Source organism: Phyllostomus hastatus, unplaced genomic scaffold (assembly GCF_019186645.2).
Source record: "Phyllostomus hastatus isolate PE091 unplaced genomic scaffold, TTU_PhHast_1.1 phas_contig_196, whole genome shotgun sequence".
NCBI classification, from domain to species: domain Eukaryota; kingdom Metazoa; phylum Chordata; class Mammalia; order Chiroptera; family Phyllostomidae; genus Phyllostomus; species Phyllostomus hastatus.
The window spans coordinates 41,574,438-41,787,113 of NW_025333709.1; the positions used below are offsets into that span (position 1 = coordinate 41,574,438).

The following is a 212,676-nucleotide window of genomic DNA, read 5'->3' on the forward strand; positions in this document are numbered from 1 at the left end:
ATATTTACACATTATTATAGAAAGTGATAGAGAACCCAATAATGTGTTGCAGCTGCTCAGAAAGAGCAGAGATTAATTTAGCAGTTTGTGATTAAGGGAAAATATTTTAAGATTTTTCCTGAAGTTTTTTTTTCCTTGTAAATGAGTCTCTGACTATATGATTAAAAGAAAAAAGAATGACTACATAATTTTAAGCTCTGATTTGTTTATAAGTATGTATGCTGCAATCTGTATCATTCCCAAATGGGAAAATTCATTACCTTGTTCTTCTTTCCAAGACTTCCTATATTGTCTGATAATTACAGAGAGAAATATCCATATATAAGTGGATCAAAGCATGGATTTAAAAAAGCAAAGAGAAAGAAGAAGTGATTTACTGGATCTGATACCCTGTTTAACATTTCAGGATCAAACCAGTACCAAATTCCTAGGACGTAGTAGGGAGTCCAGCAGATGGTAAAGGAAGTTGCAAATGCAACTGTCATCTTTAGAGTCCTCAGCCGAGCTCTGGGTATATTGTTCTTGGATTGATTCAGCTGTAGTTCTAGTAAAAAGGGAAAAGAGTAGGTGTTTGAAGACCAGTTTTATTACAAAACTAAAATGGACAAAAAGGAGGAGAGAATCACTAATTCAACCTAATGAATATAATGGAAATAAATTTCCAATGTTTTTAATAATGATGCTTTGTTAGAAAAGCATATTTATATTTCAAGTTTTCCACTATATCATATAATGAATAGTTTTTACCAAACTAATGTGGATTTGAAATATGGGGTACTCAGATTCTTAAAATATAAATTTAAACAGCAGACTGAGCTTGAGTGGAATTGAATGCTCTGCATCTTGGTTGTCAAGACAACATAACCATATTTACTTCACACATCTCTAAATTTTATTTTTTAAGCATGCACCAGGTGCATCGAAGGAAAAATGGCACAAACACATTTGTGAAGTTTCACATGAAATAGTCAAGTACACATTCAACAATATTTTGCATATGCAACACATACACACTCACATGCATACACATATACATGTGCATCATTATTTTGTGTGGGTACAGGGGATTTGCTGTGAATTAGAGCAGCTTAATTTTTACAGGTTATTGGCTAACATTTAATAAATTATACTTTGCTACATTATACAAATCATGTGTTGGTATAGGGTTGTGAAGGCCCAGCAGGAACACTTTGCCAATGCTTATCTTGGGTAAATGGGGTGATTGCCCTTCCATGTTAACCCTATGTGCAAATTGAGGACATTAGGAGATATAACTTCATCTGCAAGTTGGAGGTAATAAAAGTATTACCTCCTGGGGTGATTGTGAATGTTAAATGAGTTAATACGCGTCAACTGCTTAGAACAGCATCTGGCACATAGTAAGTGCCACTCTGCCTATTGCTGTATAAAAACTGTTTACCCATGATCAACACCAAATCTAAGGGATACATACGGTGAGGATCCTGATGAAGGACCCGAGTCAGGGTGAGGATGATTTTTGTGTTGCAGATCAACATGATGAGAAGAGGGACGATGAAGAGGCAGCTGAAGGTGAAAAAGTTATAAAAGGCTTGGTGCCACCACTGCAGGAAGCTGCAGTGTGTTACACACTGGGAGAAACCTCCTGATTGTCCAGAGTCGTCAGCTAAGTGAATCATTCTGAAGATATATAACTGTATGAGAAAATAAAATAATTAAAAAGCCATGTTACTTTATTTCCAATAGTATTTGCACATTTTCTTGAAAGTTTTTTTCGTCTGCATTCTGCCAGCCTTCTAGCATGTTGTTGCCCAAATGCAATATTTTCCTTTTGGAATTTATACGAAAAGTTGTAAGTGGATCTTTACTTAAAACATGTTTGGGTAATGTGAATGGATCTATAGGATTTTGGAATTTTGGAAATTATTTCAAACTTGCAGAGCAATCCTAAACCAATGATATAAACCTCATTTGTATCTCAATTTCAGGTGCAATTATGCTGAGTAAACTTTGCAAGTAATTTTATTTATTGTTCAATCTGCAGCATCTAAAACTGTGTCTGGTATTTAAAATATGCCCCCAGGACACATATTTAAGTTTTATTTTTGAGACAGAAAACCCCCATAAAGTGGTCAAAAGGTATGAACAGACAGTTCATAAAAAAAGATACAGCACGTAAGCATATAAAAAGATGTTAACCTCACTCATGATAAGGGAAATGCCAATTAAGTCTGTACTGAAATGCCACTGTCACTATCAAGATGGGCAAAAATTAAAAACAGCAACATAGTCTCATAGCAAGGCCGTGGGGAAATAGGGACTCACATACATTGCTAGCGAGGATGAAAATTGGTACGACCGTAATGGAGTGATATTTGGCAATAAGTAGTGTAATACATACGCATTTACCTCTGATCCAGCAATTCTGCAACCAGGAATTTACTTGGAAGACACGCCCTACCTCCATTACATGAAAATACACTTACACAGGTTGTTCCCTGATGCATTGTTTGTAACGGAAAGACATTGAAAACAGCTACGAGTATTTGGGGAATCTGAGGGATGAATATTCCAGAAATCCTTGTACAATTCTGGAAAACTTTCTCTAAGTATGAAATTATGTTTTTTAAAGCACAAATTGAATCAACTATTAAATAGTTTTCAAAAGTAGTTGCAAGTAGTTTTCAAAAACAAGTTGCAGTGGATATTTGTTCATCCTTTTCCCATTCATCAAGCATGCTCCTTACCAAGTTAGTTCCAAGCTTTTCAACTGAGAAACTTCAACTTACCATGAAATATTAATAAGATGAAAAGATAAGAGTGTCAGAGCACTTTATTATATATTTTTAAAAAATATTTGCTATTAGAGAGAGGGGAAGGGAGGGAGAAAGAGATGGAGAGAAACATCAATGTGAGAGAGAAACATTGACTGGTTGCTTCTCACATGCCCCCAACCCAGGCATGTGCCCTGACTGGAGAGTCAAATTAGTGACCTTCTGCTTTGTGGGGTGATGCCCAACCAACTGAGCCACCCTGGGTGGGGCTATGGCCAAGCACTTAAAAACTGATAACAAGTAAATTCAAACAAAAAATTATAGATTTTTTTTCCTGTATACTTTTATTTCTTCTTTTTAAAAATTGAAATATAATTGACATATAACATTACATTAATTTTGGGTATACAATGTAATGATTAGGTGTTTATATACAGGGGTGGGCCAGTATAAGCTTACAGTTGTTCTTGTGGAAAAATAATACAATAATTAATAATATAAGAATAAACTCTGTATTTCATGTACTCATAACTGTAAACATACTTCTGCCAACCCCTGTATATTTGAAATGACAACCACAATACGTCCAGTTAACATCTGTCACCACACATACTTACAGATTTTCTTTTTATTGTGAAAACTCTCAGCAACTTGTTCAGCAGCTTTTAAGTACAACATCGCTACCATGCTGTAGGTCACATCGCCATGGCCTTTACAGCTGGAAATTTGGATGGTCTGATCTCCTTCATGTCCCTGCTGCCACAGCCCTGGACCCCGGTCTGACCACCACCGATCTTTTCTCTGTATTTGTGAGCTGGGTTTTTTAATTTAATTTATTTATTTTAAAATATTTTATATATAAGCAGTATCATACTGTATTTATATTTCTTCGTCTGACTTGTTTCACTTAGCACAGTGCACAAGGTCCAACCATGTTGTCAGAAATAGCAAATTTCCTTCTTTTTTATGATTGGATAATATTCCAGTGTGTGTGTATTTATATGATCACATTTTTTATCCATTCATCTATCAATGGACACAGATAATTTCTGTAGCCTGACTGTTGTACTTAATGTTACAGAGAACATAGGAGTACACACATATTTTTGATTTAGTGTTTTTGTTTTCTCCAGATAAATATGCTGAAATGGACTGCTGGATCATACAGTAGTTTTATTTTTAATTTTTTTGAGGAACATTATACTGCTTTCTATAGTGGCTGTATCAATTTACATTCCTGCCAGCAGTGCACAGGGTTTCTTGTCCACATCTTCAACACTTGTTATTTCTTTTTTTTTTTTTTTGATAACAGCCATTCTAATAGGTTGTGAGGTGATACTGCATTGTGGCTTTGATTTGAGCTTTCCTGATCATTAGTAAGGTTGAGCACCTTTTCATGTACCTATTGGTTATTTGTATATCTTCTTTGGAAGAATATCTATTCAAATCCTTTGCTCACTTTTTAATTGAATTGTTTGATTGTTTTTTTGTTTGTTTTGCTGTTGAGTTGTATGAGTTCTTTGTATACAGTCATTTCTAACTAATAATGGGCATCTGCTCTGAGAAGTGCATCATTAGGGGTCAAGATGGTAGCGTGGGGAAATGTGGTACTCCAAGCCTTCAACAATGATGTCAAAAAATACCACTGAACTACATAACAAACCACCTAAAATCCATCCAGCTAAATGGAAGTTCTATAACTAGGGACTTAAAGAAGATGCCACATTGAGACTGGTCGGTGTGGAGATGCAGAATGGGCTGAATGAAAAAGAGAGAATCTTAAGAACAGCAAGAGAAAAATAGTTGTTTACCTACAATGGAGCTCCCATAAGACTGTCAGTTGATTTCTCAACAGAAGTTTTATAGGCTAGAAGGAAATGGCAAGAAATATTTAAAGTGATGCAAGGACCTGCAACAAAGTTTGGTCTCCCCAGCAAAGCTATCATTTAGAATTCAGAGAAAGAGCTTCCCAGACAAGAAAAAGATAAAGGTGTCCATAACCACCAAACCAGTATTACATGGAATGTTAAAGGGTCTTCATTAGGAAGTAGAAGAAAAAAACATAAAAAATATGAACAAAAATGGCAATGAATACGTATCCATCAACAATTGAATCTAAAAATCAAAATAAAAGAACAAGCATCATAGAACAGAACATTTTGATGATTGCCAGATGGGAGGGCTACTGGAGGGATGGTGAAAAAGGTTAAAAGATTCAGAAGTACAAATTGGTTGTTACAGAATAGTCATGGAAATATAATTTACAGCATAGGGAATGTAGTCAATAATATTCTAATTAACTATGTATGGTGTCAGATGGGTATGAGATTTATTGGGATGATCACCTAGTAAGTTAGAGAATATCTAATCACTGAGGTATACACCTGAAATTAATATATTGTATGTCAACTGTAACGGGAAAAAAAGGCTTTAAAAAGAGAAATGAAATTATGATTTGTGCTACATGGATGAACTTTGAAAACAATAGGCTAATGAAACAGGCAGACACAAAAGGACAAATATCATATGATTCCACTTACATGAAGTATCTAGAATAGGTACCTTTATAACCACAGTAAGTAGAAGAGTGGTAATGGCTGTGGTGAAGGGAGAGTGGGAGTTACTGCTCGTGGGTACAGAGTTGCAGTTGCAGTTTAGGTGATGACACTGTTCTGGAGATGGATGGGTGGTGGTGATGGTTGCACAGCGATGTGAATGTACTTAATGCCATTAAACTATACACTTAAAGATGAATGATGTGGTCAATTTTATGTTATGTGTACTTTAGCAGAATTTTAAAGAAATACTTATCTGTTAGAGATATAGCCTGAGATGCCTGTGACTGCTTTAAAATATTTCTCCTCACAAATGGAGATTTCCCTTACAAATGTAAATGATTTTTATAAAGGGAAACTTGTTATTTTCAGAGCTTCTCCCATAGCTGCTGTTTCTTAAAATTAACCAGCCTAAAATAATCCTTATGCCAAAATGACAGATTTTGGGGTGACAAGTCCTCTTCCCCTACAGCTCCTAGGCAATAAACCAGTACAGCAGGTTACTGTACTGAATACTAGCAGCAACTGTAACACAATGGTAAGCATTTGTGAAATGCATTGTGTTAGCAGGGCTACAACATTCACCAGCTGATCGGAATTTTCCAGTTCCATTATAATCTTACGGGACCACTGTCATATATACGGTTGAGGGAGATTGTATTTTGGATATTAATAGTCATTTATGACCCTTTGTCAGATACATGATTTATAAATATTTTCTTCCAGTTGGTAGGTTGTCTTTTAAATTTGTTGATAGTTTCCTTTGCTGTACAGTAGCCTTCAGTTTGATATAGTTCCACTTGTTTATTTTTTATTTTGTTGCCAAGGTTTATTTTAAGTAAATGAGGGACAGCACTTTTTTAATGTTTTTGATTGAATTAGTACATTTAATTAATTTAACAAGTCAGGTACTTCTTTCATTTTTGAGGTGATAGCACCAGAGTAGAATATGCTTTTTATTTTGTTTTTTTAAACTTATTTTTAGAAAGTGAGGAAGGGTTGGAAAAAGAGGGGGAGAGAATCATTGATGTGAGAAACATCAGTTGGTTGCCTCTCGCACATGCCCCCACCAGGGACTGAACCTGCAACCAGCTGACGGGGGAATCAGGAATCAAACCGGTGACCTATTCTTTGAGGTATGATTCCCAACCAACTGAGCCACACCAGTCAGGGCTAGAAAATGCTCTTTAAAAAGATACTATATTTCCTTTCCTTGCTTTTACAGTAGAAAAAATTCATTAACATATAAATATAACATAAATAAGTAAATATAATACAGAATACAATCCTGTTTATTTGCAATTAAAATGTTGATTTTGTTTCGAGGGCAAAGAGAATTTTAAAATTATTCCACTAGAGGGTGCCCAATGATCATATCATTAATCTTAAAATCAAGATTAATTCGAATATGTGGTCAGCTAATTCTATTTTATGATCCAGAACAACTTTTTCCTCAATACAAAGGGACCATTTCAGTTTTCTATTCTTATTTCCAAGCCACCTTATTTAAAGTTCAGTTTTTAATTTGACCAAGTGGATGTGAGTCGAAGTCTCTGGAAGGGTTACTTTTCCTAGAACCAGAGAATCATATATTTCCTTAAAATCTTTGCTTGACTTTATTCTCAGCACTGGGCCACATTTCCACTCTAATATTTTAATTTTTAAGTTTTAATGATGAAGTTCCCAATAATAGTTACTTTGAAATATAGTACTATGATGCAACTTTTGGTTATCATCTTTTTAAAATTTTATAAATGCTTATTTTTAAAAGCATCTCCTTGATCAAAAACTATACTAGGTGCTTATCTGTACTGAAAGGTAAATCAGATATATTCTACTATCATGGAGTTGAATATTTGGTAGGGAAGATAATTGCATGTATGTGACACTTGCAATACAAGATAGATTGGTAAATTAAAAAAAGAAAGGTATAGTCAAATGGTATGGAAAATCAGAATGCTGCTTGCTCATAAACTAATTTGTTTTAGGCTTGGTTCAGTTTATTTTATGCTCCAAGGCCATGTTCATTTTAATGATTATTAGAGCGATCATTTTACTTCCAGTGGTTCTTTTGTCCCTGTATTATATTTCTTTCATTTCTTTATGTCTCTCCCTTCTCATCCCTGACCCCAATTTCATCCCTGTTTGCTTTATTTAGTCATAAACAAGAGCAATCTGTTTTCCATCTTTACAGTCAATTGCAGAAGCTCATTTCTCTTTAGAATTATTTTAACCCTCACCTCACCCCACACTAATTACACCATTACCCCATGACCTAATCTTTTCCAAAGGTAATTATCTTTAGATGATGTGCTTCAATTTCCTCATCTATAAAATGGAGATGTTAATAGTTAATACCCCCTAGGGGCTGTCATAACAATGAAAAGAATTAATACTTAGGAAGTGCTTAGAATAGTGCCTGGCACAAACACTATATAAATTATAACAGTTATTATAATGCAATATATAAGGCACACAACTTATAAATATGCATCCATATATATGTATTTATAATTTATATGTATTTATAAATATATGCCATATATTTTTTCCTGAAATCTCTTAACTATTTCTCCTCATGTTAAAAATGTCCTGCCTTTTCCTTCTCCAGCCTCCTACAGGAAAAAAGGAAGTAGACAATGTTTCAGTGTGGTATTGTGTAGTAGTTAAAAGCTCTGAGTATGGAATTAATTAGATGCACTGACACCTCCACTTATAGATAGTAATGTTGGGCATGTTATATAACATTCTTATCCTTAGTTTCTTTATGAATAAAACAAGGACAATAATTATATCTAATTTATAGAGTTGTTGGGAGCCTCAAAGTAATGCATTCGAAAGCATTTAGCATAATTCCTGCCCAACATTTATGTCCTCCATAACTATTGTTCATTATCATCAGCATCGCTGTTGTTATTTCTACAAGTATGCTATTACTGTGTTCCAGTATATTTCTTGGCATATTGTACGTGTGTGATGAGTATTTACTGAATTTTAACTGTTCGTCAAGCTTGGAAGTGCTTTCTAGCCCTATAAATTTATAAATTCTCCGTGTCAACACAAGTCTCCACACATCTTCAGACCACGCGTCTTTACACCAAGGACTAAAAAATGGCTCCGGTATCTTGCCTGCAGGCCTATAGAATTTTAATACTGTCAATATGTGATGTTTCATATTAAACGGTGGTATGAGCTAGTGGTATGACTCTTTCTGCAAACAATCTGCTGCTCTGGGATTCTTGTGGTTTTAAATGACTGTCATTGGAAATGATGTAAATTTTAATTATCTGTGGACACACCTAGTTTAGGAAATGTTTTCTCCTCAGCATATACTTACCAGACTAACCACAGATGCTCTTAAATTAGATCTTCTTTCAGGTCATGTTTGTTGCTTTATTTCCCCCCTTTATTTTTCTTTTTTCTTTCTTCTTTTCTCTTCTCCCTCTCCCTCCTATCCTTTCTCCTCTTACTTTTAGAAATGATGCCCCCAAGACTTGATTTATTGTGTTCTGACACACATACCTTTCCAGAATGAGTAGGGTAGTTTGGTGACCATGGAGTAGGTTGGCCAAATTTGCTTATCAGTCAGAATAAGTGTTATAATTTTGAGAAATTTGAAATAATAAACCTTTACATAACCAATTCCTTTTGCTGATTTTCAAAGAACCGTGCATTGTAATACCCATATTTCCCTATTATTTCCCTCTCCTGACTTGATGAAAGAAGGAATGAAGACAGGAAAGAAATGAATGAACATTAACCAAGTGTTTACAAAGTCTTGTACTAGATGATTTTATATATCTTATTCTTTACAATTGCATTTAAAGTTAGTTAAGTAATTTATACAGAATCAACATAGCTGGTAAGATATAGTATTGAGATTTGAAGCCAACTTTGTTTGAATCCAATATCCATGCCATTTCTACCATCCCATTGCCTGTTCCACTTTGTTGCAGGGATATGTGAGGTCTTCAGAGACCCTATGACTGGGGCTAGTGAATACTAAGCAGAGAATTGGGCCTCGCTTACCCCTGTTCAGCCAGAGCAAATGCACTTATATCTGTTTCATTTATTGGCTCCACATAGAATTTTTAAAAACTCCATTACTAATTAAAAGTTAGGAAGTTCCTACAGAATACTATGCTGAAACTTATGGACATATATCCCCAAACTATTACAGAATTTAGTTTCTGTGGTTAGTAATCAGAGAGGTGGAAAACCAAGGTGGCCAGTTTGAAATGTAGTTTTTCTGCCCTGTAGCAAAATGTCATAAATTCCCAGGTTGCCAGGCCTAAATTTTGATAACAAACTTGTTGGATTTTTTTAACCTTGTAATGAATTACGCAAGTAATAGAAAATTAACATATACACCCGGGGATGAAAATCAAAGTCACTCTTTCAATGTGGATTAGTCACGACAGATGCGTCTTTGTCAGTGGGCTGGTCCGCAGAGCACACTGAAGCCTGAGGTCCTGCGTCGCCGTCTGGAAGGGAAAAGACCTCTCCGTTTCTTGTTTTCCACACCAAATACCTGTAACATTGGTCACAGGGCTGAAACCTCGTTTATTCAGAGAGATAGCAGAGAACTGTAATAAGAAGGAAAACTGTCCTTAAGAAAAAGACAACAGGCCAGTGACACTGGGAAAGCCAGGGAATCCCTTTAAACCTGCGGTTTTCAAACTGCAGGTTGTGCCCATGAGTCAGTCATAATTGACAGTAAAAAATAAAATGGAACAGGGTGGATACGTCTTTCATTAAAACCTTTTGTCAGTCACAGGTGTGTGGAAGAAAGACAGGCAGACAGACAGGCAAACCGTGTCTGCACACAGTGTGCATTTCTTACTTGGGGCTACCACCAAAAACGATTTGCATGTCATTATTTTCAGAGGTTCCCCTTGGACATCCTCTTACGTGTGAAACCGGGTGATAACATGGTTCTGATGCACTTTGTAGAGTTAATGTAAGTATAAAATATGATTATGTATTTTAGGTTTTTCAAGAAACTTCACAAAGTTCTTTACAAATTTAAAGTGCTGATGAAAATAAACATGAATTATTTGTCTTACAAAAAAATAGTACCATTATTTTCTGTGACCCGTATTCACATAACTATCTCAGGTAGAGCAATGTATTTGAGGTCAGCCTATGCATCATTTAAAACTCCTAAACAATGTAATTTTGTATGTTTTTTTATTACAATACATCAAGATAGATACGTTTTGGCATTTTCTTTTCTTCCTATGATTGCTGTGCTATACTTAGATGAAAAAAATGAGTTAATCAATATTTTACTTACAGCCTCTGGGAGAGTTCTTTTAAAAGACAGAGACATTGTTGGTTTGTGTTGCAGTTATGATCACAAACTGACTTATATTTACTTGTGTTTCGACTTTCACCTACATCAGTATTCCCAATTACCAACTACTTTCCAAATAGCTGTACTTACACAAAGACTTTGTGTAAAGACTTATAGTGTCAATATTATGTTCTAACACAACTGTTTTTAGCTCTTTTCAAAGCCTTCTTTCCTCTCTTTTTAAATAAAGAGGCAGATGAAGAAAAAAACACTCCTCAACCTGTCTGTTTCAATGGTTTTACTGAAAATTTCTTGGCTAAAAATATTGGAGCTTTATTTTACTCCCCTCCATTACTAACCTTTTACTAATGCCTGTTTGTTGCCAAGCTTTGCTTTTTGTTTGGAATGTCCTAGTAATTACTATCGATTCCCTCTGACACCACCTTTGTTCTCAACCTAATCACCTCTTTGCCAGATGATCTAAATTCTTTGTCTCTCTCCTCTCTCCATATATTTTCTTAAAATAGTTTGGTTAAAAATCACTTTAGTAATGTATAACATGATGACTATAGTTTACACTGCTGTATGACATGTAGGAAATGTTGTTAAGAGAGTAAATCCTAAGAGTTCTCATCACGAAGAGAAAAATTGTTTTCTTTTTTTCTTATTGTATTTATATGAGATGATAGATTAGCTGCACCTGTTGTGGTAATCCTAACTCTTCTTTTAAAGGTAAAGTAGTACATTTATTAAGCTACGACTAAGTTAAATCACTCAAAGTACTAGAACAACATCATATAAATCAATGTCAAAGGTTATGTTTAGAATATTGATAAAAATACAAAATGCTAAAATTAGTCAAAATATCAGTAACCAAAAATGAAAAAATATACTCTTTTTCACATTTATATTCAAGAAAGTTAAAAAAGACTGGTGCTTTCTACATTGAGGGTATCAGGAAAAACAATAGTATATAGTTTTTCTGGAAATCAATTTAACATTATCTTTTAAGAAATTTTGAATGTTTTTACACTTTTACTCAGGTGTTCCAATTTAAAGAATACATAAGGCATAAGAAGACACCTGAGAAAAGATTTATATTGTAATGTTTGTTTTGTAATTTGGGAAAAGGAAGCAAGTGATACGTTAAATAGAGGTGGACCCCACTGGGCACTGTACCACCTCATCTGAAACTTGTGCAGACTGCAAAGGCGTCCATGCTTTGCATGGGTCTCAGCTGCCACAGGAGTGTGCAACGTGAGGACCGCCTGCACTCCAGCACTGGCTGGACACAGGAAGAGGGCAGGCAGATGAGTGGAAGCTGCCTGTGCAGCACTGGACCCCCGGTGAGAGTGTGCTGACTGTGACCATACGGGAGAGTGTGACTGCCATGTGACAGACTTTCGCATTTGAATTCATGCAGACATTAAAATGAAGAAGCTCCCAAGTAAGGAAAGGGAAAATCATTTTATATGGCCTTTTATGAAAAAAGAAGGGCACCACTTCTGTTTTAACTTTCATCTACATCAGTATTCCAAATTGCCAACTACTTTGCAAATAGTGCACTAATATAAAGACCTTATATTGCCATATTATGTCCTAAAGCAAATATTTTAGCTCTTTTCAAAGCCTGCCTTTCCTGCCCTTTCACATAAAGATACTTTTATAAAGTAATAGGATTAAGGAAAAGTAAGGCTTGTTTTTTATATCTATGTGCTGTTTTTTTATGACAAAAAATTAATTTTTATTAGAGGGAAAAGGAGGGAGAACGAGGGACAGAATCATTGATGTGAGAGAGAAACATGGAATGTTTGCCTACTGTACACACCTTCCCTGGGAATCAAACCTATGACCCTTTGGTCTGCAGAACAATGCCCACCTAACTGAGGCACACCAGCAAGGGCTAAACAATTTTATAAGCAAGAAAACAAGCAAACAAAGACTGCATTTTCCAATACCATTTTACAATACATGTAAGTCAAACCATCATGTTGTACACCTTAAAGTCACGCAGTCATGCATATCGATTCTTTCCCAATAAAACTGGAAAACATTCCTTTTACTTTTTGTGTAGGACTCACAAAAGCTCTGTGGTTCCCACATTTCGGAATTTCCCCTGGCTATTGATGTTTTCTGTAATATAAATCCACTGCACCCCCATTCATTGATCCATTCATCTAAACTTTTTTTTTTTTAGTAAAAGGTGAAAGATTTATTTCATATTTAAAAAAACCCTCTGGTCCAAACATTTTGAAATTCTATGTTTTCTAGGTATCTGATTAGGTGCTGGGAATATGAAATAAGTTGAACACAGCAGTCTCTACTATTGAGGAGCATATACCTTAAAGGCAAAGATAGGCCAAAAGCCATAATCACATTACTTTATGACAAAGAATGCTATGAGGTTAAAGCAAAGGGAGCAACCACCGAATCCAATTTCTTTCTAGTCCCAACTCTCAGTTTTTCACTTCAGACATGTCACCTATGAAAATCACACTTTCAACCTTTCCTAAAAAATGTATGTGATCCTTGACTTACAATATTTCTTCTATCTAAATACCATTCCTCTTTAAAAACTGAGTTTATTCTTTTACCCTAAAATCTTCCTTTACCATTTTAACTCATACTCATCTCTCCTTCTTCTTACTCTTGTAATAGGTTTAAAATGACTTAGTATATAGTTACATTAGTCTTTTATAAGTTTTGTCTTCACAACTGAATTACAGTTTCTTTGAGGGCAGTTTCCGTATTTCATCAGTACAAGGCTCAGTGTTAGGATGCCATTTTGTGTTTATCTTCTCCAAGAAAACCAATCAATAAGCAGCATACTTTAAACAAAATGGAAGACTTCAGGACATAAGCTCTAGCTAAGTAACTTCATTACTTTTTTAAAAAAAGTATTTTATTTGTTTATTGTTAAAGCGAGGGGAAGGAAGGGAAAGAGTGAGAGAATCATCAATGTGTGGTTGCCTCTTGTGTGCCCCCTACTGGAGACCTGGCCCTCAACGCAGATGTGTGCCCTGACTGGGAATCAAATTAATGACTCTTTGGTTCGAAGGCTGGCACTCAATCCACTAAGCAACACCAACTAGGGCTGACTTTACTTTTTGACACATTCTTGTGCATTTACAAGCATACAGAAAATTGTTCATTTGTTATTAAAGGGTCCTTCTGTTTGCAAGCATGTGTCCTTTTCTTCAGAGATGTGACTGCTGGCAAAGGCAGACAGCCTCTGTTGAAAACAATCTGGAGAGATACCCATCTGCCAACTGTAGAAGAGGGCCTATGCCTACACCAAGACTCTTAGAGTTTTGCTAACAGCCTATTACATTCTAACTCACTCCAGAAAGGTCAAGTCAGCCCCATGGAAATATTCAAACTTCTAAGAGTCCAAGATTTCCCACTTTTCCTCCTTATTCAATCCCGCTCGGCTGCAAACTTAAGAACATATTAACTGAGAATAGTTCTTTCTGAACTACAACAGAATTCTTAATGTTTCCACTCAAGAAGTCCCAGGGAAGATGCTATAAAAACTTTCTATGAAAATTTTATAGTTCCTGAAGAGTCTGTCAATTTACCATGTCAACCAGAGCAAAAAGAAAAAAATAGGTGGAAGACTAAGATGGGGATGAGAGAGTTTGAGAATGGCTATATTTTGGGGGAGTATTTTCTATATACTAGCAATCATCTAGATGCTTTAATACATTAATCGTCACAACAGCTGCATAAAGTAAGCATTACCTCTATTTTATAAATAAAGGAACTAGAACCCAAAGAGATTAAGAAATTTGTCACAGTAAAAGTGCCAGGATTATACCCTACTCTAGGATGTCCAGAGCCCATGCACAACAATAATGCAATTCTGAATGTGATGCACAATAATACGACACTCAAGTTTAGATGGGAAATCTGTGACTGCCATAGACTAGCAAGTTTATGATGATGGTTTACCTGTGGTCCAGCAAAGAGGCCACTGAGGAGCCATGCCAGGCCAATCAAAGACTGTCCCGGCCTGCTGTTGCTCACAGCTAGGGGTCTTGTGATGGCCATGGAGCGGTCCAGGCTGATCACTACCATCATGAAGGCTGGGGCGTACATGGAGAAAAGCTTCAGGTAACTGAGCACTTTGCAGAGGATCTCTCCCCCATACCACTGGACTGTAATGTTCCACATCCCATCCAAGGGCATGACAATCAGAGTCTCCAACAGGTTGGCTAAAGTCAGATGTTTTAAAAGCACCTTCATTCTTGAGAGCTTTTTCCCTTTCTCTTTCTTCTGAGTCCACTTCTTAAGCTTCAACAAAAAAGAAGCATTGAAAGCCGTGGAGAGTAGAAAAAGGAAGAAAGTTAGAGTTACTCGGATCTTTCCAGATAAGGTCAGGGTGGGGAGGTGGCCCTGCATCAGTGGGCTGCTGCTGTTGACGGACGAACAGTGGTTTTGATTCTGTTCGAGAGAGGCACTGTTTGCCATGCTTCCCAGCTGACAGAACCTCAAGATTTGTGTTTCTGGCACTTCTGGTGTTGTATTATAATTGAACCCATTTTATTTCTGCCACCGGTTTAGACTTATGTCACACTTTGTCCTGAAGGGGCTTTATATTAATGTGAAAGATCAAGGTGAACTTGTTTTGAGGGTTTATAATCCAACAGAGTACTGAAACAGAGCACACCAAACACCTTCTGAGGGCCAAATGTAATTGTAGTACCTCAGCAGATGGCCTGGTTTTCACATTTTTCCCAAGTGAGGAAGGACACTTGAAGCCTAATTTTGAATTTAAAATTCACTCAGGATATTATTCAAGTAATCTTAATAAAGAGATTTTCTAAAAGGTGTTAGTGTTCTGTCCAAAGGATGCAAAATGAAAATGAAGAGAAAAATTAAAAAGGTTGATATAGTTAGAATTGTTGTTTTAAAAATTAATACATTTCTCAAAAATATTTGTTTTCTTTTTCAATCACACACTGCTGTGTATTTAAACACTAGACAAATATGTTAATTTAGAAGCATCCTCCATGGAACACCAAATTAATACCTTAACAGAATTAGTTTGATCTAGTACAAATTGGGCTGCATTCAGTTTTATCAATCAATCTTAGTGGCTAGATTATCCACTCTTAAGGTAGAATAAAAACAATGAATTATTTTAAAAAATTATTGACTTGCTTTTCTATTGGTGTTCATTTACACTTGTCCCACCTTTTCCCTGTTGCTCTCCCCTACCCTGTCCCCCACACCCCACACTCCCACAGTCTGCCCCTGCCCCCATTGTGGGTGCCCATGAGTCCTCTGTTCATGTTCCTTAACTTGACCCTTCCCCTTCTTCCCCCTGTTATCCCCCTCCCCTCCCCCCTCTGGTCGCTGTCAGTTTGTTCTTTATTTCCATGTCTTGGATTCTATTTTCCTCACTTGTTTGTTTTGTTGATTAGGTTCCACTTAAAATATTATACTTGCCATTATTATGCATTATTGCATATAGTAACTAGATATGGGAGAGAATGCTATATCAATGCTATAACCATATTACTATGCTTCTATATAAGAAGAATATTTGCTTATATTCCTCTATATGTTACCTGATCATTTCACTTTGGGTCCACTTAGAAACTCCCTGTATTACTATTTTAACATTCATGGTAAGTGTTTGATGAAGCTATTTACCAATACTGATATGACTTACCCTGGAATGTATTAAATCACCAGCTTGATTTGTCATTTGCCAACTAGTTTGCTTCTTTGGCAGTCAAAGCTAGAAGAATATTAAGAGTAGAGGTGGCTCTTTTGACTTAAATGGTTTAATCTTGTTGGTTTATTTATTTGTATTTTTCTGTTTTATTTACTTTATTTTATTTATTTTTATTGTATTTTTTAACACCTTTATACCCCCAACCCCTTGCAATCACCACACTGTTGCCTGTTTTATATTGATTCATGTAATAAATAGTTACTAAATACCTGGTATATATGTCTGTCCAGAAGGTATCCAGCCATGTAAATGAGAAATGGAGACATTTATTGAAGAAGATACAAGATACAAGAAATATTGTACATAGGACAATGATGCCTCAGTCCCCTTCAAAGTAGGCAGCTTGGAACCTCAGGTAACTCTCCCAATTGTCATTAGCTGCCTCATCATACTACCCTGATATCTTTGATGGCCTGAAATCTCTTCCCTTTCAAAGATGATTTCAGTCTTGGGAAAAGTCTGAAGTCACAGGGTGCCAAATCTGGGCTGTAGAGGGGCTGAGTCATCTGGGTGATTTGATATTTTGCTAAAAAACTCCACATGAGACATGATGCATGAGCAGGTGTGTTGTGGTGATGAAGCTGTCAATCACCAGTTGTCCGTAGCTGTGGCCTTCTAAGTCATCCAAATAGTTTCTATGCAGAAATGTAAAAGCTTAATGAAAAATGTGATGCAGATTTGTTGCTCAGTCATTTTGAATGGGACAGCCACACAGTACACATGCTCACTCAATGGCATCTACCACCCCCACTGACTAGTATAGTGAAGTTGTCATTGTTCACATATGCACCTTCTAGTTCACTCTCTTTGGCTGCCAGGTTACATCGAAGTCATGTATGCTGTTCTCGTTATGTTAACATTGGTTGGGATTTTTCTAGACAGACCTCATATTTACTATGGTGAGGGTCACATTTCACCATCTGGTTGGCTGGCTCAAAGCATGCATTGGTGATCTCTGCCACAGAAAGCTGTTCATGGTAGGCTTCCTCAGCAGAGATGACAGGGGCATATGTGTCCTGAGGGAAGTAGGTGTGGGGCTACGGCACCAGGTTGATCTGGAATTTGGTCAGATCAATATTCAGGGCTCCATCAAAGCTGAGGGAAGCAGTGATGGAGGACACAATTTGGCCTATCAACCTATTCAGGTTAGTGTAGGCTGGGTTCTCACTATCAAGGTTTGTGAGACAGATGCCATAGATGGCCTCATTGTAAGCCATGAAGGCACAATCAGAGTGCTCCAGGGTGGTATGGGTGGTGAGGATGGAATTATGGAGCTCAACTGTTGGTGTGGAAACCTGGAGGGCTGGGTAAATGGAGAACTCCAGCTTGAACGTCTTTCTGTAATTGACAGAGAAATGTTACACCAACAGAGAGGTGAACCCGGAACCAGTTACCCCACCAAAGCTGTAGAAAACCATGATGCCCTGAAGACCTGTGCACTGGTCAGCCAGTTTCCACATTCAGTACAGGTTGAGGTCAATGTTCTCCTTGCCAATGGTGTAGTGCCCACGCACATAGTTATTGGCAGGGAGAACATTGGCAGTTATTGGCAGCATATTCTTTGCCTGTAAAGCTGCTCAGGGTGGATGAACTGGCAGTAATCAGCAGCATGAACTTCATCAATGACTGTTGGTTCCAGGTCTAAAAACACTGCCATAGGCACATGCTTGCCAGTACCTGTCTCAGTGAAGAAGGTGTTGAAGAAGTCATCTCCCCATGTAATGGTTTTGTCACTTGGCATCTGGCCATCCAGCTGGATGCCACGTTACAGGCCATAGAAGTCCCAGTAGCCATTTCCAGTCTGGACACCAGCTTGGCCAGTGTGGATGGAGATGCATTTACGCATGGTTGCTGCTTTGTGGCTGCCAAGTAGATGGCATAGAGGAAGAGGAGAGGTTGTTTCTTCTTACAGCATAACTCTTAGGTGGTTGATGGAAGAGAACCTGCCTTAGCTTTAGTGCTTTGATGAGAATAGCCATTGGAAGACCATATGAGACTTGAGGAAGTGGACATATAATAAAGAAAAAAGGGTTTTAAAGATAGATATGTAAGTCTTGAGGATGCTTAGAGATTTTGAGGTAGAACCAGCTCAAGGGACTAGGGCAGATGTTACAGAAAGACAAGGGAGCAGATCCATTAGGGGAGCTGATTATTCAGTAAAACCATAAGGAGTTTAGTATAGGAGCTTAGACAAGAAAGGAAGTGGATAGATGAAAGCGGTGGAGGTGGGGGTAGACTCAAGTAGAAGGGGATGTTAGGAAAAGAGGATCCTGATGGAATGAAAACAAGCTATAATGAAGTAACAGATCATAACCTAGGACAATGTAGATAGAAACTTGAATTTAAGATTTGGGATGTGAAACTGTTCTAACAAGAAAATACAGGGTGTGGCTGTGAAAGTGGATAGGAGTAGAGTGTGAGTGAAGTCTGATGCATTTAAGGAACTCAAAGAACTTTGGGTCTAAGCTATTGGATGGGTCAAGCATGTGGATTTTGAAGGTGCTCACTGATGCTGGCAATGATACTATTAGCAATATTTAACATTTATTGGGTACTAACCACATTTCAAGCCTTTTTCTAAACATGTTACATATATAAACATTCAATCCTTACAATAACCCTAGAAGTCAGTACTATTATTATCTTTATTTTATGGTTGAATAAAGGGTGCCATTTATACACCAGAGTTGGGAATTATATCATATGCATCTGCCTCCAGAGCCACTCTCCTTATCTCCTATGCTATACTACCTTTCTTATTGGTGTGGGGTAAAGAGAAAGACTGAGCAAGATGTCAGGGTCCTTAGTGAATGAAGGGTCATGGTAATTAGGTCTTTTTGGTAGCAAGACAATGAGACTCTTAGGTAACAGACCTCTCTTTTATGATACACAAGGCCTAGAAAGCCCATAGGAACCCAGGCAGCTCTAGGGATGAGTGACTCTCTCTCATGACCTGAACTGATACTCAGGCATGATATCTTTGTTTCCCTTTGTATTATCTTCTCCATCCTCTTTGTGTACCTACCTGGCCAGCTCTTTCTGAAATGCAAAAGAACTGGTGGTTTGAAGTGATCCAGAGGAGCAAGATATATATTTTTTACATCTCTATACTAAGACTGAAAGAATTAAAGAAGGCAGGTCTTCCAAAGGAGAAGTACATAGGTGAAAAGTATTTGGGAGAAAATTTGTTTATAGTAGGAAGAAAAGACAGAAGCAGCACAGTATCAAAAAAGGCCAGTATCTCTCATTTTCAAAACATGCATTACTTTGTTTAATTAAGAATGATAGTGTCTGGCCCTGGCTGAGTGGCTCAGTTGGTTGGAGCATCATCCTCCACACCAAAAGGTTGTGGGTTCAATTCCTGGTCAGGGCACAAACCTGGGTTGCAGGGGTGCATATGGGAGGCAACCGATAGAGGTTCTCTCTCACATTGATACTTTTCTCTCACTTTGATGTTTTTCTCTTTCCCTTTCTCTCTCTCTAAAATCAATATACATAACCTTGGGCAAGGATTAAAAAATATTAAAAAATGATAGTGTCTGTGACAATTATGATTTGAGTAAAAGGGGAACATTTTAAAGTTTAATTGAAGAATTTGAGGAAGAAAATGTGGATTATTAATTATGAGGAAGTGTTTACATAAAATTGCTCTGGAAACAAGATACAAATTTAAAAGTTATTCAGAGGAATGGTAGCATGAGAGATCCCTTTGGTCTCTCTCCTTGAAGTTTTAACATTTTAAACAGTTATAACTCAATGAAGGATGCCCTGCAAATTATGAAATTTTCCAAATACTATTTATAACAGAAATTCCTGAATCTGAAGAGATCCAGTAGTTCTGACACTGTTGCCCAGGGAGGGGGAGGCACCATTATAACTGACTTTAACTACTGTGCTGTCTCTCTGTAGAGAGGAAAAGGCAGTCTATCATCATATAATATATCATTATGCAGGTTGGTTCACTTACACCAGCCCTATTTGGAAGTTGCACACTTCATAAATGTGCTTGTCTAGCTTACCTGTCTTCATGTCAAATTACTTTCAAAAATAAAAGTTAAGTACTTATACTTTTTTCCATTAGAATTTTATACAATTTCTTGGCACAAAGAAATCAGGTAAAGAAGAGTACTGGTGGCTTAAATCCTTAGTCCGTCATGCTTTTTCCCAAAATACCAGAATATGTGTAATATAACATTGCTTTATGCAAAATCCATAGTTAAGATGATAAACATGAAAATATTTGTTATGAAGTAATAGAATTTTAAAAAACATAATATTGATTCAGAAGATAGCTAGGATGATTCTGAGTGGGCAAAAGGAAAGTGGAAGCAAAATTTCCATATTATTTATTCTGGTTGATTATATTATTTAGAAATTTTAAGAATTTGGAGATATGGAATCTGGCATTATTTGCATAGTTTATTCAAGACTACATAGTGTCTGAGGATAATTTTATTATTATGTGAATATATGTGAGAACTATCTTCTGGCCTCACTTTCATGTGGAAGAAAAATAGGGACAAATCAACAAGCATCAAGATCTGTTCAATGTGCCCCATCGGCTTATCATGCTGCTTTGTGTCACTCAAAGTGAGGAAGCCATAAAAAGAAAAGGGCTTAGCACTGGCACAAAGACTAGAAAGAAAACAGCTAGACAGATTTCCTGGGAAATTTTTATAGGCAGTATTACTGCAACCCACTGGGCTACAACCTACCAATATGTTGGTGTTGTGGAATCCACGTGCCTATTGGGAGATTATTTATATACTCAGAAGGAAGTTTATCATGAACAATTATTTTACGATTTCTCAAGGGAATTGGATCTGCAAATCAGCAGTGAAGGCCTTCTTGGCAAACTGTAATCTATATTTACTCATGTAATTGCCTTCAGTTGAGAAAGGGGTAAAGGAGAAAATTGTATGTCTGTACCATTACTTTCATTAAAACTTTATCAAAATCTAGTGCACAAGAAGCTTTCATAGTTCTAAAATTTAATATGTGTAAATATGCAACAATAAATGTTCTTAAAGTTTTTCTTAGTTAAATGTAGTTTGGGAATTATAACCATATTTACTGCGCATATAACCTTCAAGCTTTAATCTGCAAATATCTTCTGCATTAGAGGCCAGTTTTGGACTTGATCCAGTCCCGATAGTATGTCACTCGAGTGTAGACACCAGGCTTGTTTGGAAGAGCACATTCATCTCCCCAGCTTACAATTCCAGCAAGGAACCAAGTGCCTCTCTGATCTGCACTAACCAGAGGTCCACCAGAATCACCCTAGAAGGAAAAAAGAATTTATGCAATTGCTATATTTTAAAGGTGAATACTGCTTATTTTTATTTTCTATAGTAAAGGTAGGGAGATACAGAAGGCAGAGAAGAAACCTAAGTATGTCAATATTAAAATGATTCTAGTCTTGCATATTTTTGTGTTCTATAATAATTTATTTGAATAAAAGATATCAGTGTATGTCTTTGCATATAAAATAAAATGGAAAACAAGTATGAAAAACTCCAACTCAATTATTACTTAAAAGAGATTGAAGGTATTGTTGCTAATGCAATCACCAGTATGCTGAAGATTTCTCTGATTATGTTCCCAAACTTTCCTATTTTCAGGTATATACTGGGAAAGAGGAAGGTTTTTACTTACCACCAGCACTGGACTATTGCTCTTCCATTCTCGTGTAAACATCCCTCCAATTCTCAGAACGGGGTAATTTGGCTAAACTACCCTGTAACTTCTTGTGGTTTTTATGCACTTATATTTAGGTCACTTTTCCAGAATGATTGAACCCATTGATATTTGAATTTTCCTTTGCTCTAATCCTTCACATCCATCCTGGATAATTTCAACATCTATTGGATGAAACCACAGTCTCTTGGTTTCCTTAATTCTGATCTTATTAAACATGCTTATAAAACATGCTTATTAAACATCTCCATGTCACTCCTGGACAGGGGTGGAAAGGGGTAAAAGGGAAAATTTTCACCATCTGGAACTGTTCTGCCTCTGAGATGCCATTTTAAAACATTATGATTGCATGTAGCTATTCTTTCAGTGTTCTCATTCCACCACTTTTCACTGTACACCTGTTCTTCAACCTCATTAAGAATTCCAGTCCTTGCTCCTACCTTTTCTTCTAGTGTATTAACCTATGTACTTCTAACTTTTCATTTTTATTTGCATGATTATATTCTTAATTTAACCATACCAATGCTCTTTCAACAGGATTCTAAGCTTCTTACCTTCCCACCATAACCTGGGCCAAAACATCACCGTGAAAGAAAACTGAATTACAAATTCACATCCTCAAACCAACACCTCTTCCTAATAGTTATCTGTTCCTAACCATATTTCTTTCTCATTTTTAAGAGCAGCCAATCCAAACTTCTCTCATTTCACAATTTTAAAAAATCATTATTTATTTTTTTAAGTGTATGAAATATACGTTAACCTCAAAGGTACCATTCCACCAGTTCTATGGCATTTAGTACATTGCATTGTTGTGTGATTATTGTCACCACCCATCTCCAGAGTTTTTTTCATCTTGCAAAACTGAAACTGTGTACCTACCATACAGTATAACTTGCTATGGTTCCCTTTCCCTAGCTCCTGGCAATTACTATTCTACTTTTTGTCTCTGTGAGTTTGACTACTCCAAGTAGCTCTGATAAGTGGAGTCACACAGTATTTGTGACTGGCTTATTTCATTTCATTCATGTTACAATACATGTCAGAATTTCCTTCCTTTTTAAGGTTAAATAACCTTATATGTATATATACATGGTGTTCCATTATATGTATATATACATGGTGTATATATATGTGTATGTGTATGTTTACATACACATACACACAGTTTTGTTTATGCATTTATCCATCAATGGACATTTGAGTTGGTTGCATCTTCTAGCTATTGTGAATAATGTTGCTGTGAACATGGATGTACAATGATCTATTTGTGTTCCTGCTTTTAATTATTTTGGGCATATACTGAGAAATGGAGTTTTTGAATCATATGATAATCTATTTTTAATTTATTTTGAGGAAAAACCATGCTGTCTTCCAAGGAGGCACTGCCATTTTACATTCCTACCAACAGGGCATAAGGCCTGCTTGACAATTTCTAAAAATCTGGTTCCCTGACTCTGAATCTAATATCTTAGTTTCAAATTCATAGAATAAGTAGAGAATAACGGGTAGGAATCTTTCCATCTTGTTTTGTGCCTTTTGACTTCCCAGCCTGCATCCGTATCTACTCTCCCTTTTAGAGGAGTAGGTGTATTTGGTTCTTTCCAAGACTAATCCCTCTATCCTGTGGATCAAGAACCTTGTTTTATATGTCTTCATTTTCTCCACTTCCTTTCCTCTCCAGGCATATACATGCTTTTTAAAAATTTATTTTTGGTCTTATTTACCTGAAACATGACAACCTTTTTGGATCTTAATACTTCCTATATTGCCCTAATTATCTTCATTTCATATCTAAGTGATTTAAGGTCATAGTCTGTATTGAAGTTTCCATATTCTCATCTCACTCTAATATATGTCTACACAGTTTTTCTTTCCACCAAATGCATCTTCTCCAACTTTACTGACAAACACTGAGTTTGATGCCTCTTTCCAGTATTTATCTTACTTGACTTTCCTGTGGCATGTGTCACTATAAACTATGCCCCTTTTTCTGATTCCTGGACTTCTGTGAAACCAGTTTCTTATTTATTTTTTTTTTCTGATCTTTGTTATCTTTTACTGTTAGCACAATAAAAACATGTATAACTGAGTTCTGTTACTTAGGTACTTCTTACTTCATGCACTTTACCTAAGCCATTGTATTTATGCTCATGAATTTAACTACCACCCAGAAGGCAATGGCTTTTTCATATGTATCACTAGCCAGAACTCCTTCATGAGCTCAAGGCTTTTATTTTCAATGATATACTAGACATACCTGCCTGGGTATTCCACAGGCCCCTCAAATTTAGCACATCCCAATCTGAACCTTCACCCTCTACAAACTTCTTTTTTCTCCTGTACACCTTCTTTCCAGGTTCTCAGGGAGAAATATGGGAATTGGCATTATATTTCTCCTTTTCCTTCTTCCTCACATCTAATCCATCCCATCATCTTGTTACTCAACTGTTACTGTGTTGGGAACCGCCCTGACTGGTATCAGAAGCTGAAGCCCCCGCCTAGGCTAAGGCTAAGGGAACGCCCTTGGAACTGTAAGCCAGCAAGGAGACAAAAGCTTATCTCCCTGGCAGGAATGCTGCTTCTGCTGCTTTATTCATAACTGAACCCCAAAAAGCTTGGTCGTTTAGCCAAAGATGGGTAAGATTCCCCAAGGGGGGAATGACCTAAGACAGGCACGATCACTTTGGGAGGCCCCCCAAAAGAAGGACTTGGGGGGCTGCAGCAAAAGGGGGTGATGGACCCTCACTCCTCGGCTTTGACATAGCCTGAGTTCTCATCATCTGGGAGAAAATCTCCTTATCTCTTGGTTGCCTTGGTTCCCTTGCTCCACCTAAGCCTGAAACAATGACAGAGTGGTACAGCTCTGTGCTGAAAAGGGCGGATTTCCCGGGTGATCAGGCCTAAGAAAGAATATGTAAATTACTGTGAAACTTGCTCTGTTTAGAATGCTCTCAGTTGAATGAGAAGGGTCTTAGGAGGAAGTTAGTTTGAAGTCTTACAGCTCTTTGACCCCGACTCAAAATAGACCGGCAGAGTTCCTTGTTTTCTATGGTTCCTTACTTCCCCCTAATGAGTACTGTACTTTACCTGAATTATTATGCAAAATGAGCCCAATAAAAGCAGATATGGATGGTAAATCGGCATGCTCCCCACTAGGGGGGGTGGCCATTTCATCCCTACTTCCCCACAGAAACTGGTCTGTCTCTGCATGTTTTTTCTCACGTGTTTTTGTCGAGCCATCCACAGCGTTCCGTGGTCACTGCTGGCCGGTGACCCACGCACCATTACTGTCTCTTTATTCCTACTGTGTCTTAGTTGAATCCCTCATTACTTTTTTCAGACAAAATATTTTAATAGACCACACTATCTCTAGCTCACTTGCTTTCAGTCTGTCTTCCATGCTGCATATGTTGGATTTAGCGAATAGTCAATCAGTAATCTTGGCTAGGGTACTTTCAGTGGACTGGTAGGGCAAAAGTGGACTGCAAGTAGTGGGTCAGAGAGGGAGTAAATTGAGAATGTAGAACCATGATGGTAAACTGTTCTTTAGAGATTTGACTAAGAAGGGGAAAAAAAGGTAGAGTAGGAGGGAGAGACCTCATAATGTTTGCAGAATATGTAGAAGAGTCCATTTAAGTGGGATGGTTTGGAAAATATGGAAGAAAGTTTCAAATTAATAGAAAGTTCAAATATCTATGTAGATATAAAGAGAGTGGATGAAGAATACAGGTAAGAGATTAGCTTTGAATAGGAGGAGAAACTTGTTTATCATGAGCCTAGAAGATAAAGATAAGTACAAATACAAATCTATGAGATAAAAAAAATTAAACGAGTTCTCATGTGATTGCTTTCACTTTTTTTATAGTTAGTAGGAGGAAATGTCATAAGTTAAGGAATATAAGGGTGTGGTGGGAAGCATTCAAACAGTGTAATGAAAGTTTGACATAGCACCATGAAAGATGCATTAAAGAATTCTACAATGTATGAAAGACTCAGCTGTGATTATATGATACAAATTTACAAGGCTACAAGATTTTTTCTGGCTGTGCTAAGGAGCTCAAATATAAAGTAAATAAAGCAGCTAGATTGCTCAGTGGTTGGAGATTATTAGGATGGGTGTGGGGGAAGTAAAAGATGGTGAAGTCATTCAGGGTGGTGTCAACAGAGTGGTTGAAATAATAAAACATGGGTTCTAGAATGCATAAAGTTAGAAGAGGGTCATGGGACAGAGTGATAGGCTGAAAGGAAATGGAGAGAAACAGGGATTTAAGCTTGTCATGACTTGAAAGAATAGGTTTAGTGGAACAGTTGGAAAGCTGGAAATATGTAATTAGAGATGATAATTATGTATTACAAGTACTTGTGTGCACGTCTTCTGGCTCCTAGAGATCAGGAATAATGCTCTATTCACTTTTAACTTTCCTGCACCTAGTCCAAGGTCTGGCACATAGTAGTCAATAAACAACCATTACATGAAATAATTAATTAGCAAAATGAGGGTCTTCCTGGGTTTATCACTGATTCTGCCTGCCTAGATAACTACAGTAGTACTTTTGTTGCTCTATGGTAACAGTTTATAAGTAGCATCAGGAGAGTTTGAAGCATATAAAGCATAAGGAAAGGCAGCTTAGTGTAGCATTCAGAGTATAGACTGTAGAGCTCAATTTCCTGGCTTAAATTTCAGTTGTGCCACTTAATGCCTGAGCGAGTTTAGACAAATTGCTCCTGTGTTGGTCACTTTATCTGAGAAGTAAGGTTTATAATAGTACAAACACACATCACAGAGCTATCATAACTTGAATAAATTAATATTTGTAAAGATCTTAAAACAATGACTGACACATGGACATGCTATATAAGTGTTTTGAAATAAAATATTTAGAATGTTGGAGCCACCCCAATTAAGAAAGTTCCATGATGTGGTGTTGGACTCGGTTAAATGCTTCTCAGTGAAAGAGGACCAATTGAACTAAAGCCACCAATATTCCATTTCCTTCTCTTTATTGTATTCCAAATTGAGTCTCTTCCCTACTCCCACCCACAGCTTCTTGTAATAGTAAGTTTAACACATTAGTATTTTAATGGGACCCATCAAAGCAATATAATTTAAACACTTTGGCTATAAAACATACTTAAGCCTTTAATAATTGTCAACCTTTTGAGAAAATTGAACTGGTTAATTGGAAATTAAAAACTATAAGAAAAACAATCTTCCTGAAAGTGGAATAGGAAGGCTTACCTGGCAGGCATCTACCTTTCCTTCCAGAAACCCAGCGCACAACATTCCAGGTTTTATCACACCACTATACACTTCTTCCCTGTTGCAGATATTATTATCTATAATCTTTACTATTCCTTTTTCGAGTATATTAGATATTGATCCTAAAAGAAGAGGAGATTATATAATTATTGCTAAAGTCAATATTAATCTCACTGACTAGGTTATTAGTATCAAACACTATGTGCAATTTCAAAATAATGTAAAACACTTATTTTAATTAAGCTTTATTTGTCTCTGCATTAAGAAAGAAATAATGTTAGGCACATGGCATGCTATTGTTAAAAATGATCATGTTTTGAAGTATAGTGCTCATCCATATGTAATGAGATATTTTCCTTTTGAATTGTCTTAGAAGTTTAGATTTATTAAATGTATGCCCTAGAAAACAAAATTAAATATTCATATTCCAGAAATATACATTTTATGATCATTTTTAGATTTTCTGCTATTACCATAATTCTGAATCTTGGAATTAATTTCAGGTTTATTTTCTTCTGTTTTCAAATGCATTTATGAATATAACTAACCACTAAATTTTTACGTTACTAGGGTCATCATGATGCATATGTTTAAATGATCTTTGTTCAGGTATTGCCTTATTGCGGAGCACTACTCATTTCACCACATCAGAAATGCCCAGTCCTTTGTTGTCCTTATTTTTTCTGTGGTACTTACTGGCACAAAGCATGCTGTATAATCTACTTATTGATTATGTTTCATGATTATTATTTACTTTTATTTGCTAGCAATGTAAGCTTTATAAGGGTAGGAATACTTGCTTATTTTATTTATTAATATATCTAAACCACCTAGGATAGTACTTGGAACAAAGGTGGTAATCAATATAAATATTTTTTAATGAATGAATTAATTAATGAAATAGAGAAAAATGAATTGCTTATTTAAGTAATACATTTTTATGAAAACTGCTATTGTTAAGGGAAATATGGTAAATAGTTCTATGAAATTGTAGTGTTTTTATGAATGTTCTTGAGGATAATTTTCAATCTTTTGCATATTATCCTTTTAAAAATGATTCACAGAAAGTATTTCTCAGGTTTAGTTGTGGTTCTGGGTATTGTTTTTTAACTCCTAAAACTCAAACGGGTAACGGAGGAAGGTCAGGAACTAACCGTCAGTCTTTAATGAGCCCCATCCAGTGACCACCGCATCTGAATTGGGTGGGAATGTGTAAGTAGCTTCGGGAAGACATACTCTCCGAATGTTGCTTGTATATAGTACTGGTGAAGACAGATTCACAAGAGCGATGTCATTATCATGTGCAGGGTAATTGTAGTCTTCATGAATTATAATATTTCTGACACCTCGTTTTGTTTGTGGATGACTTAAAAGAAGCCCAAAACTAACGTTCCATTTTCTGGGATCATTGGTGCTAAATAAAATAGATATATTTATTAAAAGTTGGAGCTGTAGGAATTAATTTCTTATACTTTTAAAAACATTTAGGTGACTTTTGAATTCCTGTAGTGTATATAAGCATACAAAAGTGAAGCTATATTGTGTGAGGCAAAATAAAATAAAAACATTGATAGGTTTTGAATAACTCAAGAAGCTATATTGGCTATAAAAAAGAAAAAAGTTTCACCCTTGTGATAGTATGGATAGACCTGGAGAACGTTATGCTAAGTGAAATAAGCCAGTCAGAGAAAGACAAATACTATGTAATTTCATTCATCTGTGGAATCTAACAAACATACTGAACTAACAAGCAAAATAGAGCCATACTTAGAGAGCAGGATGATAGCTGAGGGGGGAAGGTTAAGGGGTGGAGAGATTGATCAAAAAGGAAAAAGAACTCATAGACATGGACAACAGTGCTTTTGATTATGAGTGTCAGAGGGGACTAAATTTTAATGGTAAAAAATACAACGAAAGTTATTTCTGGAAAAAACCTGAAAATTGATTGGTAGATAAATCAGCAGGGTTTGGTGATTGTGAGTTTTAGTGTTGGGGTGGGGACAAGGACACCCAAGTTTCCTCTTGGGTACCTGTAATGGTGGTAGTGTCATCTTTGAGATGGTGCTCACCGAAAGCAGATCAGGATTAAGGTGTGAAGTGATGCTTCCATTTGAATGTACTGAGCTTGATGTACAAAGGAGACATTCAGATAGAGCCATCCAACAGGGAGGTGGATATAACAATAAATTCAGGGAAGATGTTTGTCATGCATGGTGGCAAATTAAAATGTCATAGATTGGTACTGAGAAAAGGCAAATCAGATTTTTTTCCCACCTACTAAGGAGAGAAAGGCAGAGAGAGACCATCTGGCCAGGCTCTCCAGAAACTCCCTAAGGAAGATCTGCCATATAGTTGAAGCAGGTGCAGGAAAGCAGAAAAAAGGGCCTAGGGGTTGCCCTGGTGATCTCCTCCTCCTGCCTTCCTGGTGCTGGCTTAGTCAAATACAGAGCTCCTTGGTCCCACTGGGCTTGGCGAGCACCAAAAGACCTCTCCTTGTATATCCTTCCTACTTTCCAATGGGTGGCAACATGCATATCCCTTTTTGTTAATGCCAAACAGACAAGTTATTGGATAACAACATGGCAGCAATTCAAGCAACATTATATAGCAATAAAGTAGAAACACATAAAAAAAAAGATATTCCATGAAAACTACATTTTGTTCTTGTTTTTTTTTTCCAGAAAAGATAAGAAAGATAACTATGGCAACACATGATAAAAAGATTAAATAAAAAGTAGGCAAGATATGGGAATTAAGGAAATATCTAAATCTTCTTATATAATTATTAAAACTATAAATAGGAAGATATTTCTCACTTTTACTATTATTTGTTAACAAGACTTTATATTAAGCCCAGAAAATTAGTGCTCTGGAACACTTTTACACTCCAAGTTTGAGAGGGATTTTTGTTTAAAAATATAAAACCAATAAATACTATATAAAAAGCAATAGAAATTATTGAAATAAACCATCAGACAAAAGGGCAAAAAGCACTTTTAGGAAAAAAGGCAAACTTTTGGTGCAATTATATATCCTTTAAAGAAATAATCACTGTATTTCAAATAGGTCTATAATATATATAGGAGGACACACAATGAATTCAAATACTTATGATTCATAAGACCAATGTAATAACAGTGAGAAATAGAAGACCTGTGTTCAATTTGGAATTTATAGTTTCTTCATAAAATTAATTAAGTGAATCTAGCTTAGGGATTCTCAACTGAGGGCTGTTTTATCCTCCCAGACACATTTGGTAATAACTGGAGGCATTTTTGCTTGTCAGTCCTGGGGGAATGCTATTGGCACGTGGTGGGTAGAGGACAGGAATGCAGCTAAATACATTCTAATGCACAGGATAGCCTCCCACAACAAAGAACTATTTGGTTTAAATGTCAATAATGCCACTGCTGACAAATCTGCATTAGCCTGAATATATCTTTTTTTAAACTGATAATTCATTGAGTAATTTTGAGGTTATTCTCCACAATATTGAAAAGTTGGAGGTATCATTGTGTGGCCATATTCTTGTACGTATCAAACTTGTAGGTACTTGCATGTGTTGGGGCCATTATGTGGTCCAGAGCTTACTTTACGAAACAGTGAGCAGCAGTGACAAGCCAGCTGTTGCTAATCAGAGTGGCTCCACATCGGTGGACATTGTTCTCTTGAAGGCTAGCTTGCCAGGGCCATTCCCCTTCCTCAGCATTCATGCCCCCTGCTATCTTGTGGCCAGAGGGAGTTATAGTGCGATGTCCACAACCTGCTCAAAATAGAGTTCATTAGCATGCCATGATATTGTTATTGCTTATGCATACATTGCTATAGTAAACATATTCCCCATAATACATTTCACTGTTAACTATTAATTGAGGGAAAGCTCAGACAGTTTTGGAGAAGTTGAACTAAGTTACTACTGTCATGAGATTTCATGAGGATTCAATATAAGTTGACATCTTCCTTTCCCATCCTCGTCACTCACATACACTCTTTCTTTGTCTGTGTGGCCTTTCCTGTTGTAAGAGGCAGCTGAAGTGAAATGTTTGAATTTGGAAGATAATATTTGCATAACCAGTTACAGAGTTGCATAGAGAAGTGTGGGTTTTTTAATTTCATAAGCAGTGTTTAAAGTAATCATTGCTACGAAAGAGAAAGAGAATTGCTGTTCATAAGAAAGTGTGAATGAATGTGAATGTGAATGAGATATTTATGAGAGACAGAGTAGACAGAAATGTGTTTATACTTAAGTTACAATACACAATACTTGGATATAGGCAATAACACAAGAATATAGTCAACCATTTCTTAAAATTAAATGCTGCTCTAAATCAGGACTGCTTTCATGCCAATTTAGAACCAGAGAAACTACTTGAACTAACTTAAGTCTTTAAAGCAAATTTGCAGTAATATTATGACTTCATTATCATTTTATCTGTGTGACTCTCTCTGTGATTCTTTCGACTATCTCATGTTACTCCGAATAAAGCACTGAGCTTATACCTTAACAATTATTGCATCTTTTACTAAATATTATCAGTTTCATTAATAATAGCTTAAGAGGGCAGGAACTCTATCTTTAAAAAAAAAATGTATCTCCAGAAACTACCCCAGAGAATCCATTACATAAAAGGAGCTCAACAAATGTTTGGAGAAATGAAGTCTATACAATCTATTAATCCAAGAGACTTCTTGAAATAAAAATATTCGACTGCAAAACCCTTTTCTGTAATGTGTTAAGTTCCTAAGCATTTAGAGAGTGCAAAAAACTTGCCATAATCAATGCTGTGAGCATAGATTAAAGTATTGGCTCTTAATCAGGGTCGCTTTTGCATACTACCCTCCATCCCCAGAAGAAATTTGACAGTATCTGGAGATATTTTTGTTGTAATAATTGTGGCGGGAGGTATTGGTATATAGTGGGCAGGGGCTGTGGATGCTGCTAAAAATTCTAACATGCAGGACTGTCCCTGAAACAAAGAATTAGCTGGCCCAAAATGTCAATAGTGTGGAAGTGGAGAAACTCTAAGTTAGAGAAAGGAATTTGTATTAAGAATGTGATTTAAATTAATCAGAAAGGTTAGATGGTCCATTGCTTTACAGAGATGTTTTTAATTATATGTGACAAGATGTATGTTGAGATATTCTTTCCTGAGTGTTGAAAGGAATTAGAAGCACAGGGGAAGGACATGTAGACTTTTTAAAGGGCCTTCATTAGCCCTCTGAAGCCCTCAAGTTTGTATATTGCTTCCGATTCCAGAGTGTGCTGTTTGTTGCAGCCTCAACCTCAGTTTTTATCCTCTTCGCAAAAATCACTGAGCTGAAACAGAGCCTATGGGATTGCTATTTTGGATGGGGGAGCTCTCACATTGACTCACTGAATGTAACTTCCTTTTCCTTATTCTTTTCACTCCCTAATCAAGTCCCTTACTGAGGATAAAACAAACAATCCAGAACCCAAAGCTAAAATGGTTCCTCCCTATCTTCCCTTCTGTTTGGACAACTCCTAAAGGAAGTTGGCTTTTATTCAACTTCCTTCAAAGGGATATAAAAACAAAGATGGTTTTCTGTGAGCTAGGAGAACTTGCCCTGGCCACTCTTAATTCCCGTTTCTGACCTTACTCAGAATTTTAATAGAATTTATAATTATGCATCAACTGCCATTCGAGTTCTCTGTTAAGCTTTCAGTTGCTACCTCTGCAGTATTACCTTGTTATTACTTTGCTGAAATCTTACACCAGCTATGTGTAGCTTTTGTTATATCAAAAGAGGCCACATGGTACATTTCAAGGATTTTGGGTGTGATGAACATTCTCTGGCTGATACTTTCAGGAACATCAGAGAATCTACCAAGTTCTTATAGCCTCCCTACCCTTCTTTTACTTCATCACCTATTGATGTACTTAAATACTTTATGCCACATACCAAAAATCTATTTTTTCTTTAACCCTGTTTGGTTTTGCTTGCCTACCTTTCCATTCTCCTCTTTTATTTGAGGTAAAAATCTCAGGCCAAGTCAAATTTGGAATATTGACCTGGGTAGTTGTTTATTGTTCCAGTTGAGGAATAGATAAATTGGCTGATCTCTTTCTTACCATTGCTTTTCTTCATGTCTTGACTACCTCTCCTCTACCAACCTGACAAAATTCCTAATTATAGATTTTGATCACATTAGTACTAAAATTTTAATTGGAATAAGTGACTTGAAGATATTAAGTTACTTGAGGACAGTTCAGCCAGAATATATCAGAAAGGAAAGTAATCTAATAAACTTTGTGTTTCAGTTTTGCCCAGGTTGCTCAGAAATAATTTTGCTGTGACTAAAAGAGAGTAAGAGCCACCACGGTCAGTGTCACCTGGTTCTGGAGGGAGATTCCTCTAATCCACCTACCCCATTCGCTCCTGCTCCCCTGAAGAGAGCAGTGTTTTCTGACAGCCTGCATCAGGTTGTAGCAACCTTAGGGATCACATTTCCTAGGGCAGCTACTGGGAGGATGGAAGCAGAATGTCTTGGACAGCCAGGAAGCTGCTCACATGTAAGACAGCTAGCTAACTTTTCAGCACACTAAGCTTGGTGTGTGGGATCAGAGTTCCATAGTGAATTCCTAAATCTGAAGTTTTCATAGGCACAATAGAAAATCAAGCAGCTGACATTTATTGAAAGCTTATTATAAGCTGTGTGCTTTTTTTCTATAGCATAAATTAGACATTTTTATTTTTTAAAAATGTGTATTTTTTTAAGTATAATTTAAGGAAAAAACATTGTTTTATGATTTGTGAGTCTGTCTTAATTAAAGATGACTGAATTCTTATATCTGCTTCTTGTTTCAATCTTTTGTGATATGTTGTTTTGGTCAAAGTATATGAAGAAAATCTAGCTCCACACAAATGTGCAGTTGGAAAAGGGAGGAGTATTTCAATTTTTCTAAGTACTTTGCTTGTGTTACATTCTTTTTTCTCCACAACAACTTGGAAGTTCAGGCATGAGAGGTTAAAGAACCTGTATAAATTAATCCAGCAGGAAATGGCAGATCTGGGGCTCAAAACTGACGTAGAGCTCATTTTAGATTCTAATTTCTTCATTATCACTGTGTATCCCTAGATCCCCTCTGCCATTATGGCATGTGATGATGTATTCCTCATTTTAAATCTACAATATCAGTTATTTTAAGGTCAACTACAGTCACCTTCACACAAGTTTCTAAAACCAGGCTTCCCACTACACAGTTATGATTACCACATTGACTCAAGTGGAGGTCTTTTTTCCATCCAAGGAATTAAGATTCACTAGAAAATAACTTTGTTGGTGAACTTACAGGTATTGAGAAGATTTTCTGCTTTCGGCATTTCCATGTCTAAAAGTCAAGTGAAAAGAAAATGGAAATATTTATGTTTATAAACATGTTATTTTAATATTAATTAATATTAATTACATTGCTATTGGGAATACATTTTTATGTATTTTTACGCATTTATTCAACTGTGACTATATAATTTCTATGCTTATCAGCATAGACAGTAACAATATCTTAGTGTTCATTTTTCTGTTTCTAAAAACACTCTCAAGTTCCCCATAATAAATAATTTTAAATTGATATATTTTGATCCTTTTAAAATTAATTCCCTTTGTGTGATGTTTTAATTATTCAGAACATTTAATTAAGCCATTCATTTCCCATTCATTTGGGGTAACAAAAAAGTTTTTTTTACTTTAGTAATAAAACAGACTTTAACATTGTCTACTCATTTCTAGCATTTAGGGAATATCACAGGATGTGATTTACTCCAGACAATTCTGCAAAATTGCAAAATTCCACATCTTTACAAAATTGTAAACCTGTTCAATTTACGAAGGAAGTATGTGAGGAGAGAGTAAACAAATGAATCCCTATAATGTTCAAATTTCAGATACAGAGAATTTAAATCCACTAGCCATTTCTACTTATGTTTCTCTTCACTCTATTTGCTCTATAAATTAAATACTATAAATGTCAATGGTTAATTTTATCATGTTCTTGGGTTTCTATAAATCCAGGAGGGAGTATCCAGTTCCATGTGCCAATTACAGTTACATACCTTTACATTAGGTTGCACAACGAACCAGGGAGACAAAAGAATCCTTTACCAGAAAGTCAACCTGTCTGAACAATTCAGCAATTCAGTAGTCAGAGCTGGACTATGAGGAGATGTGTGCCACACCTACTAATACAGGAAGGTGGCATATTTTCTACCTAATCCCTCATAACTGCCTTCCGGAGGCTAACTTTTGTTCAACATGGTACATTTAGAGTTTAATTTTCAGCTTTCGCAGTTGGTACAATATATCAAACCACATTAAGATTTTGAGAAATAAACTTGTTTAACTTGGCTGGAAAAATATTAATTTGTATACCTTAAGAATTAATTATTTAGGACTTTTTCATGTTTGCAGAACTTTCCTCTTTTTTTTGAGGTTTTCTTTATTGGTTTAAGACTTGCTGAAGGAAAGAAATGTTTCTGACTTATAATTTACTTTTTAAAAAATCCTCACATTTTCATTTTTTTGAGAGAGAGAGAAAGACAGAGAAAGAAAGGGAGAGAGGAAGGGAGGGATAGAAACATCAATGTAAGAGAAGCATCAATCGGTTGCCTCCATACACACCCAGGCCGGAATTCTGTGCTGGAACTGGGGATCTAAGAGTCCAGGGATGAACTTGCAGCCTAGGTATGTGCCCTGACCAAGAACTGAACCTGCAAACCTTTGCTATGGAACTATGCTCCAACCACTGAGCCACATTGGCCAGGGCTATAATTTACTTGTAATAGTTGTATGCATTATCCCAGAATTTAATAGAATAACTACTGCTTGTGTGGGTAGAAGACAGACAGGTACAATTAATGGGGAAATGACTTAAGCCATAACTCCTTTGGTCTGAGTCACTGTGTTTCCTTCCTTTGAAGTCCCTTGGCTCACATTCAAAGGCTGGAACTCCTGTGGATTTACCGCTGAATCAAGGACTCAGTGCTGTAAGTGAAGGTACTCTGTTTACAAAGTACCATTCAAAAGAAATGACCAAAAAAAGAGCACTGCCACTGACAAAAAGAAGATAATTTGTCTTATCTCACCTATGGATAAGACAAAGCTGTTTTAAAAACAGCCCAGCAAATGTGCTTTGGTTTTCTCTCATGGGTCAGGAATCAAAGAAGAATAGACATGACCCCTGTCCTCAATGAACTTGAAATTTAGTGGAAGAGACATACAACAGAGTAGACAATATAATATTATGTGATAAGTGTTATGACAGTTGTATGCATGGAAAAGTAGATGTACCAAGAAAAGTCACTTAATATATAGGGGTGATAGGGGAATAGGAACTGCTGATGATAAAATTAATCAAGAAAACAATTTTACTGGGGAGAAAACAAGCATAATTCACTCATTGTTGAAGTTTAGATTAGAAAAGATGCTTAAATACTCTCTAAATGGACTTTTGGATATCTAATTTCATATTTGGTGTCTTTCTGGTGTTAGGAAGCAAGAAAAGCAAGTTTAGTGTATTCAAAAGAGTCAGAACTGCCTAGAAGTCTGATATCTGGTGACTATTTTATTCCTTGAAAAAATCTGAAACATAACAATAAACTAAACTTGTTGGGAACCGCCCTGACTGGTATCAGAAGCTGAAACCCCTGCCTAGGCTAAGGCTAAGGGAACGCCCTTGGAACTGTAAGCCAGCAAGGAGACAAAAGCTTATCTCCCTGGCAAGAATGCTGCTTCTGCTGCTTTATTCATAACTGAACCCCAAAAAGCTTGGTCGGTTAGCCAAAGATGGGTAAGATTCCCCAAGGGGAGAACGACCTAAGACAGGCACGATCACTTTGGGAGGCCCCCCAAAAGAAGGACTTGGGGGGCTGCAGCAAAAGGGGGTGATGGACCCTCACTCCTCGGCTTTGACATAGCCTGAGTTCTCATCGTCCGGGAGAAAATCTCCTTATCTCTTGGTTGCCTTAGTTCCCTTGCTCCACCTAAGCCTGAAACAAGGACAGAGTGGTACAGCTCTGTGCTGCAAAGGGCAGATTTCCCGGGTGATCAGGCCTAAGAAAGAACATGTAAATTACTGTGAAACCTTCTTTGTTTAGAATGCTCTCAGTTGAATGAGAAGGGTCTTAGGAGGAAGTTAGTTTGAAGTCTTACAGCTCTTTGACCCCGACTCAAAATAGACCGGCAGAGTTCCTTGTTTTCTATGGTTCCTTACTTCCCCCTAATGAGTACTGTACTTTACCTGAATTATTATGCAAAATGAGCCTAATAAAAGCAGGTATGGACGGTAAATCAGTGCGCTTGCCACTAGGGGGGGTAGCCATTTCGTCCCTACTTCCCCACAGAAACTGGTCTGTCTCTGCATGTTTTTTCTCGCGTGTTTATCGTCGAGCCATCCACAGCGTTCCGTGGTCACTGCTGGCCGGTGACCCACGCAACATAAACTGTGTGATTCTAAAGTAAAAGGAAGAGTTTTATAGTAGCAGTAGATATATTTATGATATAAATTTTACATATACTGGAGGATTTAAACTCAGGTGAGCTTATTACATTTCATGAGTCTAAATGCCACACTAGTTCATTATTCCTAATTTTCAGATAGTTTTCCTAGGATTCTAGCATTAAAAGATTTTCACTAAAAAAAAAAAAAGCTACTATAGATCATTAATATAACTGAGCTGCATTAAAGGGCAAAGGAATAGAGTGTGGACCGGGATTGTGGTTGATCAAAGTCTGAATCCTTCACTCACTGCAGGCTTTGATTACTCACCTGGCTGTATATGTAACAGTAAATGCTTCTCTTGAAGCTTCTAATTAGGCTGAAAATTTTATCTATGTATATATATTGAATATCATTTTTCATTCCTCAGAGTGACCTAAATTGTTTTTCACAGTACATATCTTCAATACATTCATCCTTTTGACTTTGAAGATAAAATTTTAAAAAATATTTTAAGATTTAATTAATTAAAATTTTATGTTGATTAAACTTAATGACTAGTTGTATATTCAGGTAGTAGATTTTAAGGCAGAACTGTGCTCCAAGTTAATTTTTTACTTTTATGCAGATTTTAAGAAACAGGACAAATCAGAAATATTTATTTGTATTTGGTAATATAGATACTTTCCCCATGACTTAGCCATTGTTGATCTTAAGCTTTGGAAGCAGTACAAGACACTACTGTAGTGAAGAGAGGGCAGACATGTACTGAGGAGCATATTTAGACAGCTATGTTGATGTAATGAGTAGTAGACAATGAAAGCAGTAACCTGTTTTTTTCTTTTGAAATGCTCTCATTATGTGTCTCAGGGGCCGTTTCAAAAACACATTGGACAGAAAGCTAATATTTAGGATTAGTGCTTTCGGACTGGGAAGTTTCTAGCTTAGCTCTCCTGGGTACCTTGGGGGGTCTGCATTTGATGACACAGCTCTAGTGTTTCACCCAGCAAAGAATACTTTGTGATTTCTTTTAGTCCACACCCATTGCTTTCTTTAAGACCCTTCTTAAAAGGTAGCTGCTCCAAGTAGTTTTCCTTCTTATTTCCCTCTTCTCAGTAAATGCCTTAGCTTCATATTTCATTACCAATTTGAATGTAATAGTTTTTGATATGAAATAACCACCACCTGGTCATATTCACTTCTTCATTGTGAAGAACTTAAAATTTTTTCTCTGAAACTTATTTGAAGATGCTTGTTATAAATGTATCTTTCCTATAGTTAAAAAAATGATTTCTTCTGGGAACTATACTTATTTGAAAAACTACATAAAAATAAAAATACTTAAGAAGTGGTTAATAGACACAAAGACAATTATAACAGAATTTATAGACTTATTTTATGCAACACTTATGAGTAAATTCATAATAATTGCTTGGTTTTTGAGGTTGCACAAGTAAGCTATCATTAAACACAAACCACAACTATTTTTTCTTACTTAGAACTCATAGGATTCTTCTGTTTCTTCAGAAATTCTAAATAAGAGACACAGAATATACAGCCTACAAAGATGGAAAAGCTAGTTTGGAAGAAATTTCTGAAGTCTTAAGTTTAAATTTCTATCTGTCTTATGTCAACAGACTTGGTAAAAATATTTCTTTTTAACATAGAGCTATTAATATTTTGGATGTCTTTTCTTGTCCTTATTGACTTTTATGAGCCTTAATAAAAGCTCTTGGGTGGGTATCTTATCAGAAAAAGAAACCACTCTAAGGGGAAAAATTTAAATTGGCATTTATTATATGGTATTATTTAACATTTATTGCATTAAGAGAAGCAGGAAAGAAATAGTCATATGAAAGAAGAATCACAGTGTTTTTTTTCTAATAGTTTTAGGACCCTCACCTCACAGTCTTGTCTAAAGTATTTATGAATATCAAAAGATTTCAGGATGCTAAAATAGAAGATGAAATATCATTATTATGTTTTAATAGGAGTAACTCCATAATGATATTTTCAGAATCAAAAAGATTCCTAAATTTCTCAAAGCCAGTAAATTGGTGGGTTGCCTGTTTAATTTTTTAGAATCTACCAAAGAGTTTTCCAGAGTGAATGTACCATGTTACATTTCCATGGGCATTGGATGAGTGACTCAGTTTCTTCACATCCTTGCCAGCATTTGGTTTTGTCATTATTTTAACTTAACCTTTTCTCATCTTTCCATATTTTTTGGCAATTTTATCCTTTTTAAGGACTTCATCATCACCTTCTAAGACTATCATATGCATATTTATGGTTTTAGTCCCAAGCTTCCCCTGGAGGACCAATCCTTTATTTTCAAATGCTTGATAAATAACTTTCCCTGGAGATATATAGTAATACTCAAAATTTAATTCAATACTTGTAATTTACTCCTCCATTGCCTTCTATTTCTCTATGAAGTTATCATCCCTTTAATTACTCAGACTTAAAATTTTGATGTTGTATTCAGTTCTTCTCACTATAGTGCCTCATATGTAATTGTTAAGTTTATTACTATACTTAATTCTATAAATAGAATTTGATATATGTCTATTGATATATGTCTTTGATATATGTCTATTATTTTTAATATTATTTTCGCTACAATAGTTCAGGTTTTCATTTCTTCACATTTGGACCATTGTAATTCCTTTCTATCTGACGTCTCTGCTAAAAGACCCTATCCTCTGTTCATTTTACACAATATTAACATACAATTTTAGAAATTTTAGAAAGCAAAGTTAGACTATGTCTTTCATGATTTAATAGCTCTTAACGTAACCTTTATTCCTACCAAAGTTTAAATTTTTTAACCTAAAACTCACCACTCTTAATTTTATGTTATGATATGATCAAGCTAGGTATAAGGAATGCTATGGCCTCAAAAGATTAGTTTTCTGGGAAATGAATGAATGCTAGGATGTATTTGGAAAGAGGTAGGGGAGTTGGTTTTGCTTTATGTATAGTTGACATCTTATGAGTATGTGAGTCAAGCGGGGTTTCCAAGAGCCCACAGCAAGTTTGAACTGATTGGAGCTTGATGCTGATTGGCAATGCACTCTGGAAGGTTGTGTTAGGCAGTGTTCTTAAGAGAAACAGAACCTATTTTTAAAATTCATTTATTATGAGGAATTGGCTCATGGGAAATAATGGGGGCTGAGAAGTCCCATAATCTGCTATCTGTGAGCTGGAGTCCCAGAAATTCCAATGGTATAATTCCAGTCCAAAGACAAGAGAAAACCAATGTTCCAGCTCAATCAGTCAGCCAGAGAAAAGAATTCACCCATTATCTGTCTTTTTGTTCTACTCAGAGCGTCAGTGGATTGGATGCCCACATCAGGGAAAGCAATCAATCTTCCTTACTTTACTGATTCAAATGCTAATGATTTTAGGGGACATCCTCATAGGGAAACATAGCAATAATGTTTAACCAGATAACTGGACATCTTGTGGCCCAGTCAAGTTGACACATAAAACTATCTATCACACAGATGTATCTGAACCTCAGATGGATGAAGCTGTACATCAGGACTATAGTATCTGGGATCCAGGTGTTCAATCTCACGGGTACAAGAACCCAAGCATTTTGAGAGAAGATGGCAGGAGCTAGTCTAGCTATTGAGAACCCAGCCCTAAGGGTTAAGTTTCTGAGAACTTCAGTGTTAGCAAAAAATATAAATGCAAAACCACAAATAGCTGAAATAAAGATCTCTATCTAACACGAAGAACAGATTGAGAATTCAGTCAAGAAGTGTCAAGGAAAGATTGTGATGCAGAGGGCATATGGCAGAAGTTCAGGACTTATCCTAGGTATACTGGATTTAAATTGGCAAGATCAATTTAGAACTCCACTGAATAAAATCTGTCAGAGTCTGGTCTATTAATAGCCTGCCTATTTTGATCTGGAGTCTCAGAGACTTTTTGTGTGTTTAGAACTGAGTCACTCCAAATGGATCTAAGCAAGTAGCTCAGGCAGTTAACTGAATTGTCCCACTGTGTGGAGTGTTTTAATGTTAATAATTTAAAATTAATGCTTGACTATAAAAAATAACTTATAAAATTATAATGGTTTTCCTCTCAAGCAGACTTGAAAATAAAAATGATTAGCTTGGAAGACTATTTTTAGTTCAAGGATATTTTTGTGAATATACTTCTTGTGTGCCTTATTGATAGTGACTCCTTTAATATAATGACTATCTATTAATATTAAACTCTCTTAAAGTATCTGAACAATGTCTGATATAAAGTTGTATGGTTCAATAATATATAATTCAAACTCTAACTTAAGGTTGCATTTTAAAAATACTTAAAAATATGATTTTAAATAAATTCCTGCTTTACTGAAAGATATTTCAAAATACCAACAGGAATAGTGCTCCACATCTCTCAGAAGACTGGGCAGCATTTTCTCTGGAATAAAATCAAGAGTCAGGAAACAAGGATATCCAAGGAGCCAACAGACAGATAGATAGATCAACTCACTAAAGTGTACATAACTAAGAAGGCTCAATACATGCTCATTTAAAGACTTTGCTTTCCTAATTTCTCATGTAAGTTAGTGTAGAATATTTAGAATAAATTTGAAGACAGAGAAAAACAGATGTGACAGCAAGAACTCTGCTTAACATTGAAGTATGAGAAAGATATAAAATATAAAGAACAAGAGCTCAAATCCACAAATACTGGGGTCATTTGGTAAAGGTACCAATAACCCTACATTTTCCTAAATGCTCAGAGGGCACTATAGTATGAACTATGTATTGATGGATGTCCATGGTAATGTCAGGAAAGTAGTTGGTAAGTTTGAGAAAGATTTTTGTAGAAACATAATTTTAAAGAGAATTTTTATATTTTGTTAAAATATAAAATTAAACTATTCAGAAAATGTGTTTAGAAAAAGTTATTTTTAATGAATTGTCAAAGATCAAGGTTTCATACTACTTAGAATATTTTAAGAAACATTTCACTAATAAAACATATTTATAGAGCTGAAGATTGGTTCTTGACTAAGAAAGGAGACTCTGGGCAATAATATGCTTTACAGTGTGGAATTTCCTCAACAAACTAAAAATGGAACTACCTTTTGACCCAGCAATTCCTCTGCTGGGATTATACCCTAAGAATCCTGAAACACCAATCCAAAAGAATTTATGCACCCCAATGTTTATAGTAGCACAATTTACAACAGCCAAGTGTTGGAATTAAGCTATGTGCCCATCAGTAAATGAGTGGATCAAAAAACTATGGTACATTTACACAATGGAATACTATGCATCAGAAAGAAAGAAGGAGCTCCTACCCTTTGCAACAGCATGGATGGATCTGAAGAGCATTATGCTAAGTGAAGTAAGCCAGGCAGTGAAAGACAAATACCATATGATCTCATCTATAGGTAGAACCTAATCAATAAAATGAACAAATGAGCAAAATAGAACCCAAGACATGGAAATAAAGACCAAAATGACAGTGACCAGAGAGGTGGGGGGAGGGGGATAACAGGGGAAAGAAGGGGAAGGATCAAGTCAAGGAACATGTATAAAGGTCCCATGGATAAGGACAATGTGGGGGTATTGAATGTGAAAGGGGGATGGGCAGGACAAGGGAGAGTAATGGGGGAAATGGGGGACAACTGTAACTGAACAACAATAAAAAAATTTAAAAACTGTCCTCTAGGATTTATTAAAGAATGATTGGTTAGTCAATTGCTTAAAGCACAGTACAAATGAAGCCATGCATTGTCTCAGGATCAAGGCACATGTAAAAGGTGTGTTCTACCAATCATCCTTATGTCAGTATTGTACAGCTGCTCACAAATAAGTGCTAGGCCAGAGCTTTATTCTTCCTGTACAACTCTTAATAGTGGTCCAGGACAGTCATCTGTATATGAAGTGCTATGCAACTAGTCTTTCTGTTCAACATTTTTCAAGTTTTTACTTTAACCAATTATAATTTAGCATTAAGTATTTAAAATATTTTATACCTATTTAATAGATGGTTAAGTGTACCAGTATATACAGACATTGTTAAGGAAATGGTTATTATTTAAAACAAATTAGTCATATCCTTAAAAATGCCCATTAAAGTTATGAGCATTCAACTCTATAAGGAAGTTTATTTAGAAACCTCATTTTAGGTTGTGAGGTATCTCTTTACTTTTGTTAAGGAATGACTTGGATTTTTCCTTCCAGAGCTTCCAGAAGAGAGCCACCATGTGGTTCTTTTCATTTGTGTAGTTCATATATCTAGTCTAGTGTTACATTTTCTTCTTAGCTTTGGGCTTGAGAGTTAATGGCACTGAGTCAAATGCATCATGCTGTGAGGTCAGCTTGTCTGATGAACAATAACTTGCATTGTTTAACTTGTTTTTCCTTTTTTGCATGAAATTTTGAATTACATAAACATTAAATATTATATGTATGTTTTGGTTTGATTTTTAAGCTATTAAATAATGAGATCATGTAAGCAGTTATATTATAAAGGAAAATTATGTTAACTAGTTTTAACTATTGAGATTATCATCTCTATTTTAAAGGACTGATATTATTTAAGCATATATGTGAATATAAATTTAGCGGTTTGGAAATGCATAAAAGGTTTCCCCAATGACATCAATGGTATTAGGTTGAGAAATTCACTTTTTGAGAAATTTTTCAGGGAACTGTTCTTTCATGGGCTGGGGAAACTATACTATCAAAAGTTTTTCTAGGTTTATGCTAACTAGTCAATTTTAAAAGCTTCTAATCTAGTGAGTTTAGAATTGATGAAGAAAACATTGATCTCTCACTGATTATTAGTACCCTGGAACATAGTAGCATTGTCATTTTGCATGAAATTCAGGAGAGAGTAGAAAAGTTAATCACACATTATGTTCATGGGTCTTCATAGGTGAAGCTCTTTACATCCTAAATCTGGGGTAGCTATGTCTATTAGTAGTATACATCTAGCACACTTGCTCTCAGCCCTCCTCAATTGGGATTCTGAAGGAGAATTAAACTCTAAAGCCCAAGGTAGATTTAGTTTTTATGAAATGAATGAAGTTCTCTTTTATGCATTTGGAATAGTGTTATGTATCATCCTTGGAACAACTGAACACAGTCATGCATACAATTTTCTTTAGGGATTAATTTTTTTTGCAGAACCTCAATTGAGAAAAGGCGATCATACATATTTTATACTCTCCAGAATAGGGATTAATTCTTTTGTGGAACCTCAGTTGAGAAAGGCTATTATATATACTTTATACTCTCCAGAATATATATATGTGTGTGTGTGTATAAAAGTTAAATAATGCAAGTGATATCTCACCAAATATTTATGTATATGTATATTTTTATATACATAATATATATATATTTTCTCTTTTTCTGGTTTTCAGTTGCAGCTTTGATATTATGGAATTCATTAATTTACTCAATAACCATTAACTGCTACATGCCAGGATCTATGCTAAGCTCTAAAAATATAATGCTAAGCAAAAATGGACATGGCCTCTGCTCTCATGGAGATTATGATCTGATGGGAGAGAGAATCAGTTATCAAATAATCACCTTACCTTAGTGAATATATAACTAAAACCTGAGGAAGTGCTATAAAGGAAAAGAGTGGACTTCCCTGAGAGCTGTTCAAAGGAATATAACCTCTACTGGAATTGTTGGCCAAAATTGGTGACAAGGACATAGAGGCCAGTGGACTGAAAAACATAGGCCTTTGGACACATTGCTGGCAAAAGCCAGTTTTCATTTATTTTCTTCTAGTGGCTTATAGTCATTGTTGAATTTTACCAACCATTGAGAGAATTAGGTCCAATCCACATCACACTGCTTATACTGGATTAACTTAAAATATATTTGTGAAATAATATTAATTGTGTCTTTTGTCTCATATACACTAATTCACTCAGTGTGAGTTCAAATGTATACAGGATTTTTGCTGAAAGGGAAAATACTCTTTTTCTCTTTGAATTCCCAATAATGCTTAGCAAAGTGTTTGAACAAGAACCTCACAGTTGTTTATTATAATTAATATTTTATAATATTTAATTTTAACTCTCAGCAATTCTTTAACTTAGATATGGATTTATATTGTTTCTTCATTGATTTAAAAGTGAAGACAGTATGTAAAGATTTTGATTTAGAATGATTGACTACATATTTGGAAAAAGAAGGCAGATTATTTTTACTCTAAGAATTTTAAATCTGCAGCTTAATTAGATTTTCAGTGCAGATCTCAGTTTGAAACTGATTCATAAATTAGTGTAGAGAATGCACAGAGCATTTAGAATCACAAGACATGAGTTCAAGGCTTGGGGCTGCTCTTTATTTACCTATAAATAAGACAACCAGATCAGAGATCTCTAAGGTCTTTTCCAACTCTAAAGTCTTCTGTATGTCCATGGTGCAATGAATAATGCATTTTTATGGATTTGATCTGGACCAAAAACCAGTAACTTATTTTCAATATTCCTGATTTTGCCATTAATCAGGAATAAATAATTTAACATGCACAGTCCTTATAGAGAATACAAATTCTAAGTGAATATCCTGTGAGATTTGCTTTTTAGTCATGATGATCCATGGCAAATTAAAAAAAAAATCATCAAACAATACTCCTTTTAGATATCATTCTAGTATAATTTGATATGTGTATAGAAAAAGTAAATGAATTTAAAATCAGTATAAATAAAAAATAACTAATAAGGTAACATTTTATCCACATTTCCTCAACCATATTCCATAGTCAGTCAACATTTTTTCAATAAATGAATAAATAAATTAAGACAATAATAAACATTCTAAAACTTTCCTGGTAATGATTTGGTATTATAACTAAGAATCACATAAAGCAATTTTCCTAGGGGTAGTCATAATTACCAAGTACCAAAAAGTTAATAATGGACACTAGTTGATTAATTTTTAATTTTATAAAAACATTAATTTTTATTCCTTAGTTCAACTGCCACTGATTTTTTTATCCCACCTGAGGCTTGTAAAATCTTTTTAAATGGGCTATTGTCCTGCTTTGAATCCATACATAAAAAGCATATAGGTATACTCCCTAAGATTTAGTTGGCTGTGCAGTGAATATCTAAATTTATAATTATCAGAATAACCATGATGGCTGGGAAAATATTCTGTTTTAAAGCATGTATATAGAAGAAAATTATGTTGGTTACTATTTATTAAGTGCTCACTCTATGCAGGCACTACACTAAGGGTTTTAGATGTATGTGCTCATTTTGTTTTCAGAATAAACACAATGAAGTATATGAACAATAATCTCCTTTGTAAAGATAAAGAAATTAGGCCTTATGGGATAAAATCATTTGTTTTGTTGGAAGTTTAAGGGTGGGGATATGGAGTTAGTCTTATTGTACTGGAGCTTTGGGAGGACATTTTTTTTTAGAAATGCCTCCAGTTCTTTCCCCTTAATGCATAGTATGGCCTCAGTAGGGACAGAGCAATTAGTAAAAGTAATATCAGATCTATCTGTTTATCTATCTATCTATCATCTGTCATCTATCTATAGGGAGAGATGACTTTCAAATCTTCAATCCACATGACATATACTTTGAGCACATTTTTTTTCTCCAGATAAAAACCAACAATACTTATCTGTACCAGTCTTGGTTTTTTTTTTAAAGTGCATTAGGTCTTTAAAATATAACAACTCCATGAAGTATTTTTATTATTATCATCGTTCTCATGATGAGATGGTTAGACTGAAGCACAGAAATGTTAAGTAACTTTTTTTTATCCTCATCCAATTACAGTTTTTCATTCCTTTTAGAGAGGAAAGGAGGGAGGGGGAGAGAGAGTGAGAAACAATGATGCAAGAGAGAGACATTGATTGGTTGCCTTCTTGTAGGTGTCCCAACTGGGGATGGAACTGACAGCCTGGGTATGTGCCCTGACCAGGAATCGAACCCATGACTCTCAGTCTGTGGGATGACATTCCAACCAACTGAGCCACAGCAGCCACGGTTTAAGTAAATTTTCCAAAGTCACACAGCTAACATGTGGAGGACCTGGGATTTAATTCTCATAGCAGGACTCACGACCTTAACCTCTGTTCTATATCCCTTCTATTTGGCATAATGATATAAGAACACTGGTGCTGTATTTAGGCATTTATTGTAACTAATATCACTGGCTAGTGTAGGAAGTTTTGATTTTTCCTTATGTTAAGCAGATTGTATGAAAATGAAACCCACAACCTTGACATCCTCAGAAGCAGGCTCTAAGTAACTGACCTAACTAGGCAACATAACAAGGTCAAGCTAAGATGCTGTGACAGCAACCTTGACTACCTAAATAAGCTTTTCATAAATCTCTAAGCCAGAGACCCATTTATGTGGTGACCAATGAAGATTCACATTCCCTTTCAGTAAGAGCTGTCTTGCTGTCCAGAATGTGAGCTTTGTGTCAACTTTTTTCTACAATGAAAAAACTACAATGTTTTGGAGGACTGGCCCATTTGGCTGCTGGGTTTGATCCTGCACCTGTGAACCCCTAGTCAGTTTCAGGAGACACCTACCTTCTAATGAGATATGAGAAAGGAAAGAGGGAGTTTCTAAGCATCAGGTACAGGCTAAAACAATATCAAAGCACCAACCACATTTAAGTGTATTACACTTTACATCTCTACAGTAACTGCTCTGCATAAAATTGTTGGATGGCATTATAATAGATAATACTGAGAAAAATCATAAATCTGGGAAAGACACCAGAAAGTCAGTTTTCCTGGTATCCTACGTAATGTTTTTAAGCTTGGAGGAATACCAGGGATAAATGCTGTTTCTTAACTGTGAGTTCATGGTTTTAGCAAACGGGTTTCCCAAAATATATCTTTGCTGGCAACTTCTCTATAAATTGGAGAGCTGTTTTATTTCTCCATATTCTTTTGAGGCCATTATACATAGAGTAAGCTGTGTGAGGTTCTCAGAGAAAATATCAAATAATGTGTGTAGAGTCATAGTTCAGCAACGTGATGGCTTCTTATCCTGAAAAACCATGCTCAAGTTTTGCTTTTTGAGACTTCTGATGTTCCATGTAAATGAATCCGTGGCTTAGATTAGCTCCCCTTTCCCCTACCACAAACATTTAGTCCTTTTAGTTTTTCCTGTAGCGGTAAGGAGACTTTTCTGCCCTTGGTCAAATTTATTGTACCAGAGAACTGACAACCTAGCTCAGCTGTGTCAAGTGTTGGCTGTATTTTTATCAAGATTAGAGAGACATTCATTTCCTGTAAATGATGGAACATTTGTCTCTACCTTTTAGAAGTTGGTTTTTACAATAGTGTTAGATGACTAAGAATGAGAATTAGATTGTACATACGAGTGAGAGAGAGGCAAAGTCCATTGGAGGCCTATTAAGAAGTAAGTTTGATGTTAAAAAGATCCAGACTCAGTTGTGGAGTACAGGTGTCTAGATTCCTGAGATATCCAAAAGAGTAGAGGGAGAAGTCATAACCCAGAGAACAAGCCATTATAGCTTAAGATTTAAAGGCTGCCTTTGTATGGCAAAGAAATGTTACTTGGGACCCTGATTACTTTTTAAAAAACTATCATCAAATTAGGTTTAATTCCAATAATACAAAGGTGATATTATATCATGAAATTGATTAAAATGAACCTTGGACACTTGAACAGTGTTCTTACTGTATATGAAGTATTTTTAAAGAGAGGTGCTGTTTTCAATTGCATAAAAATATCACATTCAAATTAAAAGTTGAAAATCACTCTATACCATACAGAAAAATGTTTACCTGAAAGTTTAAACGAAGATGAATCTATATGTAAAGACCCAGTTTCACCATTTAACTTCTGATGTAAAATGGTGTCTATCCTATCCCAAAATTTCGCTGCTTTATATTTAAAGCAGGGCATAAACTTCAGCACAGCATGTATTACCACTCTCCCTTTGGATCGGCTGCAGAATAGAAACAGACAAATAAATTAGGCTTTTTTTACTGAGCCTCTATCATTTTTAATAGAGTCATTCTATACTTTGGTAAGCAGAGCTCCTAGTAGCTATTTGTTTCTCCCAAGGGCATCAGAATGGCACTTTCTGGACATGGCAATGGTAAAAAGATTGTGATTTAGACTCGGGGGAAATGAGTTTGTCTTCTAGATTTACTGTTTGCCACCTCCTTGACTACAGCAAGCTGTGGCATTCTCTGTACTTAAATTTCCTTATCTCTATAATGGGAATGGGAATGTTATTTACTAGTTTATTATAAGCACCATATAAGATAATGTATATGGAGGTATTTTGAAAATTTTAGAGTATTGTGCAGGAGTTATTCATTAATATGGATGTATCTATGCATGATAAATCCAGTATAGACTCTGTATAAAGTGCCAGTAGCAAATAACAAAGTGAAATATAATAGGTAAGATAAAATAATCATTTATTATCATTTTTTTAACGAAGGCAAAATTTTCAAGAGTGGGCCAATTCCTTTTTACTTGTTGGAAATCACAGCTGAACAAAAACATTAGATTAGATTTATTAAATTTGTAATTCTGACTTAAAGATGAAAATATATAAAATAAGCAAAGTGAAAATAAATAAACAAAACAAAAATTTTCAAAGGAGTAAGTGCCATTGACTCAATGGAATGTCTCTTCTGCTCTATTCTCTGTTTCTACACCTCCTCACCTCTGTGTGTTTGAAAACCCACAACTACCCCAAAGCTTTATGAGACTAGAGAAAGCTTCTAAAAACATACACTTGCAAACCTTTACAACACTCACAAACAAAAACAGAAACCATGGCCAAGATACAAGTTTATAAATGATTATAAAGCCTTATTATTTTAATATTTTTTCCAGGATAATTCTAAATGAAAAGATTAGCTAATTTTTATGTCACTCCTTACTGCTTATATTTTAGGGTATGTGTAAAAATGCTCTTCCTTTGAGTGCTATGTGTGAATTATTTTTATTTCCTTTATATAATATTAAGCATTTAGTTATCTTCTACAAATTTATTAAGCATTCTCACCTCTAATGATTTTATGAAGGTACAATGCTAATTTTCTTTTGTCTGACCTGTAGGGACAAACTCTTTACTTTTTGTGCAACAGACAAAGACATATATCATTTTGTTTAAACATTTTTTTTAAACCACGGATTTCACTTTGACTTTTTATCCTATGTCAAATAACTATAAAACTAAACTAAATATAGACATATGGATTCTTAATTTGGCATTATTAGGGTAATATGATCCTCTTTTTTACTGAAAATGTGAATTAAAAGTTAATTTTATCTTCTCTTGACTCATAAAATACTTTTTAGTTTTATATGATGAATGCTTATTTTCCTTTATATTCCTGAACTTTCAATTCATAGTTCTAGGTACTGGAGCTGTATCAGCTCATATAAGACCACAAGGTCCTTGCTATCATTCTAGTAGGAGAGACATAAACAAGAAAACAAAGAAGTAAAATAATCTTCCAGCAAATTCTATGAAGAAAATAGAGCAATGATTTGAGGAGTGGTGGTAAGAACATTATAGAAAACCTGTCTGAAGTAAGAGCTGCATGACAAGTAGTGAGTCATGCTAACATCTGAAGGAGGAATGTTCCAGAAAGAAGGAACATCAAGTTTAAAAACCTCAACCAAGATAGCCTTAACATTCTCCCCAGCTTTATTAAATATTTGACAAGTTTCTTCCTGACTCTAGCCCCCTGAATCCCTTTTTAAAAATTATTTGCTTTAGAAAATTTGTCATTATAAATTCTTCCTCTCCCCCTTTAAATTATATGTAAAATTTTTAAAAGGCTCTTGTATTTTAACCCCAGAAATGTCTCTCTCAAGGACCTAAAAACCATCTCTTTGACATGAAACCATCAAAGGTCATAGCCCCTCTACCTCTCTCAGTTTCTGTGCAAAGGTGAAAGGTTAACTTTGATGGGCACCTTACTCCAAGTTGTAAAACCACCTCCTGTCATGAAAACATGAGTTTAGTTTTCTTTGGGAAGAGCCAGTGATGCAATTTCTCATGTTTATTGGAAAAATAATAGTGAGTAAGTCTGGATATAAAGTCATGAGTGAGGACAAGAGTATGACATGAGGTCAGAGAGGGACAGCCAGGTCAGGTAGGGCTATGTAGACTATATAAGGAGTCTGGAACAAGTGGGAAATGGTCAGATAATATTAGGTAGGAAAATAATCAGCTCTTTCACTTTAAGTGCTGTGTGGGGAATGGATTGTAGTGGAGCATGAGTGACAAGTTGATGAAATAAGCTAGATATGACTACTTGGGTTCAAACTACAGCTTTATTATTTATTAAATGTGTGACCTTGGCAAGTGACCTAACCTACCTTTGCTTCAGTTTCCTCATTTGTAGAATGGGAAACTAATATATAAAAACACACAGGGTTGCCATCAAGTTAAATGGATTAATATATAAAAAGTTAAGAATATGAATTATTTAAAAATAAACATAGAAAGCTAAATAGCACAAGTTCTATTTTTAAGGAGAGGTAGATTCCAAAGCATATTAACATTTCTATGTATGCTTATAATAATTATTTTTCCTATCTATTGCAGGTTAAGTGTTTGGATAAACATCTTCACTGCCATAAAATAGATGGAGAACTGGAGTTTTAGAGGGGCAGAAAGGTCATGTAAAAGTCACATGCGCACCTTGCAGAGATATTTGGGACTGCTGCTGCAAACTGCAAAGCCCCGATTTCAGTGCATTGGTACCATGTGGGAATGGGGGCTCCGTGTTGTCACATCTTTTGAATTTTTAGCATTCTGAAAGTCCTTTTTTTATATGAAATATCCTAACTTTTACATTTAATCCACACTCTAAGCTAGATTTGGCCCATTGGCTACCAGTTGGCCACTCCTGGATCAGACATTCTGTACGTGACTCTCTTATGTTACTTATTCTTTCTTTATTCATCTCCTGATTCTTTCTTACCTCATCTCCTGATTTTAGATTTGCTTTTCTTTACTTTGTGCTTTAAAATAAAAAATAAAGGCATTTAACTTTTATGTGAAACTCACAATCAACTGAATTTCTTGATTCTGGTTTAATAATTTCTCAATACACCTTGAACATCTTTTTTTTTCCCACATTTAATGCTAGTGGTTTTGAAGCCCCAAATTGAAATTTCTTTCAACCTTTCAATCGTATACCAAGCAAAGATATTATGTTGAGTGTGATATATGAAAGTGAAGGACAGAAGTTTCTTCTCTGTGCCTCTCAGGATATTTTATATACCTTACTTGGACAACATGAGATTTGACATAGTGTCTTCTCAGTTTGGATCCATGAAATGTTTCATTTATCTGTTAAAAAGTAAAATGCATGATGATTACATTTTTATTTTTTTATTTTAAGTTTTCATAGTGGAGAACTTGAAACATACATGAAAGCAGAAAGAATAGTGTAACAAACCCTTGTACTCATCATTTAGTTTACCAGGTATCATGAAATGGTCAATCCGGTTTCATTTTATTACTACTTACATCCCAGGAATTAAATAATTCCTTAATATCATCAAATACATAGTATTAAAATTTCCCCAGATCATGACTCATTTAGGAAAAAGACGTGATGTGTTAAGTATGTGCCTTTTTGAAAATTACCTTTATACTGACTCAGTTCATTTACAAGTGTTTTTAAATAAAAAAAATTGTGTGGCACAGTGAGATAAAAATATTTGTTTATAAAAGCAGCATATATATCAGAATATTCATTTTGAAGAAGTAGATTCAAAAGACCAACTAATAGACTTTCTCTTCCATGTTCAGCCTTTTATTGAACATTGGTGATATAAAACTTGACAGAAATGTTCCCAAAAGGATTTTTTTCTTTACTGTAGCATCCTCCTTTCATGTCTGGACTGCAAGCTATTTTGACTTCTATTGTAATTATATGCTGCTGACAGGTTCAAAGTGGGATATGTAGGTGTTTCTCAAGGAAATTTTATTAAAAAATCATTTTCTCAACTGCTCTTGATCTCAGCCTAATGGGTGAGTTCCCGCTGTGGGACCATCACAGAGCACCAGACATCAAATTGCAATGCCTGGGACTTTTACTTTGGCAAAAACTGACTTATATTGGAATTGTAAAGATTTAATCTTTATTTTTCCTCCTGCTCCAAAGCGATTGGAATGTATTCATTGATTCAATAAATGTTTATTGAAATAAAACTATGAACTAATTAGATAGATCCATTCTTTTTTAGAGATTCAAAACAGGAAACATGATAAGCAGATCAAAGAATAAATAGGTAAATATGATAATCTGAGATAGTGTTTGGTGATATAAAAATGTAAGATAAAGTAATATAGTCATTCAGGGGACAGAATTTGAATGATCAAATCAGGCCTCTGAAAAGTGACATCTGAGTGAGACCTGAGTGAGGAAAACAGGAGAGGAGTATTCTAGATGGGAGGAACAGCAGGCCTCAGATAAGAATGAAACTGGTATAACTGAGGGATAGAAACAAAGTGTTGTAACTCAAGTAAAGTGAGCAAGGGAGAGAGTGTATAAGTTGAGGTTGTTCATGTAGGTACTTTGTTGAGAACTTTGAGAACAAAAAGAACTTTGTTGGCCATGATAAGGGTCTGGATGTTATTCTTAAATACAGTGAATGGAACAATTCTAACTAGATAATAGTTAAACTGTGCTATATTTCTCTTTCATTCCCAGTTCCAATATATCTGCCTCTCCTGGAGTTGAATGGGTTTGGATTTAATGGAAGTCTTGGAAGCAGGGACGAGGAACTTTCTCTTCCATTGGTCAGGAAGAACCTAGAGAATGACCTGAGAGCCCTGTACAAAGATGGAATCACAACAGGCCCTCGGGAGACCTTGGCCAACAGAGGTTTGTGGATGCCCGGGGATCAAGTTGACACTGGACCATGTGAGTGGGTTTCTAAGTGCCAATATGGCCAAGAAGGAACTGCAAAGGGGGTCAAAGACTCCTCACTCCTGAGGCTAAACTAGTATGGTGGGCAGAAAATGGGGAGCTGGAAGACTTCCACCTTGGAAGCTTGGTAAGGAGAATGACTGCTGCCCAACCTTCAGCCTATCAGATTTAAGAACATCTTACCTCCCAGCTTATAGCCAACAAAACAGTGGCCCCAATATACCACCAGGAGAAAATGACAATAAAGGAGACCAGCAGCCAGAGAAAGGAGTACAACAGATTAGGTGCTTATCAAAACAGAACAGGAGGAAACACATAGCAACTTAAACAATGGAAAAAAGCACACATGAGAGCACTCAGGTGGAGAAAAAAAAGAAGAAGAAGACTATGTGGTATTAAGTAAATACAATTTTCAAGTTAAAAATTTATTAATCAATTTAAAAAGATGATTATTATTCTTGAGATCCAAATTTGTGGTCTAAAAGGCCAAGTAAATAACCACAAATTAGTAAAATTTAAAAAAGAAAATAATGAGTGAAAAACAAAACATGTAGAGCATGATTTCTGATGTGGCTATAAATAATAGGAATGTAAAAAAAGAGATGGATGACATATAATAATGATAAATAGAGGTTCTGACAAATAAAGATGAAAACCTATAGATTCAAAGGGGTATACTGACTTTCAGACATGTCTGATATATCTGGGTAATATTCTTGAACTTCAGATACAAAGAAAAATTTCTACAAACTTCTATATACAAAAAATATATTTATAAAAAAATAAATTTCATTTGTAACATTTGAAGTTGGAAGCTGGTGAAATAATATCCTCATACTCTGAGATAAGAAATTTACGACTCAACCATCCTATTCCCAGTCAAGATTTAATTATAAGTCAGAGGAAAAGAGATATTTTGTGGATATGCAAGGATTTAGTAATACATCATTCACATATCACAAATGAGAAAAACACATGAGTATAGACACTAGTCAAGTAAGGTATATGAGGTCTGTCCTGAAAAAGTCCAGCCACTGTTAATATAACAGTTTGGGTGACATCAATGTAATCTGGCAGCCAAGGAGAGTGGACTCAAATGCATATGTGTGAACAATGACAATTTCACTGTATCAGTCAGTGTGGGCTGTCGATGCTGCTGAGTCAGCATATGTACTGTGTGGCCATCACATTCAAAACAACTGAACGACTAGAGCAACAAATGTGCATCACATTTTGCATTAAGCTTGAACATTCCTCCATAGAAACTATTTGGATGATTCAGAAGGCTTTTGGGAATGATGTAATAAGTGCAGTACAAATAAAAATGTGGCACAAATGCTTCAAAGATGGTCAAGAATCTGTTAAAAGGGATACATGTTCTGGAAGGCCTGCCACAAGCAGAACACCTCAGAATGTTTAACGTGTCTGGGCTGCAATCAACCAAGATCTGGGACTAACAGTCTGAGAACTAGAAACTGATCTGGGGATTCCAAAAACTACTGTGCCTGAGATTTTTATGCGGGATCTTGGCATAAAACCTGTCATGGTAAAATTTGTTCTACAGCTTCTACTACCAGAGCAGAACAAACATTGTGCTGTAGTCGGGAGAATGCTGTGAGGTACCAAGGTGCCTCCTTTGAAGGGGACTAAGGTGTCATTGTCCTATGTACAATGTTTCTTGCATCTTCTTCAATAAGTGTCTCTATTTTTCATATTACATGGATGGATACTTCCTGGACAGGCCTCATAAATCTGAATTGAGATTGAAGTAGAGGAGAAGATTAAGAAGAGGGGGAGCATATGGAGAGCAGTAAAACTTGGGATGTGTGTATATGTTTTTAATATAATGAATGTACAATTTCAATGCTTAATGTGAAAGCAACATACTTTAAGAAATATCCTAGTAATAGTTTAGAACTTGAAGTACTATCTCAGCAAAACATAGTTATTAGGAAGAAAAAAAGGGGGTAGAGAAGGGAGGGGAAATAAAAGTGTTAAAAGGTCTTATGAGGAGAGGGGAGTAGAAAAGGGAGGAGAAGACAGAAAGTATGTTAAAGGCCCCCTTTTTTTGGATTGAGGGTTAGGTAAGAAAAATAACATTTCATTGGGACTAATAGCTTTTGAAATAATAGCAGGAAAATATTTATGTAATTTTGAGTTCCAGGATAAATGAGTTAAATGTTAATGAAGTGTACTGAAATTTTCAAGAGGAAAAAAATAGAACGGAAAACAATTTAAATCAGCAATAATAAGAAAAAGAAAACACAAAAACTTACTTAAAGCAAACCAGAGAAATAAAATCAAGTTAATACTTGTTATAATTAAAGCAAATATACTAATTTGTTTTCATGAAAGACTCTATCAAGTTGCATTAAACAAATAAAAAAACTTACTTATCCATTATTTAAAAGTATCATACTTGTAAATAAAGGAATGAAAGACTTCAAAATGAAGGTATGGGAAAGAAATACTATACAATTAATGTGGAACCCAGTATACAATAGAATCCAAAACATAGATCCTAGAATATATGAGGATTTAGGATGTAACAAGGATAGCATTTTAAATCATTGGGATAGGCCGGATTGTTTAATAAGTACTGCCACCTCAATTGGCTATCTATACCTAAAATAAAATAAATTTGGGCCCCTACTTTTTACTAAAACTATTTCCATGTATATTAAAACTTAAAAGTAGGGGAAAAATAACCCTCCAGGAAACTGAATACACTTTTTTTTATGGGTGTGGAAAACATTTGAATCAAGACAGAAACTGACTTTCTGAAAGGGTTGAGTATCCTAATTTAGAAATAGTGTGAATTTACAAGTTATTAAATTCTAACTTGGACAGTGATTGCTAGGATTCTGGCACTTCTAAGGAGAATAGTGTTTAAAAAGACAATTCATAGGAAAACATTTTAACTTACCAAAGACACTGTCTTTTTATTTAGGTCCATATATTCTTGTGAGTATGGTTTTTCAAACTTTTTGTCATAGTCAATGTTATTGACTTTAAAGCTGATGTGATAATAGAAATGCGTCTTCCCTGAGGAGAGAAAAGAAAAAAAATAGTTCTTACTTTGGTCATTGTGTAACTACTTTTATTTTTAAGAAAATCATGTGAAATACAATACTCTGATAAAATTTCAGGTTTTTAGCATTTAAGCAAACTTGATTTCTATTCTCTGTTTAAATAACTTTGACAGAGGAAAGTTTATTAAATTATAACTTCACCCAAGAATGTCATCAGAATTTTTAATATAATATTTCAATGTGCTAGCTTTCAAGTTTGGGAAATCTGGAGACAGATTAGTTATTATGAGATAAAATTATATTAAAATATAAATTATTATCTTAATTTTTGTGATCATCACAGATAACACTTAGGAAAATCAGGGGAGTCACAGATTTAATTATTTGTGAAGTATGTAGGAAATGAAAATGTATACAGAAAAAAGTAAAATAAGGTATGATTTGTAAGTACTGCAAATTAAGTAAACAGAACAAAGAAATCAAATCTACAGCATTCAGAAAGTAAAGCAAAGGATAAAGTTGAAGGTAGGCTGGACTGTATTATTTTATTTATTTTTTAAAAAGCTGTTGTAAAAAATTTATTGCAAAATGATAGAGGAATTTTTTCTTTTTACTAAATTTATTAGGGTGAAATTGGTTAGTAAGATTATATAGGTTTCAAGTGTATATTTCTATGATGCATAGTCATCATAGCGTACTATGCATTGTCTGCATTGTGAAGTCTGCATTGTGTACTCACCATCCAGAGTCAAATCATCTTCTAGCACCATATATTTTATCCCCTTTACTCTTAATTACCCCCACCCCCATCCCTCTGGCAACCACCATACTGCTGTCTGTGTTTATGAGTTTTTATTTGTTTTTCTTGTTTGTTCATTTGTTGCTTTCAGTTTTATATCCCACATATGAGTGAAATCACATAGGTTCTTAACTTTTTCTGGTTGATTTATTTCACTTAGCATGATATTCTCAAGGTCCCTTTATGCTGTTATAAATAATAGTATTTCATCTTTTCTTATGGCTGAGTAGTATTCCATTGTATATATGTAATATATCTTCTTTCTTCAACTTATCTACCAAAGGACACTTAAGTTGTTTCCAAGTCTTGGCCACCATGAACATCGTTGCAATGAACATAGGAGTGCATATTCTTTGAGAATAAGTGTTTTCAAATTTTTCAGGTAGATACCCAGAAGAGGGGTTGCTGGGTCAAATGGTAACTGTATTCTTAATTTTTTGAGGAACCTCCATACTGTTTTTCATAGTGGCTATACCAGTTTGCATTCCCACCAGCAGTGAATAAGCGTTGCCTTTTCTCTACAACCTCTCCAACACTTGTTATTACTTGTCTTGTTGATGATAGCCTTTCTATCAAGTCTGAGGTGGTATCTCACTGTAGTTTTGATTTGCATTTTCCTAATAGCTAATGCAGTTGAGCATCTTTTCATATATCTGTTGGCCATTTGTAATTCTTCTTGGGAAAAATGTTTGTTCAAATCCTCTGCCCATTTTTTAATTGGAGCATTTGTTTGTTTGGTGTTGACTTGTATGAGTTCTTTATATATTTTGGATATTAAACCCTTGTTGGAGCTGTTGTTTGCTAATATCTTCTCCCATTTGGCTGGTTGCCTTTTTGTTTTGTGGATGATTCCTTTTGCTGTGCAGGAGCTTTTTAGTTTCATACAGTCCCATTCACTTATTTTTGCCTTTAGTTCTCTTTCCTTTGGGGTCAAATTCATAAAATGTTTCCTACAACCAAGGTCCATAAGTTTAGTACCTATGTTTTCTTGTATGTGGCTTATTGTTTCAGGTCTTATATAGGTCTTTCATCCATTTTGAATTAATTTTTATGTATGGGGACAAACAGCAGTCTAGTTTCATTCTTCTTCATGTGGCTTTCTGGTTTTCCCAGCACCATATTGAAGAGGCTTTCTTTTCTCCATTGTATTTTCTTGGCTCCTCTGTCAAAAATTGTTTGCCCATATATATGTGGGTTTACTTCTTAGTTCTCAGTTCTCAGTTCTCATGGTCCGTGTGTCTGTTTTTCCACCAAATCATGCTGTCTTGATTATCATTAATTTATAGTATAATTTGAAGTCAGGAAGTGTGAAAACTCTGGCTTTGTTCTTTGTTTTTCTGGATTGCTTTGGCTATTTGTACTGTACTATTTTAATACATCAAATATAGTAGAAATTAAAGTTTTTGGTAACTTTTCTCAGGTCCCATTATACCCCTCTACTTCATAGACTAGGTGCAGGAGAGACAGAGGGAGAGAGAAAGGAGAGGAGGAGGGGAGGAGCAAGGAGAGGGTAAGGAGGAGAAAGAAAGAAAAGGGACAGAAGATAGAAAAAGATGGAAGAATAAAAGCATTTTGTAATATTCTGAGAAAATTCTTCATGTCTGAGAAAATTATTTGAAGAAATTCTCTCCTGCACATTTACAAATAATGTAAAAAGTGGCCTGGCTGGCATAGCTCAGTGGATTGAGCGTGGGCTGCGAACCAAAGTATTGCAGGTTCGATTCCCAGCCAGGGTACATGCCTGGGTTGCAGGCCATAACCCCCAGCAACTGCACATTGATGTTTTTCTCTCTCTCTCTCTCCCTCCCTTCCCTCTCTAAAAATAAATAAATGAGATCTTTAAAAAAATAAAAAAGTGGAAAGTAAAATAATACAGCATTATTTTTTTGTATTAAATTGTCAAAGATGACAAAAACAATAATACCCTGGCTGGGTTAGCTATTCATAAACAAAATAGACTTTAAGCTAAAAAACAGTAACAAAGAAAAAATGGATAAATTCTGAGAAACATACAACTTTCAAAGACTTAATCATGAATAAGTAGAAAATCTGAACAGACCAATGATGCATAAGAAGATTGAATTAGTAATCAAAAACCTCACAACACAGAAAAGCCAAGGACCACATGGGTTCACTGGTGAATTCTACAAAGTGTTTAAAGAAGATTTAATGTCAATCCATCTCAAAACTATCTAAAAACAGAAGAGGAGGGAACACTTCCAAACTCATTTTATAAGGCCAGCATTATCCTAATACTAAAGCCAGATAAAGAAACTACAAGAAAACTACAAATATTCCTTATGAATATAGGTACAAAAATCCTCCACAAAATACTAGCAAACTGAATTTAACAATACATTAAAGGGATTATACACATTGATCAAGTTGAATTTATTCCCAGAATGTAAGGTTGGTTCAATACATACAAGTCAATAGATGTGATATATCATTCAGTAAGTGTGGTATACCAAATTAATAGAATAAAAAAAATCATATGATCATCTCAATAGATATAGAAAAAAACATTTGACAAAATACATTCTTTCACATTGTAAAAATGCTAAACCCTATTGGGTCTAGAAAGAACACACTTCAACATACCTAAGGCCACATATAACAAACCTATAGCTAACATCATCAGTGGTGAAAGGTTGGGAGCTTTTTCTCTAAGGTCAGGATTAAGACACGAATGCCTATTTCACAACTTATATTTAACATGGTACCTAGTCTGAACAATCAGGAAAGAGAAAGAAATAAAAGGCATCCAAATTGGAAAGAAGAAATAAAATGGATTATATAATCTTATGACAGAAAATCCTATAGACTCTACAAAAACCTTAAGACTAATTGAGTTCAGTAAAGTTGCAGGATAAAAAATCAACAAACAGAAAGCAGTTGTATTTTTATACATTAACAAGGAAACATCTGAAATAATATAGAGTTATATGGTGGTAATCATTTTGTAATATAAAAGGTATCAAATGAGCTCATATGTATTCAACTTACATAATGTTGTATGTCGATGATATCTCAGTGAAGCTGGGAAAAGAAAATTTTCAAGGAACATTTTCTTGTTACATATTTTTATGCATGTATTATATGCTGTCTTATATTTCTATTAGAATATCAAGCTTGAAAATCTAGAGTATTGAAGCAGTATTAGGTTATAGTAACTTGTTGGACTACTAAATAAATTTTAAACACTGAAGAGGAAAGTCAATTTCTAGCTGTTATCCTTAGAGCACTGAGCCCTTAATCAGCAGGTATAGTGGTAAACGTGGGAGTGAAAGGTGCTGCTGCTTTTGGAGGAACTAGAAGACTATCATAATAAAGGATTATCTTTTTGTAGGGGAAATGGAGTCAGTCAGGCCCCCTCACTGGGCCTGATAAGCAGTATTCCCATAACCTTGAGTGGGCCCACATGCACAGCATCACACTTTGTTATAGAATATCTTGGCACCTGGCCAACTTTTGTGCACTTAGTACATGAGGGAGTTGGTACTCCTTACCAGTGCAACACACGGCTTGCAGCAATGTGGACCCATTTCCAGGGCTTCATGCATTTTCTTCTGTCTGCCCGAATCCAGAGTGAACCTTCTTGGCCTTGCAAGGCTACAATACACTCCTCCTCTTCAAATAAAACTTAGATTCTGAGCAGAGAAAAATACTTATGACCTAGGATCTCTTTTAAGTGTTATTTTCATTTTTTTAAATTTTCTTTCTGGAAAAGTCATATTTTCAAATCCAGGTCACATTCTGGGCTAAGGTTATAACTCCAGGGAGGACTAGATCCTGACTAATTCTCCTCTTTGTATTTTAATATTTTTTTGATTTCCAAGTGATTTTTAAATATTGATATATAATTGACATACAACATTATATTAGTTTCAGGTATACAACATTATATTACTTTCAGGTATACAACATAATGGTTTGGTATATGTATATATTGTAAAGCGATCACCACAGTAAATCTAGTTAACATCCATCAAAGTGATATTTATGCATACTACAGTATAAGAAGAAAGACTTATTTTGATAAATGGCTCTCAGCCAAGGCTTCCAGATTAGGATCACATGTGGAGTTTTAAGAGCTTTCATCATCTGTGCCCTCTCCCACAGAGTCTGTCTATTGGTCTGGGTCAGAACATCAATGTTATTTTAATCAAATGCTCCAGGTGATTCTAAGGTGAGGCCAGAGTTCAGTATGATGATTCCTGAGTAAATTTATGAGAACTGAGTTCAGATTTTGATCCAGAGGGAGGTAACAGGATCTACTCTGCGTGGGTTTGCTAGGTCCAAGCCAGTGAAGCCACATTACCATGCTGCAGCAGAATTTTTTGGCATCTGTGAGGAGACAGGTATAGAGAAACTCAAAAGTTTGGTCTCCATGTAGAAGCTTATTTTTCCTGAATCTCTCTTGTGACAAAGGGCAGGGAATGGTGAACTTTCTTGCATTTCCAGGCCCTTCTGCCTGTGGCTGTTGCAGTAGCAGGTGGAGAGTCTGTGCCAAAGCCGTTAAAGGCATATTCTCACGATCCAGATGCAATTTCTCCATATAACCTTATCTGAAGAAAAAATCCAGAGAAGAGAGAGAAGAGGACGACATGGAAGGTTCTCAGGTATATGTCATGTCCTGGGTTAGGGGTTGTGCCCTCTTTTTGTTCTAATGTGCCATGGTTTTAGAACAAGTAAACATTTATATCTGTACCTCTGGTAATTCTGCTTAACAAGTGTGTTTTTAACTACTTTAAAATATTATCAGACTCCCGGCCAAGATGGAGGCAAAGGTGGACACACCGTACTTCCACGCACAACCAAGATTGGAACAACAACAATTTAGAGGCAGAATAACATCCAGAACTGACAGAAAATTTATCTGAATGGAAGTCAGACAGCCAAGAAGTTGAAATAGACCCATTCATCCAGACCAGTAGGAGGGGTGAAGACAAGCAGCCAGACATGGGTCGCAGCATGGAGAGCAGAGAGTTGGGCACATAAGGCATCCGGAGGTGGTGTAAGGAATCTGGGGCATGCAAGATCACAGCGGGTGGACCCTGAGTACGCAAGCGGCAGCTGGCAGGCCCAGTGAGGCGGTGATTGTGGAGCAGGGCAGAGCGCGCAACCCAGGATCCCAGAGAAGGGACTGAGGTCCCACAGAGAATGGAGCAACCGCCATTGTTCCCTCTTAACCCCGCCCCCACATACAACGTCACAATCTGGTGACTGGGGTGCCTAGCCCTGGTGAACACCTAAGGCTCCGCTCCTCAACATAACAGGAGCGACCAGACCAAAAAAAAAAAAAAAGAGAGAGAGAGAGAGAGAGAGAGAGAGAGAGATGGCTCAAACAGAAGAACAAATCAATGTCCCAGAGCTCATCCTTTTAAGTGACCAAGAGATAGCCAACCTATCAGATGCACAGTTCAAAACACTGGTGATCAGGAAGCTCACAGAATTGGGTGATTTTGAGAGCAAATTAGATGAACAAATGCAGGTTACCATAAAAGAGATGAAGGAAAATGCACAGGGACCCAATAGTGATGGGAAGGAAACTGGGACTCAAAACAATAGAGTGGACCAGAAGGAAGAAAGAAACAACCAAACAGGAAAGAATGGAGAAATAAGAATTCAAAAAAATGAGGAGAAGCTTAGGAACCTCCAGGACATCTTTAAATGTTCCAACATCTGAATTATAGGGGTACCAGAAGGGGAAGAGGAAGAGCAACAAGTGGAAAAGTTATTTGAACAAATAATAAAGGAAAACTTCCCCATTCTGGCAAAGGAAATAGACTTCCAGGAAGTCCAGGAAGCTCAGAGAGTCCCAAAGAAGTTGGACCCAAGAAGAAACGCACCAAAGCACATCATAATTACATTAGCCAAGGTAAAAATGAAGGAGAGAATCCTAGAAGCAGCAAGAGATAAGAGGACAGTCACCTACAAAGGAGTTCCCATGGGACTGTCAGCTGATTTCTCAAAAGAGACCTTGCAGGCAAGAAGGGGCTGGAAAGAAGTATTCCAAGTCATGAAAGACAAGGACCTATATCCCAGATTACTCTATCCAGCAAAGCTTTCATTTAGAATGGAAGGGCAGATAAAGTGCTTCTCACATAAGGTCAGGTTAAAGGAGTTCATCATCACCAAGCCCTTATTTTATGAAATGTTAAAGGGACTTATCTAAGAAAAGAAGATTAAAAAAAAACATGTATAGTAAAAGGACAGCAAACTCACAATGATTAACAACCACACCTAAAACAAAACCAAAAGAAACTAAGCAAACAACTAGAACAGGAACAGAACCACAGAAATGGAGAACACATGGAGGGTTAGCAACAGGGGAGTGGGAGGAGGAGAGAAGGGCAAAAAGGTACAGAGAATAAGTAGCATAGATGATAGGTTGAAACTAGATAGGGGGAGGGTAAGGATAGTATGGGAAATGTAGAAGCTAAAGAACTTATAAATATGACACATGGACATGAACTAAAGGGAGGTGATGTGGGTGGGAGAGGGTGTACAGGGTGGAGGGGAGTGAAGGGGGGAAATGGGACAACTATAATAGCATAATCAAAAAAAATATATTTTAAAAAGTAAATAAAAATAAAATATTAAAATAAAAAATTCTCTAATTATAACAGTCAAGATTAGCTTTTTAGCACACTTCTCCCCAAATCCTAGGCCTTCTCTCCATTCACACTTTAGGCATGCCTTGAGCAATTCCCACCATGAGCAAGTTTCTACAGCAGTGGTGTCAAACTCATCTTCTCCGGGGGCCATATCAGCCTTGAGGTTGCCTTCAAAGGGTGGAATGTAATTTCAACTCTTTAACAGTTAAGGAGTAGTTATATTTATACAGTACTAAAAGTAATTCAACCCTTTGAAGGCAACTGCAAGGCTGATGTGGCCCCCGGTGAAAATGAGTTTGACACCCCTGATCTACAACTACTGAAAGTATTTCCTTTGTAACAGATCAACTTAGAAAAAAGTATTTATCTCCAATATTTCTGTTTGGGATCAGGTAGGGCCCTGGGGTATCAGTGAAGAAGGAGAATACAGTGTCAGGTCCCCTCCAAATGTCCCATCAGCTCTTTATGGACCAGGATTAACAAAACGCACATCTTACCAGGATAAGTTACACGAGTTAACCCGGGTCTCTGTCATCCTGAAGTGACATACTGAATTGGGTTACTGACCTCTGAACTTATTTGTCTCTGAATCTTACATGTACCTGTTTCTCTCTAGATCAGTGGTTCTTTACCTTGGCTGCACTTTAGAACTACGTGGGGCTTTTAAAATGACAATTTCCATTCTAGACAGCATCTCTGAGAGTGGACTTGTATACACATACTTTTTTTTAAAAAAGCTTCCCGGGTGATTATAAAGTGCAGCCAGGGTTAAGATTCACTGCTCTAGACCAGGGGTCAGTAAACTATGAAATCAAGCCTACAGCCTGGTTTTAGGTGGCCTGTGAGCTAAGAATGGTTTTTATATTTTTTAAAAGTTGAAAAAGAAGTCAAAAGTCAAATATTTTGTGACATGTAAACATTATACAAAATTAAAATTACAGCGACCATGAATAAAGTATTATTGGAAAACAGCTACATTCATCTATTTACATATTGGCTACTTTAACACAATGTCAGTAGACTCAAGTAGTTGTAGTAGAGACTGTAATGACTCATCAAGTGGAAAATACACAGTATTTGGTCTTTTACAGAGAAAGTATACTGGCTCTGCTTTAGATTCGGAGCAATTTTAGTGCAAGGACTAATGTGATGCACTAGAAGCTTTCCTTCATTACTGCTATCCCCCATTAGAGTGCCACACCCAGTACTTGTCATTAAGTACATAGTAGTCACCTGTGAATGTTTGCTGTGTTGAATCTGTATATAGTTTCAGATACTCTTACTCTTTTTCCCATTTCATCTATCATCTATCTATCTATCCATCTATCATCTATGTATCTTTTAAAATGTTAACTAAATAGTAAATACGATATTACCATTATATAAAGTCATGTGAAGCAGAGAAAGGTAGGTATTCTGGAGCATTTGCTCTATGCTTTGGTTTGGTCAGCTGTCTTGTTTAAGTAATTACTGTCCCAAGGTAAACCGTAGTTACAGGGAGGAGATGGCTGGTTGCTCTCAGGTTTGGAATCTGGAATAGTGAGTGAGAAAATCTGAAATGATACTGAAAATTTCATTCAGATGAGGAGCATTATAAGGTTGCCTATGTATGATGCCAAAGCATCTGTATAAAAAGTATACAATTCAGTTACTCAGACTGAAATTTAGTTTGTTTAGTGACAAATATATATATTTAAAAATCTTTCTGGTTTAATTTTTTAGTTCAGACAAGATACTGTATCCTTAAGCTGAAAAACCATTTAATGACTTTAAAAAAAGGAAATAAAATCTAGGATTTAAGAAGCCCTATCAAAGTATTTTACACAGTCTTAAATGATTCCATTATTGCTTCTACAGATTTACTATGACTTGAGAAAACTTATTATCAAAACTTACTCATTCTTCTGAGGCAGAAGTACTTAATTTTGGATTGTTCTTCTTTTCAGAAGTGTTTATAACCCACTAGTGTTTATAATGTCTGGGGAAGAGGTAATACTATGACTAAATCCAAGAGGAAGGTGTTAAATATGTTGGAGCCCATAACAATTCTCACATAAGTAGTTCCTTCTAGGCCCACCAAAACTATCTACAGAATAAAACAAAAGTGGTACACATACATATGCACAGATAGATATAAACTGGTATTTCAAACAAATATATTTTATAAGATGTAACCATAAACCAAGTTTTTAAGTTTGTTAGTAATAAAAAGTTATATGGTAATATTAATCACAAAATATTGTCTCTATTTAAAAGTTAAAATACCCAGATTTGCATAATAACCAGTATTTGAACTTGATACAAAGTTGAGAGTTCTCCCTCCCCAAGCTTTTTCATACTAGCCCTGCTCTCCTACTTTTTTGACTTCATTAACTGGGTTGGGACCCCTCTAGGTCCTTACCTGAATAGCTGAGAATTTGACAGCTAGCTTTGGTGTTCTAGAAACTTAGTACATGTCTAAAAATAAGGCCCTTCTAGGTTTTACTGAACTTTGAAATTACCTTCCCCCTCCTTGCTGGAGGTGTGTCAGCTAGAGTTCCCTTACATGGATAAATGTAACTATTCCACTTTGAGTTTACCTTTTCTTCAGCATTTAGACAGCTGAAGATATTTCCCATTTTTTAAACCTGAAATCTGATTACCAATCCAGGTGGCCTCTTGGACAGGGCCTAAGATGATGGGACTTTTTTTTTTTCTGGATGACCTATGTCCATTTCATAGGAAACATTTAGGCATTGCTTCTCTTAAAGACTGACTGTTCAAACTGTCCACAGGCACCACTTCCCCTTCACTCCTCTAAACAAGCTCCAACTCTCTTGCCCTTTATATATTCCATGTATGAGTCAGACTTCAGTCTATGGTGTTCCTGATTCTGTAAGATTCTTAGATCAATTTGTCTCTCACTCAAAGCTGTATCTCAGCTTGATATGACAGGGAAATTCCTCTTTACCTATTGGGGTAGTTGTAGCAGTATGAGAAATTACAGCTCATCTATTTCTAATGATAACCTCTTCAAATATCTTTTCCTTATCTCCAATTCTTGGCACTTTTGTACACTTGATGAAAGGCAGCAGGTTCTGGGTCTATGTTTTGAGTGAGCATCTTTTATTCAAAGGTTTATGGGCACATTCTATGATTAAGATTCTTGATCTGTCAGGGTAGCAGCTGGCATGACAGCCTACTTAATGACAGTGTTTGCACAAGTCATCATACTGTGTCTGTGGGAGTGTGTGCGTGGAAGACGAGGCTGAGACAGTAGTAAATGCCTGGAGCTTGAGGAGATGGCCTCCACTCCACAGTGTGCCGCTTTTTCTCATTGTCAGTCTTTACCCTTACAAATTGAAATAGGTGTTTATTTAGCCCAACAGCCCCTTTTCTAAATGTATTTTATTCAGAAAATACTATATTTTAAATTAGTAGTTCCCGACTTGTGGCCCATAAATTATATAGGATAGGGGCATGGTGGGAGCAGGGATGATTCTAGGAGAAAATATTTACATCCACACCAGGCATTGTTCTATACGTAATAAACTGATTCTTATACAAACATGTATTACTGATTTTTAAATATAGGTAGATGTAATTAATTATATACAAGTTTGTTTAAAAGCATTACTGATAATCTAAGGGAGTTACAGCCAAGATGGAGGTATAGGTAGAAACCCTTTGCTTCCTCGCACAACCAAAAGGAGAAAAACAACTAACCTAAAATCAATAAACAACCAGAAGTGCCAGAATGTCAAACTGCACGGAACTCCATCAACCACAGAATTAAAGAAAAAATCAACCAGAACAACCAGACGGGTAACGTGGTGGATGGAAAGAAACTGAGGTGCGGCTGCGGATTGTGTGAACAGGTCTGGCTGCAGAGAGGTGGCAGACTGTGTGGGAGGGACTGACTTAAGGGGAAATAGACCCTGAGGTGGCTGTGGGCTAAGGCTGGGGTTGCCGTGGTGGAGAAACTCCCAGTCTCACATGAGTTCATTGGAAAGTGGGCTAGAGATGAGCAGGGGAGCTGCATTGTTCCCTCTCTGGCCCCTCCCCCACAGGCAGCACCACAGCACAGCAAGGAGGGTTGCCCCACCCTGGTGAATACCTAAGGCCCCGCCCCTTTAAAACTTAACAGGTGCACCAAGACAAAGAAATAGGGCCCAAGTGAAAGAACAGAGCAAAGATTCAGAAAGAGAGCTAAGTGAGGAGGATATAGCTAACCTGTCTGATGGAGAATTTAAAGCCTTGGTAATCAAAATGCTCACAAGAACTGATTGAGTTTGGTCAAAAAATGAAAGATACCCAAAATGAAATAAAGCAAAATATTCAGGGAACCAATAGTGACAGGAAGGAAACCAGTACTCAAACCAATGATTTGGAACAAAAGGAAGCAATAAACATCCAACAGGAACAGAATGAAGAAACAAGAATCCAAAGAAATGAAGATAGGCTGAGGAATCTCTGGGACAACCTGAAATGTTCCAATATCTGAATTATAGGGGTGGAAGATGGAGAAGAACAACAGCAAGAAATTGAAAACTTATTTCAACAAATAATGAATGAAAACTTCCCCAATCTGGGAAAGGGAATAGACTTCCAGGGAGTCCAAGAAGCCCAGAAAGTCCCAAAGAAGTTGGACCCAAAGAGGAACACACCAAGGCACATCATCATTAAGTTACCCAAGATTAAAGGCAAAGAGAGAATTTTAAAAGCAGCAGGAGGAAAGGAAATAGCTTTCTACAAAGGAGTACCCATAAGGCTATCAGATGATTTCTCAAAAGAAATCTTGCAGGAAAGAAGGGGCTGCAAGGAAGTATTTGAAGTCATGAAAGGCAAGGACCTAACATCCAAGATTACTCTATCCAGCAAAGCTATCATGTAGAATGGGAGGGCAGATAAAGTGCTTCCCAGATAAGGCCAAGTTCAAGGAGTTCATCCTCACCAAGCCCTTATTATATGAAATGTTAAAGGGACTTATCTAAGAAAAGGAAAGTCAAAAGTATGAACAGTAAAATGACAACAAACTCACAACTATCAACAAATGAACCTAAAAAAAAAGAAAGAAAAACAACAAAAACAAAAACAAAGCAAACTAGAACAGGAACAGAATCAGAGAAATGGACATCACATGGAGGGTTTTCAGTGGGGATAGGGAGGGAAAGAATGGGGGAAAAGGTACAGGGAAGAAGCAGCATAATTGGTAGGTATTAAATAGATGGAGAGAGGTAAAAAATGGTACAGGAAATAGAGAACTCAAAGAACTTACATGTGCAATCCATGCACATGAACTAAGGGGAGATGCTGGAGAGGTGGAGGGTTGGGGAGAGTTGGAGAATTAAAGGGAGGATAAAGGGGGAAAATTGGGAAAACCATAATAGCATAATCAATAAAATATAATTAAAAATAAAGGTAAAAAAAGGAAAAAAAAGAAAAGCATTACTAAGGTTATAGTACCTGTTTATTTTTATTGTTTTATTCAACAAAGTAATTTTCCTGTGGGAATGTAGATTTTTAAAAAAGTTTCAAGTTTCCTAACTTGAAAAAGTTAGGAAAGAGTTGGCGAAAGAAAATAATAAGCACAGGACACTGATAACTTGGCACAAAGAACTATTTTTATGAAAAACCAAACTTGAGGATCCCATACATTTTTCAATTTTTAAAAAATATATAGAAAAATTTGTACTTTTAAATCTTCCATTGATGGAAAATTCTCTACCTTTTAGAGAGAATTTTATCAGAAAAAAATGTATAAAGAATAATTGTAGGTTTTGGAATAAGAAATCTTAGTTTAGAATTCTAGATTGCAGGCTTTTAGATTTGTTTATTAACTCATTATCTCTTCAGAAAGTTGTAAGTACAACAATAAAGACTATGACTATTGTATTTATTAATGTACTTCCAGCACATGAATCTTTGCCAGGAATTTTAAAAAAGAGCATACAAAATCTCCGGGTTCAGAATGCCCCAGCCAAAGGCCACTAAAGAACAAAGACTGTAGTAAATGTTATTAGCCATAAGACATTCTCTCTGCCAAATGTTATCTGATTCCTTTCCTTCCTCCACTGTCAAAGTTCCTAACTTTTCAACAATGGGAAGTTAAATCCATGTGACTGGAAAGCCAGGTGTCATGAGTACTTACCACAAGTGACGAAATGAACAATGAGTCCGATGATTACTGCAGCAATCACCAGTATTATGACACCCAGGGTAATCTTTCCACACCTTGTGAGTTTAATTTTTGTGTTTGACTCTGTTCTTCTGAATGGAAAGAACAAGAAAGCAAGTGTTAACAGTAGTAAGATATAGAATTCTCTTAGCAATAAACATAAATTTGATGTTAAGTATAAAAGTATATTATTTTTCACTAATTATGGATTCAGTAGACTGCTGAGCTTGGAAGACAACATGTAGAATTAGTGAATATAATAATTGGCCTGCTTATTTTTTAGCACATATGAATAATGACGGTAATACTAAAATCAAAATTCATTTATTCAGCAAATATTTTAGATGGTCTACTATTCATTAAGCACAGTTTTAGAAAAAAGACCTCTTTCCTTATGGAGCTTACATTTTACTGAGTGAAGATAGACAACAAACAAAGAGTATAATTAATAAAATTCATAATTCTCAAAACAATATGAAGTTCTGTAGGAAAAATAGAGTTATGTAAAGAAGATCTAGATGAAATTGCCAAGGGAATAAATGCAGATAAGGAAGAAGACTGAGATGTGGTCAGTGGGGTACTCCCATATGAAGAGATTATAGAGAAGAGGAAGACCCAGCCAAGGAGACAGGAAACAACTGGTGAGAGTAGGAAGGAAACAAAGGGAAAGTGGTGTCCTGGAAGTCAATAGAAGTGTCTCAAGTATGAGGAAGAGAGTCAACTATGTCAGATGTTGCAAATGGGTCAAATAAGATGAGCAAATGAACACGGAAAATGGACTATTGCATTAGCATTCTAGAGGTAATTGCTGACCTTGATGAAAGACATTTTAGGAATGGAAACTCATTAGAGTTGATATGAAAGAGTGGTAAAGGAACTAGAGACAATGACCATTGACCCCTCTTTCGAAGAGTTTGATGAAATGGGAAGTGAAGGAATAAGACTATACCTGATGAAGAAAATGGGATAAAGAGAAGGCTTATTTTATCATGGAAAAATTTAAAGTATACTTGAAAGTAGAGAAAATAGTTTAATGAACCTCCATATGACTATCACATAGATTTAAGAGCTATGAACATTTTGCAACATTTCATGTATTTTTCTATTTTAGAGTAGTTACAGAAAAATATTTCATTATGACATTCACCCCTCAATGTTTTCCCTTTAAAAAGTAAGGATATTTAAAAAATGTGACCATTGTCATACCTAATGAAATAAATAATAATTCCTTAATATCTTCTAATACCAAGTTCATATTCAGTATTTCTACTTATCTTTAAAATGTCTTTTACAATTTTTTATTGTTGAACAAAATTAAATCAAAATCTCCCCATTACATTAGGTTATTATATTTCTTATATCTCTGTTAATCTAGAATGGCTTTTATATTCACTCTCCTTTTGTATTTTTTATGACACTGACTTGAAGATACTGGATCACTTGTCTTATGGAATGTTTTGCCTAACAGATGACCTTTGTTTATTTTTTTCCAAAACACTTTAATTAAATGTTTCATTTTGTGATTTTAACTCACATGCAGTATATGAAATAATCTCTAGAGAAATCCCTTGAACACTTTACCCAGTCTCCCCCAATGGTGACAACTTGTAAAATAATAGTACAATATCACAATCAAGATATTTACATTGACACAGTCAAGATACTTAACATTCCCATCACCACAAGGGTCCCTCATGCTGCCTTTGTATAATCATACCTGATTGGCTCCTGCCTCCTTTCCCTCCTTAACCCCTGAAACCACCGAACTGTTCTCCTTTTCTATAATTTTGTCATTTCAAGAATTAATATAAATGGAATCATATAATATGCAACCTTTTGAATTTTATTTGTTTTCACTTATCAAAATTCTCTGGTGGTCCATTCAAGCAGTTCTATGTTTCAATAGTTCTTTAAAATATTAGACATTTTTGAGAAATAAGTCCTAATATAGATATGTCACATTTTGTTTAATAATTTACTCAGTAAAGGACATGTGGATTGTTTCCACTTTTTGGCTGTTAGGAATAAAGCTGCTATAAAACTTGCTATGTATAAGTTTTTGTGTGGAAATAAATCTTAATTTCCATGGGATAAATGTTCAGAACTGTAATTGCTCAGTCATATGCAAGTTTTATGTTTAATTTTTAAGAAACTCCCAAACTGTTCCTCAGAGTGGCCGTAACATTTTATATTCTTCTGACATGTGTAAGTGACCCAGCTCCTGTGCATCCCTGCCTACATTTTTTGCTATAACAACTTTTTATTTTAAATATTCTGGTAGCTATGAGGAAATATCCTGTGATTTTACTTTTTATGATGTTGAATATCTTTACATGTGCTTATTTGCCGTTTGTATATTCTCTGAAACATCTATGTCTTTTTCCTAATTGGGTTTTCTTTTTTTGTGCTGAGTTTTAAGAATTCTTTATATATATTCTAGATCCTAGTCCTTTGTGGGATTTGTGTTTTGTGAATATTTTCCCCAGTTTGTAGCTTGTCTATTCATTTTCTTAACAGTGTTTCACAGAGAAAAAGTTTTACATTTTGATGAAGTCTGATTTCTCATACAAGTCTTATGGATCATGATTTTGGTGTTGAATCTAAGAGCTCTGCCTAGCCCTAGATAGTTGGCAAAGATATCCTCCTATATTATTTTCCTTAACATTTTGTATGTTTTATTCCACAATCTACTTTAAATTATTTTTTAAAATTAATTTTAACTTTGATCTTAGATAAAAGGCCAAGAAGCAATTAGAATTAATTTTTATATGAGGCAAGATACTTAAGTTGAGATTATTTTTTGTTCCTTTGGCTGTCTTCTTGCTCCAGTACTACTTGCTTAAAAGACCATCTTTCCTCTTTTGAATTGCTTTTGTACCTTTGGCAAAAATCAGTTGGGGATACTTGATATTGTTTCTTGGTTCTCTTCTGTTTCACAGATCAATGTGTCTCACCAGTGCCATACGATCTCCATTATGATAGCTGTATAATAAGTCTTAAAATCAGGGAGACTGATTCCTCCCAATTTATCTTCTTTGTCAAAATTGCTTTTAGTTATATTAATTCCTATGAGTCTCCCCATAAACTTTAAATAATTGTATCTGTATCTAAATAAAAATCTTGCTTAGGTTTTGATAGATATTGCAGTAGAACTATATTAGTTTGCAGATAATTGAAATCTTTACTGTGCTGAATCTTTCAATCCATTATTACAGTATGTCTTTCCATTTTGTTAGGTCTTTGATCTCTTTCATCAGTGTTGCACCCTGCACATAAAGTAAATTCTTAATATTTCTACAGAAATATAATGTCTATGAACTTTTGGGGTCTATAATAAAAAAATTTTAAACACCTGAAAGACATCTCGCTATGTAAAAATTTAGGAGAGAACACTTTCCCAATCTGACCAACTCACTTATTAAATCTAAAATAATGTTTACATGTTTTTAAAGATTTTGTATTTATTTATTTTTAGAGAGGGGGGCAGGGAAGGAGAAAGAGAGGGAGAGAGATATCAATGTATGGTTGCCTTTCTCATGTCCCCCACTGGGGACCTGGCCTGCAACCCTGGCATGTGCCCTGACTGGGATGGAACCAGGGACCCTTTGGTTCACAAGTGGGCACTCAATCCACTGAGCCACATCAGCCAGGGCATGGCTTACATTTTTTGGAAAGAAAACTGACTAATCATACTATAAAACTCAATTTCTTATAGATGAATAAAATATTCTAAAGCAACTTTTTCATACTCATGGGTGCATGTCTCTGTATTTTACTCAACACAATTTGCCATGGGATAAGCCTCAAAAAATGTAATAAATTGAGTATGAATTTTATGTAGTAAACATTTAGAGTATATTTTTCTATTCTTCTCAGCCATGTCCTTCTAATAGATTAAACCATATAAAGACACTGCATTTGTATATGAAAAAATTGAAGGTTGGCAAATTTCATGATAATTCACTTATACACAGATAAACTTCATTTATTGTTTCTCCTTCTTAATTTGTCTATATGGTGATGTAACTAGAATGAGACATACATAACTTTTTGGAAGTAGAAGGAACTTTGCAAATCACCATTCTAGTTTTCTAATTTTAAAGAAGGGAAATTGTAAAATGATATTTTTGCTTTAAGTCATTTCAAATCTAGGAAACATAACATGAATTCTAGGTAGCTATTTCTCCTCTGGTTATTATTAGTATATTTAGGGTTTGGTTTAGAGCTAAGATTAGGGTTTGTTTCTGATCTTTTTTTGAGGGTGATGGCTATGTTTTCAATTTTTTTATTGTTGTTTAGTTACAGTTGTCCCACCTTTTCCCCCATTGCTTTCCCCTGCCCCATCATGCTCCCCACTCCCAGTCAACACCCCCCATTTTCAGTGCCCATGAGTTCTCTATTCATGTTCCTTGACTTGCCCCTTCTCCTTCTTTCCCCTGTTATCCTCCTCCCACAAACCCTCTAAAATTAAATCATATAAGCCACTCTAACTTGCAACACTCACTTATCTGTTAGCCAAAATCTAATATCATTACAGTGACTTATCCATCTTAATTCATAAATGTAAAATTATGGTAATAAATAAAAATTAATTTAAAGGCAGGTGAACTGAGTGTTTATTTCTGTCATTCTCACCTGAGTTTTCTAAGATTATATATGTATATATAATTATATATAATATATACTATATTATATAATAATATATATTCTTCCTACTTTCAAAGTGTTTAATTGATCTGAAGTTTTCTCTGTGTGTATATGTATGTGTGTGTACATGTATATTTCTAATTTTAAAGGAAAATTCAACTTTCTCACTGTTTAGATTGTTTACAATGTTCTTTAAAAACAATTTCAGACATACAAATTCTATTTTTCTTAAAGTGTTATTATGTAAGATGTTGGTGGAAAATAGACTACTTATTATTTAACAGAAATTGAGTCTTAGGAGAGAACTTAAAGGAGGAATAGAAAAACTTGTTTTGATCTTAGCAATTTGCCACGATTTCCTGAAGTATTATATATTTTTATCAAATGTACCCTGAAGCCATTTAGGTAAAATAATGATAAGATAATAATGATATGAAGGATTATTAGGCATGTCAGAAACAGTGGCTTTGATAGTAAGTTCTACTTGAAAATTATTAATTCCTTTAAAGGATGAAACCAGGGTCTGATTTCTCATGTATTGTTTATGGAACAAAAGGAGCACAGCAAGTTAACATGAAGAACATGGAACATATTACTTGGAAGTCAAGATTAAATAGTTTACCAGATTTTTAAAAAATGAAATCAAAATGATTAATAGGAACTTCATTTGATGAAAAAGATTTCAGAGGTTCTCTTATAGCTGACTAAACTAAATATTGAGGTGAATGTGTAAAATGGCTGATTGTTCAAACTGTTTATCAGGAAGGTACATTCGGCTCAATATTATACTCTACTTGGAGGGTAGTTGTTGGCAAGATATGAAAATCAGAAAAGTCATCTAAAATTTTTATTAAAAATGTATGTTAAGCTCAAAAGGTTTATCAAGGCCTGTGTTTCCCAGGAAAGACTGTAATATATATGTGAACATTTATGTTTGTGAGCAAGTTTGATCACATTAAGAATCAAAAGATAAACATTATTTGCACATCTTTGTGTGCTATGTAATCAGTCAACACATTTCTTTGACTTTCAGGCAATTCCTATCTGACCATATGGCACTGCTAGTGGAAAGCCGTTTTCAACTACGGGGTTAAATCATGCCACTAAAAATGTATAGCAGTGCAGTGTTGCAATGTTTCAGTAATAAAAATTAGGACCTAAACTTCCTGTAGGTAAAACAGCATGTTATGAACACAAACATTGTCTCTATATCAACATACATTGTGAGAAATTGATGTAACTACCTTGTAATCTTTACATTTTCTAAGTGAAATTATCTTTTTAAAAGTAAATTCCCCCAGTTTTACTTCAGCAATTTCAGCAATTATACATATACTTTCATGAATGGTCCAATTGTGATGGTAAGATTTTTCACAAAAAATTCACAAAACAAATTTTAATGATTAAAATTTATCAGTCTTACTCATTTTTGTTTTTCCTTTGTGATTTATATTACTCTCATTTTCATAAAAATAGTTGAGAGTGTAATCTTGTTTTTAAGAACTTTAAAATACAAACAAAGCAACATTAATTTTGTCACTTCAGAAAGTTGACCCGAGAATCAACAGCTGGCCATCCTGCAGCCCAGCCCTTCTTCCCTTAAGCCTACCTGTTCTGCAGGGGAGTCCATGCCAGCTTCCTCCTCGGAGTTTGCTCCTCTGCCATCTTCTCCTCGAGTGCTGTGCTGCACAGTCATTCTCCATCTATTTAGCTTACAAGATCCTGTGACTTTTATGTGTTTTATGATAATATTATAATAATAATACTTAGCAGTTACACAACTTTTCATCTTCAAAGTGCTTTCTGAACACTTGCTAATTAATTTTACATTAGTAAAACATGAGCTGTATAGGTGCTGCTCCATAAGTAATAAATAATCACATGACCCAAGTGGAGGCAAAATTTAAAACTCTCAGTTATGAGTGAGTAAGCAATAGGGCCACTGGGTTGGAGAAGGACAGTGAGCCTTTACCCAGATTTTGTATTTTGTGAATCTGGAGGTGAGCAACTGCTCTTCTCACTCCTTTGAATCCACTTCCAAAAACACTGGCAGTTTCATTATTACTTTTTTTTTGGTGGAAGGCCCGTGGCTGTCCAAGCTCTAACCCTCCATTAGGATATGAATGCTCTCCAACTCATAATGCTCTTGTCTCTTTCAACCCCTATATCATCTTTTGATGAATTCCTTTCTGAAATTTTTACAGTGACCCTAATACTAGTGCTCATCAAAGAATTTTATATTCCCTGAAATCCAAAGGATGTTGATTTTTTATTACAAAATATAAAGGTTTAACTAGTAATTTTCCAAAGTTTTGGATAGCAGTATGGGTCTTGGCAGCCAATTTAGATACTGGTGTGAAGACTAGATAGGACACAGCATAATGTTTAGATTGCCATGTGATTAAAATAATTGTGACTCGCTATGTGAATCAAGTTATGCTGGAGGAGAAAGATTCCTTGGGTAATAGTTTTTGTTAAAGAGACTCAACCTTATTATATGATCAAGTAGAATCATTATTCCACCTAGGCAATCTCCTTTCTTCCCAAAACATGTGAAAGAAAAGACAATCAGAAAAAATACTTGCACTAAAACTAAAAAGAATCACAATGGCATTTCTTGTATTAGTTATTAATAAGACCCTGATCAGATATATTTACATGCTTAAAAAAACTTCCATTTTAATTATATTTATTTGAGCATTCTAGGCTGTATGCTTTTACCCTGTCTTCAAAATATCTAGTTTGTTCTCACTCTCATTTGTCTGTGTAAATCCTACTTAGCCTTCAAGGTTAGATCAGTCCTTCCTTTTTCCATGTGACCTTCTCAATATGTATTGTTGTACCATCTGAGGCTCACAAATTCGTGGGATCTTCCACCAAAATCTATACAGAGTTCAGGGTACATAAGACCAGGGATAAAATAGTAAAATTCCTATGTTATTGTCTTACAATGGTCTTTGGTGATCAAGAAACAAAATATTTTAATACAGGATTGACTAATTCTAAGTCAAAGAAGTGTGTTGACTGATTACATAGCACACAAAGATGTGCAAATAATGTTTATCTAAACCTTTTTCCTTCACTGATAAAAATTTTTGTTGGATAAATAATCTGTGGGACATCCAGACAATGGAATATGACTCAGCACTAAAAAAAACAAATGAACTATCAAGCCATGAAAAGACATGGAAGGAACTTAAATGCATATTACTGACTGAAAGAAGCCAATCTGAAAAGGCTATATACTATATAATTCCAACTATATGACATTCTGGAAAAGGCAAAACTATGGACACAGTAAAATTATCAGTGGTTGCCAGAAGATAGGGTAGCGGTAAGAGGAATGAAATGCACGAATCACAGAGGGCTGTGGAAATAGTCTGTATGATACTATAATGATTGATACATGTCATTATATATTTGTTCTCACTCATAGAATGTAGAAAACCAGGAATGAACAATAAATTAAACTATGGACTAGGGGTGATTATGATGTGTCCATGTAGGTTCATTAATGGTAACAAATGGGACACTCCGGTGAACAAAGTTGATAATGGGCATGTGTGGGGCAGGAAGTATATGGGAAATTTGTGTCCCATTCTCTCAATTTTGTTGTGAACCTAAATCTTCTTTTAAAAATAAAGTCTTTAGCCTTTGCTGGTGTGCCTCAGTGGTTGAATGCTGGTCAGTGAATCAAAGGGTCACTGGTTTGATTGCCAGTCAGGGCACATGTCTGGGTTGTGGGCCAGGTCCCCAGCTGGGGAGGGGGTGCTCAAGAGGCAACCATGCATCAATGTTTCTCTCCCTCTCTTTCTCCCTCCATTCCCCTCTCTAAAAAATAATAAATAAAATCTTTTAAAGATAAATAAAAAAATAAGTCTTTATAAAAATGTGTTGCATACCTACTATGGCTTTGGCACTATGTTAATTATTGAATTACAAGTTATAATCTTACAATAAAGACAGTCAAATAAACTGGTGTTTAATACATAAGATAAACCATAGGTGGAACATTCATGGAGTGCTATGTGAACATGGAAGCGAAACCAAATCCCACTGTTGTGGGAGGGAGTCAGAGAGGAGTACTCAGAGGATGTGATATCTGACTCAAGACCTGAAGGTGAACAGGAATATAATATTTCCACAGGTGAGAGTAATTAATCAATCAGCCCTGTAAAAAACTGTTGGGAACCGCCCTGACTGGTATCAGAGGCTGAAACCCCCGCCTAGCTAAGGCTAAGGGAACTGTAAGCCAGCAAGGAGACAAAAGCTTATCTTCCTGGCAGGAATGCTGCTTCTGCTGCTTTATTCATAACTGAACCCCAAAAAGCTTGGTCGGTTAGCCAAAGACGGGTAAGATTCCCCATGGGGGGAACGACCTAAGCCAGGCACGATCACTTTGGGAGGCCCCCCAAAAGAAGGACTTGGGGGGCTGCAGCAAAAGGGGGTGATGGACCCTCGCTCCTTGGCTCTGACATAGCCTGAGTTCTCAGAGTCTGGGAGAAAATCTCCTTATCTCTTGGTTGCCTTAGTTCCCTTGCTCCACCTAAGCCTGAAACAATGACAGGGTAGTACAGCTCGGTACTGAGAAGTGCGGATTCCCGGGGTGATCAGGCCTAAGAAAGAACATGTAAATTACTGTGAAACCTTCTTTGTTTAGAATGCTCTCAGTTGAATGAGAAGGGTCTTAGGAGGAAGTTATTTTGTTCCTCAGTCTTACAGCTCTTTGACCCCCCAACTCAATAGACCGGCAGAGTTCTTTGTTTTCTATAGTTCCTTACTTCCCCCTAATGAGTACTGTACTTTGCCTGAATTATTATGCAAAATGAGCCTAATAAAAGCAGGTATGGACGGTAAATCAGCGCGCTCCCCACTAGGGGGGGTGGCCATTTTGTCCCTACTTCCCCACAGAAACTAGTTTGTCTCTGTGCATGTGTCGTTTTTTCGCGCGTGTTTATCGTCGAGCCATCCACAGTGTTCCGTGGTCACTGCTGGCCGGTGACCCACACGCAACAAAAAACAAGGGAGAGCATTGTAATTTTGGGTGATTGAAAATTACCCCCATGAAATTTGACCAAGCTATAGAGGGTACAGGAGTGTGCATATGTATATGTGTGTATAGGGAGGAGAAGCTGATGGAAGATGAGGGGGGAAATAAATGCAGTGCTAATGAAGAGTTTAAATATGGTTAGATTGACATGTGGTGAAAATAATCCTGACTGGCTATGTGAAAAAGAGACTGGATTATGGAGGTGGAAGGAAACAGCCTTTTACTCATCCATGTGGAAGGGCTTTGGATTAAGGCAGTGAGATTTCTAGACTCAGATAAGACTTGATAGCACTTAATGATTGATTGGATGTGGGGGTTATGGATTTGAGGAGTCAAAAACAACATTGATGAATGCTTTTATGAATGTATAATTTTGACAAAGGCACGTATGATACCTTGGTGTACAATACAGCAAACAATGAGTTGTGTGATAGTGGCTCACTTCCCAGAATGTTAAACAACTTTATCTAAGTAGTGTTGATAATTGGCCCTTTGCATCATGAATCCAACCACCCTTGGGTTGCAAACAATATAGCTGACCCTTGAAAACACAAGCTTGAACTGTGTGGGTCCAAATACGCATGGATCTTTTTCACTGGATCTTTTGGCCCTTTGTATCTGCAGGTTTGATGACCATAGATTCAACCAACTGCAGACAGGAAACGGATTTTTGCTTTCACAAATGGAGTTTCCCAAGCATGACTGATTGAGTCAATAGACCCAAAGCCTGACTGTAGTTCAGTTCTGGGGAGCCAAAAGTTTTATGTGAATTTTCCATTGTTCTGGGGTTGGCACCACTAACTCCCCTAACTCCATCTTGTTTAAGGGTTAACTGTATTTCAATTCACAGTTAGGAATCTATAGTTGGGCATTCAAAAATATTGTTTTAGATTCTTGATTGGTTGAATCTGCAGATGAGAAACCTGAAGATATGATGGGTCAAATGTATTGAAAAAAATCTGTGTATAAGCTGGGCTGTTCAGTTCAAATCCTTGTTCTATATTTTACTTTTATTTTCTTCATTTGCATATTATAACTCTAAGTATACACTTTAAAAGCTATCACTAAAAATCAAGCAACCAACCATTGGCTTAAAGTGAGAAAAGTTTAAAAACTAATTTTTAAATGAATATTAACTGATGCATTGAAATATAAACTATGGTACATCTCTGCTACGTACAATTCCACTGTGTAAATGTACCATAGTTATTTTTTCTAATCAACAAAATGAACAAGCAAGCAAAATATAACCAGAGACATTGAAATTGAGAACAGGCTGACAGTGACCACAGGGGAGAGGGGAGGGGATAATGGGGGAAAAGGGTGAAGGGTTTGCAGGAACAATTATAAAGGACACATGGACAATAACAAGGGGGGGTGGAGACTGAGGAAGGAGGTGGGGAGGGCTTAGGGCTGGAGGTTTGGGGGGAAAGGCAGATAACTGTAGTTGAATAACAATTAAAAATAAATTTAAAAATAAGCATTTAATAAAAAAGAAAGAAATATAAACTAAATGAAATCTAAAAGCCTTTGATAATTATCATGAAACAAAATAAAATGACATTAAAATTTAATGTGAATAAACCCTAATACAAAATTGTTTTATATGTTGTTGAGAGGATAGGACCGGAGGTTGACTCACAAGCTGGACTCCAGCAATCAGAGGCTCCTCACCTCCGCCCCTGTCCTTGAAATGTAAGTTCTGCCCACCATTCCCGTGGTGGGAGCCATCTTCAAGGGTGTGACCTTGAGAGCATCTGAATTGAATACGTGACTGAACTTAGTTAAGGTACAAATTTTTAAGATTCTAGCAGGTGGGTGTGGAGATTTGATATTACTGCTGCTCAAACCAAGCCTTGTAAGTTCCCTTATTAAACTTGCCTCCTACAAATCTAGAGTTATTTCTGCCTTTCTTTCATCCCTCCTTGCCCTCTGTGTACAGGGGCCAAGTTATGAACCAACAGTTATGATTATAAACCAAGTAAAATTTTAAATATATATTTAGATGTGAACTGGAGGAAAATATGAGAAAGTAAAACTTGATTATTGTTGGTTATTGGCAGTGTCACTGATATTTTTAAAGCTTTTAATTCCTTCCCAATTATCATAACATTGCCTACACAATTCATTCTTTCAAAATGAAGAAACTTTTTTTGGCTTATTCATTTAAAGTCACTTTTAATATTTCACATGCAAATTTGAAATAGATCTCTTTTAAAAGTATAAAATATATGCTATGTACTTTTCTATCCAGTTTTCAAGTAGAAAACATGAAACAAAGAGAAATTTTGTAAAACCACAAAGGCTAAAACATAAATATATTTGAATGTTTAAAAAGGCACTTTCAAAATAAGAAATTTCATTTGTTTTCAAACATAAGAGCTATTTTAGAGTACATTGTTCAATGTAAAATATTTTATTTAGAATACCAATGAGTTAGTTTAAAACTACACGAAATTCATAACTTGAGAAACAGTATTATGGACTTTCTTAATGAGTATCTATGTGTATATTCATTGATAATTCATACTTTGTTTTTGTAAAAATTTTCTAACTCATAAAAACAATTGTATTGGTATTGGTTAAATTCTCTAACCTGAGAATACTTTCTTTAATTTTTTTGGTTAATGTGCATAAGATTGTTTTTATGAATATATGCATGTATGTTTTATATATATATGTATTATATATACATATGTAATACATATGTATTAAATTCCATAATTGTATGTGTTTGATAGCACTTGTGTCTCTGTGTGTTTGTATATCTCTGTATTACCTATCTGACCCATTCGCACTGCAACCTTTAATAACAAATGTTGTACGCTGGAAAAGTTTTTAAAAGAAAGTTTAGTAAAGTTTCTTTAGTAAAGTTTAGTAAAGTAAATGCGTTCTAGATTTTTTCCAAGTGTATTTTAATTTTGGAAGTCATAATAAAAAATGACTGCATATAAGATGAAATTTTCTGTGGCTGAAATCTTCATCTATTGTAGAAAAAAATTTAATTTTCCTTCCAAGGTCATTACAATGTTTTAAAAATTTTAAGTATATTTTATTGATTATGCTATTACAGTTGTCCCATTTTTTTCTCCCCGTATCCCCCTTTGCCCTTTACCTTCCTCCCACCAGCATTCCATACCACCCCACCTTAGTCCATGTCAATGTGTTGCACATATAAGTTCTTTGGCTTCTCCATTTCTTATACTGTTCTTAACCTCCCCCTTTCTATTTTGTACCTACCATTTATGCTTTTTATTTCTGTACCTTTTTCCCCATTCTCCTCCCTCCCCCTCCCCGCTGATAACCTTCCATGTGATCTCCATTTCTGTGATTTTGTTCCTGTTCTAGTTGTTTGCTTAGTTTGTTTTTGTTTTTTAGGTTCATTTGTTGATACTTGTGAGTTCGTTGTCATTTTACTGTTGATGGTTTTGACCTTCTTCTTAGATAATGTTAAATGTCCCTTTAACATTTCATATAATAAGGGCTTGGTGATGATGAAATCCTTTAACTTGACCTTATCTGGGAAGCACTTTATCTGCCCTTCCATTCTAAATGATAGCTTTGCTGCAGAGAGTAATCTTGGATGTAGGTCCTTTCTTTTCATGACTTTGAATACTTCTTTCCAGTGTCTTCTTTCCTGTAAGATTTCTTTTGAGAAAGCAGCTGATAAGTTATGGGAACTCCTTTGTAGATAGCTCTCTTCTTTTCTCTTGCTGCTTTTAAGATTCTCTCTTTATCTTTAATCTTGGGTGATTTAATTATAATGTGCCTTGGTGTGTTCCTCTTTGGGTTCAATTTCTTTGGGACTCTCTGAGCTTCCTGGACTTCCTAAAAGTCTATTTCCTCTGTCAGATTAGGGAAGTTCTCCTTTATTATTTTTTTTCAAATAATTTTTCAACTTCTTGCTCTTCCTCTTCTCCTTCTCGCAACCCTATGGTTTGGATGTTGGAATGCTTAAAGTTGTCCCAGAGCTTCCTAAGCTTTGCCTCATTTTTTTGATTTCTTGTTTCTTCATTCGGTTCTGGTTGAACGTTTATTTCCTCCTTTGGTTCCTAATTGTTGATTTGAGTCTGGGTTTCCTTCCCTTCACTGTTGGATCCCTATATATTTTGCTTAATTTCACTTTGCATAGCCTTCACTTCTGAATCAGCACCAGAAGGGCCCAATTTGCTTCTGGATAGTGGGACTGAAAGTGGGGTGAGAGCCAAGCAAGAAACATTGTTCCTTCCATGACTCCTCCCCCACATATAATACCACAATGCAGTGACATGGGTTGCTCTGCCCTGGTGAATACCTAAGGCCCTGCCCCTTACAACATAACAGGGGTGCCAAGATAAAGAAATATGGCCCAAGTGGAAGAACAGAAAAAGATCAAAACTTCAGAAAAAGAACTAAATGACGAGGAGATAGCCAACCTATCAGATGCAGTGGTAATCAGGATGCTCATAGAAACATTTGGGTATAGACATTATTACAATTTTTAAACTTTTGTTTATTCATTCATTCAGCAAACATTCATTACACATCTTTTATCTGTTATGCATCATGATGGGAATTCTAAGATAAAAGTCAACTACATTAGAAAATTTAAATCCTTTAAGGATTTTATGAGACGGTTTTATGCATGTGTTGTACGGTTGTGTACATTTCATGAGAAAGCTGTGATATAAGTGCATCATTAGGTTAACTGCTATATATTTCTTGTCTTCTGAATCACAATGATTATAGCATTCAATATTGTTGACTTCCATAAGAAGTCAACCTACAAACACACATACAAACACACATACATAACCTACAAACACACACACACATAAATCTTGCTTTCTTAAATGTTAAAAACTTACCTGAACAATTAAAATATAATATGCAAAATGTAGGATTCCATTAAACTTTTCCATATGCATGTAAGTAATTTAAAATGTATATTTGTTTTTCAGTAAATATTCTTTTAATTGGTAGATAATTTCAAGTTGGCTTGAGGCAAACATTATCATGATGACTATTCTCATCTTCTATGTTTGAGTTCCAGTTTCTCCAGTTTCTTTTCCTCACAGAGCTGTTTTATTTTTTTTACTATTAAATTATTTAATTTTAAAAATTTTTACTTTTAAAATTTAAGAACATTTTACAGGAGCATAGCAAATCTCACTTTTTGGGAGAGGTAGATTTTAAGAATCTCTCTAACTAGAAAAATCTTTCTTATGAATAATTCTTATTTTCTAATTTTTAAAAATGTTTGCCATTGAGGAGAGTCTTACAATTACATGTCTTTTAACTAGTATATGTCCCCCAGATTATAAAGAATTACAAAGAAACAAAAGTCACAGTTGCCTCTGGGTACCTAGAATTAGTGAAATAAAAAGGAATCTTCATTTTAATTTCATACTATGGGCAATTATTACTGTAAAATTAAGGGCATTTCATGTTGTAATCAAAGTTTCATGAGCCAGGCAGGTTTGGAAAAAAATGAAGTTATAGGCAGTTTTTATAAAACAAGTTTGACAAGTCTTCTCAAAAGAAAGGTTTTAGAGAAAGGATTGTAAAAAGCTTCAGAATTTTAGATGAACAGGACTTGTTTTGGGTTTTGTTGTTGTTGTTGTTCTGTTAAGAGCTACAAATCAAACTGGGATATATTTATTTCTTTACCAGAAAAATATAATTATGCAAACCATAAAATCTGTAGAATGATTTAAAAGTTTTTTAACTGGTCCAAGTAGGTGGTATAAGCACATCTTTGGAGCTTGTATTGTTTTTTTACAATACTATTTATATTGCTAATGATTTTGACAGTTCACTCAAATTTATACTTTTCTCATTAAATTACTCTGATTCTGAAAAGATGAGAGAAAGTGGTGTATTTAAGGTTGAAAAGAAAAAAGAGTGCATCCTAAACCTGTTCAGGACTAGCAAAGTATCTGGGAAATCATTCCACAAGATGCATAAATCATCATAAGAGGAGCACAGGGCAAGGTTTTTTTAGCTGACCCATGATGAGTATGAGTATGAGTGTTATTAAGTTATGGCAGCATTAGAACTAGAAAGGAGTTTAGGAATTGTAGATAGTGTTTAATTGAGTTAACCACAGTGTAGAAAAAGCTACTGTATAAAAACTACAATAGAACACTACTTAAAGTCCAGAAGCCTTTACAAACAACCTTTACACCTTCACCCTATGTTCTCTTGCAGCATCTGTTTTCCTTGCATTGACATGTATTGCTTTAGTTTTCTTGCCCTCAGATGAGTCAGTTATATCTTGGTGGCAATAGCCAGAGGGAGTGCAGAGGATGTGTCAGGTCCCTGGTACTGTCTGGTCTTGGAGTTGGAGGAGTCACAGCCCAAAACAGAACATTTTATTAAAATGAGACGTTTGGTGAGATTTTAAGGAAGGGATGATTAGTTACAAGGCAAATAGTATATTCAAGAGATATTTCTTGAGACTTTGGAAGCTCAGAATTGTTTATTGTTTAATAATTGTTGAAAAAGTATGGCACAGGCTTTGGGAGAAGCCAGCCTTTCTGTTCCTGCAGACACCTATCACTTCCAAGGTTTGGAAATTCAGGAAATCTTCAGAGGTAGCCCTTGCGGGCTGGATGTGCAAGACAGGTGGTTGCAGTGGTGAGGCGTATATCTATAAGGGGCTTCATGGGAGCATGCTATGGGGCTATTTGAGATTGGGAGAGGAAAATAGGCCAGAATTCTATGTGCTACTTACACATGGAAGCAGCATGGTCCAAAAGGAGGTATAGGTCATGTATCATCACACAGAGTGAGAATTTGTTCAGAAGGACGTGGGAAAAGACGTAAAGAAATGTACTGAAGTGCCATTATTCTGCAGGTTTCAATTTGAATTAGAGTCAGTGCATATTTGTTAATAACAAAGGATGCAAGTGAATAATAACCCTTGAAAATCTGGATTATCAGAACATGGTGGTTCCCGTAATGTGAAGGCACATGTGGGGGAACTTGTATTCAGAGAGTCTCATTCTTGGGTTGAAAGCTCAGAGGGTTGGAAAAATAAAAATAATATTTATATTTGAAAAACTGAAATTATGCTTATTCTGATAATTAGTGCCCAAAGGATAAGTACACAGGCTTCAGAACCTGAAAACCTGTCTGGAAATCCCAACTCTGCATCTTACCAGCTCTGTGATCTTAGATACTTACTTAAGTGCCCTGAACCTTAAATTTTCCTCTTAAAAATAGTTGTAATGATAATAATATCTGTCCTGGGTTTATTACATAGGGGGCCTAGTGCCTAGAAAATGCTTCATAAGTATCAACTATTTACAATTATTATTCTTATCATTACCCTCACTATTTCAGGTTATCATTTCAATGACTAGGTTTTTGATCTGTAAGAAAACATTATTTTTTTGTATGAAATTTTACTTTATTCTTTTAGTCATTAATGAGAATTTTTGTTACATAGTTTTGTACTTTATTCCTTAACATATGAGACATGTGGTATGCTGGATACCTGAACATACGGTCTCCCAAAGGAGAATTAGCAGCTGTTCACAATGGCTTTGTAGAACAATCTCAGGAGTTAAATACTCAGCAACCTTACGCAGATATAGCTGTGTATGTGTGTGAATACATTGGTAAAGCAGTAGGTTGGAAATGCATGAGTCATCTGTTGTTTACTGAGGAAAAACCATATCTGCACTACCTGATGGTGGGAAGCAAGTTGCCTGACTTGATCAGATATTTGAGTATTGTTAAGCTACAATTGTAAATATTAGAGTATCAGTCAACTTTGTTTGGTTCTACTGTCATACCTTGTTTTCCTAAAATATCCTGGGAAAAATAGATAAATTTTGCTTTCATGGTTTCTATTTTTCAAAGACAAAACATCCCCAATGAAGTAAAACAGCGAGAAAATGTATAAGTTTTAGATTAAAATAAGCTTTCTTAGCTGAAGTATCATTTCAAAATTAGTCAGGTGAAGAGACTGAGAACAGTTTACACTGGACTAACCCAGCAAATCAGCTTATGTGGGTGTATCCTAGCAAAACTGGCAGTAAAAACAGACAGCCTTATAAAATTATTTTATCTGGAGCAAGTTTTAACAGATAGGATAGAGGAAGTTTTAGATAATGTATACTTTAATAGTAGGGTAGGCCTGAAAATATTAACTACCACATTTTCAATATATTAATGTTAGAATTCATTGAAATTGTTTGCTTTATGAGTTCTACCCAAATGAGTTTTGTAATTATGTAAAAAAGCTAACTTTATAATATTGTAGGTGTGCTTCATTTTTATAAAAGAAAGAGATCCAGAAAGCATTTTTATGAGAACTTATTTTTTTCCTACTAACTTATGAAAAGCACTTTGATCTGTATGTGTAAAAACAGATTTCATGTTAACTTCACTTAATGAGAAAATGGAAATGTTGCTAGCAAGAGAGTATGAACTTTGAAGCTTTCACACTTTCATTTTTCCTGATCAGGTTGTGTTTTGTGTGAATTCTGAAATGGAGCTCAATGCAATCATTCAAACAGACAGCCTTTATAAAACTACTCAACCAGATTGGAGGTAACTGAGATCCTTAGAATGGGAACATTTGAATGTAAGACAACTGTGTGCTTTCTGCTAAAGAGTGGCACTTCTTTTCTGAGTTGATTTAAGGCTTCTCCCCAGCTAGTGTTCAGTTGGTTATTCAGGATGATTTCTCTACAGTTTAGTTGTAATTCCAGATTGGTCCTAGTAGGAGATGAGTGTAGCTTCCATTTACTCCTCCACCATATTGGATCTCTCCTGAGTGATTTAGATAGATCTTTAGAAAAAGACATCTTGCTTATTATCATTGAAATTAAGAGTAATATAAAAATAAATTTTTAGACTGCATAGCTGGTTGTGAAATAAATTACCTGATTGTATATCTTCAGAGCAAAAATTTCCACTTAGGTTATTTTTGTTGGATCATTCTATTAATTTTTTTGTAAATAGCCAAATTTTATATTATCTATTTTATACAAAATACATTTTCTCATTTACCTGAAATAAAATCCTATGAAATAGGGAATATTATTGTTGAAGTTTTACAGAAAAGGAAATGGAAACACTGGTCATGGCCCACCATGGTCCTTCAATAGAACAATGTGAGTGGAGGAATATTGTAAATGGCTAGAAGAGGTGGTGGGCAGTGAGGGATAACTTCAGTCTGAATCGGATAACCAGCAATTGAGCTGTCTTCTGCCTTTTCCTACTGTGTGAACTTGGTCACATCAATTAACTTCTCTGATCTTTTGCATAGAGTGTAAATAACATTTAAGGGAATTACTATTACTTCGACTAGATGTAACCCTTAGATCATATTGTGAGTTGAGTTATTTCCTTATCCCTTATTTTTTAAAAAGTAACAATATGCAAAAATGTCTGATGATAATGTGAAAATATAGGATGTGCAAAAGTAGGTTAATAATAATAAATAATATAATAGTTGATACATAAATAAAAATATAAGAATAAACTGTATTTCATGTACTCACAAATGTAAACCTACTTTTGCATGCCCTTGTTTTATTCAACACTGGAACATAGTAGGTACACTAATAGCTGCCATTGCTGTTTATGAAATTTATCTGAATATTGTTGTCATCTAAGAATTCATCTGTAAGGCTCTGACTTAATGTTCAAGTTTCCCTTTAGTGTGGATATCTGCACTAAAACCCATTTTTAAAAAATTATGAGTTAATTTTATCCAGAACACTAGATAAAATAGAAAGTTTAAGTAAAATTCTTATACTTTCTTGCTGTTAGTGGAAATATATAAATATCTAGTAATATTCAAGGGGTTTACTGAATTGATCTCTTCTGAACATATATTAGTATCTCAAAGTCATACAAAGTTGGCCACTAAATTTGATAGGTTTCTTTCCCAGTTGCAAATCAAATAAAGAAACAGCTGGCCATTTTTCCTGACTAGTAGAACTAAAACAGGAAATTAAATTGCTGTGATTATAAGAAAGGAAGTGTTTAGAATATTAAAGGATATTTATTTAAGAACCTTCACTATGAAAGTATTGCAAATTATAAAGGCTGTAAAATGCTAGTCTTAATTTTATATCTTTCATAGAGAGGGGCTAAAAATGAAAAGGTAAAAAATTACCAGCAAAGAAACCTTGGGGCCATTGATTACCTAACTGTTTTTCTAAGGGCTTTACAAGTATTCTATTAAAATTCAACACACACACACCATTTTATTATTTAAAACATTTTCACTTTTGTCATTGCAAATTCAATTGATTAACAGTCTCTCTGAACCAATTGAGCTTGTCTCTTGTTACAAAATGGGATTATATATACTTTTTATTTTACCCTCAGAAACTTATAGTTTAGGAAAATTAATAGTTGTAGAAGAAATAGAACCTAATGTTTGAATAGAATTGTGCACATTAGAAGTGTTTAAGTATATTAACAATGGTAACATTGATAGGCAATCCTACTGGATGCATAAAAATTTAAATTAATAAAATTATTAAAATATTAATGTTGATCACAAATATGAATAAAATGACTTCCTGCTATCCATTATGATACATACTTAAAAAAAGAGTTTTGTGTATATATATATACTTTTTAAAGATTTTATTTGTTTATTGTTTTAGAGAGAGAAGGGAGGGATATAGAGAGAGAGAGAGAGAAACATCAATGTGCGGTTGCTGGGGGTCATGGCCTGCAACCCAGGCATGTACCCTGACTGGGAATTGAACCTGTGACACTTTGGTTTGCAGCCTGTACTCAATCCACTGAGCTATGCCAGCCAGGCTAGTTTTGTATATTTTATTCAAAGGTTCTTTCCTGAATGATGTGAGAATAATTGTTTCCCATCACCATGTCTGGGAATGCCCACAGATGTTCTGCATCAGACATGTGAAAAACAATGCCCATTCAGGAGACACATAATACTGAAATGTACAGCTTAACGATTTACCATGAAGCAAATATCCATAGATGTTTGCTAATAAAGCAGCAGCTCTGTGCCTTTTCATTTCCAATTACAATTCTAACCCTTCACCCCTAAAGTTAAACAATATCCTGTATTTTTTGGTAATAAATGCCTTGTTTTCTTTATAGTTTTTCATGAGTATAAATGAATTCCCAAACAATATAGTTCTTTTAAAAATTTATTTTTCAATTGCAATTGACATACAATATCATATTAGTTTCAGGTATACAACAAAATGATAAGATTTCTATATCTTTTTTAAAAAGATTTTATTTATTTATTTTTAGAGAAAGGGGAAAGGAGGGAGAAAGAAAGGGAGAGAAGCACTGATGTTAGGAGAAACATTGATCGGTTATCTCTTGCATGCATCCCAAACAGGGACTGAACCTGCAACCTAGGCGTATGCCCTGTCCTGAAATTGATCTGGCAGCATTTTGCTTTGTGGGATGATGCCCCACCAACTGAGCCACACCATTCAAGGCTGACATTTACATATCTTATTAAGTGACCACCCTGATAAGTCTAGCACCCACTTGACACTTACATAGTTATTACAACATTATTGAGTATATTCCTTATGCTATATTTTACCATATTTGGAATGGAATTGCTAGGTCATAGGATATGCATATATCATTTGTTAGGTAATGCTAATTTCCCCCCAAGCTCATTTAAACAATTTATACTCCCCCATCTTGCCAGTTCTTGTTATTGTCAGACTTTCCATTTATATCCATTGGTTTGTAGAAGTGGTATATTGTAGTGACTTTATTTATTTATCTAGTTTAACATTATTTTTTATTGTATTCTTTCCATTACCTCCTATGCCTTCTTCTACCTTTACAAACCTCCCTACAGTCATGACACTGTTGTCCATGATTTCTCTTTTTTTCCCTTTTCTACTCAACACTATTTTTTATTTCCCTTATTTGTAATGAGGTTGAGCTCCTTCTCTTATATTTGTCAGTCACATGGATTCTTCCTTTTTTTGGTATACATTTTCACATTTTTGCCCATTTTTCTATCAAGTTATAAGTTTTCCTTATTGATTTGTAGTCATTCCCTATAAATTGTAGATACAGGCTATTTGTTAGTTATATGTATTGCCAATATCTTCTCTTGTACTATCATTTGGCCTTTTTAGCCTTTAATAGAGCCTTTGAATAACAAAAAATTCTTAATTTTAATAAAATCAAATGTAACATTTTTTCTTTAAGTTTCTTTTTGCTGTGATACTTAAAAACTTTTTTTCATCTTAAGCTATCAAGATATTTCTTGAGGTCATCAATATATTTCCTTACATTATTTTCTAAAAGCTACATTTCCCATTCTCTCTTCTAATCATGCAATACGGCACTTGTCCCCTCCTTCTTTGAAAATGTAAATGCCTTCAAAGTTATATTTCCTGTCTCAATCATTGCTCCAATATCTGTATTTACCATTGATTGCCTGATCTGCTGGCTTGTACATTTCAAATATAACAGATTCAGAAAGAAACTCGATTCCCTGTTCCTAAACCTGGTCCTCTTCCAAAATTTTCCTCTCAGTTGTTCAGGCTCAAAATTTGAGTCAACTTTGGATTCTTCCTTTCTGTCAGCCACTAAATCTAATCTATCAGAAATTTGTACTGTGTCTTCCTACTGGTATTTCCTGAATTCAGCTCTTTCTCACCATCTGTACTGCTCACACTTCAATCTGTCAGTCCCATTATTTTCCTGGATTACTGTGTCTCCTGACTCATCTTCCTTCTACTTTTGTCCTCTCAGTCCTTTGTCTTTAGAGTAGCCAGATAAATCTTTAGAATATGGAAAACTGATCACAAAATCTTGTCCTTAAATTTAGAATAAAATAAAAACTTCTTCGTATGGCCCACATGCCTGTTTCTTCACTCTCATCTAACCAGTCTCTCCTTCATTAGTTTTGCCCCAACCACATTGACTTCTTACTGTTGTTCAAATCCACAGACTTGTCACCTCAGGACTTTTAGCGTTGCTTCTTCCTCTGCCTGGCTTCTTCTTTCCTAGAACTTGCTTTGACTTGTCCAGAATACTGCCTGGTACATTATAAATGCTCAAAACTATTTGTAAACAAATGGATGGATGAAAAAAAATAAATGACTGGGCTAGATGGATGAATTTTTCAAGGGAAAAACATTTACTAATAAATCACTTTTTTATTGCATTAGTAATTTCAATCTAATTTGTGTGTGTGATGGTAGGTTAAATGTAAGGGTAGCCCTGGAAAATGCCCTGTGAGCTCTGTTTGCTTTGGAATTAACTCTTCAATTTCATGCAGTTGCCTTTTTCTCCAAAATGAAATTTCTACTTAACTTGGATTTGGTTTGATTTCTTTACTCTAGATGATTTATTTCATGGTTGTGCACCAGATTAAACAAGCAAACGAGTGTTTCAGTACTCTGGACTTACTTTCCCACAGAGTTCTTATGTTCTCTCTGAATCATTTGTGTGTCACGGGGAGAAAAGGGACAGAGAAATGATCTCTTTTAGGCCCAATCCATTCCAGAAACCTTCCAAAACATTTCTAAAGGACAACTGTTTCTTATAGAAATAAGTAACTGAAATATGTGGGGGAAGTGACCTATTTTCCTCATTGGCAAATAATCAAACTGACTGATTAGAAATGGAAAAGACTGGGTTTTGAGATTTGTAGCCATGAAAAGCATAAAGAGAAAATCTATTTTGGTTCTGTTTAGACCATTTATTGTTCAGCAAATTGAAAAATGGGAATTGAATTGGGTAAATTAGAGCCTGTGCCAAATTCAAGTGAATAATCTGAGAAGTTTGTAGCTAGCTTCTCTCTAACCACAGCGTAATTAGCAAGGTTCTTGGAAAACTGATGCTCTGGAAGACTCACTTTTTATATCATTATAAAATATTTTCCCTAAGTCTTCTTGGACTTCCCCCTCTTTTGTTATTCTGTATTAAATATCCTACTCATCATTGTTCCATCCATTATGCTATATATTTGTTTACATCATCATTCTCTTAGTGTCTTACGGGCAGGGACTATATCTCGTGTAATTTGGTTTCATCATATGTAGTAGAAAGCTGGGAATTAGAAGAGCTTAATACATTTTTTCTTTTTTTTAATTGTTGTCCAAGTACATTTGTCTCCATTTTCACCCCACAACATCCCCTGCCCCACCCATTCCTGCATTTTTTAAACTATTGATTTATACTCTGTAATCAAGACCTCCAAGTGCAAGAAAAGGTCAATTGTTTTGCTCTAGACTTTCTTGGATAACTCTGACTGTTTTGTTAGTTGTGTTCACTATTTTAAACTGAGAAGGATTCAGTTTGTTTGCCATGTTTTTTATTGGTTAGTCTGTTCATTTTCTATATGCTGAACAGGATTTTCTTTGGTATTTCTAATTCTTTCTGGCACTGAGTTAGGATGCTAGAAAGTTTTTGCTAGAGTTTCACTAAATAATTGAGTTTGCTCTATATTCTTTTAAATAAGTACTTTCCTATATATAGTTTTCAATGTAGGAATAAATAAAAATATATTTATGATTACATGACAGTGTGTACACATACATACTCTCAAACACACCAACACAGGCACAAAAAACCCAGTCCCTTTGGAGAATACTCTAAATTACCGGTTTAATGCTGTCCTCACAGGGTGCAGCAAGGGAGTGTCAGCTGGACGCCTGCTTCAGTTACAGAGCTTGATTATAAGGCAGCAGAAAGTGCCAAGCCTTTTGAGTCTAGTTGTCAGTTCTCTTCTTGGAGAACCAATTAAATAAATTGTTTAGGATTGTCCTTCATATATTATGACTTCCATAAATACTTAGGCAGGGAAAAAATTTTTTAAGAGTTTATTTGAAATAAGGAAAGCGAACAATTTGTATATACATTTCACCAAGAGATGGTTAAATTTTCATTTTTTTTTCTTTAAAAGTAAATGACTTCAGTGTAAGTCCCACAATTGTACATGAGGAAATATACAAAGTTTTCATCACAATGCATGTAGTTGCTCTGATACCTAGGTGTCACAAGTTAGCTCTTAGAAGGAGGAAGCCCTGACATACAGATAATCATGCATAACCACGCTTTAGCTAGGCTAGCATCCCATAAAAATTCAGTAACATTCATGATTCAGACTATATAAATTGCTGTCCCATTACATTTTAATGTATTTTATTTTATTTGTGTATGCGTGCATATGTAAGAGGGAAAGAGAGAGAAAGGGAGAGAGAAAAAGATTCTTTATCTAAGATAATTTCATTGAAATTAAGCTATTTAAGCTTTCTGTTTGCAAACCAACCCCTGACATTTTTTCCCTCATGACTTTCTGTTCATAATTTGGGTTTAGGTATTGAGGATTCTTAAACTAGCATAAATAACTGCTACCACTGTAAATACAGCTACACTACTCTTATTTAGTTGTAAACAAGCACTGTGTAGTTAGTTGTAAGTAATCCAAGAAGGTTGTGTAGAAATATTTCATAAACTTCTCTGTGGAGGAAATAAATCCTTTCCTTTACATAGATGAAGAATATTTTTGAGCTTAGGTCAGGGAATGATGGTGGGAAGGGGGTGCAGGGTGGAGGGGAATGAAAGGGAGAAAAAATGGGATAACTGTAATAGAATAATCAATAAAATATATTTTAAAAATTTTAAAAAGAATATTTTTGATAAAAGTCATCCTGAAAATTATTCATAATTTTTTGGGGGAGGGTCTTAGCTGAGGAGTGAATATTTTAGCTTCTATTTTAAATGCCTGAAATTCACTAGTTGGCTCCTATGGGAGCATGTTCTTACAGGATATTTAAGGTTGCTGTAGGACTGTACTATGACTTCATATATTTAATTTTAGGACTTAAATGAAATATTGAGTAAGCAGAAATTTTAAATAAATAATATTTTTCATGCCTTGTGTTGCTCCTTCTGTCTTGAATGTTATTCTACCACCTCTTTTTTTGCATGTTTTGACACTTTGCCTACTTCTTAGCTTCAGTGAGACTTCCTCAGAAAAGGGGCCTCTGACTGTGTAGATGTATCCCTGCTTGGGTACCTGCTTTCCCCACTACTAGCACTTACCACAACCATAATAAAATTCTTAACTCTGTAACTGGTTTTCTCTCTTTTCCCTGGCATGCAGCCATAGCACTACTATGCAACATTCATACGGTTTTCTTGAGAAAATATAAAATCTATAATAAAGGAAAGGTTAAATTGTATTTGTGAAACTGAAAAGTAAAGTTTCGGAGTTTTAGATGGGCACACCTGCATACAGACTTTGCAACAGAGATGAATTTGTTGCACTAGATCCCGGTTTGTTGGGTTATCCAGTTGCGGTAGGCTGTCACTCGAGTGTACACTCCTGGTTTATCTGCCAGACCACACTGATACCCCCAGCTTACTATCCCCACGAGGAACCAGAGCCGCCGGGAGTCCTGTTGTACTAGTGGACCACCAGAATCACCCTGGAGGAAACAGAATGATTGATTATTTCAGTGTGATGACAACCCCAGAGTATTAAGGAGTTTATTTCTATGGCAGTAGAAGAAGCCACATCCATTATGAAAATAAAGTTAACCTGACATTTCCTGTTAAGCTATTGTACCAAGTCAGGTGAAAATTACCAAAATCTTCCAAGGACACACATTAGTCTGTCAGCAAGTATGAGAAGATGAAGAGCACATTTCCCATGTGTCGCCTCAGTTGCCTGGTTGACCTCCAGGCATCATAAACTTGACCTCCTTCAGGGAGCTTTCCCTGACTGCTTCTGCCTTCCCCAAAACCCCCACTGCCAACTCTCCACCTTTGGACTGGATTATTTGTCACTGTCTGTGTTCCCACATCTTGTGTACATCTTTGTCACTGCTCCTTCATTATTTTGCACAAGCACAATTGCTGCTTCATTGATTTGCACAAGCCTGTCCCAGCTGGGTCTGTTTCCCTAGATGTAGCAGCCACACATCTCTGCAACCCTTGTTGCATTCATGATACTCATTCATTGTCTGTTTTTATGGCTATTCTACAAAGTCTATCAGGGAAGGGTTATACCTATACCAGACACTACTGTATCTCAAGCTCCTAGCCTATAGGAGATGCTAAGAAAACATTGGTTGAATCTATGAGTTTTTAGAAGCCTCTCTTATTCTCCTATTTATAGTACTCTCCCTGTGTGGTACCACTAAAAAATAATTTTTGGTGAATAAGCAGATCATATATACATGTGGCAATGAGTAAAATACTCCTCATAAAATATTTACCAGCTAATTATAATAATAAACCAACCAACAAATATCTGCATACAATTTCTACTTGAGGAAATAATTTAGTAAGCCTTACATGCTGTATGACAGGGTAAGTCTATGAGTTCTGGAGTTGGATGGCCAGGGTTTGAGTCCTCCACTTACCAGCTATGTGACCTTCAGTAAGCTATTTAGTAACTCCCTGTACCTCAGTTTCCTTACCTGTAAATAATGTTTTTATGTGTTTTAATGAGTTTAACACACATACTCTCCAGCCTATAGTCAGTACTAATAAAAGTCAGCTATTATTACCAAGTATGCTTCTAGAATAGTTTGCTATTCATTTGACTGCTCTTAGTAGCTAGATCTTCCATAACTACTTAATTACTGGTCTAGGTGGAAAGGAAGGTCAATGTGTGAATCACGAGCTTGCATGGCAAGTACTGCATCAAGCTGATTGGCACCTGCCTCCTTTAGATTATGCATTCATGCTTCAGTTAATCACTTTTTTCATCATTGTTTTTGCTGTTATTTCCTCTAAAGAAAGAAATTTCTCTGTAATATCTTACCAAGAGTGCACAAGAAATGTTAAACTAAGAGGGCAATGTGATTTTTCCTGTATCTGGCCAGCTTCTCTGACCCATTGTGCTGACATTTGAGCTTGTGTTCTCTCCTCTAGACCATAGTTTTGCTGAGTGCAGGAAACACATTGTTGTGTTAGCACACTGTCTGATACATAGAAACTAATTCATATATTTTCTTTGAATGAATGAACAGAAATGAATAGAACATCATAAGCTCTTACATAAAGTGCTATTTATTCTTGAGGCACAAACTCTATGCATTTCAGTATTGCAGCTGAAAATCAGTGAGGCCAGGAGTAGAACATACAGAGAAGTTTTATGATGAATTATGGCTTCAGCTAGGCTTGGGGGAAGAGCTGACTTGTACGTAGAAGGTAAAGGGCATCATTAGTAAAGCATGAATAACACCCTTTTATACTCATGTGTATCCCTAAGTCAGTTCTAATTAATTCTGTTTGTAGATCTGGAATAGTCAGTATAAAGATGTGTTCCTCATTTGAAAACTACACTGAAAGCTGAGAATTTGCTGTTACAGAGCTGGCAATAAAAAAGAAGCAGTTACGGGACCAAGAAGCATTCCCTAGCACAAACTCACCTCTACTTAAAGGGAATAAAGTGTGTAATTAACAGTATCTTGAAAATTGATAAGCATTTCCCCAATAGACACACAACGTGCAGTGAATAAAAAAGTTTCATTTTGGAAAAAGCATGTATGGATTGGGGTCTTCACAAAAGTTTTGTAAGAACTACTGATCCACTTTTTAAAAATGTGAACAACAAATATAAAAGTCAGTAATGGTTGAAGAAAGAATAAACCTGGTTTTTCTGCACATAATTCCCAGGAAAACAGTATCAGATCTCTCAAGAAAACACATTGATTTTTCTTAATTCCAGAAATGTAATTTCTGATACTAAGTAATTATTGCAATTAATATATGGGATTGGGTTTCAAACATGACAATAAAATTATTAAAAGATATAGCCACATCAATTATTTAGATAATTAAAATCTTATTTTAAGGATTTTAAATGAAGAATTTTATTTTTACTGGTTGAATTTTTAAACTTGGTTAAAAATTATAAGCTGGATCTAAATAGTTTTTTTCTCATTTGTGCTGTTTTACAATTATGAGAGCTGTTGTAACCCAAGTAACTAAGCTTTCTGTATAAATTTTCTATCTTCAAGGTGCTGATATTCAGGTGTTATTTATAACTTAAAATCAATGATTGTTTGTGACTCTTAGATGTGTAAGTAATTTATTTAAATTCTCCTAGTGGCTAAAAGGTTGAGATTAAAGTCATCAATGTCAGTGATCATGATCCAGATTAATAACAGCAATAAAAATAATGGTGATAGCTGATATTTCTTTGTTGCTTAGTATGTGCTTGAAAAATTTAATCTCCTTTTACTCTTTAGTAATCATTAAAAAGTTAGATACTATTATAATCATTACCCTCATTTTATTGATAACACTTGGTTATAGAGATTAAGAAATTCAAATTCAGTTCTGTCTGGTTCTTGAGCTTCAATGATTAACTACGCTATAATTTGGCTTCTTACAATTAGTACTTTATGAAAAAGCAACTTCATAAAAGAAATTTCATCTCTAAAATCTAAACCATAGATTTTTAGAGGATCAGGACTATGTATTATAATTTACCTCTATGCCCATCACAGCATCACATGCTAATAAGAACTTATAACTTGAATGAAGTCATGGATAACATTGTCTTGAACTTACCCGGCATGCATCCACTCCACCTTGAGGCAATCCAGCACATAGCATTCCAGGCAAGACTGCTCCATCATAACTAATTGGTGCATTACATACATTATTGCTAATTATGTAGACCCGTCCTTGATGTAGGTCCCTAACTGTATTGCCTGTTGATTATAAAGCAGAAAGAAAATGGAATTCAGAACAAATAAATTAATGACTCTGGTGAATATGGAAAGGAATAAATATACTCCAAACATTATTTCTTATTCTAAAAAGAAAGATATTGAAGATGTACTTGAGTCTCTCCTCAGAAAAGGTACCCATAAGTAAAGGAAGATAAGCTTTTTACACAGATCAGTTTCTCTCTGTCCTTTTCTTTTTTTTTTTTTTGCTTTAGCTTTGTGATGCCCCTTAGACCTTAAAAGAAAAACAAACAAATCTGCTATCTTAAAATTGATTAGTAACATTTAAATTACCCACTGATTGACTTTGAATTGGAAAATTACATATTTTATAATCTAGCAACAAAAGAGAAATCCAATCCTTCAAGGTTAAAGAACTAATTGATTTATACTGATGTTTCCTCAAAATGGCACTGCCATTTTTGTGACTGGCACACATTTTTTAATCTACTACACCAAATTTCTTTGGGCCATGAGAACACAACAAAATATTTTCTTGGACAACTAAATCTTGGTATTATTCTGGAGACACATCTACAACATGGGTATACATACACCCATGGAAAAATTCAAAATTATACCTTATTGTTTATGCTATTACAGTTGTCCCCAACAACCCATGGAAATTATTAATACCATTTTTTTCACTCCCTGTCTGATACTCTTATTTTTCCTTAGTCCTATTTGCTTCCTCATATTCCCCTCATATTTATTTCCATTTTATTCATTCAATGAACAAATCTGAGCAATGTTTATATACACATAAAGTTTCTTGCTTGAGGCAGGATTTCATCCCAGAATACCTTAAATGGCTATTAATACCTTAAAGGGCATTAAAACCCTTAGAGGACACCTAGACAAAACCTCTTTTAAAATATTGTATTTTTTAAAAATAGGGGAGCCGTTTGAGTCATGTGGAGTCTCTGGGTCACTGAAGAACTAATGTTTCTTCATCACTCTATTTTACATTTTCTTATGTGTTTGAGAATTCTCCATATTTGCTAGGGGCAATGCTTTGCTTTGCTGAGGAAACTGAGGAATAACTACAGTTTAGACTGACCATTGTATAGGATGTTTATGTCTATAGAGTCTATCTTTCAGGTGTTCCCTAATTAAAAATTATTTAATAGCAAGTACCAGAGATTTTGCTGTTACTTTTGTTTTATTTTTCCTGAGACACTTACCACCATTTATTTGTGATCCCCATCCTGTTACATAAGCAGTGGAACCAGGTGAAATATTCTGGGTAGCCTCTGGGAGACACACCATATGGATATTTTTGTTAAAGGTGATAGGTCGGCTAAGTTTCACAAGTGCAATATCATTTTCATGAGTTACCCAGTTATAATTGTTATGGATCAAAATAGTATTGACTCTTTCTGTCTCCTTAGGAAATGTTATGGAAGCACCAAATGTGGCAGTCCATCTGGAAGGATTGGAGTTGCTAAAAAAAAAAAAAATGAAACCATGGGTTTGAATAGGAAATCTATGAGCATTTTAAGTATTTGGATTTTATGTTTGTCACCCCCCACCATCATCTAGGAACTATTTGATAAACCTCTCTTTGCTATATATTTCTGTTTTAAATAGCTAGTAAATGAGTTTAACTTTTCACTGGCACAATGAGCAATCATTTGTCTAAAGAAACATAGAAAGATTTTTGAAAACATACCTCAGGTTGGTGAAATTCTCAGTATTGTTCTATTCCAATGAGGATATTCTGATACTTTGATAACTAGTGTAACACAAATGCCCTCACTGAAGTCTCCCCAGCAACTAAGAAGTCTGAAATAATGTCCACTTTAATTTAAACTCATTTCTTCCAATCTTTATTTTTCCTCTTTGTTTTTAGCCAAAACTCCATTTAAATAGTAGTAATGATAAGGAGCTTCCATCTTATTTGATGAATGATTATTCTGCATTAAGTGTGATGTTTACTGAAGATTTTTGTGCATATGTGTCTGAAGTATGTGTGCTTATGTGTACATGTGTGTGGGAAGAGAGAGAGAAAGGGGGAGAAAATGAGATTGAGAGTAAGGGTGAGAGTCAAAGCACTGACTGAGATGGAAAAAAGTAGGGCATTATCTCCATGATCTATAAATTGGGACTTTTCTGCTCAAACTCCCAAAATACAGAAACCATAGGTTAAAAATGGATGAACTTCATGGAATCAAAATTAAATATACCATCAGCAAATTTACCAGATGGATGAGAAACCATGAGAAAATACTTGCAATATTTAATCTCAAAATTTTCTGTCTAATGTACAGAAACAAGTCTATAAGTCAATAACAAATGTACAGAAAAACCATTATAAAATGTCAAAATATATTAATAGACAATTTATAGAATGCAGCTAATAGATATGTGTAAAAATACTTAAACCCACTAGTAAGCTGAGACATGGAAATTATAACAATAGCAAACATCTCATGAATATTCATAAGTGGTAAAAATTTAAGAAGAGAATAATATGTTGATGAAGAGGAAAAGTTCAAACTCACATTACTAGTGAAGACGTATATTTCTGGAAAGCATTCTAGTGTATTTGGCGGACTGCATATGTACTTCTGAGTACATATTTTAGAGAAATTCTTGAAGGTTTATAAATAGGCACATATGAAGGTATGTGCGTATACACACTTTTTGTGGTAATGAGAAGCTGGAGCAGCCTACTTGGATAAAGAAATATGGTGGGTTCTGTGGTGGACCAAATTAAAATTCCCACGATTGAGCCAAAACAGTAAGGAAAGATATGAGACATTATACACAATGCTACTTTTATAAATCAAAGGCATAATCACACACACAGGCAAAAAACTCTTTAGATTGTGTAGGTAATTGTATATTTAAAGACATATGTAAAACATTTCTTTGTTTTGTTGTTTAGGTTCCTGTTAAAGGTAAGATCATATGGTATTTGTCTTTCACTGCCTGGCTTATTTCGCTTAGCATAATACTTTCCAGCTCCATCCAAGCTGTTGCAAGGAGTAGGAGCTCCTTCTTTCTTTCTGCTGCATAGAATTCCATTGTGTAAATGTACCATAGTTTTTTGATCCATTCATTTACTGATGGGCATCTAGGTTGCTTCCAACACTTGGCTATTATAAATTGTGCTGCTATAAACAAGCAAAGTATAACCAAAGACACTGAAATAAAGAACAGACTGACATAGTTCGGAGGGGAGAGGAGAGGGAATTTCAGGGGAAATTCAGGGGAAAAGGGGAAGGGTTTACAGTAACAAGTATAGGGGACACATGGATAAAAACTAGGGGTGGGTGGAAATAGGGGGGAGGAGGAGAAGGCTGGGTGGGTGGGTTGGGATGGGAGTGAAAGATAAAAAATTGTACTGCAACAACAATTAAACTAAATTTTTTAAAAGTTTAAACATTAAAAAATAAAGACATATGTAAAATATTACTATAAGGTCTATGGGGGCAGGGAGGGCCATAGAAGTATGATCCATATATAAAAGAAGAAAAGTAAAATAAAAAGAAAGATCTTGTACAGATTGATGAAAATAAGGATCTGTGAATGGTAAGCTTAACTCAACATCCTTCTAAAATTGAACAAAAACAAAATGTAACTATATAATTAATAGTTTTGTGGAGTTTAGATATAGGTAGTGGAATTTATACAGAAAATAAAAATCATTTATCCAGGATATGCTGTTATAAGGCACAGCAGCTTGTGTAAGAGTAAATACTAGTTAAAAATTCTAAAGAAAAATATTTGACAACAAGTAAATATAGATTTTACATTGAACTTCATTTGATCAGCATCTTTATGGTGAAGATTCTAAAAGATATTCTGTTTCTTTCTGTCTTTGTTGCCTCCTTGCTTCCCTGCCCCTTATAACCTCCTTCCTTCCTTTCCTTATTTTTTTTTTCAGCAAATGAATAAGAGCATGGTTTGGGAACCAGTTAGATTTAGATTTGAATCTTAGCTATGCACCATATTAGTAGTGTTATTTAGGGCAAGTTACTTAAACTCTCCCATCCTCAGTCTATTTAATACATAAAATGTTATAGATGATTCCCCTCCACATGTGTATTAATTCAGACAAGTAAACTATGTCAAACACAGTGCTTGGCACAAGGTAAGTAGTCAATGAAGGTAACTATTATTTTCATTAATTATAGTTCAACAAGCCATTAGTAAGCATATACTTTGTGTAATGAGTAGTATGACTCTCTGGGAGTAAGAGAATAAATAATTATTGCCTTGTCCTTGAGCAGCTCTACAAACTAATGGAGGAAACTAACAGAGGACGTCATAAATCACAAGGGCTATTTTAAAGGTTAATTAGCAAATTTCTGTGGGAATAAGGTAGGAAAGGGAAGAGAGCATCATGGAAAGCTTCACAGAGGAAGTGGCAATTCAAGACTCCTTTCTATAAGGGCCTCATTACTTCTATGTACCTTGATGTAATGTTGGTCATGCCCCAAACAAATCCTCATTGATGGGTTCTCAGTGACAATCAGGTCTGCAGGGACAGTGCTCTCACAAGGCCATGTAGTTTGCCTGCCCTCAGGAATCACTCAGGGTAGTGAATAGAAGGATTTGGGGAGGCAAACTTCCCCAAATGTTCAAAGCCTTTAAAAATCATGGATTTCTTTGGCTATCATTGGTAATATTTATAACTGTGGCTTTCATTATAGTGATACCTTTTACTTAGCTTTTGGTGGTTGGATCTGGATAAGGCTTAGAAGAATCTACAACTATTTCTATGACATTCTTGATTAATCTAAGTGCTTGCTAAGTCCAGGTATTTACATTTCCAATTCCTAAATTCAGGGGTGACTGAAATCGAGTAGTGACATTCCTGTTCTTGGGCCTTTTGGGTGGCAATGAGATTGAAATGTTTTTGTTAATTTTGTTATTTGTATTTTCTGGGACACAGCAATAAATGTGTTTATCTAAATCAGAAATTTTATAACTCCCGATACCAGAAATTTCTGATATCAGAAATTGCAAATTTATTCACTGTGTAAAAAATATAGTGAGTTATAATATAGCCATATGAAAAACTCAGAATAATTTGGGGTTTTATAAAACATTTATTCAGAATCTGTGTACTAATCTTGTTAAACTTTACTCTCTCTTAATTTAACAAGCACTTTTGTAATGGCATTGTAGTATGAGGCAGTACCCTCAAATTGCAAAGGACTTCTTAAAAATGGTGAAGATTTTACAGAATTTAAATAGGAAGCAATGGAGGTTTGGAAGAACTACTAACACTTTGAAGAGAATAATCAGATTGAACAAATGCCCCTAAGTGGGAAAATGTAGGCAGGGTCCCAGGGCAGAGACTGATACAATCTGGTTGGAGATCAAGATTCATGCTTTGAGAAATAAGTCTGAATTGCTGTAATTGGAGTGCTTTGGAAGCATGGTAATGAGGATGGATTTGAGACAGAGGTTATTGAAAGAGTTTGAGAAGAGAAGAGATATGGACAGAGATACATGAGTTCAAATCTCACTTTTGTGAGTGAACTTTGTGAGTTTAGTTCCTCCACAATGTTTGTGTCTGGGGTATCCTAATAATAAGGTAGGTCTGAACCTAGCGGGTTTTAATCACATTAAAGTCTAAAGATCTATTATGAGCAGTAGGACCTTTTCTTATGCCAACAGAATAAGTTCATGTATCCTTCTATACACTGGCAGTTTATTACTCTAATCATATTAGCAATAACCTTTATTCACATCAATAATTCTCTGTAAGCGGATTAAATCTGTTTTATTTGTTACTCCCTATAACATTATTTTTGTATATGTCTACCTTCAACATTAGAATGTAGGCTCTTTAAAGTAGGGGCAGTGTTTGCCTAATTAGCTTCTATAATATTTAATACACTCAATTTTTTGAAGGAATAAATTAATGGCAAAGGACAGTCTGAAATCAACCATCAGTCTGCTGATTAGCTTACATGATATAATGTGAAAATTTTCTGCAATACATTTGTGCTAATGCTTAATATGTTTCATTGTGCTAACATTTAACATGCTTGCATCAGCGTATTTAATTCTACCAATAACACTAAGACATAGGTAATGGTATGTCCCTATTTGTCCCCAATTTGAAAAAATAATAAAAAAGAGGCTTGTAGAGGTTCAATAAATTTCCTAACTTTGGACTTCTGGCCAAGATGGAGGCATAGGTGGATGCACTGTATCTTCACACACAACCAAGATTAGAAAAACAACAATTTAGAGGCAGAATAACACCCAGAACTGATAGAGAATTTATCTGAATGGAAGTCGGACAGCCAAGAAGTTGAAGTAGACCCATTCATCCAGACTGGTAGGAGGGGCAGAGATGAGCAGCCGGGTGTGGGTCATGGTGCTTGGAGAACAGGGAGAACTACGCGCATAAGGCAGCTGGGAGTGCGTAAGGCATCTGGGGTGTGCAAGATCGCATCGGGTGGACCCTGAGTACACTAGCGGCAGCTGGCAGACTCAGTGAGGCAGTGATTGTGGAGCAGGGCAGAGCACGCAAACCAGGATCCCAGAGAGGGGACTGGGGTCCCATGGGGAACAGAGCTACTGCCATTGTTCCCTTCCGACCCCGCCCTCACATACAACATCACAATCTAGCAATTGGGGTGCCCAGCCCTGGTGAACACCTAAGGCTCTGCCCCTCACTATAACAGGAGCAACCAGACCAAAAACAGAGAGAGAGAGAGAGAGAGAGAGAGAGAGAGAGAGAGAGAGAGAGAGAGAGACATGTCTCAAACAGAAGAACAGATCAATGCCCCAGGACTCATCATTTTAAGCGACTGAGAGATAGCCAATCTATCAGACACACAGTTCAAAACACTGGTGATCAGGAAGCTCACAGAATTGGGTGATTTTGAGAGCAAATTAGATGAAAAAATGCAGGTTACCATAAAAGAGATGAAGGAAAATGTACAGGGAACCAGTAGTGATGGGAAGGAAACTGTGACTCAAAACAATAGAGTGGACCAGGAGGAAGAAAAAAACAACCAAACAGGAAAGAATGGAGAGATAAGAACTCAGAAAAATGAGGAGAAACTTAGGAACCTCCAGGACATCTTTAAATGTTCCAACATCCAAATTATAGGGGTACCAGAAGGGGAAGAGGAAAAGCAATAGATTGAACATGTATTTGAACAAATAATAAAGGAGAACTTCCCCATTCTGGCAAAGGAAATAGACGTCCAGGAAATCCAGGAAGCTCAGAGAGTCCCAAAGAAGTTGGACCCAAGAAGAAACACACCAAAGCACATCATAATTACATTAGCCAAGGTAAAAATGAAGGAGAGAATCCTAGAAGCAGCAAGAGATAAGGGGACAGTCACCTACAAAGGAGTTCCCATCAGACTGTCAGCTGATTTGTCAAAAGAGACCTTGTAGGCAAGAAGGGGCTGGAAAGAAGTATTCCAAGTCATGAAAGACAAGGACCTATATCCCAGATTGCTCTATCCAGCAAAGCTTTCATTTAGAATGGAAGGGCAGATAAAGTGCTTCTCACATAAGGTCAAGTTAAAGGAGTTCATCATCACCAAGCCCTTATTTTATGAAATGTTAAAGGGACTTATCTAAGAAAAGAAGATTAAAAGAAAACATGTATAGTAAAGGACAGCAAACTCACAATTATTAACCACACCTAAAGCAAAACCAAAAGAAACTAAGCAAACAACTAGAACAGGAACAGAACCCCAGAAATGGAGATCACATGAAGGGTTAGCAACAGGGGAATGGGAGGAGGAGAGAGGGGTAAAAGGTACAGAGAATAAGTAGCATAGATTGTAGGTTGAAAATAGATAGAGGGAGGGTAAGAATAGTATGGGAAATGTAGAAGCTAAAGAACTTATAAGTATGACACATGGACATGACTAAAGGGGGGGATGTGGGTGGGAGAGGGTGTACAAGGTGGAAGGGAGTGAAGGGGAAAATGGGACAACTGTAATAGCATAATCAATAAAATATATCATTTCCTAACTTTGTAGCTGAGATTTAAATTGATCATTCTGGCATATAAATCTTTGTTATTTACCATGATGATATACTATTATCTGAATTTTAAAAATAGAAGTAAATTAGCAGTCTGAAGGTGAAAAAATCTTTTTCCTATCATGAATAGGAAAAAAACTACTCTTTTTTTTTGCATTGAATTATTTATGACTCAATCTAATCATGTCTAGTCCTGGGGATTTGGGTGGAGTCCTCATGCATGGGGCTCCTGTCCTTGTTCTGGGTGAACACGTAGCTGTGGCCTCACCTTCTGAAGCAATGAGCTGCTGTCAGGATCCACATGTCACTGATCAGGATGCCTCCACAGTGGTGAACGTTATTCAGCCGCAGACTGACTTGCCATGGCCAGTCTCCTTCCTCTGCCCTGGTGCCTCCGATGACTCTCTCTTCAGACAATGTCATTAGGTCCGGACGGGCCCCACACTCTAATGAGAAAAGGCATTAATGTGCTGGGAATATCATGATTCATTTACTTTTGGGAGATGTTGCAAGAGTCTCTCCATCATTTACGACTTTTAAGTATTATTTCCATGGGCATGCTAACCTTTCTAAAAGCATGATCAATTTATTATAGTTTTAGAGTACATAGGCGACTACTGTTGCCTATAAACTGAATTTTAGAGAACATTTCTGAACTTAGTTGGTATGCAAATTCAAATTTGGAACAGCTTCAGTGTTTCCTGGAACTCCTTAGGAGTTGGGATTAAGATAGTTCAATGCTGGGTGCACCAACTCAGGCTGTAGGTTCACTAGGAAATTTCCATCTTCTTAGTAGCCTCATTACTCAGTGTCGTCTGTGACCTGTGGTATGGACATCCCTGGAAGCTATTACAAGTGTTGGTGTTGTATGGAAACAACCTAAGTGTCTGTCAGTGGATGAATGGATCAAGAAAATGTAACCCACATACACAATGGAATGACCGACTATTATTTAGCCTTAAAAAGAAGGAAATCCTATCATTTGCGACAACACTAATAAACCTTGAACATATTGTATTAAGTGCTATGAGCCAAACAAAACAAATACTGCATGGTATATTACATGTGGAATATTAAAAAGAAAAATCAAACTCACAGAGACAGAGAGTAGAAGGTAGTTGTCAGGGCCTGGAGAGTGGGGGAAATAAGGAAAGTTTGGTAAAAGGGTACAGACTTTCAGCTATAATGTGAAGATGGTCTGAGGATTTAATATGGTGACCATAGTTCATAACACTGTATTGTATAGTTGACATTTGCTAAGAGAATAGATCTTAAATGTTCTTATTAAAAAAGGAGGGGGAGGGGTAAGTATGTGAAGTAATTAATATGTTAATTAACTAAATAGGGGAATCTTTTCACTGTACATATACATCAATATATATATCAATGCATAACATTGTACACTTTATAGATTTTATCTTACAATTTTATTTGTCAATTTTACCTCAAAGATGAAAAAAACAGAAATACTGACTCTTAGACCCACACTAGGGAACAAATCAGATTCTACATTTTCCCCCTACTTTATTGAAGAATAATTTGAAAAATATAATTGTAGATATTTAAAGCACATGATGAGTTGATACACATATGCATTGTTGAATAATGATTAAGATCAAGATAATTAACATATCCATCACTTCACATAGTTAACTCCTTTTTGTGTGTGAGTGGTGAGGATGCTTAAGATCCTGTCACTCATGAGAACATTCTGTGGATCTGAAGTAATAGGATCAAGGATGGGAGGAGGAGAGGGGTGGGATGGGGGAGACAGTTGGAGGTAAAATGGAGACAACTGTACTTGAACAACAATAAAAAAATGAATAAATAAGATAAAAGAAAGATTTTGATATCAGTTTGTGAAATGCTGGAGTTGGCAGACCGAAAGTTACGTTAGCAGAGGATCTTTCCAAACTTTTAATATGCTGAAGTGTGTGTTGTAAATTTGCAAAAAAAAAAAAAAAGAAAGGAAAGAAAAAGAAAAAAGAAAGAAAAGTAATTCCTTTCAACTTACTCCTTGAAAGTTGCTGAGAGTAGATCTTGAGCATTCTCACCACACACACACACACACACACACACACACACACAGAGGTTTATTTAAACATCTTCATCTTAAGCTAATAAAAATAATATTGAATGTAAATTGTAATTGAAAAACTTTAAAAATTAAAAAAAGAAACAAATAAACAAAAACTATCTTAAGGGAGCCCATGAGCTCCAATGGCCAAAGCTGAAATGGCCTGGGGTGGGGCGATCACTCAGTTCCTGTCAACTTCCATTCCCATGATTTATTTCCCCTTATTTAGTCTATTACTAAGAAATTACAGCTAAATTAGCATCAACAATTTCTATTGCTGGGCCAGGTCTAAAGAAGTGATACTGCTTCAATATGACAACCATCCAAAGGCATTTTTTTTCCTGACTTCCCACATAGAGAAGGGCCAGACTTCCATTAAAAATATAGGTTCCTTTGCTGCATCCTCCAACCAGATCTTCTAGTAATTTACTTAAGCATATTTTCACTAAAAAGAAAGCATGAATTAAATGTATAATGAAGTTGAATAACACCCATAGAGGTAGCATTATTTTGTAACAACACTTAAGCATCTGAAATAGGGCAGCTATCCAGGCATGTCAAAATACTTTTTAACTACATTTTATCAGCAGAGAAGCAAACTGCTGTTTTCTAGTGATTATATTTCTGCTATCCTAGCTTAAGAGTGTACAGAATGGCACTGGAAAGTAGTGATTTTTCCTTTAGGTTATTGACATAAAGCTGACAACTCTTTTTATAGTTTAAAAAAATTGTACTTTATAATGAATTTAAATCCACAATAAAGCAAACTATTCTGGTGGTTAGGAGAAGCCATATAAATGATGTCACCAAACATAATTTATAACTCTACAGAAATGCCACCATAAGACCAGTCAGGGACAGCTTCCCAAAGCTGCCAAGAAATTTTTCATGAGGTCACACTGAGTATAAATTGGGTGGAATGTCACTGCTACCTCTTTCTTCTAAAAGGAGGGGAAGAACTGTCACTCCATGGGCCAAAGGAACTGGCAATGTCTTATCTCAACAACAATTTTTGTGAACTAAGAATAACATTACCACCTCAATAGATGCTGCCTTGGCAAAGAACACAAATGACCACTTACTCTTTATATTCTGGTAAACCAATTTATAAAATAATTTTAAAAGTTACCTTGAGCGAAAATATGTACTGCATCCTGGTCAGTAATTGCTGGTATCACAAGACAAAAAGATTGAGAGTAAGATGAATACATTAAGGACTGTATGTCATTTCATTTTAGTTTCTTAAAGTGTAGCCCTCAGATATCCATTATCAGGGACACTTAGAGGGCTGCTGGAATATAAATTTCTACGCTTCTCATGTAGTAATGACACCACTTCTGCCAGTGGCTGGACAACTGAAATGGTGTTTTAAACACTTTCTTTCTTGTCATTTTCACATCTCATTGGTTTCCAGATTTTGTACCTTCTAGCCTCTACTCCTCCTTTGAATTAGCCCCATGCTCCCCACCCTTTGGCCACTACTTCAGTTAATACATTCATCATTTGACACTTGTACTCTTACAATAACCTTCAAACTGGGTTCCCTCCCTCCACTTTGGACTTTTCCATACATCCACTTCTATTTTACCAGAGTGATCTTACTAAAAATGTGTGTTAGATCATACCCTTTTTTGCTTGAAATCTTCTCATGAGAAATCAGCTTCTTATTTCCTACAAGGTAAACCTAACTTCTCAAACAGGTTGTCACACTCTCTAAAATCAGTTTAGTTTATGAAAATTTATTGACTACCAGAAGTTTCACAGGGCTTGGTTATCACTTATCACTTGTGTTCGAGGAGCTAAAACATCTTTTTGGAAGCAGGAAATAAAAAGAGATGACCACTGCTTTTCCTTCTTTGAAAGAATATACTTGACTTCAAATCCTGACTTCCCTACACACCGACTCTGTGACATCAGGCAATTATCTAGTATCTATACGATATAGTTATTGTGAGGATTAAACACACTGTAATGTATGAGTGTCAGTCAATCAGAAAGGACACATCAACCATGGAGTTGCAGCAGAGGAGCTGGGAGTCCAGGTTAGAGATAGGGAGACAACTTTGTGGTCCTGCTACAGTGATTGTTTACTAACAGATTTCAAATCACTTTCCTACCTGTTCAAAAACAATCAGATTGAATACCAGTCCAGTGTGGGAGCCACCAATATCCTTTAATCTTGAGCTAATTATGAGGGAATCATGGTTTACTAAGCTAACAGTATATGACAAAGTTGGAGGATTGTTGTTAAATTCTATGCATGCATTAAGTAATTCTGTTAGTCATGCAACAAATATTAATGGAGTATCTTTTATACTAGATACTAAGCAGTAGGACGGTAGGATTAACAAGACAGACTAGTTCTTGCCTTTAGGAAGCTTACAGAATAGGATGAAGGTGAGCAATATAAAAAATCACAAATAATTGTGTAGCTTCTTTTGTGATAAATGTTATGAAGGTAAATGAAGAAGTCTGTGACCAGGGCAAATAATTGAGTGACAGAAGTTAGAAAAGGCTTACATTAGAAAGTAATAGTTCTTATGAGGCCTGATAGATGCACAGGGGTGATCTAGGGAGTGTTATAACAAGTTGGGAAAATGTAGGCACAGGCACTGAGGCAAGAAGAAAGGAGCTTGGCAGCTGGGAAAAACATGACAGTGTGGCCAGATTATGGTGAATGAGGAAGAGAGTGGTATGCTACAAGGCTGGAGAGGTAAGTATGAACCACATCATGCAGTGTTTTAGAAAAGATGGTCATATTATTTGTTGTCCAAACCAGGACAATTAGGGAGCAATATTGATCATGGGTCTTGGGACAACAGACATGAAATGAGACTGTCCTGTGCAAACCAGAAAACATGGTGTTCTACTTACAGGGGTGTGTGTGTGTGTGTGTGTGTGTGTGTGTGAAAGCCACAGGAAACTTTTAAGCAAGATTGTATTTGTATTGTAAAATATTTCCTTGATCAATATGTGTGGAATAGAGTAGAAGGAGACAAGAAATATGTACAAATGGTAGTATGGAGGCTAGGGCAAAAGTTCAAATGAGAAATGATATTGGCATGGACGACAGTGGTAGCAAAAGGGGTAAAACAAAATGGACATAGATTCAAGGAAGGCAGAAATGGAGATGATTTTCAGAGAAAATATAGGGATATTGCTAAATCTCCTAATTTTTTCTTTATTCTACAAATATTTACCTGACACCTTACAGCTGTATGCTTTGTTCTGGGTGAGGTGATTATTAATCAAATTGTTCCTGGCCTTGAAAAGCCACTTACCATTCCCAAAACATACCTACAAATCGAACATCTCACAACATCTGTCATAAGGAGTATTGAAAAGAAAAATTAATAAAGAATTTTTACCAAAGAAAATTTACTATATGAATGCCAAATGGTTCTCTAAACTTTAGAATGTTTTATATCAGAGGGCTACATACTATGTCTAGCTTTACAATAGTTTCTTTTCATAAAGTTTAATTCCAAGGGGGAAAAAGGTCAGTCTCTCATTAAATTAAAACATGGGCTAGTAGTGTCGTGGGTTCGATTCCCAGTCAGTGTACATGCCTGGGTTGCAGGCCATGACACCCAGCAACCGCACATTGATGTTTCTCTCTCTCTCTCTCTCTGTGTCCCTCCCTTCCCTCTGTAAAAATAAATAAATAAAATCTTAAAAAAACACACAAAAAACATGGGTTAGTTAAATTGAGGGATATATTGAAACAAAATGATATATAAAAATGGTACTTGCTTGTTATCTCAGCTGGAAGGTCTATTTCCAAGTTTCCAAACTTATTCAGCATTTGACGTGAAACAGACTCAATTCTGCTTTTCATTGATGCTCCATTGTTACTTCTAGAGAATTTAAATTTCATAACAGTATCTGCTATCACACCATTGCCACTTTGCCTGAAAACCATAAAGATATTTTTTAAAATGGACAATTAGGATAATTTCTGCTCTTCTATTTATATATTCCTTTTGAATGAACATTAAAGCATTTATTTGAGGTATTTCACTTTAGATCTGATCCACATAACAGTGTTTACCTAAGTAATGATTTGTCTAGCTCCTATCCCACAGATATTTGATCCTAGTGTAGAGTACACTGTGCCTGGCTATGGAGTCAGAATGCCAGAGTTTGAAATTTCAGAGCTCTGAAATTTACTGTTTGACTTTGGGTAAGCTATTTGTTTCTTACTCTTTCTGTATCCAAGTCTCCTCATATTAAAATAGGTTATTATGAATAGTATATAAATTAATATATGTAAAACTTTGGAGATAATATGTAGAATACAATAAGTGTACTACAAGTATTAGCTATTATTAAATTTCACAAATATTCCAAAACATGCCCCCCCTCGCATTAAACAAAGTTATAAAGAAATTAGGTTTTAATTTTATTGACTTAAAGAGAAGATCAAGCTAAATTTCTGGTACCTACACCCATTTATCTGGCTACAAAATTAAATTTTAACTTTTGTAGTCATATGTTAAGATTTTATCTCCATTTCAATTAAACAGATATTTCTCACTACAAACATTGATACTTATGTAACACTGAGATAATTTCTACTTCTTCCATGTAAATCACCATATGAATCACTTCCCCCGCCAAACACTGGATATCTTCTTTTCTGAAAATCTGTATTAGGCAAATTTGGTTTTCATGCTCTCACATGCATTGTAGGCCTCCTCCTTTCATCCGTTTGCCAGTTTTGCCATAGTATCTATTCCAGATATTAATTTAATATTTATTTAACAAATATTAAATAAGCACCTTCCAGTGCTAGGCACTATTTTTATTTTTATGAATTGGCTATGACCAAGACTCACAGTTGGATCTTGCAATTTAGAAGGAGAAGTAGACCTCCAACAAATAATTATAACCTCCATTTCTAGCAACAGAAAAATCTAAATAATTTTTAAAAAATTTCCAACTAAGACAACCAGAAATGCTAGAAAAAATAATACATTCCATTTGAAATACAAGGCTGAGCTCACATGAAAGTATGAGAAATCTTGGAAGACTGAAAATAAGGAACAACATGAATATTATGTGGTAAACCCTAGAATATGCAAGGCTTGAGTTTCAGCATTTACATACACACTGAATATGAGGCTTTGGGTTAGTGCAAAATAGGGAGATGGGCATGAGTTTTAAAATAAAGTCAGAATTTTTAATGAACTAAATCCTTAGGGAAAACATGGATTAGACAGAAACAATTCTTCTCATCATCTCATTAAAAACAAATAAATAAGGGAGATTATCTGTCTCAGAGCTTTAGGTCTAGGTGGAAAAAAAGAAGGTTCTCCTGAGTATTCATAACCACCACCCTGGCTGCCTTCAAGTTCTGGATTTGCATTTATACTACATACATGGTCCCAGAAACTTTGAGCTATGAAACTATTTAGAAAAGACAAAATTCAGACAGCATCTCATCTAGCAACTAGAAGGGCACTCCAACGGGTTATACGAAATGGAAAACTTTAAAGGTAGAAGGGTTGGGGAGGGAGCTATGACAAAAGAGAAGAGTTATTTTTAGATCATGAAGTCTTTTATGGGAGGGTGGAGGAAATTGTTAGGGTTTTTATCATGCAGATTGCCTTTTCTTCCTGTGGAGGGGAGAATGGAGTAGGACCACATGACAGATTACCTAACTGGTGTTTAACTAGGAAATCTCAAACTGGTTGATAAAGTTTACATTTCTGGGAGAGGTTGAAACTGCAATTCCCTCAGGTATTTTTTAAAAAATAATTATTATTGATTTTAGAGAGAGAGAGAGGGAAAGAGAGTGAAACATTGATTTTGTTGTTCCACTTATTTGTGCATTCATTGGTTGATTCTCATATGTGCCCTGACTAAGAATCAAACCCACAACCTTGGCATAGCAGGATGATGTCCTAGCCAAGTGAAGAACCTGGCCAGCACCTAGATCAGGTAGTAAATCTAGGTTTGGGATCATGGGTTTTTAGCATGAGTGATGCCATTTTGGACCTGTGGTTTTCTCTTCAACATAATTAACCTAAAAGTGGTCCATGTTCTGCTGATCTTCCTACAATGTCCGATAGAAGCAATCTTCTGAAGGTTATATAAAATCCAGGCTGTGTAGAATCCCAGTTATAAAGTGGGATTAAAGAAAAGCATATAATCCCATTGGCAAAAAAAAAAAATTATTAGCTGGAATAAGCAGAACAAGAAGAGCATCCTCAAAAACAGATAGATAAGTATATTTGAAATGGTTAATGACATAAAAGGGGGATCATAAATATGAAAAAAGTATAGGACATTATCAAAGCAGACCAGGCAGATTCTCTAAAGACTCAAATAGAGCTTGCAGATAAGAAAGCGTAGTCATAACGTTTGTAATGGAAACACAGTGAATGGGTTACACAGAATAGTAGGTGAAGCTGAAGAGAAATCAGTTAACTGAAAGATAGAGATGAAGAAATCACATGAAACGTTAACACAGACAAAGAGATGAAAAAAAATACAGTCTCAGAGACAGGAGAAAGCTCAATGCTTCCCTAATGTAGTGCTAAAGAAGAGCACAGAAAAATAAAGGAGCAGCCATATTACAACAGATAATGAGAATTACCTAGAACTGATGAAGATGCAAAGCCTCAGATCACAATGACACTAAAGTACACTAAATAAAAGAAGCCCCACGTACAAATACATTCTAATGAAACTGAACTCCAAAAACAGATGGACAGATTTCAAACAACAGAGAAAAACTAGCCAAATAGAATGCAGTACTTCTAAACTACTGAAAGAAAAGAAAATGAAAAAACTCAAGAAGGCAAGATGGTAGGAAAAACAATAGAAAAAGCAAGATAAAGAACACAACATAATATGGAAGAAATAAATACAAATGTAACATCCTTCACAATAAACGTAAATTGACTAGACTCTCTAGTTAAAGGCAAAGATAGTCAAAATATGTTAGAAAATGTAATCCAGCTTTCTTCTTAAGGATATATAATTTTGAAAATAAAAGTGTGGAAAAGAATTACTGAAAAATAACCACAAGAAAGTCAATGTAGCCACAATTGTATCAGGCATAAGAGACATTAAGATAAAAAAAACATTGATTAGGGATAAAAAGAATTAATACCTTGTTAAAAGAAATAATTCATGAAGAAAATACAATAATTCTAAACATATAGGTACTTGATAATATGTCCTCAAAATATATTGTACAAGGAGAAACAGACAAATCTATAGTGGTAGATTTTATTTGAATGACATAATTATTAAGCATAAGTGAAAGCAACAAAACTGATTATCCAGAAACTGACAATATATCACAGAATTGGTATTGAAAATCTAAAAAAAATGACTCATATGGAAGAATTATATTCAATCTCTCTCATACACAAAGCACCTGAATATGAGCAACAAAACCTAAAACCTACAAGAAAATATTGGAAAATGTGTTTCTATACATGGAGAGAAAGAATTTCTTAAATAAGACATTTTACAACTGATTTTCCACAAAAAAATCCATAAACAAAATATAAAGATATGCTATAGACAGGGAGAATATATTTGCAACTTAGAAAGCGACAGATGATTGGTACCTACTATAAATACAGAACTTCTATAAATCAATAAGGAAAAGAATAACAATAGAAAAAATGGAAACAATGAATATGCAGTTCAAAGAAGAGGGATCCTTAGTGAATGATGTAAATAGATGCTCAAATAGGGCTAAGTGTTTTATATATAAAACACTTAGTTTTGATCTTCATAATACCCCTATCAAAGAGACATGTCACTTCCTCTTGAGAATTGCGAATAAAAGTAGGCTTTTCAAGGGAAATTATCTCCTTATTTGTTGGCTTTCTGTACCTCAAATTCTCCATTAACAGGGAATTCGAGGTACAGAAAGGAGAAAAGGTATGTGCGTGTGTGTATTTCAGTCAGGGAAATAGTTTATATGGAGGCCTTGGGGTTAGGGAGAGTGAAGAACTGAAAGAAGTGTGGTGGTGAGTGAAGAACAGAAAGATGGTACAAGGAAGTCAGATAAAGGGAGATTTAGTATTTTTATACACATACATGTAAATAAGTAAAATGTCTTTAGGAGACATATACATATACATAGACATAGACATACATATATATATCAAGAATGCATATATCTCTGATACATGTATAACATAGAGCGAGGAAAGACAGGAATTAAAGATGACTCATATTTCTTTCTTCAGCAACTAGGTTGCAGTTTTTGCTATTAACAGAGGTAAGCAACACTAGAAGAGTAACATTTGGTGGGGGCAGATGATAGGTTCAGGTCTGGACAAGTTAAAGTTGAGTTGTCTGTAAGATATACACACGATGATATCAAGTAGATGGCTGTGTATGAAAATAAAGTTCCAGAGGTACAGCTTTGAGAATAATCCGCATATAGGTGGCAGTGAAGCCACTGAATGGAAAGAAGGAACACTGAGAAGATGAGAGGCCTGTAGCACAGTTTGATATTCAATAACATTTGGAGAATGTACAGAGAAGGAATGAGAACTAGCAAAGAAAATGGAGTAAGTGGAGAGGTAAGAGAAAGATCAGGGATGTGTAGGTTTATGGAAACCACAGGATGGTACTATTTCAAGGAGGATTGAAAGTCCAACAGTGCCACATACTGTTGAGAAATCCAAAGAGAGGACTGATATGATTTCTTTGGAGTTTGTTATTTGGATTTATTGTTCAACTGGGCAAGAACAATTAGCATTTTGTGGTGGGGTCAGAGCTGGGATTGCAGGGGATTAAGTGGTAAGGGGGAAGTGAATAAACGATGAGCAAACACAGACAGCTCCCTGCAGTCCCGCATGTTGTGAGACTAGCAGCTAGTACAGTGACTTTCACAAGAAGGTACTGAGGCGAATGTGCAATGAAGTGCATTTTGGAAAATTCTTTTTTCATGGATTCTTTCAACTCCTCTAACACCTCAACAAAACTTATCTGACCAGATCTCTATTCTGCTGGGTACTTATTAGGTGACTACAGAAAATGAGAAAAATTAATTTTATTGTGGTGTTAGTATTTGAGAAAGAATTAAATAATTCCGTTTTTCTTTCAAAGAACTTTTGCATACTAGTTGGAGGATTGAACAATGTGGATATTTGAGGTTTTGTGGTAGTGTCAGTAAGGGGTGACCATTTTAGTTGTGATTGCTTGTTTTATCACCTTACGTGAACAGGTAAAAAATCAACTAAGGAAGGAAGGGCAAATAGCTAGTATGTATGCTGCTACTCCCTCTCTTATTAGTTCATGGCAGACATGCTTGGTTTTGCCACAGCATTCTTCTTGTGACAGTGTTCCAGGCACACAAAAACCCAAACCACCTTTGATGTTGGTTAGAGTTTTCCGATCTTGGATTCATATGCCCAGGACCACAGCACTGCACAACTCCAGAGGGCCCTATTTACAGAGACTGCATTGTGAGGGGTATCCACTGGGTTTGTACAATAGGACAGCTCTGTTGCTGCACCTACACCCAAATCTCTCCTTCCTTTCCTCCTTTTTCTACCGAGAATTAAATGTGGTTATTTCTATTAATAGGTAAATAGGTCATATCTGGCATGTTTTATTTTTGTTTTGGTATTGTTTTAAAAGCTGCCCATGATACTATTTTCAAAATATTGCAATGAACTGTGTGGCTGTTTCATTCATTACCCATGCTGTGAACAAAAGTCAAATGGACATCCAGTTTACATATCTTTTGTATAGTTCCACTCACCTCAGTTTGACAACATGAGCTCTGATGAACTGGTTTCTTAAATCCGATTCTTTGAATATTGTAGTAATCTGTAGAAAGAAATGGGGGGGGGGGAAGCCTCTCTGTAATTACAGTTCTTCCTCTCCTTAGTCATTTCTCCCAAATGTTGCTAAGTGGGACTTATTAGTGAGAATTAGGGACTGGAGGTATTAGTTCAGCTCAGTTTAGTTTAATTGCATTTCTAAACATATGGGACTGATTTAGGCAGTTTAGGTAAACTTTTGATGAGGCGCTTCTCTTCATCTATTACACACAGACAATAGTGGACAGGATGGTCTTCGCTAGAAACCATTCTAAATACACCAGGTGTTTCATTCATTGAGAGCCCATTTTGTGTGATTTGATGGCTTTTCCTAGGGGGTGAGGTCAGAACCAAGCCAACATTAGGGAAGTCCACATACAACTTACATTTTGTAATCCTTTAGCAACTTTTATTAAAAGGGTAAAACCAGCTTAAAATGTATAGCAACAGAGATCTTGAAGAAAATGAGGAAAGCAGTCATGGGAAGTCTTTTCCTTGCTATTTCTGATCAGTGTCTGAGCATCAAAGGATTTTTATCATCAGTTGGTAATTTCCTGACCTGACATTAGCTATTTCCCTGAATCATTGCTCAGATCCAGCAAGGAAGGGCCTCTTTAGGTATAAGGTTTAGTTTTACAATAAACTAGGAGTGATTCTGGGACTAGAACAGTTACCCCAAGTTACAGGATCAGATGTAATAAGTTTTCATAATAGGGAGTGGATTCCATTAAATTGTAGTGTGAGGTTGCTCCAAGGTGGAGGTGGAATGCAAAGATGAAGGTAGGGAAATTAGGTAGCATGCTGAGTGTTATACTAAGAGAGGTTGGGAAGCCAATTCTCGAAATTGTAAAGTTTATACAATCTCTATTCCACTATAGTGTATTACTCTTTTCAACCAGTTGTTTGACAAAATGATAACTTTTTTTCCTAGAGAGGCCTTGAACATTTTTAGTAATAATGAGACTATTTTATCAAAATAATTCATGTTCCTTTTAAAATAACTCCTGAGAAGCATATTGCTTTACCTAAATTATTGCTTCTCCTGGTAATATGGCTCTAGCCCAGAGTAGAAGAGTGTCAGTTCTGACATTACCTCTCTGTTCATTTACTTGTTTGCTACTGTCCTTGCATATTAGGGTTATCCTTTCCATGTTTTAAAATTTGTGTTATGTGCAATTCTTATTGATTTTGATTTGGGGGATATTTATTGAATATTGATTGATTTTGGGGAGGTCTAGTTTACTTTGAGAACTAGATAATATAGCTTTTAAATCCAGTGGAAACAGCAGATCACCGAAATCTTCTAGAGCAGGTAAATGTGTGCTGGAGTCAGTCCTATCTAGTGTTACTACCCTCTGGCTCTTCCCTCAATATATCCTCACATGCGTGCATGACCAGCCAGCTGACATACAACCAAACAAGGTGCCAGTGTCAATCCATTTGTTAATTAGTAACAAAAAACTTAAGTTTCTTTCTTTCCAATTTTAAAATTCTTTAAGGGGAAAATAGCTGTAGAGTGGTGTTTGTGTATTTTCTTTCATCACTCCAATAAATTATTGTGAATCCCTCCCTGGGGTGAAAACCTTTACTTTGCAGACCACTGTGAGCTCCATCCTGACTGCAGTGTCTTTACTTTGTGTCCCTAGGACTTAGCACAAGAATCAACAAATAGAATTTATCATTTATGTATTCATTCAACAAATATTTAAATGTCAAGTATGTGCCAAATTCTCTTTTAGGCATCAAGTGACAATCAATGCTTGACAGATTAATTTTACCAAAAAGCCCTGATAGTATAAGTGATATGGTAATATGAAATTCAAATTGATACTGCTTTCTTTCTCTTCCTGTGTCCCAGTTTTTTTATGTTAATTCCATTATGTGTGTTTTGGGGAAAGTTGCCATTGTTTGCAGAATCTATTGCAATACCACCCCTGACACCAAATGAATGTTTCAATGGTTCAGCTGATCCCAGAATGAATCCTAATTGAAATTTCTTCTTTTATTTCAAGAGACCCATTCAAGCAGCATTTATACTTTTGATACATGCATTTTGCAAACAGGTGCTTCCATTATTTCTAAATGGCTTCGTTCAGTTATCAGTCTCTCAACAGCAGTTACTAAGCACTTCTTGTGCTTCACTCCCCTTGTATCAAGTACTGGGACACAATGGTGAGGGAAAATGAACAATCCTTGCCCTCATGGAGCTTACATCTAATGGGGGAAGACAGGCACAAATAAAATTATCATCCCCATTTAAGTAAGATGTGGTAAGTACCATTAGAGAGAGGAATTAGATCCAGTCCATGAAATTAGAGAAGCTTCCTAAAGGAAATTCTTAAAGAGCTGCTATCTTCAGGAAGAAGCAGAATTAGCTGGCTGAAGAGGCAGGAAAACCTCGCAAGTGGAGGAATGGCACATGCAAAGTCCTGCAGTGGGAACAGACAGGTTGTGTTTAAGGAATAAAAGAAGGCCAGTGCAAGTATGTAGCATAGAGAGCAAAGAGGCTAGGGTGATAGGAAAGGCCAGACGATGCAGCATTTGGTCTTTATCATAAATAATGGGAGTCTCTGAAGTGTTTTAAACAAGAGGAAAATATAATCAGATTTGCTGTTTGAGAACAGTATCTCTTGATGCATATGGATAATCAGTTTTAGGGAAGAAATAATGCAAATTAGTTATAGTGCTATTTTAGTACTCCAGAATAGAGGTGATCTCTTGGAAGGGCATGGTGGTAGCACAGACAGAGAGGAATGAATTTGAGGCAAATCTGGGGGTTAAAACTTACAAGACTTGGTAAGGAACTTGATATTTGGAGTGATAGAAAGTAAGGATGGAAAGGATGAATTCTGTTTTTGATCTGCAAAACTGGATAAATGGTATTATCATTAATGGGACTAGGATTGCTGGAAGAAGGCTGGGATGGTGTGAGAAGATCATGGGTTGGGTTTGGGGACATGATGTATTTGAGATTTTTTTTAAAGATTTTATTTATTTTTAGAGAGAGAAGGGAGGGAGATAGAGAGAGAGAGAGAGAGAAACATCAATGTGTGGTTGCTGGGGGTTATGGCCTGCAACCCAGGCATGTACCCTGGCTGGGAATCAAACCTGGGACACTTTGGTTCCCAGCCCGCGCTCAATCCACTGAGCTACGCCAGCCAGGGCTTGAGATTTTTAAAAACAGTAGAGATGTCAAGCTGACAATTGGGTGAAAGGTATGAAGTACAAAAGAAAAGCCTGGGCTGGAGAGAGAGTGAGTCATTAGTATATAAATTTGGTTGAACTCAGATCACGAGTGAGATCATCTACAGATAGAGAACAGTGTGAGAGGAGAGGAGGGTGTAGGTCAAAGCCTCGTGTTAGTTTTAACATGTATAGGCAGTGTAGGGGAGGGTGAGTCTGTAAAGTATACAAAGGAGGGGCCAGAGAGGCCGGATAAAACAAACAGGTGAATGGATGGTATGAATATATCTTACGGAGATCACAAAAATCACACTTTTTGAGTTAGAAAGTACTAGAAAAACATTTAGCCCAACAACTTTGTTTTACTGATCAGTAAACTGAGAACCATAAAGAAGTGAATTGCTTTATATAATAGAAGGTTCTAGGACTATTTCACTGCTTATTAAGTAATTCGATGTTGTCTGTGGGACAAGGATACTGATGGCACACGTGGTGCCATTGGGAAACAGTATGGTTCTTGGATTTGCGGTCAGCAGGCCTTGGTTTGAATTCTGGTTCTACCACTTTCCAGTTGACTGGTCTTTGACAGTTATTAATCTCACAGCCTGTGCTTACCTGGCTATAAAAATGATTTATTAATTTATATGGCTCTTATGAATTGAAAGTTAAATAATATATGTGAAAGTGCTATGTAAACTGTAAACATCATATTAAAGTATTATTCATGTAATATTTTAAATGTTTAAAATGTTTTTACAGAAGGGTAAATAAGATTAGGACAGTCACACATCAGAAGAATTTCAAGGGAGATCTTGCTCTGTCAGGTGTTTAAATATATTATAAAGCCATAGTACTATAAACAGTGTGGTACTGGTGCAGGTGAGGTTAATCATTCAAAAAGAGTAGACTACAGAGAAAATGAAAGGAAGAATTTAGCATATGATAAAGGTAGCATAACAAATAAATCAATTGCACTCTTTAACATACAGTTTTGGTGTCAGTAGGAAAAAGATGGATCTCTACCTTACTATAAAATAAGTTCCAGATGAATCAAAGATAAAATTATGAAAACTGAAATAATAAAAGTACAAAAAGAAAGTGTGAGTGAATATATTAGAATATTTGGAGTGGAGAAAGACATTTTTTACTAGCACAAAAGTAAGAAATAGTAAAGGATCAATAATTTACTATGTAAAAATATTAAATCTACTGGGCATAAAAAACCCTACATTACATACAAGACTGAAAGTTAAATTGCATATCAGGGAAATACATGCAACATGAATGACAGGTAAATTTTAATATTCAAATAAGGTTTTCCCCCCAAGATTATATAAAAAAGAAAAATGCTCCATGCAATAAGAAAATGGGCATGGTCATGACCAAAATATTCAAAAATAAAATCATGAAAATGACCTACTAATATATGAAGACAGGTTAAATCTTACTAGTAATCAAATAAATGCAAATCAAAATAATGAGATGTTACTTTTTACTTATGGCAACAATTAAAAAGTTTACAATGCCTGGGGTTAATGCTGTGGAGAAATAAGCACCCTTGTATATACTTACATACTACTGGTGAGAGGCATTTCTGGAGTGCAATCTAGATATTAAGATAAATCTTTAAAATGCATAGACCACACTATATTGGTCTAAAAAAGTGCTTGAATAAACAAGTACATGTGGAAATAAACAAATGGAAGAATTTTAAATATTTTTCAAATATTCAAAGCATAACTCTCTACTCCTTTATTCTTAATGTGTGACCTGCCCTGAACATAGTGTCTTTCTTCCAAAGAGTCTGGTGTGGAAAAGGGGGAGAGCAACTTTAGAGTAGAAATCTGACATACACTACTTCAGCCAGGTGACCAAGGTCAATAGCAATGAGTCATATTAATAGTTTGTATCCTCTTCATATTATGTAATGAAAATGACACTGCTTCTCCATGGTCTTCCTCCCTAAGCTCATAACCCTGCTCTAACCATGAGAAAATAGCAGAAAAATCCCAATTATGGACATTCTATAAAATATCTGGTCAGTACTCCTCAAAGCTGTCAAAGTTATCAAAAACAAGGAAAATCTCAGAATTGTCATAGTTTACAGGAGCCTGAGGAGACAAGACAACTAAATGGAATGTGGTATTCTAGATGGGATCAAGGAACAGAGAAGTACATTGAGTAAAAACTAAGGAAATTGAATAAGATAAGGCATTGATTAAGGTAGGGTATCAATACTGGCTCAATCATGTTAACAAATGCGCTATTGTATGTATGATGTTAATAGAGAAACATGGGTGTGATGTATAAGACATCTCCATATTACCTTTACAGCTTTTCTGTAAATCTAAAATGCTTCTACAATAAAATCTTCAATAAAAACAAAGAAAAGATTTAAAAATCTTGAGAAAAAAACATAGGTCCCATACTCTGAGAATTCTACTTCTGGGAAAATATCCCCAAAATATAATCATGTGAATGTGTGATGGTGTATAAACAAGGCTGTTCATCAGAATGTTGAATATAATAGTGAAAAGCTGGGAAAAATTTAAAATTTTGTCAATAAAGAAATGGTTATATAAAATATTATACATCTGCACACTATAATACTGCTTAGTTATTTAAAATAGTATATTTCTAAATTTATTGATCTTAACATATTTTTGGGAGACAAGTAGATAAATGAGCATATATAGTCTGATTTTGTTGACAGATAATTATATGTGCCTCAGCATGTACCATGTATTCAGTTTTCACAGAAAGATACCTGGAACATCAAAATGTTAACAGTGGATATATCCGCGTGTTGAGATTTTGTGCATATTTCTTCCTTCTTTATATTTCTTAAATACACTGAACTTTCTATGTTTGTATATTATCTTTATAACAAGAGTCAGTACTGAAAATACTTTTGTTTTAATAACAAGGTTTATACATACATTTTGATTTACTTTAAAGAACATTTTTGATAAGAATAACAAGCTTGATTAGGGAACATTAATAATTTTTATACTTAATAATTTAAAAAATCTTTACCGAAGTATATGCCCCTCATCCAAGGATATGCTTTTTTAAAAACTGATTTGTGAGAGAGAGGAAAGAAGAGAGAGAGAGAGAATAGAATAGAGGAGGGAGGAGGGAGAAGGAAGGAAGGGAGAGGGGTGTGTTGGGAGAGGAGAGAGAGAAACTTCAATTGGTTGCTTCAGATACAGACCCTGACTGGGAGATCTAACCTGCCACTCAGTCTGTGCCCTGACCAGGGCTCAAAAGGGCAACCTTGTTGTATGTGATTATGCTCCAACCAACTGAGACACATGGAAAGGGCATACATTCTTAGGATTCTTAAAAACTGTAAGGGTAAGTAAGCAACTTGGAGACTAGTCAACTCTGACTCTGCAGGGCTGAAGGCGAGACCCTGGTTTGTGGTGATAAACAAATGCTAAGCATCCATTTGTGAGGTTTTTCGGTGGGCAGTCTATGGGCCTCTTTTAGTGAAAGTCCCAGCTCCCTTTGCACAATTTCTATGTCTATCATTGAGCCAATGTGTGCTGTTGGCCAAACTATGTTGTTATGGAAAGGCAAACATGTCTTCTAACACCGGCCTCCTGTGTGTTTTGTTGGGTAAGGAAAAAAGAACTAAAGCCAAATGAAAATGATTTTAAAAATCTGTCTCAAGGAGAGCATAATAAATGCTCAACTTGAACAAACAATAGGCTTCCAGTCTTGAAGTCATGATCACATAAAATATGTGTTTAGTTGTGACCCTTCTAATACTTTTCATTCATGACTTAAGAAAATGTGAATCAGAACAAGTATACCAGCAGATTAACTTGGAAAAAGCACAAAGAAGCACATCTTCCATCATTCAAGGTAAGAAAATATGCAGAGCATCTAACAATTGCAAAATTTTCAAAAATATTAGGTCTGTTATTTTTTTTATGATGGAATACAGAATAAAGACAAATATTGACTTACCACAGATTCAATTCTTCCACTCAAAGTCCTATATTGCTGCGTAGCTGGTGAATTTAACTGATCACTATAGTTAACATTTAGGATTTGAAAGCTGCTATGGTAAAAGTAAGATTTTTTATCTGTAAAACAAAGAAAAAGCAGAATCAGTCTTGCATTACTAAGTACTTTAATCTTTAATTTATTTAGGATTATGGGAGGCTATTATATGTGATTAAATTATTTTGGTTCCTTAAAAGAGAAAATACTCACAACTTAATATAAATGTATCTATAATAAAATTATTTTCTTTCACTTTTAAAAAAGATTGGCAAAACTGTGACTGTGAAAAATGTATGAAAATTAGAACAGTATTACTTGAGACATTAAATTGTTTAGAAGTATCATAATTTTCATTCTACTATATTTTGGGAAGATTTATAATTATAAGTTTATTAAAAATATTAATGAATATCTATAAAATGCTATTATTTGTCATCAAGGAATTACCTGAAGTAATTATAAATAGTTTTAAAAATTATTTCAAATAATTTTCTCATTAGAGGAATTGGTGACTTGCCATTAATTTTCTGGACTAAGCTAGAAAATAAATCTTCTGATATCTAATCTGGTTGTCCATTGTGAAATATTTCCATCGAAAAGTGTCTTTCAGATTACCTATTTGCCTGTCTGAAGGGGATAAAAATCTCTAAAACATACTGTATACACCTTAGAGACATCGTGCATGTGAACATAACCTAATCTGTCTCAGAAAAAATCTCTGCTTCCTTTTGGTCATTCATATATATATAATTTATGCAGAGAAATATCACAATGGCAGGAAGGAGTTGTAGAGCCTGAGGGAAGGGTAGTGTAGTCTTTGTGGCAGAAAGACAAAGTCTCTCTAGGTCCACAAGTGGTCACTGGGATACACTTTGAAAAGGAGTTACCTCCATTTGTGTTTAAGTATGACAATAAAGTGCCATTTAGAGTGAACGTAGCCTGGCTGGTGTAGCTCAGTGGGTTGAGTGTGGGCCTGCGAACCAAAGGGTCACTAGTGCAATTCCCAGTTGGGACATATGCCTGGGTTGTGGGCCAGGTCTCCACTAGGGGGATTGTGAGAGGCAGCCACACACTGATATTTCTCTCCCTTTCTTTCTCCTTCTCTCCCCCTCTCTCTAAAAACAAAATAAATAAGATGTTTTTTTTAAAAGAGTGAAAATACAATAATTCAATCAGAAACTTTATGTTTCTTTTGCCTACCTATATAATTCACCTTAAACATATTTGACCCCAGGTGACTTGATAGCAAAATCTAATCAAAAGCAAAATTTAGCCACGACTTTTAATTAGATTGGCTAAAAAGATTATTCCTAGTTACTTGCTTTTTCTAATATTGGCAATTGCATTGAACCATTGGGAGTTTTCCAACCTCTGCACAATTAAGCATTTTTGCCCATTTGCACTAGTGCACACAATACACTGTATTCTCTCACTCTCCACACTCATGCACTCCCACACACCTACACACAAATACCCATGCATGTTTTAAAGGATTTAACAGAATTATAGCTGAAATTAAAAAATAACCTCAAAGTATATTTTTAAGTGAAGAATGCAGATTATAGCATATCTTATCTAGTGAAATTTGACACATCTTATTTATCTACATTAAGACACCTGAAAGAATATTCTCTGAGATATTAGGGAATCTTGTTTATGAATGAGTAAGGTATATGTATTCTTTATATTATTTGTTTCTTGTCCACGTTTCCTATATTTTTGTGAGGTAATAATGAAAAAATTAAACAAAATAAAGAAAACAAATTAAAAAAATAGATTTCTTTTTAAGGTGTTTTTACCCTTTCTTCTACTTAATCGTAAATTCATCTCCTATTATAATTGTTCTGCTACTAAAACTGTGTTTTCAGGAGACAGATTATCAATTAACAAGTACTTAGGCACATTCAAATTTTAGGGTTGAAACTTAATGTTCTTTAAAAAATATTTCATTTTTATAATTTTATCAAGTTATTAAATAGAAAAGAAAATCATGGTGTTGATGAAAAACAAAATAGGCAAATCTAGTAGCAGAAAACTATAAAGAGATATTTTTCTTTGGCTAGACTACTCCTCCCTTGGGTAATAATGTTTATGATACTAAAAAAAGGCTAAAAGATAGATGAGAAAGAAACTTAGATTGAGGGAAAATATAGAAACAAACATATACTTAGGAATATCTAAAAATATAATTGTTTTATATGTAATAGAGATAAAAGTGATGACTAAAAACAGCAAATATTTTTTATATTAGTTTCTAGTGTACAGCATAGTGGTTAGATAATTACATAATTTAGAAAGTGATCTCCCTGATAATTCCAGTACCCACCTGGCACCACACATAGTTATACAATATATTGACTACACATCCTATGCTTAACTTTACATCCCCGTGACTATTTTGTAACTACCAATTTGTACTCAATCCCTTCATCTTGTTTTCCTCAGACCCCCAACCCTCTCCTATCTGGCAACCATCAAGTTGTTCTACGTATCTATGATTCTATTTCTGTTTTATTTGTTCATTTATTTTGCTCTTTGTTCTTTGAATCATTCCAAGTATGAGTCAAATGATATGGTATTTGTCTTTATCTAACTTATTCACTTAGCATAATGTTCTCCAGATCCAACCATTTTGTCACAAATGATTAGATTTCAAGGAATGCCAAACTTTTAATCTGAATGTATATTTAGTTATTCAGTCTGAAAAGTGGCACTTTTAACCTTCTGGTACTTACCAAAAGCTAAAAAGTGGACCAGTAGAGCTATCACCACTGCCAGGATCACCACCCCTGCAACAACAGCAAAAAACACCACGTAGGGATTCTGAAATCTTGAGGTCAGTGATACTCGTGCTGGTCTTTGAAAAAGAGAAAAACATCAGTGCTACTCATTTAGAAGCCATTATTTCCGTGCTCATGATCATTTTCTGCCCTCCTAAGTCTCTTGGCTTGCACATGGTTCTATTTACAAAAAAATCAAATGATTCTTGATAGGAATTTAGTTCTGGAAATAAACCTGACCTGGACAACATTCTCTTTAATGGTTTTCCTTTCAAAAAATTTTCAGCATTTTGTCGACATTTAGGTAGTGTGATAGAAGCATAAGGAAATTTGATCTTTGGTTTGCAATTACTTTCCCTTCTTCTGGAATTGATGAAATTCTCAAGAATAATAATCAATTTTTCTCTGTTTTGTTATAACCTCTTCCAGGACCCTATTTGGACACTTACTGTAGTAAGTCCCCTCATGTGGGCACCATCCCCAGGACTGTACAGAAGAGAGATCATTTTGAGTGGTGAGAGGGGTGGAGGGAATCAGAACGAAAGCATTTTTTCACTGTGATATTATCCATATTATAAAAATGAGGATGTGGCCAGAAGCTGAGGGCTGAGACCCAGGAGAGCAGCAAGCACCTGAAATAAATGAGAACCGTACCACCAGCAGAGGGTGTGTGACTTGTCCTTTATTCTTAGGAACTTGCCAGTTACAGTGTGAGGCAACAGATTTATAACAATACAGTATCTGGAATTGTATTAAGCATACAGCTCAGAAACTATCTTTTACAGTGCTTCTCCCACTACATACACACCCTACTGGGGAGGTAGTCAGAAGAGCTGAGTATGAATTTGTGTTCAATTGGAGATCATATTGTCATTCATCTGAGACTTTCTTTATTTTAAATATTAGAATAATGATACCTGCTTCACAAGGCTGTTTTGAAGATTAATTAAGTCAAGTTACGTGCTATAAAGTGTATATTTCTAGTTAAATAGGTTATCTACTAGGCTGTGAACACTCTGAGAAGAAAGATGGTATTCATGCTCATGTTTTTGACACTTTGTAGGGTGCCTGACATCTATAAGTGGTTCATAAATATTTGTGATATTTATAAATATTTGCTGCATGTGTTAACTCCTGCCCATGTTTCAGATTTTAAGGCCTTAATATAGCTGATAAGCAGTTACATTTAGCCAGAATATAGTCTGACTAATTTTTTTCTATTTGTTTTCTCCACATTCTGGGATAAGTGGGAAGGGAATGCTCAGAAGTCAGAGGTTCCCGGACATTTATGTTTCCCAGCAGGGCTGCATGTGCGGTCTGGGTTCTTCCCAACTCACAGACTTCTAGAAGGGCACCCCCAGCATATAGCATGCTGCAGCTCCGGGACCAGTAACAGGTCAGAATGTTACTGGAGGTGGACATAGAATTGCCAACTGTCAATTTTGTTGCATAAATACATTGAAAAACTGACCATGCTCAAACAGTATCATTTAATGAAAGGACATTTAAACATGTAAAAGTGGAAAGGACATAATCTCAGAATAATAAAAAAGGTGATGAATAATTTAGCTTTAGCTTTATGATGTCTTTTTACTCCATTGCTTTTATTTGTTTATTTTGCTCTGCTAGTGAAAATTGATATTCACTGACACTGGTCCAGAGTCCAAGGTTTAGGGGTCACTAGTGTTAATTTCCTAGCTGGAGCAAATTGGCACTTCAACATTTGTTGACTTTCGATCCTGTTAGCTCATCTGTTACTCTATGGGGTCGTTGTGCCAGTGACACACAATCACAAATGCATGGTGTTAGGCATTTGTGAGTTCCATGAATGTTAGAGGCTACCCAGCAGTGGGATAGCCAAACAGAGACGAATTTTAAGGCAGGGCTAAACCTAAAAACTTAAATAAGTTTCAGATTGATTGAGCCTCTTCCTCAACCAGGGATTGACTGTATTTCCTGAGGTGAACTGATATGTCAAGATTTATGGATGTGGAGAAAGAGGTTCCAAAAAACAAAGATAAGTTGGAGCTACAAAACCCAAAGGCTAGCATCAGCATATGCTTCAGCTTGGATGACCCTCCCCTGGGAATAACTTGAATGCCAACTTCACTTCAGTTCATAGACAACATCTTAAACTCAATGACTGAAAAGCATCATGAGATTTATGACTCAGTAAGCAAAGGGTGTGGAGCCCAAATTATCATAATCTCACAAGCCATAGTTAATTGCATGAGAATGGATTGTTCCACCCTATAGAAACTGCTGAAGAATTGTCTGCTCTTTCTCTTGCAACTTGCTCTGGAATCTATGTATGTGGCAGGTGATAAAGCTTACACCAACACAAAGTCACTTGTGGACAATATTTATTTTGTAAACTGTTAGAGAAAATACATTTCTAAACACTGCCTGAATTTTGACTCACAATGCAATGGAAATCTGTGCAAGGAAACTTTGCTTCCCTGACTGATGTGGCTCAGTTTGTTGGGTATCATTCCGCAAAGCAAAGAGTTGCAGGTTCCATTCCCCACCAGGGCACATAGGAGAGGCAATTGGTGGGTGTTTATCTCTCACATTGATGTTTCTCTCCCTTTCTTTTTCCCTCCCTCCCCTCTCTCTAAAAATAAATTTTAAAAAATCTTTAAAAAAAAGGCTTTGCTGTTAAAGCAGTGTCCTGATTAGTGAGCTTTTTAATGCTTACATTTAAACAGCAAAACAAACACTCATTGTAATATGTTTAACCAGCTTTCCTCTCTTTCTCTCTTTCATTGACTTGGAGGTTACATGAGTATTGGAAAAGTTATTCTATACTTTTGAGACCTGAAGTGTAAGGAATTGTAGCATATTGCCAGTCTTCATGATCATCTTATAAAATAGGTGTTAGGATCCTTGTTTTGAATATAGGGGTCAACTGTGGCTCAGAGAGTAAATAACTCCTAATTACTCAGGAATGACAGAACTGGAAATAGAGACCCGGTTGGTGTGAACCAAAGAACATATACTCCCTCCCTCACACGACAGGGATAGGAAAGATTTGGGACTCCTGTCTCTCTTGATCTCTCTTAGTGAAAGTAAAGGGAATCAACATCCATTAGGTGTTATGATTTTGTTTTACACATAGTAAGTGTGTAATAAAATAATTATTGATTTAATTTTAAATTTGAAAGTACACCTGATATTACTGTATCAAATTTATGTAAGAATACTTATTAATCTTTGTCATTGGCACATTGTTATAACTAATGTACAACTGTGGATTAATAGAGCCATTTGGTAATTTTTGGAGAACAGTGACAGGGTAATTGAAAACTGAGATATATATGTAGATTGAGATATATAAGATTTTGGACAATTTTATGTCCATTTAAATAAGATTTTAGGTATCATAGCAACAAAGATTTTGTCCACAGTCATCTTCTCCTGCTATGCATTCTTCCTTGATAATTCCATCCCATGCCATGGTTTCAGCACTCAGTAAGACATTACCTCCTAAGACAGATTTTTAGCCTAGACCAGTCTTTAAACTCCTCAACATTTTAAATTATTCATCAGACATCTAATGGATGCTCTATAACCTCCTTAAATAGCACAGTTCATCCCTGGCTGGGTGGCTCACTTGGTTGGAGCATCATCCTGTACACCAAAAGGTTGTGGGTTTGATTTCTAGTCAGGGCACATACTTAGATTGTGGATTCAATCCCCTTGGGGGCTCATACAGGAGGGAACCAATTGATGTTTCTATCTCATATCAATGTTTCTCACTCTTTTTGCCCCAGGCTGCTTCTAACATTGGTGAATGTCACTACTATCCACCTGGTACCCTAAGTCAGAGATCCAGCAATTAGCTGCACCTGCTCTCTCTTGGTTACTTTCCATATTCAGGAGGTCACTAAAGAGTCCTCATCTTACTACTTAAATCTTTTACTTTATACCTTTTATTTCTTTCTCAATCCTGGCAGTTATTACTTTTCTTAGATTATTTAAAATGCCTCTTATTGGTCTCCCTTCTTCCATTAACTAATCAGTTAATTTAAGAGACATTTGGTGGATGCCTGCAATGTTATAGGTGCTGCGAGTACAATGAAAAGAAACACAGAAATATAACAGTGCTAATGGTGATTTATTTTTAATTTGAAAGTACACTGAGAAGATAGAAAGGAATAAGATGAAGAAAATAAGAAAAAAAGTAGGGAGGTTGGAGAGAGTGTTTGAGGTGCTGAAAATTTAGGTTGAGTGGACAAGAAGTGCCATGCAGAAAAGGTGACATTTAAATGAAGACCAGAAGCAGGTGAGTGAGCAAGCCGTGAGGATACCAGGAATAATCTAGGCAGGAAGAACAGCAGGCCCTCAGCCAGGAACTCCCCAATCTGAGGAACATCAGGGGAACCAGGCCTGAAGTGGTTAGGGGAGGGGAAGGCGGGGAGGGAGGGTACCTTGGAGATAAAGTTGGAAAGATAAGAGTAGGGTGTCAGTTGGGTGAGGAGGGAGAAGATCATTTAGCACTTTTTATGCACAGACTTTGGTCTTTATTCTGAAAAGTCTTTGAGGGTTTTGAGCAAAGGAGTGACATCAGATCTATTTCTTTAACAGGTTCCCTGGGAGGTTCAGGGGAATAGTAGTCTGGGGATGGAATGGGAGGTGATTTTAAAAATTATTCAGTAATCCAGATGAGAGATGATGGAGGTTTAGACAACGGTGGTAGTGACATTGGAGGTAGTAATAAATGGTGAGTCTGGATACATTTTAAATCTAGATCATCGGGGATTTGCTGGTGGTTTGCTTTTGAGATATAGAAAAAAGAGGAATCTAGATTGAGCATAAGATTTTTGTTTCTTTCCAATCAACACTCTAAAATCCTTCAGGGGATTTTTTTTAATTTAAATCTTAGGTTCTGAAACTCTCCCCTTTCCCTGCTTCATTTGAATTTTATCTCTAGATTTTCAAGATCCTTAAGATAGCATCCAAACCTTCCATGTGGCATTTAAAGCCCATCACAATCACCTCTGCAGCTTCATCTCCTGCCACATCCCCACCTGTCCACTTATCCCCAGCCAGATGCCTGACGATCCTCATTTTATTTTTAAGATAATTCAAACATCTTTCTTTTCCCACTAGGTAGTTATCATCTTGTTCTCTCTCTGCCCCTCATCTGATCTCATAATGCCCAATGAATTTCTCTATTCTAGTCCTTATCCCTTCACGCAGGAAACAGGGAGCCCACTGACTGCACCCACATCTATCTGTAACTCGTGAAAGTGGAGGTGCATCTTGTCTGTCAGGATGTGCCCTGCCTCTAGCACAACACTCATTACTGAGTCCACACCCAGCCTTGTTATGAACAAAAATTAATGAATGAGACTGCAAAGAGGAATTTTTAAAATAATTGTACTGTAGTTTGGAGGGACTTCATATGCAATTGTATGCCATGCATTCCTGTTTTGAATACTGACAAAATATAGATAGGAGAATAATCTGTTGTGTGCTTACCATGTCTTTGGCACTGTGTTAAGTTTTTCCATATCAACTGATTTAATCTTTGTAAATGACGCTAGTTTACAGATGGTGTATTATAGGCTTAGTTACTCAGCTAGTAAATAACAGAGCTGGAATGTGAATCCGTCTCTCAAGCTTAAAGTGCAAATGTCCATATCGGATGGGAGAAGATTTCCTGTTAATTATCACATCATTATTATTAATTTCTAACACACTTACTACTTTATTGTTGATACTGAGGTGGAAAGTTCAAAAATGTTTGTATAAATCTTATACTACAGATTAATACAAACACATATACTTGGATATGTGTGTGTTTACATTATACATATACTTGGATATGTGTGTGTTTACAAACACATATACTTGGATATGTGTGTGCTTACATTATATATTGGAGTATTGGAGTTATGAAGATATGAGAATAGTTCCAAAGTGAAGGGATTTACTCTATTTTGTCAGTTTCACTAACTCTACATTGTTACTACTGGGCAAGTAGAAGAAACTATCCAAGTCAATGACTAATGTTTTAAAAAGTTGAGGAATACTTCAAACAAGGTCTTATTTGGAAGCTCAATAATAGAAAACAGATGAAAATGGAGTAGCTTTTCTGTTTGGATTTGAGATGGGAGAAAATGATCTATTTTCTGCAAATCAGTGATTCAGTCTAACACTTTCATTATATCTAAAGTTTTTTTGTTGATAAACTTGACATCAACTTAGTTGATATCAACTCAGCTTATTGACTTGATAAGGCGGCACTGCAAACGGGAAGTGACACAGGGGTTATCAGGATAGTACGACTTGACTGTGGCAGAGTCAGTGCCACAGGTTTAAGACTTCTTGAATATCTTTGTTTAATTAAATCATGCATCCTGAAAGCTGTGGGCTTATATTGATGTTAAGAATCCTGTCCTTTGTAAGTAAGCATAGGGAATATACTCAATCATATTGTAATAACTATGTACAGTGATAGGCAGGTACTGGACTTTCCCGGGTGATCACTTTGTTAGTTATCTAAATGTCTAATCACCATGTTGTACACCTGAAACTAATATAATACTGTATGCCAGCTGTATTTGGACAAAAAAGAGAATCCTGTCCTTGAATTGCAAATATTGCAACCCTTTATGTGTATTTATCTCTGTAATGCACTGCATGAATTTTTTTAATTCAGTGATTTATTTTCCAGTTTATTTTTTATCTTGGATAGCATTTACATAAGGATAGCATTTATCTTGGATACATTTAATGTATATTCTGAGAAGATAGAAATTACTTCATACTTCTGAGGATACAGAGGCTAGGTAAATGGTGAGGGATCCGCACTAGCCTATATATAATGCTTTTGTGCGAGTTAGGAAAAGAGAACTTCTCCAGGAGACAGAGACAGTTCTAATAGAGTGCTCCTTGGGCTGCATCCAACTCCACTCTGGGACAGGCAGCTTGGCACAGAGCATAGGCTCCATATCTGCTTCCCTGAGGCATCCATTTTTGTGTGTTGCACAAACTACACGACTATATATAGCAGACCTCTAATGATGTGTTGAAATTTGGAAATCTGCTACTTGTAGGGAAAGCCAATCTAGGATTCAAATTCTTCTTACAAATTTCACAAGCTGATATGAACAAATGACTAATATGTACAATATGTATGTATGTATGTATGTAATGGTTAGGTTGTGAGTTGAAGCAGGTTCATGAGAACCCACTGCCAGTGAAGTTAAGAGCATTGACTCAATTGTTTCATAGGCTAGTCACGTTTTTCCTTCCCCGGGACTCAGGCTCTTTTAGCAGGTCTAAGTCACAAAGTCAACCCCAGGAGAGGGTGTTGCCACAACAGGGCAAATCCACCTTCAGTGCTGGGAGAAAAATAAATGCCTTCCCTAATAATGCTCTATTCATACTTTGTTCAATTGGTTCTAAATGTGTAGAAATCATTTTCATATGTGGAAGTCTATGGGCATTTTCCCTCCAGGTTATTGTTATCATAGCATTTAAATCTATTTCAAGTTGATATATAGCAATTACTACCTGATTTTAAAAGATTTCACTGAGTTCTAGTAATTAAGGGTGTTTTAAACAATTATTAAAGAAGAAAGATATTGTGGAGTATGCACCATCATAGCGGACCAACTTTTAATTTATTTGGCCCCTATTCAGTTGAAAAAATAGTTCCAATTGTGTGATATATTCTTTGTTAATAATATTCATTTTACATTTATGCAAACAATAAGGCAGGTGCTAAATTTTTTCAATTAAAATGATTATGTCTCCTTTTTGGCATTTCCTTTGTTCTAATATCACTCATGTTTTTGAAATGAAGGGTCTGATATTAAAAAAAAGATTTGGTTAATTGACTTTGAACTAAGCATAGTGTTGAATTCTTGCATTGTAAAAGATATTTAAGGGGATGTGGAAAGAAAACTGGAGTTAGGAAATTTACATTGTACAGTCATCCTCGAGTGATAATTAATTGAAGACGTCTGAAGACGACTGACTGACAAAGAGTCACTTAAAGACTTAGATGCATATTTTGGCTACTGCTCTATACACTTAAAATACACTTGTTTGTAGAAGAAAGGCTGTTTTTGCTGAAACTGTACAGCTGCCCAAAGGGTGGGTTCTGGCTTCGATAGTTGAGATTATGGAGCCTTTTTAGTGGGCAAATGGGCAGAGTGGCACTATGGTAGATGGTGCCATCATCTACAAAGGTGAGCCTATGTAGGTGATTTGAAAACAACAGAATAAATGGAAATATTTCTTCTGGAACTTCATGATGCTGATATTTTAAGTATATGTCTCTACGAGCCACCGAATTCACCAAGTGATGAAAGAAATACTTCATTGACGCTATCATTGTTGAAGGATGTGTACCTAGTGCTTCAATACCAACACCTATAACAGAGAAAGTCCTGACACAGGTTGCTGCTCCCCTTGCTGATTAAGGTGGCAGGGGCGGGTGGGGCAGTGGTGGCATGTACTCTAGAGGGCAGTGTGAGTTTTGGTCTGAGGTCTATTGTAAAAAGGGTAGCTTCTGACAGAGCCTTTGAGCACAGGGTAGTTTCTAAGCAAGAAACTTTTAGCTGGAGATTTGCTTCCTTGTCCATTTCCCTCTGAATAACACCTTTTCCTTCCTGGAGGTAGTTTCAAAAACTAATTTTTCTTTCTCTTTTGCCTTTTCTTTATCCTTGCCCTTCATTTACTTTATTTCTTTACTCTTAACTAAAGGGGATCTTTATCCCTTACTGGAACAAAGACTACTTTGCTAGCTTTCTGCAAATTACAAATAAATATTCATGTGGTATAAATACAGTATTTGATATTTTATTGTCAAAATGCTTTTTGGAAAATGAGTACTTTAAATTAGTTTTTGTATCCATTGAGATGAAAACGTTTTGAAATTGACTTTCAAACATTGCAGGGGTCCAACCTACAACCTTTGGTGTACAGAACAACGCTCCAACCAAGTGAGCCACCCGGCCTGTGTTCATATCATACTTTCAAAGTAATTCAGTGGATATAGGCACCTCATAGTGGATCTGAAGATATCTGGACTATCTGAGGATTTGAAAGGAATAGTGACTACATCATGATAACATAGCCACCCAAGTTCCTGGGCCCTGTGGTAGAACTTCTTTTTTCAGAAGTCCATGAGTTGAATTTATATATAAATAGTAATCAAACAATCCAAGACAGCCAATTCTGAACCAAAGATATCTCAGAATTACCTGGAGATGTATCTAAAATTACTTAACAAAGATCTGGAATTACCTAAAATATATATATTATTAGTTTTCATTTCATTTCTCCTACCCTATTTGAATACCCCACTCTCTCAGAGCATGTGAAGAAGTTGGAAAATAGTGAAGTTGGAGATTTTTTAAATTGCATTTTTTTTTTTTTTTTGCTGATGGGAATATTCTAGCAGAGAAGGAAAATTTACAGTTTAATTCTTTCCTTGTAATATTAAACTCACACAGATGCCCTGGCTTAGAAGTAAGACGGTCAGAACAAAATGTGTCTATTTTTTTAACACCCTGGCCCATTTGAATGTGCTCTTCCCTTCCTACTGACAATTATGCCCTTTATTCATGTTGGCAGAAGGAATTGTTTCCCAGTCATGGGTCCTCCGAGGTGAATGAGGATCCATAAGTTATTTTCAAAATTTTATCAGTTTATGTACATCTATTTCATTCTGATAAAATTCCAACAAACAAACAATATTAATTGGGAGTTACATTATTCTACAAAGGAAAAATAAATCAATTATTAATAGATGCTACCTATTTAAGAGATAACATATTTTAAATTGTGATCCATAGGAACCAAAATTCCAAGGAGAGCTCTTTATAGTTGGAAAGTTTGGTTCTGATTTAATGTCATATTTCCTATAAGGATGGATCAATTTAGAAATTAGAATGATTCAAGGAATTCTGAAATTATACGTATTTTCCTTATTTGCATTGTTTACATGTCTTCTTTTTCTTTTGAATGACTTTGATATATGTATATATATTTAGCTACTTATAGGAGCCAATTTTTTAAGAATCAGAGAAATTTGTTTGTAAAATTAAAAATGTTTCAGCAAAATACATTTCACATTCTATCAAAATTACTAAAATATTACATTGTTATAAAAAGTTTGTGACTAGTGGGAAAAATATAATTCATAAGCTCACTGCTTTAATACAGCAAACATGATTGGTGTTTTATAGTCCAGTCCTCAACAGAGTTTTTAACGTGTAGCTTTTTAAAACGATAATTGATAAGTAAATACAATTTTGTGATTTGTTTTTCACATAAAATGAGCATAGATACAATACATAAATTTCTTCATAAGTTTTTACTTATTTAATGAATTTGTTATATCCACTGCATGAATATGAAATAATAGGTATTATTTTCTTTATGTATTAGAAATTGTTAATTTTTATTTATTGTTGGAAACTCATATATATTCAAACCCATGTTATTGTGCATATATTTTATTTTATTTTTTAAAATTAATTTTTAATTATAGTTGATATGTAATATTATATTATTTTCAGGTATATGGCATAGTGGTTATGCATTTATATAATTTACAAAGTGATCCCCCCAATAATTTTAGTACCCCCTCGGCCCATACATAGTTATTACAATACTGTTGACTATATTCTCTATGCTGTACTTTACATCTCCATGACTACTTCTAAGAGTGGTAGTTTGTACATCCTAATCCCCTGTACACATATTTTATTATTAAAATAATTTGAATTTTGATTGAGTTTTCTAAAGTTTTTGACATTTAAAATAAACTCAACTATACTTAACATAACCAACACATTGTCCATGCTTTTATTTATCACCCTTTTAAAATCACATCAATATCATATTTTTCTGTGTCATGAAAAAAACAAGGAACAATATGTACACTCGTAGATACACACAGACACGTCAAATTAATATTGTATAATGATTTCGAGACTGTACTATCTGACTCTAGATTATGCTACAATTTTTTTGGTGAAAGTATATAAAAATAAGTATTTGTTGACTAAAAAATCTAGGCAAATACTACTTTCTTCATAAGTATGCATAATAATTTACCCAAAAACAATACCATAAATATATAAAGTAGAAAATGTTGTTACTTTTTAAAAGAAAAACTTCAAAATTCATTGTATATTCAAATCTAGTAATGATACTATACCAGGAGTAAAAATACAGAATCCTCAAAAAATTTTTAAAACAACAAAAACATTTTTCTACTGATTTTATTTCTTAATGTTCACATATTACTTTTTGAAAAGTAAAGTATATGAAAACAAAAACACTTCCTTATTTAAAAATATGTTGTCATAATGCCAAGCCCTCTGTTTAGATCATTTCATTTTGCAAAATATTCAGTCAAGCAGCCAAGAATCTTATTTAAACAACATCAAGCATATTATCTAAAAATATCTAAGAGTGTTAATGAAGTTTCTAGGAAAGTAACTAGAAGATTGCTAGACATAGCCAAAATTTCTTAAGCTTCTGTATATTTTCATATGCTCTAAAATATAATAAAACTTATAAAACTATAGAAGCAAAAAAGACTTACCTATACATTTTAATCCTGAATAATGAAGACGTCCTTGTTTTCACCTGCTCTGAGATTTTTACTCAAATGAATGACTGTCATATATGATGTGTGATCTATGAAAGAGCTAAAGTCAAAGGAGGAAATCCCACGTGATTATAATACCTAACTTGTTAAACAAGTCTGAAGGAATCAACTTGAACCAATAGTATGACTTGTGGAACAGAATCAGAAAGGGAATTTCACAAATCAGGAAGAATTTCATTCTGGTAAATTGTGATTCAGTACCATAACAGGTGACAGGTATCTTGTGAAAGTCTGCAACTACTCCACACACTGCAGAGTGTTTACTTTTCATATAAAGATGTGACACTCTTACCCTGTTATCATATTGTCACAGACCTCATTCTTTGCCATAGTAAGCCAAGGACTGTCAGAAAATTCTTTTCTTATGTTAATGGGTAGTAGTACCTTTAAATTCTCCCCCTTTTTGAGACAAAACACTGTTTTTCTCAGTAGCATATGAAGAGATTCAGAGAAGTAATTGAGTAGCTGTACAAAGTTGTAGGATAAGCAAGAAGAAGAGTTGAAACTAAAAATCACTTTGTCTTTTTCCAAGTATATCTTTTGAAAAAAGTATTCTAATTAATTTCTACTAGTAGATGAGTGGACAGTGGAGTGAAATACAAGCACGTGGAAGGGTAGAGTTAGCATGGAGTGTTGGGTGGTATTTGCAGGCAGGGGCTGAGCCCAAGAAAACACAGAAGCTAGAAAAATGTGGAAGTGAGAAAAAAATAATTCCTGTCCAGTATATTGGGAAGAAATAGGAGATAAATTTGGAATTTATCTGGGGTAACTTTGTGAGCAATAATGAATGCTAAAGAATAGAAATGAACAGTAGAAATATATTGGGTGTTAAATCCTGAATTCTAGTCTCAGCTTTTTCAGCAGCTAATTCGGGTAGACTAGGCCAAAAAACCCACTTATTCTTCTTAGAGTCTCATTTATTTACTGAGAAACAATGAGCTGAATCAGTGGGCCTTAGAGGATGTTCTCAATTCTAAAATTCTATAACTTTGTCTTGTAAATTACTGATAATTAATAATAAATTTACCCCAGGCTATGACTTGAGAAGTGTACAACTATACATTTTTATATAATGTGCAAACTGCACAACAGGGACAGGAGTGAGTGGGTGCTTCCCTTGCTTTCTCTTATGTATTTTCATGAGATCCTATATCTCATGTCTGGTATTGATTTTTTTCTTTCTTTAATAAAAAGAATGAAGTATTATTTTAAACTTTTAAAAAATTAATTAAACAGACACATGTTAAACTTTAAGTACTTTTCACATGTACAGGCCTTTTTCACACAGTTATGTCATAATGTATAACTTTGTACTGTTTTTTGTATTTAATGTTATTTCATAAGCACATTCCTGTATTAGTAATTTTTATTTCTAGTAGCTATATTTCTATCCAAGAGCTGCATAAGTATATTCTAACTTTTGATTTTGATTTATTTCAAACTTATAGAAGTTTCAAATATAGCACCTAGATTCATCAGTTATTAACAATTTTAATGGCTGCATTTTCAAGAATGAATTATATTACACTGAATAAATCCATCATGAAATACTGAAACCATTTCCTAATATGAAGTATTCAGATATTTTTTGTTGGTGGTGATTCTTTCAAGGACCACCTTCACAAATATATCCAGTTTTTCTTTGAAATAAATGAAATAAAAATAATTTATTTGGCCAATTATTTAAATATTTTAATGGCTTTTAAAAATTTACTTTTGTTTTAATTGTTCTTTCAAGGATGTGAGGTATTGTCTTCTGATTCTTGTTGACAGCACCTTCCCCCAAGTACATATGTTCTCTTTCCTCTGTGTTTCCTGGAGTGCTCAGCAAAGGCCTTTCTAATGATAGGGTCTTAGTCCAAACATTTTGTTCGAGTGTCCAAAACCTGAAGGTATTAATGCAGATCCTGTTGCCCGATCACTGTTCACAACAGGACTTGGGAATGAGTCAGGGGAGTGGCACCGGGGAGTGGCACATATTCAGCCAGAAAGTGACTTCCTGCTTACTTGCCTGTAATGAGCTCAATACAGAAAGAGAGCTGGGGCATGAAATTATGGTTTGTGAGGCAAGGATTTGCTCTTCACAGGGACTAGTTCAAAAGATGCTGATTCTTTTAAAAGAGTTTTTTTTTTATTTTTTTCATTTACACTTGTCATACAATATTTATTAGTTTCAGGTGTACAACATAGTGATTAAACATTATATAACTTAAGAAGTGATGACCCTGATAAGTCTAGTACCCACCTGACACCATACGTAGTTATTACAATTATTGACTATATTCCCTATGCTGTACTTTACATCGCTGTGACTACTTCTATGGCTGCCAGTTTGAACTTCATAATCTCCTCACCTTCTTTATCCCCTCAACTCCCTCCCACCTGGCAACCATCAATTTTTTCTTTGTATCTATGAGTTTGTTACTTTTTTATTTTTCATTTATTTTGTTTTAGATTCCACATGTAAGTGGAATCACATGACATTTGCCTTTGTCTGACTTACTTCACTTAGCATAATATCCTCTTTATTCAGGTTGTTGTAAATGGTAAGATTTCATTCTTTTTTATGACAGAGTAATAATCCATTGCATCACATGTACCATGTTTTCTTTATACAGTCGTCTATCTATGGACACTTAGGTTGCTTCCTTATCTTGTCCATTGTACATAATACTTCAAAGAACACAGGGGAGCATGTATCTTTTAAATTAATGTTTTGTATTTCTTTGGATAAATACCCAGAGAGAAATTGCTTGAGAAACTTCCATACTGTTTCCATAGTGGCTGCACCAATGTACAATTCCACCAACAGTGCCCAAGAGTTCCATTTTCTTCACGTCCTCGCCAACAACAAAAGATATTGAGTCTTAATCTTAAGATCCTCAGAAAGTGGTGGGATAGGCCTTGATGGTTTCTTTTTGTAAGAGGCAGCCATTGCAGGAATAAAAACAGAGAATGACATACACAAAATATCAGAATTCTCTTCCTCCCTGTCATAGGCTTGATTTTATTCCTCCAGCTATATATTCACAAAACCAAGGCAACCAGTGCTAGGAGGACTGACTGATAGGAACAGTTTTCATGGAAAATAAAAGAGAAAATTTATTTTGACTAAGGATAAATTATGCAATGCATGAGCTATTGAAATTGATTCTTTTACCTGCCTAGATTTCTGGGGAGAGATCACAATGAAGAGTGTATCTCCAAATAGGCCATTATCTGTTAATAGACCAGGCTTTGAAAGAAATATGAATTACTCAACGGTGTCCGTCATAACAATACAAGCAGGAAAAAAAATAACGATGAAAAAGCAGATGATCTAAGAGGGTGTGGGCCAGTAGTGATTTCTTTGAATATGGAATTTGATTACTCAAGTTCAGGGCAGTGCAGTCATGTGGCTATGTGTAGTGATGCATGTGCCATGACCTCTGTCACGGGGTTAGAACAAAGATAGAAAAACAAAGACAATGGATGCGTCCACCATTTAATATGAAATGTTATTTATATACAAGTTTTGCACTTATTGTAAATGTACATTTAAAAATTGGGTAATAATTGAATTTTGTAAGTGTAGCCAAGTTTAATTTTGTACATTATTACATATAGGTAGTTGGATGTAAGGGAATAAGTGTATACCACTATATTTCAAAGGCTTTTGTGTTTTCAGAAGGTATGTTGCAGGGGAAACAGTATGCTATTTGGCATTAAAAATACCTATAATCAAATCTTGGCTTTTCTATTTACTATGCAGCAGGGTTTAGAAAAGTTGTTTGTCCCTGAAAGCCTCAGTTTTCTTTTGTGGACATATGAAGTTAAAATAGCATTCTCATAGAATTGTGAAAATTCAATTCAATCAAATCAACTAATGAAATTTAAAGCACCTGGCATGTTCTACAAATGTAGTCTTTCCTTCAGCACTAACTCTCAAGGCAGTTTGTGCGTGTATACATGTAGGAGTCACAATGCTGAGAGGTGGAGAGCATGAACAGTTTGAAGATAACCCTGGATGTTGTTAAAATGCCCTCCTTCCTACATTCATATACGTGATTAGCTTCTCCAAACCAATCTTATTTCTAAATCATTTGTTCAAACATGGTTTAAGAAACCCAAGCTCATCACAATCTGTGATTACTTTCAGGTTGATTGACAGTTATTTTCTTATGCTTTCTACATGATTTTTTTTTACCAGAGTCTACTACTAAGAAGAATCTTCATCACAAGTTCCTTTTAGTCTTGTTAAAGACTAAAAGGGATAGAAATCCAACTGAAAGATTATAGTGGCTTGAAATCATGTGGTGGCAGTGAGAATAAGGACAAGAAGCAAATGAGTTTAATAAACTTTAGACTACCCCTCTTCTAAGTTTTCCACATCAGTCTCCTTAGAACTACATAGAGCTATTTTCTTCTTCAGAGGGCTAGTTCTACCTTCATATATATATGTGTGTGTGTGTGTGTATCCTATTTCCGTATACACACACACACATACACACACACACACACGTATTTGATTCCTGCACTTCTCCTCCACATTCAGAGAAGCAATGAGGGCAAATATATATAATACATATGTATATATAACCCCATAAGTCCTGTCACCAACTGAAAGGTCTGGCTGATAACTTCAATGAAAATTATCCAGTATATCCACCAAAAGCCTGTAAGTGATCTTTTATTTGGTTGTTAGCAATAGTAGTGGGAATATATATAACTGTTGTAAGTCATACCTATTTTAACATTGATCCCATGATAGATTTGTATCTGTTAGTCTTAGCTGGCTCTTCCGTACTGCCCACAAATGCAGATAGGTTCCTCTGGTCAGTGTCTAGTTCAGTGTTTTCAAAAACCATTTCAAATCTTCTCTTCCCTAGTGTTTGCTTTCTATCCCTACTCCCTGCCCATGCCTTCAGCAGATCACTCACAGTTCTACTACTGGAGAAAAAAGAATGTCCTTAGATAGACACTCTCCTAATTTCCTGTTGTCAGACATATAAATCTTACCCATCTGCCTATGTGCTTCTGTTACAGTGAGAGTGGTTTTCTTCCTTTACTTGAAGGCTAATTTTTTTTTTTTGTAATCACATCTTCCTTCTTTCTAAACCTCCTTCTCCAGAGTCCCTATCCTATTTCCGTAAATCACCTTCTATTCACCCAGTTTCTCAGAAATCTTTGTATCACCCTTGCCTCCCTCTCCTTTCTCAATGCCTTGTGTGCATAAATATTTACTAAACTCATTTGCTTCTTGTCCTTATTCTCACTGCCACCACATGATTTCAAGCCATTATAATCTCTCAGTTGGATTTCTGCCACAGTCTTTTCACTTCCCTGGCTCTCATCTTTTTCTACTGTAGTACATTCTTTACAACTACAATAATGATTATTACAAGTTGTTTTGTATCTATCCTTTCAAAAACTCTTCATTAGCTTCCCTTGCATTTACGATAGAGTTAATTCTCCTTAACGTGTACAGCAAAGCTGTGCCACACCGGGATCTTGCCTCCTTCATCTTCCTTTTCCTCCCTGCTTCTCACACTCTGCGATCTATTCATCGAATTTCCTTTACTTACCTGGATATAGCCCCCTCTCTATCTCCTCTAGGTCTGTTTCTTTAGCTTGCATCATATTTTCCTGACTCTTTCAATACATTTCTTTTTAGTTTCCAAATTTGAATAATCTTTTAGGTTTGCTTATATGCTTCTTCCCCCATGAAGGCTTCTTAACGCTGAGGGTAGATTGGTTCCTCTGCAGTGTGATGTCCCAACAGTTGGCTTTTACCACCATACTCACTGTAACATTCAGCACACTTTTTAAAAGTATTCCACAGTGTACCTTAGAGCCCATAAGAGAAGAAATTGGTATGTTCTGAGAGCCTGTCATCCCTGCCTGGCATGTAGTTAAGCACTCATTCAATTTTTGAATTACTGAATGAAACTGTGAATCAAAATTCACTGCTTTTGTAAGTACTGCAGCTATTTTTGAACTGTTTAAAAGAATCACTCTTGTAGGAGATAAGAAGATACCCCTCAGATAATCCCATAAAACAAACTGCTCAGCTGCAAAGAGCATGAGTGCTTGTGTTTTAAAATGTGGATTTTATTTTTCTTTCAGTGTGGTGAGGCCAATAGATCAGGCAATGATTGCCATTGAGAAGATAGTTTGTTATTCACCATTCCCTAGAGGAAGGGGCAGGCCACAACAAACAGGGCCAGGATGCAGAGCGAGGAAGACCTATGGGCAAGAGGCTTTACTGTGCTTTCCCTGAGAAATGGCAGGCAAAGCAGGATAAGCAGGTTTAGGATTGGTTAGTTTGAATAAACTCAGTGGGCTTTGGGGTATAAGGATTATCCCTAATTGTCTGATATCTAGCCCTGGAATGATTAGGGAAGAGGAATAATGGCCTGCAGAGTAAAAACTCAATAAAGGAAGTGGTTATAGTATGGGATCTGGATTGGTTGGTTTGCACATTTACTGTTTCTAGGAATTAGGTGTCCCTAGGAGCTGCAGCCCTTTGGCTCAACAAGGCCACAAGTACCAAAGCCTCGGAATAAAAAGACATGCGCAAGACAACCTGGTACAACTGTTAACTTTGTCAGTGTCTACCTTAGTTTTCTAGCCAAGGATATGATCTTCTCTGGGTAGACCTTGGCCAATGACTGAGCAAGGTGGTGGTATAAAAATTTAGCTATTTCCATCCAATGTGGAATTCTCTAACATGTAAAGTTTGCTCTGAGTTCTCAGTTGGTCTGGTAGAAATTTGTCAGATAGACATTCCTGTTTGGTGGCTCCCTCTACCCATGCCTCCTCCCTTTAACAGGTGTTACCTTTCAATAAACCTTTGTACTTTAAGTGTCTGCTAGCCAGAAAACCCAACTTGTATTAGCTAGCATTGAGAGAGCTCCAGGAAAACAGGAGTTCAAACAAGATTTGAGGACTGGATCACTCACCTCCCAGCTGGTAATGAGGACTCAGTGGTGGGTGGCCTGCCAATGGCCTCTAGCACAAGGTAGTGGTCTGCTTGTTAGAATTCTCACCAGCAGTGGGCTGGGCCAGCATGCTGGCCCACCTGAAAGCACAGGCAATTGCAATAATTCATGTATTTGAAAAGTCTGGGGGAGAGGGGTGATAAACATAAGGTCGGTGGAATTGCATCGGTGCTACTAGGTTATAAGAGGTGGATAAGTTGAAGACAATTAATGTAATATAAAGCTGAATATGAGATCCAGAGATTCTCTTTTGTAGATTATTAAGAAGCCCTCATCTCATGCAGTAGTTGAGCAGGGATACCAAGTACAGGACTGGACTGAGTGGCTGACCTCCAATGATGGTTGAGTGCTCCACAGAAGCAGGTCTGTCATTTCGGTCAGAACCCTAGTTGGGGAAACCTGGGACCTAGCTCATGAGATGAGGATATCTGGCCACATATCCCAGAAGCTTTTGACTCCGAAGGCTTGTTTTGAGCCTTTGAGTCTCTAGAGCTAGATTCTCTCTCTCCTCTGAGAGCTGGCCTTCTGCAGAGACTGCAGAGGCCTCTTTCCCACAAGGCAATAGCTGCTCTCTCCAGGAGCTGCATCCATCCCTTCTCCTGCCTGCTGGGTCTATTACCAAGGTTATGTAACAATGTAATCAGGCCTGAAGAGAGAGAAAAGAATCTACATACCAAAAGAAGTGTGAAAATAAGCCAGCAGGTACCAGCAGGGGCTGTGGAAGGCCTTTCTGTGGGAGTAGATTCTGAGGGTGCCTGATCAAAGGGGACAGAACATAAGGCCGGATAAAAAAGGGTTTATTATTGACTTGGGAGCAGTCGCTCTATATACAAGGCATTACACTTGATAAGATCCCCAGGAAAATGTGTAAACTAACTTCTGGAGTGGCTCCTAGATGGTGCTAAGCTAGGTTGAAATGCCAGAATTTTTGTGGGAGACAGTGGAGGTAAAGGGATTTAAAAGCTCAGAGAAGTGGGCCCAATGGGATGGATGTATATGTGAAGCCAGAAGACCCATCAGAATATGTTCGTGGGAGGGTCTGAGTAATACACCATTCACTGAGGACATCACAAGTGTGCTAGCGAGAGGGGCACCGGTAGGGGATCAACTTGTTCCACTTTGCCTAGGACTTTCTAGGCTTTAAAATGGAAGGTCCAGTGTGTTCTGGGAGCCTTCTCAATCCTAGGCAGACTGCACAGATGGTCACTCTAAACCAGAATCATTAAATGTTGGCATGACAGACACATAAATGGCATGGCCACAGTGGGAGAGATGGGGGCCCTGAATGGGCCCAACAGCACGAACTCTCACCAACACCAACCTCACTGACCTCTGAATGTCCAACCTATTATTAACAGAGACAAAACTGAACCCACAGGATGGCACTATTTCTCAAAAAGACCAAGTGGCCACTTGGTGGCGAGCCAGCTACACTGAGCCTTTTCTATCCTGGAAGGACCAGCCATTTTTTTCCCTCACAGGGGTAGACATCTATCTTGGGTATGAGTTTGTCTTACCTACCCAGAGGACAGTGGCCAGCAGTCACTATTCAGGTAGTTGTACATGTTCTAACTGGGTAGATTCCTTATAATCAAGGGTAGCATTTTTTTCTGGAGAAACTTATTTAATAACTGCTTTCAGTGCAATTATTGCAAGTCATTCGAAGTCCCTTGTATTGGCCTACTGATTTAGAAGTGGAATGAGAATGTCAGGCAACACAGCCTGCCGTTTATTTTCACTCACTTGATATGCAGAGACAAAGTTCAAAGAAGTGATAGTTTTCATGTTTCTTTTTCTCATAAGCTATGTTCTTTTCAGGTTATGACTAAGTGTAATTGGAGTGTGATGTGGGGTTTTTCCTGGTGTCATATCTCCTCTATCTATCTTTTCATTTTAACAGCATTCTTTGGCAGTAATACAAACATGCATTTATATTTAAAAATGATATTAAGGTTGCATCAAAGACAGTATAAAAATCACACAAGAATTTGGACATGGTTCTTTCTCATGATAAGAAAGTATTATTTAAAATATTCTTTCTAACATCAATTCATGTCATGAAAGACAGCAAAGATGATGATAAAATAAAAAGAATTTAATTATAAACTTAAAGTTAGAGTGCTTTATCATATATTGACTTGAATCTATAGTAATATTTTAAAAGTAGTAATTAAATATATATATATACCTAAAGCTATGCAGTGTTGTAATTAGAACTCATTAAATTGTAGGTATTGTATTATCAGTATGGTGAATGTTCTCTCTATTATAGGGAATCACCATGACTTCCTGCAGGAGCACAGGCCAGGCCTCTGGCAAAAGGATTTCACTGGAGAGGAGGGACAAGTAAAAGTGGTGTGGGAAATAAAATTGCATCAAGTATTGGCATAATACTTTATTTTTCATTTTTGTTTTTAGGTAATTTCAAAGAAATAGTATATGTATATTTAAAACAGAGTGATTAGACCATTGTGAATAAGACATAGAAAACTTCCCACCAAGGGAGGGAAGAACCTAGAAATATTTGCAAGGGTCTCTATTGCTCTGGGGGTGGATGTGTGTTTGGGAATAAAATACAGGGTTGGGCAGAAGTAGGTTTACAGTTGTTCATAAGGAAAATAATACAGTAATTGATAAATAATAATGCAAGAATAAACATTGTTTTGCATACTCACAACTGTAAACCTACTTTTGTCCCCTGAATAGAAAATCAAGAACTTAGCAAGAAAACACAAGAGACCACATTCACATAACTTTTATTAGTATATTGTTACAATTGTTCTATTTTATTAATAGTTAGTATTGTTAATCTCTTACTGCGCCTAATGTATAAATTAAACTTTATCATAGGCATGTATACAGGGTGAGCAAAAGTAAGTTTACAGTTGTTCATATGGAAAATATAACATAAATAACAGTACAAGAATAAAAAGAAAGAAAACACAAGTTATACCAAACATAAAAATTATACAAATATACACAAATAGTTTCAATGGATATACTAGAAAGTAAAGACTCTTCTGATGGTTTTAAAAAGAAAAGAGTTATTAGAAACATATACATGATCAGATGAACAACTAAAACAAAAAGGAAGTTAAAGAGAAGAAGAAAAAGGCAGTAGGCACTTATACAGAGATGGTGAGGGTAGAAACCCAAAGCAACAACATTAACCAGGACAAAGGGGGTAATTATACTGATCAAGAGGACACAAATATACAATATTTTTTAAAAGATATTCTTTTATTTATTTTTAGAGAGCGGGGGAGAAGGGAGAAAGAGAGGTAGAGAAACATCGATGTATAAGAGAAACTTTGATTAGTTGCCTTTTGCACGTCCCCATCTGGGGATCTGACCCACAACCCAAGTATGTGTCCCGACTGGGAATCCAACCAGCAAACTTCAGGTTCATAGGCCGGTGCTCAATCCATTGAGCCACACCAGCCAGGGCTCAAATATAAAAAATGAGAACAACAATGTAATAACAAATGTAGAAAAATAAGAAATGATATGTGAAACTGTACTAAAATATTTATTTTCAAGAAAAAAGTTTTTGAAAGAAAAAGAAAATTATTGAAATTGATTCAATAGCTAGGAAACTTTAATAGAAAAATCACCATTGAAGAAATAAAAAATATATTTAAAATTTTTCTAAAACCATCTGGACTCACAGTATTTCCAAAAACAGTTATTTTCTATGCTCTTTTAACTATTTCCAAGTGTAGAACATGCTGAAATTTTTTCAATGAATTTTATAATGCTGATATCATCTTTGTTAATAAAATTCTTGATAAATCACTAAGAAATAGACCAATTTGTTAGAAATTATTAATTATATTTAAATAAGTAAACCCCTAGAACTATCCTTTCTAGAATAAGCTACATAGGGTTGCCTGTGTAAACTACAAATCAATCCCTTGTAATAGAGTACTTGCCCTTGTGACCTTCAGTTTAAGGTCAGTATGTGAAAACGCTGTTTTTCTGTTTGTTTTTTGTTTTACTTGTAAGATACATAGTATGCCCTACTAGATCTTTGGTCATATAGACCTTTCATCGAACTTGGGTGTTTCCTGTTTTGGCAGTGAGAATGGTCAAAGTAAATTTCTTGATTTTGTTTTGTTGGATTTGTTGTTGTTATTATTTTGAATAGATAAAGTTTCCCATTTATTTTTCTGGGTGTTTACTGCTAAATTCAAGACAATCTACTTATTTTTCCCTGGCTATATTGAGGTATAATTGACATGTAACACTGTATAAGTTTAACATGTATAATGTAATGATTTGCTATACATATATATTGTAAAATGTTTATCCCAATAAGATTAGTTAACACATCCTTCACCACACATAATTACAATTTTATTGTTGTTATATTATTACTGTTATGAGAACATTAAAACTCCATTCAACCTTCAAGTATACAATACAGTGTCATTAACTACAGTCAACATGCTGTCCATTAGATCCTGGAACTCACCTTATAACTAAAAGTTTGTACTCTTTACCCAATGTCTTCCCTTTTCCCCCACTGTCCCCCTCTCCTGGCAGCCTAGTGCACAGCATAGTGGATAAGTTAATACTGTATTGTAAAGGCTACTATGTTAGGTGGTGGATGTGTTAATTATTGTAACTTAATATGGTAATCATTTCACAATGTACCCATATTATCAAATTGTCATGCTGTTCACTTTAAATATGTACAATTTTATTTGTCAATCACATCTCAACAAAGCTAGAAAAATGTTAATAGCATCAAAAATACTTTCACAGAAACATCTAGAATAATGTTTGATTGCTCATTAACAGTGGCCCAGTCGAGATGATGCAAAAAACTAACCATCATGGAGTTCAAACACTCATTGTGACTCAATGGTAGGTCGTGGAACTGGGATTCAAATGAATTGTTTCACTTCATGTTGTTGACCTCTATGTCATGTTACCCACTATCTAGCAAATGTGTGATTTGGTAGTGTAATCTTTTAAATATTTTAAAATATTTTAAAAGATTATTTGAACCTATATTCAATAGATAGATTGATTCAAGTGGTCATCAATGCCAGGTTTTGTATTAGTGTTTTATTCTTTTACCAAACTTCAAAATATGTTACTGTAGTGAGGAACGTGAACAGGATTTGAGGCCATTTAGAGCTGTGAAAATGTGTCATAACACCCTTCTGATATGAGGCAACAGTTCTCATTGTTAGTAGAGCATGTCCTTGCATTGTTTTCTTTTTTAACGATACTGTGTCATTTCCACTGATTCATCCTATTTGTTTTCCAAGGCACTTGAACAGGAACATTTAAAGCTGTCATGATTGCCTGGGATTAAAAATAGTCTTTAGTCATGGATCAGGGAGAAGCTATCCAACTCACCTTGAAATCTAGTGTGTGGGGTTTTGTTTTTGTTATTGTTATTGTTATTTGTCCTGAGCTATAATCTTTTGATCTAATTTTTTCCAGAGGCATCTAAATGAGAAGGACATAAAGAATATGAAGTAGATGATGTAATAAGAATATGTTGTTAGGTTCTTAAATGGTCCAATGAAAAGCATGTGAAGGCTAGGCTATTTTTTTAGTGCTTTTCATGAAAAACCAGGGGTAACATTTGTGCCTTGTACCAGGAACAGAATTCCTTCTCTTAGACAAGTGGGAGAGAGGAAACAGAACTGTGGTCAGCTGTGGGCATGAGTCCTGACCTAGAAGGGGCTTCTCCATGCTCCAGCCTACTTCCCAGTTGTCCATCCAGACTCCTGGGGAAGCTGGAGGAGCTCTGAGTGTTGGAGGCACAGCTAAGTCTTGTGCTGGACCACCATTGTGTGGTATATGATGGAGCCAGATTATATTACCCCTTTCGGTAGTTTCAGGAAGAGCACTGATGAGAACCTGAATGCTCTCTCCATCTAGGACATGATTCCAGCAAGATAACTGACAACGGTATTATAAATGGGACTCTCCAAGGTTGGTTGAATATATTTATGGCTCCCCATTGACTCATTTCATACTTTTCTAAACACACACATACACACCAGAAATAAACCTTTATGTAGGAAGGAGGTTTGTCTCTAAGCCCAGAGATAACTGTAGTTTCTTTGTATAATGACAGGGATTTCCCCAACCCCCTTCCCTAAACTTGCCCTACCTTCTATCACTGGAACTACATCTTTTCTCAAGGACCTCCATCCACTATTACCAAATTCTCCAGGAAAGCATTCCCACAAAGATAAAGTACCTTATTTCTTCAAGACCAAGCATACTTTCATTATTTTAAAAAATATTTATTTATTTATGTCTAGAGAGAGGGGAAAGGAAAGAGAAAGAGGGGAGAAACAGCAATGCGTGGTTGCCTCTTATGCACCCCCAACTGGGGACGTGGCCTGCAACCCAGGCATGTGCCCTGACTGGGAATCAAACTGGCTACCCTTTGGTTCTCAGGCGTGCATTCAATCCACTGAGCCATACCAGGGAGGGCCTAGATCAAGCATACTTTTAAGATTTAGAAATATTTCTTTGAGGGGAACCAGCATCATGGATCGATGTGCCTAGGTATCCATGGTAACTCTACTGGTTCCTTCCAGTGCAGTGTGTTCACAGGAGTAGAGTCAAAACTGCCAGATAGCTCCTCCAGTTTTGGAAGCCACGTGACCAGGGAGAGGTAAAAGAAATGTTTCCTAGGGAAATCTAATAAACCCGAGAATGTGGATGTCACTGAGCTCCAGGTTCCAGCTAAAGCAGATGACCCCTCAAAGGATAGCAGGAGAACTGTGGGTAATAGTGCCTAGCTGAATGCCACAGCCTTCTGAGATGGCTTTGGGAGGCCCACAGTGCAGCCAATTCTATGAGGTCAGTGACCGCAAAACTCGAATAGGGTGGTATTCAACCAAGTGCTTTTTGTATCCTATGATGACTACTCTAGTTGATCACTGTAGCCCTAAAAAATATTCCTCAGGTTTTACAGGGATTTTCAATGACCTTGCACATAACATAACATCATCTAGCATGCCCAAACCCAGAACACCTATTTCAAGGCTAAGGACAGGTTAGGGTAACCTAAGGTACTGCTGTTTGTTTGTCTTTTCTGAGTCTTGACACTTATGGTTTATTTTTTATGCCCTCACTAACATTGACAAAACACTGTCCTGGAGGTCTCCCATACCCCCTGAAGTTGTTAGTCCCTGCACTTGCCCTTTATCACCAGCAGTCTCTACGGAATTTTGAGTTACATAATATACAGCTGTTTATGTAAAAAAAAATACTTTTAGTTCCTATTCTCTGCCTAAATCTATTGATAAAAAGAGTTTCAACTTCATAATTAGGAAACTATTTTTTATTTTTTGCTAAGAATGTAATTCAACCACAAAGAACTCTTCAGCTGTAGAATAATTCTCTTACACTAATTTCTTGTACCGCTTTACCCAGAACTCAATATTCCTCTGTATTCTACCACTTCTCCAGGGGTCTTCAAAGCTTTGGTAGCTTTTCAAAAAGCACCATAGACATTATATTTAGAACAATTTTAGATTCACAAATAAATTGAGTATACAGTACAAAGAGCTCTCATGTACCCACACGCTGCAACACATACAGCCTTCTCAGCTATCAACATCTCCCACCAGAGTGGTACTTTTTTTTTTTTTACAATTGATGGACCTATACTGACACATCATTATAACCTAACATCCAAAGTTTATATTAGGATTGACTATTGGTATTGACATTCTATGGGTTTTGATGACCATTGTTGTATCATACAGAGTAGTTTACTACCTGACAATACTTTCTGCTCCGTCTATTCATCCCTCTCTTGCTCACAGTCCCTGATAATCACTGATCTTTTACAGTTTTCATAGTTCTGCCTTTTCCAGAATGTCATGTGGTTAGAATCATACAGTATGATTCCAACAGTATGTAGCTTTTTCAGATTGTAGCTTTTTCAGATTGACTTCTTTCAGTTAGTAATATGCATGCAAGTTTGAGCTATGTCTTTTTGTACCTTGATAACTTTTGTTTTTAATCACTGAGTAATATCCTAATGTCTGGATGAACCAGTTTATTTAGTCATTTGCCTCCTGAAGGACATATTGGTTGCTTTCTAGTTTTGGAAATATATGAATAAAGCTGCTATAAACATTGGTGTGCATGTCTTTGTACAGAAATAAGTTTTCAACTCATTTGGGTGTATACCAAGGGGTGTAGTTGCTATTTTATTTAAGAACATGATAATGAATGATCACTTTGATTAGGAGACTACAGTTTTTGAATAATCAATATCAAAGTTGGAGGTATCTATTGAATTTCTGAAAAAAAAATCAAATACAAACAGTAGTTCTTAATAGGAGACAGGCTTACTCCTTAGAGGGCATTTCCCAATGTATGGAGATATTTTGGGTTATCACAGTTTTGGGGGGTGGAGTGTGTCATAGACATCTAGTAGGCAGAGGTCAGGGGGTTGCTAAATATTCTACACTGCATGGGACAGCCCTTCTGAACAGTTATCCAGGCCAAAATGTCAAAACCACCAAGACTGACAAATGCTGCTTCAGAGTGACCCCAACTTGTTATTAAAAGAAATGCAATCCTCAAGAGCTGTTGAAAGAAAGATTCATGCTATGGCCTAACACCGACTCAGTGATATTCTTTATAGAATGCTCTGACCACTGACTTTATTATTCGATTTAAAATGAGATATCAGTATTTGCTCACATGTGACCCAGAATGAAATGCTGCACCAAAGCTTACAAAGTTTATAACTCTAAGATCATTTTGAATCTTAACATTAAAAGTCAGAATTATATACCATCAAAATATAGAATAATTTGTATGGCTGTGTATATTTTTATGTATACATAAAGAAGCAATTTTGTCTTGAAGTGAGTTCAGAGAATCGACAACGAGCTGCTTAAGTGAATTCCATTATTTAAAATTATTTTCTTAAGAGTACCCAAATTTAAAACAGAATCAATAATAGCACTTGCTGTAATTTTTATAGATCTGATGGTTCAGTAAATATAGGCAATCAGAAAGATACTTTGTAAGGAAAAGGACATGTAAAGTTGGTACTTGGGTCTGCGGCTCCTGGAGGATACAGGCTACTTTTACTAAGTAATTTGTGCTTCCGGGCTTCAGTTCTCTGACACGTGTGTTGGCCTGCATGACTTGCACAATCTTTTCTAAATTTTAAACTTCTATGAGTCTATGTTAAAAATCAATTATTTTTGTGTGTGCGTAAATTGTAAATTTCCTTTCCATTATTTTAGGGTTCTATTTATGCCTTCTCAATAGCACACGAGGGGAAATTGTTATAAAGTAACTCAATTTTCCAGTGCTTTGGCTTATGTGGACTGCACGAATGACTGACGCCCTACCTGCAGAGCTGAAAGTTTGGCTGGCATTGTCATGCACAGCAAGTGTCCACAAAACCTTCATTTAATTGCATCACGGAGCACGTGTGCCTGACTGTGCTAATGTCTTCACAGCACACTTTGTTTAGGAGGTATAGGCATTCTTTCAGATCACTTTGTTCATGTGTTTTGGGTGGTAGGCCCTCAAAAGTTATATTTATTCAACATTTTTTAACTAGGGTTTCATGGTTGCAGTAGTCAGCCTACTGTCACGAGCTTTAGGGAGTAATCAGCTGCAGCGATACAAAGAAACTTTTTTATCTAGAAGGACAATGCTCTTTGATTCTTCAACGTACTGGCAAATTCTCCTTGTTTTTCTAGGCATTTCACCTTTAATAATATACCAAGTCAACTCCTGTTGGTCCAAACATGTGAATGCATCTATAAAATGTCAAAATTTTGGCCTCTATTTAGGCACTGCCCATGAAGTTACTATCACCTTCTCCAAAATTGTTTGCAACAAAAATACATTTTTGACAAGTTAGTTAATTTATATACTCATTCATTACTCTGGCTTTTTCTGAGTGTATCTGCAGGGTGGGGATGTGTGTGTGTGTGTGTGTGTGTGTGTTTAAAAAATCACCAAAAATAAGTTAGGTTAGAACTGAAAGAAAAAGTTTAGAAGATCTCTGACTTAATTTATCACAATATTTTTTTTCTCCCAGATATAATTTCCTTTTTTAAGGACCCACCAATGACACTGTAAGTAAAAATTTATTTTCTTACAGTGGAAAGTCGCTTTGGAAAACCTGGAATAATGAGAAAAAAGTATTTGTGAGCTCTGGAAATTATATAGGGATGGGCAAAGGTAGGCTTACAGTCGTTTGTATGTAAAAATAATATAACAATTAATAAATAATAATAAACTCTGTGTTTCCTGTACTCATAACTGTAAATCCACTTTTGTCCACTCCTGAATAAAGGTTTCTGAACTCCTGAGAGTTTAAAATATTACTCACCTAAGGTGACAGCCTGGACAAGTCTCATGGATAATCCACAAAAAGTTGCATTGCTCCTCTTTTATACTCCCGCTTGCATGATTTAAAGAGCTCAGTATCTGCTGTGTTTTTCAGATCAGGCTAACTGACCCACTACTTTACGAATTTAAATCCTTTATGAACTGGCTATGGGTTATTGGTTGATTAAAGTGATTCTAAAATAAATCATGTCATGTGCCTTGTGTCACTAGATCCAGTCATTAATCTCACTCCATTAAACTATATCCCCTGAGTACTTGGACTCTCATACAGGCCTGGCCTGCAGACAGCTCTCCATGTCTAACTTGCACAGTGACTTAGAGGCCTGTTTTTGAAGCAATCCAGTGTCGGTAATACGCCACCATTGTGTAGACACCAGGTTTGTTCCTTTGACCACAGTTATCTCCCCAGCTCACAATTCCAATGAGATACCAGGTATCTTTAAGATCCTTTATGACCAAAGGCCCCCCAGAATCACCCTGAAAAGAAATGAAGAAGAGAAAGAATATTAGCTAAACATAAGGCTTATTACTTAAGATTTTCCAATGAACTACATATTTTATTATTAAGCATATGTATAGATTACCAATTTTAGGATAATTAACTGAAACATGGATTTTAAAAGTTATAAAAGTCTTTAAAAACCTATGAAATTTCAATTTTCACATTTCATTTTTCAGCTTTATGGATACAGAATTGACAGATAAAATTGTATATCTTTAAAGTGAACAGCATAATGATTTGACATACTATACTTTGTGAAATGACTAGCACCATGAGGTTAACACATCTACCCCTCACATAGTTACGCTGGTGGGAGGAGGAGGGTAAGATGCTTCAGGTCCATGCTTAGCAAATTTTAAGTATGTAACACAGAAAGTCAAGCTGATGTCATTTTTCTTCTGACTCTAAGCAGGGTGCTTGGACTTCTCTGTTCTCAGACAGACTAAGCCACATGCCATGCACCCAGTTGCAATCAGTGTATTCTTGTCTTGGGTCCCTGTGTCTGAGTCCCTTCCTCAATAACTTTCCCATTTTTTCTATGATTCCAGCTTTGTCTTATCACTCACTTGCACAGTCATGGGTTAGGAATCTTACCTCTGCTCCCCAGTCCAGGGAAGTCTCTTCATGACCACCAGTCCTTCCTGAGGCTTATCACTTAACCTCACCATTTGCCTAGGTTCCCGCATCCTGTCTGCTCCTAAACTCCCCGTGCTACCTGCCCCCTGTCTGTCAGGCATACACCTCTCTTGGGATTCCCCGAATCCTAGCTGCCTTCCTCCATATTCTTAACAACTGAGGCTAGATGTGTGTCAATTCTGCTCTTGTCCAGCCTGTATGCTACATAGAGATGTAGGTGGCATACCTTTTCCTGACAGAGGTTGCCCATGTTGTGTAATCTGTGGGACTTGGGGAAGGGTTTGCGCCACCTGATATCAATACCATGCGAATCATTTCCCCAGATAGAATCATCTCCTTTGTGTTTTCAAGGATCTCACAGTATAGGGCAAGTGCCTCTAAGAAGAAACACACTTGTATACCTTGTTAGAACACATACGTGCAGGACAGATACTAGATGACAGAGGAGGACATGGTGGAGCTCCAGAGTCACGACATGGCCTAATCCACCTTGTTAGTGTTTGCAGTTTCTCCCCACTCCTTAGGCTGAAACCCAGCAGATTACTTGGGGCCCCCTCGAATGTGAATTGTAATTTCACACCTTTGTAATTGTGGCTGTGCTCTTCCTCTTTTCTATAGTATTCTTTTCTTATTCTATAGCTGGGCAAGTGCTATTTATCCTTCAGGCCTCACTGAAATGCGATCCCTCTGATAACTTGCTATGAAATCTTCCCTTCAAGCTAAAAATATTTTCTCTTCATTATGTCATTTATGACATGACATCATAGTTCATTGTTCATGATTGTTTCCTTTCCAAGTGTGAGCCCTTTAATGAAGTGAAGTTTTATGAATCTTTGAACTTCTGGTATTAAGAAAATTTAATTTTATGATTAGTTTGTTTGATAGCATCAGTGGAACTCTGCTCATTTCATTTTGCTTAATAAAACATTTAAAATATGTAGTTAAATGTTTGTGAAATTTGCATTTAGAAACTGTTGAACTGACAAGATGTCTGTATTTTATACTAGTATAAAGAACATAGAACATTTATTAAGCCAGATAAAAAAATTTTGAGTCAATGATATTAAAAGTAATCTCTCCCCACCTACCCTGCAGGCATCATAAATGCCTTCCAGATATCCTGCACAAAACATCCCAAACTTTATGTCGCTGCCATATACTTGTGGTTGCTTGCATACATCATCGCTTATGATCTTGAGTCTGGCTTCTCGGAGATCATTTTGAGATTCCCCTTAAAAAAACAACAACAAAGTAATTTTAGTGTTTATGATCAGCATCCTTCGCTAGAATGAAGTGAGCAGATTCTTTTAGAATCTTTCCTGTAAGAAATTTGTCAACACAGCATGAGGCTGTAAGCAGTTTCCAGAGGGGAAATATTCTGTGTAAAATCTGGCACATTTAAATGATTTTTATCCTCATCACATTTTTATAAATACCTAAAACTGTTTTGTTTCTTTTACTGGAAAAATCTTTGTATCTTTATGTTAAAAATGATTGATTTATATATTTAGGAAGGTATTCATTTTAAAAAACAAAGTTTGTATTTGTAGGTCTTCATAGTTTTCTCTCTTGGCTTGATAAAATAACTGTAATACCATGTGTATTTATTTTATCCTTTACATTTTATGGAGAACTTTCACACATAAAATAACATTTAAAGGCAACAATTTCATGTTCTATGTATTGTAAGTCTGGGGCTCCATATTATAGACTAGGGGTTGTAGAAACCAATATTATGGCTGGAAGACAATTGCCTGTGGTACAAGGAAGGACTATCACAAGTGTGCACAAATGCTTTATATCAAATCTCATCGTTGTTGGGAAACTGACACTATAATATACAGGATTCAGTGATGATGCCCACGATTCCGTTGTGATCTCCTTCCCCCTAGTTGGAATATAATGGATGCATTCTTATGATTATGTTATTAGGGATACATGACAGAAATTTTTAGGTGTAATTAAGATAAATTCCATTTGACCTGAGTTCTTCAAAAAGGGGATTATCCATGGTGGGCCTGGCTTAATCAGGTGAACCCTTTTAGAAAGGGCGTAGGCCTTTCCTGAGTTTAAAGACTTTTTTCCAAAGATGGTGAAAAAACAAGCTGCCACAAGTTCTCCAGCTGCAAGAAACTGAACTCCACCAACAACCAATAAGCTGCAGATGAGACCTCAACCCTATTCAACACCTTGACTGCTATTTAAATAAATCCTGGAACTCCCTGAACTATTTCTCAACTATTGGGGTACTGGACAACATTTCTCATAAAATGTAGATATTTTGAAAGGAATGAACCATTTCATTAATTTTCTTTATTATTTTCTTGCTTTTGTTTTTATTAAGTTCTAATTCTTATTATTTCCTTCTTTCTGCTTGTTTTAGGTTTATTTTGCTGCTCTTTTCTAGTTACTTGAAGTAGGAACTTAGGTTATTGATTTGAGAACTTTCAGCTGTTCTACTTTACACATTTGCTGTAAATTTCCTTCTCTGCGTTGTTTTAGCTGCATTCTGCATATATTGATATGTTGTTTTCATTTTAATCCAGTTTTATGTATACTTAAATTTTTCCTCAAGACTTCCTCTCTGCACTATGGATTATTTAGAGGTGTATTGTTTAATTCCTAAGCATTTGGAGACTTTCCTGTTATCTTTCTGTTACTAGTTTCTAGTTTGATTTCATTATGATCAGAGAGCATACTATGTATGATTTTAATGTTTTAAAATTTGTGGAAGGTTGTTTTATGGACGTAAATATGGTCTATCTGGGTGAATGTCCACAGGTGCTTGATAAAGTGGGTCTTCTGTTGTTCAGTATAGAGTCATACACATGTCAGTTAAATTTTATTGCTACTTAAAAAGTGTTATGCCAGGTATAATTCTATGTCAGCCTCAAACTCCAAGCCAGGGTCATTTCATCCCACCAGCCAATGGGAATCCAGCATGCCCCTCCCATCATCATCAGGGAAGCAGAGCCTGCAAACTCTGTCTTAGGGCGAAACCTGTTAGGTAGAGTGCAGACATAGGGTGTCAGGCCTACAGTTCCACTCAGTCACCCCTGGAAGTGTTATGAAACTATGGATAATAATTTCTGTGGTTGGTAATATGACCTTAAAAAAGCAACACACTTCTCAGCTTGTATAATATGGAATGAAAGCACATGAGGCATCTATTCTTGGCCACATTAGTGAAAGGTATTCCTAGTTTCTTAATAGAGACTGAGAATTAAGGGTGTATTCTTTAGAATTTATTGTATATAAATTGCATAGAGGTCTGTGAATGGATTTTGTCATTCTCAGAAAACCTTTTCTTCTGAAGCTCAGAGTTAAAGAAACACACTTGCTATTGTATATGTATATGCCTGGACCAGATTTCAGAATCCAGAGTATGTCTGACTAAGTATGCCCAAAAAACATTTAAAAATGAAACCATTTTTATTCTTTGGAGATTAATTAACATTATCAAGTTAAATCATATTAGAGAGGGCAATAGAAGCTCTGTTATCAGAGATGATTTATTTCTACACAGTATTCTTATTCCTGATCACTTTAAAATTAGCCTCTTGTGAAGCAGATTTTGCTGCAAATGGAGATTGTAGCTCAGTAAAGGAAAATTTTGTAAGGTCACTGAGGAAAGTGAAAGTCTGAGATGGAAAACTGAGAGGAGGAGATGGAAAGGATAAAGAAGGCCCATAGAGATGGGGCTCAGTGTGAGGGAGTGTTGGAGTGAAGGTGGGCATGAGGATTACAACATAGCAATGTGTACCTGGCATTGTATAGAGAACAGCATGTAGAGATAGAGTTTGGTATAACTGAAGGAACATTTTTTGTGACTTTTAAAGCCTACCCTTTTAGAACTTCCTCTCCCCCATTGCATGTGATTCTGGCCAGGCTGCCAATCACAGACCTGCTTTTCTTGGTATAGGCTTAGGTTGATTATCTGAATTAGCCAGCCAATGTGAGTGCTCCTGCACACAAACTGGGCCAAAAGGGGTCTTTCAGGGAGTAACAGATTCTGGCAAAGAGAGAGATGTGTTCTTCCCTCAGGATCTTGTAGGTAAAGACGGTGTGAACCCTGAGCTGTTGATGGCCACCTTAGAAGCTGGAATCCCTCCATAGGAAAAGGAAAACAGAGCCAGAGAATGGAATGATGCAGAAATTTAGAGCCTGATGACATCATGAGTCCTGAAACCAGCTGTATCTGAAGCCAGACTAAACTCCTTTCTTGATTCCCAAATTACAAGAGCAACATTTGCCATTTTATCATTATTCTTTGTTTTAGCTAATCTGATTTTGAGTTTCTGTCACTTGCAAGACAGGAGCCCTAACTAATTGAACCAACTTGTGTGGAAATGGCTGGCAGGATAACATTGATGGGAAAATGAAATCACGCTGCTCTAAACAAGGCTTAGTACTTCTCTGTGATCCTTTCTTGAGATACCCACCACCGTAGTAAAGTGCTCCAAATCCTGTGATATAGACAGTTGAATTTGGTGGGAAGGATGCAGAAGCTTCTGGCAAACAAACCCGGCGAATGTCATCAGTGAAGGCAACTCTGGGAGAAAACTGCACGACAGCGATGTCATACTCTCTTGCTGGGGAGTGATACCTTTCATGGACAATAATTCTTCTGACATTTCTTTTCATCAATGGAGGATTGATTGTTGTTCCAAAGCTAACAGTCCATTGACGTGGATTTGCACTACTGGGAAAGATGAGAAATGAACAGACTATAAACTGCACAAAAATAATTGTATGTAGGCTAATAAAAAATACCATACTGAAAATATTTGGTTGCAATAATAGCTTTCTTTGACTATTTAAATATAGTCTAGTGCTATTATTTTAAAAGACAAAACATATATAAACAGCATCTTTGAGCTAATACGGAATTATTAAATTTTAGAATTGCAAAGCACATAAAATATCATTCATTTATCTCTTCATCAAATATTTATTGAACATCTATGTGCTGAGCACTATTCCAAGTGCTGAGGATAAAATGGTGAATAAGAAAGAAAAGTTCTGAGGTGAGAGTATTACTTCCTTGTGAAAGAAAAGAATGAAATCAACAAATCGATAAATAACCAAACAGTGATAAGGACTATGAGTAAAATAAAATAGATCAATGGAATAGAGTACCAAGGGGTAGTTAAGGAAGGTTCTGTTGAAATATGACAATTAGGCTAATACATGGTTGATGGAGAGTCACCTGTGAGAAGACGGGAAGACCAGTTTCCAGACAAACTTCCCAAGTTTTCCACCACATGCACTGCAGTACAAGGTGCAAAGGAAGGTTGGTGGGGGGATGAGGTTGGAGAGGTGGGTGGGAACCAGATTACAGAGTGTCTTATAGGTCATGAACAAAGTGTCTGGCATTTATTCAAGTGACACAGGAATTCACTGGATGATTTTAAGATGACAGTACTTTAGTCTCATTTAGATTTTTGAAAAATCATATTGGTTCTTTCTGGAGAATAGATTGTTGGAGGGTAAGAGTGGATGAGATAAAAGGTTATGTGAGAGATGGTTGATTGTGTGTGACTTTAGCTTATGAGCTTCAGTAACTGGTGGATAATTGTACATATAGGGATTGGAAAGGTCATCTAGTAACAGAAGATCATCTAGTAAGGAAAATAAGGCCTAGATGGGTTATACTGTTTGCCTAGATCACATGTCTATTTCTCTCTCTGTTTTTCTCCTTATAGGACATGTCCCTCACCCAAATCTATTTATTAATAACAAGATAAATGTTCCTTAATTAATTAATTGAATATTATCCACAAGGTATAAGCAAAGAGACAAATACTGCCCATATAAAGACTTGTTTCTCAACCTAATTATTTCTTAATAAGTAGTATCATAGAAAGAAGCATTTATTATAAGCATATCAGTGGAACTTAAGTCCAAACTGACAGCTGATGGGATTATTATTTTTATTTTTAAAGTAATTTAAAGTTTCATTTTTATGCATAATTTTGATGTGAAAACATACTAATGAGTAAAGCTAAATAAAAATTTGTTTATAAACAATTGTTTATGTGGCATAAATAGACATTTTTATTTATAAATCAGTCTTTTGTGAGATTTATTGGTGCAAATCTGTCCTCTCAACTTAATCATGCCTAGATGAACCTCACATAAATTAGATATTTTGAACTTGGAACAGAAAAGAACAGAATTGTATTTACTCAAATGGGAGTGATCATTCTAACACTTTCCAACAATGGCTTGACACTATTTAATATAGGTTGTGTTAACTACATATGTAGATTACAAACCAGAAAGAAATATCTGACATGAGAGATGCTAAGTGAAGATTATGAATAAACTTAAAAAATTTTAAATCTGGCCCCAAATCAATAAGGTGCAATTTACTGGTGATAAATATAAAAATAGTAATTTAGATCCCCAAATAAATTGTAAGAAATTCAAAGTGATGACATTTGGTTTGAAAACCATCCCTATAGACTTATCTAAGAAAAGAAGATAAAGAAAAATCATGTATAGTAAAAGGACAGCAAACTCACAATTATTAACAACCACACCTAAAGCAAAACCAAAAGAAACTAAGCAAACAACTAGAACAGGAACAGATCTACAGAAATGGAGATCACATGGAGGGTTAGCAACAGGAGAGTGGGAGGAGGAGAGAGGGGGAAAAGGTACAGAGAATAAGTAGCATAGAATGTAGGCTGAAAATAGATAGGGGGAGGGTAAGAATAGTATGGGAAATGTAGAAGCTAAAGAACTCATAAGTATTACACATGGACATGAACTAAAAGGGGGGATATGGGTGGGGGGGATATGGGTGGGAGAGGGTGTATAGGGTGGAGGGGAGTAAGGGGGGAAAATGAGACAACTGTAATAGCATAATCAATAAAATATATTTAAAAAAAAAGAAAACCATCCCTATAAAAAGGATATGGGAATATTGTTGAGCTTTAAAAAAAGCATATAATGAGGTTCCTTAAAGGACTAACTCAATATTATACTACAATAACATCAACTCATCTGAGTAGAAAAGACCACACCAAGTCATTTAGTTCTCTCACGGAGCCAATGTCTGAGAGATGGGGCTTGCAATGAGGAAAACAGATTCTGTGTTCAAGTCTACCATCTCCTAACATTGTGGCTTTGAGCAAGTTACTTAACTTTCCTTATTTCCCTCAGTGAAAAAGGGCTTACTAAGTGAGGTTTACCAAGTGAGGTGGGTGCAAGAATCATATAAAACGAACCTTAAGAACCTAACCATGTGTTTGTGGCACACTGGGGCTTACGTAAATAATGGTTTTTGTGAGAACACTCTCAAGTGGTGATTGCACTTGAGCCCTTCTGCAGTTGGGGCACCTTTGCCTTAGGATCCTTTCTTTACCTTGGAATCTTTCGTCTTTAAGTGTCTGTGGCTATTGGCAAGTTCTTACTTGATTATGTAGTTCTTTTCCACAAGAAAATATCTCAGGTACATGAATATAATTATGTATTATCTCTGCCAGAGCGTTCTCAGGATAAAATGGTCTTCTAGAACAGTTTCTCAAGCTTTAATGTGTAAATAAATAACATGGGGAGCCTATCAAAATGTGGCGCCTGATTCTGTAAGCTGGAGATAGGGCTTGAGATTCCTGCATTTTTAAATTGAATTTATTGGGGTGATATTGGTTTGCAAAATTATACAGGTTTCAATTGTAGAACTCAATAACACATCATCTGCACATTGCGTTATGTGCTCATTGCCCGAAGGAAAGTCTCTTTCCATCCCCATCACCTACCTTTGCCTACCTCCACCTAGACAACACCCCACCATCCCTGTCTCCCTCTGGCTATCACCACACTGTTGTATGTGTCTATGTGTGCGTGCGTGTGTGTGTGTGTGTGTGTGTGTGTGTGTGTGTAATACATACATTTGCTTAATCCCTTCACATTTTATCCAGTCCTCCAACACCCTTTGTCTCTGACAGCTGTTAGTCTGTTGCACTTATCCTCTGTTTCTATTTTGTTCATCAATTTATTTTCATTAAATTCCACATATACATGGAATCATATGGTATTTGTCTTTCTCTGACTGGCTTATTTCACTGAGCATAATCCAGCATTTTTAACTAATTTCCTAGTTATGTCAATACTGCATGTCTGTAAAGTATGCTTTGAGTGGCAAGGCTATATGGATATCCCAGCAACTTTCTTTACCACCCAGTACTCTCCACTACTCTGAGAGCATTTCATTTTGTCAAGTTCTCGCTAGGTGTATTGTCCAGGACAGAATTCGCCGTTCTAGGCAGGATCTTACCAACAATGAATCTGACATCTCATTTATTCTAGGTTTCACATTTCTTTTAATGTAATCTAAATCACGATGTAGTTTTGTGAACAGCCTTCTCATAGTAGTCTATCTTCCAACAAAAATTCCTGATCAAATTTCACATGTTAAAGCATGTATCTGCTTTCTGTACTGATGTACTTGAATTTTTACAATCCACGTTAGAGCCTTACATATATTCCTACTAAATTTCATCATTTAATTCTTGCTTATTACTCTAATGTAAAGTCCTTTGAAATTCCTTTTTTTCAAACCCACACATTTATTTTTCCTTTCCAGTGCAGGTTATCAGCTACTTTGTTGGGGATTACTTCCACATCATCTGCCAAGACTACAAAATATACTGTTTTGGATAGGCTGCAGGGTTGAGGTCTTTGATGAGCCATAAAAAGTATCCTATCTTTCTACAGCAATTCTTAACCATCATCATTTGATAAGAGTTGTTTAGTTACTGAGCTACCTATTACCCTTACATTCAACTTATTTAATTTCTCCAGAAGCCTTTTTACTTTACTTTGTCATTATATCAATTATACTACCTATCTTGAGAAGTGTGTTTAGTTCTTGGAAGCATGTTTTAAGGGACACTGACAAAATTAAGAACATTCAGAAAAGAAGCAGGATGGCAGGACACGGGCAAGTTGATGCTATGAAATAAAGTAGTGATGTTTATTTTCACATATGCTTTGGATATTTCCACTAATTTTATAATGTTTGGCCTAAAAAAGAGAAATGCAAGAATAACCCTTCTATAGGTAAAAGAACAAATATCAATGGATAGAAGTTATTTGAGTGCAGATTTGGTCACTGGTGTTATAAATACCTTTGCAAAAGCAGAGCCATCTACCACAAAATTGGCGAACTTTGGAGCAGTATGCCCTCCATCACTTTGAGATATTCAGTCCTACACTAGGTACCTGCATAAAAGATTTCTATGCTTTCTAACATATTGGCCTATTGAGTTCTCATGTCTTTTGAAGTTCAAGGATCCAAGTCTCTAAAAAGACTTAGACTCCTAGGAAGGCAGATCAAAAGTCAGGGTTTTAGGGCTCCAGAGGAACATGAGTCCATCTATTTTTAACACACTATGATTTAATAACTTGTCCAAGATCACAGAGATCAGGCACAGCTCTCCCACTGTCTGGGACAATCAGTGTTTTGTTCCCTGAGTCCTCCTGCCATCTGCTTTACAGAAAGACCAGGAACCCCTGTTATGTCCATGATATCTGGTGCTGGAGAAAGGTCATAAAGTGTACCTACTTAGAAAGAAATCCAAAATTTAAAATGTAACAGTAATAAAAAAAAGTGACTGGTTATTTTTTGAAAAGTAAAACTAAAATTATGAAAAATCATTTTATATTTAGAGAATGTATATTGTAACTATGCTCAGAATGTGTGAAGAATTGTTAACTGTTCATCTGAAACAATTGTATGATAGCAGAAGTGCTATCTTTCCTTCCAGTTTGCCTTTTGCAGTACCATGGTCCAGAGGGCACTAGGTTACATGAAGGTCTCAATTGGGTGGCCTATGGGTGTCTTAATCTTTAGTTACTCAGAGGGATCTTGAGTAACTAAAGATTACTTTAGTTACTCAGAGGGATCATGTTGGTAATTTTCTCATTTTGGTTGTGAACTGCTATAATTCCATTAGTTCTTCATATCAGTGCTATAAAATTTGAATTGATCGTTTCCCTGTTATCACAGCTACCAACATTGTCCATCTATTGAAGATTTCAAGTTCACTTTGTAATTAATTTATCTGTGATCAGCATGAGTTTAGACCAAGTGTTTGGCAGAAACAGACACTAGTATCAAGTGAAGAGGATTGTTTGGGAAAGTACTTATTATATATGTTAATAGTAAATACTTTGTGCTAAGATGACTCTTGCTTCTTTACACAATTTCTTTAGAACTCTGTGAGCACTAGAATGATGACTACTATACCCACCCCCTCCAATTTTCCAAATTAGTATGCAAGTGTAACATTATTTTAGAAAAGAACCTGAAAGGAGTTTCTCATTTTACCTCAGTAATATTTGGAAGTATTACTTATCAGTCAGAACATAATAAAACTTAGAAGTTGGTTGTTTTTTTAGCAGTAGTGGGGTCTAAGTTAAGGTCTGTAACTTACTTCTTAAAGCAGTGTGCTGCAGTGACGAGCCATGTATTACTAATCAAAGTGGCCCCACACTGATGGACATTAAAACGCTGAAGGGAAGCTTGCCATGGCCAGGCAGCCTTGGCCGCAATGTCTCCAGACATTATCCTGTTGACAATTAATGGAACAACTCGTTTACCACAACCTGAAAGAGATGAGATCATTAACTTATAGAAATGTCTCTATAATTTTTGATACAAAGATCTTAATAGAGTATTACAATGCAATATTTGCATCTATTGTTATTTAAATATGCTCAATATTAATAGCTGTCCTCTGTATTTACTGATATACTGATGTTTTGCTCTCTCCCTACATGTATAGATGTGGCTATATATTGCCTACTGAAGCTATGTACAGCTGCAAAGGGTTGACACACTACAAAGTGTGTATCCTAAGACTTTGTGGTGTCAGTTATCTATATGTCCTGGAAGCTCATATAAGATCATTGTTTTCCAGTTTTAGGTGATTCAACAGTGTTACTTTGACATGAACTTTTCACAAGAGAGCTGACCAGACAAGTAACTTCCTATTTGTTGGAACTCCTTCTCCTGTATGTTTTTCTGAGTGACTAGTTCATAAAGTGTGCATGAGTTGAATGTATCATGATCAGTCTCTCACTCTCCGGGATGAGGGTCCCATGTCTCCACATAACACCACATTCACTATTGGTGAGAATAAATATGTATTCTGTTATGTGCTCCAGATCAGAGATTGGTTTGCTCTTTAAGGGTCCTGCTATGAATTAAACCTGTTTAAAGTATGGTGCTAACAAAGAAAATATAGTAGCTTCAATTCTTGATCCAACTAATTAGGTATCACTCTGCCATTACTCAAGTTTGCACTACCATTTTTCTTATCTGCAAGACAGCAACAGTGTCCCCGTTTATCTCCCTGACTCTATCTAGTCTTGTTCCTCCAATCTGTTCCCCACACTGAAAACTGCGTGATCTTCACAATATGAGTGAAACCCTCCAGTGACTTCTCACTGTTCTCCAGATATTGAAATGCTACAGCATGGTTTGGGCCTTTGGTCACCGTTCATCATGGTTTTTCTCATACCCTCAACCCCCATTCTATGTTCCAGCCACACTGGAACAATTACAAGAAATGACCGTGTACTCTCTTTCAGAAGACATTTTTACATACTACTTCTCCTGTCCAGGACACCACTTGTCACCTGACACATGGCATCTCCTCTTTGCTGTCTCGAGTCCCTTTCTGACTGGACGAGATGAGGTTAGCTGACTGTGATTCACTGTCATACCAGTGTGGACATTCTCTGTAATAGCATTTATCATAATATTTTAAGATTTCCTGATGTATTTATGTCTTCCCCTACCTTCAAATTCTTAATTTTAGAAGTAGGATCATGTCACTCCTGATTGTATTTACTTTCTGGAACTTGGTAGATGTTAAAACGGTGTTTGTTGAATGAATGAGTGAATGAATGAATGAATGAATGAATGGAAATGTATAGTGTGGTGTGTTTGTAAGATACATAGGTGAAATCATAAACACCTTTGCTCAAATTCATCATCACTTTTATAAAACCTTTCAAAATTTTGACCACAATGACACAAAGTAAGAAAGTGGAGCTGCTGTTCACCATGAAGGTGAGATATACTAAGCAAGCTTTATAGGTCAGTCACAGATAGGGATCGATCTCCCCACTTATCACTTTCTCATTATTTTATTTCTCAGCAGAAAGCACATTTTAATAGCATTTTAAACATTTAGAAAAGCAAGTCCATTTATTCCAAACCAGAAATATATGTAGCTTATTCAAATTGCTTCAAAATTTCAACCATATGAAATATTTTTCCTTTTTTAACTTTATTTTTATTGTTTACACTGTTATAGACATCCTCATTGCTTTCCCCCTTTGCCCACCTCCACTTGGCCCCTGTAACCCCCTTCCCTCTGGCCATCACCACACCATTGGCTGTATATATGGGCTATGCATATATTAAACTATTTTTTTTGAACATGAGAAAAGATCTGTCTCAGAGTTAGAAAAAAGTATTTCTATATTGTAAAGTATTTCTATAGTATTTCTAAAGTATTTCTAAAGTATTTCTATAAAGAATTTTATTCTTTCCCAAAGAAAAGTTGCACACTGATGAGAAATTCTGAGGTAATATTCAAAGATATTATCCTTTCTGATATAGAAAATTGAACTTGTTTTTATTAGCTAACTAGACTTACATGCTTGGACAGTTAACTTCCCTGTTGATGAGCTCATTGCTGAAAAACAAAATAGAACAAGTAATAATAATTTGATATCCTCTTGATTGGCCTTCATAACCTTCACTATCAGAGAATATTGACTATATATAGATTCTAGACAGTTGAACATACTCATCAGTTAGGAGAATGGCTATCTCCTGGGATACAATAGGATATGGGTATACTTTTTATAGAGATGTATAAGCAACCTTCAATTAGGTAGGTGTCTAATACCTCAAGCAGTGGGTGATTAAGGCACAAAGAGTGGATAATTAAAACTCACAAACAGTTTTTGAACAGTGGTTTTCCAATGGTGCGGGATAAAGCCTCTTTGGATTTTGCCTCAGAAGACAGAGAAATCGAGGAAAGAGAGAACAAGTAGATGGGGTTTTGAGGCTCAAACACAGACTTAATCAGAATAGATCTGCTTTAACCTATTCTATTTAAGAGTTCATATAAGCCTTTTTTGGTGAAAGCATTTAGGAATTAAAAAAAAAACACTTTAAAAACTCTGACAAAAACTGTGTTTAAAACACAATTCCTAAACTATCAAAATGCTTTTTTTCTGAAGAATGAACTACTGTGTTTTCTTATCCAACATCTGATGAATATATTGGCAAAGGTCAATTATGGGATATAAATTAAGATTAAATCCTGTTAATTTCCAACAAAGTTAGGAATCTGATACAGAAAACATGAACACTTAAACTTAAGTTGGGAGACTTACAGTCAAAATGGTGGCATAGGTAAACATGGTTTGCTTTCTCACACAACCAAATCAAAATTACAAATAAATTATAGAACAATCATCACTCAGAATAGTTAGAAATCGAGTTAAATGGAAGTCTGACAACTATGGAATTAAAGAAACTACTTCATCCATCCAGACTGGTAGAGGGGACAGAGATGTGGGACAAGTGCTCCCACATCCACATGTGGTGGATAGAAATAATAGGAGAGATATCTCAGGAGTAAGGAATCCCAGCCCCACACCAGGCCACCCTGCCCAGGGTGCCAGTGCCAGAAAGATAAGTTCCTATAACCCTGGCTGCAAAAACCAACTGGGACCCAGCCAGTGGAAGAAACTTCTGGAGTCTCAAGTAGTTCCTCTTAAAGAACCAACATACCAGATTTACTCAGACTTACTCCCTCTGAGCACCAGTACTAGAAAGGTAGCTTGAAAGGTACCAGTGGCATACAGGGAGGAAATGAAGTGTCTGGCATCAAGGCATGAGCTAGGGACAGCTTGCTCCCAGACAGAAAGGCAGGCAGAGGCCATTGTCTGTTTTCTGAACCCTCCCCTCACAGAGCCACAGAGCCACAGAGCCACAGAACCATAGTGCCACCAGCCTAGTGCCATATCACAGGCTCCATCAACCTGGTTAACACTGTTTGACCCACCCTGGAGATCCCCTGAGACTCCGTCCCACCCAACTTGTGGGCCCACCCAACTTATGGGTCCACCCAAGCAACTTTTCATATGAATGGCTCATACTTCACAATTTCCTAAATCCTCTAAAATAAGCAGCAGTCAGCCTCCATAAGTCCCTAGCTAGCTCAATGGGTACCTATTGCTAAGTGGGCCCAGCCTAGGTACTAGAAGCAGCCAGACTAGATTCACAACTTGGTTTTACCTGGGAATCTCCAAGCACAGCACAAGTGGCAGCAATCTCAGATTGCTTTATAACTCAGGCAAGGTGGCCCTCGGCAGAACACAGGTGGCAGCTGATGTTGGCCTGTACAATCTGGGAAACACTAGGGTTTATACACCCAGTGGACAGCTACAGACCACAATGGAGAACCATCACCCTGCATCTGCACAGCTGATCCTCCACAGAGGGCAAGAGGTGGTCATGGTCATGGCCATGGTCAGTGGCCACAGCCAGTCCTTACAACTGAGTGATCTGGGTAAGTCCCTCCCACTGACCTGCAACAGCAATCAAGGCTCAACTACAAGAGGAGGGTATACTTAGCCCACACAAAGGGTGCACCTTGATTACCCAGCTTGGGTGACATGGGAATCTGTGCCACTGGATCCTATAGGACACCAACTACATTAGGTTATGCTACCAAAACAGGGAGTCACAGCAGCTCTACCTAATACATAGAAACAAACAAAGGGAAGCTGCCAAAACGAGGAGACAAAGAAATGTGGACCAAATGAAAGAACAGATCAAAACTCCAGAAAAAAAAACTAAACAAAACGGAGATTAGCGATCTATCAGATGCAGTGTTTAAAACACTGGTTATAATGATGCTCAAGGAACTTAGTGAGGACCTCATCAGAATAAAAAAAGATCCAGTCAGAAATGAAGGATATACTAATTGAAATAAAGAATGATTTACACGGAAACAATGGTAGAATGGATGAAGCTGAAAATCAGATCAATGGTTTGGAATATAAGGGAGCAAAAAACAACCTATCAGAATAATAATAAGAAAAAAGAATCCAAAAAAATGAGGATAGTGTGAACAGACTCTGGGACAACTTCAGTCATTCTAACATTTGCATCACAGGGGTGCCAGAAGGAGAAAAGAAAGAGCAAGAAATTGGAAATCTATTTGAAAAAGTAATGAAAGAAAAATTTCTTACTTTGGTGAAGGAAATAGACATGCAAGTCCAGGAAGCACCAAGAGTCACAAACAAGATGGATGCAAAGAGGCCCACTCTAAGACACATCATAACTAAAATGCCAAAGGGTGAAGCTAAAGAGGTAATCTTAAAAGCAGCAAAAGAAAAGCAAACCTTTGAGAAAAGCAATTGGTTACCTGCAGAAGAATTCCCATAAGACTGTCAGCTAATTTCTCAAAAAGAACTTTGCAGGCTAGAAGGGATTGGCAAGAAATATTCAAAGTCATGAAGTGCAAGGACCTACAGTCTAGATTGCTCTACCTAGCAAAGCTATCAGTTAGAATCAAAGGGCTGATAAAGAGTTTTCAAGACAAGAAAAAACTAAAGGAGTTAAATATCACCAAATCATTATTATATGAAATGTTAAAGGGACTTACTTAGGAAAAAGAAGAAGATTTAAACTATGAAAAATAAAATGGCAATAAATACATATCTATCAACAGTTGAATCTAAAAAACAAACTAATCATACAAAAAGAACAGAGTCATGGATTTAGAGTTTTGATGGTTGCCATATGGGAGGGAGTATGGGGGAATGGGTGAAGAGGTAAGGGGACTAAGGAGTACAAATAAGTAGTTACAGAATAGCCATGGGGATATAAAATACAGTATAGGAAATGGAGTAGCCAAAGAACTTATATGCATAACCCATGGACATGAACAATGGTGCAGGGATTGCCTGTGGGCCTGTGGGAGTGGGGGGTTCTGTGTGTAGTGGGGCAATGGGGGAAATTGGGACAACCATAATAACATAATAAGATAAAACTTTAAAAAGGAAAAAACTTAAGTTGGTAGAAGATTGCCAAAACCTATGACAATTTTCAAGATAAAATTACTTACTGAGCAGAATGAAGATAAACTGTTTTACAAATTTCTACCAAGTGGCATGTTTCTTAGACTCATATTCTCTGCATCTAACTTCTTATTGTGTAAAATAAGAATTTTTTTTTCTACTTACCTTCTATCAATCCCATTTGTGAAACTAGTGATGGTAAGCTCTGCAAAGTAGGGGTTTTGAAAATATTGACTTCAAAGATAGCCTTAAAGGCATGTCCAAATCATTCACTGGTAAAGAATCATTTTCTCAAGACAGATTCTCAGTGTTACTCTATGGAAAGTACTCAATGTTCTGTCAAATGTAGTTTTTAGGAAATTTCTTGTTTCACTTTTTTAAACAAACTAATTTAATATGTCCAATATTAGTAGTGAACTAGAATGGAAAATAGTATAATGTTAGATTCTTCAGTTAAAACTTCTTCAGCTTAGTTTGAGCAAGATGCAAATATCCCCTTTCCAGGAATGATATCAGGTGAAGTGTAACGGTTGTAAGTGTAACTGGGTTTTTAAGGGTTGAAGTGTTAGGAAGAATGACTACACCTGGAGGCACACTACCTATACACAAGTAACTAGTTATCAAAGGTTTCTAATTTTGAGCAATCTCTTCACTTTTCACATCGAGAAGTGCAAAGAAACATAACACCCTAGTCTTGAAAGTAACCCTCTAACATGTTTCTGAGTTGGGAGTAATGCAGTTAGTGTCAAGGGCTATACATGCTACTAGTGACATGACGGGAACTGGAGCACCCACACTGCATGTGGGCAGTGAGTGGCTCTTCCACAGCCATGGCCATGTTTGCAGTGCAAAGGTGTTGATTTTGGCTTTGCTCTGACACACTGCATTTCATGAAGGACCCACACCACACAGTTATTTGTCAGAACAAAACGCGTATTTGACAAATTATGGACAAATCTCAGGCAGCAGTTTTCTATTCACTGGGAGTCCCCAGAAATTGTGTTCTTAGAGAGCAATGGTTTTGTCTCTAAGAACTGTGTTGAGGTTTCTTACTGAGCTTTCCACTAAATGGGCCTTTCCTAAGTGTTAGTAATCACTGCTATTTTTACATTTAGAAATTTGAAAACCTTCAAGGTTCTAGCTTTTTCTATGCTACCAGTCAATCACTCACATTGATGCTTTCAGATTTCCAAAGCGTATGCACTATGTACGGTACTAGTTTTCTAAGTGGAAATAGCCTATATGTTCCATATTATAGAGATTTTTTCCCTACATTTTCATGGTATTCCTATGATTTCAGGAAAAATAAACATTATCACTGCAATTTTATAGAGGAAAATATGGAGAAAATAGAGGGAAGGGCATGGCTCAATTACTTGGGTGGTCCTGCAGTGACTCAGTGGAATTGGAATTAGAATTAGTCAGGTAACTCTTAAATCAGATTCTCCATTAGCACATCCTGTCCTTTAATCTACTACAGTCATTAAAATAAACTGCAGTTTACAAACTCAGCCTGTAAGAAGCAAAAAGGCCAGACAGTCCAGGATCATTCCCTGCCTTACTTCAGGTTTCAGATAGCTCAGGCTTTTAGATTCCTGGCAAATTAACTGGTTATTGGAAATTAAACAGAACATATCATGTAACTTATCAGGATTGCCACTATTTTGTAACCTTGATTCATCTATTTTTCCACTTAACAAACACAGTAGATTCAACCCTTGACAGGTTCTTCCCTCTTGGGTTGGGAGAGGTCCCCAGCTTTATTCCGGGAGTAGATGACTCTTTGCCACATCAGCAAGCTCCTGCCCATCCCATTCCCTCAGATTTTCGCTTCCTGGTGAGGTTTCTCTTCAAGAATCAGCCAGACCCTGACAAGGGCAGGGATTCCTGTTTCACATGTGATATTAGTCACTCTGGTTCTGTTCTGTGACTCCAAATAGATGTCCTTAGTAATTTGTAGGGGAAATCTGCACTTCTCTGCCGGAAGTAGATGCTTGTGGAAGCAGCTTAATGTACAAGGGTAAACAGGTTTCTGTCTAGCTGGACTCCTCAGAGTTTTTACTATGCTAATGTAGGAATGCATTTCCAAGAGATGAATCTTAAGATAGAATTTCTAACATGTGTTTGACCACATAGCTTTTTAAATGGAGACTCTCAATAAATGAGAGACCTAGATTTGAATCTTATCTCTTTTTAATAATTAGAGTCTTTAAGTTTCTTAGTCCTTCTTTCACATCAATCAAAGTGAATTTGCCTCCTTCATAGGAATCTGGAAATTAGATGCTGCATGTAAAGGGCATAGAAAGGGCCTTGATAAAGGTTGATTCTCTTTTTTAGAGAAGTGATAATGTTATCATAGTTATAATAATTTTTTTAGGTTAGTGATTTTTACTTATTGCTTATAAAATGGCTTTAGTGGCTTCAAAATTAATTTACCATTTTTTCCAAATGCTCATAGGAAGAAAGAAAACAAAAACTTTATAATTTCACTATATACAAAAATTATTCATATTTTTAAAAAGTCAAAACATGAGTTTATGTGTCTCCCAGAAAAACAGTTGTTACTAAATGCTTAGATTTTCACTTAGTCGTGGAGGCAGTGACTGGGTCAGATGACCTCTCTGTCAATGGTAGAAGCACCAGTCAATTTCTACAGGAAAAGCCTATTAACAACTAACTTCAGACATGCTTTCATTAGAGAATAATAAAACCTTGAAACTTTACTTTCTTAACTTGAATTTTTATGTATATTCTAGCTATTATTTGGCATAGAAATATGGCATGTAAATTAAAGATTAGCCATAAAATGAACTTAATAGAGAATCTCACATCACATCGAAAGGTACCTACTTACCATCAACTTGGACTGATGAGGCATTTATTGACAAGGCTCTTGTGTTCCTTATCTTCTGGTTTAAGATGCTGTGGATTTTCTTCTTCCTTACTGCCCTTTGCTCAGCAGAGGGGAACTGGAACACCATAATGACATCTGCTTTCACACCATCTTCCTCTGGACTGTGAGACACAAGAGAAAGATAATTATTGCAAGGATACATCTGGTATTATCTGACACTGTTTCCTGTTTTTTTCTTTCCCTGAAGTATGCCTCAATTGCTGAAAATGTCAAGTGCAATCCTCTCCCACTGACACTCTTTCACATGTGACTTTCTGACCCAAGGCCATTTCATATGGCTGAAGACTCAGTCATCAAAAAATTATCATTGAGATCAGAAACTCTGAGAATTGGAAGAAACTTTAGTGATCTCTTTGGCCAATGTATCTGACACCAGAATTACCTCTGCAGCTTCTAGGACAAGCGGTCCTCTAACCCCAGCTCAGTAATTAAAATAATGGAAAGTTTACTTCCCTAAAGAGGCTTATTTCTCTGTGGTCAGCTCTGACTTTAAGAGAGTTCAATCTGAGTTGAAATATATCTCCTTACATCGTCCATTCATTAAGCTGAGATCTACCAGGTGAGACATACATAAAACATCAATACCTTTCCACCTAAAATATTTGAAGATAGTGATATTTTGGTCCCCAAGTCTTTTCCAGATTAAACATATCCAATTTTTGAACGTTTTAAAAAATATAAATAGGTTCAAGTCCATCCACCTGTGGGACTGAATTTTTAAAGTAGGAAAACAGTTAAATGTCTTCAAGTCCCTGTGAGACTGAGTTCTTAAAGTAGGAAAACAGTTAAATGTCTTCAAAAAATTAAATCGTGTGCTTTGATCTGCCATGTCTCTTATTTGTACACTTCATAAGATTCAAGTTCTAAAAAATATGAATGCCTTATTTTCTAGAATCCTTTGACTACAAAAAGGAACTCATATCAATTCTGTGGCATTTTTGTGTATTGTGGTGCATTTAGGCTCTGGAATATGGAGATATAAATAATCAGAATTTTACGTCAACTTGAAGAACATATGACCAAGTAATTCTCTCCATTTTATCCCAGGGAACACATTGTTTACAAGGTGGCATTTCTCTGGACGCACACAATGATTCATTGATGATGGCTACAAATTCAAAGGAGTTCATAAGAATACGATAATGTTGTTAGAATATTATGGCAAATCAGAATTTGAAAATAGAAGGCATGGAATGTAGACAGTTTCAGCAAATATGTGCTTTTTATCTCTTAAATGTTATAAAATTTATATTATAAAATTTTTCTGGAGATCACTAGTTACTCAGTAATGATGGAGGTAACTTGGAATAAGTCTGTTAATAAGCATTAGTCTATTGGCCAGAAAAGTGATTACTTCCTTCAAATACATCTGTCTGGATATATTCATTTTCTTTAAGAAGATGACTCATACAGGCCTGTAGGTTTGCACCTATTACGTATATGTTTTGCTATGTGCTTTCCAAATAACAAAATTGAAACCTCTGAGCAATTTCTGCAACTGATATGAGTTTTCCCCCTCAACCACAACAAACAAAAAATGTATTAAAACAGAAACATCTTTTTGTTTAGGTATGCCTCCTGACACTGGGGCCTTATTACAGGTAAATCTCGTTATCCCATAGGGTAGTCAACTTTGCCTTCTTAATATTTTTGAAATGATGTATTTGTCCAAAAAAAGATACAACTTTGTGCCTGCAGTGACATGTTACTGGGTTTTCCCAAGACCACAGATTCTGGTAGTTCCAGGCCTTGCAATCACTTGATAGGGTTTGAATCCTCATTCTGTCACTTGGGAAAACTGTCACTTGGGAAACTTTCAACATATCACTTAACCTCCCTAAGTTTTCATTTTCTCCTTTACAAAGTGTAGGTCAACACTATGTCTTGAGACTGTTGTAGAGATGATGTTTATGAGGGACCCTAGCCAAGAGCCTCACTCACAGAGGTGCACATTCCATGAGGGTTCCTGTCCCCTTTGCCCTTTGTCCCTAGACTGTGGCTCCACCTTTGCCCAAACATACATACGTCAGTCTGACTACTCGATTCTTGATATAATGCTCGCTCAAGGCCGAATTTATAAATGTATCATCCACCTGTTATTACAACAAAAGAGAAACTCTGTCAATAATGTATTTTATCATAAGAATATACCCCTAATTAAATGTTAAAGCAGTAAAAAAAATTTACAACATAAGCAATATCATTATTTAAACCAGTGGTTCTCTACACTCACAGTGCAACAGAATCATCTGTAGAACCTTTTATTTTTTTTAATTACAGATGCTGGAGTTTATCTTCCAGAGGTTTAGTTACATTTGGTGTGGAAGGTACCTCGGCATTCATATTGCAAGAATTTCACCAGGTGATTCTGAATGTGCTGGTGCAGGCATCTTGGGTAGAAGACACCTAAACCCCATGGAAGGTAAAGCAGAAACGCGCAGAGCAGAATGGGCCATGGAGGGAGGACGCTTGAGAGGCAGTAGAGAGACAACCTTTGCTCACTCCTGGGTTTGCAGCCTCTCCTAATGCTCACAGATTGAGCCAATTTGAGTCTTAGTTTCTTAACTTGCAAAACAAAGATAAGTATGCTGCTCCTAGGGTTTTAAGTATTAAACACGTGTAAAATACTGGATGTATCATGGAAGTTAACTCCTAGTGGTTCCCAGTCTCCTGGGCATTTCAGGTCTCAGATTCCCTTGTAGGTCTTTGGCTGTAGGTATAGGAAAGAGGGATTAGGGATTTAGGAGAGAACCAAGGATTTTTAAATTGTTGATTGTGGGTTCTAGGGTAAATCAAAAAGGAAGAAAGAGTAAGGTGGTATTGCAGGTTAGATAAAAGTTGTGTTACTCAGTTTATGTCACTAAGGAAGGAGAAGAGAAACTACTGTTTTGGTCCACATGAACATGTTTAATTGCCTGTCCTAGCATTATTATGCCCTGATGCATGGCACGTGGATTTTGGCTTGCAGAATCCTCAAGTGACCACTTGGTGGCAACAGCGTCATTGAAATGCTAGCACTGCATTTCTCATTTGGTAGTAGATGAGCCACAGGTGCAGAAAAAACAATGTCCTATGTGCTTATGGAAGGGGCAAGAAGACCGGCTCTCATTTTGAAAACCATAAAAGATGGAAATAAATGGAAGGCTATTTCAGAAATCAAGGAATTCATGACTTTCTGGGCATTATCAAGCATTCATACATGCTTGAGGAAAAAAATTTAATGATGTTCCTTTAATCCCTACAATAATGCTATAAACTAAGAATTTTGATTCTTATTTTACTTGAATAGGAAACTAGGACTCAGAGACATTATATGAATTTCTCTGGCATTGCACAGATAATAAACTGGGACTTAAACTTAGGTCTTCTGTTTGTAGGTGCATCTCTTCTCATCAAATACAACAGCCTGCCTGTTAAATGTAATGTACATTTCACTTCAATTCCTTTTATAGAAAACATGATAGAAAGTTATCAAATAAGTAGTTAGTTGGCTTTAAAAGATAAAGTATAAAAGTTGTAAAGATGTGTATTGGAAAATAGCTGTACATTTAAGATTAAAGGCAGTGCTTAGAAAACAGAGAAATTGCTGGATCCAAAATACAGTTTTATTTATATTTAAGTAAGAAAAGCTTAATGAGGCTGAGGAGGTGTGGAACTTACACACTAGAAACAAAACTGTTTTGGAAGATACAGTTTGACAAGAGTGCCATCATTATAATCATTTCTCTTCTTGTCACCCACATCCAGTCCTATTACTCAGTATTCCAGGGAAATCCAAAAGAAAAGCAAAGACAAGCAAACAAACAAACAAGAGCAACAAAACAGGGATAAAAGTAACAAATATTGAAAAGAAGAAAAGTTAATAGCAGTTGGAGATTTTAAAAAGTTTCGTTTGTAATTATCCTCTGAAATTCCAACCACAGTTGATCCCTTGGCCCTTTGTAATTTGGTGAAGGTATTGGAGTAAGTTTTGGGCTCTGCATGATATCATTCATATGGCAACATGGCTGCTGAGAAGAATATCTATACCCAGTATCAGTTCTATCTTTGAATGTTCCAACTGTCTGAGAAGATAGGAGCTGAAATAATAACTTAAGGATCTAGGTAGAAGTAACTTCAGTGATCATAGAAATAAAGAAGTTTTTTCTTTATAACTCAAATTCTAGGACTCTGCCTCATTGATTAGGTCTGGGATCACATGCAGACTCTACCAATATTTTGGAATTCTAAATTCCTAGAAATTTTGGAGAATGCTTTTTTTTTAAATTGTGTGCCAGCTTGTTATAATTTTATTATTTATACCACTTAATAGAGTAAGTGATTTCTAAATCTATCCTACTCCCCATTGAAGGCATTTGTAGACTTTTGTAGTTGGTGTTAGTCTCCTAACATTGAATAAAAGACTGCCTTTCAGGGTAGTATCTCTTAGGTTCGATGATTCTGACATGCCGGTAATTGCACTGAGATTAAGTTCTAAGAGGGCAATTGGAGGTTAGTTGGGTGTTTAATGAAAGAGTTAGGGAGAGGCTGTCAACTCAAACAAACAGACCTCACCCAGCCATTAATAATCATTCCCAGACTCTGCTTACACACGTAGCCTACCTTTCACTGTCAGATGCTCCCAATTAAACAATCTCACAGCAGTCTTTGTACTCACATAGGGGGAGTTTCAGGGCTGAGATAGTTAAGCCACTGAAAACTGGCCACTGGAGATGGACTAATGGGCTGTAAAAGCAGTTTCTGATGTCTTGACCATGTGTCAGACTAAGGGACCTAACAGAACATTTTATCCAGTAACAGCAAGTTACACATTCTTCTCAAGTGCACACAGAGATTCTCCAGAGTAGATTATGTGGTAGGTCATAAAACAAATCTTAGGAAATATTTAAGGAGGTTGAAAATATACCAACAATTTTTTTTCTATCATGGTGTGAAAGTAGAAATTAATAACTGGAGAAAAGCTAGAAATTTTACAAATATGTGGAAATGAATCAACACACTTCTGAACAACCAATGGGTTAAAAGAAAATCAAAATAATACCTTGAAACAAATAAAAATGGAAACACAATATACCAGAACTTATGGGATGCTCAAAAGCAGTTCTTAGAGGGAAGCTCATATCAGTAAATGCTTGCATTAAGAAAAAAAGATCTTAAATAAACAATCTAACTTTATACCTCAAGGAACAAGAAAAATAACTATATCCAAAGTTTGCAGAAGCAAGGAAATAGCAAAGGCCAGAGCAGAAATAAATGAAAAAGCATCAGAAGAATAACAAGAAAAGAAAAAGGAAACTAAGAGCTGTCTTTTTTAAAAAGACAAGCAGAATAGACAAACCTCTAGTGAGACTAAGAAAAAAGAAAGAAGACTCAAGTAGATAAAATCAAAGATGAAAGAGGAGACATTATAAGTCATACTACAGAAATATAAAGATGCACAGGAGACTGCTATGAGCAATTATATACCAACAAATTGGATAACCCAGAAAAGATGGATAAATTCCTGGAAATAAACATCCTTCTAAGACTGAATCATGAAGAAAATCTGAACAGGTCATAGTAAGTAAGGAGACAGAATAAGTAATCAAAAACTTCCCAATACAGAAAAGCCCAGGACCAGATGGTCTCACCAGTGAATCTATCCAATATTTAATGATTAATTAATATAAATCCTTCTCAAGTGCTTACAAAAAAATCGGAGAGTAAGTAACACTCCCAGATTCATTTTAAAAGGCAAGAATTACCCTGATACCAAAGCCAGACAAGGACACTAAAAGAAAAGAAAACTATTGTCTAGTATCCCTCCTGAATATAGATGCCAAAATTCTCAACAACAACATTAATAAACCAAATTCAGCAGCACAGTGAGAGGTTCATACACCACACTGAAGTGGGATTTATTCCTGGGATACAAAAGGGTTCAATATAAGTAAATTAATAAATGTGATACACACATTAATAGAATGAAAGATAACAATCACATGATCATCTCAATATATGCAGAAAAAGCATTTGATAAAATATAACATCTTACATGATAAAATCTCCTGACAAACTGCATGTAGAAGGAACATAACACAACGTAATGAAGGCCATAGGTAAGAAGCCCACAGTTTACTTCATACTCAGCAGGGAAAGGCTGAAAGCTTTCTGTCTAAGGCCAGAAATGAGACAATAAGGGAATCCACTCAAACCACTCCTATTCAACATAGTATAATATAGAGATAAAAGGCATCCAAATAAGAAAGGAGTGAAACTGGCTTTATTTGCTGAAATATGATCTTGTATATAGAAAATCCTGTAGACTCCACCAAAAAAGTATTAGAACTAATCCATGAATTCGGTAAAGTTGCAAGACACAAAATTATACAGAAATCAGTTGCATTTCTATACATTAGCCACAAAGTATCTGAAAAAGAAATAAAGCAGTCCCATTTACAATAACACCAAGAATATTGAGCTACCTAAAATGAACTTAACCAAGAAGGTGAAAGATTTCTACACTGAAAACTGTAAGAAAATTGAAGAAAACAAAAACAAATTAAAGATATCCTGTATTCATGGATTGGAAAAATTAATATTGTTATGGTGATAATCATTTCACAGTATATAAGTGTATCAAATTAACATATTTTACATTTTAAACTTATACTATGTTATATGTCAACTGTGTCTCAACAAAGCTGGATAAAAACTGATACAGGGAAGTAAAGAAAGGAGGATAATGACATCTTTATATAATGAGAAGACACAATGTGTTGCTTGAGTAAAAGCAATCAAGTACTATATGAGATTCATAATCTTTATGGATTTAAATAGTAAATGAGAGATGCATTAACATAGGACTGAGTTTTCTCTCTTAGCTGAGTTTTTTCTTGACAGTATACCAATTTAGTGGAAAGAGAATACATTCGAGTTACCTGTGTGGTTTCAAATCTCCCCTCTATCATTTTCTATTTGTGAACCTTAACCTCAGAGGCTTAGTTTTCTTATCTGTAAAGTGTGAGTAATAATGCCTCCCTTTCAGTGTTGAATTAAGATTTGACATGAAATATACAACAACTAGTGTTTTCTTTCAGGATTCAAATTAAAGACATTGAAAGTAGAGAGTGTTACACATCTTCCTCTTTTCATCATGTCTAATTTATAATTACAAAACAAAAGTAAGTCTGAGGTCTCAAGTAAGAACTCAGCCATTCTCTATATGTGATTTTTCTAACCTCTGAATATAAAGTCTCTTGATAACGTCTGCTTATTTTCTTCTCAAAGCTTCCAAGTCCAATCTGCTCTTTCTAGGCATAGGGCTGCAGCCCTTCACCAGGTAGCTCCATGCATCTTTTACTTTTCTTACCTTATGCAGTTCCAAACTTTAAATAGTCGAACACCTTTGGTAAATTTAGGTTTACCTTACCTTCTCAGTAGAACTTCCTGCTTCAGTGTTGATCTGAGCCAAATCTCACTTTGCCTTCTAATTCATTTAGAGAGTGTTCCTAACTGCATTCATCTCCTTGCATCACTTTCTGTTTCTAAGTATTTTTGTCACTTCAACCTTACATACATAGACTCAAGGATACTTTGAGGATCATTTCTTGACCCTGTTCTTGGGGTTTCTGGGTACAAAGTGGATAAAATTTAGAACTGTTTTGGGTATAGAAGTAGTATATTTGGGAGGAGGGAGAGCCCCAATAAGAAAATTCCCAACTGTTGCCTTTGTTCATGCAGATGATGATCACTAGCTCATGTTGACAGTATAGTTGAAAGAGACTAATGTATCAGGAATAATTACTTGATTTCTGGCACCTTATGGGATGGTAGATGGCAAGTAAAATCACATAGATGTTTCTTATGGATGACAGGTTAAGAACTTGTCGTCTCAAGTCCTAACTATATCATTTACTGGTTCTATGATCTTGAGTAAATTAACTTTTCTGTACCTTGGTTTTCTCATCTGTAAAACTGTGATGATAATTATACCTACTTCATAAGGCTGTTTTTTAGAATTAACTAAATAGCATAAGATACTTAGTGTGGTGCTTAGCATTCAATACACGTTAGCTATTGTTATTGTTACAGTGCTACGAATTTGTAACTTTCATATTTGGAATGGCACTATAACTTCAAACTATTTCTTGATATTTCTGAAATATATTTTTCTAAGTGAAGTACTCCATCTGTCAGTGACCCTGCTCAAACTTATAATAATAATGAAAGTGACCTACCTATTGGGGAGTATCATGAATTGCTGGTATCTGGTTACTGGAGTCTACTCTGAGAATGCTGTGAAAAATGAGATATTGTGCCAATATCTCAAGGAACTGCAATGAGTTTTAGCAGTCTCTGAGCATGAATTCATTTTACTTTTATCTCTCCATTTGCATTCAAATCAGTAAATCCCAAGTTAGGAGGAAGAACAGGACCTACGACCTGTTTTTCTTGGCTATCTGGTTAGTACCCATATAGGGCAGAGAGAAGAATCTGGTTTTATTCACTGGAATTTAGCAACAATAAACAGGAGTGGCTCAGGATGAGGCATGACCCTTCCTGTAATTCTTCTAAAGCTAACTTAGTGGGGAGTGGAGGGAAAGGGACACCTGTCTTATTTAAATAGGGCTAAAATAATACAAAGCCATTCCTGACCACGGGAACCCTAATTGAGCTTCCTTTTTCCTTTAAGTTCTTCTGTACTTATTTCTTCAACATGTAATTTAATACTTAATTATATCATGTCATGCTATATGATTTCATATGCATTATTCTCATCTCTCCAAAGAGACTGGGAGCAGTGAGGAGACAGATCATGTTTCCTTTTCTGCAAGACCCGGACGCCAAGAAATGTAAAGAGCTGAATAATCATACCATATATTGATTGGGAAAACAGAGTCTTTAGTTAAGTTGGGAAAACTGGCTCACTCTATGGAGAATAACACCTGTATCTCTACCTAACATCATACTCAAAGGTGGACTCCAGGGACATTGAAGACCTAATGTAAAATGGCAAACTATCAAGTTAATAGAAGAAAATGTAGTAGACTACTTTAATATAGACTTAGAGGGAATGATTTATAAAAGAAAACTTTATAAATATAACCATAAGGCAAAGAAAATTGGTAGTATGATTATTTCAAAATTATGAATCTGTTTCATGAGGGATATCATGGTCCATATTAACAGCAGACAGAATGGATAAGTACAATGTCTATAACCAACAAACTGTTCATATCACAACATAAGGAACTCCTGCAAAGCAATACTAATATGACAACCTTAATAGGAAGACAGGCAAAGGATAGGTACAGGCAATTTATAGAAATGAAGGCCCAGAAGACTAACAGGTATATGTAACATGACAACTCATTAATAATTAGAAAAATGCAAATTAAATCACAGATAAGATACAACTTAATGGTTGGTAGAAATTGGAAAGCCAACTAATATAGGTGTTAGCAAAGATGCAGGGACACAGGGATCCTCATGCCCTGCAGATGGGAGTGCACACTGAGTCAGCCATTCTGAAGAGCACCCAGCACCAATTAGTTAAATTAAGTGTATGCACACCTAATGACCCAGTAATTCTGCTTCTGGAAGAGCTTGCATGGGTTCATAAAGGGATAAACAGGAGGCTTTTTAGTGCAGCATTTCTTGGAATAATGAACAGGAGGTAAAACATGGTACACATTCACTGTAAATCATTATGTAGCTCTTAACAGCAACTAATTACAAGCACATGTAACAACATACAGCAATCTTAATAAATCTGACTAAAAAGTTACGAAAAAAGTGATACAATGGACTGAATATTTCTTTACCCCCCAAACTCTTATGTTAAAATCCTAACTCCCAATGCAAAGATTTTAGGAGGTAGGGTCTTTGGGAGGTAATAGGTCATAAATGGGATTGGTGCACTTATACAAGAGACTCCAAGAGCTGTTTAGCTCCCTGCTGTCTACCATGTGAGGGTATACCCAGAAGTCTGTGGTCTGAAGTGAAAGAGGGCCCTCACCAGAACCTGACCATGCTGTTACCCCGGTTTTATACTCTCAGCCTATAGAATTAGCTATGTCTATGAAAGAGAAATTTCTGTTGTTTTTAAATGATACTTTGGGACAGCAGCCAAAATTGACTAAGACAAGCAATTTATAACACAAAGAATTTAAATCATGTGAACACAAAAGGACAAAATGTATTTTTGCAAAAATGAATATAATTAAAAGACTACACTACACATGAGATATAGAATGGTTGCCTGCAGAGGAAGATGAATGGGAGTGTGTTATGAAACTAAAGGATAATGAATAATGACAACTAGAGAAGGGCCTTGATGATAATGTGTCATTACTTAGCCTCTGCCTCTGAGGGTCCTTCATTCCTAGAAATACGTGCTGTACTGAAACTTAAAACAGCTAATACATTCTTTTCCATTTACTTCATTAAAGACATCTTAGCCTATAACAACAACCTTTGGCAGAAAACAAAGAGAACACAGATTTTTAACTGTCCCAATAAATTATAACATTTCTCATTGTTCAAAGAATCTGTATATCTTTTTAACTAAGGCATACTAATTTTTTTTTCATTCAGGAGGTTTTGTGGCCACTCAGGATTAGAGAAATAAAGGAAGTACTGGGGTATGTATCTCATTTTTACCCAGCATTCCTCAAGAAATGATCACAAGTTCTATTTTCTAAGGTGCTATGAATATAAAAGAACATAAGGATGTATATCAGTCCATAAATGTTAATTATTGATTTTGGGGGATGAAACTTCAATATAGAAAAAGTGTGCATGATTTAATGATAACTGAAAATATACATTATAAACTTCATCATACAATAAATAAGCTTATTTAAATAAGCTTATAAATAAGCTTATTTATTGTATGTTGTAATTGACTATGCCTGGGACAAAGATTGGATGGTGACATGGAAAAATAAAAACTAGTTTGAGAAAGAAAGGAAATGTTTTTGAGGGGAAAATATATAATATACCTGTCATTTTTACCCCTTTAACATAACTGTGCTTCTGTGTTTCCTTGTCAGAGAAGTTAATTGGAGTTTAGTATTTAAATGAGCATTCACAGGTATCCTGAACAGAATTATGACACAGCTAATTCACTTTTTTTCCTTTTGGGAGCATTTCATTATTTTAGTTTTAAAAAATTTGTAGCATCTCATTGAAATATTATGCAACAGGTCTGTGTATTTTAACTTTATTACTATGTTTGTAAGATAAAATGAAACTTATGGTCATCTTTCCTCATATATTTAAAAATATTTTAAGTTTAAAATGTGGTATTACAGCAAAACGAGTATATGGTCTTACAAATAACCACTTTTGGTATGGTAAACTTTTCCATTTGGGTAATGTGGTGGAAGGAGGGGAGTGATGGGCTGGGATACCTTGGCCTCAGCTCTCTCACCTTTAAATGACATGGTTAAGTCAGAAGGAGTGGTTTATCAGAATCACCCATTTCTTAGACATGCTGATTACCTTGCAGCCCTGTGCTTGCCTCCCCTTCTCATCAGACACTGATACAGTGGGTCTGGAGTGGGACCTAGGGACCTGCAACATGGTTCTGATACAGGTAGTCTGAAAGTCATATTTTGAAAACTATTGAGGGGAATCATCTACCAAATCTATTTTACCCACATTATTCTATGATAGAAAGAACTTTATCTGACTTACCAAATTTTCACTCATTTCTTTTAAGTCCTTAAGTTGATATTTGCCATTTTGTCTGGAATCACTATTGATTCGTAGATCTAAAATTTTAAAGGTACCATGATAATACTCCGTTCTCTGGACTGTGATGAAAAGGAAAAACAGGAAATTAAGTGGTTTTGGCATAGAGTTCAGGATCTAACTATAATGAGGCTAATGTGGTCTCGAATATGTTGCTGAGATTGTTTTTAATTTAGTTTCATAAAAACAATAATTAATGTTTTACATTAATAACAGCAGCTTATATTTGTTTAATGCCTACTATGGGCCAAGCCTTGTTCTGGGCACTATACATGTATTAATTCCTCACTCCAGCTCTCTAAGATTATACTCACCTCCATTTCACTGATGAGAAAAGTGAGGCTCAGAGGGAGTAAGTAACTTGCTCTATGTTATTCAAGTGGTGAATGACCTACCCATGTTTTATGCTCAGGCGGTCTGGCTCTAGCACTGGAATGTGTAGTTAGTATATTACCCCTCGCTGAGTTGAAATGTATAGCATCTTATACTCTCCTTGAAGTAAAGAAACATCTTTATAAATTATGGTTTGTAATGTGAGAGCCAGACACACTAAGAAATACATGAAAAGAAAGGCAGGGGAAAAACTGAGGTTGAAACCTCAGTTTCAACTGAGGTTGAAACACATCCTGGTGTAACCAGGATGAATTAATCAGAAAGAAAAGAGAACAGAGAACCGTGGAAACTCCTGAGGAATTTGGTAATTTTAGGAGTAAAACCTGGAGCTCGAGGGCAAGGTGGGCTAGAAAGCTACGAAACAGTTAAGAGGCTGAGAACAGAGCAACCACTAAACAAGCTATCTCCTTGGGGAGCCTGGCTTAGGGAGGGCACATGTGAGGGTGGCCCAGCTCTGGACCTAGGGGAGAAACAGGGATCTCAGCATAGTCTGTCTCCTAAATGGGACATCTCGGGGTATGTAATGGTTTTGTGGTTCCTTTTACAATCCATACTGTTACCAGTCCTTTTACTCATGGTAAAGGAGTTTTTGTGTAATTGATTTAAATGACCTTAGAATCTTTTGATATTGGTATAAATTATAGGTGGGTGGGGTTGTATATGGGCCCCAGCACTGTGGCCTTAAGCCTTTAAATCTCTTCATAGAGTTTTCACTTCCTCATCAAGTCTGAGGAAGGTGACAACAGGTAAGACCATTCAAGTTAGCACCTGGACTAGTTGTTTTATCTCATACATCTGGGTCAAAGTCAAGTTGTGGAAATTTGTTAAAAAATGTAAGTGTTCTGCACTCTGTGCAAGAAAGATGCAATACAAGAAGAATTCTAAAATGCATTGTGTGATTATAAATATATCAGGCAATTAAAAAATCCCTGAATATTATTTAAGAAAGAGTGAATTTTTTTTCTCTAACAACATTGTGTCATATTTATAGTTTACCAGTCACTTCAAAATGTATTATCTCATTGGACATGCACTTTTCTTTTACACTGAAATGTTGGTAGGCAGAAAAATGATGGGTAAAACAGCCAATTTCAGTAACTAACTTATTAGCTAATTTATCACAGTTTTTCACTTGAATAAATAATGAATGACTAGACTTGTTTATTATGATTACTAGTAAATTTCAGACAACTACTGTCTTTGATTTTTGTGTAGACTTTCAAAAGAATACTAGATTGTAAGAACTAAGGAGAAAGGAAATTGTCCTGCTTTGCATAGTGCTGTATTTTTGAGTGTTCAGAAAAGCAGTTGTGTATAATAAGCATTCAATAATCATTTGTTGATGAAATAATTAAATAAATAAAAAATATTCAGAATGTGGGCATTTATAGGTAAAAGTACAAAGGTCTTTTTTTATGGAATTATATTTACATATATGCAAGTGAAGCTTTACAGAAAAATGATCTCAAACTGAGCAAAATTCATACTTTTACCTACCGGGAACTAAGAAGTGAGCTAGAAGACCGATGGCCACTGCCACCACAGTCAGCAATAGCACAATGAGAAGGGCCACCATCCATGGTTTCAAACGTCGGCTTCGGCTGACAAATCCTCCTGTTCTGCATAAAGGAAAATTCACCAGTTACTCTCATGTTGTAACGGTTACAGGCTTGCTGGTTCTACTTGACTAAGTGCAAGTTGCTTCAGCCTGCCTTTCCCAGCAAGAAGACATTTGTCTTCAAATTTGGTCAAAGTCATCTTGGTGTGAAAAAGATTAGAATTTGGGAATTCATACTATTGCTTTTGGTTTCTATTTCTAGAGGCAATTGATGGCTCTCTGTGGTGGCCAGTTCTGACTTCTCTTGACTGTAGTCCAAAGTAACACATGCTTGAAAAGGACCCTTCTTTCTTCCTCCAACACTTTTTTTAAAAAGTCTCTTTTATCTGTCTATCCTTTTAGAGTTTACAAAGTGCTTTGAAATCTGTTTTCTCATTTAATTTTTATCTTTTATTTTTTAACTGGCTGCAGAAGGCAGTGTATCCTTTGGAGGACAAGAGCTAAGGTGTTAGAAGCTAGAAGCAGAAGTTCCATGGGGAGCAACATTACTTAGTCTCTTAAATGGCTTAAAACCTAAAAATTCAAAAGTGAAGGAAAATTTAAATCCTGTGTAGTACAATTTAATGCATTTTCTAGATGAGAAAACAGGGCAAGAGATGAATAAGTGATTTCCCCAATATAATAGAACCAGCAGTAACCTTACAATCATGTGTTCTCACTCCTAGGACACAATCTTTTGTGTGCCAGACTGCGTCTTCATCAATGGCATTTTAATTTTTAAATATATTTGTTATTTGTATATTAATTTAGTCACTCATTAATTCTTCATTTACTTGACCATTCATTTCCTCAGAGAACCTTATCAGTATGTCTCTAAGTCCTTCAGAAGCACAAAAAGAAACAAAGGACAAAAGCTAGGATGAAGGAGTTTTAGGAACTTTAAATTTGTCTGCTTGCCACATGGCCCACTCCATTTTCAAAGCCATCAATGGTTAATCTCTCTCCTTAAGTCTCTCTCATGTTCTGAATTTCTCTCCAGGTAGAGCCCTATTCTTTTCAAAGGTATCACCTGGTTAGGTTAGGCCTACCAAGGATAATTTCCTCATCTTAAAATCCACTGAATTAGATCTTAATTATACTGCAAAATCCCTTCATAGCAGCACCTAGGTTAGTGTTCAAATAACTGAGAGAAGGAATGTATACACCAAGTGATGTATACATGGGGGTCAGTCCTAGAATTTTATCACAATATTCAATGACTTTCATAAAAATGAACAGAGACCTATAGCCTTCAAAAAAAAGCATGTGAGATGTAAATCTCTAATAATTGTGAGGATGATGGAGAACTGTTTTATTAAAATGGAATTCTATGATAACACACAATTATTAAAAGTCTATGAAATTTTCTTTCAAGTAATATTTCAGGGAAATACAAAGTGAACTATTGGAAATTAAAATGGTAAGAAAGATAAAATTAATCCCTCACCATGACCTAGTTGGCACTGTGCATTCCATGAAATCCAATTTTTCATATCTGTTACAACTTCATTAAGCTTAATTATTCAGTATATTCTTCGCCTGATTTTTCCAAAGATGTTGTCAATGAAAACATGATAATAATTTGAATAGTTTTGTGACTTCACTTTCTGCAGTCTTGCAGACTGAAACCTATAACTCTCGAAGAATATATAGAGTAGTGTGAATTATTAATGATCAGAGTTGGGATATCCATGTCCTCAGCAACAAGCTTTAGGCTGAGACTCCCTTACATGTGGGTTCAAAGATGACTTGAATTAACAAAAGGCTCTCCTGCTCTTAGTGGATCTACCTTTATCTAGAAAGGCCTTCCCTGAAGGCAGCCACTCTGGCTCACTGCAGAGTCAACCACATGCCCTTTATAATTTTACCTACAAGGTCTAATCTTTCCTTTTTCAGGATTATTTTTCGGCTTTCTTATAGATACATGTTATCATTTTGCAAATGTAGATAAGTGTGATTGTTTTACAAATGCTGATTTAAAGATAGGTTATGTTCCGCCCTGGCTGGCGTAGCTCAGTGGATTAAGCACAGGCTGTGAACCAGTGTCGCAGGTTCGATTCCCAGTCAGGGTACATGCTTGGGTTGCAGGCCATGACCCCCAGCAACCGCACATTGATGTTTCTCTCTCTCTCTCTCTATCTCCCTCCCTTCCCTCTCTAAAAGTAAATAAATAAAATCTTTAAAAAAAAAGATAGGTTATGTTCCCATAATTCTTCATTCATAAAGACAGTTGTTGAAGTTTAAAATATACTATCTGATTTAAAAACAAATTACTGGTTTTCCAGGCCAACCTAAACATCTATTTAACTCCTAATGTAATTGGACAAAGGTGCTAAATGAATAAATTCCTGGGAGCCATTTGGTGCAGAAAACCATTTCTCTTTTCCAACCTGGAGAACGTCCCTAGAGGGAAGTTCTTAGAGAACCAAAGTGCCAAACTCTGCTTTCACCAATGAAAATTATCATTCCCTCTGAGCCACTAAAGTCAACCATTTGTTATAGAAAAGCATCCTATTGTGGGGGCCTAATATGTGAATATCTGTCTGGATGCCCTGTAATTACTTTAGAATGATCATTTCATACTAAAATTGATAAGAATAAGAGCTACCATTAATAAGTGCTGACTTTGTAGGAGTTGTTGCTATACTATAACATTTCATCTTCCAAACACTCTCATCAGGAGGATTATTTATCTTCATTTTACAGGCAAAAACTTGTTCAATTCACACAGTCATCATGTGGAATTAGAACCTAATTTTGGCCACTAGCACTCAAAGCCCATTTTTCTCTGTGATATCAAACTTCCTTTAGAGAGTAATTTTTTTTTTTATTTTTTAGAACAAGCTTCCTGTTAATCCAAAGGAATAATGTATGAAATTTCAAACAGCATAAAAAACAAGTGAATAGATACCCAGAAGAGGGGTTGCAGGTCATATGGGAATTCTATTCTTAATTTTTTTTGAGGAAACTCCATACTGTTTTCCATGGTGGCTGTACCAGTTTACATTCCCACCAACAATGAATGAGGATTTCTTTTTTCCACAACCTCTCTAACACTTGTTACCATTTGTGTTGTTGATAATAGCCATTGTTAGGTGGTATCTCATTGTAGTTTTGATTTCCATGTTCCTAATGCTAGTGAAGGTAGCATCTACCCAGAACATTTGAAAACATTTATTTGCAAAGATATATGTGCCCTCACGATCATTGCAGCCCTGTTCATTGGCCAAGACATGGAAGCAATGGAAGTGTCCTTCTATAGATGATTGGATAGATAAGATGTGGTGCGTATATACAATGAAACACTACTAGCCATAAGAAGAGATGAAATACTGTCAGTTTCAACAACATGAATGGATCCTTCTAAATGAATAAGTCAGACAGAAAAAGTTAAGAACCATATGATTTCACTGATATGTGTGATATAAAAATGAAAGCAACAAATGAATAAATAAGAAAAACTAAAACAAAAACTCATAGTCTCAACAATAGTATGGTAGTTATCAGAGGGAAGGGGATGTAGTGGGTAGTAAAGTGTGAAAGGAGTCAAATATATAGTGAGGGAAAAAGACTTGAATTTGGGTGGTAAACACCCAATGCAATATACAGGTGATGCACTATAGAATTGCACAGTCAAAAAAAAAAAAGAATTATACACTTGCAACCTATATAATTTGATTAATCAATATTATCCCAATAAATTTAAGAAAAATCAAAATAAAAAAGCAAGTGTGCCCTGGCTGGTGTAGCTCAGTGGACTGAGTGCTGGCCTTTGAACCAAAAGGTCACTGGTTTGATTCCATTAGGGCTCATGCCTGGGTTGCAGGCCAGGTCTCTGGTGGGGGGTGCACAAGAGGCAACTACACATTGATGTTTCTCTCCCTCTACTTCTCCCTCCCTTTCCCTCTCTCTAAAAATAAATAAATAAAGTCTTTTTAAAAAAGCAAGTGGAGGGTTTTGTGAAGTGAAGTTTCTTTTACTCATCAGAGACTACCCATCTTCATTGTGGGTAAGTCTCGAATTTGTTTCCACTTTCACATATCCTTCTTTTCCACTGGCTTTAAATTTTCATAAATTTTCAAAAAGTTAGGATTCCCTTCTCCCCCCTCCTAAGTCCCTTGGGATTTCCTGATAATAGGGAGGTCTTTTGTTCTCATGAGGTAACTCTTGCGGGGACCCCAAATAGATTCAGGATGGGTACTAGTCACCAAAAAAACTAAGCCATGGTTAGAAACTTGGAATTTTTCAGCTCCAACCCTCACCCTTTATTTTTGGGAAGAAAAGAAGGACTGAAGATTGAGTTAATAATTGATCACACCTATGTGATGAAGCCTCTATAAAAATCCCAATAGTATCGGGTTCTGGGAGCTTTTGGGTTGGTGAACACATCTATATATGGGGGGGTGTGCAATCCAGCTCCTCAAGGACAGTATTTCCTGTATTCAAGACCGTTCTGGACCTCTGTGTGTTATCCTGTCACCTGGCTGTTCATTTGTATCCTTTAACATTCTTTGTAGTTATCTGGTAATCTATCATAGTAGGTAAACTGTTTTCTTGAGTTCTGTGAGCTGCTCTAGCAAATTAATCAAGTCTGGGGAGGACATTGTGGTCAACTCCAATTTGTAGCCAGTTGTCAGCAGTACAGATAACAGCCTGGACTCTCTACTGGCATCTGAAGTGGGCCAAGGGCAGTCTTATGGGACGGAGACCTTAACCTATGGGATCTGTGCTAACTCTGGTTAGTGTCAGAATTAAACTGAATTATGGGACAGCTGGTGCTGGAGAACTCCTTGGGGAAAACCCCCACACAGGTGGTGTCAGGAGTGTTGTGAGCGTGGTAGTTAGTGTGAAAGTAAAGAAAACACAGAGTTTTTCTGAAATAAAGATTAAAAAATGTCTTTAAATCTTCACCTGCCTAGACAAATCCGTAGGCATCCTGTGTTGCAGATGGCCCTGCCTTTTAGGTAGGGTAGAATGGTTTGGCTATATTCCCTGCCTGTAACGCTTTAACACATATCTTGAAAAATTTATGAGACCCCTCTGAATTTCAATTTTCCCACCTGAAAACAGTGACAGTAAATACTACCCAGAGATGGGAGGCAATGAAGTGAGAAAGGAAGGACTCGAACACATATCAAAATCTTCTCTGGGTCAGGAGTTTTCTTATGGGTTATCTCATGTGATTGTCACTGCAGCTTGTGGAGTACTGAGTAACTAGCAATAATAATCTTTTACTCAAATTTTAAATTAAAAGCCAAAGTTATTTTTTCTTGAAAATTATCAAAAGACCACAACAACAAAAGAAAAATATCTTAAGAGTTAAGCTCTGTTTCCAGGCTGCCTCAAATCCCAAATCTTTCACTTCATTAGCCTGTGATGATGCAGTAGTGCTAGGTAATTTTTCATTTATAAAATGAAGATAAAAATAGTACATAGTCATAGTATTATTACAAGAATTAAATGAGCAGTTATAATGTATCACATATATAGCACATAGTAAGCACTATGAGTTTGCTGAAAACTAGTCAAACAGTAAAGTTTAATTGATAATTTATACAAAGTTTAGTAATTAGTAAAAAAGTTGAAGGTTTTACTTCGCTGTTTTGATTTCAATTCTGGGGTCAGAGTTTCTGACAATGTTAGAGAATGGACTTAGCAAATTAACAAGTTGATTAAAATGAGTGTTCAGAATGAAATTAGAATATGAAACATGAATGTTTGCAAAGACTTTCCCAGGACTATCTTCTTCTCTAAAGGATGATAAGAGAGAGGAGAAACCTAATTTTTACATTCATTAAGCAATGCCAAAAATAATAAACTATAGGAAAAGGGAGAGATGCAGGCTTCTGGGCAAAGGACAACAGTCTCAGATGAAGAAGTCACTTGGTATTTTATCTTTTATGAGAGAAATAACTGAGATTTTAAGTGAGTGATTCACCCAGTTAATACATTTCTATGGAAGGTAGGGGGATGGATATTGCTCAAGACAAATGCAAATGGATATTCACAGCAAGGTCCAAATGCTAAAGACATCTCTGAGCTGTAGAGAAGAGGATCACTAAACCCACAGAGAAGAGATCTAAGGTTCAATATGGCAAAAACAGCAAAGGTTAAAATCAAGTGTATTTTGACAAGGGTTATGTGTGGTGTTTTTTGTGAATAGAGAAGTAAGAATGGTGAGGATGATAGCAGAATGTGTTGTAGAATTAGTAGGTGAGACATAGGATGTCTTAGCACTGGTTTCCCCCTCTTTCAAGAAGTAGAGTATTCCTATGGAAGCTTTTGTAAGCTGCAATGGTGTAAAATAAAGAAGCACTTATTAATTTATAATAAAACATTTTGAGCACCCCCAGACCTCCAAAATAGCCTATAAAATTATACCAAATGACACATAAAACCTGAACTAACATTAACACGTAGTAAGGCAGGAATGATGATGATAAATACACAGCCTGTGTGAAGTATGTTGAGCTTGACGGTGTCACTCTTGCTGCTTGGGGTGCAGACTGCCTCTGTCACGGCTCACTGCAATTCAAACACTGAATGTTTTTGCTTTTCACCTTTTAAAATTTTTTTTGTAAAATTTTTTTGGGTTTCTTTCAGTTAACAAAAAACAGGTACTAATGTAGATCTTTTGTAAAAGTGAAGTGGCATAAAATAAACTTTTGAAAACTGGGGGGATATCGGTAATTATAAGCATTTGTTTTGCCTCAATCCTTAAATTTACCTGTTAGTATGAACTGCCACCTCCTGCAAATCCTCTAAACCCTGGATTAATGTTCCTTGAATTTATCTTAAAGGAACTATAAATATTTGGTATTCCCTACTGTCTGTCCCTTTTCTGTACCAACAAATGTCATGGGTGTCCTTAATAATAGCATTGGTTTCCAATATTATTCTGTAATTTGCTTCCTTAAAACTGAAAACATTCTAATAAACACAAATGTTCATTAGAAAGGATGACTTTTCATGTCTATAATCATGAGACTTTATATTTTTAAAAAAGTAATTTGGGGAATGTGAAATCTGAAAGGTTGAAACTACTCCTTTACAACTTCATAATTTCCATAAACACTGCATATGCATTTTCAAAAATCAATGAATTTTAGTAAGCAAAACATTAATGCTGGTCATTTACATTTGTTCACTCATTTGTTTACTAAATATTTATAGAGTGCCAATTATATGTGAAACATTCTAGACCCTTTCTAAAGATATCAGAGACACTTGGACAATTACTATGTGCTCACTAAGGAGCTGAACTTTTCCAGGATGAACACTTGCAAGAGTCCAGGAAGCCTGGGCTTGAGTTGTGCATTGCAACTCTCTGATTCTGTCATCACACAGCTCTGTGGACCTGGCAGGTCCCTTCACTTCTGTTTCCCTCAGATTTCTCACTTAAAAATGGGAGTTAACGATACCTGTTCTACTGATCTCACGAGAGTGTCCTGGCTATTAAATGAAACAACACAAATAAATATGTTTCAAAAATGGCATAAATCTAACTAATGGTGAAGTATTATTGTCATCATGGAGGCTTAAAATCTCTATTTTATTTGTATATAAAATAATATCAAGAAATTTTTTTTCGTCCTCCTATGCATGTAGCAAACCCAACTTGAAAAACAAAAACCTTGAAATAAATCACAGTTTTCTTTTCTTTCTAATTTTGAATAGAAAATATTTTTAGAGAATAAACATGTTTTCCCCAATCTGGATCTCCTGGGTTTTTCTTCTCTCCCCAAGGTCCCGACATTTCTGTAATGAAGGCAGGTGTCTCCAGAGCTGTTGACCACCCAGTCTGCATTACTTCCCACAGACTGTCTTTAAGGTACAAGAAAAAGCAGCTGAAGGGGAAGTGCCATGAAGAAGCTACATTTAGTCTGATTGCTAACAGCCTTTTTAAAAATAATGAACACTGTTCATCTCCCCACCAAATCAGAATCAATCAGGATGCGATGTAATATAGTTTTAATTAACTTCTAAGATCCCAGCTATTAAAATTGGCAACATGAAATAATGCTAACAACAATCTTTTTAATATAAAATATTGATTTTAAATATAGATAATAATCCATCTGCTATAATAATTCCAGAAATCTCACAAAATCCAATACAGACTGAATTCACTGAGGACACCTCCCAAGAAGTTGCCCAATACACTAGAACAAGCCATTGACAGACAGTAGAACAAACAAGCCACTTATAAAACAAAACTGAACTTACCGATACATCATCTACAGGAGAAAAACTATGATCTCGGAAGCATGCACCCACTGAACTTGTCTTCCTAATCAACTATCATCTCTAGATATATTAAAGTTCTACAGCTAGAAGAAATAAGGAAACAAATTACAAGTAGTTGAAATGAAACTAGTTCGACAAGTCTGGACAGAAAAACAACCTATAGAATAGCTCAAAGAAAACACCTCAGACATAGCATAGTTCCAACAAGAAAGCAATAACCTTTTCTAGTATTGACTAATTTCATCAACGGAGAAAAAACTGGTTGCAAGGACTTGCATGAGAAATACCTAAGGAATGCACTAGGATTAAGAGTTTAAAGAAGATTATTGGTAGGTATACAGATATCTTAAAGAAGCCTTCACATAAAAGTTCTGAATAAAATCAACCAGATATCCTTAAAATCTATATTCATTCAAGACATGTTCTTTACATTTTTTGTTAAAAAACAACTACCTCCATGTATCACAGGGGTATGTGAATATATTAATATATATTACTTTTCTTCTAAAAATACCTATTTCTGAGAGAACATATAGATACATTTATATTAAATCAAATTTTTCCCAAAATGACAATGTAATAAATATATATTATAATTCACATTTATGTTATATACATTACATGTATATTATATGTCTCTCTATATATGGAGACAGAATAAAGAGAACAAAAAGACATCAGAGGAATAAATAATATTTTCAATTAGACAAATAACATAAGTACCTGCTTTTTGTGAATATTGAAACATTAGTAATGAAATTGAAGCTCTGTTTAATCTTGTCCTAAAATGGTCCATCTTTTTATAGAGCATAACAAATATTTACACACATACATTTATATCTATAAAAACACATGGATATTAATTGAACAGTATCATATTGCACGTATTTTTGCAGCTTTTTTACTTAATATTTTTATTTTTTATTTTTTTAAAATATTTTATTTATTTATTTTTAGAGAGGGAAGGGAGGGAGGGAGAGAGAGAGAGAGAGAAACATCAATGTGCGGTTGCTGGGGGTTATGGCCTGCAACCCAGGAATGTACCCTGGCTGGGAATCGAACCTGGGACACTTTGGTTCCCAGCCCGCACTCAATCCACTGAGCTACACCAGCCAGGGCTAATATTTTTATTTTTATTTAATTTTTTTTTTGTTTATGTACATTTGTCTCCATTTTCCCACCACCGCTTGACCCCCACCCCCACCTCCCACCCTCAATCCTTTTTGCCTTTGGCTTTGTCCATGGGTCTTTTATACATGTTCCTTGATAACTCTTTCCCTTCATTTGCCCATTATCTCCCTCTCCCCACCCTTCTGGTTACTGTCAGTTTGTTCTTTTTTATTTTTTATTTTTTAATTTTTATTACTTTATTGTTTAATTACAGTTGCCTGCATTACCCCCCACTGCTCCTCTACCCCAGCCAATCCCATCTCCCTCCCTTGCTTCCACCCTCCCCTTTGGTTTTGTCCATGTGTCCTTTATAGTAGCTCCTGAAAACTGTTCCCCACACTGTCCTCTCCTCCCTCCCCTCTGGCTATTGTTAGATTGTTCTTAATTTCAATGTCTCTTGTTATATTTTGCTTCCTTGTTTGTTTCATTGATTATGTTCCAGTTAAAGGTGAGGTTATAGCCCTGGCTGGTGTAGCTCAGTGGATTGAGCGCAGGCTGGGAACTAAAGTGTCCCAGGTTCGATTCCCAGCCAGGGTACATTCCTGGGTTGCAGGCCATAACCCCCAGCAACCGCACATTGATGTTTCTCTCTCTCTCTCTCTCTCTCTCTCCCTCCCTCTCTCTCTCTCTCCCCTCCCTTCCCTCCCTAAAAATGGATGAATAAAATCTTAAAAAAAAAAGGTGAGGTTATATGGTATTTTTCTTTCACTGCCTAGCCTATTTCACTTAGCACAACATTCTCCAGTTCCATCCATGTTGTCATGGAGGGTAGGAGCTCCTTCTTTCTTTCTGCTGCATAGTATTCCATTGTGTAAATGTACCACAGTTTTTTGATCCACTCATTTACTGATGGGTAGGTAGGTTGTTTCTAGCACTTGACTATTGTAAATCGTGCTGCTATGAACATTGGGATACTTAGGTTCTTTTGAATTTGTGTTTCAGGATTCTTAGGGTATAATCTTATTTTGAAGATCTTTCTATGTTAGAAAATACAGTTCTACCTTATTCTTTTGACAGCCACATGAAGTATGAACATACTATTCAGATTTGATTATAATTTTACAACTTACCCATTGTACCCATTTAAAGGGAAACTGTACTTTAAATAAATATTTTCAGCAGTCATTGCTTTTAACACTTATGGAAAGTACATTTGAAATAACGTTTATACCGCATAGTGCTTTAAGTGAATAAACTCTTCAGAATCAGAGTTCAGAACCAGAGATCAGAACCAGAGTTCAAATCTTACCCATCTGTAATATACAAACAGTAGTGACTAGAGGACACAAATAAATAAAATCATAGACAAAAGAGGAGAAATTACAACCAATATCACAGAAATACAAAGAATTTTAAGAAATTACTGTGAACAAATATATTCCAAGAAATCTGATAACCTGGGTGAAATGGAAAAATTTCTAGAACTGTATAATACTCCAAAACTGAATCAAGAAGAAGCAGAAAGCCTGAATAGACTGATAACAACTAGTGTAATTGAAGCAGTAATCAAAAAACTCTCAGCACATAAAAGCCCTGGACCAGATGGCTTCACAGGTGAATTTTACCAAACATTTAGGGAAGCCCTGACTCCTATCCTTCTCAAACTATTCCAAAAATTTCAAGTATAGGGAAGACTCCAAAACTCTTTTTATGAAGCCAGTGTTATCCTAATTAAAAAACCATGTAAAGATACAACAAAGAAAGAAAACTACAGGCCGATATCAGTGATGAACACAGATGCTAAAATCCTCAACAAAATATTGGCAAACTGGATCTAGCAATTTATTAAAAAGATTATATACCATGATCAACTGGAATTCATCCCAGGGATGCAAGCATGGTATAATATTTGTAAATCAATTAATGTAAAGCATCATATTAAAAAATGAAAGACAAAAGTCACATGATCATACCAACAGATGCTGAAAAAAATTGATAAATTACAGCAGCCATTTATGACAAAAACACTCAGCAAAGTGGGAGTAGAAGGAGCATACTTCAACATAATAAAGGCCATATATGAGAAACCTACAGCTAACATTATGCTCAACAGGCAAAAACTAAAAGCTTTCCCCCTAAGATTAAGATCAAGACAAATGTGTTTGTTTTCACCACCTTTATTCAACATAGTTTTGGAAGTTCTAGCCACAGTGGCCTGATAAAAAAAAAAGAAATAAAAGGCATCCATATTGGAAAGGAGAAAGTAAAACTGTCATTATTTGAAGATGACATGATAATGTACACAGAAAACCCTATAGGCTCCCTCAAATACTATTTGACCTAATAAGTGAATTTGGAAAAACAGTGGGATACGAAGTCAATTAGTGTGAGATTGAAGGCATTTTTGTACACAAACAATGAAATATCAGAAACAGAAACTAGGGGGGGAATCCCATTTACTAAAGCAACAAGAAAAATAAAGTGCTTAGGAATAAACTTAACCAAGGAAGTAAAGGACCTGTACTCAGAAAACTACAAAACACTAAAGAAAGAAATTAAGGAAGACACAAATAAATGGAAGCATGTACTATGTTCATGGTTTGGAAGAATTAATATCATTAAAATGTCCATATTACCCAAAGCAATTTATAGATTCAATACAATCCCTGTTAAAATATTAATGACACATTTTACAGATTTAGATAGAACAAATAGTACAAAAATTTATATGGAATGAAAAATGACCCTGAATAGCCTCAGCAATTTTGAGAAAGAAGAACAAAGTAGGAGGGATCACAATGCATCAAACTATATTACAAAGCCACTATAATCAAAACAGCTTAGTACTGGCATAAGAACAGACACATAGATCTGAGAATACAGAACCCAGAAATAAACCCAAATCTCTATGGTCAATTAATACTTGACAGAGGTGGCAGGAACATAAAATGGAGTAAAAATAGCCTCTTCAATAAATGGTGTTGGGAGATCTGGACAAGTACTTGTTAAAAAATGTAAGTAGACCACCAGCTTACACCATACACCAGAATAAACTCAAGATGGATAAAAGACTTAAATATAAGTCATGGCACCATAAAAGTCCTAGGGGAACACAGGCGGTAAAATTTCAGATATCCCATGCAGCAATATTTTTGCCAATGCATCCTCCAGGGCAAGGGAAATAAAGGACAGAATAAAGAAATGGGACTACATCAAATTAAAAACTTCTGCATGGCTAAAGAAAACATCAGCAAAATGAAAAGGGAACCACCTGTATGGGAAAACACATTTACCAATGATACCTCAGACACAGGTTTGATCTCCAAAATATATAAATAATTCATATGACTCAATACCAGGAAGACAAAAATCCAACTGAAAAGAGGGCAAAGACCCTGGAACAGACACTTTTCCAAGGAAGATATACAGAGGACTCATAGACATATGAAAGGATGCTCAGCATCATTAGTTATCAGGGAAATGAAAATTAAAACCACAATCAGATACTACCTCACACACATCAGAATGGCTGTCATTAACAAATCAAGAAATAAGTGCTGGTGAGGCTGCAGAGAAAAGGGAACCCTAGTACACTGTTGGTAGGAATGCAGAATGGTGAAGCATCTCTGGAAAATAGTATGGTATTTTCTCCAAAAACTACAAATGAAACTACCTTTTGACCCAGTGATTCCACAGCTGGGATTATACCCTAAGAATCCTGAAATGCCAATTCAAAAGAACTTATGTATCCCAATGTTCATAGCAGCACAATTTATAATAGTCAAGTGATGGAAACAGCCTAAGTGTCCATCAGTACATGAGTGGACATTTACATAAGAAAAACTGTGGTACATTTACATAATGGAATACTACACGGCAGAAGGAAAGAAGGAACTCCTACTCTTTGTGACAGCAGGGATGGAACTGGAGAGTATTATGCTAAGTGAAATAAGCCAGGTGGTCAAAGACAAATACCATATGATCTCACCTGTAAGAGGAGCATAATGAACAAAACAAACAAGTGAGCAAAATAGAACCAGAAGCATGGAAAGAGGGAACAGACTGACAGTGACCAGAGAGGAGGGGGAGGGAGATAAGGGGGACAAAAAGGGGAAGGGTCAAGTCAAAGAACATGTATGTATGACCCGTGGACATGCACAACAAAGTGGGGATTGACTGTGGGAGTGTGGGGATGGGGCAGGGGAGAGCAACAGGGAAAAATTGGAACAACTGTAATAGAATAACAATAAAATAATAAATAAATAAATAAATAAATAAAAAATAAATAATAGTGACTACCTTGTAGGGCTTTTTGAAATGTAAATGTGTTAACATATGTAAAATGCTTAGCTTAGTGGCCTGTCCAGTGGAAGCACTACAGAAATTTAGGTAATGTTTTTAGGACTCCTTAGTTTATATGCATATATTTTCTTAGCTACCATTTAACAGAGAAACCTTTAGTGAAGCTCATATGATTGAACTAATGAGGAAGGAGCACACATATCTACCTTCTTCCCTTCCTTTTCTTCCCTTTCTCCTCCCTTCCATCTTTTTCCTCCTTTTTTCCCCTGACACAGAGCTTCCTGGAATAGTGAAAAAAAGACATAGATTTAGAATGAAATTCTGACTTCTGATAGGTGAACTTGCACAGGCTACTTCAACCCTTTGAGCAAGTTTCCTCCTGTATGAATGAGCTGATACCATTTGTGAGCAGGACTTTTGTGAGAATGAAATGACATAATGTATTTGACACCGCCTAGCACATGGTCTGGTCCTAAATGGCAGCTTCCACTGCAGGTGGCAAAAGGCCTGGTTTCTTTCCAAAGCTAGGTCTGTAGAGGGAATTATAGCTGTCTGTAAACCCTGGCTCCCCACACCACTGCTGCTTGGCACTTCCACCCCTTAGCTTCCTCCTCTGTACATGGAATTAATAATAGCTTTCCAGGCTATTGTAAGAATTAAGTGAACATGTACATATTAAATGCTACCCATGCTGTGTGGTACATGTAAGAACTGAATTGTGAATGGTGTTAAAATAAAATCGTGACTGTACTGAATGTCAGCATGGCAGCACATGGCAGGAAGTTTGCTTAGAATGCATCTAATGGCCCTGATGTCTCTGTCTTCTTAGCTTTCTGGTCTTTGTTTACAGGAGGGTAAAGGATTAAATCACTGAATATGAAGGTAAATTCAAGAATTGGTGGTGAAGATTTAATGAGCCATTGGCTAACAGAAGGCAATATGGCATAGCAAATAAAAAATATACAACTCTGAAACAAATAAAGCTGGAATCAAATTTCTAACCATCACTAACTATAGCTCTGAGTAAGTTAACTAAGTATACTTTCTTAGTATACTTTCTAAATTCCTAGAAAGTATAGCTTAGAGCTATACTTTCTATAATTTTCCTCCTTTGATAATAGTAATGCATATGAAAATCAAATGAGACTACCTCAAAGGGGCTATGCTGAGCAAAAGAATCTAGATTCAAAATGCTACATATTGCATGATTCTATTAATATGATATTCTAGAATAGGCACAGCTTATAAGGACAAAAACAGATCAGAGCTGCCAGAGTCTAATGGCAGAAGGGAGGCATTCACTACAAGAAATGACGAAAATGTTATTTTGTGGTGGTGGCAATAGGCTGTATGTGTTTGTTAAAACTCATAAAACTTCACTTAAAAGGGTGAATTTTACTGATTGTAAATTGTTTTATACATAGTCAAAATAGAAAAACAAATGAAATTATAATAATTGCAAATAAATGGTACTTGTCAACTTTCAGACGTTGTCATGTAGTAAAGGAACAAGTGAAAAGTGTCACCTAGCTTCGGAGCTATGGCGCATAGCAGCTGAGATTCCATTGTATTATATTTATTCCAGAGAAGCCTAATATGGTAAATATTGTGCCATTAACTAATGCATTAAACAGATATTTGCTCTGCTTCTCTGATGTACCAGGGTATATTTTAGGTACATGGAGGTTAGAGTAGTTAAAAAAAAGACAATCATTAAAATTTTGTCTTTATATATATCATCAGCTCCTTTACTTCTCTTTCACTTTATACTTGCTCGATGAAAAGATAACCTTGAATAAATCTGAATTTCTATGATTCTTTGCATGTATGCTTGTGCAGATAAACAGACCTGTAGAAAACCACACAAACTGATTGATCTAATTTTAAATTCCCATTTTTGATCCCAAAGTAGCTCCTAATGCTGCAGGCAATCATTTTACAGGTTTCCAGGCCATTGATTTTCCCACACTCCTGGACAATTCTCACCATTGTTCTTTCTTCCACCCTTTTAGCTACTCTTCCACTTTCTCACTCTTAGCCAATGACCTTTCTTCATACATAATGTATTAGGTTCCTGAGGCTGCTGTAACAAATTACTATAAACCTAGGGGCTTATAGTAAGACAAGGTGTGAGCAGTATTACACTCCTTCCAAAGGCTCCTTTGTCTCTTCTGGTTCTGGTGGCTCCAGGAGTTCCTTGGCTTGTACCTGCATGCTCCAGTCTCTGCCTCAATCTTGACGTGGTGGCTGTCTGTTCTCTCCTCTCTGTGTTCCCTCACATTCACATTGTTCTGCAACCATCACCATCATTCATCTCCAGAACATCTTCATCTCCCCAAACTAGGACTCTGTACCCATTATACATTAACTCCCAATTTCCCTTCCCCTAGTCCCTGGAAACCACCATTCTACTATCTGGTCCTATTAATTTGACTAGTCTAGGTACCTTATACAGTAAGTCTTTTGATCCTGGCTTATTTCACTTATCATAATGTCCTCAAGGTTCATCCATGTTGTAGTACATGCCAGAATTTCCTTCTTTTTTATAGCAGAATAGTATTTCATTGTATGAATATACACATTTTGTTCATCCATTGATCTGTTGATTGCTTCTTCAATTGCTTCCACCTTTTGGCTATTAAGAATAATGCTTCTGATTCCATTTCAAATGTCATTTTAATTTTGGGAAAATACTCAAAGTTGCAGGGCACCAAATCAGGGCTGTAGAGGGGCTGAGTCACCTGGGTGATTAGATGTTTTGCCAAAAACTCTGAACGAGATGCGATACGTGAACGAGCTCATTGTTGTGATGAAGATGCCAATCACCAGTTGCCCATAGCTGTGGACTTTGGAATCATCTGTATACTTTCCACACAAGAATGTTCAAGTTGAGATGGAAGATGGCGGCTTTACTCTAGGCAGCGTTTTTCTCGGCTTCTGTGAAAAGGGGGGAAACTCGCAGATTGGTAGAGAAACAGAGCAAGTGGGCTAGGTTACCGAATCACTTTTGAAAGCAGGACATCAAAAATTATTGCACTCACTAGAAAAGCAGACGGTAAGGAGTCTGCTACAGGACAAAAGGGGCCCAGGGATCAGCTTGGGGTCTAGGGGTGTGCAGACCCCAGGCCCGCCCAGTGCTCCGGGGTCTGCCCCAGGGCTCCCAGGAGAGGGAAGTCGCTGCTCCCTCCCCCGAATATGGGGGGTGAGCAACTCCAGGGGAGAACGTGTTGCTAGAAGGAACAGATTGGCTAGTTGGACTGGGAAAAAATCGCCCAGGGACTATGAACACCCGCCCAGAGACCAGGGAGAAGTGAGGGCCTCTAGCTGACAGGACCAGGGGCAGTCTGAAAGAGCACCTGCACCCCTAGCCCAGTGGAAGTGCAGATTGGTGGAGAGTACCAGCTGGGCCGCGCTGGGCTCATGCCCCATAGGGAGGTCTGAATCGAGAGCTGCGATCCCAGGAGGGATGTGGTGTTTGGTGTGTTCCTACAGCAGTGGCTCAGAAATTTCCAGCCAGCCCGATCGGGGGGAGCTGGGAAAGGCGCCAACACCCAGTCGGAGTGTGGTTCGGTGGGGAACACGGAGCTGGAACCGGCTGGGCTCATGCACCGTCGGGAAGACTGACTCTCACGCGCCAGTGTGTTCGGGAGCGCCCAGGGTACCTGACAGGCTTGCTGAGATCTGGATGGGAGAGAGAGAAGCATTTCAAAGGTCCCTCAGCCAGCTGAAGCCAGCAAGATCAGAAAAACTGGTCTGGACAATTAGAAACCAACAAGAGGGTTTTTTTTTGTTGTTTTTTGGGTTTTTGTTTTTTGGTTTTGTTTGGTTTTGTTTGGTTTCTCTGGCTGTTGTTGGTTGATTGATTTTATCTTCTGTTTTATGTGACATTTTATTTTTCAATTCTTATTATTTTTATCTCTCAATCCCTTATGTTTCTCTTCCATTCAACCTAATATTATTCTTTCCACTCCAAATTTCTCTCTCCTGCACTACATCTTCTGCTTTTCTTTCTTTCTTTTTAATCTTGCAAGTTACTGTAAATTTGTATTATCTTTTTCTCACTTTTCCGACATTTTTTTATTTTAATAATATTTTGGTATTCTTTTTTCTTTCTGTATAATCTTCTTTGCTTGGCTGGTTATACTGTCATTTGATAGGTTCCCCTTGGTATCTCAGTCACAAGGTGTTGATAAGTTACTATCCTTCATCTGTGTTCCATTAATACACCTCTCAAGGTTCTATACTCTTTATAGAATATAAAGAGTTATCTAGACCTCATCGATTCTGCCACAAGACTGTCACTTTACTATTACTGCTAGTAAGACCTAGTCTATACAATTGTAAATACTTCTCAATACCCCTACCTGATCTCAGCCCACTTTGCAATTTTCTGAACTATACTATTGTGGGGGTTGTCTCTATTCTTTTATTCACTACTCCTATATACTAATCTTTAGTCCAACCCTACCTTAGAATCTGACCTCCCACAGCCTCACAGCTTTCTAGATCCAACTAACAATCCTCTTGTCCCCAATAAGAGTCTTACCTTCTTTCCATCTTTTCTAAAACGTGGATAGTGGGGTGGAGGATCACGGATAACACTATAAGGAGCCAAAGGATAACTCATCTCTTCTCTACTGGCTGCTAAAGTAAATATAGTATACTGTCTTGCTGTTTTAAACCATTTTGCCTTACTCCTCCAACTGATCCCAAAAGAGAGTAGGGGGAAGCTGTGAACACCAGGATACACAAAGGAGATAGCACCACTGAATCTCACAAATATTCTACCACAGAAGTTCACACCATAATTACAGGGAATCAGAACAGATCAAATTAAAAAACAAGAAGAAAAAAGAAGAAACCCATGAACAATGAGAAAACAAAGAAACAACCCCCAACTGAAGGGAAAGGAAGAAGCCTGAGGAAAAATGCTAAATGAAATAGAGGCAACTCAACTATCAGATAGTGAGTTCAAAACAATGATTACCAGGAAGTTCAATGAACTCACAATGAGCTTTCAGAAACTAGAGGGAAACTACATCAATCTCACTGCAAACTATATAAACATGAAAAAGGAAATAGAAACTCTCAAAAAAGGTCAAGAGGAAATGAAGAATACAATTTCTGAACTGAAGAACACAGTAGAAGGAATGAAAAGCAGGATTGATGAAGCAGAAGATCGGATTAGTGAGCTGGAGGACAAAGTATAAAACAGCATTCTCCTGAGCAACCAGTGGATCAAAGAAGAAATTGAAAGGGAAATAGAATCCAGAAAGAGCAAGAAAAGGAAAAGAGGCTCAGGAAGAATGAAGAGGGATTAAGAGAAATGCATGACAATATGAAACGTAACAATATCCGTATAATAGGGATACCAGAAGGAGAAGAAGAAGAGCAAGGGATCAAAAACCTAGTTGAACAAGTAATGAAGGAGAACTTCCCTAATTTGATGAGAGAAAAAGTCACACAAATACAGGAAACACAGAGAGTCCCAATCAAGAGGAACCCAAAGAGACCCACCCCCAAGGCACATCATAATTAAAATGACAAAATTTCAAGACAAAGAGAGAATCTTAAAGGCAGCAAGGGGGAAAAAGGAAGTAACATACAAGGGAGCCCCAATAAGGCTAACAGC

At 35.9% G+C, this 212,676-nt stretch overlaps 4 protein-coding genes and 1 pseudogene across 7 annotated transcripts; all 5 read right to left on the reverse strand.

Moving 5' to 3' along the window:
* Nucleotides 1–299: 299 nt before the first annotated feature.
* GNRHR (gonadotropin releasing hormone receptor) lies at nucleotides 300–15,074 on the reverse strand. 2 transcript variants are annotated; one of them, XM_045834590.1, is made up of 3 exons: nucleotides 14,556–15,074; nucleotides 1,454–1,673; nucleotides 300–544 (listed from the first exon to the last, which is right to left on the reverse strand). In XM_045834590.1, exons 1-3 carry the CDS (start codon nucleotides 15,072–15,074, stop codon nucleotides 300–302), a joined length of 984 nt encoding a protein of 327 aa, XP_045690546.1. The 2 variants fall into 2 exon arrangements, with proteins under 2 accessions (XP_045690546.1, XP_045690547.1); XM_045834591.1 differs by having other exon boundaries at nucleotides 409–544; nucleotides 1,454–1,545.
* Nucleotides 15,075–17,260: 2,186 nt separating this feature from the next.
* LOC123815879 lies at nucleotides 17,261–18,193 on the reverse strand (annotated as a pseudogene).
* A 3,272-nt stretch (nucleotides 18,194–21,465) lies between these two features.
* LOC123815635 (transmembrane protease serine 11C-like) lies at nucleotides 21,466–77,626 on the reverse strand. Its single transcript, XM_045834039.1, has 11 exons — nucleotides 77,540–77,626; nucleotides 74,497–74,549; nucleotides 71,257–71,375; nucleotides 57,602–57,720; nucleotides 53,020–53,087; nucleotides 49,543–49,706; nucleotides 34,621–34,659; nucleotides 30,899–31,070; nucleotides 28,462–28,721; nucleotides 27,287–27,429; nucleotides 21,466–21,627 (listed from the first exon to the last, which is right to left on the reverse strand). Exons 1-11 carry the CDS (start codon nucleotides 77,624–77,626, stop codon nucleotides 21,466–21,468), a joined length of 1,386 nt encoding a protein of 461 aa, XP_045689995.1.
* An 18,138-nt stretch (nucleotides 77,627–95,764) lies between these two features.
* On the reverse strand, nucleotides 95,765–142,187 carry TMPRSS11D (transmembrane serine protease 11D). Its single transcript, XM_045833957.1, has 10 exons — nucleotides 142,060–142,187; nucleotides 130,440–130,561; nucleotides 127,666–127,784; nucleotides 120,447–120,514; nucleotides 114,458–114,615; nucleotides 111,834–111,872; nucleotides 108,896–109,073; nucleotides 101,835–102,094; nucleotides 100,490–100,632; nucleotides 95,765–97,389 (listed from the first exon to the last, which is right to left on the reverse strand). Exons 1-10 carry the CDS (start codon nucleotides 142,065–142,067, stop codon nucleotides 97,228–97,230), a joined length of 1,257 nt encoding a protein of 418 aa, XP_045689913.1. The 5' UTR covers nucleotides 142,068–142,187; the 3' UTR covers nucleotides 95,765–97,227.
* A 14,224-nt stretch (nucleotides 142,188–156,411) lies between these two features.
* TMPRSS11A (transmembrane serine protease 11A) lies at nucleotides 156,412–201,791 on the reverse strand. 3 transcript variants are annotated; one of them, XM_045834533.1, is made up of 10 exons: nucleotides 201,612–201,791; nucleotides 193,286–193,407; nucleotides 191,339–191,457; nucleotides 181,682–181,749; nucleotides 179,597–179,757; nucleotides 173,298–173,336; nucleotides 171,063–171,234; nucleotides 165,060–165,316; nucleotides 161,706–161,848; nucleotides 156,412–159,956 (listed from the first exon to the last, which is right to left on the reverse strand). In XM_045834533.1, the coding sequence occupies exons 1-10, from the start codon at nucleotides 201,620–201,622 to the stop codon at nucleotides 159,795–159,797; spliced, it is 1,254 nt and encodes a 417-aa protein (XP_045690489.1). In that variant the 5' UTR covers nucleotides 201,623–201,791; the 3' UTR covers nucleotides 156,412–159,794. The 3 variants fall into 3 exon arrangements, with proteins under 3 accessions (XP_045690489.1, XP_045690488.1, XP_045690490.1); XM_045834532.1 differs by having other exon boundaries at nucleotides 165,060–165,319; nucleotides 201,612–201,786; XM_045834534.1 differs by lacking the exon at nucleotides 173,298–173,336 and having other exon boundaries at nucleotides 157,271–159,956; nucleotides 165,060–165,319; nucleotides 201,612–201,784.
* Between the last annotated feature and the right edge of the window lie 10,885 nt (nucleotides 201,792–212,676).

Excerpts from the sequence above, each read along its gene's own strand:
- GNRHR (XM_045834590.1), bottom strand. The coding sequence starts at position 15,074 with ATGGCAAACAGTGCCTCTCTCGAACAGAATCAAAACCACTGTTCGTCC. Across the intron at positions 1,674-14,555 it reads GCCTCTTTGCTGGACCACAG|TTATATATCTTCAGAATGAT; the intron begins GTAAACCATCAT and ends TTTCTCATACAG. Across the intron at positions 545-1,453 it reads CCTTCATCAGGATCCTCACC|AACTACAGCTGAATCAATCC; the intron begins GTATGTATCCCT and ends CCTTTTTACTAG.
- LOC123815635 (XM_045834039.1), bottom strand. The coding sequence starts at position 77,626 with ATGACTGTGCAGCACAGCACTCGAGGAGAAGATGGCAGAGGAGCAAAC. Across the intron at positions 71,376-74,496 it reads ACAAAATGGAAAGACATACT|AAGAACAGAGTCAAACACAA; the intron begins GTAATAATGGAT and ends CTTTCCATTCAG. Across the intron at positions 28,722-30,898 it reads GCTGCTCACTGTTTCGTAAA|CACCAATGATCCCAGAAAAT; the intron begins GTAAGCTCTGGA and ends TATTTTATTTAG.
- TMPRSS11D (XM_045833957.1), bottom strand. Across the intron at positions 127,785-130,439 it reads GGTCCACTTTTTAGCTTTTG|ATAAAAAATCTTACTTTTAC; the intron begins GTAAGTACCAGA and ends TTTGTTTTACAG. Across the intron at positions 97,390-100,489 it reads GTGGAGTGGATGCATGCCGG|GGTGATTCTGGTGGTCCACT; the intron begins GTAAGTTCAAGA and ends TGTTTCCTCCAG.
- TMPRSS11A (XM_045834532.1), bottom strand. Across the intron at positions 171,235-173,297 it reads GAAGTTAACTGTCCAAGCAT|GTTGTGGTAAACGAGTTGTT; the intron begins GTAAGTCTAGTT and ends CATCTCTTTCAG. Across the intron at positions 159,957-161,705 it reads GCATTTATGATGCCTGCAGG|GGTGATTCTGGGGGGCCTTT; the intron begins GTAGGTGGGGAG and ends ATTTCTTTTCAG.